Here is a 288,358-nt window from a genome sequence, read left to right on the forward strand (position 1 = left end):
CTCTTGTAGGATCAATGCAGATGCCATCCTTAGAGATGATGTGTCCTAGTAGCTTACCTTCTTCCATGGAAAACAAGCTCTTCTTTGGGTTAAGTGAGACACCAAATTTTTTGCATTTCTGAAAAAAAGCCCTTAAGTGATGCAAGTGATCTTCATCAGATTTTGAAAATACTGTAAGATCATCTAGATAGATAACTAGAAATACATCCTTTTCATTTGCAAATTCTATGTCCATATCCCGTTGAAAAGTACCTCCTGCATTCTTCAACCCAAAAGGCATCTTGGCATACATGAATGTACCCCATGGTGTCATGAAGGTTGTCTTGAGTTAATCGTCCTTGCGCACCAGAATTTGATTGTATCTAGAGTATCCATCTAACAATGACATCCTAGAGGATCCAACCACCCTCTGTAGTATGTGATCCATCCTAGGCAAGGGATAGTTGTCTTTCAAGGACACCTTATTGATATTTTTGAAATCAATACATAGATGAATTTCCCCGGTCTTTTTTCTCACAGGTACTAGATTAGACATCCATTCAGAAAACCAAATGCGAACTATGATTCTAGACTTATAAAGTCTATTTACATCTTTTTCAATTGATGGCAACAACTTGGGATTGATTCTCCTCAATTTCTGGTGAAATGGCTTTTGATCGGGCTTAATAGGAATGGTGTGCTGAATGATACTTTTTTCATAAACTTACAGATCTGAGTAGTCCCAAGAAAATCCATCAGCAAATTCCTTCATTAAATACATATACTTACCCTTTGTTTTAGGAGATAAATACATTGATAACTTGACTATTTTAGGATTTTCAACTGTGCCAATGTTTACATCTTCAACTCCCTTTTCTATAGGAACTATCATGGGCTTCTTCGTGACATCATCTCTGTCAAGTAACTCTTCCAAAGGCACCATGCCTCTTGGAATTTTGTTTTCCTTGAGCTGTAATATTTCAGTGTCAACTGAGTGGATGTTTGGATCATCAAAGTTGTATGCATCATCAATATGAGAATTCTGAAATTCTCCCTCCATTTGAAGAAAACTGTCTATTTGCTTATCATCACCAAACACTTACGAAAACCTCATATTATCTGGGACAACTGGTTGATGTTTGACATGGATGGAGTACTTATGATTAGGATGAATAGGGATCTTCACCATACTTGCTACAGTGGCAAGTGAGTCAGCTATGACATTCTGAGTTCTAGGAGTAAGAGACAAAGTATATTATGAAAAATTCTTTAGAATATCAAGTACAACATTGTGATAAGCTCTCATTATTGGGTGCTTGGCCTAGTATTCCCATTTGACTTGCTTGATCACTAATCCAGAGTCATCATGAATATAAATCTTTTTTGCTCATAACTTTTTTAGAATTTTGAGAACATGAATCAATGCCTCATACTCTGCCTCATTGTTTGAACATTCAAAATTCAACTTGTAAGAGCTCATTCTCACATTTGGAGGGATTTTATTTGACTGACTTAATGGACCATGTATCTAGACACCAATTCCTACTCCTTCTCTTCCCGATGCACCAACTCCGTGGTCCAAAGACCATTTTCTTCATCTGGAAAAAGGATTTCTGAAGACTGAATTTTTTGATTTTAGGATTTTGAATGGCTATCTCAAAACTTTCTATTTTCTACACTATTCTTTGAATTTCCTCAATAGGATTTGCAAGATGCCTATATTCTTCACCAACCTCTTTACCTTCTATTGTAATAGTTTCATGTATGTTGCCCATTACCTTGGGAACTTCTAAAATTTCCACTAGTTGACTTTCATCATCAACAAAATTCATATCACTAAACAGAATGCAAGAGTCAAGATCAATATGAATAGCATGTATAGGATGATTGACTGGCTTTTCCTTACTACTGATCATAAATTTCATCTTATTTTCTCTATAAAGTTTCCGGAGCTATCTAAAAACATGGATAGTGGTGTATGAAAAGTCAAGCTACAAAGTGCCCTTTAATTTTTCTCCCCAAGACCTTGAAAGAAACATGACAAACCTAGGAGGAATATTAGCAACTACAACATCCATGAGTACATTTTTGGCCAGGGTTTGGTCCAAGGAAACTACTAAGTCTTGAATAAGTCCAAGGAATTTCACTCTTCCAGAATCAAAGGAATAAATATCATGGTAAGGTCGGGTGATGCTTAGTCCTAGTTTATCCATGATGGCTTTAGGCATCAAATTATGGGAGGCACCAATCTAGCATAGAATTATGAAGGATAAAATCATGAAGTTTAAGACTTAGATAAAAAGGATGAATTTCACTATCTTCAGGAGCTCCTTCTAAGGCTGGACCAAAAAGGATTGTTGGCTCATTATCAGCCACATTAACTGTATCAGACATCTGATCAACCTTAAGCATCTTTGCAATTTGAAATTTATATTTGTCATCCCTTACCATTTCAGTGAGGGGAATGGTGATTTTCAATTTAGAAATTTCATTCTCCAAACTAAAAAGATTAGATTGTTTTTCTACCTATTTTGAAGCAATGTCCTTCCTTTCTGTTTGTCCTTTAGTTTGAGGTTCCTTCCTTTGACTTTCAGTTTTCAGTTCTTTATCTTTCATCAAATTGCTAGTACATGCTTCATTTGTTATATCTTGATTCAGTATGACAATGTCCTTGTCTTTATTCTGGCCTGCAGGAGTGGTTTCTTTGCTTGGTGCGTCCTTTTATAGATTTTGTCTTTTTTGAGTTAGAGTGACAGGTACATTTTTATTCCTCAAATTGTAATGCTTCTGGAGATGACTTAGGGCATTCTAATATCCTCTTTTGTACTCTTCAGCCTGAACAGCCCACAGATATTTTCTTGCACACACAAATTATTGATCACTTGGTATGAGAGAGAATTCAGAAAATTAATCTTCCTCTGTTAGGAAAGTATGCAGTTCATCTTCTTGAAAGAAGTGATTTGCTTCTACAATTTCTTCTTCATCTTCTTCCTGGCCTTCAGTGTAATTTTTCTAGAATGGAGCTCTTACTTGACCTTGAGGATCTTGTTTTCGTTGCTCTTTCTGTCGATTTCTGAATTGTTGTTGTTGCTATCCGTGAAAGTTAGGATTCCTCACTGAAGGTTCAGCTTGTCGATCAGTTATGGATATTCTATCCATCATCCTCTCCATATTTTTTATTAGATTGTCAAGCTTTGCGTCAGAAGATGATGCAGGATCTTCTTTGAAGACAACTTTCTTCTCCGCCCTCTCTGGCTTTGATTTTGACTTCTTAATGAGAAAATTGGCTTCGACACTGACTACATTCTGCTACATATTTTCAACAGTAGTGGGGTCTCTTTCATTGAGTTGGTAGGCCATGTCCGGATCAAAAGCATGAGGATAATGAGGAAGATCCAAACTAGGAGGAGGCTTCATATCATCAGGTACGGAATTGTACACTGTATTAAATCTTGCTGTGAATTCTTGAACTGTTTCATTTGGGTCCCTTTTCATTGAATTATACTTATCCAATATCTGTAATGGATTTTTCTTCTCTTGCCAACAAGCTAAGAATAATTCAATCAATCTTTGAGAACATTTAATAGAATTAGTATCCATACTTCGAAACCATTTCTAAACATCTCCTGAGAAACTCTGAGCTATAATCCTCATCTTGTCATTCTCCTCATCAATTTCTTCTAAATCAATTAAATCTATTAACTTGTCAACATGCTACTGAGTTGTAATTTATGCACTTCCATCAAACAAAGGGAGTCTTTGACCATAATTCTGAGGTAAAGCATCAAGTTGAGAAGGCATTAAAAGAGGTGAAAATCTCTCCATGACTACTGGAGATAGTGAAGGTGCTACAATGGATTGTGTAAGGGTGGTGATGTTGATGAGGATGATGGAACTACTAAAATTGGTTGTGGAGGCAAGGATGGAGCGAATGGGGGAGGTATGAAAGATGATGACACTGAAACTTTGGGAGATGTAGCAGATGTGCTTGGAGGTGAAAAATAAGATGAAGTTGTGGCTAGGTATTCAAGTTGATATTGAACAAAAGTTTTTTCAGTAGTGATTTGGAGTTGGTCAGCAAGGCTTTGAAGCTTATCAAAATTCAACCATAGTTCATGATCAGTCTTAGTGGACAAAGATTCTCAAGAGATAGAGTGAGTTTCAACCTTTATGGGTTCTAATGTTATCTTAGAGATACAAGAGTCAGACTTGGACCTTGTAAGTGATAATTCTATCTTCTCTTCAAATGAGATTTTCTCAAAAGTGAACATATTTTAGGCAAAGAAGATATTCTTTTAATTTTACGAATTGCACCTTTAATGATGGGTAATCTAAGTTTTCTGAGAAGTCCTTCTGGATCTTCAATAACAAAGGGTGAATTTGGGTCAGGGTTTGACCCTGTATGCCTTTTGGAATCCATAATGTATACACCCTAAACTGATGAGATTTATGAATTCAGCTTATCCTTAAATACTGGAAACTGAGAAGTAAAGAACCCGTTCTTTGAAAGCTCTTAGATATTTCCCAAGAATGATTTAATAGTCGTTCCCCAGCAGCGGTGCCAAAAATGTTAGTCCTTACAATTTCCTAGGTTGAAAAGGAAATTGAGAAGGGTAACCCCAAACCACTTCATCTCAGTAGCTAGCCCTATTGAGCATGAGAGGGATCTCTCTAAGTCTGTTATCAGTGATATGACTTTAAATCAAACGAATTTTAGGCTACATATGTGTATTTGTTTGTTTGTTTTTGAAATTTTGGTTTTTAGGATTTGCTGAACTTAGGGTTTGGAGCAACAAGTAGGTCTAGGCTGTGGGAGTGCAGGAGCAAACATAAGAAGGAGCTAGATATCAAAAGCCATGGTGTAATGTGAGTATTTTTCAGTGTAGTATAGAGGATATAGTGTGGGATAAAATAATGATCATAAATAAACATGATTTCATTAGCTTAGGAAGACAATACACATAACTATGAAAACCAAATAACAAAGCTTGAAAAACAAGAATTCTAAGTATTTTATTACAAGGCATTCATAGAAACAAGAGATATAATGTAGATAAATATGTTTATACCATGATAAAACAAAAATAATGAAGTACAAGAACCATGAACTAACTGGCCTAGAGTTCGTTGAGAATAGCTGCAACTTGTCTCTGTATTAGCTAAAAGGATGATTACATGCAAGCCTCCTTCACACAAAGTTCAGCCTTCTTCTCCTGAAGTGAAATGATACATATAGACTCTCCTAAACCACTTTCCCACCTCCAGGAGTCGAATTCCTTGGTGGAGGAAATGACTCCAAGATTCTCTCAACCAACTAGTCAGAGTGAGAAGGTGAAACTCAAACATTTCATGAAGAGTTTGTTTAGGAGTTTGCTTCTTTTATAAGGCCTAATAAACATAAAAAAAACTACCTATTATGCACATTTATTCATGCCTACATCACGTAGCCTCGTAACTACTGCCATTACATAGAGAATCTTGACTTTGACTAAGTCAAACTAGAAACTGGAAATTTACATAGTGAAATTTACAATTTGAAACACAGAAAAGTGCAGAAGCGCAGTGCCGACTTTGAGCTGATTTTTAAGTGCCTTCCAGTAGTTAAAATGAAAATCAGATAGCATGGTCAACTTTCACTTCAATTCTAGTTTCCAGAACCATTTGAATTTCTGAATTTGGAGCATGGGAAGACCTTCAAAAATCCATTCTCCCAAGGTCGCTCTAGAAGCCCAATGCCTGTAAAAAAATGGTCCAGAATGCTAGTTTTTTGCCACTTTTTTGCCTTTTTCTCCAAACCTAAGCCACCAATATAAAATCTGAGCAAATGGGTTTTTATAGAATGGAAATAGCTTTCGAAAAATGTAGACTTTTTCTCAAATGGAGGCTTGAGGAAAAAGCAGAGCGCCAAGGCGCTGTGCTTCTGGAGCAGCTGAATTTCTGAACATAGACCAAAAATTCTCAAAAAACTCAAAATGCTGAGAATTTGCTCAAAATTGGAGGGAATTTGTAAAAATATGTGTTTTTATAGCTACATGTATGCTTCAGAAAGCATCTCCAGGTTTCCCCCATCCTTTTGGTCTTTTTTGGCCTCCTTGAGCTTAATTTCAAGTTGCTTTACCTTGACATTGGCGATCATGTTTTGAGCTTGGTAGTGGTGTGCCATGTGTTTGAGCAACTGATTGTCTCTGTTTGCCTTCTCAAGGAGCTTCTCCAAGTGTTCATTCACCCTATTGATCTAGTATTCCTTATCTTGATGAACTTCTAGGGACATCCTATCTTCTAGGTCAAGGTCCTCATTTAGCAGAATTTGCTCTTTCTCCTCTTGCAAAGCTTTTTTGAGGCCTCTTGTTCTTGGTATTTTACTTTTTCCTCTCCCCTTTGATGCTTCATGCTCACTTTATTTCATGATCTCCTTACCTTTGCCAAATTTCTTCATTAACTTGGCTTCTTCCTTTTCTAGGATCAACTCCTTTACTTTGAGTTGATTGTTTTCCTATTCAATGAATGATATACCATACTTTGCCCTTTACAAATTGATTGCTAGCTCCTTGATCTGGTATTCCTTATCCCTGATATTCTGTCTCATGTTTGTGGTCTGGTCCTCAGTGTCTATATCAATTAGTTCAAACTCATGCTCAACTGTGTTTTTATCCTTTGTTGTCGATTCATGCTTTGTTGATGAAGAAGGCTTGGCCCCTCTCTCTCTATGAGAAGAAAACACAAGGCTCTACCCCTTCTTATATAGTTTAGTCACCTCGGGTTTGGATAACTGAGTCTTCTCCACTGTTTTTCTAGATGACCCCACCTCTATTTTTTGTTTTAGCGCACTAGGAGACTGAGATGCTGCATTCTTCTCATGCCATTTCAAGGCTGCTTCCAGAAAGGCTTCCCAAGTCGTACCTATCTCTACAAGCTCGTGAAGGACAATGGTTTTGATGAGATTGTGATGGAACAAGATTGGGGAGTGCTCTTTTTCCTTTAATTGTATTTTTTTAGACATTTTGGAAATGCTATTGAATAGATAATTACACATGTTGAATGGCTTTTGAGAGGTGAAATGCATTAGGAGGCGAATATGATAGGCATACGACCTGGAGAATCTACCTTCACAAATGAAGAACCTCATGATATTTTTCATCAAAGGGTCATATTTCTCCAATAAATATCTAAAAGGCATGAGGTGAGTATGTGTATCTCTATATGGCGTCTTCAAGAAAGGTTTGTAGTATTCAAGATCTAGGCTCATTCTTTTGAACCAATATTCGCCATTGTCCAGTAACCCAGTTGCAATTGAGATAGAGGCCACTGAAAAATTGAACTCAACACTATCAATGATAGTAGTTTCTCCTTTCATTTGAGTTGCCACCCAATCTGTTAGTTTCTCATGAAATCCCACCTCGCTCACCCTTTTTCAAAATTCCAAGCAGTGTACATCCTCAAAGCATTGTTTGATGAAAGGATAGGAGTTGATTGTGTTGCATTCTAATGGTTAATATCTAAGGATCTTCCCTCTTTTATGTTGTCTCTTTCTTCCTAGCGAATATTCTGCCTCCATGATGATGCAAAGCCCTAGCAGCAGGGAACGAAAATAAGATGTGAGGTGTGAATGGAAATGAAGTGATATGAAGGTGATTTTTTGATAAAAGGATGGGAGGGTTCTTAGGAAAGGTGAGAGGACTTTGAAAGCTGATGAAAATGAGTGGAGAAATAGTGGAAAGATGGTCCTCTTGCAGATGGAAACAACAGGGTTTATGACGAAACATGCCTAAAAATCTCTAGGAATGAGCTAGGGTTTTGCTTTTTGAGTTTTTAAACTTTGTTTTGAAGTGGGTAAAATGGTTAAAATGGCTCATTAAACATGTATGCAGGTGCAGGATATCATTTTACATGTTTTAGAAATCAAAAATAATGATGGCCATTTTCACCCTAACATTTCCCATGGAAACTTTGCTACAAACCCTAGAAGAATCATTGACATGAGATGGAATTGGAAAATAAAAACATGGAGGATGATGATGTACTTACTTGTTCCTTAGCTTAGAAGTGAGTAAAATCAAGATTGCAAGTGAAAAAATGAAGTTTGGGAGAATTTTGAAGGATTTTGCGGCATTCTATCCTGCGCGCAGTGCAGTGTTCCTAAGCGCAGCGCCAAAGCACAACACAGTTCTTCTAAGCACAACGTCAGTCTCCTAAGCACAACACAGTGCTTCTAAGTGCAACACCTACAATTTTTTGCTAATTTCTCCTACGAAAATGACTTTTTTTCTTTTTTTGGACAAGATAGCTTGATAACAAAGAGTGAATGGGATGTGAATGAAGGAGTTTGGGGGATTTTGAGTTTATATAGGGAAATTTTCTTTACTTTTTCAAAAAGAAATGGGACCCACCCTCCTTTAGAAACTGATTTTCACTTTATGAAAACAGAGCTACCTTTACCATTGAAAACCTGAGATGTGCTTTACTTTCCTGAGTGTTGGAGCTTCTTTTTCTGGAACTTTTGGAACATGAGAGTATGAGGAGTGTGTGAAAAATCAAGATCAACTCCCCAAAAGTTGCTTTGTCATGTTTTACTCATTGTTGGTTTTATTCATGAAAATGATGGACCTTGGAAACCCTAGTGACCTAATGGATGACCTGAGACCAAATGTAATGATGATGATGACTAACCCATTTTTATTATGACACCTTCATAAAGTGTGATAGGCAACCAACATGAGTGAATTTCCAAAGAATGACTTCATCTTTAGACTAACCAAACAATGACCAAATTTTCTATGTAAACCTAGTAGGAGAAAAAAATTATTTTGAATGTCCAGGAAAACATAGTAAAAGCATATTTGATCAAGGTGATAGGCTAACAAGACTGATCCTGACAGGTTTGTTGATTGAAGCATTTATGTGTTTGGTTTGTTTGATTCAGGGAAGAAGTTTCTTTTAGTTTCATTTATCATGCTTTGGATTTGATTGATTCTTCTTTGTTCAGAATTGTGAAAATTTTCATTAAAGTGCTTTATGTGAAAGATTCATTTTTCATTTTTATGAAAAGAAGATAATCATTCTAGTTTACTTCGGCGAAAATATTGCATTAATAGTGTCATTGACAAACTATAATTGCATCATCATAAGAATTGGAAATGCGATGAAACTTCTTTTATTGTTAAGGGAATATTAAGTACATTTAGGATGTGTATTAGTAAAAGATTTCATTCTTTGGTTGTTGTGTTCATTGTGTGTTCTCTAGCCCTCAATCAATGTAAAATTTCATCGAAGACAAAGATTTCTTTTCTCATACAGCTACATATAGGAGTTTTCAGATTACAATGGTAGAGCCTTGGAATTGAAACCTAATTCAAGGTTGACCGTTAAAATTTATTGAATTAACCTAAGGAAGCATTGAATATTAATGCTCACATTTAGTGGTCTAGCCTACAAATGTGTTCCGACGTCTTTAAACCTAGAAGTTGTCATTCGCTTCGGCATTAGACAGTGCTAGTATGGACTTGTACTCCCTATATCGTGGCATATATAAAGGGAGACCCCTATAGGTTTCAATCCTATATCCATAGGAAGTCGAGTCTAACTCCTTGTAAACGTGATACACTAAACACAACATTTGAGGAGATTGCCTGCTTGTACTTCTTGGTTTGCCGAGAGGTATTCTACAGTTCACGGTTACCTGGTAATCCCTTTTTCCTAGATTATCTTGAGTAGTCATTTTGGTATTTTTGACTTTTAAAATTTAAAAGATCATCGAGAACTTGTCCTTTCGAGCTCATTAACTCTGAAAGCAACTAGATTCACCTTTTTCCCTTTTGTCGAATCTTAAAATATGAAAAGGAAAATTTTTGTTTTAGTGTCTTAAAAGTAACTACCCATGAAACATTTTTGGTTAAAGTTATCTTCCTTACCATTTCCTTAAAGGTCAATTCCAATGGCAACATTCCCAGAGTCCACCAGTCAAGGATTCCCCTAAGATGGGAATTATGGTCCTTTACCTTCTTTTAGAAATATTAGTGCTCCTTATATGGCAACATTGTACCTCCCTGGGTTAACCATTGGTTTAACTATCTGGTTATTTTCAACCTCGATGGTCCCGAGTGTCCCAACTCCTATCTAGCCTTTTGAACCAAATCGCGTTGATTCTAAGTTTGACATCTCATCGTCTTCCCTTTTTTCTTCATCTTCCTCTTCTACTTTTCCTAGTGAAAGTTTGAAATCCAGAAACGAGGAGGCTAAGAAAAAGAAGAAGAAGACAAAGAAGAACTCAAATAAGCAAGAGGCCAACTGTGCAGCTGTTACTCCAAATGCACCTCCTATAAACAAACCTTATGATCCTCCACGAAAGGTCAAATTCCCTTGCAGGCTATGCAAGGGTGACCATCTCCTTTGATATTGTTTTGGTATTCCCATAGTCTTAGAGATATGGTCTCAAAATCTAGATCGACCATCCCCATTGAACTCTGGAGATCATGTCGATGTTACACCCTCAGCTAGCGATGGTAAGAAGAAGGGAATGATTAGATTCCCCTGTAGGTTATGTGAAGGAGAGCATCTTCTTCACCTTTATCCTCTTATTGATAAAGCTTCCAAAGTTTTGGAAAAACTTACAGCTCCTCAACCCCAACCCTTTGTTGGTTATCAGAGTATTTCTTCTGACCCTCTCCTAGTTGGTAAAGAGATTGACATGGATTCATCTCTTGCCCACCCCGCTCTTCCTGAGCATGAATCTCTTGTATCAGTTCTCGACCAACCATTGGTTGAAAAGAGTATCGACTTGGATCCCCCTTCAATCGTTCGCTTTGTTCTCGAAGAGAGTAGTGCTCATACTGCTCATGTTCTTCTCATCTCCTTAGATTCTCATGAATCGAAGAGTGGCTCTCCCATCCCAGTTGTTCAGGAGAGTCCTTCTCCTATTCCTGTAGAGCATGGGGAAAATCATATGATACCCCCGCCAGGTAGTTCCATCATTTCATTTGATTCAGGAGTCAATTGACTGCATTCTGTCTCCCATCTTATGTACCTTTCCAAATCATAGTACAAGCCTATAATATGGTTGTACATGGCACTATATATATGAAGGGACGTCTATTAGCATCATGTCTTTTACTATTTTGCAAGCTTTGGGTTCCCCATAGCTTGTGCCTGTCACCCAGAATCTGTTGGCTTTCAACGGAGGAACCAGTCAATCCCTAGGGATCCTTCCAATGTTCCCTATTACTTTGGTAGGAAAGACCGTTTATATAGATGTGATGGTAGTCCAAGGTACCTTAGATTTCAATCTTCTCCATTGATGTGACTATGTTTATGTCATGGGAGCTCTTGTTTCTTTGCTTTTCCATATGGTTTGTTTTCCACACAAAGGGAGAATAGTGACCATTGATCAATTGTCATTCATTGGTCGCTAGGGGCCTCCTATGCAACCATCATCCCCTATTGGTTCTTATTTTCAAGTAGTACGCTCCCCACCACAGCTTAATTATGTGGCTACCCATTTCGTCTCCATAGCTACTGATGATCACGCATATGGTATAGTACATTATGTACTGGGGGCATTGGAAGCTAATCTGTCATTGGTACCAGTTGACATGTATTCCTCCCAGAGCATAGTTCTCCTGTCTAGTGAGGACCTCTTGGGAGCCATGTCCTCTCATGGTACATGAACAAGGGGTGAGCATAGTTCCTTGTCTTGTGTCAATCTCCTTAAAAAATGAAACAAGAGGTCATAGAATGGTTCGCAATCTTGTGTAAAGCTCCATAAAAAATGAAACAAGGAGTCTTGAGGATAGTTCTTTTATCATGTCAACCTCGTTAAAAAAAGAAACAACTCCCTCTTCCAGATCGAGTCTTTGATTAAGACCTCGTAAAATCCTTGTCAAGTCTTTTCGGGATCTCGAACATGAAGCTTCATTCCGTCCACCTAATTGAATGAACTGAATCTTGGGGGGGCTATACGTAGAATTGAGTCATTATGCTGGGGGCATGTAACCTTAACTCAAGAATATTTTTTCATTTCATGCTTGTTTAAACATGGAATCAAATTCAAGCAGAGTTCCCCATGGTTCAATCTTGTGTAAAAATGAAACCATGCCAAATTTACATCTCGTGATTGCCATTTTTATCAACTAATCTTTGCTAGATGAGCCTTGGTTGTTTTATTCCATCGCCACAATCTCTTTGGCTGATCATTCACTTTCACTTGGTTGTTTTATCCTATCCTGAGGAACCGCAGTGATGAATGGTTTTGATAGCTAGCCTCTTGATCTTTCAGTGTCTCAAACAATTCCTCCCTTAACCGAAACAGTTGCTACCCTTTATACCACTCGTTCCTCCAGGACAAGTCACCTTCGAGCTCTTTTATGACTAGTAAAAATGAAAAGATTGCCAAGTATTTTTCTATTTTAGACTCATTAAAGAAAATAAAAGCAGGGAGTCATCTTTGAGCTCTTTTCTGACTCTCAAAATATGAAAATATTGCCAAGCTCTTGTCATTTTGAACTCATTAAAGGTTGTGAAATGTCATTTACCCAATATACATTTACCCCTTTTTCACGCTAGGATAAACTATTTACAAAAAAGGTACTCCTTGGATGACATTGTCAAGCGGTTCTCTCAAGTATTTTTTTCTACCTTTTCAAGCTCGAGAGACACAATTGTATGAAAAGGTACCTTTTGGAGTTTTCTTTTCCGTGTCTTTTTCTAACTCTCTAAACATGAAAAGTATCCCTAGTTACACCTTTGTCGGACTCATTAAAAGATCAAAAGACATTGGATTCGTCACCATGATGGGCATGAGCTTCTCCTTCTTAGGGCTCATTAATCTTATTAGGTTGGATTCATTTGAAGGATGGAATTACAGTGAAAGCACATGCTATCCCCTTCAATCTTACGATAAAAAATAATTGGGGTACCTTCCAGAAATGGTGGGCGAAAATAGGAAATTTTACCAGTTGTGTTGGCAGCTAGTCACTCTTGAACATGAAACTATTTTTCTTCATGTCAGGTTGGGATATCCCCACTTCATCATTTACCTTCCTGGGTTTGGGCCAGCATTTTTTCCTTTCCATTTGATTTATTCCTCGTCATTATGACCTCCGGTCCTATGGATCCAAAAGTTGCCAAACTCTGGAGTCGTGTCACCCATATGTTCAAGAGCTAATCCTTTTGCAGTTTACATTCATTCCTATTTCTCTGTATCATTCATAATAATTTCATCCCTTGTCTCATGTCGATGATGTGGGATACATCATGGCCATCCTTTGACATGGCCACTTCCTGTCGACTTCAGCTCATTATCTGGGAAGTTGGTTGAGAGACTCCCTTTCAGTACCTTAGAGCTTTCATGTGCTAATGGCAAGTTCTTCACACTCGACGATGGGTTCACATCATTGACCTTCGATCGGGTGACCTCACGGGTGTTCTACTTCAATTCCTTATTCAAACTCCATGAATTGTGTTCCTGGTACCTTGAGAGCCATTGTGATTATTGGCAATTTCTCTCGCACTTGTTAACAGATCACAATATTGACTAGTAATCAAGCGATTTTCTAACATGTTTAACGTCAACACATCTATTCACATGCTAAAAATTGTACTTTGATCAAGCCGTGTTGGAGCGCAAGACCCTGGGCTCAGATTACACAAGTCCAGGTTGTAGGGTGATGTGACATGATCATGTTTACATACATGTCTCTTTTAGATGGATGGACCACACCACGAGTCTGTTATGTGTTCTCCTTCTTTTTATTGGATGGTTGTGACCATACCTTGGGTTTGATATGATCCTTCTTATTAGATGGCTTCACCCGTACCTTGGATCCATTTACATGATCGTTTTTGTTATGAAACCAGCTCACAATATAACCCAGCTGACCTAACAATAATAATATAAAGCTACAAAAATAACAATAGAGGGATTCTATGGGGCAAAGTAATAAAAATATGGGAACAATACGGGCTCAACAATATTAATAAGGGATACAACTACAATAGTAATGGGGTAATCCTATTATTATAGGGACCTAACATGCCCCTCTCCTTCAAAAAAGTGTTGTCCTCAACGCTTGAGTAGTTCTGGATGCTTCCATATAAAATTCTCATCCTCCCATGTGGAATCTTCAGCGGATAAGTTCTTACACATGATGAGATACTCCAAAATTGATTGATTTCGTAGCTGTCGAGTTCTTGCTTTTATGACTACTTCCGGTTCCAATATAATTTTTTCTTCCTCGTCAAGTTCTAGAAATATTGTTTGAACTGGGAGCTTGTTGCCTATAACCTTCTTTAAACATGAAACATGGAAAACTAGGTGCACCCAAGACATTACAGGAAGCTCCAATTTGTATGCCATAGTACCAATCTTTTGCAACACCTTGTACGGACGATAATACTTTGGTGATAATTTATTATCCTTCTTAGCTTTCTTGAGGGACATTTGTTTATATGGTTGTAGCCGTAGGAATACCCAATCACCTACATCAAAACTTCTTTCACTGCGATGTTGATCTACTTGTTGTTTCATTCTATTTTGTGCCAACAAGAGGTTATCCTTTAAGAGTTGGAGGAATTGTTGTTGATGTTCGATGTGATGTTCCATTGCTTGAACCTTAGAATTTTCTCTTAAATATGGTGTGATGGATGGTGGATGATCTCCAAAAAGTGCCATAAATGGGGTAATTTTTGTTGTTGTATGGAAGGAAGTGTTATACCACCATTCAGCCAGAGGCAACCATTTGACCCATTGTGTCTATTTATCAAATACAAAGAAACGAAGATATCCTTCCAAACACTTGTTTACTATATCAGTTTCCCCATCAGATTGAGGATGATAAGATGAGCTATGAGCTAACTGAGTACCAAGACAAGAAAATAATTCTGTCCAAAAATTTCCAGTGAAAATGGGATCTCTGTCACTTACAATAATCTTTGGGTTTCCATGTAGTTTTTTAATTGTTTCCATAAATGCAATAGAAACTGTACTGGCTTTAAATGGATCTGATAATGCACAAAAGTGTGCATACTTGGTAAGTCTGTCAACTACCACCATGATGACACTCTTTCCCTCAGACTTGGGTAAACCTGTGATAAAATCCATTGAAACCTCCTCCCAACATTGGCTTGGAATGGATAAAGGTTGTAATAGACCTGGGGTATTAATTTTTTTTCAACTTATTTTGTTGGAAAACCAAACATTCCACCACAAACTTTTGAATATCTGATTTAAGGCCATCCCAAAAAAATTCCTTCTTAACCCTGTGGTAAGTTCTTAAAAATCCCGAGTGCCCTCCTAAGGGAGAAGTGTGCAATTCCATAAGAATTTTTTATTTGAGTTGCGAATTCTTACAGAGGTATAAGCGATCTTTGTACCGTAACGAATAATTTTTCCAGATAAATGTATCAGATGTACTGGAATCTTGTTGTAAATTTCGAATAAGTGCCCATACTTCTTCATCATTCTTCCATTCCTCCCTTTCTTCATTTATCCAATCTGGTTGGATAATAGAAATGGTGCACAACAATGCTTCCACATCCTCATCCTTTCTTGAGAGTGCATCTGCCACCACATTTTACTTCCCTTTTTTGTAGATGATTTCAAAGTCATAACCCAACATCTTTGTGACCCACTTTTGTTTCTCTTCAAAGGATAATCTTTGTTCTAAAAAGTATTTAAGGCTATCATGATCTGTTTTTACCTTGAAGTTTCTTCCCATTAGGTCGGGTCTCCATTTCTTAAGTGCAGGTAGTATTGCCAACATTTCCTTCTCATAAATAGCTTTGTGTAAAAACTTTCCCTTGATTGGATGACTTCCAAAAGCAATGGGTCTTTCATTTTGCATTAAAACAACACCAATTCCATTTCCTAAAGCATCACATTCCACAATAAAGGTTTTTGTGAAGTCTAGTGTAGCTAAGACCGGTTCTTGGCACATTGCCTCTTTAAGATGTTCGAAGGCCTTTGTTGCTTCTGGAGTCCATGAAAATGCATCTTTCTTTAATAATGTTGTTATAGGTACAGCTATTCTGCCATAATTCTTCACAAACTTGGGATAATACCCTGTCAACTCGAGAAATCCTCGCAGATGCTTTACAGATGTGGGGATTTTCCATTCCTTAATAGCTTTAATTTTGCTAGGGTCTACCTTAACTCCTTCATGAGATACAATATGAGCCAGATATTCCACCTCTTGTACTCCAAAGAAACAACTGGACCTTTTTTCATATAATTGTTTCTCCTCCAATAGTTGTAGCACCCTGTCAACATGTTCGACATGATCCTTCCAAGACTTGTTGTAGATTAGTATATCATCAAAAAGACTAACACAAATTTTCTAAGGAAGGGTTTGAAAATGGAATTCATCAAACCTTGAAATGTAGAAGGTGCATTGGTAAGGCCAAAAGGCATGACCAAAAATTCATAATGACCCTCATGAGTTCTAAATGCTGTTTTCGAAATGTCTTCAGTCTTCATTCCGATTTGATGATATCCTGAACGAAGATCCAACTTGGTGAAGTAAATTGATCCATGCAATTCATCTAGTAATTCATCAATGACAGGAATGGGAAACTTATCTTTAATAGTGAGCATGTTGATCTCCCTATAATCCAGACACATGCACCATGATCCATCCTTCTTGTGCACCAATACTACTGGAGCAGAGAAAGAACTTTGAATAGGTTGAATTATACCTGCCTCTAGCATTTCTGCAACCATACCTTCAATTTCACTCTTTTGGGCATAGGGATATCTATACTGCCTGATGTTTGGAGGAACACTTCCTGGAATTAGATGAATAGCATGATCATGATCACGAATAGGTGGGAGACCTTTGGGAGTCTCAAATACCTTGGAATGATTGTCCACGACTTTTTCGAGATCTAGAGAAATAGATGATTCTGATGTGGAAACATCTAGCGAACATAATTGAGAAATTGCACCTCTTTTTTCCTTTTTTAGAAGCTTTGCCATACCATTAGAGCTGATTATCTTTCCCGGTTTCCCTGCAATACCCCTTAATTCAACTTCCTTTCCTTCGGCAGAAAATTTCATGAAAAGTTTTTGAAAATTAAAAGCTATTGTACCCAAGGATTGTAGCCATTGGACTCCTAATACAACATCAGCACCTCCCATTAGAATGGAAAGCATTGGGCTAGTCAATACATATTCTCCCATGGATAGCTTGATATTATGGCACTTTCTAGAGCAATTTATCATTCCTCCATTTGCAATCATCACTTGATACTCTGGGGCTGGATATAGGAAGCAATTCAATTCTTTTGCTACCTTACAATGAATAAAATTGTGGGTACTTCCTGAATCAATTAACACTATTACCTTTTTCTTCTTGATTTTTCCTTCTATATTGATGGTTTGAGGAGTGGTAATTCCAGCCAATGCATGGTCGGATTCATTTCTTCTTTATCTAGGCTTTTTTCCTGGATTATATCCTCCACCTTTGACCTCTCTTGCTCCTTTTCTTCTTCCTCTTCACAATCTATGTAGAATAATTTCTTCTCAGCACACTTATGACCTTTAGTGTATTTGCTATCACAACTGTAACAAAGCCCTTTTGCTCTTTTTTCTTCCAATTGTTGTGGTGTCAACCTTATAGGTTGTGGAAGGCTAGGGGTAACAACACTTCCATATTTATAGTTGTGACCGGTATGCTTCCTGGTTGCCATAATTTTGCTTTCCATTTTTCTTGCTAACTTGAATGCCTTCTCTAATGAATCAGGTTCCCAAAGATGAACATCATGTTGGATATTATCCTTTAAAGTCCCTATGAACACATCAATCCTATGCTCCTCTGGAATATTTTTTACCCTTATGTTCAATTTTTGGAACTCCTCAATATGCTCCATTATTGAACCCTTTTGTTTGAGACTTATCAATTGGCTAAAAAAAGTGTTGCTTTTTGTATCCTCATAATGTGCTGTCAATTCTTCCGTAAAGATTGCCCAAGTGATAATTTGTTTACGAGAAAAGCCATTGATACCATACAAACTGATTTGGTTCCAAATATAAAGTTGCAATACGTACCTTTTGTGTGTTTTGCACATTATTGAGATCAAAAAATTGCTCCATCTATAATATCCATGTTGCAGGATCCTTTCTATCAAACTTCCTCATATCGATTTTTGGAATATGGTGGGTCTTCGATCCAACATTAGAGTCTATGGAATCATGATTAACATTTTTTTTGTTCTCATCATGAGTTTCCTTTACTACCCTTTCACCATTAGTTACCATTTCTTGTAGCAACTTATTCATATTTATCTTCAATTCTTCCATCTTATCATCCATGCCATCCATTTTAGCACCCATGCCATTCATCTTAGCTTCCATGGCATCCATCTTAGCTTCCATGGCATCCATCTTAGCTTTTACACCTTTCTTTAAACAATCCATCTTAGCTTCTACACCTTTCTTTAAACCATCCATCTTAGTTTCTACATCTTTCATCTTAGATTCTGTTACTTTTTGTGCAAGTGACACTTGTTGCACTTGGTCTCGTAATTTTGATATATCATGTTGCATTTCTTCATCTTCTTCATGAGTCATGCTAGAGCTTTCAGGTTGCTTACTAGGTGTTTGCATTTTCTTTCCTCGGGGCATCAATTACCGATAATAATGCTTTACTATGCCCTTTGAATTCCTTCAAACTAATTTTTCAAACCAAGCTTAAACAAAAATTTAAATAATACTACACACCTTTTTTCACTTTGTAGGAGCTTGATATTGAATCTGATGTATCTCTATAATTTCGGATTATCTAGTTTTGAAATTGCGATCTGTAGTAGCCCACTGTGTCCTCTTTCCAATGCCACCAGTCTAATCCAAATTGGATTCTCCATGAAATAGTTATGCACAATCTCCCAAGATGACCTGATTATAGACCTTTCCAGAAGAGTGAACTTGTATGAAGTGCCACGTGTCACTGTTTCAACCTATGGCACTGAAAATATATACAAGAAACTATAGTTTGTCCTCTTTCTGTACCTTCTTAAAAAAATTCAATCCGATGCTCAGAGAGAAATTTATGACGATTTTCCCCAGGTCACCTGTTTGGAATGTAATTCAGGAGTCTACAAAAAGACCAACTTCCTCAAATCATATCTCTGCAAATGTAGTGTGAAAAGATCTGAAATTCGGACCCGAGGTTCAGTACGCTTTCGTCTCAAATGGGTTTTTTTTTCGCGTTTGAAACGCCGCAGAAAAAAATTTATAGCGAAAATTCCATGATGACCTATTTGGAGCAGTGAAACCCTAGAATCCAAAGCTCTGATACCAAATGTTATGAAACCAGCTCACAAAAAGATCGAAAAGAGAGATCAATGCCTTAGAATTCAGCCTCTTCGAGGGGGCAACCTCCTTTACATTACACAAATGAACAATTCTTGAATGATTCAAATGACAAAACCGCCTTTCTATATATAGGAGTCTATGGAGTCACAATATAACCCAGACAACCTAACAATAATAATATAAAGCCACAAAAATAAAAATAGAGGGATTGTATGGGGCGCAGTAATAAAAATATGGGAACAATAGGGGCTCAACAATATTAATAAGGGATACAACTACAATAGTAATGGGGTAATCCTAGTATTATAGGGACCTAACATTTTTCTAGATGGCTATGTCAATACCATGATTGATGTCTCAGAGATTTCATTAATGTATATGTATCTATGCTTTCTTGCAGGTTTTCCAAAGGCAGCCTTCGGTTCCATGCATCTACTCATCAAGCATTTCACCCCACTCTTGTTCGACCTTCATGCTTTAGGAGGGATTTGTTACACAACATTTGTCACTGTCCCTATACTCCCCATTCGTCGATCCTAGAGGACCTCTATGGTGACCCTTGTATCTTTCCCTGCCATGAATAACATGTCCCTACATTACTCTTCATCTGCAGAACATTTCCCTCCTTCATCGTTTCCCAAGAATCTTCCTTCAAGCTCAATTTTCAAGACAACACTAGTGCTCAGTTCTTCCCCTGCGTTGATTTGCAGAGTTTAAAACCAGGACTAGCATCGAACGACACAAGTGAGCCATTCATCATGCGTGTTGACCCTATTTTGGCAAGTTTTTAAAAATAGTGTCGAAGCTTACATCTCTAGAAGCTTCGTGAACAAAAGTATGGTAAATGGTTGAGCAAGATATAGTAGAGAGAATCTGTTGGGGCTCCTTTCCCCTATTATTATGGAACGAAGCATAAGGGATAAGGCCTCTCCAACCATAAGAGGATCCATTTCCCCTCCATCAAAGCTATATAAACACCCCATTTCACATCCTCAACTAGTTCGTGAAAGGGCTGAAATAAGATGCAAATCTTGAGAGCCATATTGATAACCTTAGCCTTCTAGTTTGTGTGTGAAGGGAGAATTAGCTTGTTGTGTTTGGTTTGAAGCATAAGGAAAGAGACCTTGAACTTCCATTGTGTTGAGGGTGAATCATGAGATGCTTCTAGTGGTGTTGGATCTCGGACATGCCAAAGGGAACCTGCAACATCAAGGCTCAGGTTGTATTTCTCTTTGACATTTTATTAATACAACTAATGGTTTATTTCCTACATTGAGTGTCATATTACATTTTATGGCTTAAGATTCCTTGACTTTTTAAGTAGATTGAATGTGACGGAAAGAATGAAAGGGAGCTGGAGAAAACAAGCAAGATCACCATCAAGTGGATTAGCGTTCTAAGAGGTAGGCCCTCTTATTCGATTCTAATCTAAGGAAGTTTACATTAGATTGTTCTTTTTGCAGCTAGACCCACTCTTGGGCTAGAGGGATCACCTTTTTCCGCAGAAGAGATTTACCTACTCCACACATCCCCAACTATTTTCACCTCTTGAGCACTATATATTTGTGGCCTGCCACCCTGGTACAATGGACAATCCTTCTTGCAATGGTATTTTCCATAAATCCAACACTACAACTGTTCTCTTCTACTACCTCTATTTTTCTACTCTCTAGGCTAAGGTCTATGTCCCTTCTCAATTGCATTAAACTTCTTGTAAGGAGCCACATTTTCTTTCTCACCTACATCTTGAGGTCTTCCTTGTTTCTGAGATCATTTTCCTTTAGCCTTCTCATTCCCTTTCCAATCATGCTTAGGCTCAGACTTACTGTTCAAATACTCATAAAAATGTTCATCTTCCTAATGACTTCCTAAAATGATCTAGGCTCATCATACTCAATATGATCATTGAATGCTAATGGAAGTCCACTAATTAACCTTTGGACCTTTGTCTTCTCATCCCTGACATAAGGCACGCACCTCAAAAACTCCTGAAATTTGGTCATATAAACTTCATCTGTCATGGAACCCATCTTCAACTCATATAAATCCTTGGCCTTTGCATCATAACACCTCTCTGACAAGCACTTCTTCCTGAAGGGTCTTTTAAACTCCTTCCAACTCAACTCTTCCTTGATGCCTCTAACATTCTTCACATATTCCCACCATATGTCTTCTTTTTCCTTGAGACTAAAGGTTTCCATATTGGATTTCATATTCTTCGAATAATCATGTAATTTAAAGAACTTCTTCATCCCATGAAACCATGCTTCTACATATTTTTATTTCTTCATTACTCCATCAAATGTAGGAGGCTTGACATTCTTGAGCTCCTCTGGGAAATACTTCTTCTGACTCCTCTTATAAGGATGATGGCAGTGATGGAAATGGTGTCTCTCTAAACTAGAACTAGAATAGAACCCATAAGCATTACCTCTCCTTTCAGGTGTATCTAACCGTATGCCACCTATGAATCTATCATTTGTGTCCAACCTATATCCGGATCAAAACTTGCTACCATATGCCCCATTAGTATTTTCCTCGTTTCCATGACTAGTCCTTAATTTTCCATGTCTTTCAAAATATGATAGGCTCTGAAGCATCACTACATCAAATTTGACTTGATTTTCTTAAGTTCTGGCAAGCCTTTCCTGTGTCTCAATCATCCTGTTGTTATATTCCTTACAACATCTAATTTTGTTAATTTTAGGTATGTTCTATGCTAAAGAAATTTATTTCAATTTTCATAGTTAGCTCAATATATTTTCCAGATTAGCAATCACATCAGCATTAAAGTAAATTGTAGATAGAACATAAATATAAATCATAGAAGACAAGCCAAGACAATAGGACACGAGATGTGGCACTAGCCAGGGAAAAACCCCAATGTGGGGAAACCCTTGATGAATTCTTCTTATATATTCTTCAATAGTTCAGTAGAGAGAGAGAGATAGTACATTTACAATAGAAGTCAACACTTTGACTTATTGAGATAAGAGCATATATCATCTCTAAGAATATGATACATGAGATTGGTTGAAGACATGCTGCTTCCACTAATTCTCCAAGGTGACTCCTTCACCTATCATTGTGCTGCATTTCGTCATCATGTTGCACCTCACTGTGCTACACCATGCTACACCCATCATCACTATGCTACATCTTATCACGCTTCATTAATCGTGACTGTACCCATCATTGTACTGCATTATGTGCCATTGTTGCACCATGTTGCCATCTTGACCAATGTGTTTGCTGCACCTTTCTTACTTTTTGTCCCTTGCTTTCTTGTTGTCCCTAGCATGCTTGTTGTCCTTAACATGCTTGTTGTTGCATGCTAGTTGTCCCTTGCATGCTAGCTGTAACATTGCATGCTTGGTGTGTTTTCTTCTAAGTACCATACAACTGTCCCAATGTTAGTTAGTTGTCGCTTGCATGCTGCCCTCCTTCGGAGACAGATTTTCCGGCTGTTTCGACAATTCCCAGTGGTTTTGGCAGTTCTGGCTATTCCCAACAGTTCTGGCTATTCCTAGTAGTTTCAGTTGTTCTCGGTAGTTTTGAAAGTCTCAACAGTTCCAACTTTTTTGGCAGTTTCAGCTTTTCCGACCTTTCCAACTTTTCTGTCTTTCCTAGCAGTTCTGGATTTTCCAACATTTTCAGCATTTCTGGCTTTTCCGACATTTCCGATAGTTCCAGATTTTTCAACTTTTCTAGCAATTCCATCTTTTCCTGCAGTTCCAGTAGTTCCGGCTTTTCTAGAAGTTCTAGCAGTTAAGGATTTTTCGTCAATTCCGGCTTTTCTGGCATTTCCGACTTTTCCGGCATTTCTGGCTTTTCCAACTTTTCCGGATTTTCCAACTTTTCCTGCTTTTCCAACCTTTTGAGCAACGTAGAGCTTATTCTCCCATGACTGCATTTAGATCTAGGGCATGTTATTTAAGGCAGCGTATACCCTAGGGCACTCCCTCTAGCTCTCATCTTTGTCAAACCCAAAATAGGATGAAGTGAGATCACAAGAGTGAGTGTGTGTGTGACAAATGACTTCAAGTCCTATCCTATTTATAATAAAACGTAGAGGTTGAATAAACACGATTGTTGGGCAGCTGAGCCTACATAAGTTGCTGGCTGACTTGAAAATTTGTCCATAATAAAAATAAATTCATATCTTCATAAATACTTATCGGAATCGGATAATCTTTAGATCAATCCTACACCTTTCAATGAGAGGGATCCAAGAGAAATATCAGCTGCCATAAATAAGATGACCCACATGGAGTTTGGCCCTAGTTGCCAATTTTAACACTCCCTCTAAACTAGGGAGAACTCCATCTGCTGATCCATATGTCTCACTGTACTATTTCTGCCATTAGTGCCCTGCACTGCTCTTCTCTGCTCTGATCTGTTGAGCTCTGCTCTACTCTGCTTTTCTCTGCTCTTCTTTGCTCTCTTGAACCATGAAGAAGAATAATTGATCAAGAATGTCTCATACCATTCTCTACTGACCCGAAGTCATTTTTATTGATCCCAGATCAATATCACAAGAGAGTGTCTCAAACCACTCATATTGATCCCAGATCAGTTTCATTGATCCCGGATCAATGGAGGTAATCTTAGCATAGCGAGTACGGTAGACACAATGATGCATCCATCGATAGAACTACTATGGTCCCTATCCTCATTTCCCTACTCATTGATCAGATGAGAGGTACTTCCCATGCGTCCCAGAATGCATGGGTAGGATTCCTCGACAGGAGAATGAATCATCCTAGCCCACAGGAGAACGAATCATCTTGTTCCACAATCGCCACAGAGAATGAATCATCTTGTTCCACAATCACCATGGAGAACGAATCATCCTGGCCCACAGGAGAATGAATCATCCTGTTCCACAGTCGCCATGAAGAATGAATCATCCGAGTCCATAGGAGAACGAATCATCCTATTCCACAGTTGCCACAGAGAATGAATCATCCTAGCCCACAAGAGAACGAATCATCCCATTCCATAGTTGCCATGGAGAATGAATCATCCTGGCCCACAGGAGAAAGAATCATCCTGTTCCACAGTCGCCACAGGGAATGAATCATACTAGCCCACATGAGAATGAATCATCCTGTTCCATAGTGCACCACTAGGGGAGGGTGAGTTTCCCTGTGGTCATATGTTGCTCCAGTAAGTACCCCAAGCCCCGCAGAGCTCCCAGAGCTCAATGCATGCAACATGCAGGACCCTTATAAGAAGGTCTCTCAACAACTCCAAGTCGTTTGGGAAAGTTACAGATTTGACCTTTCCTCGGGGCTTTGACAACAAATGTTTGCAACCTGTTCATCAGTCTCAATGTGAGGGAGCCCCCTCGCTTATCGACTTACCATATCCTAGATAAGGCAGTATCTAATGTCTATCTGTGGAGTAATCATCGAATACGGGATTCCTCGATAATCGAATCCCACCTCTGGTTGTCACAGAGAATCACAGTCGTATTCATCATGTGTACAAACAGCTCACTTAAGAGCTTCTGCAACCATGCAACTGCACACAAGATCATACTCATCGCTGTGTATTCAGTCTCGGTGGTGCTTATAGCAACTGATTTCTGCTTCCTTCCCATCCATGATATCGAATCAGAATCCAAATATAACTAGCATTGAGAAGTGCTCTAGTGATCCTCCACACTGCCTGCCCACTCAGCATTCGAATAATCATGCAGTTTCATATTTCCAGCAGTGTATCTCAATCCATGAGAGATTGTGCCCCAAAGATATCTCAGAAGATTCTTGGCACCAATCCAATGATTCTCAACCAAATATGAGCTCACCATGCTAACTGCAAAACATATGTCTGGATGGAAGTTTACCAAGAACATAAACGCGAATGAGTTTATGAAACTCAGAGGCATTTTCCAAATCTGGTCCGACATCACTACCATATAACTTCTGAAAGTTAATATCCTCGAGGTAGTCACGGGATTGCAATTTATCATTCCACATTCGGAATCCAACTCCTTCTTACTTCTGTAAATGAGAGGGTCTGCACCTGTTAGAAATAGGTTTTCCTCTTAAGGTGCCGATATTAGAGGTCTATCATCCACAACCTTCGGGTAATGGTTTGGATCGGTTTCACTCCTAGTGAATCTCAACTTCATCTAACAGCTATCAATCCTCTCATACTATGCCCAGGGAGTTTTGCTTCAAGCCATAGAGGGCTTTCTTCCACCTGTATACATGAGATTCCCAATCATGAATCTCAAACTCCTTGGGTTGTTCCAAACCTATGGACATGCTACATGAGGGGAATGGTCCCCTTGTAATATTTTCCTTTGGTACATCTCAGACATGTACTTTCATGCTCTTTTTGAATTCAGGCATCCCTGTCACCATCTGACTCACAGACCTTCGGTGCTATGTGTCAATGGACATGGTCCCCAGTGGACTTCCTGCAACTTGATACAACCCTAAACTCAAAAACATCTTTGAAAATTCTATTTTCAAACATGTACCTTTCCATCGATGAGTGCCACCCTGAAACCTTTGACTTCCATTGCTAAAATGGACACCAAGTTCTTCTTCTGATCAGGTACATAAATGATATTTTGTAAATGAATTGAGTTACCCTCATTCAATTGAGGGATAACATTCCCTACACCCTTTCTGGGATATGTGGCATCGGCTCCAAGTATAATCCCACGATTGTTTCCATATCTACCAAATTAGAGAGTGCACCCATCTATCTGATCAAGTGCCTTAAAGCACTACAATCAATAAGCCAGATTCCCAAATAATCTGAAGGAGAGGGCCAATACAAGATAACTCCTCTTTATCTTATCAGAAACAACATTTGATTCTTCATTCGTGGGGTTCCTTACTTTCTTTAAAGAGTTGACCATTTCCTTGATGACCTGCATTACCTGTCATTCCTTTGATCATTGAAGATGTCCTTGGAATGATTGTTATCTTCATCAAGAGATGTGTCTCTACCATTCAGACACTCCTTCGCATAATGACTGAACTTATTGCAACCAAGGAATTCGCCTTTCCTTCCACCCCTAGATCTGAATGTCCCAATGAAGTGATCTTTAGGTAGGCCATCAGAAACTTCCACTGCACCATTCTGATAATATTCTTTGCTTCGACTTCACCCTCAGTGAATTCTAAGAGGGATGAGGAATCCACTGATCCTTTTTTCCTTTCCCAACTGTCTTCGGTGATTGCTCTTTCACTCTTGCTTGGGCATTGTCTTCACCTTAGCTCTAATACCATGTTAATTTTAGGTATGTTCTATGCTAGAGCAATTTATTTCAATTTTCACAGTTAGCTCAATATATTTTCCAGATTACAAATCACATTAGCATTAAATAAACTGTTGATAGAACATAAATATAAATCGCAGAAAACAAGCCAAGACAAGAGAACACAAGATGTGTTGCTAGCCAGGGAAAAACCCCAATGTGGGGAAACCCTTGATCAATTCTTCTTATATATTCTTCAATAGTTCAGGAGAGAGGGAGAGAGAGAGATAGTAAATTTACAATAGATGTCAACACTTTGATTTATCTAGATAAAAGCATAGATCATCTCTAAGAAGATGATACATGAGATCAGTTGAAGACATGCTGCTTCAACTAATTCTCCAAGGTGACTCCTTCACTATCGTTGTGGTGCATTTCGTCATCATGTTGCACTTCACTGCGCTGTACCATGCTGCACCCATCATCACTATGCTACATCTCATCACGTGATCCGGATTTAAACAGGAACGCAATAGATTACAGAGGTAACCATAAATACATAGATGCGATAACCATAAATACAGAGATGCAACGGAAATAATACTTCATTTCATTAATGGAAAATACTGAAATATGATTACAAACAGAAATGGAAAGAAACCAGCGAGGGCGATGGTAGCTTATCTCTGAGAAGAGATGTGGTGGCCACATGCCTCTGAACTGTTCTGAACTGTGTTACAATGAGGCTCGAAGGCCTATTTATTGTTGAGAAACAATGGAAAACCCTTCACATCCCGAAACCTAACCCTAGAAGATGAAACGCCAAATTGTGGGCCCCGTTTGGGTAAATTGGTACATCAATTTCCTGGGGTCGTAACTTTGGCATACGATCTCCATTTGACACGTACGATAGCTCGTTAGAAAGATCTATCCGAGTACTACCACTTTGGGAGGCAACATGGGTCCATGGACCCGTGTTGCCCCAGATTCCCAAAAAAACGTCGTTTAGGGCCTCAAAACGGCTCTGGAAGTTCAGGACCCAAAAAACTGCTAAAAATAGTAAACTGTGCTACAATTTAGGAAACTGAAAAAGCTGAAAGAGACAGTTGTGGGGGTCGAAATGGGATAGGTGGGTGGCCACCAACATCCACCTGGATCATTCCTCCCCCCTTAGGAAGCAATGGTCCCCATTGCGTTGAGTTCCTCCCTAAGATGAGGATTCTTCTGCTGATCTGGTTCTCTGGTGAGCTGTTCTGCAATCTCTGATATGTCCAGAAATGGTGGGAAGCATGGTCGACAATGGTCCACATTGAACACTCGGTGCAAGCGAAGGAATGGAGGAACGCTGTACTTCAAAGCATTGTTGCCCGTAGCCTTGGTACTGGTGTAAGGACCATGTCGGTGTGGTCTGAGTTTCTGATGGGTTCTGGTAAGGCGTTCTCTCTGCAGATGCAACCAGACTTTGTTGCCCACTTGAAGCTTGTGTGGTCTCCCTGTGGATGAGGAGAAGTTGTTCCCGTGTTCTGTCATGACCGTATTCCTTTGTTGTTGCTACTGCGTAGAGGAAACCTTTGCAGGGGTCATGGATGTAGCAACGATCTTCCCCTTACTTTGGGATGAACCAGACAAATGAATTTCCTAGTCTGAGCTTGCTGCCTTTCTTGGTAGTGATCAAAGATGTGGCAGTAGGTGGGGCTACCTCTGGTATCCTGTACAATGAATTACCCAAAGAAATAATGACAGCGCGAGGTCTTGACTCATACAGAGCATGTCGCCTCCACAAGTATGGCTGGCCTAATAGTACATCACAAACATCCAGAGGTGTAATATCACACAATACCTCGTCTGTGAATGGTTTGATGCTGTAGGGAAGGCGGCACTGCTGGCGAACTTTCAGATCTCGTCCTCCATGAAGCCACCCGATACTGTACGGCTGCGGGTGCTATGTAGTCGGTAGGCCCAATCGCTTCACGACCTCTGCTGAAATGAGGTTCTTTTGGCTGCCACTGTCGACAATGAATTGCAGCGGCGAACCCTTCACCCACATCTGTGAGTGGAAAAGATGCTCCCCCTCTTCTGGATTTTCGGGCTCATCTTTCTGGATCTTGGCGGTGGCAACAGTGGCGCTGGGATCCGCATCAATGATCTGCTTCCCTTTGACATTCCCCTTGTCGGGTTCTGGCTCAGGGTCGGAACATGCATCTGATTCGGAAGCCTTCAACTTGGCCACGAGTGACTGCTTGGTATGACACTCACTTGTGTTATGAGTGGGACTCTTGTGGAACTCACACCACTTTCCTGTGTCCTTCTTCGGCTTCGTGGTGTTGTTCTTTTCTTGCGGCTTCGACGGGTTATCTTGGGTCACTCCGCCTTGGCTTTGTCATTTGGGCTTCGGATTTGCAGATCTAAAGTCTCGCTTCTTCTGTTTGAACTTTTGCTCGATTTTGACAGCGTATCGGTATGCTGTGCCGAGTGAGGAGATGTTCAAGAAAACCATCTCTTCCTGGATGTATCTGTGCAGGCAGCCGCGGTATTTGAGTACCAGATGCAGCTCAGAATCTTTGATACCCAACTGTGTGCGAAGGGTATGAAAAATGTTTGTGAACTCCGGCACATCTTGGTCTCGTCCCTACCATAGTGTGGTCCAATTGATGTATTTGTCCTCATAGCTTCCGACAGGGTAGTACTGCTCCTTGATGGCATCCCGGAAGTCATTCCAAGTGGGTGCGGCTGAAAATAGTGAGCCTGTAATTTCATCCTTCTGCTCGGAGTAGGTTTCCCACCAGTCCTTGACGTGGGGGGCTGCTTTGAGAAGAGCGAAAACAATCTTTTCCCGATTTGAAAATTCATGAACAGAAAAATACCCATCTAGCAGATTTAACCATTTATCTACAGCATATGTGTCTATTTGACCCTCGAAGATGGGGATTTCAAAATTAACTTGTACCTTAAATGGTGTGGTGTTTCCAGAGTCGCTATTGGAAGCCGATGCGTCGCCTCTGGGTAGCCGTTGAAGGATCTGCGCAAAGCTATCCATCATCGCGTTCCTTTGCCACTCGAGTGCTTCTTCGAGCAAGATTTTGATAAGATCTCCTACCCCCTCATCTTTCTTCTCATCCGCCATGGGAGGCCGTCGAGATTTGCGAGGCTGGTCTTGCAAAGGTTCGACCAGTTCAAGCCCTAACTCCTTATATCCCGACCTCGTTGGGGACATGCAAAGAAAAACAGAGAAAAAGCAGACCGCTCTGATACCACTGATTCGGATTTAAACAGGAACACAATAGATTATAGAGATAACCATAAATACAGAGATGAGATAACCATAAATACAGAGATGCAACGGAAATAATACTTCATTTCATTAATGGAAAATATTGAAATATGCTTACAAACAGAAATGGAAAGAAACCAGCTAAGGCGATGGTAGCTTATCTCTGAGAAGAGATGTGGCGGCTACATGCCTCTGAACTGTTCTGAACTGTGTTACAATGAGGCTCGAAGGCCTATTTATTGTTGAGAAACAATGGAAAACCCTTCACATCCTGAAACCTAACCCTAGAAGATGAAACGCCAAATTGTGGGCCCCGTTTGGGTAAATTGGTACATCAATTTCCCGGGGTCGTAACTTTGGCATACGATCTTCGTTTGACGCGTATGATAGCTCGTTAGAAAGATCTATCCGAGTACTACCACTTTGGGAGGCAACATGGGTTCATGGACCCATGTTGCCCCAGATTCCCAAAAAAACGTCGTTTAGGGCCTCAAAACGGCTCTAGAAGTTCAAGACCCGAAAAACTGCTAAAAATAGTAAACTGTGCTATAATTTAGGAAACTGAGAAAGCTGAAAGAGACAGTTGTGGGGGTCCAAATGGGATAGGTAGGTGGCCACCAACATCCACATGGATCATCACGCTTCATTAATCATGACTATACCCATCACTGTACTACATTATGTGCCATTGTTGCACCATGTTGCCATCCTGACCTATGTGTTGGATGAACCTTGCTTACTTGTTGTCCCTTGCTTGCTTGTTGTCCCTAGCATGCTTGTTGTCCTTAGCAGGCTTGTTACTGCATGCTAATTGTCCCTTGAATGCTAGTTGTAAGATTGCATGCTTGGTGTATTTGCTGCTAAGTACCATACAACTGTCCCAATGTTAGTTAGTTGTCCCTTGCATGCTGCTCTCCTTCAGAGACAGATGCTCCGGTTGTTTTGACTGTTCCCAGCAATTCTGATAGTTCCAACTATTCTCGGCAGTTTCGGTTGTTCCTAGCAATTTCGATTATTCCCGACAATTCTGGCAATCCTGGCAGTTCTGGCATTTCCGACAATTCTGACTTTTCCAGCTTTTCTGGCTTTCTTGGCTTTTCTAGCTTTTCTATCTTTTCCCGTAGTTCCGGCTTTTCTGACATTTCTGCCTTCTCCGACATTTCCAGCTTTTCTGACATTTTCGGCATTTCCGACTTTTCTAGCATTTCCGGCAATTCCAGCATTTCCGGCTTTTCCAATTTTTCTGATAGTTCCATCTTTTCCAACAGTTCTGGTAGTTCTGGCTTTTCTGGAAGTTCAAGTATTTTCATCTTTTCCGGCAGTTCCAACTTTTCTGGCAGTTCTGGCTTTTTTGGCATTTTCGGCTTTTCTGACATTTCCAGCTTTTCTAGCAGTTCCAGCTTTTCCAACAATTTCGGATTTTTCGGATTTTCTTTCTTTTCTAGCCTTTTGAGCAATGTAGAGCTTATTCTCCCACGACTGCATTTAGATCAAGTCATGTCATCTAGGGCAGCATATACCCTAGGGCACTCCCTCTAGCTCTCATCTTCATCAAACCCAAAACAGGATGAAGTGAGATCACAAGAGTGAGTGTGTGTGTGACAAATGACTTCAAGTCCTCTTCTATTTATACTAAAACGTAGAGGTTGAATAGACATGATTGTTGGGCTTCTGAGCCTACATAATTTGTTGGCCGACTTGACAATTTGTCCATAATCAAAATAAATTCATATCTTCATAAATACTTATCAGAATCAGATGATCTTTAGATCAATCCTACACTTCTCGATGAGAGGGATCCAAGAAAAATATTAGCTGCCATAAATAAGATGACCCACATGGAGTTTAGCCCTAGTTTCCAATTTTAACACCCCCTTTCAACTAGGGAGAACTCCATCCCTGATACATTAAACTTGAGTTGAGTTTCTTAAGCTCTTGCAAGCCTTTCCTGTGTCTCAATCATCCTGTTGTTATATTCCTTACAACATCTGATTTTTTCCTTCAAACTTCTCAACATTTGTGCTAGATCAAATGAATACTCATCTCCTTGCTACCCAACTTATTTGTAAGGATAGTCACGTGAACTATAATCCACTATTCCACTCATCAACTTTTGCATTCTCTTTATTATATACATGTCATGTTAGATAAACCAAATATAAATCATAATCAAAATCATACCTTAATTAATTTCAGGGGACGTTATCTCATCTGCACAAATTGTTAGAGAATTATATATTATAGAGCAATGGAACACATAAAATATTGCAAAAATATAAACACAGAAAACACATTAAACAAGAGAGACATAGATATACATGGTTCGCCCAATTTGGGCTACGTCCACAGAGAAATAGCGAGTCCTTCCTTTTATATTATCCGACAAAATGAAGAGGTACAACCTACATCAAATCCATTGTAATTCCATCTTCAATCTCACACAATCTCCTCTCTCATTCTCACTCAGAATACAGATCTACATAGCCGCAATACAATTCCCTCATATATAGCAAGGGGTTTCCTTCTAGGGAAAAAACCCCTAAATTAAACATAACTTCTACCGTCAAATTTTCGCTTAATGAATGGCCCATATTGACTAAGAAATTACAACATTTTACAAGTCAATTTTACATCTATTTTTTAGCTTCAGGGGCGTTGCCCCCGATCCCCCACCGGGGGGGGGGGGCTCCAATTAATCGTCGCCTCCCCCGCTGGACCCCACTTGTAGTGCACATAAATAGGTGTCATTGCTGCCACATTACAAAATGGGGTCGAATGTGGCGATACCTCTGAATGAAGAATATAATAAAGCTTCACACCCAACACAAATAAATCGAGATTATCATGATGACATCAACATATCAACATATCAATATCTCAACATCATGCATGATAACACAAACTGTAACATTGACTATATATTTGACAACCATATCCACTGCAATGCGAATAATGGACACACATACGACTAACATGCATGCATAACAATCACATCTAGCCCATTCAATCAAAGTGTTTGAACTTGGAAGCTCTGATACGACCTTATAACATGCCAGACCCTACATTTACCCACTTTGACAAGATTTCTAGGGTAAACATGAGTGAAGTGTTACTATGACATGAACCGACCTCCAAGCTCAAATTATGGAAGTGGGGCTAACTAACCAACAACTTACAACCATACCTCAGTGATTACAGACCACTCAGGAGCTTGTAAACCACTCCATGTGATCAATCCCTGAGCTACTCATAAGTGAAACTCCCCAATGCACCCATGACACTCGATGCATCTAGTTGGAAGGCTATAAATGCACCCATAGACCTGCTTGCATGTAGTTATGATGAAAATTCCTTAGTTTAGAGAATGCGGTCATGAGATCTATGGAACTTTTTCAAACGAACCTCCAGACCACTATCCAAAACTTATTTTAACTTTCCACAATCATAATTAACATGATAACAAGGCTAACCATACAAAAATTGGACAAGATCTTGAGTAGGACATTCCCATTACATGATATACATTTCGTCAACATATGGTAAACATGACAACTATAGGTCATGATTCCATATCTGATCATAAATTTCTGAAACTCATCTAAGAATCACCAAGAAGGATCAATTCCCTCGCAAGCTAGCTGTAACAACACTTGTTAGCCCATGCATTCATCAACCATTCAATAAATTATCAAATCATGAACAATATCCATAACTAGAGCACATCATATAATCAGGTATATAACCAACCTATAACTAGAATATCAACCATAAAATACTCATAATAAAAAAGTATTTATTCTCATGTGTTACATTAGAATAATAGTCCTTATTAAATTATGCAATTTCCAACCATGTCAAGGAATTCCACGTACCACCCGACCATAGAATGGGATGAACCAAATTTGTCTTTCAGCCATTCACCCCCATGCCATATTCCAAGCATGAATGTGGGGTCTCATGGGATAATCTAAGACACAATCAAACATGGAATCCATAATTTAAACCACCTCCACCCTCAAGTTATTTTGATCTCACCTTAATTGGTCCCGAGATCACACAACCAAACCAAGCTTGGATTCCTTAGAATTCGTTCACCATACCTTGAGGATTTTTCTTATCTCTGCCCCCAACCCTTGGGATTTTCCTGATACCACCTCACCCGGTTCTAAAACTTTCCAACAATCCAAACCTCAACCAAGAATGAATCCAATCACACCATGGCTATCAAGGAAATGACAAGGCAAGGTTGAAACCATTGTCAAACTAGGAAAAACCCATACCAATGACAATAAATGCACCTATTAGGGTCCTATAATTGATAGGATCTCAAGGTGATTGAGTATTTCATAGTTTGTAGATTTCAAATTGTTCATAGATTCCAATATTCAATTGATTTCATGAAAGTAAGGACAAAAGAAAAGAAATGAAAAGAGGGTATATATAAAAAATAAGAAAAAGAACAAAAGAGAAAAATAAGAAGAAAAAGAAAACCCCAAATGTTGTTCAAATCATACAGTTTAAGCATGATTGAAAAAATTTCAATTTTTGTTGATAGGGTAGAAAATAAAGATCTGCCAAACAGTTTAATCTTGGAAAATCAGTAGCTAGGTAGAAATAAAATTGGTTCAACTGTTTAATCTGGACCAATGGGAGAAATAAGTGATAGAGTAAGTTAGAAATGAAAGAAAAAGTGAACGGGTCTGCAAGTCCAAATGCACCCTGCAAATAAAAAAAAAAAGAAAAAATGCTAGATTAGAAAATAAGGGTAGGTAGATTGAGAAAAAATTCAAAAGGAAAAAGGACATGATAAGCTCTTTAAGGTTTGATAATATACCTCAATGTCTTTTTCCTAATGTCGGGAAAAGAAATCAAAAAGGGGGAAAGGTCTTATATCATTTTCCCTAACCTTATTCTATACCCTATATCCCTATAGTCCGCCCCCCATTTATTTCCCTACCCCACCACTCACTTACCCGTCACATCCAACCTTACCCGCCCCCATCTCTCACCTAATCTCTGCTCACTCCATACGATCTAATGGTCAATATGCGTTTCCGCCCCGCGCCCCCCCCCCCCCCCTCACCCTTCGAAAGTTAATCCCAAGGGGGGGGCCGAAATCAGTGGTTTTAAACCACTGACATGTCACTCTCTCACAATTTTGCACTCCCAGCTCTCATACCACTTACCACTCTCAAGGCCCCTTGAAAAATGGTTTATGCCTTCAACTAAACCACCTCCCCGTTCTAACCGGTTCTCACTCCCGCCACCTCACGACGCAATCCTGTCCCATTCGCCCTATCTCATCCATTCCCACCTTTGCACATTCAATTGGTTGGATCGTTAGCCAATGGACCTGTGCCAAGTCAAGCCAAGCCAACATCAAACACATCAAAAATATACAAATGCACCATCTCATATTCATTTACAAATTTTTTATGTGATCTCGTTGTTTACAGGTAAAATTCAATTCCACTCATGCATGCATAGAGAACACAGTAAACATACTAAAACAACATTACAGTTGCAGAAAGCTTCATTTTTCTACAATTACAAAGAATTCCCCTTCTTGAATCCCACTTCTAATTCATCCCTTTTCTTTCTCCCTCATTGAATTCCCATTTCTTCTCATCCCTTTCTATTGCAGGTCTACTGCAAAATCAACATAGTTCCATTTTCAAAGGTTTTTACAGAAGACAGCCATGGCACCCAAGAAGAAAGAACAGGAGGTATTTAACCCAATGGTCCATCCACCATTGGATTTGGATCACATACCACTGGTAGACATGGATTTTAAGATACATGAAACACTCTCAGAGTTTGATTTATTTGACATATACAACTGGTGGGAGGATAAATTTGTGGATGAAGTAGATGACATAGGCCTCTGGGACACTAATTTACATTTTTATATCTTCCCTAAAACCCACAGTTGCCCAGAATTGATTAGGAAATGCCATTCATCCTACAATCCATAGAAAAGGGCAGTGATGGCCCCAACAAGACATATATTGTTTACCATTGTTCCCAAGTCTATTATGCAAATGATTTAGGCTCCTGTTATTAAAGGAACTACTCCCTTTTCCCATGAGATTCTCACTGAAATGTATCAGAAAATAGATTTTTCTAAGAGAGCTAAAACCTTAGAACTCTTCATGACTAAGAAAACAGCTCTTCCAAAAAATAATCCTCCTTATTCCTCCTCTGTTTTCCCTGATAGAACTAGACACATTGTCACTATTCTTTCTTACTTACTTGGCTATTATTCAAATCACTGGATTGATGAAGCTATCATATGTTTTCTATCTATTTTATCAACAAAATCAAATCCCTCTATCCTTTTCAATTTGAGTCAATTTACAGCAGATGCCATTCATGAGAATTTTGTCAATTTCTTCACAGAGGAAGTCTTCCAATACTCCTCAATTTTGGTATATATGTTTGTTTATTTTTAGGTAGACAGGTTCCAGTTCTCAATGAGCAAGTTGAATGAGGAAGGTGAACCACAATATTTTATTTTCTAGACAACATTAGTGATGAAAGACCCAAAATACTTCAAATTTTTCTTCACCCAGCAATGGGCCTCCTCAGTGGGACTGCATGACCCAGAATCAGTCAAGAAATTAGAAGGATTATGCAGTATACAGACTAAGAAAGAACAGGTGATTGGTAATTGTACCAAAATTACACTGAATTAAGAGTATATGGCTGTGAGTTGGCTCCTTATAATATGCCAAAGTTCCTCCCCATGAGGATCTTTGCACTTGAATACATCAGACAAATTATCAATGCAGATAAAGTGCATTTTGTAGCAACGAAGAAAAGGTCACAATTTAGGATCAAATCCCAAGTTGGTCCTTTCATTTGTAACAGCAGAGCAGCAGGGGAAGAGGCAGATAAGAGATTGAAGGAAATGAAATTCACCCACAGTTTTACATGGTCCTATGATCCATGGGGCATAATCTCTAAGAAAAGGGTGGATAACAAGTCAACAACCTATATTCACACTCAAAGGCTTGAAATTGAAAAATACATGAACAAAATTGAGTGGCTACCTGACACATTACAAGAGGTTAAGGAACAAATTATTTCTTCTTCCAGTGCATAGACTCCAAGACAATAGGAAAGGAAAACTACTGAACATAGAATAGAAAAGGGAAAATAAAAAGAATAGGGAATAACAAGGAAAATGAATAGAGAAGATCAGTGACCAGGGATTGATACTTCTATTAAGGAATTCAATCTGAAATATAGGAAAAATCCCATAAAGCACATGGACATAGACAAGGAATCGCCACAAGAAATAGTCATCAATCTCATTTATATTCCAAACTCATCCCCAACTTGAAGGAAATCTTTTCCTTCCGCTCCAATTTCAAAAAGGCAACAGTCTCTTCAAGTTTTCTCATCTCCAAATGTAACTGGAGAAATGAAGGAGATAGTCTTTGATACCTTCAGGGAGATTAAAATCAGGAATGAGATATTGAAAAAGAACACTTATGCTCAGTTTTGGAAATAGAGTGCAACTTCTCAAGGCAGACTTCTCTCAGCCTTTGATTCAGAAAAGGGCAAGATGCACATGGCATTTTTGGAAGCACAAACAGCAGAGCCCAAAACTCCAACAGATTACAAGAAAACTTCTTTTGAGTTTGATGCCAGAAGTGTTCATCCAATTGATCAATTGGAAATGCACAAGCAAACAGGTGAAATGATTTCATCTACTCTAACCAGCACTTCTATGAACTTGTTTAAAATGCAGGTAGCTTTTTCAAATGCTCAATCTCAGTTAAAGATGGAAAGGATTTCATCACAATCAAAGGAAAATAGAATTAATTCTTTAGAAGAATTAATAGTGAGGATTGGGTATGATCCTTCAGATGTAAAAGTAGCAGAAGAAGTAATCAAGAAAAAGGAGTTGGATATTGCAGCTTTGAATAAGCAGCTCAAAATGCCTGCAACACATGATCCCTTAACCAAGGAGATAGAGGAAACAAAGAGCCAAAAGGCTGATATGATGAAGTTAATAATAGAACAATCCCTCCAAATTAAACAAATGGAAGCAGAGATGGAGAAAATGATACAAGAAAAATATAAGGCAGCACAGATGGCCAACACTACTATGGAAGCTCTTCCTCTCTCAGCTCTTCCTACAACCACACCAACAACTGCTACTACAGAGACAGGAAGTAGTATAGAACAGCTAGCCAGATCCATGGAAGGCATGAATCTTCAGACTGAGGAGATTAAGAGGCTAGAAACTCAAGTTAATGTGTTGTAGGATCAAATCAAAAGGGTCGAAAGTAATCATTTGGTGGAGATGCAAAGGGAAAAGACCTTGATTGAAAGGCTACAAAAATCAGAGAAAGAATCATCTATTGGGAACACTCTAGGAAGAGTGAAGGAGATTATTTGGAATAATATAATCAATGGTATGAATGAAATTTGGCCTAGCATCCAAATTATCTTCAAACAGAAAGAATTATTTGAGAAAGCTAAAGAATCTATTTCAGCTACAAATGAAGAGCTAGGAGGCATGCCAGCAACAACCAATAGGATAATCAAATTTCTAAATTCAAGAAATATGTATGAGATGGAAAAACTAGGAGTATAAGAAAAGATAGAGACTACACTTCAGGTGGAGAAGGTGTTGACTAAGAAGAGCTTGAATGTACAGCTAGAAGAAAAATGTCAAAATTTAGAGCTAACAGCGAATAGGTTCTTCAACAGAATTCAACCTTTAAATCAGAAAGGTCTCCCCTCTTTGTTTGTCATAAATGACAAACTCATGGCCAGAGAGGAATATGTCAGGAAACTCCAGCGCATAGCCATAGATGCAACAAACCTTTCCAATATCAAAGGTATCATAATAGGAAAGGCATTGTTGGAAGCTATCTGTAATCAAATCTACATTGAGCATGAGCTAAAACATGTTTTTGTGGTTAAACCAAATTTTGCAAAATACACTAAAGCTGATGAAATATACAGGAGATTAATTAAGATCAAGGTTCCATATAAAGAAGCATGGAATGACCTATGTGATTATCAGGAGGAATGAGACAAAGATGATTGAAGTGACAGTGTAAATATTAGTCAGCACTAGCCATGTCAGCAGAGCCACTACAACAAATTAATTTCTCAGCAACAACATCCCTGGAAAAGAGGACCAGGTGTCCCAGTTTTGTCCATGTGGCCACTTCGTGGTTACACTAGTCAATTTTCTTTTGTTGTAATTAATAACAGATTGCCAATTGTATAAGGAAAATCGTTGTAGGTTTTGAGTTAAATACTTCATGCATTGGAAGTATTAGGGGTTGGATCCAAGTCATTTGAACTATCTTTTCTCTTTGAAGCAATATAATTTTGAGCTAGAGAATCAACAAAAAGGACCATTTGCAAGATACTTGATATGTTTTCACCTCGTGGTGTCTTCCTTTTTGTGCTGAATATATCTCTGTTTTATTAATTTATGCATCATTGTCTTATTGTAAAGTAGAAATTCTAGTTTAAGATATGTTGTTGGAGCACCTTATTTCCATATGTGTTTGAAATCTAAACGTTTTCCTCTTATGTATGATTAAAAAATACTTAACTTCTTTTTAATCATTACTAATATCACTTTTCTGTCATCTCTTTTCTCACTCTGCTCTTAGATCCAATAAAGACAGTGATCTTGCCTTGTAAATGCTCTGGAAAATTGATGTTACTAGCCAGCCTTTGACTCCATAGCCCAATGGAGAGGATTCAAATATGATCTAACCCCAACCAAACATACAAACAACCAAGAAATCAAGTGATAAATTTATTTAATTATTTAATCTAGCCTAACACATTAGAACACTGAAAATAAAGTCAAATCCTAAAAATATAGAGAGAGCCATCTCTTAGTCTAGGAGGGTTAGATCCTAGATTCCTAAGTGGTTTGATGTATCTTTTGTGACTTTTGTCATGCCAATATTCAAAATAATAGAATGATAACATAGTGGCGACCATACTGGGGACTATTGAAAATTTATCCTTTCATTTGAATTCAGAGTACCCAGTTAAAAGATTTGTATGAAAAGTTTATTCCTAAGATTGGTTTCTTTTCTATTTTTTATATTCATTTTGTCTGTGTTTTAGATCTGAACACTGGCTCCCAAAATAATCTCTACTAGATCCCATTGAGATCCAAATCCTCCTACCATAGTGGACAATCCTGAAAAGGTCTTAAGGAAAACTCCTTGAACTGAGAGTCAGACAAGAAGTAGATTCCTTCACAAAGCCAACTCACTTCCTGAAAACTTTGTTACCTTTCAAGATATCTAGTTTGATTTACATTTTTAACAATGCTTATTCAGGACTAAATCAGAGAATTGGAAAGATCATATTATCTTTGATCCATCAATCTTACCAAAAATCCAAGTGAGAGAACTTTCTTAACAAACTGAATCAGAGCTTCAACTTTTATAGCATTTTGATACTCTAGAAGATCTAGTGACAGATCTCACCTCAAAAATTGATGATTCTTATCTCCAAAATTCAGTGGAATTTAATGCCTTAAACATATCAGCTTCTTCCTTCACATCTTAACCTGCACGTATTCAGTCACCAAGTCCTACCGCCTCCATAATTCCCACTCCTTCTTTCATCCTTCAACATAAGGTTGCTCAAATTCCCTTACTCTTATTTCCACCTAGTACTAGTCCAAGCACATCTACTTTTCAAATTCCCTCATCCACTATTCAACTTCCCTCATAGACTATTCAACTTCCTTCAAGTGGTCCTCCACCACCACCACCAATCATGGCTGCTAGGTATGCTCTTTTGGTGTTACCAACCCCATTGGATAATATACCACAAGGCTATCAATCCAAGATCGCACTATTTGATGGGACAGGTCCTTTAACAACCCAACAACATGTGGATAAAATGAATGATTTTTTTGACCTGCAAGAGCTGGATGATGAAACTATTAAGCTTAGAATGTTTACTCAAAGTTTAGGAGGAGAAGTCAGAAAATGGTTTAAGTCTTTTCCTACAAATAGTATAAATGATCTCCCTATATTCCACCAAACCTTTCTTAGCATATGGGAATTCAAGAAGAATCCTTACATATTTTATCAAAATATCAAAATATTAAAAGGGAGGTAGGTGAAAGTGTACAGGACTATTGTGATAGATTCAAAAATACCAATAATGCAATACTTGTAAATCTTAAACCACCCCAAGATTTAGCCTTGATAAATTTCCCGGATGGTTTTGATACAAATATGTCTTACCAGCTTAGGGAAAGAAATTCTCCAACACTAGAAGTAATGTAAAGAGATGTTGTGAGTGTAGAGGCCAATTTACAAGCTAAAAGAGTGAGGATGAGAACTCAAAGACAAGTTACTTTTAGAGGAGAAACTTCAACTTCTGCAGCAGATGCCAAAATTGATTCCTTAGTAAGGACTATGGAAATAATGATGGAAAGGATAAGTTTGAATGAAAGAAATGTCCCTAGGGAGAACCCACCTGTCCAATAGAACTAAAATCCAAACCCTAGGAGAAACACTCCACAAATCAGACAAAGAGATCAAAGAGGTCCAGATCAACAAATTAGGCCGCCATTTCAAGAAACTTATGTTGATGAAGATATAAGTGTAGTTGAAGAAGCTGAGGAAAATCAAATTAATTTAATGGGAAAAAATGAATATAGTTATGTTTTTCTTACACAAAAAGAACATGAATTGTTTTTACAAACTCAAACAGAACTGGAATTTGAAGAATCTGATGGCTATAAATATGGATTTGAGAATTCTATCTTAGAAGTCCACAGACAATATAATCTTAGGAGAAAGAAAAACAGTTATAACTCAAATAAAAAGGATTCTAATAACTCTACCAAGAAAACTTTAGAGCATGATCCCAAGAAGACAGTTGAAATCTCTAAGAAAAATGAAAACAATATAGAAAGGAGAAACACAAAAAATGTTGCTAAGAAAACAATTGATGTCTCAACAAAAGTTGTCCAATATGGAATTCCTACTATAAGTAAACAAACAGAACTCATAATAAAAATTGTGACCAAAATGATTGATTTCTCAAATTTGCTTAAAAATCAAGCACCCTTCAGTATTGAGAACGAAATTGCTAAACTCAAGATCTCTATTTCTCTTACTGAATTGGTAAACAAAAATATGTATAGGTCGCAGGTTCTAAAGGTACTCAACATACAATGAACTTGAATGATGACCAACCTGAATTTTTGTTTTGACCAGAAGTTGATGGCAAGCCTCAAAAAGGGAGTGTTCCTCCATTTTATGGTAGCCTTAATATTCATGACAAGATCCTTCATAATGCCATGTTGGATTCAGGTGCATCACATAATCTCATGCCAAATATTGTTATGGAAATACTTGGACTTGAAATCACTAGACCATACAAAGATCTATATTCATTTGATTCCAGCAAGGTTACATGTCTAGGTCTCATTAAAGACCTTTGTGTCATGCTAGCCTAGATACCAGCAAAAAATTTAGTGATGGATATGGTAGTAGCAGATAATTCCTCCTAAGTATGGTATGCTATTATCAAGATATTGGGGAGCTAAGTTACAAGGGACACTTCAAATGGATATGAAATATGCCACAATACCAGTATTTGGCCAACCAAGGAGACTGTATAGAGAAACCTTAATGAAATATATGGTGAGTAGCTAAGAAAGGGTAGACAATTATCCCCTCTATTTTGTGCAGAATAATTATGATTCTTTCATACTGTACAATGATTGAAACATAGATACATAGGTAAATCAAGCAGAAAATGATCTTAGTGAAGGACTTGACACTCAAACACCCATTATCACCCAGGACCCTAAAACAGAACCTCTCTGGAATATGACTTTTAATGGCTCATGTGGTAAAACTAGGGCAGGAGCAGGTGTTTGGTTGTACAATTCAAAAACTAATCAGGCTGAAGGTCATTCTTATAAACTAAATTTTTTGTGCACAAACAACATAGAATAATATGAGGCATTACTATTAGGTTTGAAATAGCTTAAAAAGGTAGGTGCCAAAATAATTTATGTCTAATGAGACTATGAACTCATCTTCAAACAAATTGAAGGACAATACTCTGCAAAACATCCTAGATTGAGAGAATACCAAAATGTTGTGATTGATTTTCTCAAAACCTTTGAAGAGTATGACCTTGCTTTGATCCATAGGCTCCAAAATGCCCTAGCAAATGGATTATCTTTTTCAGCCAGCACTTGAAAATTACCTCATCCAAATAAGCAATACATAGTTGAAGTGAAATGTTGTCCTACAGTGTCTGATAACATCCTACAGTGTCTGATAACATGACATATTGGCAATTTTTTGGAAGTGATAAACATATTGAGAGTTTTCTTCAATCAAAGGATGATTTTGAGGATAGTAGCATAGATCTAGAAGATGAACTAGATAGTCAAACTGATGTACATATTAGTATAAATCAACCTGCTATTTCTGATGAAAAAATTATGTAAATAAGATTGTACATAAAACTGAAATACATAAAGATCCAAAAAAAGGAAGAATTCAAAGTATTACAACTCAAAGATAATGTTTTACCTAGAGGGCTTGCCCCTTTGGAAGAGTTTTTTGACTTTAATGATGTTGCTAGAAAGCAAAAAATGGAACCAACAGGAAAAAATATTAAAGAATGCAACATAGGAAGTGAACTGAACCCGAAAATCATAAAATTTTCAAAATCACTGCCTCTCATGGCTAAACAAAAGTATATAGCTCTACTCAAAGAATTTGTAGATGTGTTTGCCTAGATATATGAGGATTTAAAAGCTTATGATACTAGCATTATACAACATAAAATTCCAATCAGAGAGGACCAAAAACCATTGAAACAAAAATTGTGTAGGATAAACCTTGTCCTAATGCCTTTGGTGGAAAAGGAAATCAATAAAATGTATGAGGCTAAGATCATAGTCCCAATTAGATATTCTAAGTGGGTATCCAATATTGTGCCTACAAGGAAGAAAAATAGTGAAATAATATTGTGCATTGACTTTAGGAATTTGAGCAAGGATTTCCTTAAAGACAACTATCCCTTACCAAAGATGGATCACATACTACAAAGGGTAGTGGGTTCTAGTAGGATTTCCTCGTTAGATGGTTTTTCAGGGTACAATCAAGTTTTGGTACATCTTGATGATCAAGATAACGCTACTTTTACTGCTCTTTGGGGAACTTTCATGTATGTAAAAATGCCTTTTGGATTAATGAATGTAGGTGCTACTTTACATAGAGCAATGGGCATTCCTTTTTCATATGAAATTGGACATTTCATTGTGATTTATCTTGATGACATCACTGTATTTTCAAAGACTGATGAAGAACACCTAGCACATCTAAGAAAAGTATTTGAAAAATGCAGAAAGTTTGGTATCGACCTTAATCCCAAGAAAACGTTGCTTGGCCTTGAAGAAGGGAAACTTTTATGACATATCATTACCAAATATGGAATCATAATTGACCCCAATAGGGTTTAAGGTATCCATAAAATCAGTCATCCAAGAAACATGAAATAACTTCAATCTTTTATTGGAAAAATAATTTTTTTGATAAGATTTATACCAAATCTTGTTGAACTTCTCAAAAATATAACAAAAATGCTCAAGAAAGACACAAAAATTAAATGAAATGTTGAATCCAAACAATCTTTTGATGTAGTCAAGCATCCATTAATAGAAGCTCCAATTTTAATCAGCCCAGATTTCACTAAATATTTTATTATCTTTTCTTTTGCATCTAAGCATACTATTGTTGTTGTGTTATTAAATAAAAATAATGAAGGACATGAACAACCAATAGCATTTTTTAGCAAAACTCTGAGAGATTCTTACTTAAAATACAATATCATGGAAAAACAAGCATTTCTATAGCCAAAGAAATAAAAGATTTCATGGTTTACATTTTACATTCTCATATCATTACTTATGTGCCTAATGTAATTGTCCAAGATATTCTCACACAAAATGGACCTGATGGAAATAGAGGCAAGTGGATAGTTGTGATTCTGGAATATGATATAGAAATTAAGCCCACCAAGTTGATCAAAGGACAGGGATTAACCAAATTGATGGCTGAATCAAATTTCAATGCATTAGATATCAACATGGTATTTTCTTTCGATGATCTTGAGGCACTGGTGAATCCACAAATAGATGAGGCATATCTAAATTCCCCCTGGTATGCAGACCTTTTATATGTTCTGTTCAATTTAAATGCTCCTCCTGGATTATCCAAAACAAAGGCTAGATTTCTTAAATTAAAAGCAGTCAAATTTTTCATTGTTGATAATACATTGTATTGGAAAGATGTTGGAGGTGTCTTACTCAGATGTTTGTTAAAAGCTGATGCTCACAAAGTTATGCAAGAATTTCATGAAAGTGACTATGGAGGCCATCTTTATTGGAAGACAAATGCTAATAAAATCCTTAGAGCATGTTACTATTGGCCTACACTTTTCCCAGACATCCATAAGATGGTGAATACTTGCCATAAATGCCAAATATTTGAAGGCAATAGAAAGTTAATACCTTTGCACCTAAAACCCATCTTTGTTGAAAGCCCTTTCCAACAATGGGGATTGGATTTCATTGGTGAAATTCATCCTCCATCCTCTCCCCAACACAAATGGATCCTAGCAGCGACAAACTACTTCACCAAATAGATAGAATCCATCCCTTCCAGAGCTACTACTGATTCTATTATGATTAAATTCATTGAAATCAATATCCTTTCCAAATTTGGTTGTCCTAGGAAACTGATCACTGATAATGTTGCACCTTTCAAATCAAAAAAGATGGTGGAATTATGTCATAAGTACCATATTTCTTTGGGTCATTCAATAGCTTATTACCCTCAAGGTAATGGGTTGGTTGAATCTTCCAACAAGAGTTTGGTAAACATCATTAAGAAGATTCTGGAGGACAATAAAAAGTCATGGCACAACAAATTGATTTATGCATTATGGGCTGACAGATTGACTACAAAGAAATCCATTGGCATGCCACCATTTCAACTGGTTTATGGAATAGATGAAGCTTTCCGTTCTTCTATAGGAGTACCAGTCATGAAGATCATTCGAGAAGGGGAATGCTCTCTAATTGCATAAAAATGAAGCTTTCTGCGATTGTAATGTTGATTCAGTATGTTTACAACATTCTCTGTGCATGAGTGAATGGAATTGAATTGTGCGTGTAAACATCAAGATCACATAAAAAATTTGTAAATGGATATGAGATGGTGCATTTGTATATTTTTGAGGTGTTTTCCGTTGCCTTGGCTTGACATGGCGCAGGTCCGTTGGCTAACGGTCCAGCCAATTGAATGTGCAACAATGGGAATGAAAGTGATACGATAGATGGGATGTGATAGCGTCGTGAGGTGGTGGGAGTGAGAAATGGTTAGAATGGGGAGGTGGTTTAGTTGAAGGAATAAACCATTTTTCAAGGGGCCCTGAGAGTGGTAAGTGGCACGAGAGGGGGGGGGGGAGTGAAAAATTGTGAGAGCGCAACATGTCAGTGATTTAAAACCACTGATTTCAGACCCCCCCCCGTATTAACTTTCGGAGGGTGAGGGGGGGCCACAAATGAATATTAACCATCGGATCCTATGGAGTGAGTGGAGATTATGTAAGATATGGGGGCGGGTGAGGTTGGATGTGACGAATAAGTGAGTGGTGGGGTAGGGAAATAAATGGGGGACAAACTATAGGAATATAGGGTCTAGAATAAGGTTAGGGAAAATGATATAAGACCTTTCCCCCTTTTTTATTTCTTTTCCCGACATTAGGAAAAATACATTGAGGTATATTATTAAACCTTAAAGAACTTATCATATCCTTTTTCCATTTGAAATTTTTCTCAATCTACCTACCCTTATTTTCTAATCTGGCATTTTTTTGTTTTTTTATAGGGTGCATTTGGACATGCAGACCTGTTCACTTTTTCTTTCATTTCTAACTTACTCTATTACTTATTTTTCCCATCGGTCCAAATTAAACAATTGAACCAATTTTATTTCTACCTAGCTATTGATTTTCCAAGATTAAATTGTTTGGCAGATCTTAATTTTCTACCCTATCAACAAAAATTGAAATTTGTTCAATCATGCTTAAACTGTATGATTTGAACAACATTTGGGGTTTTGATTTTCTTCTTATTTTTCTCTTTTGTTCTTTTTCTTCTTTTTTTTATACCATCTCTTCATTTATTTTCTTTTCTCCCTCACTGAATTCCCATTTCTTCTCATCCCTTTCTATTGAAAAATCAACACAGTTCTGTTTTCAAAGGTTTTACAGAAGACAGCCCTGGCACCCAAGAAGAAAGAACATGAGGTATTTAACCCAATGGTCCATCCACCATTGGATTTGGATCACATACCACTAGCAGACAGGGATTTTAAGATACATGAAACACTCTCAGAGTTTGATTTATTTGACATATACAGCTGGTGGGAGGATAAATTTGTGGATGAAGTAGATGACATAGGCCTCTAGGACACTAATTTACCTTTCTATATCTTCCCTAAAACCCACAGTTTCCCAAAATTGATCAAGAAATGCCACTCATGCTACAATCCACAACAAAGGGTAGTGATGGCCCCAACATGACATATATTGTTTACCATTGATGCCAAGTCTATTATGAAAATGATGCAAGCTCCTGTTATTGAAGGAACTACTCCCTTTTCCCATGAGATTCTCACTAAAATGTATCAGAAACTAGATTTTTCTAAGAGAGCTAAAACCTTAGAACTCTTCATGACTGAGCAAACACCTCTGCCAAACAAGAATCCTCCTTATTCCTCCTCTATTTTCCCTGACAAAACCAGACACATTGTCACTATTCTTTCTTATTTACTTGGCTATTATTCAGATCAGTGGCTTGATGAAGCTATCATAGGTTTTCTATCTATTTTATCAATAGAATCCAAGCCCTCTGTCCTTTTCAATTTCAATCAATTTCTAGCAGATGCCATCCATGAGAATTTTGTCAATTTCTTCACAGAGGAAGTCTTCCAATACTCAGTTTTGGTATATATGTTTGTTTATTTTTAGGCAGATAGGTTCTAGTTTTCAATGAGCAAGTTGAATGACGAAGGTGAACCACAATTTGTTATTTTTTGGACAACATTAGTGATGAAAGACCCAAAATACTTCAGCTAGAAAACATTTGTAGAATTGTTTCTTCACCCAGCAATGAACCTCCTCAGTGAGACTACAAAACCCATAATCAGAGAAGAAATTAGAAGGATTATGTAGTTGACAGACTAAGAATGAACAGGTGATTGTTACTTGTACCAAAATTACACTGAATTAAGAGTATATGGCTATGAGTTGGCTCCTTATAGGATGCCAAAGTTCCTCCCCGTGAGGATCCTTGCACTTAAATACATCAGACAAATGATCAATGTAGATGAAGTGCATTTTGTAGCAGCTAAGAAAAAGACACAATTTAGGATCAAATCCTAGGCTGGTCCTTTCATTTGTAACAGCACAGCAGTAGGGGAAGAGGTAGATAAGAGATTGAAGGAAATGAAATTCACCCATAGTTTTACATGGTCCTATGACCCATGGGGCATCATCCACAAGAAAAGGGTGGAGAACAAGGCAATAGCCTATATTCACACTCAATGTCCTGAAATTGAAAAATACATGAACCAAATTGAGTGGATGCCAGACACATTACAAGAGGTTTAGGAACAAATGATTCTTCTTCAATTGTACAGACTCCAAGACAACATGAAAGGAATAATACTGAAGACAAAACATAAGAGGGAAAAGAACAAGAACAGGGAATAACAGGGAATATACCTAGAGAAGATCAATGACCAGGGATTGATACTTGTATGAAGGAATTCAAGCTGAAATACAGGAAAAATCCTAGAAAACACATGCACATAGACAAGGAATCACCGCAAGAAACAATCACCAATATCATTGATATTCCAAACTCATCCCCGACTGGAGGGCAATATTTTCCTGCCACTCCAATTTCAGAAAGGCAACAATCTCATCAAGTTTCCTCATCTACAACTGTAACTGGAGAAAAGGAGAAGACAACCTTTGATAGCTTAAGGGAGATTAAAATCGGGAATGAGATATTGAAGAAGAACACTTATGCTCAGTTTTGGAAATAGAGTGAAACTTCTCAAGGCAGACTTCTCTCAGCCTTTGATTCAGAAATGGGAAAGATGCACATTACATTTTTTGTTAGGAAACCAGCTCACAAAAAGATAGAAAATATAGATCAACGCCTTAGAATTCAACCTCTTTGAGGGGGCAACCTCCTTTACATTACACAAATGAACAATTCTTTAATGATACAAATGACAAGACCTCCTTTCTATATATAGGAGTCTAAGGGGTCATAATATAATCAGAGCCGACATAACAATAATAATGTAAGGCCACAATAATAACAATAGTGAGCTTCTATGGGGCACAATAATAACAATATGGGGACTACATGGGTACAACAATATAATAAGGGGGTTGTACTAATAACAAGAAGGGGTTACACTAGTAGTATAGGGGACTAACATGCCCCTCTCCTCCAAAAAGTGTTGTCCTCAACGCTTGAGTACTTCTTGATGCTTTTGTATAAAATTTTTGTCCTCCCATGTGGAATATTTAGCGGGTAAGTTCTTCCACTTGATGAGATACTCTAAAATTGATCAATTTCGTAGCTGGTAGGTTCTTGTTTCTGTGATTGCTCGAGGTTCCAATATGATTTTACCTTCCTCTTCAAGTTCTGGAAATATTGTTTGAAGTGGGATATTCTACAACTTTTGAATGAGTGGCCACACTTCTTCGTCCTTATTCCATTCATCCCTTTCTTCGTTTATCCAATCTAGTTGGATAATAGAAATAGCACAAAATAATGCTTCCATATCCTCATACTTTCTTGAGAGTGCATCTGCAAGCAAAAATTTCTTCCCTTTTCTGTAGATGATGTCAAAGTCATAACTCAACATATTTGTGACCCATTTTTTTTGTTCCTCTAAAGATAATATTTGTTCTAAAAGGTATTTAAGACTATCATAATCCATTTTTACCTTGAAGTGTCTTTCCATTGGGTAAGGTCATCGTTTCTTAAGTGCATGTAGTATTGCCAACATTTCCTTATCATAAATAGCTTTATTGAGGTGTAGTCATAAAAATACCCAATCTCCTACATTAAAACATTTTTCACTGTGATGTTGATCTACCTGTTGTTACTAAAAGAGATGGGTCCCTTGGTTTCCAAGTCTATAGAAAGAAAACCCATACAGAACGATATCTTCATGCAAATTCCCATCACCACCCTAAGCAGAAGATTGGCATCATTAGAACCTTAACCACTAGGGCAGCCAGAATATCTGATCCTGACCATTTAAATAATGAGCTCAACCATCTTCACAAAGTGTTTGAACTAAATGGCTATAATAGAAATACCATCAAGAAAGCCATGCACCTATCCCTAAACATGAATAACAAGGATATAAAAGACCAAAATTTATCAACTCCTAAGGTCTCCCTTCCATACATAAAAGGCACCACTGATAAAATTACTAAAATTCTTAATAAACATAACATTAATGTAGCCTTCACCCCTGTTAACACCATTAGAAAATTAGTCAACTCAGTCAAGGATCCCATAAACCCTAACCTTCAAAAAGGTGGTTATGTGATTTCGTGCTCATGTGGTAAAGAATACATAGGTGAAACAGGTAGGTCTCTTAATATTAGAATTAAAGAACACACTGCTGACTTAAGAAGAGAAAGGACCTCAAAATCGGCCTTAGCAGAACATGTTCATTCTTCCTCTCATTACATCTACATGGAAGAAGTCAAGCTGGTTAGAAGAGAAGATCACTATCTTAAAAGGAAAATCAAAGAAGCCATTGAAATAGAAAAAAGGAAGAATAACCTAAACCAGGACGATGGTTTAAAGCTAAGCAACACGTGGAAACCTTTACTTGGAATCATAAAAAATCAATAAATAACTCATTATTAGGTCATCAATTTATTAATTAATTTATTTATTTATCAATTAATTCATGAATTAATCAATTAATTAAGTTATTAATTTATTAATTTATTAAATAACAATTAATTAATTAAATTAATTAATCAAAAAAATAAATACATAAAATTAAATTAATAAACATAGAATAATATAATAAAATTAATTAATTCTTTTAATTAATTAATCAAATAAATTAGCTAATTAATTAATAAAAGAAAGAAAAAAAACAATTAATTAAATCAATAAATAATAAAAAATTTCAATTAATTTATCCATTTACCTCATTAATTAATTAATTAATCAAACTAATAAATTAATAATTAATAAATAGATTAATAAATAATAAATAATAAAATTAATTAATTAATCTATTCTTTTATCTAATTAATCAGATAAATTAATTAATCATCTAAACAAATTAATGAATTAACTAAACAAATTATTTAAATAATTAATTTATATAAAATTAATAAACATAATAATTAATCCAATAGAGAATAAAATTAATTAATTAATTTATCCCCTTAATCTTATTAATTAACTTATTAATTAAACAATTTAATAAATTAATTAAATAATAATAATAATAATAATAAATGAAAAAATTAATAAGATAAAAGCCGACTAAATTTCATATATCTTTCCTTTAAAAAAAAAAAAACCTATATATACCCTAAATTGAGCTCTTGGATAAATCATTAAAATCTAGTGAATATCTATTGACGCATCCCCTGATGATGGACTCACTTGGTAGTCCGAAACGTTGGGTTCACAAAACTCTATAACAGGTCATTCCTCATTCCTCATCTATAAAAGGTAAAATGATTTCATATACTCTAACTAACACTTCTATGAACTTGTTTAAGATGGAAATGATTTGATCACAATCAAAGGACAACAAAATTACGTCTCTAGAAGACTTCGTAGTAAAGATTGGGTATGATCCTTCAAATGTAAAAGTAGCAGAAGAAGTAATCAAGAAAAAGGAGTTGGATATTGCAACTTTGAAGAAGCAGCTCAAAATGTCTGCAACACATGATCCCTTAACCAAGGAGATAGAGGAAACAGAGAGCCAAAACACTGATATGATGAAGTTAATAATAGAAAAATCCCTCCAAATTAAACAAATGTAAGAAGAGATGGAGAAAATGATACAAGAAAAAGATAAGGTAGCACATATGGTCAGCACTACTATGGAAGCTCTTCCTCTCTTAGCTCTTCCTATAGCCACACCAGCAACTTCTGCTACAGAGAGAGGAAGCAGTATAAAACAGCTAGCCAGATCCATGGAAGGCATGAATATTCAGACTGAGGAGATCAAGAGGTTAGAAACTCAAGTTAATGTGTTGCAGGATCAAATCAAAAGGGTCGAATGTAATCATTTGGTGGAGATCAAAAGGGAAAAGACCTTGATTGAAAGGCTACAAAAATCAGAGAAAGAATCATCTACTGGGAATACTCTAGGAAGAGTGAACGAGATTAATTGGACTATTATAATCAATGGTATGAATGAAATTTGGCCGAGCATCCAAATTATCTTTGAACATAAAGAATTACTTGAGAAAGATAAAGAATCTATTTCAGCTACAAATGAAGAGTTGGGAGGCATGCTAGCAACAGCCAATAGGATAATCAAATTTCTAAATTCAAGAAATAGGTATGAGATGGAAGAACTAGGAGTAGTAGAAAGGGCAGAGACTATACTTCAGGTGAAGACGGGGTTGACTAAGAAGAGCTTGAATGTACAGCTAGAAGAAAAATGTCAAAATTTAGAGCTAACAGTGACCAGGTTCTTCAACAGAATACAACCTTTAAATCAGAAAGGTCTCCCCTCTCTGTTTGTCATAAATGAAAAACTCATGGCTAGAGAGGACTATGTCAAGAAACTCAAAGGAAGCATAACAAGAAAGGCATTGTTGGAAGATATTAGCAATCAAATCTACATTGAACATGAGCTGAAACGTGTTTTTGTGGTTAAACCCAATTTCGCAAAATACACTGAAGATGATGAAATATACAGGAGATTAATTAAGATCAAGGTTCCAGATGAAGAAGCATGGAGTGACCTGTGTGATTATCAGGAGGAATGAGACAAAGATGATTGAAGTGATAGCATAAATATGAGTCAGCACTAGCCATGTCAGCAGAGCCACTACAACAAAATTAATTTCTCAACAACAACATCCCTTAAAAACAGGACTAGGTGTCCCAGTTTTCTCAACGTGGCCACTTCATGGTTGCACTAGTAAATCTTCTTTTGTTGTAATTAATAACAAATCACCAAGTGTATAAGGAAAATCGTTGTAGGTTTTGAGTTAAATACTTGATGCATTGGAAGTATTAGGGGTTGGACCCAAGTCATTTGAACTATATTTTCTCTTTGGAGCATTGTAATTTTGAGCTAGAGCATCAATAAAAAGGACCGTTTGCAAGATACTTGATCTGTTTTGACCTGGTGATGTCTTCCATTTTGTGCTGAATGTATCTATGTTTTATTCATTTATGCATAATTATGTCTTATTGTAAAGAAGAAATTCTAGTTTAAGATATGTTGTTGGAGCACCTTATTTATACTAGTGTTTGTAATCTAAATTTTTTCCTGTGATGTATGATTAAAAAATACTTAACTACTTTTTAATCATTGCTGATATAACTTTTTTGTCATCTCTTTTCTCACTCTACTCTTATATCTAGTAAAGATATTTATCTTGCCTTAAAAATGATCTGGAAAAGTCATGTTATTACCCAGCCTTTGACTCCATAGCCCAATGGAAAGGATTCAAATATGATCTACCCCCAACCAAACAAACAAACAACCAAGCAATCAAGTGATAAATTTATTTCATTATTTTATCTAGCCTAACACATTAGAAAACTAAAAATGAATTCAAATCCTAAAAATACAGAGAGAGCCCTCTCTGAGTCTAGGAGTACTAGATCCTATACTCCTAAGCGGTTTGATGTATCTTTTGTGACTTTTGTCTTGCCAATCTTCAAAATCACAGAACGATAACAAAACCAAATAAAACAAATGCATGTACCATGCATTCACATCCCATCAAGGAAATCACACATGAAACATGTTAACCACAAGGTATTCCTGCTGAAGCTGCTGACCCAACTTTATCCTTGCACTCGCATGCTTTCCTTTGCTTTCCCTTTTCTCTCCTTTGCTTGTCCTTTTCTTTATTTCTCTCTCCTCTTGGATCTCTCTCTCTCTTTCTCGAATTGATACGATGAAAATACTAACAAAAAGTTGTGTACTTATTTTATGATGCATTTTTATCATTGATGTCCCCTTTTTCCTTCATTTACTTCATTTTCCTCTAATTTCCCTTGTTTGCAAATTTGTGTCTCTTCCCCTTCCTTTTCTCATTTTTTCCTTTATTTCTCATAATTAAATGCAAATTACTTCCGCTTTTCCTTTGACAATTCCTTTGGAAATTTCAATAGACATTATTAAACCAAAAGTGATTCCCACTACAATGTTTACCCAACATTCAACTTGGAATACATGATCCATGAGCTTGGTATTATTTTTCCTTTATTATGATTTAGTACATGAAACTTTAACCTAGGGATATTACAAACAATTCCTGTAATCATGTGAATAACATGATCGTGATTGTGAATAGGTGGGATACCTTTGGGAGTCTAAAATACCTTGGAATTATTTTCAAGGACTCTTTAGAGATCTCGAGAAATGGATGACTTAGATGTTTGAACATCTAGTGAACATAATTGTTCATTTTCCCCTCATTGTTCCTTCTTGAAAATATTTTTCATTCTATTAGAGTACTTTATTATCTTCCTAGGTTTCCCTACAATAACCATTAATTCAATTTCATTTACTTACAAGAAAAAATTCAAAAAAAGTTCTTGAAAATTAAAATCTATTGTCCCCAAAGATTTTAACTGTTGGATGCCTTATACAACATCTACACCACCCAATGGAATTGAAAGCATTGGAATATTCAATACATATTCCCCTGTGGTTAGATTGATATTATGGCATTTCCCTAAGAACTTTATAGTTCCTCCATTTGCAACCATCACTTGACACTCTAGTGTTGGGTATAGAAAGCAATTGAAATCCTTGGCTATATTACAATGAATAAAATTATGAGTACTACTCGAGTCAATCAACACTATTACCATTTTCTTCTTGATATATCCTTATATTTTGAGAGTTTGAGGAGTGGTAATTCCCACCAATGCATTACAATATATGGTTGGATTCATTTCTTCTTTTTCAACCCTTAGGGTTGGTTCATATTGTATATATTCTTCTTTTGATGTTTATTGTTCCTTTCCTTCCTCCTATTCACAATCTATGTAAAATTATTTCTTCTAGGCACACTTATGACCTTTAGTTTATTTTTTATCACAATTGTATGAAATCCTTTTTGTTTTTCTTTCCTCTAGTTGTTGTGGTGTCAACCTTGTAGATTGTGGGAAGCTAGGAGTGGCAATGTAACAACCCTAGGTTAAAAGTTCATGTAATAAAGTTAGTAAAGGAAAAATAAGACCAAGGTCATGCGACACGTATTCCAAGTTGAATTTTTGGAAAAACATCCTAGTGGGTGTTCATTTTGTTTATTGTGGCTAAGGGAAATTGGCAAAGGAATTGACAAATGCAAAGAGGAATTAACTGACATTTTATTTATGAAAACAAAGGAAAATAGGAGAAAATGGAGATGAAAGGTCATTGGTTTGCATGAGACGAAAATTGGAGGGAAAATAGAGGAAATTGAAGAAGATAGAGGCCTCAATAATAAAAAGGCTTTTGAGGATCAGTTCACAACTTTTGTTGGTTAAGATTTTTTCAGTTGTTCTTTTGCTAGTTTAGCTTTTTTCAGTTCAGCTTTTATTGGTTTAGAATTTGTCAGTTGAGATTTTGTTGGTTTATCTTTTGTCAATTCTTCTTTTTCTAGTTTATATTTTGTTAGTTCAAGTTTGGAGCTCTCTTTCTATTCTAACATACTATTACACATTTAGAGCATTCTTAGTGGATTTTAGCATTGGAGAAAGGAAAGAAGAGGAAGGACAAGAAATGAAAGGAAAGAAAGGGACAAGGAAGGAAAAGTTGGATCAAGCAACTTCAACGGGAATACTTGTAGTTACCAGGTTGCATGTGTGATTGCCTAGTTGGTTGGTGAATGCATGGTACACTCATGTGTGTATTTGTCTCTCTTGTTGTCATTGGCATGAGTTTTGCTAGGTGTGATAGTGATTTCAGCATTGCCTTGCCATTTCTAGGTAGCCACGGTGTGATGGGGTTCTTTTCTTTAGTTCAACTTAGGATTTCTATATGGTTTTGCAAGCAGGTGAGGAGGTATCACGAAACTTTCCATAGGGTCTAGGAATCCCTTAGCTAGTTTTTGCGGGATTGTAGTAAAGCTTGAGGGTGGGGACAAGAAAATTCATAACGATATTGGTTAAGAAATTCTAAGGCATCGAAGCTTGTTTTGGGCCTAGTAATACCTTAACCAATTTTGGTAGGATTGCAGTAGAGCATGAGGGTGGAGGTGTTTTAATCTCCGGTAAGCCCTGCTTATTTATGTATTGGCTTTCTTATGTGATCTCTTGACTGCTTTTGGCAAGATCATGGGAGCATGAGGGTGGAGGTGGTTTAATCTCCGGGAAGCCCTGGTTGTTTTTGTCTTTAGTTCAACATTCATTCTTGGAATATGGAATGGGGGTGATTTCCTGAAAGAAGGATTTGGTTTAGCTCAATCTATGGCAAGGCGGTACATGGAAGTCCCTAACTTGGTTGGCTCTTGCATATGTTAATAAGAGCTCTTTTCCTCTTGTATTTCATAAGTAATTGTACTAGTTATTATGTGGATTTTATGAGTGTTCTATCATGGTTATTATTCTGGTTATATGTTGGTTATAAACATGGTTCCATAACAAGTCCTAGTTGTGGTTCTTGATATGTTTGATTTGTTGATGAATGGTTATTGAATGCATGAGCTAAAGAATGTTATTGCATATATTATGAGATGGAATTGGACCTTATTGATGATTCTTAGATAAGTATCAAACCCCTATGTTTAGATATGCATTCATGACCTGTATATTACATGTTCTCAATATGTTTGACGAAATGAATGTCATGGTTAGTCCTGGTTAGATCAAGTATTTGATCAAGTCTGACATGAATGGTTCTTTCCTAATGGTATTTATCATTCTGGAAACTCTAATTGAGTTCTAGGAAATGGTTTGGAGGTTGACCTCGAATTTAGGCTTGGAATGAATGGCCGCACCATTTGAACTACGGAATTTGGGTCAAACTACACACTGGTATGATTATGCATACGGTTGGAGGCCCTCAACCACATGCATGCCTTTCCATGCATGTGTTTGGGAGCCTAGGTCACTGGAAAATAATTCTAACTCAGGGTTTGGGCACTGGGAGTGGTTGTTTGGCTCCTGGGTGTCCTTTAGTTCCCAAGGAAGGTCAATGAGGTTCCAATTTGTGGATTTTTCTTCCTTAACTATACTTAGGAGGTTGACTCATGTCATAGTAATCCTGAGCTCATGTTTACCCTAGTGGGCCAGTGAAAGTGGGTAAATGTGGGAGGAAGTGGCATTATAGAGTGGTAACAAAGTACGTTTCGTTCTTTTTAGGTGTTATCTAATGCTAGAGTGGTATTAGAGCATGGTTTAAATACTTGGACTGGATGGGTGGAATGTGTGTGTCATGTATGCATGTTAGTTGTCTATATGGTTCTTATGCATGCATTTTCATGGTTATGGTTGTCATAGATGAGGTCATGGTATGTAGTTAATTATCACACATGATGTCGGCATATTGATATGATTATGTATATAAATGTATCACGCTAATTTAGACCGATTTTTAAGACAAGATATCCTCCCCTAAACTTCAATAAGGTATTTTGATTATGTTTATATTTGGTTTATCTGACATGGTATGTTTGCAAGAAGAACAGGACCACAGATGACTAGAAAAATGGTTGCTTTAGAGTTCATGAGACTCTTCTTACAAATCAAATGAGAAGCCAAGAAACAAGTATTATCTTGACATAATAGACACCTTGAGAAGTTTAAAGGTAGAAATCAAAAGTTGCAAGCCAGATAATGATAGGATCATTTAGTCACAACAATGACTTTCCAAGGCATAGGAGAGACAAGGAGAGGTCAATGCACTTTTTCTTAAGCATTTGTTAGACTTACAGAGACAAGGACAACCACAAATCAATTATGGACAAGAGGATAGGACTGATGGGGCATACGGTAGCAAGTATCATGAGGGGAACAGGTCGGATAGGGATGACATAGTTATAGATGGAATATTCTTTGATACACCTGATAGGAGAGGCACTGGACATGGGTTCTACTCTAGTTCCAGTTCAGACATGTATCATGGTCATCATCGCTATCATCCTTATAAGAGGAGTGACAGGGGATGTTTTCTGGATGAGTTCAAGAAATCCGAGCCACTTAAATTCGATGGAGAGTTGAAGAAACCGTAAGATGTAAAGACATGGTTACTTGGGATGAAGAAGTTCTTTGAGATGCATGATTACATAGATAACACGAAGGCCAAGATATTTATCTTTAGTCTCAAAGGGAAAGTAGACATATTGTGGGAAGATGTTAAACATGTCATAGATATCAAGATAGAGGAATTGAGTTGGCATGAATTCAAGAGACTCTTTGGGAAAAATTTCTTGTCGGAGAGGTACTATGAAAGTAAGGCCAATGAGTTTGATGAGATGAAAATGGGATCTATGAAATACGAGGAGTACACAACCAAGTTCATGTAGTTTTTGACGTATGTGTCCTATCTTAAGGATGAGAAAAAAAAAAATCAGAGATTTACCAGTGGATTTCCATTAGAATTTAAGGATCAGATTGAGTATGATGAGCCTTCATCATTGGAATAATTCATTAGAAAGTTGAAGAATTTTTATGAGAAATCGAAGCATAAGATTAAGTATAAGAAAGGTTGGAAAGAGAATGAAAAAAGTAAAGGTAAATGGCCACCAAAGCAAAAAATACCTCAAGATGTAGGTGAGAAAGGGAATGTTACTCCTTACTAGAATTTTAATGCAGTAGAATAGGGACATGGACCTCCACCTAGAGAGTAGTAGAATATAGGTGATGGTAGGAGAAAGTTACAATTTTGCATATGTGTAAAGGATCATCTCAAGAAATATTGTCTATTGTATCAGGGTGGTAGGCCTCATATCTATAGTGCTCAGGAGGCACATATAGTTGGGGATGTTGGACAAAGAATTCCTTGGATCTATGCAAAATTTGATAACAAGAAGGTGGATCACCAAGAATCTATTATTGAGATGGAAGGTAAGATTTGTGATCGAGTTGTTTCTATTCTGATTAACCCTAGATCTAATTATAGTTATGTTAATCCTGACCTGGTGAATATCTGTGCTTTGAGAAAAAAAGTGCATGTAAAGTCTTTGTTGGTGCAGTTGGCTACAGGTATGAAGAAATGACTTCATCATTGGGTTATATTTGTGCATTTGAGCCAAACAATATGTCTACATCAGTGCATATGAATGTGCTTCCATTGGGATCATACAATATGTTTTTGTGTATGAATTGGTGTACCTTCACAATACTAAGGTGGATTGTTATGAGAATGTTATTGACTGCTTGGATGATGATGGAGAAGAAATAATGTTGTAGGGTAAGAACAAGTCTACATCAGTGAGAATGGTTACAACTATGTAGGAAAAGCGCAGTTTTAGGAAATGGTGTATATTGTTCACATTGCATATTTCCAGTGATGAAGGAAAGGATGTTGAAGATACAAAAGTATTCAATAGATACCTAGTTTTACAATAGTTTCAGGATGTATTTCTATCAAAGATTTTAGAGTTTCCACCTTATAGGGAAGTGGAATTTTTTATTGAGTTGGTACCAGGAGAAACACCAACATCAACGACACCTTACATCACTCCATAGTTAGTGGAACTGGTATTGCAGTTGAAGGAAATTCTTGACAAGGGATACATAAGGCCAAGTGTGTCATCTTTGGGTGCACCCATGTTGTTTGTGAAGAAGAAGGATGTTACTCTTAGGTTGTGTATTGATTACAGGCAATTGAACAAGGCAACCATTAAGAACAGGTATTCCTTGCCAAGCATTGATCACTTATTTGGCCAATTGAATGGAGAAGTAGTGTTCTTGAAGATTGATTTGAGATTAGGATATCATCAGGTTTCATCAAGGAAGAGGACATCTACAAGACAAGTTTCCAGACTAGTTATGGGTATTATGATTTTTTTTTTCAGTTCCTTTTGGTCTAACTAATACTCCAACTACTTTCATGTGTTTGATGAATAGTGTGGTTCATCCTTATCTGCGCAAGTTTTTTATTGTATTCATTGATTATATATTAATATATTATAAAAATGAGGAATATAATTTTAAGCATGTAACATTAGTATTGAGATTGCTAGGAGAGCATCAATTGTATGCCAAGCTTAATACATAAGGGCTTGACTCAATGAAACTCTGAAAAATCACGTGTGTTAGTGGCATTCTAAGCAATACCCCTAATTTAACTAAATATTGGAAAATACCTCTAAAAACCACATTATTTAACCCCCTACAAATATGAACCTAATACACCTTCCTAATTAGAAAAACCCATAATTTCATTAGATATTGTAGGTATCAATTTTTTCATTAATATTTTTATACCCCTTTATATTTTTTCATTAACTTTGAGATCCATTTTTTATACCTACCAATACAAAAACCCTTTGCTCCCTAATATATGCTCAATATATTATCTCATTTTTTCCTCAATATATATCCCCCAATATGAATGCACATGGTATGGTATTTATCCCCTACTAAAGCTCCCATGACTTAGTAAATGTATCTTGTTTGAAATAGAGGTACATTACTTGGGACATGTTGTTTCCAAGGAAGGCATAGTAGTGGACCGAGAAAAGGTAAGAGTTATCATCGAATGGGAAACTCCTAGAAATGTGGATGAACTCAAATCATTCATGGGATTAGCAAGTTATTACAAGCGATTTATCAGGAACTTCTCACAGATTGTGTATCCTATTACATCATCGTAATATAAAGGAAATAAATTTGAATGGACAAAGGAATTTGTAATGAGTTTTGAGTAGTTGAAGCAGTTCCTTACAAATGATCCAATTCTAAAGAATGCATATCCAAATAAAGAGTTTGTGGTGTGTACAGATGTTGACAAGAGAGGACGTGGTGGAGTCCTCATGTAGGAGGGAGATGAGGTATATTCTTGGCTAGAGGTTTTTGTTGATGAACGATCACAATGGGCTGAGATACTTGTTTGACCAACCTATTCTAAATGTTATTCAATCTAGATGGTTGGCCACACTCAATGAGTTTGACTTTGAGATGAAGTACATTAATGGAAATGAGAACAAGGTTGCAGATGCTCTTAGCGGAAGAGTACAAGTGAATCACATAACAACTATGAGTTCATATGGGACATATTTATAGGCATGATAGTACCAAGATAGGTACAGGTATCTTAGGCACAAGTTATAGTAACAAGGTACAGGTGATCAACATGTGGATTATCATCTCACGGCTGTTGTGTGTGGAGCATGATTGTTCATAGGTCTTTGTTTCAGCTGGATGTATACCCCAGGAAGTTTATACACCCCTCCACGCGGGGGGGTGCGGGGGGGGGACTTGTCCCCCCCGCAGGGGTCTGGGGGCCAGTGGTCCCCCGACGGGGGCTCGGGGGCAGCGCCCCCAAAGCTAAAAACTAATGTAAAATTGCCTTGTAAAAGTATAGTAATTTCTAGTCAATCTGGGCCTTTCATTAGGCGGATGATCTGACGGTAGAACTTATGTTTAGTTTAGGGTTTTTTTTCCTAGAAGGAAACCCCTCTCTTTTGTATGAGGGTATTGTATTTGAGGCTATGAGACATAGATGTGTATTCTATGAGCGAGAAACAGAGAGGTGAGACTGTGAGAGAAAACAGAGGATATTACAGCGGATTTGCTGTAGGTTGTGTCTCTTCATTTTGCTGGATAATAGAAAGGAAGGACTCGCTGTTCGGGGTGGACGTAGCCAAAACTGGGTGAACCACGTATATCTGTGTCTCTCTTGTTTTGTGTGTTTTCTGTGTTTATATTTCTGCAATATTTTGTGTTCCATTGCTCCGTAATATATAATTTTCTAACAACGGCATATGGTTTGGTGTGATTTAGGGACACGATCTATGTGTTAGACAATAGTGAACTCAAGAAGCTTACCTTGAGGGAATTTCATGCTAAGTCATATTTAGGTCATTCGAGATATCAAAAGAATCTAACAATTGTGAAGAAGTTTTACTATTTTGTCAAATTTGAATAAAGAGGTAGCTGAGTTCATCGTAAGGTGTTTGGATTGTTAATAGGTAAAAGAAGAGTGCAAGAATCCAGGTGATTTATTATAGGCAATTCCGATTCCTGAATGGAAATAGGAATTCATTTCCATGCACTTCATTACAAGTTTACCAAGAACATCTAGACAACATGATTCCATTATGGTTGTGGTTGACAGGTTGACTAAGGTAGCTCGTGTCTTCATTAGGGATATAGTGAAATTTCATGGTATTGCTAAGAATATTGTGTCAGACAAAGATGCCAATTTCACTTCCAAGTTTCGGAAGGAGTTATTTTCACATTTGGTTACAGAGTTGGCCTTCACTACAAATTATCATCCACGGACATATGGATAGACAGAGAGGGTCAAAAGGATTCTGGAGGATATGTTGAGGATGTATGTTATGCACCAATAGATGAAGTGGGATGTGTATCTACCACTGGTTGAGTTTTCTTTACAACAATGGGTACTAGGAGTCACTGAGGATGAGTCAATTTGAGGCACTTTATAGGTGGATTTGTAATAGGATATCATCTAGAGTGATCGAGTGAACAGGGTACACATCTGACTAAAGATGTTGTAATAAATGGAACAAGAAATGTAGGTTATCAAGAAGAATATAAGGAAACACAAGTTAGACAAAAGAGTTATGTAGGTCGACACAGGGAATTTAAGGAGATTCTGGTTGGGGAACATGTGTACTTTCACATCAAGCTAAAGGAGATGACGTAGGAGGTCAATTGAACAGCAACTGAATAGCAATTGAACACAAAAATTGAACAGCAACTGAATAAAAATTGAACAACAACTGAATAGCAATTGAACAACGGTTGGTCCTGGACTGACTTCCTGCGTTGACTTTCCCTTTAGAAGATAGGCACTTCACCTTGTGTCCTTGATCTCCTCTCTCTAGATCTAACGGTCGGTAGTGACATCGCAAATTGTAATTTCTCCTGGAAAAGGTTCATTCACTCCTGAATGATGCGATGTGATATAATCCAATGGTCACAAATCAGTAGTCATCCAACGGTTAACAGTGATATCGTACAAGGAACTTGTGTGATGCTTACTCACCTCACAAAGCCGATATGGTTTATAAACCTTGATCTATAAAAATTCTGGTCCCAGTTTAGAATTAAACTCTAATCACTTTAAACTCTCATATCCATTGGATAACATAATCCATCAAATCCTATAGCTCGTGGGACTTCAACTAACACACAGGTTAAACACAGGCCTAACCCCGCTGTTGACTATGACGTAAGTAGTTGAACTTTAGATCGATGGTTAGGATGGAGTACATGCCTTCAACCACGATCAACCCTTTTTTGCTCTTCTACCCCCGTTATTAATATTAATGAATATGATGAACCCATAAACACTGAGGTTATAATAAAAATACCAAAAACAGATAAAATACCCAAATGCGCTTTAGAACACAGATTCACAAAAGTAAATGAGAGTCTTCACCCTCTCTCTCAATTACAGCAATTTTACAGACCTCTATTCCAACCTCAAAACCTATCTATCACCCAACTCTCACCTCTCACTCAATCCTCAATCATCTCAGAGGATCCTTCTTCATTACAATTTCTTCCTTTAATGAATCAAATGTTATTCTAACTGTACTAACAAATTGATCTCTATTTTAATCATTCTAACAATCAAATCTCTATTTTCAACCTCCATTACACACATATGCTAACAACTTATCCCTTAATCTAAAATAAGACAATTTCCTAACTATTACAATAATGAAGTACAGATCATTTTCGAGAGATCCAACCCTCTCGACTAAAACTGACTTTTGACCACTCAAGTCAGTGAAATTCAACTCATTTAGCCACAACGTGTGAACAAACCTTCACATTGTTGGCTAAGTCCAGATGCTCCTGCATCAGACTCTCAGGGAAGAAAATAATCATCCTTCAGACTTTCAGGGTTTACTCCATACTTCCGAAACTCTGTTGTTGTCAACCAACTAGCATCCTCCACTGACTATTGTGAACTTCATATTCTGTAGTTTCCTCCTGTAGTTCGGTCTCTGTCCCTTGGTATGGATACAAATATGCAACATTGAAGATAGGTAATATTCCAATCTCTTCTGGCAATTCAATTTCATAAGAATTAGTTGAAAACTTTCTGAAAGTTCTACATGGTCCTATTTTTTTTCATTTTTAGTTTATTGTAAGTCTTAGCAGGAAATATTTCTTTCTCAAATACACCATCACTAGGTCTCCCACTTGGAATTCTTTCTCTCTTCTTTTCATATCTACTATCTATTTCTATTTTCCATTTCTTTCTTGCAATCTTCCTTTGACATCTTCTTGTAGTCTCTGCATCTTCTCTGCAAACTCTTCAGCTTTTGCACTTCTTGTCTCCCATTTACCTAAATTTCTAAGCTCATACACACCTCTTGGATCCATCCCAAAAACAATCTGAAATGGACTCATTCCAGTACTTCGGTTTGGAGTGTCATTATAAGAAAACTCAGCCTTAGCTAGTGTTAAATCCCACTGTTTAGGATTTTGATACACTAAACTTCTCAACATGTTTCCCGAGATTTTGTTTACTACTATCCATATGTTAGAGTATGGTATGCTAAACTGAAACTAAGGTTAGTTCCTAGTTTCTTCCAAAGAGTTCTCCAAAAATGTTGTACAAACTTTGTATCTCTATCAGACACAATACTTAGAGGCAATCTATGTAATCTTACAATCCCTGAAAAAAATAGATTAGCAATATGTGTTGCATCACTAGTCTTTTTACATGCAATGAAATGTGCCATCTTGGAAAAATTTTCTACCACAACATAAACAAAATCATTCCCTGGTTTTTTATGTATTGGTTTTCTTATGTGAACTCTTGACTAGTTTTGGTGGGGTCACGAGAGAATGATGGTGGATATGGTTTAATATCTAGGAAGCCCTAGTTTTTTTTTGTGGAGACCCACATTCATGCTTGGAATATGGCACAATGATGATTGGCTGAAAGAAATATTTGGTTCAGCTAAATCTATTGTCGGGTGGTATGTGGAAGTCCCTGACTTGGTTGGCTTTTGTATATTTTAATAAGAGTTATTTTCCTCTTGTATTTCATGATTACTTGCACATTTTATTATGTGGATTTAATGGTTTTTCTATCATGGTTATTATTCTGGATATATGATGGTTATATGCATGGTTCCATAACATGTCCTAACTATGGCTCTTGATATGTTTGAATTATTGATGAATGGTTATTGAATGCATGAGATAAGAAATTTTATTGCAGATATTATGAGATGACATTAGACCTTCTTGATGATTCTCATATAAGTATCAGACCCCTATGTTTAGATATTCATTGATGACCTGTTGATTACATGTTCTTAATACGTTTGACGAAATCACTATCACGGTTAGGCCAAGTTAGGTTAAGTATTTGATCAAGTTTGGCATGAACAATTTTCTATTTATGGTATTTATCATTCTTCAGAGTCTCATTGACTTTCAAGCAGTGGTATGGAGGTTTACTTGGAATTTAAGCTCAAAATCCAGGGCCGCACCATATGAACTGAGGAATTTTGGTCATAACCTCACCCTGGTATGTTTATGCATATAGTTAGAGGGCCTCAACTGCATGGAGGCCTTGTCATACCTGTGGTTGGGAACACAAGTCACTGAAAAAACATTCCATCTCAGGGCTTTGGCACTGGGAGTGGTTGTTTGGCTCCTGGGTGTCCTGTAGTTCATGAGGAAGGTTAGTAAGGTTCCACTTTATCGATTCCACTTCCTTAATTGTACTTAAGAGGTTTATTCATGTTGTAGTAGACCTCACCCCATGTTTACCCCCATAGGCCAATGAAAGTGGGTAAATGTGGGAGGAAGTGGTGTTACATGCAACACTTACATATTTATAATTATGAGTGGTAGACCTCCTCAATGACATAAGTTTGCTTTCAACTTTTCTTTTGACCCTGAATGCATTCTCTAATGACTTAGGTTCCTATAGGGAAACCTCGTGTTGGATATTATCCTTTCAATTCCCTATGAATACATCAATCAGATGCTCCTGTGGAATATCATTCACCTTGATATTCGATCTTTGGAAGTCCACAATGTGCTCCCAAATTGAACCCTTTCATTTCATATTTATCATTCGGCTAAAGAATGTATTGCTCTTTGTATCATCATAATGTGCTATCAATTCCTTTGTAAAAAAATTCCAACTGACAAATGATTTATGATAACAAATCTATCAATACCATACAAATTGATTGGGATCTAAATATAAATATGCAATGCGTACCTTTTGTGTTTTTCACATCGTGTAAATCACAAAAATTCTTCATATGTAGTATCCATGTTACCAGATCCTTGCCATAAAACTTCCTCATATCAATCTTCGGAATATGGTTGGAATTCAACCTAAATTCAGATTCTCTAAAATCATGATTCACATTATTTTTCTTCTCATCATGAGTTTCATGTAATACCTTATCACCATTAAGAAGCAATTCTTGTAGCAACTTTGTCAAACCTTCCTTCAAACCTTCAATTTATAATTTTAAACCATCCTTCATACCTTCCACGTATACCTTTAAATCATCCTTCATACCTTCCATGTATGCTCTTATTTTTTCTTCTAAACCATCCATATTAACATTCATCGCTCCCAATTATTTTTTTGTTTCTCTTTGTGAAAGTAAAAAATGTTGCACTTGATCTCGTAATTTTGATATATCATGTTGCATTTATTCTTCTTCCTGTGTCATAGTAGAACTTTCTAAGCGCTTAGTGGGTGTATATATATTTTTTTCTTGGGAGGAAATTTTGAAATAAATTAATGATATATGTGCTTCATTATTCCCTTTGAATCACTTCAAACTGATTGTTCAAATGAAGTTTATGCAAATTTTAAAATACACACCTTTTAAGAGCTTGATTTTGATCTTGCTGATAAGGTCGACCTTTAAACTATTGTATCTCTGTGATTTTGGCCTCCCAAGGTTTGAAATTTCATCCTATGATAACTCTTTGTGTCTTGTTTCCAACCCCACAAGTTAGAACAATATTAGATTCCTCAAGATAAAGTTATGTCAATTCTCCCAAGATGGCCTAATTATGGACTAGTTCAGTAGATTGCACTTGTACAAGATGCCACATGTCACTGTTTTACCCTTCGGTCCGGAAAATGATACACGATAAAACAAATTTTCCTCAATTTCAACCACCTTTTACTACATTCAAATTTAATGCTCGAAGATAAAATTATCACAATTTTCCCGAGGACACTTATTTGAGATTAAATTCTATAGTAGACAAAAACCCTAAATTCCTTGAATCATATCTCTATGTATATAGCAAACCAAGCTCTGAAATTTCAACATGACGTTTAACAAGATTTATATTCCAAGTGGTTGAAATTTTAGCTTCTTAAGCCTCACATAAAAAAGGGCATAGAAAAAAATCCAAGATGACCTATTTGAAGCACTTAAACCATGATCTAGAGCTTTGATACCAAATGTTATGTAATCAGATCACAAAATAGAAGAAAAGATAAATAAACAACTTGCAAATAAGCATCTTCGAGGGGAAAACCTCATTTTACATCGCAAAAATGAACAAATATTGGATGATTCAAATGAAAGTACCTCCTTGGTATATATAGGAGTCTAAGGGGTCAAAATATAATTAGGGCCTACATACCATAATAATGGAAGGGCACAAAAATAATAATAGTGGGCTTCTATGGGGCACAATAATAACAATATGGGGGCTACACTAGTATTATGAGGCAAAAAAATAATAATATGGGGGCTACACTAGTATTATAGGGACCTAACACTAAAACACATTCTGAGGTAGATTTAAGGTACTACAATTTTTGACATTTTGTACACTTGCAATGATTCTCATCTTTTGGAATTCACTAACTGTAATCAAGTTAGTTGAAATGATGATTGAAAGTGCACATTTGGTTTTCTTTATCACCTTGGCTCTACTCCTATTCCCTAGTCTTGCAAGAAGCAATCTATAATTGGATTACTCTCTCCAAAAATTAAATATCATGTTGCATTTTTAACTAATAAATAAGTTTTTTGGTTTTGTTGTTAGGAAAAGTATCCAATACGGAATGACCCTATCCCACTCTAAGGGTGATAGTACCTCAGCAACAATCGAATGCAAAGCTATTCAAGATTACTTCTTTATGAGATGTAAGAGGGAGGAGAAAGAGATCCACTAACCGTTATCTTCCGCTAATGATTGATCCAATCTTCCCTCTTTGCTGCTTGCTCCCAGCTCCTTGCTCTTTCACTGGCCCAGCTACACAAAGATCCTGAAAAAGCACAAGAAAAGGAAACTACAAGAAGCATACATCCATAATTGATTCAAGGATTAGAATAAATCAAATATACAAGCATCAATACGCCACAGAGACACATGCATATAGAAGAACCTCAAATGCTTTATTAATGGAAGAAGTAAAGTTCTGAGAGTGTTACAACCATAAGAGGCCCAATCCAGCAACACCTCCCAGCAGAAAGAAATCTCCTCTTCACCTCCTTCAAGAAAATCACCCAATAGTTCTATGCACAAACCAACAGCACTTCCTTACATTCACCAGATTCCAGCCTCCATAGACCTCATGAGAGAGCTCTATATATAGGAGTTTTGGAGAAAGGATGAGTCAGCTTGAGCTTGGCATGAAGCTGACTAGTGTCCTCTCCCACTTCAGTTATACTTCAGTTCTTGAGTCCACTTGGAGTTTCTTGCTTCCACTTGGAGATCTAGATCCTCTTACTCATCACAAGGCGAATTCCCTGATCCAAGTGTCATTTTGGAAGCTTCCTGGGCATTTGACACCTTGCAGAATGACTGTGCCACTTGGCCAATCTCGCCCAGCGCAGGTAGCCTTCATTAGATTTGACATTCAGCGCAGGTACAGAGTGGAGCAGTTGACATTCAGCGCAGATGCTCAGTGGAGCAGCTGACATGATCCAGAATTAGCTTGTTTTTTAGTGTTTTCAGGTGGAGAACTGATTTTCAGTGCTGTGGTTTGCTGACCTTGTTCCTCTAGGGGTAGGAACAACATGTTTAGGGACTTTGGATCCCTCAGATTATTGACATTTCATGCTTCATGCTGTAAGGCACAAAAATGTCTATAACAGTTGCCCCCTAAAGTATGAGGTCGTTTATCGGGTGAAATGCTTTATCAGGAGGATCCAAAGTTCATTCAATCGCTGAGAGGTGCCCTGTAATAAAATACAATACAATACGTTATTTTTCATTCTGCTTTCATGATCTAGCTGAGGCGGGCATTCCCATGCTCAGCTTTATAAATTCATTTTGGTACATAGAACAGACGATTGTCTGATGGTAGACTGATAATTCTCTGCTGAAATTATCATCCTTTGAGTAGGATGATCATCTGCTGCAATGATGTACATATCAAATGTCTTTATATTTCCTGAATATATATCGCAGCACGGATGGATGAAACTAGATCCGGGGTCTTCAAACTCGTTCGATCTTCACTCTAAGTACAAGTCGATCCATGCGAGAATTGCGCTGAAGTCGAACATGGAAAGACATCGCTTGATTACCGGTCAATAATGTAAACCGTTAACAAGCGCGAGAGGAATCACCAATAATGACAATGACCCTCAAGGTACTGTAGTACAATTCACGTGGTGTGAATAAAGGACTTGGCGTCGAACACCACGCAAAATCTTCTGGTCGAAGGTCATTGATGTATACCTGTCGCCGGAAGTGAGAAACTTGCCATTGAGGCATGCAAGCTTCAAAGTACTGGGGGGGTTGTTCCTAGATCAACTTCTTGGATAATGAGCTGAAGTCGACAAAAAGCGATCCGTCAGAGGAGGGCCTTAATGAATCCCACATCAATGACACGGAACGGAGCTAATGATTTTAGTGGAGGTGAAAACAATCTGTGAGATATGATTCAGGGTGGCGATCATGGGTGGATGAAGGATAATGTATGGTAGTGGATGGGACACGGTTGACTCTTTCCGAACACATCTCTCGAACATATAACGACACTGATGTGATGGATTGGTAGCATTACCCCAAATGTGGATGGTTTGGCGAGGACCATGGTGATGAGACCGGTGAATGAAACAACCCAACCCGATGTGATACGGAGGACAAAGTGTCATGTTCAAGAGCGACTTGCTACCATTAAAGCTTTGAGGTTCTCCCAATTTTTCCCCAGTCATTTCTGACCAGTACCTCTTTATTTTTGTCAAGCTTGAGGAGGATAACATATGCTTGTTCTATAACCTGCCCTTCGGGCAAGCCCATCGCTATGTTTTAACGAGCTTAGCGATAGGGAAACTCGTTCTCGTCTAAAGACAAGTTTGTCGCTATTTAATCATTTTAACGAGTCTAATGATAAGGAAAACTCGGTCCTTTTCATTTTTAGAGAGTCTGAAAAGGTACAGAAAGTTAACTCCAAAATTCCTTTTTCGTCATCTAATCCCTTAAGTCCGAAAAAGTATAAAACAATACAGAAGGGATGAGTTTTCGATTACTTTAACGAGCCGAATAAAACAAGCGCTCGACCTTTTTGTGTAATAATCCCTCAGGTCCAAAAAGATTAAAATCTAGAGGAGGGATAGCTCTTCCGGTCATTTTAACGAGCTGGAAGGCCAAAACTCGGCAAACTTTTCATATTTTATGAGTCAGGAGAAAAGAGCTCAAAGAAGACTCGTCTTTTGAGGAACGAGTGATAAACAGGGATAGCAGCAGATTCCAGGTACAGGTTGGATTTTTCCAATCACGGCAGTGTCACAAGGATGGCTAGGTGAAATCACTCTTCGCAGCTGTTCCTCAAAATAGGTAAACAATCATATGGAGGTGAACGATTGGCCAAATGGAATGGAGGTGGCAAGTGCAAACACGACCAAGGCTTTTTATGGCTAATTAATTTACGATCACAATGGTTATTTATCGGAATAGGTTCATTTTTTAATGAGCTTAAACTCTGGGGGAAACTCTTGCTCACGCTTTTCTATTTTTTAACGAGCATAAATTCCACGGTAAAACTGCTTGATCTTATGTTTATTTTTTAACGAGCATGAACTATGTGCTAAAACTGCTCGGATCTCGCTTTTATATTTTTTAACGAGCATAGATTCTGTGGTAAAACTGCTCGATATACGAGTCATAAGATAAGAAATGTCTCCTGCAAGATTCCAATTTTTATAGAGCTTGCACCTCACATAAGCTATGCTCCCTCTCATCCTTTCTTTATGCAAGTTCGGAAACGGCTAATCCCAAAAACAGATAAATAACCGCTCCTAGCTTGCACTCCAAAAGGTTTGCATGCCCCCAGGTATAAAGTACAATTTCAAGGCTGCCCCTACTTATCCGATAAAACATTTGTTTTAAAGGGTGAGGCTTGCCTCTTTCTGGTTACCCAAAGATTGTTTTGTTAACACCATCAAACGAAAACATCTCCTCGGCACTGTCTACCGAAGTAGACAATGGTGAATGACCCTGTTCCGTCAAACACATAACCTTGACAAAAGAATCCTGTTCTAGAACAACCCCTCTTCCATCCACGGATGGGGTACGGACTAGTCATATTCTCCCGCGGAAATTCTACCTTATACCTAAGGTTTCCTCTGCCCGAAGTAGACCAGGATGCATGCCCCCTGGGTTCCAGTCCCATCTTTCCGAATCACTCGCACTCATCGGGAAGGAGGACTGGGGGTGGAGACATTTCTTGAGTGAATAAACCATTGAGGGTTGGTATGTGACTATTTGCGATGCGTGATCCTGGAAATGAAAGTTGGTCTACGAGCTTGACCATTCTTTCTTTGTGTGGAAAACACATTACTCTAAAGAGTGAGGAGACTATAGCTCCCATGCAATATATATAGTCTCGTCCAAGGAGTAGGTTATAATCCAAGGGTCCTTGAACGACCATCACATTCATTTGAACGGTCTTCCCTTTCAATGTAACAGGCACATTGGGGAGGATCCCTAATGGTCGACTGGTTCCTTTATCAAAACCCGAGAGATTTCTCATCTCAGGCAAAAGCGCCGGGGAACCCAGTGCTTTCCAAGCAATAGAGGAAAGGATACTCACAGATGCCCCTTCATCAATGATAGTTCCAGCCATTACCATTCTGTAGATTTGGACTATGATTCTGAATGGTATACTGGCTGGTAACCGGGGTCTGCCTAGTTGGTTCCAATCAAAGGACACAACCAGGTTGCTTGGTGGTGGGACCGAATACACGGCTGGATACGATCCTGACGATGTTCCTTCCTGCGATAAAGGAATGGGCGCATTGCCCTGATGCTCATCATAATCTGTGTTGATGAAAAGAATCTGGATGGTGTCATCCTTATTCTCTTCAGTGAGGGTGTCATTTGAAGATGAATCTTCAATGACGGTGTCATTTGAAGATGAAACCTCTGAAGGCGGAACCGGGTCAACTGCCGTATCGACCTTTAGACTTTCGTCTGGTCTGGATTCAATAGGTTCATTTTCAATGACTGGCGCTTCAGCTGACCACTTGAGCGGGCCAGCTGTATTTTCAACCAACGAAGGACTTGGCACGAGTTTTTTGTATCCAGGAGGAAGCATTACCGGTGAAACCGGACGATCTTCCAAAACTCTCTTCGCTTCGTCTAAGAAGGGACAACGGTGGATGGCGTGATCGCCTTTACACAGTTTGCACGGGGATCTTATTCCCCCTCTTTGTCTTGAACCTTCACTTTCGCTGGTTGACGGTAAGCATTCAACATGGCTATCAGAGGTTGATACTCCCGAATTGTGCAACCGAGGGGACCAGTCCCTTAGTATCCGGGGAATACAGGGACAATCTCTATGGAAGTGGTCTCCTCTACATATGACACATGGCGATTTAGGCCCGGTCTGTGCTGTGTGTGGATTTTTTTCAGATGTCTTTTTCTTGCCCCCAGTCGCCTTAGGCTCCTTCTTCTTCTTCTCTCTCTCCTTCTTCTCCTTCTTCTTCATGGGAGCTTGGCTTTTGCCGGCTCTACCTTGCGAAGATGAAGGATTAGAGGAAGAGTTATAGGAAGTTGAAGGCTGGTGGGCAGCTCTAGACTCATCTAACTGTTGACTCGACTGTTCAGGAACCATGGTGGTCTGAACTACATTAGTTGAGAATAGACAAATAGGCAGGCCAATTGTCAGTCCTGGAAGCGACAATGTGGCCATGTGGGGCGCACCAACTTCTCCCCAAGAGGAGAATGGACTAGGATTTCCATCATGTGGAACTCCTTGGTTGGGGCGTTCCATGTTCTCAACCTAAGATCAACGCGGGAATAGGAGGTGATTATGTTCCGTTTAAAATAAATTTTATAACGACGCTTAGACACAACTTGCTTTTTCACTTTTTAAGAGTCGAGAAAAAGCTAAAGATGACTCTAGTCTCCTTCGATGTTTTAACGAGCCCGAAGTGACAAATGCTCGGATGGACTTTTTCAGTTATAGAGTTTGAAAAAGGCCAAAAGAAACTACTCTGGAGTTCTAGGCAGAGGGTGTGCCAAACTTTTCGCAAAACCACAGAATACGTTTTAGGTACGAGTGGTCGATCTTCGTGAATGCTGTGTTCACTGCATTGCGATCAGTAGGGCGGCCGACACGGTTTCCTATTGGATAAAGGCTTTGTTCCTATAGGGGTCTCCCAATATATACGCGACGGTACGTGGGAGCACAAGTCCGTATTGATACTTATCGCTTCACCGTGGAGGAATCACCCAACCACTCAACGATAAGATATCACGTTTAACGACGCCGGAACACGTCTCTAGCTTAGACCTCTACGTGTTTGCGTTATGCTTCAATGCATTGTTATGTAAATTCAATTTATTTTAAGGTTGATCTTGTTTAGCAGTTTGCCTTTATGGATCACCACGAGATGTATAGTAACACTCCTAAATGCAGTCTAAGATGATAAGCAAGCTTTTCAATCTTTCAACTTTGAAAATCTTAACTACTGAGGGAAAAGAAAGACAACATCTTTTCACACAGATCATAGAGCACACACTAATGCATTTTTTCCTAAATCAACATGCAAACTGTCAAAATGTACATGCACAATGCAGGTATTTCTTTTCTCTTTCTTAATGTTTGTGCGATACAAAAAGAAAGCTGTTGTATAACTTTGAATTCAATTTCAAGTGAAAGCAAACAAGCTTGTCCAAAATCAAAAGACACCTTAAGACTCACTTGTTTCGACACTAGAAATACATAAATTCAAACCATATGATGAAAGCAAAAGCTCAATCAGCTATGAACAGCAAATAAACTAACTCTTAAGATCAGAACGACACTTTATTCACAGGTCTAGATCTAAGAGGCCACAGCAAGACTAGTTCACTTTTCGTTATGGGAAACTGTAAATGGTACAAGAAATACACAAAGAACAAACACAGTTTCTTTATACAACCGAGGCAGAATAGTGACAAGGAAAGTTGGTTTCAGATAGGTACATTGACTGGTAACAGGCAACAAAAACAAGAGTGAAAACAGGGCAAGAAACAGCAGGAAACCCCAGTAGCACAAGGCAAGACTGGTCCAGCGCAGGTGGGACACTGTCTGTTTGACCTTCAGCGCAGGTAGCCCCTTTGGGAACTGCGCTAAAATGCAGACAGCCTTCACACAGCCTGCACTGAAGAACGAAACTTTCGTTTCTCTTGGTTTCCGGGTCACAGATTGCTCAAAAATTCACAGTTTTTGGCCAAATCAGAAGCTATCAGTCAAGGACACACTAAGGGATGACAAGGAGGATGAAAAGCTATCACTAAGAGCTTATTAGAGTCCTTGTGGATCAGCTCTTCAAATCATAAACTTGCTCAGAAACTGAGCTAGAGTAGCTGCCCTCTACTTTGCATTTGAAAGATTCAAATACAGTTCGATTCGGTACTCCCTTTGTTTATGAAATGAATAGCAAAAAACACAAACAACCAACAAGATACGATCCCCAGCGGAGTCGCCAATTTGTTGTTGGGAAAAGTATCTAATACGGAATGACCCTATCCCACTCTAAGGGTGATAGTACCTCAGCAACAACCGAATGCAAAGCTATTCAAGATTACTTCTTTATGAGATGTAAGAGGGAGGAGAAAGAGATCCACTAACCGTTATCTTCCGCTAATGATTGATCCAATCTTCCCTCTTTGCTACTTGCTCCCAGCTCCTTGCTCTTTCACTGGCCCAGCTACACAAAGATCCTGCAAAAGCACAAGAAAAGGAAACTACAAGAAGCATACATCCATAATTGATTCAAGGATTAGAATAAATCAAATATACAAGCATCAATACGCCACAGAGACACATGCATATAGAAGAACCTCAAATGCTTTATTAATGGAAGAAGTAAAGTTCTGAGAGTGTTACAACCATAAGAGGCCCAATCCAGCAACACCTCCCAATAGAAAGAAATCTCCTCTTCACCTCCTTCAAGCAAATCACCCAATAGTTCTATGCACAAACCAACAGCACTTCCTTACATTCACCAGATTCCAGCCTCCATAGACCTCATGAGAGAGCTCTATATATAGGAGTTTTGGAGAAAGGATGAGTCAGCTTGAGCTTGGCATGAAGCTGACTAGTGTCCTCTCCCACTTCAGTTATACTTCAGTTCTTGAGTCCACTTGGAGTTTCTTGCTTCCACTTGGAGATCTAGATCCTCTTACTCATCACAAGGCGAATTCCCTGATCCAAGTGTCATTTTGGAAGCTTCCTGGGCATTTGACACCTTGCAGAATGACTGTGCCACTTGGCCAATCTCACCCAGTGCAGGTAGCCTTCATTAGATTTGACATTCAGCGCAGGTACAGAGTGGAGCAGTTGACATTTAGCGCAGATGCTCAGTGGAGCAGCTGACATGATCCAAAATTAGCTTGTTTTTTAGTGTTTTCAGGTGGAGAACTGATTTTCAGTGCTGTGGTTTGCTGACCTTGTTCCTCTAGGGGTAGGAACAACATGTTTAGGGACTTTGGATCCCTCAGATTATTGACATTTCATGCTTCATGCTGTAAGGCACAAAAATGTCTATAACAGGTTTCAATAGCTACTCATAGAACTTGGAATGTAACATGATCATCATACGATTTTTGTGTGTGTGATAATTAGAGTTACATATGCATTTCTTGAAAAATAATAAAAAATAGCTAAAATAAAAAATAAAAGTGATGGATTTTCAGAGGGAAAGAAAGATAATTAATTCTTTAATCATATTTTTTACTCATATCCTTATAATTTTACTCAAATTTCAAGTATATGCACTTATTATATGTTGAATTAAATTCTACATACGATAAATACTCGCTCTACATACATTAAAGTATAGAACCATAGTGAGGTGAACTAGAAATGAATAAACATGTTTTTCCATATATTTTTGCTTTACCTCACTATGTGTCTATCAAGTTATGCAATGTGGGGATTCTTTGCATGTGGAATAGCAGAATATAATTACACATCCAATGAGTACGTACAATTGAAATTCGAGTAAACCTATAAGGATATAAGTTGAAAATATGATTTAAAAATGTAGTTTTCTTCATTTCCCTACAAAAGTATTTCCCCTTATGGTTGAAATCCCCATCTTGAACCTATTGGTTCTTTATAAGTCGACTTTACATTTAAAATTTTGAGGCCGATATTTGACCTTAAAATTCCCCTAATCAAAATCCTCATCTTGGGATGTTCCCAATAAAAAGAAAATTATAGGCGTATTCACTAAAGCTTCATCATCACTTCCTTTCCTTAAGTTATGATCAATGCTTGGGGTGAAGGAATTTGTCCTTATAGGGTCATCGTGAATCCCTCCAACTTTAACTGGCTTATGTTGTTTTCTCTATTTTTGGAAGGACTTCTGTACAATGGTTTTTCTCATTTTCTTCACTTATGAGAGTTTGTACTTGGGTAGCTTAGAATTCCTAGTTTCCATGACCCTTTTTATCTTCTTTTTTTACTACTTACATTTTGTTTAAGCGGGGTGTTAGTGCTTGTTTCCAATACAACCAACTAGTGTTAGTTGTAAGTTGATGGGACATATATCCTTTGATAAATGTCATGCCTCTTCCATTGCTTTATATAGGAGATATTGTATTGTATTTAATTCACATATATATATATATATATATATATATATACATACACACATACAAGACTATTTACATTATCTCTTTTAGATGGTGTTTACTTTATTGCAATTATATTTTGTTCTTAGGATATTGTTTTAAATATTTTCAAAAAATTAACCTTATGTTGTTTGTATTTGATATTCAACTTTTTGGAAGCAATGGATCCAAGACATAGAATATTGAGTTTGTATTTGATATTAGGGTTTTCGGAAGCAATGAATCTCGAACATAAAACATTCAATTTGTTTATTATTTTCAAAAGAACAAATGGAAGTACAAATATATTAATGTATTTTGTGAAAAAGCTTCCTAATTTCTATTAAGTACAAATATTTTAAGTATTAATTGTGCACCTTCTTTGATATTTAAGAGTTTTTACATCATTGATGCACATTAAGGGAATTTTATTGATGTTATTTAAATATTTTCCTCCATAATACTTAGTATATATAGGTTGTGAATGCTATATATTGCTACTATGAATTAGGATAAATAAAGTTTCCAGTGTGTAAATTTCAAACCTATCTATGATAAATATAGAAATGTGAAATTTTTATGTTAATCTTGCATTGACCATTCATATATGCACACTCTAATTCACGATATTTTGTGCTAGCTGTTATAGACATTTTTGTGCCTTACAGCTATAAGCATGAAATGTCCATAATCCAAGGGATCCAAAGTCCCTAAACATGTTGTTCCTACCCCTAGATGAACAAGGCTAACAAACCACAGCAATTCACAGAAGTTCTCCACCAGAAACTGCTCAAAAACAAGTCAATTCATGATCAATTCAGAAGCTCCACTAGCTGCCTGCGTTGAAATGCAGAGGCTACACTGGCTAGTTGCATTGCAACGCAGGTGGAAGCACTACGAGGGTGCGCTGAGCGGGAAATGACAAATGTCAGGGTCTCTTGTGAGAGGTGTCAAGAATGTGGAAGCTTCCAGAATCTTCCTCCATGACACTTGCCTTGCTGAGTTCGACTAAGTGATGAGTAAGAGGCTCTTAGTCTCCAAGTGGAAGTAAGAACTGACAGAGAGAGAGGACACTAGTCAGATCACAAGCTGACTCATCCTCACTCCAAACATCTATATATGGATCTCTTCTCCATGAGATCCAGGAGGCTGGAATTTTGTTATTGTAAAGAATTGCTGTTGGTTTGAGATTGGAATCATTGGGTGCTTAATGCTTTGAAGGGAGGTGAAGATAGGAATTTCATTCGCTGGGAGGTAGATGCTGGATTGGAACTCTCTTGGTTGTATCTCCTCCTGAACCTTGTTATTTCATCAATAAAGCTATCTTGGTTTCTCTTCGGTCCCACCACCAAGAAACCTAGTTGTATCCTTCGATTGGAACCAACTAGGCAGACCCCTTAAATTCCGCCTCCTTTTGTACAAAAATACTGTGAGTGTTTTGATGTGTTTGTGGCATCATTTACAGTTTTCCTTTGCAAGAGTGAAATAGTCATCCTGTAGCGCTTGATTCAGATATGTTGATTTTGATCTTAGGAGAGATTTCATTGGCTGTTGACAGTTGATTATACGTTTACTTTTGCTTTTGGTTTGAGTTTGTCTCTTTTAAGTGTCGAAACAAGTGTTCATTTCGAAAGTCGTAAAGTGTTGTATTCTCTTCTACCCTTTCTGATTTCGAAAAAGTAAACTTGTTTGTATTTGTCATTTAAAAGCAAATTCAAAGTTGTACAAAAAGCTTTCATTTTAGGCATCAATATTAAGAGAGCGGAAAACAAATAGCTCCATTGTGCATTTGCATCTTGATAGTTTGCATGCTTGATTTAGGAAAAGTGCATTTAGAGTGTGCTGATTGCTCTTTGAGAAAAGATGGTGTCTTTATTTTCCCTTTGTAGCTAGGATTTTCATTGTTGAAAAAGAGATAAAATTTGCTTATCATCTTTTAGATTGCATTTAGGAGTTGTATCTACATCTCGTGGTGAACCTCAAAAGGAAAACTTCTAAGAAAGATCAACCTAAAATAAATTGAATGAACTTAACAACGCTTTGTAACTTAATGCACAACATAGAGGTCTAGGCTAGAGACGTGTTCCGGCGTCGTAAAACCTGGTGACTGTCGATCTCGCTGATGGTGGGTGATTCCTCCTAAGAGACGATAGCACCAGTATGGATTGTGCTCCCACGTACCGTCAAGTATATATTGGGAGACCCCTATAGGCATAAAACCTTTATCCTTAGGAAGTCGTGTCAGCCGCCCTACTGATCGCAATGCACTGAACATAGCATTCAAGAAGATTGACAGCCCGTACCTTAAAAAATATTCTGCGGTTTTGCGAGAAGTTTGGCACACCCTCTACCTAGAACTCCAGAGCAGTTCCTTTTCGCCTTTTTTAGACTCTATAACGGAAAAAGTCCATCCGAGCATTTGTCACTTCGGGCTCATTAAAACATCGAAGGAGACTAGAGTCATCTTTTTCTTTTTCTCGACTCTTTAAAATTGAAAAAGCAGGTTGTGTCTAAGCATCGTTAAAATTTATTTTAAATGGAATAATCATCACCATTCCCTCATTGATCTTCGAAGTTAGTCTCTTTTCATCGTAAGTTCTTGTAGCTAGAAAATCTTTTGGATAGACTAGATATGTCTGAACAACCGTCGACATCCAGGACTGTGTCATCCGACACAGCAGCGGCAGAGCCTCCTACTGCTACCCCAACGATGTTCGATGGTATACCATCTGTCCTGGCAAGTTATCAACAACAAGCTGAAGTCCCATCAGGGACTGCTTCGACTACATGGTTAGTTCCTATTTCTTCATCCGGATTATCATCTGGTATTTCTTATGTTGAAACTCAACAAATTGATCCAATGTGTCTTCAAAGTCTAATCTGCCCTTTAAGTACTGGATTGCCACCATATGGAGGGCAGTATGCCTTTTCATTGTTCCCTCCCGGAGAACAACCATATGGGAGTTTACAACAAAGTTCAGGTCAAACTGGAATTACATCTAGCGGTTGGGTACCAATACTGCCTCAGCAACCAAGGGTTGCATATTCAATGCAACCAGTCCACCCTGTGTCGAATATTCCCACTATACCTGGTATGGTGATTGCGTCGCAAGTACAAGCGCTACCTGTTGTATGTCAACCCCAAGTTTCTCAGGTTGCAATACAACAACCTCTTGTCTCGACAACTCAATCACAACCTCAGGTTAGTGCTTCCTTATCTGGAGCGACTCAGGCTCAAACAAGTACTATGACTCCTCATCTTGGTCAATCATCCAGTATTGGACAACAGCAAATGGTCCAATAACCAGGGCGGGTTCAATCTCAACAACCGCAATTCCAGCAATCATATCAAGGACCTGAGCAACAAGTCTTTGTAAGTAATGGGAAACTGCATTTCCAAAGCGGTTATCAACAACCATACTATAATGGTTATGCCCATCAACCTTGTGAAAGTTGCCAGCATCAAATACATTATGCTGGTATGCAAAGACCCACTTCTCAGGCGATTCCATCTTATCCTGGGTATGCTTCGCCTAACCTGAATCAATAGTTGCCCTTTGTAGCAACTCTAGAATTACCAGATCTAAACTGGCTGACGAATGATCCAATTTCTTATGCCCCTTGGTGGCCAGCGATTCCGCATAAACTTCCGTCAGATATTCCTAAATTTAATGGAAATCCGGGTGAAGATCCGTCGAATCATGTGATGACATTTCATCTGTGGTGTTCATCAAACACCCTGAATGATGATTCGATAAGGCTTCACCTTTTTCAGAGGACGTTAACGGGTCCAGCGGCAAAATGGTATATTGAATTGCCTAGAGCTTCGTTCGACAATTTCAGTACCTTAGCCATGACTTTCTTAACCCATTTTCAATTACCGATAAGGTATGAAACGGGAACGGAACTCCTAACCAACTTCAAACAGACAATGGCCACTCACATATCTGATCATATACATAAGTGGCGACGTCGTCGTAGGATGGTAAAAACATACGTTCCCGATCAGCTATTAGCTGAATGGTTTATCAAGTCGTTACTTCCTGCCATAACGGAAGATGTGCCAAAGGGAGGAGTCGTAACGGAAGAGCATGTCATCGCTCGTGCCCAATATCTGGACTTGGTCTATCCTCAGTCTGGCACACTCTACGACAAAATACCTGACACCCCTAGACCGGAATTCTCAATTCCTCCTCCTCCTAAATCAAACAATGACTCTCACGCCAGCGATGGTGTGATTGGCACGACAAACGCGAAATCGACAAAGGCTACGTCCAAGAAAGCCCGTAAGATTTCAGATCAAAATGCAAAAGACGAACTTCTTGCCTCGGAAGTAAATGCCATGTCGACCCACAAGGGAAAAAAACTGAAGCAACCAGGGGGCAAGAAGAAAAAGAAAGGGAGGAAAAAGAAGCAGGATGAGTCATCTCCTGAAAAAGCTTATGCAAACCCTTCTGGGCAAAGGAAACCCCTTTTCGGGTGTCAAATATGCGATGAGGACCATTTGACGAATGAATGTCCATACAAAGCTGAGCTTAAAAGATTCTTTAAGAGTTCAAAAACCTCAGCAGTTTTGACTGATCCGTTTCCAAACCCGGGAGCCAAACTGGTTGCTAATCAAAATACTTCCCGATCCCAAGTGCTTATGTTGTTTGTCTCAAAGCAGCAAAATGATGCTTCGACAAAGAATAAAGATTACGGGAATCCACAACTGTCGAACAACAAGGCTAATGAACAACCTAGTAGTTCGATGACAACTTTGACCGAAGTTGTGCCACCCATCATTCCTGAACAAATGATAAAGTCACCAAAGGGAATAGTACACAAATCGACATTTAATCCTCGTGCAAAAATAGCACAGAATTATAATATAATAGCGGACCTGGCCCAATCGTCGTCTGCTATGTCGACACTTGAGGTATCGCAAAATTGCCCCTCCCAAGAGTAAGCTTTATTATCAGCAATAGGTGGGATTGGCCCAATGGATTCCAATCTTGTGGCCTTTGATCATAAAGGATATGATCCTCAGTTACCGGCTCAACTAGCTTTCCTTATTCAAGTGAAAGCCCTCAAGAAAACTGTTCATCGAACAATTATTGATGAGGGGGCATCTACGTGTATTATGTCGATGAGTTGCTGGAAAAATTTAGGCTCACCACCCTTGTCGAGATCTTCAATGACGTTAAAAGCATTTGATGGACAATCATACACTCCATACGGGATTTTAAGTAACTTGCAAGTTGAACTAGGGGGCAAAACAGTAGGAATTGATGTTGAAGTAATTGATGGAAACCTCGATTACAACATTCTACTAGGAAGGCCCTGGATATATGCCATGGCCGCAGTTGTGTCGACCTACTTCAAGAAGATTTCATTTCCCTTTCAAGGAGGAATTACCGTCGTCAACCAACAAACTTTCCTCCCCGACAATTCACAAGTTACGGGAAGCATTCCAACGATCCATGGAAGCGATCATTCGCTTCAAAATATTGGAGTAGGCCTCCTAAAAGACCCTGCCTTAATGGGTACTTTTGCCCTACCGCCTCCGAGTAATCGGGCGGAAGTGGCCACAGTGGAAACCTACAATATGAAATCTTCTATATCTAATGGATTCGGAAGATTCCTAAACATTTTGTCAGCATGGATCATCGCCCTAATAGAAATATTGTAGCAATCAATTTTCTTGGCCTGGGGGGCAAGCCAAAATCAACACTCATCGAGTGTTTGGATAGATAGGTCTAAGGAATATGGCACCTCTTCAAATCCTTCGTCACTTGTACATTCTACAAACGAAGGAATCATTCAATCAATGGTAATTGACGGGGCACCATGGAATGATTCCCACTATCGTTCCCTTCTCCCGGATTGTGGAGAAGATACTAAAGATGACCTTTATCATCCTTCAGTTTTCGATTTTCTATCAAATACTGTAAATACAGTGGGCTCTGAGGACGGCTCTTATCTCGTGTCAACCTCGTTAAAAAATGAAACAATCCCCTTTCCAAATCTCAAAGGTAAACCTTCATTCCAACCACCGAGTTGAATGCAATGAAGCTTGGGGGGCATGCACCTCGATTTGCGTTGTTATGCTGGGGGCATGCAAACTTATCATGAGCAGTGTTACCACAGGGTTCAAGCTCGTTAAAAAATAAACCTGCATCGAGCAGTTTTAGCATACAGTTCATGCTCGTTAAAAAATAAACGCAAGATCCGAGCAGTTTTAGCGCATAGTTCATGCTCGTTAAAAAATAAACATAAGACCGAGCAAATGTTTCCACCCGCGTTTAAGCTCATTAAAAAATGAACTATTCCGGTAACTAACCACCGTGAATGTAATATCATCAGCCATTTAAAGCCTTGGTCGTGTTTGCCCATCACCTCCACTTTTCCATTGGTCGATCATTCACCTCCATATGATTCTTTACCCATTTTTAGGAACAGCTACGAAGAGTGATTTCATTAGCCATCCTTGTGACACTGCCGTGATTTGGAAATTCCAATCCTTCCCTGGAATCAGCTGCTACCCTTTTTATCACTCGTTCCTCAAAAGATGAGTCTTCTTTAAGCTCTTTTCATCTGACTCGTGAAATATGAAAATATTGCCGAGTTTTGGCCTTCCAGCTCGATAAAGTGACCGGAAGAGCTATCCCTCCTCTAGATTTTAATCTTTTTGGACCTGAGGGATTATTGCACAAAAAGATCGAGCGCTTGTTTTGTTCGGCTCGTTAAAGACATCGAAAATCCATCCCTTCTGTATTGTTTTATACTTTTTCGGACTTAAGGGATTAGATGACGAAAAAGGACTTTTGGAGTTAACTTTATGTACCTTTTCAGACTCTCTAAAAATGAAAAGGACCGAGTTATCCTTGTCGTTAGACTCGTTAAATGCATGAAATAGCGAAAAACTTGTCTTTAGACGAGAACGAGTTTCACTATCGCTAGGCTCGTTAAAACATAGCGATGGGCTTGCCCGAAGGGAAAGTTATAGAACAAGCATATGTTATCCTCCTCAAGCTTGACAAAAATAAAGAGGTACTAGTCAACAATGACTGGGGAAAAATTGGGAGAAACTCAAGAAAACTTTGATGGTAGCAAGTCGCTCTTGAACATGACACTTTTCCTCCGTACCACAATCGGGTTGGGTTGTTTCATTCACTGGTCACATCACCATGGTCTCGCCATACCATCCATATTTGGGGTAATGCTACCGATCCATCGCATAAGTGTCGCCACATGTTCAAGAGAAGTCGTTCAGAGAAGTCACCTGTGTCCCATCCACTACCATACATTATACTCTTTCATGACCGCCACCCTGAATCATATGTCATCAGATCGTTTTCACCTCCATCAAAATCATTAGCTCCGTTCTGTGTCATTGGTGTGGGATTCATTAAGGCCCTCCTTTGACAGATCACTTCTTGTCGACATCAGCTCATTATCCAAGAAGTTGATCTAGGAACACCCCCTTCAGTACTTTGAAGCTTGCATGCCTCAATGGCAAGTTTCTCACTTCCAGCAACAGGTATACATCAATGACCTTCGACCGAAAGATTTTGCGTGGTGTTCGACACCAAGTCCTCTATTCACACCACGTGAATTGTACTGCAGTACCTTGAGGGTCATCTTCATTATCGGTGATTCCTCTCGCGCTTGTTAACAGTTTACACCATTGACTGGTAATCAAGCGATGTCTTTCCATGTTCGACTTCAGAGCAATTCTCACATGGATCGACTTGTACTTAGAGTGAAGATCGGACGAGATTGAAGACCCCGGATCTAGTTTCATCCATCCGGGCTGCGATATATATTCAGAAAATAAAGACATGGAAATGTACAACTTTGCAGCATAGATAATCATCCAACCAAAAGGATGATGGCTCTTTCAGAATCATCAGTCTATCATCAGACGATTGTCTGTTATATGTACATGAAAATGAATTTATAAAGCTGAGCATGGGAATGCCTGCCTCGGCTAGATCATGAAAAAAGTATGAAAATAATGTATTGTATTGTATTGTATTACAGGTCTCCTCCCAGCAATGAAAGAACTTCGGATCCTCCTAATAAAGCATTTCACCGGATAAACGGCCTCATACTTTAGGGGGCAACTGTTATAGACATTTTTGTGCCTTACAGCTATAAGCATGAAATGTCCATAATCCAAGGGATCCAAAGTCCCTAAACATGTTGTTCCTACCCCTAGAGGAACAAGGCTAACAAACCACAGCAATTCACAGAAGTTCTCCACCAGAAACTGCTCAAAAACAAGTCAATTCAGGATCAATTCAGAAGCTCCACTAGCTGCCTGCGTTGAAATGCAGAAGCTACACTGGCTAGTTGCATTGCAACACAGGTGGAAGCACTACCAGGGTGCGCTGAGCGGGAAATGACAAATTTCAGGGTCTCTTGTGAGAGGTGTCAAGACTGTGGAAGCTTCCAGAATCTTCCTACATGGCACTTGCCTTGCTGAGTTCGACTAAGTGATGAGTAAGAGGCTCTTAGTCTCCAAGTGCAAGTACGAACTGACAGAGAGAGAGGACACTAGTCAGATCACAAGCTGACTCATCCTCACTCCAAACATCTATATATGGATCTCTTCTCCATGAGATCTAGAGGCTAGAATTTTGTTATTGCAAAGAATTGCTGTTGGTTTGAGATTGGAATCATTGGGTGCTTAATGCTTTGAAGGGAGGTGAAGATAGGAATTTCATTTGCTGTGAAGGAGATGCTGGATTGGAACTCTCTTGGTTGTATCTCCTCCTGAACCTTGTTATTCATCAATAAAGCTATCTTGGTTTCTCCTATATGCTGATGTGTCTTTGATGTATGATTGCATTAGTGTATTTGGTTTATTTCTAATCCTGAACTAGTTATGAATATGAATCCATGTCTTTGTGTAGTGTTCCCTTCTTGTGATCTTGCAAGAACCTGTTGAAGCTGGGCGAGCAAGAAGGCAAGTGGCTGGGAACTCTCAAAGAGAAGAGAAACCGGATCGAGGGACAAACGGAAGACACCGGTTAGTCCATCCATCTCTCTTCATTCTTAATTCATAAAGGAAGAATACTAGAATAGCTGTTTCTATTTGTTGCTAAGGCACTGTCACACCTTAGGTGGATAGGATCGTGCTGCATAGGAATTTTTCCCCACAACACTAGCCACAAGTAGACTTTGATCTTAAGGCCAACATGAAAATTTGGTGAAGGTTTAGAGAAACGTTTCTGTCATAAGAAAAATGCTTGTATAGACAATTTAGGTATGAAATATATTTTGTTGATTATAACCAAATTTTAATCTCTAATGCCAACACAAAAACTTTGTAATTGTGTTAGTAACAACCACACAATTATCTCTAATGCAAAAACAAAATGTGGTAAAGGTTGAGCGGAAATCTTTCTATCATGAGAAAAAGCTTTCTACCATGAGAAAACAACTTGTATAGTTGTAGAATCAAAACAACTCAACCAAAAGTGAGGAGACCCATCTTTCTTGCTATTATTTATAATCCCATTTCCTTTGCACCCATCTAATTTGATAATAATACACTACTATGTAGACTTATTTCTTTATAATTAGATTTTTAGATTGTAAAGAAAAATGTCTAAAATTGTAATGTCTAACCCGGAATCATGCTTTAACAATATACATATTTTCTATCTTCACACAGTTGCTTTTATATTATATTGTATCTTAAATTGCAAGAATATAAAATATTAAAGTTAACATGTCATTCCCATGTGTCTTCATATGCCCAAATGTTTTTCCCAAATAAGAGCATCTTTGATGTTGTACACTGTGGCTAAATACTTGTACCAAATTGTTTTGAATCTCTCACCAAGGCTTGTATTACCGTTTTTCAGTAGTCAAGATTGTGCATTGCCAATGGCATAAAAAAAAGTTATCATCTTATAGGTTGCAAATATTCCACAAAGAGGATATAATAAGGGTTTCTTATGTCATTTGAAGATTTTGCAAGAAAGATAAAAAATGCTAAAAAATGTCAACTAATCATAGATGATTTGATCCAACCAGACTTTAATCCCTTGCACCAATGCCCCTTTATGGTTGATTTTATTACCACATATATAAGGAGATGAAACTCAAATAAAAGCTAAAGGGCATATTTGAAACATGGAAGAGGACTACACACATAAACAAATTGTGTATTAAAGAAGCAAAAGACATTTAAGGAAAAGTCACACAATCAATAAGTAGAGACAAAGACCAAACAACTTCCATCAAAGAAGGGAAATGAGTAGAGACAAAGGCCAAATAACTTACATCAAAGAAGGGAAAACATAGAAGATGGGCTTTAAGAATATACAAGTCACAAGGTGAAGAGGAGAGAGAGTGTAAAGGGCAAGCCACAAAATGTAATAAATCAAGAAATTAGTTTCCAAAATCATTATTAGGTTTATAACCACAAGAGGAAAAAGTCCACAATTACAGCTTTCGAATATTTTTGTTGAAAATAATCATTGTCCTTCAATTAAGAAGGAAGGAAAATTTATGTAAAATAAGATGACCAAGTAGGATAAGGAGGACCAGAGTCAAATAAAAAGACCGATACTCATTGATAATTATTATGAAATGAACCATTTAAGTTTTGCATTAGTTTCCCTTTTAACATTATAACTTATCTTCACATGTTGAATAAGATGATTGTTAACTTGTAATCTTACACTCTTACATATAATGTTCTTTTCATCTTTTATGTGTAAAACTTTATACTTTCATAATAACTTCACATTTTTTTTACACATTTATCATGTAATTAACCCAAATACCATTAAAACATATGAATAGTTCAATCACACAATTCAACAAAAAGGCCAAACTCCAAGCTAAAAATTAAAATATATACAAACGAAACACATTTATGAAACAACTTTAAAACTAAACTAAATATAAGTTTGTTATTTTAAAACTAAAATAAAATAATTATCAATATTGATGGAATTTTTAAAAATAGTAAAAATAATACTACAATGAGTGATATCATTAAATATTTATATTTGTTAGAGCAATAGGAAAAAACACTTGCAAAACATTTCTCATCGACCACAAACATTCTTCTTGAATATCACCTACAAGCTAAAAGCTATCCACCAATAAAAATACTAATAATTTCACATAAACATTTACATAATTTCTTAAATCTAAAAGCAAAATCTGCAAAATTAAATAAATATAAAATCAGTACAACAATTAAGACCTATGTGAGTGCAATTTATAAATTAAAAAAATAAATTGAGAGATATAAAAATTCAATAAAAATTTTAATAAAAACACTATTATAAATGATGGTGATGGAAAATTTTAAGGGCTAATATTTGCAAGTGGGTTAATTTTTTCATGATTTTTCCAAAAAAGAGATTCGCCAATTTCCATCTTTTATAAAAATGATCGCCTAAATTTCACAACATAAAATTATTTTAAATTAAAAATCACCAACATTATATAAAAAGTATATAAAATCATTATAAGTTTGGAAATTTTTACAAATACATCAATAAAATTTCTATAATTTGCATACTAAAAACTAGTAAAATTAACAAATATTTTTAAACTTCAAAATAATTTTTCATCCTTAAATAATATTTAAAATACCAACTAAAAAATATTTTGTAACGCCACATCGCATAAAGGAAAGGCAATTATTCTTTATTACCACAAAATACATACAAGAATTTTCCTCGGCACGTCTTTAAACTTAGTGCCACACCATCACATATTAAACAAAACTACATTAAATATATCTTCCCTTAGATATTCTCATATGCTACGAACCCCGTTCTAATTCGCCCTCTACGCAACATCCATAGGAGCATATGATCTAAATTATGTTGTAGCATTATAATAATGGTCATTGAATAAAGGTAGTGAAGATTTATAACACAAATATAAGTTGAAAAGTTTATGACATATTAGGTAAAGGTAGGTTTATGGACTTGTATGATCCCTTCTGTATGAAGATAGAATATTTATATGAAGATATAATGATTAGTAATTTTTATAAAATAAAGAGATTAAAATGTTATATCTTGATTTACATTATTGAAAAATAAAATTAAAAAGCTGAGATTTTTAATCTTGTTATTAAATAAAAAGTTTAATGTGTTTTTATTGTCTTTAAATTTAAGCAAAATTATTTAATATATATATATTTTTTAAATGTAATTTAAAACATTAAAAAGTTTAAATATAAATTAAAATATCAAATAATAATAATAATAAAATTTTAAATTTAATAGTAACTAATAAATCAATTAACTCGTGAAAACTCAAGGTTTTATAAACAATTGATTATTTCACTCATCTTGGTTTGAATAATAAGTAATATGGAATAACGTTTTCTCTATTTAGATTTTTAATTCTCTTAGAGAGCTAAAATAAAATATATAAATACAATAATAATCAGATATATTTATTATGCTAAGACAATCATAGTTAATAGGTCTAGTTAAAATAACTATTACAATGAACTAAATTTTTTGTTTTATAATTAAAGAGCACGATAAAGAGCTTACACATACAAATTACCACTAAGACCTACCTAGTTGACAATTCAAAAGTTGGTAGAAGATTAAGACAAGCTCAAAAAATGATATAGAAAGAGAAACCAAGAAAGAAATAATCAATATTATAAGTTGGTAGAAAATTAAGACAAGCTCAAAAAATGATATCAAAAGAGAAACCAAAAAAATAATGAATATTATAAATTAGTAGAAGATTAAGACAAGCTCCAGAAATGATATCGAAAGAACAACCAAAAAGAAAATAATGAATATTATAAGTTGGTAGAAGATCAAGACATGCTCAAAAAATGATATCCAAAAAGCAACCATGAAAGAAACACTGAATATTATAGCTATACATTACTAAGGAAAATTCAAAGAGAAAAACTAGCGAAACTTAAACATGCTAAAAACTATGGCAAGGAGCTTGTGACTAGATGTTGTTGTTACAACATCTTTTGAAGGAGTGGAGCACAATTGGATTGTTCTTAAGTCATGTACCCACTTAACCACATCCACCTCTTCCGTATATGCCCATTCAATTTTGACATGTGATTCTAAATGTGCCAACTTCATTGGATTTCGCTTTGGTACGACCAATGGGAGCCTTACATATGGGTACAGCAAGGATGACCATGTTTGCAAAAGGATTATAAACAAATTGAATGAGAAAAGCTATGAAAACCAAAGTGTTGACCTGCCAATATATAGATGGTAAATAAAAGAGGAAAATTACTTTACATGAAAGGCCATAGGTGAAGACGCCATGCTCAACACACTATCTCCATCATCCCCTTTTCAATCTTTTTGCGTGAGTCCTATTGATTAGTCCCAACTCTTGATTAGTCCCAACTCCCTTTGACCACATTTCCTCATTAAATCTCACATGAATGGGAATGCCTCTTGATACATCACCATGGTTACACACAGTGTTCAACAATGGTGAGATGGTACAAATGCCTAATTCATGGCTACTATTTCCACACAAAGAAGTAATGTGAAATACTTCTAAAACCAATATTAATAACAAAAAATCCTTGAGATGGTTCTTAAAGTAAACCTATATAAAATTATATATTTTATTAAAATATTACACCCATATAAAATTATATATTTTACTATAATTTGTATTATATGTAAGTATTTTTTAATAATATATTGTTATGTTTAAATATGTTTTTATTACTTATAAAAAAAAATTGTAAGTTTGGGAGGATTATATCTTCGGGAAATTGAACACGTGACTTCACATCAAGGAATGCCTTAACACACCATCCCACCACCATCTATCCAAGATCCTATGGGCATTTATAAGTCTTTTTTAATAATATATAATCCTGTTTAAATAAATTTGTATTATCTATAAGTGTTTTTTTAATAATATATAATTTTGTTTTTAATCTAAATAGGAAACATTGCTAAGAGAAATCAAGGAAAATGAGAGTTTAAAAATAAGGTTTCAAAGTCTTGCAAAATCATTTAATATTTTTGAGAACATATATATATATAGTAAATAAAACATCATAATGCATTATGTGAACATAAATTACATAGAGAGCATTAGAAGAAGACCGTGAAAGTTATAAAACATGACTTGCCTACAAGAGGCCATCTACCACACCTCTAAGTACATAGATAACAAGAGCAATAATGAGTACTATAAACACAACAAGAATTAGTACAAACATTGAACACAACAACATTATAACCACCAACATCACCAACCAAGAGCGCCAACACCAAGAGAAATAATTCAGGAACCACATGGTTGACCATGCCAAAACTTCCCAAAAATATTTTTCTTTGTCATTCATCATAATAACCTTTAAATATACTATGATAATGAAGACACCACCTTAACCATAGGCTAGAGAGCTCTAGAGACTCTAATTAAAAACTGTGCAAACTTAACTAGTGTTCTAGATGCGAAAATGTCCAAAAACATACCCAAAGGACCACGACAGAAAATCGAACCAAAATACCAGTGTCATACTCCACACATCTCAAAAAGGTAAGACCAAAATGCCAGATAGTCCTCCAATTAGTCTAACATAGGAATCGAAGGATCTCGAGAGCTATCAAGCATAATTCAAGGAGTTTCCCCTCAAGGGTGATTGATATCCCCAGAATATGAATATGACACCAAATTTTTGTCCACCTCACACAAGCGTGCTTCCATATCATTAACCTTAAATCTCACATTTCTAAGAATTCTCTTAATGTCCTCCAAAACAGAGAACAGGTCGTACTTATGAATCTAGTTGTCTTTAATAACTAAGAGAAATAGAGAGTCCAACTACAGTTTCATAGCTAAGGAATTCAAGAAGAACAACCAATTTTTCCACATTTTCCAGGGTTTGACATACCTAGCGAATTATCTTTGGAAACCTTCATGTTTAAGAAATAGGGGCATTCATCAAATTCCTTGGCTTCGAGAAATAAAATCTCTCTATGCTCCTCCAAGGGTATGGCATTGAATAAAGAAGCAAGTGAGTCACCTACAAAACAAAGACACTATCTGACCCCAACAAGACAAAAACCACCTCAACAACTCAAGAGATGTTATCAAGGAGCCATCACCTCCAACACTAATAAACTATGTAGACAATCAACTAAATAGTCACCCAATATAATACTAACTAAAGGATGAACCACTAACACGTAAAAAACTAAGACAAGAATTTCATCCCCCAAAGACCAGAATATGGCACGCAATGCAGTAGCCAACCACTCATGGACATGCACAAGATGAAAATACCAACCCCAAGGGATAAATTGCAAAGATTGAATTGGAAGTGATACCCAATTTCCCCCAATGTGAGCCCAAGACTCTAGCAATAGTGGCTCACACCATTGAGACAACATAGTAAAGGACGAAGGTTGCAAAAGAAAACCCCCATCCACCATTAGCTAACACCAGGATGGGAAATACCCAATATAATTATTGGGAATCCATATTATGAAATGAAGTTGCAACCATTTAAGTAATAAATACCAAGGCTTATAACCATATTGAAAAATGACTAGAATACCAGTTGTCGTAAACCAACACGTGACAAGGGTAAGTGATAGAAGATAATTATGACTCCACAAGATGAAAATTTGTTATAACTACCACCAATTCAAAAACTAACCCTTGCATTGTAGTTTGCAAGAACATAACAAAATAAATGGGTTCCCTCCTTGAACCACCATGGATAAAACCAACAACAAAAAAGAGACAAAACCTCCTAGAATTACCACCACAAAAAACACCGCATGGGAGGTATAACATACACCATAATATATGCCATTATCACATTGGAAATTACCATAAAACCATAAGCATGGAGGGGGGGGGGGGGGGGGGGGGGGGGGTTGGTGTGTCATACCTCACCTCCATTGTAGCTCATAGATGCGCGTCGCCACCCCACGCACATCTATTTAACATGAGGGGATGTAAAATGTATAAGCCAATCCCACCTCCGTCATTGTGCCACACCATGTTCATTGAATGCCTAATGTCCAACCTCATTCTGCATTTCAATGGTTTAATTAATGACATTTCAGGATTAGGTAAAAACACCACCATCAAGGAGATCTTCATATGAGGTTGCTTTGTCTGCATCCACCCACTGCTGAATAAGGTGTATGTCATTATGCATGGTAGTTAATGACCATGATTCATGCAGGTTGAGGTTCTTATACTTACACCTCAAATTTTCTAATAATTCCACTACTCGATTCCCTCCTCACCAAGTATGATTAACAATAATGTAATAAAACTTCGATAACATATCATTTACACTAGAAACTACATCCTCCAGTCTCCAACTATGCACATTTTTGTTAACTAGTTTCCCATTTAAAAAAAATTAATACATTGAATTACTACCTATGAATCCCCATCCACCTGAATTAATTTAAAACCTTATCGAATAGAAATAACTAAGCTTCATTCCACCGCTAGAAATTTGGTCAAATTGTTGCTAGAAATCCCACAATACACTGAAAAGATTCTCAATGGAAATGGCTTTTCATCCTGAAAAATCACACCGCATCGTGCAGCCCTTGGGTTCCCTTTGGAGGCCCCATCAAATCGCAACTTGATGAAGGAAATTGGGGGTGGAGAATAAGAGTTAGAAATGGAAGGAGGTAATATTGTCACCAAAGAAGGAGAATAAGTAATCATTGAAGGATTGAGATTAAGATTTTTTAGGATAATCACTTCAAAATCCTCCACATGCCAGTTTTTTTAATAGACCAAGGAGATGCAGGAACGTTCTCTCAAATATTCAAGATAATCAAATCTTTGAGCACAAAAATGGATCGACTCGTTGGGCCAAAAATTTGATAATTTCATTCTTTCCATAATCTTCAAAGGATAAAACCTAAAGAAAGCACACAATCACAAGAAATAATGGGATTATTGAATTTTTGGCGATACCATTTATCCAACATAGTATTATTATGCTTTGAGGATAGTTGATAGATGCCAAAAATGTGAGGAATTAGATCCGAAATTTCCACTGAGAAAGAACATGAGAGAAAAAGGTGTTCTCTCATCTCTTTAGCGTGAAAGCATAAAGAACACGAGGAAGACCCCTCATAACCCTTCCTGTGAATGCAATCCCAAGTAAGGAGCCAACCCTAAGCAAGTAACCATAAAAAGAAAGAAATTTTTTACCACCACATTCAAGCCCATATACGAGACCACACGACTTCCTTCTCCATGCTAAAAAATTTTGTAATAAAAGAATAAGCTTATTTCAAAGAAAAGGAGCCTATTGGTTTTTGTCCCCATTGTAAAATCTCACCAATATTAGAACTCCTATGTCTTTTTCCTTCTAGTTCCTTTTGAAGTTCCTCACATGAAATTTCAGTCAAAGTAGGAGGCTAATCATCTTTTTCTTTCCATCATCGCCATAATTGGTTACTCTCCAAAGGTTTCCAATAGTCCAAAACCCTCACTACAACCAAATTTGTGGTAAAAATTTGGATCAGAAAGAAGATTATCATTATCTTCCAAACGGGGTAACTTCTATCAGAAATATTCCCAAAAACATGTGGTCTCCCCTAATTTTATTTCCCAAAAAATTTATTTTCTCACTACATCCTTGGAACCCTACACCCACTTCGAAATACCTGAACCTTGAATCATACTACCCAAGCGCAATCAATCCTCCTATCTAACCAAAGGGATAGATGTGTTTCCATAATTCTTGACCCCCTTTAACCCAGAGCCACCAAAGTTTTGCACCAAAAGATTTACTAACCAATTTGGGGTCATGTAATCCCAATCCACCAGCAGATTTTGGTCTTAACCTCGCCAAAGGAAATCACATGATAAATACCAAAGAATATTACATATCGTTTTCAAAATTGGCATAACAACCATTTGATAATTTTCCAATGCTTGCAAGGATGATTTAGTAATAACCATTCTTCCTGCAAAATTGAGAACACAAGACGTCTAATCTTTAACTTTAGAAGATGTTCTAGATAACATATCTTCCCAACTCGATACCCAATTTTGATATAACATCAGTGAGACTCCAAGGTATTCATAAGGTAACAAAGCCTTAGGAAAACCCAATATTTGAGTTAGGTGGCATTCAATGGATTCTTGATAACTAAAAAAGAAAATGTTGATATTATCATTGTTAACTAGAGTTCATGGCATACTAAAGAATACCCCTAATTTGACTACATATTGGAAAATACTTCCAAAAATCACATTATTTAACCTCCTACCAATATGAACCCAATACACCTTACCAATTTAAAAAACCCCTACTTTCACTATATATTGTAGGTATCCATTTTTTCATTAACATTTTTTATACCCTTTATATTTTTCCCACAAAATGAATGCATGTGGTACAATATTTCTCCCCGAGTGAACCCCTATGGTTAAATATTCATATAGACATATAAGTGAGCATAGGACACATTCTTAACTTGCTTGGTCACCTCCAAAATTTTGAAAAAATGCCCCAAAGCATGCCCAATACCTTCTAGAATTTTAGGAATCTAGAAATCAATAGGAAGAGAATAAAGTCTTACCCATACCGGCGCCGCCAAAAATTCCTCTTTATTTGGATTAAAGCAAGCTTCCTAGTGTTTGATATATAGACCTGCATTATTATAGAAATAAGGCCCTCCCTCAAAAATCCTATCTTCATCCTTCAAATTCGCAAAATGACTATGAAGAAATGCTTTGGTCCCAACCTTAAGTCAACTTCACACTTAGGCTGCCATGTCTATTGAATCCACCTCTCCAAATATTTCCCAGAAGGCCAAGTACCTCTAAATTTACATATAAAAGCATGGTATCACATAAAGTTACGATGATCCTCCAAGCACTTAGAAGGTATTACAAATATAGGGTTTTTATAGGCCTTCATAATACATTGTCGTTGTAGACTCACTTTCCATTTATAGCAAAGAATAGGTGTATTCTGAAACTAAGTACTTCCACTCGAAGGGTCACTTTTGTTACCTATTTAAAAAAACTTTCCTACCGCTATATTTCGAAAGGAGGGGTAGACACCCCTTCCTTAACGCTCATCTCTGACTCCCTCACAACCTATAAAAAGGAAGAAACCTTCAAAGAATGAACATAAAAATGGGAATTAGATCAAACCCTAATAGCCCATGTCGAACTTGGATAATGGATAATTACATTAGTATTGAGAACCAATATTTAGTGCGAGGAAATAAGGCCAAATATTTTGACTTCTTAGTACTGTAATATCTAATTAGACTAGGTAAGGATATGAAACATGTATAAATAAATTTCAATCATAATACCACAAACTTACTCATCCTACTCTTTTATTCCTACATTAAAGTTAAACTTTTGAAAGTTTTCATGTATTCATGATTCATCTAGTTGAAATAGCATATATACATCATATTTTACTTATTTTTGGCATTGCATTGATGCTATAGGTAGGACACCAACAATATTAGTATCATATAGAGTTACTGAAATAAATTTTCAAGAGTTGGTTAAATCAATAAGGTTCTTGTCATGGAAACCAAGTGACAATCTTTGAGAATTACATTGAAGGTGAAAAGTAATAGTATAATAATTGTAAGATGGTTATATGCCATAAAATTCTAGAGGTAAATATTTTATCTCAAATGGGATGATACCCATGGGTCTTCACTCAATGAACCATTGAAATAACATGTGTGGTCTTGGTGTTGATTTGTGTAGCTTGGGAGGTACTCCAAGACCTAGGGTTCAGGGTTTGGAGGGAAAAGCGCCACAAGGGTCACTTGAGGGATTGGAACCCAAGGATGGGGTTTTGCACCCAATAATGTTTAGGGAAATTCCGGAAGAACATTTCTACGTGTGATGGCATGAGATGATAACGGGCATAAATATGAATGTAACTCTTTGAGAACCATTGAATTCTGAGTTGTTGAACTAGAGAAATGAATTTTTGAAGTTGACAAATTAATTATTGGTTTTAAAGTCATGTAGGCTTGATGTAAATTACTCCAATAGATGTGTCTCTTCACTAATCATTGCGCCCTCTTTTCTGTATAAATAAGAGGTGTGTGAGAGTCATTTCTCTCATCTAATGTGAATCCATTCATGAGTAATACACCTTTGAAATAGCTGAGTTTTCTAAGGGAGAAGGAGAAGATTGTAGGGGACAGTTTTTTGGGTCAATTTGTCCCTTAAAAGGCCGCAGATCCCAACATTAGGTGGCCACAACTCGATAGGGTAGTTTTGGGTGGTGGATAAGCCTTCTCCATGTGGTATCTTCCTCCCACAAGTGAGTTGCATCTAGGAGGAGGTGCTACAACTTAGCCACGACCCATGGGCCTAAAAGGAATTATTCAAGAGGTTGAAGTAGAGCAGGGAGATAGAAGAAGGTTGTTGTGTAAAAATGAAGTTGTAGGGCATCATTTGGAGGCCTAGAAAGTGGAATTAACAACAGTGTAGGAGAGGATATATGTTTGGGAGAAGGCCGCACTATTTGGAGGTCTGGAAGTGAGGAATAGTGGGTTGTAGTAGGTAGCAAGGAAGCCATAACTAGTGACCTAAGTGTAGATAATAATCACTAGCCCTTGAAGAAGTAGAGGTATGTATTTATGTTGATTCGGGTGCTATATGATAAGTCCTAGTGTGGATAGAATTATTGCAGCGTATGTGCTCCATGTATTGAGGTTAACGTGGGCAGTTGGAGACCTCAATTAGGAGTAGAAATTATAGTGAAGGATTGGGTACCATTGATCTAATTAGAGGTTAGTGTGTTGGCTACCCAAAGTATCCCTAGAGCAGCAGATAAGAAGGGCGTTGTTGGTGTCTAATTGGGTGAAGTATTGCAGCCTAATGAATAGCTCTTTGATGGAAGAAAGACGCTACTGGAAGGCAGATTGGAGATTGCGAATTAGGCCTGCCTAGAGAGAAGATTTATGAGCCTGTGTACTTGTAGGAGAAGTGACATGCAACATTGTTAGGTGGCAACCCTCCTAGACTCTCGATGTGTAGTGGCCTTGATGGACTAAGGCACTAATAGTGAGGATTACAGAAGCGAAGGACCGACAAGACAAGATACGACATCGAAGCTGCAACAAAGTTTGTCATTGTATCTTATATACCATAGACTGTTGTATTATTCAAATTTGGTTTAATATAACGAATATTGGTGATTTTACAATTTTGTTAAAAACCGTGTATATTTGTGCATATGTGATTTACTTCTTTATATTTTCGCTATGTAAAGTAGTTTATGGTTGAGATTATTGGTTTGGTAGCGTCAATGATTTTCGTACTATAACCTAGACCCAAAGTTGTGGAAATTCAACATGCTATCAGAGCATGTCTGAGCCACTTTGGAAGTAAGTAAATCAGAGTTGTGTGTAGTGAAGTACAATATGAGAGGGAGTTGGTCACATTGTAAGTGAAGAGCGCTACAATGTCGAAGTTGTAGGTAGGTCTCTAGCATGAGGAAAAGTTGGAGAGATTTTCCAACTATAGTTCTTGGAAGGAAAGCATCAAGCTGGTAATACAGGTCAACAGGCTTTGGGAGTTCATCGAGAAAGAGATCAAGAAGCCAACTGATCCTAACGAGATGGAAATATATGAAGATTTGGATGCGAGGATGAGATTGACCATCTTAGATGGTTTGAAGGATGCCCTAATACCTCATTTGTCTCAGAAGAAAAATGCACATGAGATGATGATGGCTCTTCAGAATTTTCTCCAGAATAAGAACAAGAATCGGGTATTGGTATTGGAGGATATGTTGAAGTCCTCCAAGATGATAAAGGGTGAAAGTGTGACATCGTATCTGACGAGACTGTCTCAAGTAAAAGATGAGCATGTTACCATTGGTGTGTCTACCTCATATGGAGATATGCTAAGTATTTCCTTGAAAAGGTTCACCAAGGATTGGAAGCCCTTCATCAAAGGGATCATTGCCTAGGAGAAGCTGCCAGACTCAGGTAGGATGTGCGATGAATTCATTTAGGAAGACATGTGAGATGAGGATCTTCATCCAAAGAAGAAGGCTTTAGATGATCACATGGCACTTGCAGTATGAATGAAGGGTAAGAAAAAGAAGGACTTGAGCAAAGTCAAGTGTTTCAATTGTGGCGAGATGGGTCATTATTTGTCGAGATGTTTGATGAAGAAGAAGGGAGATGTTGAGAAGAGGAAAGGAAAGTAGGCCACTAGTGTTTCCACTTCAGATGAGATAAATGATCTCTTCAGGATATTGGAAGAGGAGGACTTTGCTATGATTTATCATTTCTCGTAGGGTACTGTCAATGAGGATGGATGACACATGGACAATGGTGAAACGAAGAATATGATAGGGTCATAGGAGGTTTTTGAGACTCTAGCTGAATGGGACTCGAAGTTTAACATGATGTCAGGTGATGAGAGTTAGTCGAAGATCCGAGCATCAAGGTTTTTTCCATTCAAGATGGAGATAAGACGTGTGATTCGGGTCCAAGATGTACTGTTTGTACCAAGACTAAGATATAGAGTGATTTCCATCTCGATGATAGAGAGGAAATGGTTTGAGGTCTTGTTCTAGGATTGGAGGGCAAGACCTAGGCCAAGAGGCTCTAGCTCTAATGGGATTGTACTTGGAGTTAGAGAGCATGGTCTCTACATGTTGACAAGAAAGCCTATGGATCATGGAAAGAAGCAGGAGAATGTGTAGGTGCAGGTGTAGGATTCAGAGGAGAAGGTATAGGTTCCCGAAAAGAAGGTACACCTTCTCAAGAAGGTCCAGGTTCTAGAGATTCAAAGGGAGTCTAGTTCGAGGGGGAGCTTGCAGATTTAGAGGGAGACTTTGTTGTCCAAGAAGCATGCATGGTCAGTGGGGAGCAAGGGTGCTCATACAACTCCCAAGAAGTAATAATGGAGAGAGTGGAAGACTTTACAACATAAGAATAAGAAGCAGGTTGCTTCCAACCGTTATAATGAAACTTCTGAGAAGGGCATAGTTCACCGTATAGGGATTTCTTTGATTGTGAGCACCAAGAGTTGGACAAGTGTTGCGAGCAGTGATGACGATGACGAAGTACTTCCTAGTCTTGGAAGTACCTCCCTCGCTAAGAGGGAGTGTTGATTTGTGTAGCTTGGGAGGTGCTCGAAGCCCTAGGGTTAGGGCTTGGAGGGCAAAGCGCCACAAGGGTCACTTGTGGGCTTGGAACCCAAGGATGGGAATTTTCACCCAATCGTGTTTGGGGACATTCCACAAGCACATTTCTACATGTGATGGCATGAGATGATAGAGGGCGGAAATACGAATCTAACGCTTCGAGAATCGTCGAATTCTAAGTTGTAGAAGTGGAGAAATGAATTTTTGAAGTTGACAAATTAATTATTGGTTTTCAAGTCATGTAGGCTTGATGTAAATTACTCCAGTAGATGTGTCTCTTCACGAATCTTAGATCCCTCTTATGTTTATAAATACGAGGTGTGTGAGAGGCATTTCCCTCATCTAATGTGTATCCATTCATGAGTAATCCACCTCTGAAATAGCCGAGTTTGCTAAGGGAGAAGGAGAAGCTTGTAGGGAACTATTTTTTGGGTTAATTTGTCCCTTACAAGGCTGCAAATCCCAACAAAAGGAGGCCGCAGAATTGTAGGGAAGTTCTGGGTGGCAAATAAGCCTTATCCATGTGGTATCTTCCTCCCACAAGTAAGCCGCAGATAGGAGGAGCTACTACAACTCAGCCGCATGCCTAAAAGGCACTATTGAGGAGGCCGAATTATAGCAGAGAGAGATTGCATGTTGTTTTGTGAACACGAGGTTGTCGGGAAACTTTTGGAGACCTAGAAGGTGGACTTAATATAGGCATATGAGAATATATATGTTTGGGATAAGGTCATGCTATTTGGAGGTCTAGAAGTAAATACAAGTGGGTTGTAGTAGGAAAGGAGGAAGTCCTAACCAATGACCTAAGTGCAAAGAATAATCAGAAGCCCTTGAAGAAGCAGAGGTATCCATTTATGTTGATTTGGGTGCTAGAGGGTCAGTCACAGTGTGGGAAGAATTATTGCAGCCTATAAGTGCCATGTATTGAGGTCAATGTGGGTAGTTGGAGACCTCAATTAGGAGCAAAACTTATAGTGAAGGATTGGGTACCATTGATCTGATTGGAGGGTAGTGTGTTGGCTACCCAAAGTAGCCCTAGAGCAGCAGACAAACACTTTGTTGGTGCGTGATTGGGTGAAGCTTTTCAGCCTAATGAGTGGCTGTTTGATGGACGAAAGAGGCTACTAGAAGGTAGATTGGATCTCAGGAATTTGGCCTACCCAGAGAGCACATTTATGAGACTGTCTACTTGTAGCATAAGTGACATACAACATTGTTAGGTGGCAGCCCCCCTGAAGTCTCGATGTGTAGTGGCCTTGATGGACTAAGGCACTACTAGTGAGCAGTACGGAAGCAAAGGACTTGCAAGGCAAGATACAACATCGAAGTGGTAACAAAGTTTTTCAATGTATCTTGTATGCCATATACTATTGTATTATTCATATTTGCTTTAATATAATGAAGATTTCTTGTCAACGTTTCAAATCCCAACAGGGATCCATCATCAAGTCAATTATTGAATGATGATAGAAGAAGAGCTGAGCAAGAGTATAAATAGTATTAAGATATTTTTAAGATCATTTTTGTTTAAGGAGATGAGGTCGGCTTGAAATTTTTATATATATATTTTAATTTTTATAATGTTTTATTATTTAAAATAATTATTAGCCATGTTTTAAAGTTTTATTATAATTTTGTAATAAATTTTATTTTCATATTTATATTTTTATTATTAAAGATATTTTAATAAATAGTTTTTATTAATATTAATGGATTATGTATAATGTTATGTTATTATAATGTGACATTTTGTAATGTTTTATTAGATTAATTAGCTAAATAGATTTTATAATTTTTTATTTACTATTATATTTTACTTCTTAATAAATTAATTAATTAATTCATAATTATTATAGTAATCAAATTTTTATTTAATAATGATTAAATTTATTTTATTTTAATAATATAATTAATTTAATTAATTAATTAATTAGTCACTAAATATTATAATTAGATACTAATTGCTTGTATAGTAAGTTAGATGCTATAAAACTATAGCATCTAATTTACTATACAAGCAATTAATATCTAATTATAATATTCACTCACTAACTAATTAATTAATAAAATTAGTTATATTACTAAAATAAAATAAATTTAATCATTATTAATTAATTTGTTTAAATTAAAAAATTAAAAAATCTATCTAACTAATTAAACTAATAAAACATTACAAAATGTCACATTATAATAACATACCATTATACATAATCCATTAATATTAATAAAAACAATTTATTAAAATATCTTTAATAATAAAAATATAAATATGAAAATACAATTTATTACAAAATTATAATAAAACTTTAAAACATGGCTAATAATTATTTTAAATAATAAAACATTATATATATATATATATATATATATATTTGGAGCCTACCTCATCTCCTTGAAACAAGAATGATCTTAAAAATATCTTAATAATATTTATACTCTCTCTCAACTCTTCTTCTATCATCATTCAGTAATTGTCATGATGATGGATCCCTGTTGGGATTTGAAAGGTTGACAAGCATGATTATTAATGTGGGTATTTCGAGATTCAAATAAAAAAATGAACCACAGATACGGGAAATCCAAAAATAAAGAAGATTGTTGATTATACAATATTGTACATTTTTGTTAAAAACCGTGTATACTTGTGCATATGTGATTTAATACTTTATATTTCTGTTGTGCAAAGTAGTTTATGATTGAGATTCTTGGCTTGGTAGTTTAAGTGATTTTAAGGCTCTAACCTAGACCCAAGAGCATGAAAATTCAACACATGACACAGTAAACAATACCCTTGATTTGACTACATATTAAAAAAACCTTTTTGAAAAATTAAAATATTAAATTTTCAAATAAACAATGATTTCAACATCATTGTTGGTTGCAAATCCAATATTTAGCCAAATATAAAAAGGAGAGTGCATGATAAACACACTCCACCATATTGGCGTGCTTGTAATGCTCCATACAAAAATCAACGGTGCACAACTATGATACCAAATTTCTTGATATTATTGGAATTTGCACGTGTCATGTATACCTTAACAAAGGTAATAATCTGGAATATCTGGAAGAATATGTTCATATTTGTTGGTAAAATATTCAAGCATGTATTTGTTCCTCACCTCCCAAATATCACAGGTAAGAAAGATTGGAAGAGTTCTATATCTAGTCATCTTTGATCCCACCAATAGATAGGGAAGTCGATGTATAGATATGGTTTTCAACATGTGTAGATATATCTTGTAGAATATTACATTGAATTACTTAAAAGTAATAATAAGCTGAGTAAAAAGTGTAACGGGCATATATTTATATTTCAACATTTATTTTCGAGAATATTGTGCTTAATTATTATATAGTTGAGAGTAAATGATGTACGATATTTCTTATTTAATTAATTTAAAGTTATTTTAATTTTGGATTTATCGTATTATAAGAAGCAATTTTTTTTTTTAAGTTTGAAATTTTAAAAAATATTTTGTAATCGGAGGAATTTGATTTTTATTAATATGGATTTGTATTAATTATATATATTTTCACTTTGAGGACTTGATCCCTATTGAATTATGATAGTTTCAGAATTAAGAAGGATCTACACATGCAATCTATGAAGTATAGAATAATTAGTTTGTGTGGGGTTTAGTCCCGATTATATTTTGGGATCAAACATCTTGGGGAGGGATTGAGGATGCAAGAAGCCATCCTTAGGGGAATTAAATTATCTAGAGGGGAAATAGTATCCCAGTAGTGAGAAGATTGTTATTCGATCCGCCAAACCTAATTGTGCTTTTATATATATATATATATATATATATATATATATATATATATATATAAAGAATTAAATATTTGTCTCATATGTCATACGAGCATGTAAAATTACATATAGGTAAACATTTTTTTACTTTCAATTACATTGTATATGTAAAGTTCATATAAAATTCACTTAAGGTATTGAAATAATTTCTTGTTATTAATATATTTTTCAATTGTCACACTTAAACTCCATGTAAGCATGGAGGAATTAAAAATCTATTTTTTTAGGGCATATGAATTGCAATGAATTAATATTTTTTTTAAATGACACATTCACCTATACATCTCTCACATATTGTAAAGTGGTAATCACTTTATCAAAATAATGAGTTTTTTTTAACTTTTAATAGCTCCTTAGATATTATATATAATTTGATATATAACTATTTTATTTTTCTTTTAATTTTCAATTACTTTACGGTTGATATTGAAATATAATTTAATTAAATATTCTATTTAAATTATTAATATAATATTTTTTTTTGTTATTGTGTTTTTGCAATCTAATGTTAGATCAATGAGGAGTTAGATATAAATTATTAAAAAAAAATAGTGGTTGCTCCATTATAGGGGACATGTTGTAGTGAACTTTTAGATTGAAAAATAATAATAATGAATCACATTGACTGAATTAAAAAAAGTAATCTAAAGTAAAATTAAAAATAAAAATAGTAAGAAAACTAAACTCAATTTGTAATGTTGCAAATTTATTTTTATTAATAAAATATAAACAATTTCTTTCCAAAATATTCAAGAGGCCAACCACAAGTTGTTCTTCACCCACCAACTCTTCAAAAGTTTTCTGTGTCAATGGAACTCCTCCCCCAATTTTGAGTAATTTGAAATAATTAGAGTTTTCATCATTAATTACCCCTTCCAACACCTTCTTCTTTTGGGGTTGTTTATCTTGTTAGGATATCGAAGTGTGATCAGACATAGGAGTATCATCCTGGATGTAAGAATATTCCTCCATTCCCTCTAAGGCTGACGATGTATTTTTGTCCTCCAATTGCAATGAGGCCTAAAACTTTCTACCACGTTGGTTACACCGTCTTGCAATAACCATAATAAACCAAACATTTCCTATTGATCGACCTGTAGCCTGATCCTTCCTTCACAAGGGACAATCTCGTAATAAACGTTTGTGCTCATGGCAGTGTCTGCACTGAAAAGGTACATGCTTGTAATCTAGTGTTTGGGTCCAAATCTCACCCTGGTAATCCAACTCTATAGATTCTGACAAAGGTTGTGAAATATTCATATACACACATAAACGAGCATAAGACATGTTCTTACCCTGCTTAGTCACCTTCGAAATTTGGACAAAATTCCCCAAAGAATGTCCAATACCTTCTCGAGTTTTGAGAATCCAAAAATCAATAGGAAGAGAATAAAGTCTTACCCATACCAGCACCACTAAAATTCCTCTTTGTCTCGACAAAATAATGCTTCCTAGTGTCTCATATAGAAACCTGCATTATTATAGAAATAAGGTCCTACCTTTATAATCCAAATTCAAAAAAATGACTATGAAGAAACCGTTTAGTCCCAACGTTAAGTGAACTTCACCCTTAGGATGCCATTTTTGTTGAATCCGCCTCTCCAAACCTTTCTGAGAAGGTCAACCGCCTATAAATTTACATATAAAAGTATGGTATCTCATATGCTTACAATGATCCTCCAAGCACTTAAGAGGTATTACAAATCTAAGGTTTTTAGAGGCCTTTGGAATATACTATCCCGGGAAACTCACTTTCCATTTATGGCAAAGAATAAGTGTATTTTGAAACCCAATACTTCCACTCGGAGGGTCACTTCTATCACCCAGTTGAACATACTTAATTGTCACTACATTTCGCAAGAAAGGGTAGGCTCCCCTGCCTTGATGCCCATCCATGACTCCCCCACAACCCATAAAAAGGGAGAAACTTAAAAAAAAAATGAGAACCAAATAAAACACTAAGACCTCATATTAAAGTTGTGAAACAAATAATTAGATTAGTATTAAAAACCAATATTTAGTGAGAGGAAAGGATGTGAACTATTTTGATTTCTTAATACTCAAATCTCTAATTGGACCAGGTAAGGATATGTATAAATAAATTTCAATCATTATACCACAAACCTGCTCAAATTACTCTTTTATTCCTGCTTTAAAGTTAAACTTTTGAAAGTGTTCATGTCATCATCGACTCAACTAGTTAAACTAGTATATATATCATTTTTTACTTATTTTTAACATGGCATTGATTGCATAGGTAGGACACCAATAATATTAGTATGATATATAGTTATTGAAATCAATTTTCAAGAGCTAGTTAAACTGATAATGTTCTTGTCATGGCAACAAAGTGATGAGCCTTAAGAATTACATTGAAGGTGAAAAGTAATAATATAATAATTGGAAGATGGCTACATGGCATATAATTCAATTCTAGAGATAAATATCTTTATCTCAAATGAGATGATACTCGTGGGGATTTACTCAATAAACTTTTGACATAACATGTTTGTTTGTTGCATACTAAAGAATATCTTTAATTTGACTATATATTAAAAAAAATACTTTCCACACCCCTACCACATTGGCTTGCTTGTAATGCACCATAAAAAAAATCAACAATACAGAACTTTTATACCAAAACATAACAAAATTTGCTAATATTCTTGGAATTTGCAGGTGTCATGTATTCCTTAAAACAACTAAGAGTATGAGGAAGAATATGTTTAGACTTTATGGTAAAATCTTAGAATATGTATTTGCTCATCACCTGTGTCATGTATTCCTTAAAACAACTAAGAGTATGAGGAAGAATATGTTTAGATTTTATGGTAAAATCTTAGAATATGTATTTGCTCATCACCTTCCAGATATCACAAGTAAGAATGATTGGAAATGTTTTATATCTACCCATGTTTTGATCCCACCAAAAGAGAGGGAAGTCGGTGTGTAGGCATGCGTTTAAACATGTGCTTATATATCTGGTAGAGTATTACATTGAATTAATTAAACTTAATAATAAGTTGAGTAAAAAGTGTAATGTGCATATATGTATCTTTTAACATTTATTTTCGAGAATCTTATATAATAATATTATGCTTAATTATTATATAGTTGAGAGTAAAGAATGTACGATATTTGTTATTTAATCAATTTTAATTTCGGATTTAGCATATTATAAGAAGTATTAATTTTTTTTTTAATATTTATATTTTTTTTTTAAATGTATTTTGAGGGATTTGATTTTTATTAAGATGGATTTGCATTGATTATATATATTTACATCTTGAGGATTTGATCTTTATTGAAGCATGATAGTTTCAAAGTTAAGATGGATCTACACACTTGAAATCCATGAGGTATAGAATAGTTGGTTTTTGTGGTGTTTAGTCCCCATTAGGTTCCATGATCAAACATCATGGGGAGCGATTGAGGATGGAAGCCATCTTTGGGGGAATTAAACTATCTCAAGGGGAGATAGTGTCCCACTAGTGAGAAGATTGTTCTTCCATCCAACCTTGGGGTTGGGCCAAGCCTAATTGTAATCTTAAATATTTTATTATCACCCACACACACACACACACATACACATATATATAACACTGAAAGAATTACATATTTGTCTCATATGCCATACCAAAATGTAAAAAGTACATATGGGTAACATTTATTTTACTTTCAATTTCATTGTATATGTAAAATTCATATAAAATTTACTTAAGGTGAATATTAAAATATTTTATTTATGGCATACATTGAAAGAAACTCTTGTTATCAATATATTTTTCAAATTTCACATGTAAACTCCATGTAAGCATGAATGAAATTACAAATCCCACTTATACTAGGCATATGAATTGCAGTGTATTAATATTTTATTAAATACCACACATTCACATATACATCTATAACATATTGTAAAGTGGTAAGCACTCTATCAAAATAATGAGATTTGTTTTACTTTTAATTGCTCCTTCGATATTATATATAACTAATATTGAAATATTTTATTTATGTCTGATATTTAGATATCTGTTTAAAATGTTAGACATCAACTCGATATTAAACACTATGTACATAAAAACATGTATTATGTGATGATATTTTTTTATTTTTATTTTTTATTTTTCAATTACTTTACATATAGTTGATATTGAAATATATATATTTTTAAATATTTTATTTTTTATTAATATAATATATTTTTTATTTTTATATTTTCTTATTATTGTGTTTTTGCAGTGGAACATTAGATCAACGAGTTAGATATAAATTAAATTAAAATGGTATATGCTCCATTATAGGGTCATGTTATAATGAAGTATTAGATTAAAAAATAGAAATAATAAAAAAAGTTGACTCAATAAAAAAAGTAGTATAAAATTCAATATTTTTTATGTTGAAATTTTATTTTTATTTTTATTAATAAAATTATAAACAATTCCTTTCCCAAAAAATTCAAGAGGCCAACCAAACTCGTTATTCACCAGATAGTTCTCCACAAGTTTTCTTTGTCAACTGAGCTGCCTCTATTCCATGTAGCTCAAAATAATCAGTCTTCATCATTAATTACCCCTTCCAAGAGCTTCTTCTTTTGGAGTTGTTTATCTTGTGAGGATGTCAAAGTGTGATTAAGCGTAGGAGTGTCATCCTTGATGTAAGAGTCTTCCTCCATGGCCTTGAAGGTCGATAATGTATTCTTGTCCCCCAATTGCAATGAGGCTTGAAGATTTCTACCACATTGGTTACATTGTCTTACAATAACCCTATTAAACCCATCATTTCCTATTGATCCACCTACAACCTGATCCTTTCTTGGCAAGGGACAATCCCAGAACAAATGTTTGTGCTCATGAAAATGTCTACATGATGAGCGCCAGTATTGCAGCAAGGATGCTGCAACTCCTAGGCTACCATCTTTACTTATCAACTTGGGGTTTGTACAGACTTGGAGGTGACAGTGCCATATGCACAAGTAGAAGCGAAGGTCCTGCCTCTTGTCACTTGTTCATCTAACGAGAGACCTCAAGGGTTTCAAGCCAGACTTCTATAGAGTTATAAGAAACTTGATTCTTTGATGGAAGAAGAGAGAATCTATACTAAGAGAGCTACTCTACTGCAGTAATGAAGAAAACAACATGTAATTCTAGATCACACCATATCCTAATTGACCATTTAAACAGCTATGCTAAGAAAAATTGTTAAATCAACACTAACCTAATGTTGATATCTAAGTTATTGAAGTAAAGAGCATCAAGCCAAACTAATGTGTAAGCAAGGAAACTAGACTAAATTTGTTTTCACTTTTCTGGTTTTTTTTATGATCGGCCAGTGTTAGAGTCCGGTTGAATAACCAAATTGAAACTCAGGAGTGGTAGTGTTTAAATGATATGCAGAACATTGTTCAGGAAGGAATCAAGAAGAAGAAAAAGCGAAGATCAAAATCAGCGAAAGGACGACGTAATGAAGCAGCAGTGCACAAGAAGATGAGCAGCGGAGATCTTATCACAAGATATTATGTGAATAGATGGATGAACACGATTAACAAAAGATGAGCAGCAGAGATCTTATAGAAGAGATTAAGTGAGTAGATGGATGGATCAAATTAAGTCATGTGGTGACAGAAGGAAAAAAAACATGCAGAATGATGGAGCGGTCTTTGTATGTGGTAAGCAGTTTCTCGCGCGCCCTTAAAACTGTAAGTGGAGTTCCTAAATTTTGCGCGATTAGCCTAAATGAGTGACACGTAGCATGAGAAAACCACTTTTCTCGCATACTCTTGATCGGATATCGGCCTTGCAAGAATTCGCGTGAGATTGTGAAATAGTTGTTGGATCGTGCGAGATTGATCAATGGTGGAGATCAACCAAGCTAGTTGGCGATCGAGTGATGCGATAGCCATTGGATCAAGCGAAACAGATCGACGGTGGAGATGTGGAGCGCCTAAATTCAAACGTTGAAATGAATATAGGTGGTAAGCAGTATCTCGCTCACCCTAAGAGCTGTAAGTTGTATTTCTAAATTTCACGTGATTAGCCTAAGTGAGTGACACGCAACATGGGAAAACCACTTTTCTCTCATGCTCTTGGTTGGGTATTGGTCATCCAATAATTCACGTGATATTGTGCGATAACCGTTGGATCATGCAGGATTGATAAACGGTGGAGATCGGCCAAGGTAGTTGGCGAGCAGGTGACACAATAGTCATTGGATCAAGAAAAACAGATCGACGATGGAGATTTGGAGCGCCTAAAGTCAAACGTTGAAATGAATACGCATGTGGTTGATAGTGATTGGCCAGGTTTGTTGTGGATCGGATAATAAGGAGATCTACGAGAATAATCTGATTAAGACATGATTTATTGGCTTTCGAATATATTATTCATGAAGAAAATGCTTAAGGAAATGAGAATACGAGTGAGATCTTATTACAGAAAGAGAGTGATGGAAAAATATAACGATGAAATGAAACAAGTACTGAATCAATACCACAAACTCCAAAGCTTATTCAAGAACTAGAAATCTATGTTTTTGGGGTTTCTGAAGGGTCTCTTCCTCAAGTCATGGTCCTGGATGGAGGAGGTGAGGCCGAGACACCTATTGATAACCTTACGGTGATCTTTTTCTCCTTGCTAACCTGCTAATTGAAAGAAGGCACAAATGGAAGCAAACTAAAACACAACCAATCTACACTACACTGTTGTAATGGAAATGCAGCTATTGTTGTGCTAAACAAGAACCCCCCATTTCTTATAAAATCCTTATATAAAATTTTAAATAAGAAATGGCTCCCTTTAAATCAACATAGGTAAGATTTGTGTGTTAATAAATAAAATTAGTATTAACCCATCATAAGAAAATACCCTTATGAAAAGGCTTAAGGTAAATGGTTATTATAAAATCCTTTTGGATGAAAATAAAGCATGAATTTTAAAAATATTATAAAACTCTTCGTTATTGCGATAAAGCAATCAGAAGATCGCATATCGCAATAACAAAGGAAACATATGCAAAAGCCACAAAGTCCCTTATCCATTCTCTCCGATCCAAAAAGGCAATCGCAATCGGGAATCGGAGAAGCCAAAAGCCAAGCGCAATATAATCAAGCCCCTTAATTCCTCTGATGCGATAAAGCATATCGCAATCGGCAAATCGGCAATGAAAACAACAAGCCAACACATAAACAAAGGAACGCTCAAAACCTCTGATGCGATAAAGCATATCGCAATCGGCAATTGGCGAAATCACAGTGAAAAAACAAGAAAGCCCGAGCCCATTCCCAATTGTGATATATTAATTAGGCGCACATCTCGAAAACGTATTTAAAATGGTTTGCATGCCTTATATCACCTTTCAGCGATCAGAGATATTTAAAGCAAATATTAAAGCCTGCCCCTTGACATTCCCGATCGCCGATTTGCGATTTATCATTGATCATCCATCAAAGAAATCTAAGGCATGCTTGAATTAATCATTCAACATATAAACGACATGATGGGCATTTAAAACAATCTTTACCACGATTGATAGGTTAAACAGCTATTCAACGAAGTAGTTAAGCATAGATCTTTTCTTTAGATTTCATCCGAGGCACACTTTAACTATATTCCATTATCACCTGCCAATCAATGTAGCTCTTTTTCATTATCATATTGGTCTATAGCAGCATTCCTCTGTATCATGACTTTTCAATCACTCATGTAGAATTCCGTTGAAACTAGAAACCTGAAGAAAATGGGAAAGAAATCCAAGAAGTCTGCAACAACAACTCCTCCAGCAAAAGATCTAGGACCGAGTAAAAAAGGATTGATATCAAACACAATGTGTCTCAGACTGGGAAACACAAGCTGGGAGAGTATCTATAATTTGATTGAAGTAGAAGAGCCTGAAGAGTTATCCGAAGAAGCCACGACTGATTCAACTAATAAGTCTGAAGGAACTCTCAAAGAGTTGGAATGCTTCTTTCTTCACAGAATAGCAGCACGAGCTAAATTCCTCCCATATACTGATGTCGTGAGATGGGTGGTGGAAAAAATTCCAGTTACAAATACAACCTTTTGCACAACTGACGGGAGGATATTCGGTTCATTTTAGCCCAATGATCTAAGGAAAATGTATCACTTACCTGAGCCTGAGAAGCGGTACAACAAAGCATTCTTAGAAGCTTTTGTGAAGGAAAACGAATCATAATCAGACCCGATTAAGCAGTGGAGACACTTCCCTGAGAAGCACAAGCATGAATCATCGGGTAAGTACTCCATAGACTCATTGGCTTCTCCTTACTGTTATGCCGGAGCTATGATGTGTAGAATGTGGGGAATACATGACTCCGCTAAGTTTACTATAGAAATGGTCCCTCTAATGGAGGCTGCAATATTTTATCTGATAAGCTAGCCACAACAATTCTAGAGTACAGGGAAAATGTATATCATACTACTAGGACCATTCCCCCATTCTATTATAGTGCATTCATTATGGACACTATTTGTTTTAATTCTGAATTTCCATTGCTTGGGTGGAGATGGACCCCCATAGACCCCAAACTAATACATATCTATCATGAGCAGTTATGGAAGGCCAATTACAAAAATCACCTGTATAAAATCTACAATGGTTTTATTTTACCTATTTATTACTCCATTTTTGATAAGCCTGCACCCTGGATATCTCTAGAAGCAGAAACCGATTTGACAGTAGTGGGCAATTGGTTTGGGGAGGAGAAATTCACTTATATAAGACTTTTTAGTAGCAATACAAAACCCCATGTCCTTCCCCTGTATGCGCCCAATAAAATGTTAGCTCGGGAATTGACTTGTCAGATAACAGTAGATGGAACATCCAAAACCCTTAAAAATTCCAAGAAACAGGTATGACATACATTCCCATTACGGTGTGGCATTTTCACTCTCCATGATTATAAGCACGTAGAGAAGGGGACAGAGAAATTGCAAAAACTAAAGCTTACCACAATTCCAAATAGATAGTATGATCCCAAAAAGGTGGCCTATAATGTTCTTGACCAAGCCAAGGTTGCCAAATTTGATCTTGAAGATGATGTCATCGATGATCTATTTGCCTCATCTGAATCATTATTCCAAGTTAAAGCATTGGATAAAATCAAATATCGAGATGAAAGACTGGAAGTGTTTAATAGGATTAGAGAACAGAGGTTTCAAACTATGCCTTTAGACCTCTTAGTCACAGCTCCTACAGCCCAGTCATCTGCTAAGACTGAACAAATAGTTACTGGTAAGACTTCTGATATCGAAAAAGTCTCTGAAAAGGAAAAGGAACAGGATCAGGAACAGGAACAGGGACAGGGAAAAAACAGTCAATTCACGGATACAAATATTCAGATTGATCCCAAGCTTCTTAAAGAATGGTATTAGTACAATTCCATTATAAGTAATACTAAGAATTTATAGGAGTCTAGTACACCCGAAGTGACAACTGGTCCCAAAACAGTGACTAAAATGGTTCCAACTGAAGGAACCAATGGCCCACCAACCACTTAAAAGGATATGGAGATAATTCCAGAGAATCCATCCAATTAAATCATCCTACATGTAGAAGAAATACTATCTTTAGATGTCTTCTACAGCCCTAAGCACAGGGCTGTAGTAAAAAGACAAAGGAAAAAGAGAAAGCTTGATCAACCTTCTCTTTTACCTGTGCAAATGGAAATGGCTAATGTGGTATGAAGAGAGGAAGTTGACCCTTCTGAATACCTCACAAAACTTTCTCAATATGCCAGCGCATACTCCACAACTACTATGGATAAAGCATCGGAAGTCAGCAATTTACTTAAAGAAAAAGATTTTGTTTCACTTGAGGCACAGGTATCCGACAAACGGAGAAGGATAGAGTAGTTAGAGCAGCAATTAGCAGCGCAACAGCAATTAAATAACCAGTTAAATGAGCAATTTCTCAAGGAGAAGCAGAGGATAGACCAAAGCGTAGTTCATAAACAAAAAGAATTATCCTTAGCATTGGCTAAGCTGAAGTCAATGAATGAACAATTGAGCAAAACAAAAGATGAGAAAATCACTCAACTCTCACAACAAATAGAAAATTTCAAGGGCTTTCCTCAAACAACAGAGTTCAAATCTGAAGCACTCCAGATCAATAAAGCATTCATTAATCAATTAAATTTACCATGTCATAATATTGCTCTTGTTGAGCCCCTCTGTGAGATTTCTTCATCAATGGTTGATAAATTAGTTGAAGCAAGATAGAATTTGGAGCAGGCCAATGAGACATTAACAGAATTTCTTGCTTGGAAAGAAACCAAGGAGGGACAAGCTGCAAATCTGCCTCAAATTATGGAATCACACAAGGAAATTCTTTTCCTAGAATGGCAGTCTCAATTGATGAAACCAGAGTGGGCAACTTCAAGATGTATATCAACAACTGGTAAATTGATTGAATTAATCAATGATACACTTTATCTGTCTAATTTGATTTTAGAATGTACTTCAGGTAAACTACCATTAGCTAAAGCATTGGAACAAAAGTGCAAACAGGAATTAGCAAAAAAGTAGATAATAATCGCAGGCATCCAAAGTTTAACTTGGGACACCTTTTGGTTATTCCTGGTTAAACCCCATAGTCAAAAGGCAGCAATAAAAATTTTAACCGATGCAATCGGTTACATGATTCCTAAAATTAATGATGCTACGTATTCAACCCAACTGCATTTGCGTATGATTCACCCTCCAGAATTGCAACCAATGCTTGCTATATGGCAACTCAAGCAAAAGGATAATCAGCCAAAACAATGAATCGTTCTGCTGACTGCAAGCATGTCTATTTGAAGGATATTTTCATGATTTGGTTATACCACCTCATAGCATTTTTATTTCATAGTTATTTAGTTAGTAAGTATTTATAGACCCTTTCATGTATTTAGAAGGGGTCCTAAATTTTTGTATCAAAACTTGGGTCGGGAGTTCCACTATTGTGCTTCCGATATATATATATATTTTTATGAAGACTGGGCCTATATTCTAAATTTTAATGAAGAATGATTTGATAAGATATGCACTATTGCTTTTTGTGAGAGTATTTCTAAGTTGAAAGACGAGATCTGAATGTGATTGATATCGGAGAGGATTCAAATTACATATGGTACTATTATCTATGTCTTTATTCCATTCCTTTATATGAATCAACGTTTATTCAATTATTGCTATCATTAGATATATGTATGTGTTTTAACAACAGTCCTTTTACTTATCACTATTGAAAGTTTAAGGAATGTTATTCTTTCAATCATATTTATGTCAATGATATATGAGGAAAAGTGTAATAATGTTTTAATTATTACTTTGTTCAACTACTTGAACAAAGTAATTATCATATGAATGAATGTCTTTATTTATAAGTGGAGTCATCTGTATGCCTATTTGTGGATAAAGATTATCAAAAGTTGCACTAAAGTGGAAATTTCCCGGGATAGATTAGTTGCTTATAATTTTGCATTATAGAATAAGTCATCCATCATTATCATTAGATAATAAAAGATCTATCACTTATCCATCCTATTTACAAACCATTTGGAAACTGTTCCCATTATATCCAGTCGGAGCCACCACACCAAATGGAAGAGGAGCTGCCTTTAAGGTCTAGACCGTGTGGTTTTCCCCGATGTTGATGCAAAAATTTTCAAGGCCTCAACATTTTTGGTGCTAGAAGGATGGCATGAGCTATGAATGGCAAGCAAATCCAAATCTACAACCCATTCGGAGAGTAAATATCCCTCCACCTCATCTCCGACTTCTCCTTTGCATGCTAGAACTCCAGTCTTCAAACGAGAAGAAGAAGAAACAACTACCACTGCTCAACCCCAACATATCTCAGACAAATTAAGTACTGAATCTCCTGAAGTATAGTCTCTCATCCATAAACTTCAAGGCCTCTCAATATCACCACAGAATTCTAAGGTATCTCAAGGCAGTGTGACTTCGCAATTCATTCCCTCTCACCCCCTAACCAGACTCCAGAGTGAAAAGCTTGGTATTGAACCCATTGAGTTACCTTTGTCTAAAAGGAAAAGGGCAAGGAAAAAAACTGAAGGATCTGATAGTGAAACAATCTCATCACCATCCTTCATTTCATCTTCTCCATTGCAAAGTGAACCATCCACTCCATTGCAAATTATTGTTCAACAGGGAATAGGAACTTCAACATCAGCTTCACAACTCTCTGGAATCTCAATATCTGCCCTTTCCCAACCATCTGGAAATTCATCGACATTATCATCTACTCTCTTCACAATGGCACAAAATCCATGGAGTAGTCCTGGTGCAGTCACTATGCCTGCACCTTTGCATCTATTGCCAACACACCCTGAAAAATGGTTCCCAAAATTTAATCCAGATACAAGAATACCAGCATATGAACATATTAACAACTTTATGTTATCAGTCAATCTAAAGGGAGTTATAGATGAAGATGTCATCGTTAGGATTTTCCCTTATACCCTGCAAGGATCAGCTCGGTCTTGATACTTTTCTTTACCATCAGGATCCATTACCAGTTGGAATATTTTTCAAGAACAATTATTGACTAAATATGGTGATGGCAGATCTGTAGCAACATTAATCAATGGTCTTTCAAATCTTAAGACAGAGTCCAAAGAACCCATAAAAGAATTCAATTCTAGGTTTAATAAACTCTTGAATAAGATCCCAACTGCCTCCAAACCTAGTGAACAAGTTAGAAGTGAATGGTATATAATAAATTTACCTTTAAACATAGCTATATTTGTAGATAGAGCTGGAAAACCTACTCTAGCAGAAAACATGAAAGAGGCAATAGCTATTGAAATATCACCGCTTTGGAAAAGAAAGTTGCTCTTGAAGACAGAAAATCTAAAAAGGTTTCTTTCAAAGATGATTCAAAGAAGAAAATGGCTAAAGATCCATATGATATGGAGGGTCTTCAAAAAGTTCTCAAAACTATGTCAAATGAAATGGTAGAAATCAAAAAGCAGGTAGCTGAAACTTCAACAAAAAGGCAATTTAGGAACTTTAAAAAACCTGAATCAAAGCCACCAAATGCTATATCCAATGCAGACTAAGATCCAGAAGAATATGAAGAAGAGGAGACTGTCTTATCATTGGAAGAAACTGAAGAAGAAATAACTACTGAATGCCATGGGATGTGGGAATTCATTTTACCTAATTCCGATACAGAAAATGAACAGGAAGCTTTCCCAGTTACTACCAGAAGTAAAAGTACTTCCAAACATGCTCAAATAAATCAAAAGAAAAGAAACACAGGTACTCCTACAAAAGAGAAAACTCACACAAAGAAATCTCCAACCCCACCTTCTCAAAATCAGCCATCAGTTTCAAATCTACCTACAACAGCTAAAACTTTAGTGGTTACAGACTCTATGGACTACAACATTATTGAAGACATGAAGAAAACAAAAGAAAATATTACCATGTTTGAACTCAGTAAACTCAAACACCAACAAAAGTTGTTTCTTAAGGAGTTAGATTCGGTACCATCTTCTCCTCTTCCTAATGCTGTATTGTCCAAAGCTACCAATGAATCAGGTAAACCACCTCCTGATAGAGTAGAAGCTATTGATTTTGTTTTAATTGGAGATAGATCAAATTCCCATACTCCTACTTTTCTCTTAACCTACGAGATCTATAATAGAAATCTACACAACTGTTTGATTGACTCAGGGGCTTCTTTGAACATAATGCCAGCTTTGGTTTGTTCCAAACTGAACATAGAACCCCAAAAGTATGCAATTCATATTGTTCAGTTGGATAGAACTAAGGTCTAGGTTTTAGGAGAAATCAAATTAGTTACTATCAGGTTATCAGTTGATCCAAGAGTGGTTCAGAGAATTGATATTTTAATCATTGATATACCTGAATTCTATGGTTTGATTTTGAGTAGAGACTGGTCTGAGAAACTTCATGGTTATATTTCCACCGATTGGTCTCATATGTGGTTACCTTATAAAAGAAAGCCAAATCAAATAAATATCGATTGAGAGAAACATATGACTCATACTGTTACTGAGTTTGAACAAGAAAATCAACCAATAGCATTCAATAATAACATTTTGAGGAATTACTCATCTGAATCATTCTTTGGCAATTTTACTGCTCAACCATCACCCTTCTCAGTTAATAATTTCACATCTCAAATTGAAAATTTTTCTCAAACAGATACATCAAGGTGTGTTAAAATTGCTGAGGAGACTGTAAATAAAACTGTAGATAAATCTTTGTTTTTGTCATTATATTTTGATGGGTCTAAATCTAGTGAAGGTGTAGGAGCGGGATGTATTTTAGTTAGTTCCAAGGGAGAAAAGGCCATGTTATCATGCAGGCTGGAATTTGAATGCACACACAATACGGATAAATATGAAGCCTTGGTTCAAGTACTTTATAAATCTATTGGTATTAAATTTCAATATTTGAAAGTGTTCGGTGATTCGGAGATTGTTATAAGACAAATCAGAAATACTATTGATTGCCTTTCTAATCACCTTAAACACTATCAATCCTTGGTACAAGACCTAATATCTCAATTTTTGGCATTTAATATTTCTCCCATCCCTAGATCCCAGAATGTAGCAACATATTTGCTAGCTAATGTTCCTTCTAAGCTCCTTCCATCTGAATATTACAGTCCCGATAGATTCTCAATAGAATTAATTTTTAGGCCATCAATTCCTAATAATGTCACTAACTGGCGAGTGTTCAATCATGATAAAGACATTTTAAATTTCTTAACTTTTGACAAGTCCTATGATGATCAAATTATTGATGAAAGTGACCATGATCTTCAAATGAAGGAAAATCTTGAAGAAAACTCAATACCTAGACCAGCGGTCAAGCTTGAAGATCTTTATGACATCAAAGACAAGTTTAAATAGGTTACTAATTCAAAGCTCCAAAGTTCAACTTTGAGATTTGAATTAATAAACCTTGGTACTGAGGACAATCCACAAAACATCAATTTGGGATTAGGACATTATTCAGAAGAAAGAATTGCATTCATTAGATTACTGCATAAATATAAAAATGTCTTCACTTGGAAATATGATGATTTGAAAACATATGGTACATCTATCATACAACATACGATTCCAATGCTTTCTGAACAAAAACCAGTACGACAGAAATTAAGGAAGATTCATCATAACTTAGAAAGTCAAATAAAAACTGAATTAAATAAACTCTTGAAAGCTAAGATAATCTTTCCTGTTAGACATTCAAATTGGGTGTCCAATATGGTGCCAATTAGGAAGAAAAATGGTGACATCAAAATCTGTATTGATTTTAGAAATCTTAACAAAGCAAGTCAAAATGATAACTTCCCTCTACCAACAATGGGGCAAACTCTCCATTCAGTAGCTAGTTCTGAACTGATATCCTTCTTAGATGGTTTTTCACAGTATAACCAAATTTTGGTACATCTTGATGACAAACTTAAGACTACTTTCAGAACTAAGTGGGGAACTTATGCCTACCAAAAAATGCCTTTTGGGTTAATCAATGTTGGAGCCACATTCCAAAGAGCGATAGACATAGCATTTAAAGGAATGATCAATAAATTAGTAGTTGTCTATTTATATGATATTACTATATTCTCTAAGAAAGATCAAGTCATTTGCATGATCTGAAACAACTCTTTGAACGTTGCAAAAAGTATGGTATATCACTCAATCCTAAGAAATCCGTTTTCGCTCTTGACCAAGGTAAACTCTTGGGCTTCATTTTTTCAAAAGATGGAATTTATATTAATGTAGATAGAGTCAAAGGGATTTCTGATATTCCATTTCCTCATAATAAAAAAATATATGCAGTCATTTTTAGGTCAAATCAACTTTGTAAAAAGATTTGTACCAGATTTTTCACAGATTGTTTTACCATTACAAACCATGATTAAGAAAATTCAGTGTTTAAATGGGGGCCTGTAGAAAAAGATGCATTTGATTCTATCAAACAATAAATCATAAATGCCCCTGCCTTAAGCACCCCTAATTTTTCAAATCATTTCATCTTATATACTCTTGCATCTTATTCGTCTTATGCAGCAGTACTCACACAAATTAACGATCAAAACTTAGAAGCACCAATCTCATTTTATAGTTTAAACCTTAAAGGTGTTAAACTTAATTAATCAAAAGTTGAAAAACAAGATTTTGCTGTATATAAAGCCATCAAACACTACAGAACCTTTCTTTTAAAAGCTCACACAAAAGTTATAGTCCCTTTTTCAGCAGTAAGACAGTTACTAGTTCAAAGGGAATTAGGAGAAAATAGAGCAAACTGGGTCACAACCCTACAAGAATATGATTTGGAAATAAAACCAACAAAGTTTGTCAAAGGCCAAGGTTTTTGTAGGTTGTTGGCGGGAGCTTCTAACATTCAGGAACATGAAGGTAAAAAGGATACTGAGGAAATCAATCAGATAAGTACCTCTAATCCTGAATCCCAATATGTAGATCTAATTTTCTATTTGAAAAATGGATATGCTCCTTCTAATCTTTCCTATAAAAACAAACATGCTATAAGACTAAAAGCAAAAAACTTAATAATTGTAGATGATGTATTGTTTAGACTGAATTATAATTCAATTCTATTAAGATGTTTAGAAAAGCATGAAGTGCAAAAGGTCTTGCAAGAGCTACACGATGGACCAGCAGGAGGACATTTTGGAGCTGATACAACAACCCACAGAATCATTCATGTTGGGTATTACTGGCCAACCTTTTTCAGCGATATTCATGAATATGTAAGGAAATTCCAAAGTTGTCAAACTAATAGTGGAAGACAAAGGAAGCTAGCTTTCCCTTTGCAACTAGTCAACATTGAACAGTGTTTTGAACAATGGGGATTGGATATCATTGGAGAAATCATGCCATATTCATCCAAACAACATAGGTATATCCTCACAGCCACTGATTACTTTACCAAGTGGGTTGAAGCAATTCCTTTGAAGACAACAAACTCTGAGGCAATTATTGAATTCATAGATCAGTTCATCATTACCAGGTTTGGTGTCCCAAACTCCTTTATTTTTGATAATGCATCTTACTTTTGGTAATTCTATATTTGACTTTGCAATCAAAATGGGATTTAAGTTGAGATATTATGGAAACTACTACCCTCAAGGTAATGGTTTAGCGAAATCTACCAATAAAATTCTCATCAAAATCATTAAGAGAACTATCGAGCAGAATCATAAAAACTGGCACAAGTCTTTGACATTTGCACTATGGGTTGACCAAATAACACAGAAGGCCTCAATAAGCACTTCTCCATTTAATCCACTGTATGGAAAGGAAGTTGTTATGCCAACAAATTTAGTACTTCCATCACTAGCCTTAGTGCAATTTATTGAAGAAACTCCCCCATCTTCTATCCAAGTGAGACATGATCAGATCCTGAAACTAGAGGAAGAAAGGGAGAAAACCCGAATTATACATGCAAAACATCAGTAGATTATTAAGTCATCTTTTGATGCAACTTCGACTAGTTCAAAACATTTACAAGTTGTTAATCTAGTTTTGAAGTGGGACAAAGCCCATGAAGAAAAAGGAAAACACACTAAGTTTCAGAAAATGTGGCTTGGACCATTCCAAATCAACAAGAAGATAGGCCCTTCTACATTCATATTGCAAGATTTATCAGGAAAGAGAGATTCTCTTCCTGTCAATGGCCTTATTCTGAAAAAATTCTTCAATTGAGGAGGTAACTCCTTCTCCCTTTGTACATATTCAATTTTCAGTAGGATTTGTGTGGATAAATTAGTTTGTTTAAAATCCTAGCAAATAAAGTTGTGAAAAGCCTTCCATTGGTCTTTGCTATATTGAAAAAGTTACTCAAAAGAAAATAGTTTTAATATTTACTTTTAAGAAATGGAAGCCATGAAGGAAAAGGAAGATTCTAGGAAATTAGGTATAATTAGATTCTGAAAACCCCATTTTATTTTTGTGAAATCTTCTCAAAGCTCAGAAATATTGTAAATCATTTTAAAGTTTTAGAGGCCTAAAAATGGTTATCAATACAAAACAGGAATTGATTCAATCTTAGCATATTCAACTCTTACCCTATCATCGATATTCTCGTCAGGAGAAAATTGCTCATCCCATTCATTAAAGTTTATAATTACTCAGAGTGTAATTCTAAAATATATTTGATATAAAAGATAAGGGGTCTTATTACAAGCCTTCTTACCATGATCATGGGGGACTAGTTCAATTGACATTACCAATACTGCATACTAAGACAGGGTAATGGTTTATTATTATAAGACAAGGGGTCTCATCACGAGCCAGCTTGTTCAGTTAAATTACAACCAGTGAATGGCATTGTCAACAGCTGGCCACCAAACCAGGACAATGGCTTTTTATCTTACAAAATAAGGAAAAAAGAAAATGCAATACAAAAAATGTGGAAACATATCTTTTGAATTCATTCTTTTTAATTATACTCTGAAATGGATGGAACAATGAATGATCTAATGGTTAAAAGGTAACCCTACCGAGACTATAGACATTTGCTGGCAGCAGAGGCTCTACCTATGACAAAGGAGTCATTATAAAATTTGAGTTGGAAAAGTCTTTTGTTTTATCATTATCAACCAATAAAGTTAATCTAAAGCTTAGAATGTATTTAGTTTTAAGTAGAGAAAGAAATAGCAAAAATAGTTATCATTATGTTCAGAATTTATGATTATCTAGTTATATTAGATTTTCTCTATCAATTAAGGTTTTCAGATCAAGAAATTTAAAGTCTTATATTACTTTCTCAGAGATAACTGTTTCTCCTAGTAAATTTCCAATTGTTGTGCTAAACAACAACCCACAATTTCTTATAAAATCCTTATATAAAATTTTAAATAAGAAATGGGTCCCTCTAAATCAACTTAGGTAAGATTTGTGTGTTAATAAATAAAATCGGTATCAACCCATCATAAGAAAAGACCCTTATGAAAAGGCTTAAGGTAAATGGTTATTATAAAAGCCTTTAGAATGAAAATAAAGCATGACTTTTAAAAATATTATAAAACTTTTCGTTATTGTGATAAAGCGATCGGAAGATCACATATCGCAATAACAAAGAAAACATATGCAAAAGCCACAAAGTCCCTTATCCATTCTCTCCGATCCGAAAAGGCAATCGCAATAGGGAATCAGAGAAGCTAAAAGCCGGGCACAATATATTCAAGCCCCTTTTCCTCTGATGCGATAAATCATATCGCAATCAGCAAATTGGCAATGATAACAACAAGACAACACATAAACAAAGGAACGTTCAAAACCTCTGATGTGATAAAGCATATCACAATAGGAAATTGGCAAAATCATAGTGACAAAACAAGAAAGCCCGAGCCCATTCCCGTTTGCAATATATTAATTAGGCACACATGTTGAAAACGTATTTAAAATGGTTTGCATGAATCATATCACCTTTTGGTGATTGGAGGTATTTAAAGAAAATATTAAAGCCTGCCCCTTGACATTCCTGATTGCCAATTTGTGATTTATCATTCATCATCTATCAAATAAATCTAAGGCATGCTTGAATTAATCATTCAACATATAAATGACATGATGGGCATTTAAAACAGTGTTTACCATGATTGACAGGTTAAACAACTATTCAATGAAGCATTTAAGGGTAGATCTTTTCTTTAGATTTCATCCGCGAAAAAATTTAACTATATTCCATTATCACCTGCCAATCAACGTAGCTCTTTTTCATTATCATATTGGTCTATAGCAGCATTCCTCTGTATCACGGTTTTTCAATCACTTATGCAGAATTCCGCTGAAACCAGAAACCTGAAGAAAATGGGAAAGAAATCCAAGAAGTCTGCAACAATAGCTCCTCCAGCAAAAGATTTAGGACCGAGTAAAAAAGGATTTATATCAGACACAACGTGTCTCGGACTCGGAAATACAAGTTGGGAGAGTATATATAATTTGATTGAAGTAGAAGAGCTTGAAGAGTTATCCGAAGAAGCCATGACTGATTCAACTAATAAGTCTGAATGAACTCTCAAAGAGTTGGCATGCTCTTTTCTTCACAGAATAGAAGCATGAGCTAAATTCCTCATATATACTGATGTCATGAGATGGGTGGTGGAAAAAATTCCAGTTACAAGTAGAACCTTTTGCACAACTGACGGGAGGATATTCGGCTCGTTTTAGCCCGATGATCTAAGGAAAATGTATCACTTACTTGAGCTTGAGAAGCGGTACAACAAAACATTCTTAGAAACTTTTGCGAAGGAAACCGAGTTAGAATCAACCTCAATTAAGTAGTGGAAACACTTCCCTAAGAAGCACAAGCATGAATCATCGGGTAAGTACTCTGTAGACTCATTGGCTTCTCCTTACTGTTATGCCGGAGCTATGATGTGTAGAATGTGAGGAATACATGACTCCGCTAAGTTTACTATAAAAATGGTCCCTGTAATGGAGGCTGCAATTATGGTTATGTGATGGATTGGGCCAATATTTTATCTGATAAACTAGCCACAACAATTCTAGAGTACAGGGCGAATGTATATCATACTACTAGGACGATTCCCCCATTCTATTATAGTGCATTCATTATGGACACTATTTGTTTTAAATTTGAATTTCCATTTCTCGGGTGGAGATGGACCCCCACATACCCCAAACCAATACATATCTATCATGAGCAGTTATGGAAGGCCAATTCCAAAAATCACCTGTATAAAATCTGCAATGGTTTTATTTTACCTATTTATTACTCCATTTTTGATAAGCTTGCTCCCCGGATATCTCCAGAAGAAGAAATAGATTTGACAGCAATGGGCAGTTGGTTTGGGGAGGAGAAATTCAACTATATAAGGCTTTTTGGTAGCAATACAAAACCCCATGTACTTCCCCTGTATGTGCCCGATAAACTGTTAGCTCGGGAATTGGCTTATCAGATAACAATAGATGGAACATCCAAAACCCTTAAAAATTCCAAGAAACAAGTATGGCCTACATTCCCATTACGGTGCGGCATTTTCACTCTCCATGATTATAAGCACATAGAGAAGGAGACAGAGAAATTGCAAACACTAAAGCTTGCCACAATTCGAAATAGATAGTATGATCCCAGAAAGGTGGCATATAATGTTCTTGACCAAGACAAGCTTGCCAAATTTGATCATGAAGATGATGTCTTCGATGATCTATTTGCCTCACCTGAATCATTATTCCATGTTAAAGCATTGGCTAAAATCAAATATCAAGATGAAAGACTTGAAGTGTTTATTAGGCTTAGAGAACAGAGGTTTCAAACTTTGCCTTTAGACCTCTTAGTCACAGCTCCTATAGTCCAATCATCTGCTCAGACTAAACAAATAGTTACTGGTAAGACTTCTGATATCGAAAAAGTCTCTGAAAAGGAAAAGGAACATGAATAGTAACAGGAACAGGGACAGGGAAAAGACAGTCAATTCATGGATACAGATATTCAGATTGATCCCAAGATTCTTAAAGAATGGCAGTAGTTTGATTCCATTATAAGTAATACTAAGAATTTACAGGAGTTTAGTACACCTGAAGTGACAACTCGTCACAAGACAACAACTAAAACATTTCCAACTGAAGGAACCAGCAACCCACCAATCACTCAAAAGGATATGGAGATAATTCCAGAGAATCCATCCTATGAAATCATCCTACATGTAGAAGAAATACTACCTTTAGATGTCTTCCACAGCCCTAAGCACAGGGTTGTAGTAAAAAGACAAAGGAAAAAGAGAAAGCTTGATCAACCTTCTCATTTACCTGCACAGATGGAAATGTCTAATGTGGTATGGAGAGATAAAGTTAACCCTTCCGAAGACCTCACAAAACTCTCTCAATATATCGAGGCATACTCGGCAGCGACTATGGATAAATCATGGGAAGTCAGTAATTTACTCAAAGAAAAAGATCAAACAATTGTTTCACTTGAGGCATAGGTATCCAACGGGCAGCAAAGGATAGAGCAGTTAGAGCAGCAATTAGCAGTGCAACAACAATTAAATAACCAGTTAAACGAGCAATTTCTCAAGGAGAAGCAAAGGATAGACAAAATGCAATTCATAAACAAAAAGAATTATCCTTGGAATTGGCTAAGCTGAAGTCAATGAATGAACAATTGAGCAAAACGAAAGATGAGAAAATCGCTCGACTCTCAGAACAAATAGAAAAGTTCAAGGGCTTTTCTCAAACAACAGATTTCAATCCAAAGTGCTCCAGAATAATCAAGCATTGATTAATCAATTAAATTTACTATGTCATAATATTTCTCTTGCTGAGCCCCCCTGTGAGATTTCTTCATCAATGGTTAATAAATCAGTTGAAGAAAGACAGAATTTGGAGCAAGCCGATGAGACATTAACAGACTTTCTTGCTTGGCAAGAAATCAAGGAGGGAAAGCTGCAAATATGCCTCAAATTCTGGAATCGAACAAGGAAATTCTTTTCCTAGAATGACAGTCTCAATTGATGAAAGCAACATGAGCAACTTCAAGATGTAGATCAACAACTGGTAATTTGATTGAATTAATCAATGATACACTTTATTTGTCTAATTTGATTTCAGAATGTACTCGAGGTAAACTTCCATCAACTAAAGCATTGGAACAGAAGTGAAAACAAGAATTAGCAAAAAAGGAGAGATTAATCGTAGGCATCCAACGTTTAACTTGGGACACCTTTTGGTTCTTCCTGGTTAAACCCCATAGTCAAAAGGCAACAATAAAATGTTTAATTGATGCAATTGGTTACATGATTCCAAAAATTAATGATGCTACGTATTCAGCCCAACTGCATTCGCGTATGAGTCACCCTCCAGAATTGCAACCAATGCTTGCTATATGCCAACTCAAGCCAAAGGATAATCAGCCGAAACAATGAATCGTTCTGCTGACTGCAAGCATGTCTATTTCAAGGAGATTTTCATGATTTGGTTATACCACCTCATAGCATTTTTATTTCATAGCTAGTTAGTTAGTAAGTATTTATAGACCCTTTCATGTATTCAGAAGGGGTCCTCAATTTTTGTATCAAAACTTAGATCGGGAGTTACACTATTATGCTTTCAATATATATTTTTTTTATGAAGACTAGGCCTATATTCTAAATTTTAATGAAGAATGCTTTCATAAGATATGCACTATTGCTTTTTGTGAGAGTATTTCTAAGTTGAAAGACGGGATCTGAATGCGATTGATATCAGAGGAGATTCAAATTACATAGGGTACTATTATCTATGTCTTTGTTCCATTATTTTATATGAATCAACGTTTATTCAATTATTGCTATCATTAGATATATGTATGTGTTTTAACAGCAATCCTTTTACTTATCACTATTGAATGTTTAAGGAATGTTATTCTTTCAATCATATTTATGTCAATGATATATGAGGAAAAGTGTAGTAATGTTTTAATTATTACTTTATTCAACTACTTGAACAAAGTAATTATCATATGAATGAATGTCTTTATTTATAAGTGGAGTCATCTATATGCCTATTTGTGGATAAAGATTATCAAAAGTTGCACTAAAGTGGAAATTTCCCAGGATAGATTAGTTGATTATAATTTTGCATTATAAAATAAATCATCCATCATTATCATTAGATAATAAAAGATCTATCACTTATCCATCCTATTTACAAAACATTGGGAAACTGGTCCCATTATATCCAATCGGAGCCACCACACCAAACAGAAAAGGAGTTTCCTTTAAGTTCCAGACCAGGTGGTTTTCCCCGATGTTGATGCAATGATTTTCGAGGCCTCAACATGCGGTTGACGGTGATTGGCCAGGTTTTTTGTGCATTGGACAGTAAGGATATCTATGAGTATAATCCAATTAAGACGTGATTTATTGGCTTCTGAATATAATATGCATGATGAAAATGCTTAAGGAAATGAGAATACGAGTGAGATCTTATTACAGAAAGAGAGTGATGGAAAAATATAACGATGAAATGAACCAAGTACTGAATCAATACGACAAACTCCAAAGCTCATTCAAGAACTACAAATTTGTGTTTTTGGGATTGCTGAAGGGTCTCTTCCTCAAGTCATGGTCCTGGAGGGAGGAGGTGATGCCGGGACACCTATTGATAACCTTATGGTGATATTTTTCTCCTTGCTAACCTACTAATTAAAAGAAGGCACAAATGGAAGCAAACTAAAACACAACCAATCTATGCTACACTGTTGTAATGGAAATGCAACTACTTAAGCAAATGAACGATTAAACCATGAATCTATGCGCTACACTACTGTAATGGAAATGCAGCTACTTAAGCAAATGAACGATTAAACCATGAATCTACGTTAGCATACATGTACAATAAAGAGGAGCCTTAGTTGCTAGGGTTGGGCCCTAAGCCAAGAGCTTCAGCCCATTGAGTTAACTCAATGCTAGCTGAAAACAAAACTCATTCTTATTATCAAAATAATGGATTACATAAAAAATTGTCATAAGTCTTGCAACTCGAAAATAAAGTAGAGTTTTACAATCAAAATTCTGAATCCTACTGAGGTCCTAGGCCTGTCTACTTATACGCCTGAAGTCTCCAATGAATTCCTTAAAATTGGGGAGGCTAGGCTCCCAAGCTCGAGATAAATTGGTGCTTTGACTTTCACTTGCTCGATTTCCTTCTAGTCTTCGTGATTTGGTTGTTTACACTCTGAGCTAGTGGAGGAATATTCGAATGGGGGTGTAGTAAATGAGGAGGATTTACCTCCTATAATTCCTCTCCCTTGTCCCTTTCAAGTTTTGACCAAGGTCTTTGCCAAAATTCTTTGCTTTTATCCTTTAATCGTGCATTAAATGCACATTAGACCACACAGCAAAATATCCAACTCTAACTCATCTCATAAATAAAATATAATCAAAAGTATGCAATAAGTTGTGAGAATAGTTGGTTTGACTAAGCTAGGAGGTGAATTAAGGCCCATATACTTACCCAATGATGAGGCTCATCACTACACCAAAAAGGTACATGTTCGTAAGCTAGTGTCTCAGACCAAAATTTTCACTTGTAGTCCAACTCTACGACTTCGGACAAGGGTTGTGAAATATTTATATAGACATATAAGTGATCATAACTTGTTCTTCCCTCAGCTTCTCACATCCGAAATTTTGACAAAATACCCCAAATAATGCTCAATACCTTCTAGAATGTTAGGAATTCATAAGTCAGCATGAAGAGAATAAAGTCTTACCCATATGGACAATGCTAAAAATTCATCTTTGTCTGGATCAAATCATGTTTCCTAGTGTCTGATATAAAGACCTGAATTATTATAGAAATAAGTCTCTCCCTCAAAAATCCTATCTTTATCCTCCAAATTTGCAAAAATGGCTATGAAGAAACCCTTAAGTCCCAACCAATAGTCCACTTCTGATCCAGATCTTGGGGGGAGGACCCCAAGATCTAAAATATTGAAACGGATTTTGGGGGAGAGGCCCTGAAGATCTAAAAAATTGAAATGCTAGAAGAAAAAAGAGGAGAATTCCCAATAAACAAAACCACAAAGATTTTTTTTATTAAAACCAAGAATAACTGTAAAAGTTACATTGTGCCGGACAAACAGTCTTTTTACAAAACGCGACTTGTTACTTATAGTATTTTTCAGTTACAATACCACGAGTCAATTCCATGAGTGAATGAATACCATGGGCGGATGTCACTTACAATACCATGGGTGGATAAATACCATGGGTGGTCACAATACCATGGGTGAATGAATACCATCTGTGGATGTCCCTCACAATACCATGGGTCGATGCCACTTACAATACCATGGGTAAATTCCATGGGTGGATGAATAAGATGGGTGGATGAATACCATGGGTTGATGCCATTTTCCATTCAGATCATTCCTTCCTCCTTAAGAAGCAATGGTCCCCATTGCGTGAAGTTCCCTCCTACGAAGCCTTTTGTTGAATACAAAGAGCCATTGAAGAGAAGGGTTTTATGTCGTTAACCCATAACCATGATGAACGAAGATCCGAGGATAGAGATACCCTATAATGCTTGTGACCAACTGTGATACTGATAGTGTGCGGTCTAGCAAATGGACTTCGATGAAGTGTGAGCTTGTGGATAACCCATAACCATGAAAAATGATTTTTTGAGGATAGAGATACCTTGTAATGCTTGTGACCAACTGTGATACTAATAGTGTGCGGCCTAGCAAATGGACTTCGATGACAAGGATTTTGTGCAATTGACCCATAACTCTGATGTTGGTTGTTGATGAAGTAGTAGGTGCCTACATAGCCTAGGGTGGGAGGGCACATCTCCAAAGAACCCAAGACGAATGCTGCTATGCTGAAACTAATGAATGTGAAGTAGGTACCTACTAAAGCAGGGTGGGAGGGCACGTCCCCAAAGAGAACCCGCTCTAAATGCTGCTCCATAATTAAAATGGACATAACTTGGTCAATATAATTCAAAATATTTATTATAACCTATTTTTGGAAACAGAAGGACCATTTTACATCTTCCCATGTGTTGGAAATCCTTTATCTGGACACTCTAGAATCTCAAATTCACATTGCAACTTTTCCGCCATCACAAAAGTTTTGAAAAAATAGCTGATTTTAAATCGGTGATATCTCCCACATCTGAAATCCAATTCGACCCATGTTTTTTTGAAATTGCGATTTTTCAAAGGGAGCTCATATCTACAATCACTTTTATGAAATTATGCACCAAAATAAAAAAAAAAATAGGAGATCCGCCACCCACGAATTGTCATCAGGAACATTTCTATAACAAAGCTGATTTTAAATCAGCGATATCTCCCTCATCCAAACTCTGATTCGGCCGATTTTTTTTTTGAATGTGGGTATTTTTTTGCAAGGAATCCAGGTCTGTTATTCGTTTTTGTAAATTATTCACCAAAAATTTCATATTTGATCTGCAAACTCACCGCCCAAAAACATTCCTGCAAAAAAATGAAAAAATAAAAATTCTTCCTGCTTGGCCCAACAAAATTCTCTATGGAGGATGTAGCACATGTGGAAGTTTGTTGAATATTGTTGCAAAATTTGAAACTGATATATGCATCAAACCCTCGTTCCCATGGAATCATAACGTGTTCTGATACCACTGATCCAGATCTTTGGAGGGAGGCCCCCAACATCTAAAAGATTGAAATGGATTTTGGGGGAGAGGCCCTAGAGATCTCAAAAATTGTGCTAGAAGAAAAAAGAGGAGAATTCCCAATAAACAAAACCACAAAGAATTTTTTTATTAAAACGGATAATAACTATAAAAGCTACATTGTGGCAGACAAACTATCCGTTTACAGAATGTGACTTGTTACTTATAGTATTTTTCAGTTGCAATACCACGAGTCAATTCCATGAGTGAATAAATACCATGCGTGGATGTCACTTAGAATACCATGGGTGGTCACAATACCATGGGAAAATACCATGGGTGGATGTCCCTTACAATACCACGGGTGGATAAATACCATGGGTGGATGCCACTTACAATACCATGGGTAAATTCCATGCGTGGATGAATAACATGGGTGGATGAATACCATGGGTTGATGCCATTGTCCATTCGGATCAACTTGACCCTCAGGTTTCCATGCTTGTTGAATCCACCTTTCCAAATCTTTCTCAGAACACTAACTACCTTAAAATTTACATAAAAAAACATGGTCTCACATATGCTTACAGTGATCCTCAAGCACTTAGGAGGTATTACAAATCTAAGGTTTTAAGAGGCCTTAGGAATACATTCTCCCCATAAACTGTCTTTCCATTTATAAGCAAGAATAGGTGTCCTCTGAAACCTAGTACTTTCACTCGGAGCTTCACTTTTATCACCCAGTTGACGCTCATTCCTGACTCCCTCACAACCCAAAGAAAGAAAAAACCTTCCAAAAATGAAGAAAAAAATGGCAACAAGATCAAACCCTAAAACCTCAAATCAAAGTTGTGAAACAAACAATTAAATTAGTATCGAGAGACAATATTTAGTGGGAGGAAATAACATCAACTATTTTGAGTTCTTAGTACTCAAATCTCTAATTGGACCAGGTAAGGACATGAGATATGTATAAATACATTTCTATCTTTGTACCCCAAACCTACCCAACCTACTCTTTTATTCATAAATTAAAGTTAAACTTTTGAAAGTGTTCTTGTCATCATCGACTCATCTAGTTGAAATAGCATGTATACATCATTTTTTACTCATTTTTTAACATGGCGTTGATTGTATAGGTTGGACACCAATAATATTAGTATAATATAGAGTTATTGAAATCAATTTTTAAGAGTTGGTTAAACCAATAATGTTTTTGTCATGGCAAAGAAGTGATGAGCTTTAAGAATTACATTGAAGGTGAAAAGTAATAATATAATAATTGAAAGATGGTTGTAGGAACCCATTTTTCAAACAAAATAAGTTAAACAAGCTTTCTGGGAAGTGGTTGCAAAATGAGAATCAAAACATGGCATATAATTCTATAGGTTATTCTTATCTCAAATAGTATGATCCCTCATTCTTTGTCATTATATGAACCATTTCAATTAAAAGATTTTAATTTTAAGATAAAATTTGAAGAAGTCTAAACCATTAGGAAAGATAGTTTTCAAGCTAGCATAATAAGTATGATGTTTTTTGGTTTTTTTCAATCAAAAATATCATATTTTTCTATTCAAATGAAAAAGGTTTACATACAACCAGAGGTTGCACATGGTAGAAAATCAGGTAATTTTCCAAAAGTCAAAAACATGATTTCTTTGCCTATACAAAAGAGATTGTGAAAATAGCAAGATCATTGAATGAAACTTAGTAAGATTAGAACCTGGAGTGTTGAGAAAAGATTAAAAAACTCTCCTTACAATCCCAACAGAAATTAATAGAATGAAAGAAGAAGAAAAAACAACATTATCAATGTATATGTTTAGTTTCCAAGACAATAATACATAATACATGTTGGATAAGAATATTTGCATCTAGAAAGGTAATGTTGTATGCTTGATCCTATTTATGACAAGCTAATATCCCGAGAAAAAAGGAATCCTTCCTCTTTTGGACAAAAAAATATCCTATCATTTCACACTAGTATTTTTCTAAATATATATATCCTTCTTCTGCGGAGAGAGCCCTCTTTAATAAGATGTCTACTTGAGTATTCCATTCCCTATGTATGTGCTAAAAAGAGAGGTATTGAATTTTTTTCTTCATTTTTATTATCTTATCTTAATTAGACAAATTTAATAACGGTAAGTTTTTGGAGTCTCATAACCCATTAATAATGCATTGAGCATTGAGAGTGACCACAAACTTGTAAAATAAAATAAAATAAAAAACTTTTTGAAACGAAGAAAAATATAGGACTACCCAACCAGCAATGATTTCACCCTTGGTGTTTGTTCCAAATCCAATGTTCAGCCAAACGCAAAAAGAGAAAATCCCAAGTAGCATGAAAAATTCACCCCCGCCACATCGACCTGCTTGTGATGTGCTATAAAAAAAACCAGATATGTTGTGATATCAAAGGATAACACAATTTCCTAATATTCATGGGATTTGCACGTGTCATGTATTCTTAAAAAAATTAATAATACGAGGAAGATTATGTTTAGATTTGATAGTCAAATCTTCAAATATGTATTTGTTCCTTACCTTCCAAATATGACAATAAAAAAGGCTAGCACGATTTTATATCTACCCATCTTTTGATCCCACCAATGCATATATTATAGGGATGTCTATGTGTAGGCATGATTTTCAGCACGTGTTTATATACCTTGCACAGTATTACATTGACTTAATTAAAAATAATAAGAAGTTGAGTAAAAAGTGATTGATGCTAAAAAAAAAATTTAGTAAATTTGATATATTATAATGTGCATAAGAGCATATATGTACATTTTAAAATTTATTTTGGACAGTATTGCACATAATTATTATATAGTTGATAGTAAATGATGTATAGTATTTTTTATTTAGTTAATTTAAATTTATTTTGATTTTGGGTTTATAATATTTTAAGTATTTTTTTTTTTTTTTTAATTTTTACATTTCACAAAAAGGTTTGTAGTTTGAGAGATTTGATCTTTATTAAGATGGATTTGTATTGATTATATATATATTTGCAGCTAGAGGATTTGATCCATATTGAAGCATGATAGTTTAAGAGTTAATATGGATCTACACGCACATGCAACCCTTGAAGTATAAAATAGTTGGTTTGTGTAGGGTTAAGTCCCCATTAGGTTTTAGGATCAAACATCATGGGAGGGATTGAGGATGGAAGCCACATTTGGGGGAATTAAACTATCTTAAAGGGAGATAATATCCCACTAGTGAGTCCTTCATCCAACATTGGGACTTGGCCAAGCATAATTGTGATTATATATATTTTTGTGTGTGATTAAAGGTAATACTCCTTACCTTATTCTCTTGATTGAAGCTAGTCTTTCCACATTTGAAAGAATGACAATGATTAGGTATCTAATGTATAAGAATAAGTTGTACAACTTGGAAGCCAAGAGACTCCCAAAAATTGCTTCTAACTCTAGTCAACTCCACCTTCGTCTCAAGTGAGGTTGGAATAAGTATGTCAAGTCTTGGCTTGACCAGTAGGGGATAAAGGAGGAAATCATATTGGTATAATATTAAAAACATTATTACTTCCAAATTTAAGGATAAGTTATGGAGTGATAAGGAGTTAGAGGGGAAAAGGAAGTTAAGGTATTATAAGGAGGTAATCAACCCCACACTTTCTAACCAAAATTACCTTTTTCTCTTAACGAGTGCTAAGAAGAAAATGAGAATTGCAAATATTAGAACTAATTCGCATGAGCTTCAAAGTGAAACCAGACGTTGGTCTATTCCCAAAACACCTTCGTATGGAAGAATATGCCTCCTCTGTGATACTAAGAGAGTCTAAGATGAAAACCACTCTCTCTTAGATTGCCTGGCCCTTACATTCACTCTCTTTTAAAAAAAAAAATCCCCATTTCCAAATTCCTTGACTTGTTAAGTCAACAAAACTATAGTGACCTCGAAATGCTTCTCTCTCTTCCTTTTTATCACGTATATAAGATTTTAAATAATATCATTTAACCGCTTTTTTCTTAAGTTTCGGTAGACCATTCTGGTCTTGATGGAAGTTAATCATCATCATCATCATCATCATCATCACACACACACACACACACACACACACACATATATATAACACTGAAAGAATTACATATTGGTCTCATATGTCGTACCAACATGTAAAGAGTACATATGGTAACAATTTTTCTACTTTCAAATTCATTATATATGTAAAATTCATAAAACTTTACTTAAGGTGTATATTGAAATATTTTATTTAGGGAATACATCCAATGAATTTCTTACTGAAATATTTAAAAAAAAATCACATGTAAACTTCATGTAAGCATGGAGGAAATTACACATGTCACTCGACATATGCATTCGAGTGTATTCATATATTTTTTAAATACCACATATTCATATATACATCTATTTTTAAAGTGGTAAGCACTTTATCAAAATATTTTTTTTTTTTTTAATTACTCCTATATTATATATAATTGATAGAGAAATATTTCATTTGATATTGAAATATTTTATTTATGTCTCACATTTAGAGATTATTTTAAACACTAAGTATATCAAAACACTTATTAATTTTCAATTACTTTACATATAGTTTATACTGAAATACATTTTTTTAAAATATTTTATTTATTGTTAATAAATTTTATTTATTTATTTATTTTTTCTATTATGTTTTTGCACTGGAGAGTTAGATCAATGAGTTAGATATAAATTAAATTAAAAAAGAAGAAAGGTTGTCGTTTTATTATAAGGGAAATGTTGTAGTGAAGCTTTAGATTAAAAATAAAGATAATAAAGCATGTTGACTCAATTAAAAAATTAATATAAGGTAAAAAGTAATAATAAAAATAAAATATTAATATAAGTTAAAAAGTAATAATAAAAATAATAAGACAACTAAATTCAATTTGTTATGTTGCATTTTTTTAAAACAAAAATTATTACTCTTTGTATCAATTGCCGGGTTGTGAAAAAATACACATGAGATTTACCATTCATATACGTCCATGGACTTCATTTTTCACATTTGCAAACAATAAGTCCATGCCCAATTGTCCTTGGTCACTGCAAAATGCGGCAATACTCTATTTATTCTGCAAGTATAGACTTGAAAAAATTGGTACAGAAGGAAAACACAATAAAAATCAGTTGTTACATTTGGATATTAATCATTAAGATCAGTAGGGTGGTTTAGATCAATTCTGAACTTCTGAAGGGGTGCTTTGTTTTTCTAGGAGCATGCTCCTCTATCATATAGCATAGTGCCCCGACCTCGTCCTCAAGCTTGGCAATCTTATTGCATTTGACCTCTATTACTTCCGAGTTTTCATAGGCTACCACATTTATACGGTGTGACAAACCTTGAAGGTCGAAGAGCTCCTCGTTAATATCTGCGAGCTCCTGAGCACAATGAACACATACCACCGGAGTTGAGGGAACTAAGAGAGGTTTCTTTTGACCTAGTGCGAGATTCTTAACATCACTTTTCACCACCTTGTCTGAGCGTGGGCATCGACAAGCCCAGGATCCCATATCCATCCTCTCAGAGAACCATTGCAGTGCAGAGCAAGCATAGAAGGCAGAGAAGAAGAAAATTGACATCTCACGATGGGGCTTATCCTTTATTGAAATCCATAGATCTCATTGGAATGAGGTAGAGCACCCAAGCAGGGAACCATTGTCCAAACTAAAAGCTACAAACTTACACCTCATAATGGGAAATTTCATACATCCCAAATGAAATTTAGAGCAATTTCCATGCAGCTACCTCATGTGGTGGCGTAGAGATGAACTGAAGCCTGCAATACGGCACCATAATTTCCCTAAGAGGAGAGAGAGCCTCATTAGCTTGCATCCAAGAGATCGAGCGGGTGGAATGTGCAGTCTGAGCGGACACAAGTAAGTGAAACACAAAGGATGAGGGCGCTCACATGGTGAACAACTTCAAATTTTTGAGAACAAAGAACTAGAAAAGAATACTTCCACACAAAACTGTGGATCCGGCCGAGGGAGCATCACGTGGAGGAGAGAATGAAGCCTTATTTCAGGTGAGAGAGGTAGTGCTTCACCATGCAGGCGATCAAGAAAGGATGGAGGAGTGACGTCATAATGATACCAGCCAATAAGACAGGTGGGGTAAAATCAGTTACCTTAGGATTAAGGAAAATAAACGATAAAAGCTTTTGTTGGGTGGGGCTAGGGGAGAGATACATAAAGGGGATAATCATGGGGATAATTAGGTAATGGGAATAAAACTAGGGAGCCCATTAATTTTTTATTGTCCTTCACTTAAGCGGAAAGCTATATTTTCCAGTATATTTTCCATTGAGTCAACTTTTGAGTAGAGGTTTCTAAGAATATGCCAGATTTGTGAACTATCAAAGGTGAGGGGAATACCTTGAGCACATTGGAAAGGGTTGGGCCAGGGGAGAGATACATAAATGGGCTAATCATGGGCATAATTAGGTAACAAGAATAAAACCAGGGAGCCCATTAATTTCTTATTGTCCTTCACTTAAGCGGCAAGATATATTTTCCACTATATTTTCCATTGAGTCAACTTTTGAGTAGAGGTTTCTAAGAATATGTCAGATTTGCGAACTATTAAAGGTGAGGGGAATACCTTGAGCACATTGGAAAGTCTGATTTAGATGATTTTCTTGAGCAAGGGAGGTGGTTCTTAAGTTTATTATTACAAGGAAGGAGTCTCCTAGAATTGTGATGTTGTTAACTTTTTTGTCTCCTAGAATTGTGATGTTGTTAACTTTCCTCTTTTTGGATAGGAGGAGCCCAACTTCATTATTGGTCTTTTTACCTAGACCCCAAGCGTACTTATCCACTATTATTCCTTCATGATTATTAGTCCTTTTACCTAGACCCCAAGCGTACTTATCCACTATTATTTCTTCATGATTATTGGTCCTTTTACCTATTCCTTCATGATTATTTGTCCTTTTACCTAGACCCCAAGCGTACTTATCCACTATTATTCCTTCATGATTCTAGAGAATTCCTCCCCATCTTACCACCCCTTATTATTTTTTTTAGTCTCCCTCTTAGCCCTAGGGCTAGAGTGAAATTATTGCTCAACATACCTCTACATGGGGAAAATCAACATGTAAACTTATGAGACTTGAACCTAGGTGGGGAGGACAATATCGTCCCAACCACCTAAGCTAAACTCAATTGAATTTTTGCAATTTTATTTTTATTAATGACATTATAAAAAAATTCTTCCTAAAAATATCATAATATGCTTCTGAAGTTAGAATATAATTAAATAATAATAATTCAAAATTTCATACTTGAATTGATTTTTTTTTGTAAGTGGAATAAGGTGATTGTTGGGCCTCAAAATGGTCCCTATTTTCACTCCATTATTCACCAATATCTTCACAGTTTACCTTCATTCCACCTCCACATCATTCCATTTACTTCATTATTGGGTTATAACTATGCTTTTCCAAAGTTTATTAATTCTTAACATTTTTAAGTGAATTTATGGCTAAACTTTAGAAAATAATATGCTTATACTTATACCTAACAATTAGAATGAGTTTGTTGACATGTGTAGGTACAAAGGAAGCTTCCAGGGCATCTTTATGTGGCCTTGAATGATCAAATTCGAATTTGATAAGATAAGCCTCATGGAAAAGATCATGGAGAAAATCATGGACCTCATGGAGGAGATCATGGAGGATAGGGTTATGTGTCTAGATGGTTGAGAAATGTATGGAACTAAAGAGAGATTAGTGGATCATCATTATGAGTTTTTTATCTCATCTCATTGTATAAATAGGAGTACCTTCTCCATTCCAAGGGGAGGACTCTTAGAGCATGTATCCAACTTATGATGGAATAGAATAAAGCTTCATTTTACATATATTTCCATTATGTAGTTTTAGATTTAATTTTCCTTAATGTAGTATATGGAATAATTTGTCTTGTTCTTAAGAGAATTGAGCTCACTCTAAAAGGATGAGAGAAACATTTTATTTCATCTTGGATCTTATTTCATTTACTTGTTTAGATGTTTGAGGATTTGTTTGTGATTGATGAATGAGTTTTAAATTAGAATCTAATCAGCATATGAGAGGACAACTAAGGGTCTAAGTTAGGCTCTCTCTCTCTATTTGATTTGTATGATAATTGAAATTCATTCTTTTGCTTTTATGTTTCAAGTATCATATGAGGAGATACCAAGAGTCTAAGTTAGGCTCTCTCTCCATTGATTTATATGGTAATTGAAATTCATTCTTTTGTGTTTATGTTTCAAGTTATTTAATTTCTTATGCTTGTGAATGAATCTTAGTTTAGTTTGGATTAGTACATGAGAGGACAATCAAAAGACTAAGTTAGTCTTTCTCTCTCTTTCAATCTGAACAACAATTAAAGTTCATTCTCTTGTCTTCGTTTCAAGTCTGTAGTTTTATGTAATCAATGATTTCTCTATGATACTGTAGGGAAGGACAATCAGGACCTCCTTAGTTAGGAGCCTCTTCCCTCGCATATTATATTGAATCGTAAATCATTTAGTTAGACATAGAGTTAGTTGCCTACTCCTGCATATATTGTGCTGGCATCATCACAAGCTTACGAGTTTCCCTGGTTGATAATTTAATGCAGCAATTTAAGCCCAATAAGTTGCCCAACATTTTGGCGCCGTTGCTGGGGATGGTGCTAAAGGATTAGGCATTAGAATTTAATTCAATATTTATTTTTCTTTAGATAAAATAACTTGTGAGACCTGGTGACAGCAGGATCTTCATAAGGGAATTCATGTTTGAGTTTTCTGATGATTTAGTGTTTAGCTAGTTTTAAATTTTGTCTTTTCAAAAACACCCCCCCTGCATGAATAAAAACAAATCAAGTGATTAGTATGCTCTCTTCCTGTGCTTCGTGCGATCAGGAAGATCAGAAAGTCTATTGATTTTGTTCAAATAAACATACTCTTGTTGGAGAACTAATTTGCAAAAAGACAATAAAGAATTTTGTGAATGAAAAAAAAAAAAACATCTTTAAATTTTTAGATGAAATTTAGTTTTTTTTTTTTTTTAATTTTAGATTTAAAAAATAAAAAATTTAGTTTTTAATTTTAGATTTAAAAATAAAATAAAAAAAGTCCACAAAATAATGATAATATATGTATTATACATACACATATTATTATTAAAAAAAAAAAAAAAAAACTTAACCATTTTCTTTATTTTTTAGATATTTAAAAAAAAAACTAACTATTTTTTGTTTTTGTAGATATTTAAAAAATGCATAACATAAAAATAAAAAATAAAAAAAAAACAAATATCTCACTACTCTAGTCAAAGCATTTGGAGAATGCCGGCCATTAAAAGAGCTTGCAAATAGTCAAAGAATTTGGAGAATGTCGGCCATTAAAAGAGCTGACAAATTTGACACTAATGGGAAATAGAGATGATATAGATGAAATGTCGGGAGGTAATGGGAAATAGAGATGATATAGATGAAATGTCGGGAGGTAATGCAGCTGTTCTAACAACCGTTTTGAAGCTGATAGATAAGTATGACTTGTATGGACAAGTTGCTTATCCAAAGCATCACAAGCAATCAGATGTTTCAGAAATTTACGGTCCTGATGCAGAAACAAAGGGTGTGTTTCAGAAATTTACGGTCCTGCTGCAAAAACAAAGGGTGTGTTCCAGAAATTTACGGTCCTGTTGGTCTCACTCTCATTGAGGCAGTTGCGCATGTTTTACTGATGGTAGCTACAAAGAATGGAGGACCAGCGGACATACACAGTCGATCCCCATGATAAGAAGGCCATAGAAAATGCATTGCAGACAAAAACCATTGGAATGATTATTATTTACATTGCATCATTGCGTTAGCGATTGTGCGCTTTCTTCCCCTTATCATTGCGTCGGTGATTGTGCGTTTTCTTCCCGCAGGATGGACTGCTTTCTTTAAATTGCCGGTACATTGAACCTTTAAATGAAGTGCAGAAAGGTGTTTCCTTTGAAGTCTTCTTTGCTGAATTCTTTCATGGCTAGAAATTTCAGCTTTGCCTGAAAGTATGTGTTTGAAGCGACAGTTGGTCCCGATCTGTTGACGACACTGTAAAGAATATTTGGCACCGCTTTTTACTGTGTTGAAACCAAAGATTCGCTACTGCAGGAGTATTGGTGGTGCACCGAGAAGGCTCTTGACTGGGGCCCTGGTGGCGGCCCTAGTCTAATTGTTGACGATGGCAGTGACACTACACTTCTGATACATGAGAGAGTGAAGGCCGAGGAAGAGTTTTCCAAGACTGGGAAGGTGTCGGATCCGTCTTCTACCACCAATGTGGAGTTTCAGATCGTGTTGGAGTTGATCAAGGAAAGCCTCAAGGTGGATCCATTGAGGTATCACAGAATGAACGATAGAATTGTTGGTATGTCTGAGGAGACTACTACTGGGGTTAAGAGGCTTTATCAGATGCAGAATGCCAGGTCCCTGTTGTTCCCTTCTGTTCCCTACTATCAATGTTAATGACTCTCACACAAGCTGCTTTGCTGATTTCGAAATCGTATTCAGTAGGGCGTAAAATCATTCTACCAGCGTTTTCCCAACTCTCACACAACAAGAACAAGAGGACCTCCTCACAATGGCGAAGAAGAAAAATGGATCGAAGAAGAAGAACTTTCAAACCCTCGCCCGGATGGACCCTCAGACCTGGGGATAGATCTGACTCAACTGATTCCATGATACTCTTGATTTTCTAGATAAACAACCAGATTCTCTGGATTTGACTTATTTTGAGTTAATTTATTTTTAGAAATTTTCTTTATTAGTTTTCAATAGAATTAGTTTTTAATAGAATTTCTTTATGACTAAAACTATATATATATATATATATATATATATATATATATATATATATATATATATATATATATATATATAATAATAATAATGCATATTGTGTGTGGCTTTGTAATTAGTTTTTTTCTTTATAATTTATATAAAAAAAAAAAAAAATTGAAAACAATTGTTTTTAATTTGTTATTTAAATAAAATAAAATAAAAACATTTTGTGTGTGGATTTTTTATTTTATTTAAAAAATAAAAATATTTTGTGTGTTGATTCATTTAATATTTTGGATAATAAAAAAAACAAAACACAAAATAATTTTATTTTTATTTTTAATTAAAAAAAAAAAAAACTAACTTTATTTTAGTGATAGTTTTTTTCATTATTAGGTTTTAACAAATAAAATTTTGTTGATTTTAAAAAAAAAAAATTCAACTTAAATAATAAATAATAAATTTATGTTTTTAATTTATTGTAATAAAATAAAATCAACATATAAAAAAATTATGTTTTCATTAAAAAAAAAAAAAAAAAAAGTTCACGAAATTCACACAGTTTTGCAAATAAAAAATAGGATACTTGGAAACACATTTCGAAAATCAATTGGAGGATTCTCAAGACGATAATTATTTCTGATAGCTTTTAGTTGGCATCACATCTTTCTGTTATATGCTTTATGATGCACTAATATGCAGGACAGAATTGCCAAGCACATGAGTTATCTGACACAAAGAGGGAGTATTATTTCTCATGGTTGTTTTTAAGAATGGATTGAAATTGATATCATGAATTGAGTTACTTTCAACACTTTCATTTTTCCTAAATCTGTTTTATTTGGTACGAAATTTTTGCGTAAGAATCATGAAGGAAATGCGCAATTCTTCTTGAACAAACTTATGTTTTCTTTCTGCCAAGTTTTTTTTACAGGTTACAGGATGATAAAGTGATCATTAAGGAGATTACATTGTGACGACAATTAGTCTTCCAAAGACTACATTCATGCAAATTCTGAAGACAAATCCATATCCATAACCACTACCTTGTACTTCCCTTTTGCAAAAAGATTTTGAATTCCACCAATTGTACATCCATAAAGCATGACATTTCCATATCCATTTTTCACAGCAAGAGTTCTTATTCATCCACCATGCATTTTCCTTACATCCATCCATTTTCTTTGTCATTACCATTCCCCTTCATTTCCGCCAATAAAACCCTGCTTGAGTCAAAGTCCTAGAGTCTAAAGTATCATTGAAACAACACCTAGAGGCTTGCATGCCTTAATGGCAAGTACTCTTGCCAATGAACAATGGGAGTACATTAATATCCCTTGTTCGTTGGATCTTGTAGGTGACTCGACCACGACAAATTTATTCGTACCTACAAAGATGTGTTAGGCATCCTGACTCCCATTGGAATCAATGGTGAGAGTTCTTGTGTTGGCTAGGGGCATTCATTAACGACCACTAAGCCAACAATTTCTTGCTATGTTCGACATCGACACATTTAATCACATAGTAAGATTTGTGCCATCGAGCGTTGAAGACTTGAAGACCCATATTTTGTAGCAGATGAAGCCAATTTCTTTTCATTATTTTTCAGTTTGTCATCACTTGAGGACAAGTCAATCAATAAGGCTGGGAGGGAAATGTAACTTATATATATTTTGTATACCTTCCAAGCCTTATAGATTTTCAGCGATATTTAGCAAACTCATCGGATTCATCATCGAGCAGCAGAGGATCCAGCAACAGATACAACTTTAAGCCATGTTCAGCAAACTCCTCGATTCATCATCTAGTAGCAGAGGATCTAACAACCGATACGATAATACAGATCCATCTTTCATCCACAACTTGAAGAAGCAGCTTCAGAGCAGAATTGTGGCAGCTGAACATGCATGATTCATCCACCACTTTCACAACCAAGTAAGGAGGACTATGAACGACATTTTTGCAGCCACACGTGCACAACTATCATCCATTTTCGGAAGGGTAAGTTAAGGTATGATATTTTCTAACTTTTAACCATTAAATTCCTTGAAAAGTTAGAATAATAATTTTTGGAAAAACTTCACTTCCTTTCCCCTTCTTTTCCCCATTTCACATAACTGCCCAAACCATCCGTTTAAGGGGAAGGATACATTTACATACATGCTTTGTCACATTCATATCCACAGTCATATATCACATTCTAAACCCCACTTACCTTCAAAATATATTCACTATTACATGAGCATACAAATGGCTTTGACAAAAGTATTTAAAAGATAATTGGATGCCAATACAATCATGGTCGTTACACAAGAACCAACCATGATGCATTCCTACAAAAATACTCTGCAACAAAAATCACATTATGAATATGCAAAGATCATACATTGAATGCAACAAACAAAATATGGTTGAAACACAAGAACCAACCAAAGTTGTAATTCATCAAAATAACGCTTTGCAAAAGTTATATAAATGATATCATGCAGAGTTTAAGCCAAAGCTCAAGTACCAAAAAGTAATGTAATAGATTGCATGAGGACATGCAATACCTTCAGTTTGGGGCAGATGTTGGGCCTCAAAATGGTCCCTATTTTCACTCCATTATTCACCAATATCTTCACATTTTACCTTCATTCCACCTCCAAATCATTCCATTTACCTCATTATTGGGTTATAACTATGCTTTTCCAAAGTTTATTAATTCTTAACATTTTTAAGTGAATTTATGGCTAAACTTTAGAAAATAATATGCTTATACTTATACCTAACAATTAGAATGAGTTTTTTGACATGTGTAGGTACAAAGGAAGCTTCCAGGGCATCTTTATGTGGCCTTGAATGATCAAATTCGAATTTGATAAGATAAGCCTCATGGAAAAGATCATGGAGAAAATCATGGACCTCATGGAGGAGATCATGGAGGATGGGGTTATGTGTCTAGATGGTTGAGAAATGTATGGAACTAAAGAGAGATTAGTGGATCATCATTATGAGTTTTTTTATCTCATCTCATTGTATAAATAGGAGTACCTTCTCCATTCCAAGGGGAGGACTCTTAGAGCATGTATCCAACTTATGATGGAGTAGAATAAAGCTTCATTTTACATATATTTCCATTATGTAGTTTTAGATTTAATTTTCCTTAATGTATTATATGGAATAATTTGTCTTGTTCTTAAGAGAATTGAGCTCACTCTAAAAGGATGAGAGAAACATTTTATTTCATCTTAGATCTTATTTCATTTACTTGTTTAGATGTTTGAGGATTTGTTTTTGATTGATGAATGAGTTTTAAATTAGAATCTAATCAGCATATGAGAGGACAACTAAGGGTCTAAGTTAGGCTCTCTCTCTCTATTTGATTTGTATGATAATTGAAATTCATTCTTTTGCTTTTATGTTTCAAGTATCATATGAGGAGATACCAAGAGTCTAAGTTAGGCTCTCTCTCCATTGATTTATATGGTAATTGAAATTCATTCTTTTGTGTTTATGTTTCAAGTTATTTCATTTCTTATGCTTGTGAATGAATCTTAGTTTAGTTTGGATTAGTACATGAGAGGACAATCAAAAGACTAAGTTAGTCTTTCTCTCTCTTTCAATCTGAACAACAATTAAATTTCATTCTCTTGGCTTCATTTCAAGTCTCTAGTTTTATGTAATCAATGATTTCTCTATGATACTGTAGGGAAGGAAAATCAGGACCTCCTTAGTTAGGAGCCTCTTCCCTCGCATATTATATTGAATCGTAAATCATTTAGTTAGACAGAGAGTTAGTTGCCTACTCCTGCATATATTGTGCTGGCATCATCACAAGCTTACGAGTTTCCCTGGTTGATAATTTAATGCAGCAATTTAAGCCCAATAAATTGCCCAACAGTGATGGCAAGGAACTTAGGGTCACAGGTTAGGGTTTGAGGCAGGTTTGTCCTGGCAAGCTTGCTACAACACCAGTGGGCAAGGGAAACAACAAACCTTGACGATAGCGCACTACAACAGATCGTAAAACGAGACAAATGAAGGCAAGCGAGGTTTGACGAAGGCATGATGAGACTGGAAGGGGGGGGAGCGATCCCCTCCTACAAGAATGTGACAGCAGGAGAAGCGAGCAGAAATGGGACTAACGAAAATCAGGGAAAAAGGAGCAAAGACACAACGGTCATGGGAGCATGATGGCAAGCTAGTCTCGGAGGCAAATGCTTGCCCAGAGCAGCAAAAACACCTAGGTTTGTCATCCCCAATAATAAACTGGAAGAATACAGGGGATACATGAAAGATCACGCGTTGATCTGTAAGTTCATAAGGGCCTAGCCTACAGAGAAAGAACTGGTTAAATGGATCTAACAACGTTGGCAACCAAAAGGTCACATAGATTTGAAACTAGGAGCGAAAGGATTCTTTTCAGTAGTATTTTCTAGCCTAGCAGACAAAGAGAAGGTTTTTGAGGAGGGGCCCTACTTTTTCAATAATGTTGGCTTATTCATGCAACAGTGAGAAGAGTGTTATAACCCGAATTAGGAAAAAATGCTGGCGGCACGAATCTGGGTTTGACTGTTTGGCCTCCCAATGGGTTTTTGGCACCTAGAAATCTTGGAAGGAATAGGAAATTCGATTGGAATCTTTATAAAGGTGGAAGACACAGCAAGAAAAGGAAGGTACACTTCTTATGCCCAGATATGTGTTTACATGAACATAACAGAACCTCTCCCTGACTACATAGAAGTAGAATATAATGATGAAATATGGCAACAATCGTTGGATTATGAGCACATACCATTCAGATGTAGGAGATGCCATGAATATGGGCACCTATTCAGATCTTGCCCCTAGAACATCCAAGAGAACACTCAGGGAAACAAGGAGGAAGGATCGAGTAAGGAAATGGAAGGATGCTTTTAGGAGGTCCACAGAAGAAAAAGCAATAAAAAACCAGTGGGTATCCATAAGAGCTCCAAAAAGAGAAGGAGCAGGAAAGCCAAAACAAATTCATTGTGCTACAAGAAAAGGAAATGGAAGAGGTACTTATGGAAAGCAGTGAAGAACCAACTGAGCCAAAATAGAAAGAAAAAGGGAAACAACAGGAACAGATAAAAAAAATGGAAGAAAAAGAAGGGGAAATAACAGAGAGCAAACAGAGCAAAGCCAGATGGAGATAGACCCACAGAAAGAAAATTTTAGTGAAGAGGAACAAGTAATGAAGAGACTACTGTAGGAGTGGAGACACTTGGATGAGAGGTTCATCCCAGAAGACCAAAAACAACTATACAAAGAAATGTTTCAACAATACAAAATAAAACAAGGAACGATAGTGACAAATCAACCAGAGCATCTTGGATCACACGGTGGACAAGGTCCAGAAATGGGAGCATCAGGGAAAGGAGGAAAAAAAAGGGGCAGAAGATGCATGAGTGAATCCATCCAAATGGTGGGAGAAATGCTCGTTAACTCAGGGAGAGTGGTGCCATTATCAGAGGTACTCCACCAACCAACCAAATTATTGAAATGATAATCATGACCTGGAACATAAGAGGTCTGAATAGTAAATGGAAACAAAGATACCTCAAAGAAAGATTGAGGAAATATAAACCCAAGGTTATAGTACTGCAAGAAACCAAGATCAGTGAATTGAAGCTGAAGGAGATCATGGGAAACTTCAGGCCAAGGTTCGAGTTAGTAGGACAAGATGCCATGGGAAGTGCAGGAGGATTGGCCATACTATGGAACCCAGAAGAAGTTTTTTTTGAATATTGGACAACTGTGCTAAGAATACTTTCTGGAAAATTTATAAATATTGGATCCAAAGAATGGATCCTTCTTTCAGGGGTCTATGACCCTCATATCTGAGGAGAAAGGAAAAATTTCATTAGCAACCTAACAAGAGTGAGTGGTCTATACCAAAATATTCCATGGATCATAGGAGGGGACTTCAATATGATTAAGTAGGGGACTTCAATATGATTAAGTCCCTAAATGAGAAAAGAGGAGTACATAGGGTGGATGCAGACATGGAACTGTTTGAGGATACCATAAATGACCAGCGGCTAGTCGATATCACAACTACTAATGGGACTCATACCTGGAATAATAGAAGAGGGGCCAGGCATCAAATTTCCTGAAGATTAGATAGATTCCTAATATCTAAAGAGATAGTACGCCTAGATATTTTTCTGGAAGCGATGATATTACCTAGGATGGGATCAGACCACTGGATGGTGAGATTGGAGATTGAACTCAAATCTAGCCCTAAAAATCAACCATTCTAATTTGAAGCTTTCTGGCTCAGAGATCCTAAGTTTATAAACAAGGTAGAGGAATGGTGGAAACAAAGTGAACAAAGGGGAAGGAATAGAATGCAAATGTTCCAACGCAATTTAAAGGAAATAAAGCAAAAAATAAAGGAATGGAACCAAAAGGAATTTGGGAACATAATAAAGGATGAACATTAGTTAAATCAAAAGATGATGGTAATTCAACAAGAAATTATAAGGGAAGGGAGAAGTGAATACTTAGCAGCAGAAGAGGGTAGATTGGTCAGCCAAATAGAGGAATGTAGGAAGCAAGAAGAAATCTTATGGCGGTAGAAGTGAAGAATGAACTGGTTAAGGGAGGGAGAAAGGAACACTAATTTTTTCCACAAATAAATGATACAGCAGAGGCAGAGAAACAGAATTTTCTCCCTGAAAATGAAGAAGGCATGCGACAAACCCAGCATGAGGAAATGGAGGAGACCCTGGTGAGACATTTCAAAGAACTTTTAACAGAACCTCAGGAGGAAAGACAGGAGGCAGCACGCAGAATATGCAACCAGATCCCCAAGTTAATCACCAAATAAAAAAACCTTGCGTTAATGAGAGCAGTCACAATAGAGGAGGTTGAGGAAGTGGTGCAAGGACTAAAGAGAAATAAGGCCCCAGGACCAAAATGCATTTACGGTGGAATTCTATCAAGCTGCCTCGAAATTCATAGGCAGTGACATCTTAGTGGTGGTGGAAGAACCTAGAAGGAACCAAAAGGTATATCCAAGTCTAAATGATACCCTCCTATCTCTCATACCTAAATCCTCTAAGTCACATGAGCCGCAAGGATTTATACCTATTGTTTGTAATGTTATTTATAAAATTATCTCTACACTGATAGCTAAGAGATTGAAACCGATTCTTCCAAGAATTATATCATCAGAACAAACAGGTTTTGTAGAAGGTAGACAAATTCTAGATGGTCTGATAGTATCCCAAGAAGTGGTGCATTCATTAAAATCTAAGAAGATGGCTAGAGTGATGATTAAATTGGATCTATCCAAAGCCTATGATAGATTAAATTGGATGTACCTAAGGAAAGTTTTGGAAGCCTTTGGGTTCTGCAGTAGATGGATAGAATGGATTCTAGCAATGATATCTACCTCGATATTCTCAATCCTCCTAAATGGAACCCCATCATCCACCTCCAATGCCATCAGAGAGCTCAAACAGGGTGATCCCCTATCACCCTTCCTATTCATTATTGCAGTAGATGGGCTAGGAAGGTATATCAAAAAGGAAGTACAAGAGGATAGAATCAAAGGGATAAGGGTATGGGGGAATGAGCTCCCGATAACCCACTAGCAGTTCATGGATGATATTATGTTATTCTGTAATGTCTCCCTTAGGGAAGTTAAAAGGATGAAAGATATCTTGGATCTCTTCATGGAAGCTTCGGGTACCCAAATTAACAAAGAGAAATCATGTGCTTACTTCTTTAACACAATTGGTAATGTCAAATCTCATCTTTCATGAATGTTGGGATTCAGGGAAGGGGAGATACCAACCAAGTATCTAGGTATACCTCTGGAAATCAACTCTTTAAAAATGGTAAATTGGCAGCAAACTATACAGAAGATCCAAGGAAGGATAGCCAACTAGGCATTCAGATCTCTAAACCTGGAAGGAAGAGTGGTATTGGTAAAAGCAGTCTTGCAATCCATACCAATTTTCCAACTATCAGGGATGGCAGCCCCGAAAGGAGCATGCTCCAAAATGGTGGAAATATTGAAGAAATTCATATGGGGAGGCTCTCAACAACAGAAAAAATGGGCGTTGATGTCATGGCAAGGGATGACTAGAAAAAAGGAGGAAGGGGGCCTAGGGCTGAGGGATCCATACCTCACCAACCAAATTATGGGGGCCAAGCTTTGGTGGAGGTGGATGACTGGAGGAGGGGACCTTTGGAAGTGAATGTTGGACACCTAATCCTCAATGGGTTATTGTGGAAGCCGAATGGACAAAAGGAGTCCAAGATACCTTGGGATGTGAAACCCAACGGTCAAACAATGTACTATAAATGTATATCATTTGTCAATAAAAATTGTACTTGCATGTTTTATCTTTCATATTTTCTGGTTGCCCAGGTGTGTTTAACATGGTATCAAAGCGGGTGAATTCTGGCCCTGCTCATATTTGAGTCATTGTTTACATGTGGCCTTTTGTTGTGCTTCTCTGACCTATGCAGTGACCATTAATGTTATGTGGGCCGTGAAGTCTCTGTGCAGTGATATTGCTAGTTGATTAATCCATGCGCTGGTGTTGAAGGCCGTGCAAAAACGTTGAGAGTTAAGAGTCCTCGCGTGTTGGCTCTGCCATCCTTGAAATTCCTGACCTTTGAATTCTGCAGGTCTCTATTTTTGGTCTCTGGCTTCCCGTCTGTCTATAGAACGTTTACTCTCTGAACATACATTGAATTAGAGCCTGGGCGCCCAAAGCCTGTCAGCGCTACTCATCCTCATCGGATTAAAAGTTGTCAGACCTGTCACTCTATCATTGTTTCAAACTCTAACACTCCACTGCTAGTGACTGAGACCCATTTCGTTGTTATGGACCTGCATTATTATCACAGCCGTCTGCAATAAATAAATGTGTTGAACGCTGCCCAAAATGGTAGCAGAGCCATTTGATGAACGCCATAACGTTTTTTGCCATTACCTATGAACGCTGAACGCCATAACGTTTTCTGCCATTACCTATGAACGCTGAACGCCATAACGTTTTCTGCCATTACCTATGAACGCTGAACGCCATAACGTTTTCTGCCATTACCTATGAACGTTGAACACCATAACGTTTTCTGCCATTACCTACGCTTTTCTCTATACTGGCCTTCCCACTGTTACGCTGCCCATATATGCGTATTACCATTCTGACAAGCCTTGCATACATTGAACAGCTGTAGAGAAGGGTGCGTATTACAGTATGGTGAACCTGACCTAAAGCAAGAAGACTGTCTGTGGCGATTGCTGGAGTATGCATTCAATCCTGTCGGTGATTGCTGGACGCCTGGACATTGTCACATGAATGTTTGTTGGAGCAGAATGTTAGAGATTCTTCGAACAGAGGCCAGATGTATTTGGTGGAACGTTGAGCAGCAACAGGCAGTTTCTTCCATGGGCACGATAAGTTCGTCTCTGTTGTTCTTGACCCTAATTTACTTGTATGTGTGAAATATATAGTGCATCCATAGCTTGATATTTCACGCTTGACGTGAAAGGATTGGGCATCCTATACCACAGATTGATTTGCTTCACATTGTTGATGTAAGATTCGTCATACTGGTATGTTAGCCTCTTTGTACACCTACACAGCTTTGTGGGAAGAGTACTTGAATTTAATTTCTGGTCCAAGCTCACTTAGCATTTCTGCATGCCATTGAAAAGTAAGTGTTGAATCTAATCTCACCACCAATCCACCATATATCACATAAATCCTAGTACTGATTCCAGCCCCATATTTCACGTCCTCTTGGAAAACTCTCAATAATTTCTCATCGGAGGGGAAGCTCACCAACCTCCCATTCCAGCAATGCAAGCATAACATATCCACAGTTGATTGCCAGCCTTCAGGTCTCGCTGGCGGCATGCTTATATTTGTCAGCGGCAGCCTGCAGTTTCCCGGGATTATCGTTCAAGAATTCACTTTTCTGCAATTCAATCGCACTTCTCCTCCGCTGGTCATAACTCCAACACTTGCCAACTTCTGCATTGAGGTTTGAAACGCTTTAAAGAAGGCATTCTCATCCCTTGCGAATCTCTTCACCATCATCTTTGTTGGGTTCTCCAGAAATAGCACCTGGTCGGAGCCAAACACTCCCTTTCCTTCTACCAAATGTTTGAAGTATGCGTTGTCAAACTGGGTGGCTGTGGAATCCAGAAAAGCCCCTGCGCTGCGATTGTTGTTAGGTTGAGGGCACACCGTGCGTAAGCTCTCCGCAAACTGTGGCTCTATGGTTGGATCCACCTTAAATGTAGCGTTGAAGTTATGAATTCTACTCTCAAAGGAAGAGCAGTGAGAGAAGCCCAACGTATGCCCACCTGATTCATAACTCCCCGGGGAACAACATCAGCTGAAGTTCAGTCAGATGTTTCATTTGATGCCTACGCCAGCAGGAAGCTACTATGTTTTTAATGATATATTCCGGCTAAATTATGCATAACTATGTTGATTAGTCTACTTTGGGGAATAAGTTTTTTGGATGGCAGTTTGATAAACAACAGGATTAGGTTTGGAAGAATTTTTGGTTGAAAGTTCTACTAGAATGGATGGATTATGGATTCTTTTTGTCATTGTAATGGGCGAACACGTTTTTCACCAGTCATGATATTGTGAAGGTTGTAAACTGAATGGAACTTGTCTTTAGTTACATTGATTAAATTTACCAGGGGAAGCTATTTATGATTATTCTCAGGTATTACCATTAAAAAAAAAAAGGGGGGAGAAAAGTGATAACGTCCATGGGCTTCTTTATGGCTGATCTTTAAAGACGAAGAACCCTTCAAATTGATCTTATTGCACTAAGCCGAGTATCTGATTGCTGCTCATGATAGCGCTAAGGGCTACTAAACTTTGATTCCTTGAATCCTTGCGGTCTTTATTCCAGACTTTTATACTTGAGAGATGACATTGAGATTAATTTGTATAAGGTATTTTCTGTGGTTGTTTGGGAAAAGTTCCAGTTAAAAGAGGTCGTGTTTCCACCTGTGTAAATTGTTGGTTGAGAATCTTTCTAGTTGAGTCTAATCAATAGTGCAGAAAGGGGCTAATTCCCTTTAGTCTCTTTGTTGTACGAATCACCCTTGTTGTGCGTCGAAGGTTCCAACTGTTGTGTTCACACCAATATTCAATCCAAGTTCCAAGCAAGTTTGCAGTTGCTGTTGCCCCAGTTGTGGTATTAAAACTCATTATAGTGCATTCGACTGCTGCATAAAGAGTTTGGTGGGCTGATTGTAATCTTTTATGTTGCACACTGATCATTTGCTGACATTTATAAAGGATATTGCTGTGTACTGTGAGTAGATATTACTTTTCTGCATTGAGTAGTAGTTGTGATCAGTTTTTAAGGTGTAAATCAGACATTGAAGAAAAAATGGCCAGAACCAGTGAAGTATTACAAGTCCTTAAAACTCTGATATTATCTACTGTTGATGACATATTACAAATCAGCATAGGATCTCTCTTTGAAATTCAGACATGTCTACAATATGCACAAGAGAAAATTGATTTTTTGCAGCTTGAAACACAGCTACAGCAAGAAGAATTAAAACGAAGGAGTCATTCTGAACCTGTTTCTGTTCAGAACAATGAAGTAGACTCCCATAAATAGCAAGTCAATATTGTTCAAGTTCATTCAGATCTAGTACCCAATAAAGCAACAATTTTACATGCAGATGCAGAAACTCAGTCTGCACTTCCCAAGACCATCATCAGACCTTGGGAATAGCTTGTCCACAACAAGCACAAAACTAGTCTTGGATATGACAAGGACTTGTCCTTTCATATTCCAGACTACTCAAAGCCCATTCAGTTTCAGAGTGTTGGATTCATTCATGATAGTTCACCTCCAGCTGTTCCAAACTTTGCCTCTCTTCCACAACAACAACAACAACAACAGATCGTGAAATGCCAACAATGTGACCGAGTTGGCCATCTGAAAGATCATTGTTTTGATCTTCATCCATGTAAGCATTGTCATAAAACCAACCATTCTTCACACAGATGCTTTAGAAACAAACGTCCTGCAAGAACAAAGATTCATCTTGGATGGATTGCTTCTTGGAAATGGGCATCAATAGCCAAGAAGATATTCCAAACACATGTCAGAACTTGTTCCAGAGTATTGAACAGTCTTACAGTTGAGTTTTCTCCATCATCTCACCTTGTATCTGACAGGGGGGGGAAATGATGGTCATCTACAAGCTTCAAAGCCACATCAAGCGAGCCTGAGCCACAACCTGCCACACCAGTTTCAGAGTTGTAGCCAGAGACAAAGATGCCCCTGAGCATGCCTTCAGTTGGCAATCTGGGACACTTCCTCTAGCAGAAGACTTCAGCTTCTTGCCAATTTTGGAAGAATTCCAGGAACAAAATTGAGAACACTTCCTCTAGCAGAAGACTTCAACTTCTTGCCAATTTTGGAAGAGTTCCAGGAATTGCATTAAGCATTCCAGAGTTGTTGGTCATCCTTAAACCATCATAGGTTGAGACTTCCCTTTTGAGGTTGAAGTTCTCCCTTTTATGCGGGGTGAGACCTCCCTTTCATGGATGAATGTTTCCCTCTTCAAAACAATAGGAGCACTTCCTCTAGCAGAAGACTCCAGCTTCTTGCCAGTTTTGGAAGAGTTCTGGGAATTGCACTAAGCATTCTAGTGTTGGTGGTCATCCTTAAACCACCGCCCTTTATACCAACATTTTAGAGAGCACATTCAGCCTAGTGCTGCCATGCATATTTGCACATTTTGTATTACAGCTCTCTTCTTGGTCTCATACATAACCCTTCAGATTAAGGGGGGGAATGTTGGACATCTAATCCTCAATGGGTAAATGTGGAAGCCGAATGGACAAAAGGAGTCCAAGAGACCTTGGGATGTGAAACCCAACGGTCAAACAATGTACTATAAATGTATATCATTTGTCAATAAAAATTGTACTTGCATGTTTTATCTTTCATATTTTCTGGTTCCCTAGGTGTGTTTAACAGTGAAGATGGACAAAGAAGTATAACATGCCATGAAGAGCGGAGGATATATTAAGGCATATAGAAAAACCGAGGGGCTCCACCATTTGGAACTTGGCTAGTGAGAACAGGGATGTAATCAGAAACCATGCCTTCTGGAAAATAAGAAATGGAAAAACAACAAAGTTCTAGGATGAGGCTTGGCAACAAAGAGAAAAATTAAATGGAAAGCAAGAACTTAGAAGTAATCTTTAGTTTCAAAAGGATGTAGGATTGAATAGAGTAGATGATTTCTGGAAGATTGAAAACAATGAGGAGAATTGGAGAGCCTGGAAAAACCCAGAAGAGTGGTGGAAAAATATAAAAGAAGAACAAAGAGAGCTCTATATGAAAGAAATGGGAACAAGAAAAATATCAGCCAGAGCAAGACCTGATATATTGAGACGGGGCCACTCTATGAAAGGAACTTTCTTGGTAAAGGAGGCATACGATCTAAAGACTGAATAAGAACAGAAAGGGAACCATCATTTATGGAAAAAAATCTGGCAGAGCAAATGGTGGCCGAAAGTTGCTCACTTCCTATGGCTAACATGCAAAGGCAGAATTTTGACATGGGACCAACTACAAAGAAGAGGGACGCAGGGACCATCCCTATGTGGCTTTTCCAAGCAGGACAATGAAAATATAGAGCACTTACTAAACTCATGCCAGTTCGCACAACGACAATGGGAAGCTATCTATGAGGTCTTTGGACTGACGGATAGGAATCAACAGAGCATAAAAGAGACTGTTCAACAATGGGGATGCGGCCACTTTGTCAGCCCGGTCCTAAATAGAGCATGGGGGCTAGTCGTAGGTTTTAATCTCTTGATGATATGGAAGGAAAGGAACCGAAGGATCTTTAAAAACAAGAAATCAACATCGGAGAAGGTATGGAGAGGAGTAATTGAACATATCAGAGAAACCATCTTAGAAGATGAATGGCACCAAGAGGACTGGGAGACCTTGCCTCATGAAACAAGAATCCTAAAAAAGCTTAACCTAGCCAAGGAAATGGTGGGCGAAAATACCTAGAAAGCAACACGAATGAGCGGGGTATTGCCCCAGAAGTATAGTAGACCAGCATAGGCTTCATCAAATTGAAATTTTATGGAGCCTCCAAAGGCAAATCGGGTAATGCAGGAATAGGTGGCATCTTTAGAGACAGCCAAGGAAGGGCTGGATTGTTGTATGCGGCATATGGAGGCATGATGAGCAATAATGAAGTAGAACTCATGGCACTAAGACAAGGGATGAGAATAGCTATAAGGCTTGGGTACAAACAACTGGAAGTGGAAGGGGATTCATTAATGGTAATCAAAATGATGAGGAAACTTTATAATGGAAAGGCATGGGATAAGATCAACCACAGCTGGAGAACAACAAGCCTCATCCAAGAGATAGGAGAAATAATGAAATGATTTGATTACATGATAATCAAACATGTTAAACGAGAAGGGAATAAATCATCTAATTTCTTAGCCAATTGGGGATGTAATCCACAAATGGGACACATGCAAAGAGCCTGGTGGTCATCCTTAAACCACCGCCCTTTATACCAACATTTCAGAGAGCACATTGAGCCTAGTGCTGCCATGCATATTTCCACATTTTGTATTACAACTCTCTTCTTGGACTCATACATAACCCTTCGGATTAAGGGGGGGGAATGTTGGACATCTAATCCTCAATGGGTTAGTGTGGAAGCTGAATGGACAAAAGGAGTCCAAGAGACCTTGGGATGTGAAACCCAACGGTCAAACAATGTACTATAAATGTATATCATTTGTCAATAAGAATTGTACTTGCATGTTTTATCTTTCATATTTTCTGGTTGCCCAGGTGTGTTTAACAGTGAATATGGACGAAGAAGTATAACATGCCATGAAGAGCGGAGGATATATTAAGGCATATATAAAAACCGAGGGGCTCCACCATTTGGAACTTGGCTAGTGAGAACAGGGATGTAATCACAAACCATGCCTTCTAGGAAATAAGAAATGGAAAAACAGCAAAGTTCTAGGATGAGGCTTGGCAACAAAGAGAAAAATTAAATGGAAAGCAAGAACTTAGAAGTAATCTTCAGTTTCAAAAGGATGTAGGATTGAATAGAGTAGATGATTTCTGGAAGATTGAAAACAATGAGGAGAATTGGGGAGTCTGGAAAAACCCAGAAGAGTGGGGGAAAAATCTAGAAGAAGAACAAAGAGAGCTCTATATGAAAGAAATGGGAACAAGAAAAATACCAATCAGAGCAAGACCTGATATATTGAGATGGGGCCACTCTATGAAAGGAACTTTCTTGGTAAAGGAGGCATATGATCTAAAGACTGAATAGGAACAGAAAGGGAACCATCATTTATGGAAACAAATCTGGCAGAGCAAATGGTGGCCGAAAGTTGCTCACTGCCTATGGCTAACATGCAAAGGTAGAATTTTGACATGGGACCAACTACAAAGAAGAGGGACGCAGGGACCATCCCTATGTGGATTTTCCAAGCAGGACAATGAAAATATAGAGCACTTACTAAACTCATGCCAGTTCGCACAATGATAATGGGAAGCTATCTATGAGGTCTTTGGACTGACGGACAGGAATCAACAGAGCATAAAAGAGATTGTTCAACAATGGGGATGCGGCCGCTTTGTCAGCCCGGTCCTAAATAGATCATGGGGGCTAGCCGTAAGTTTTAATCTCTTGACGATATGGAAGGAAAGGAACCGAAGGATCTTTAAAAACAAGAAATCAACACCAAAGAAGGTATGGAGAGGAGTAATCGAACATATCAGAGAAACCATCTTAGAAGATGAATGGCACCAAGAGGACTGGGAGGCCTTGCCTCAGGAAACAAGAATCCTAAAAAAGCTTAACCTAGCCAAGGAAATGGTGGGCGCAAATACCTAGAAAGCAACACGAATGAGTAGGGTATTGCCCCAGAAGTATAGTAGACCAACAGAGGCTTCATCAAATTGAAATTTGATGGAGCCTGCAAAGGCAACCCGGGTAATGCAGGAATAGGTGGCATCTTTAGAGACAGTCAGGGAAGGGTTGGATTGTTGTATGCGGCATATGGAGGCATGATGAGCAATAATGAAGTAGAACTCATGGCACTAAGACAAGGGATGATAATAGCTATAAGGCTTGGGCACAAACAACTAGAAGTGGAAGGGGATTCATTAATGGTAATCAACATGATGAGGAAACTTTATAATGGAAAGGCATGGGATAAGATCAGCCACAGCTGGAGAACAACAAGCCTCATCCAAGGGATAGGAGAAATAACGAAATGATTTGATTACATGATAATCAAACATGTTAAACGAGAAGGGAATAAATCGCCCAGTTTCTTAGCCAATTGGGGATGTAATCCACAAATGGGACACATGCAAAGAGCCTGGCCTATTTAGCCAAGGGATACCAGAATGGATCCACTAAGTGAAATATTAGCCCAAGATGAGGAATATGAATAACCGAAATAAAAATGAATACAACAAGCCCCCGATCGGGGTGATGGAATGGGTAAGAAGTTAGAATGGTGATGACAGAATCCATGAGGTGCGAGGACTGCTTACTGTAGCTCGCATGATTGTAAAGCAGAATGTGGAGAGGTACTGTAGAACAAGACGGATGTCAGACGGGAGAAGTGGCATGAGGAATGTTGGGAAGAGGAGAGGTGGTGAGGATGGTGGCGAAGGAAGGATGGGACAACAGGTAGATGTGAGAGAGTATGAAAGAGGGGGTAAGGAAGGAAGTATGGTTAGAGTGAAAGGGAGAAGAAGAAGGAGCACGATGGGAAATCTAGACAAACATCTGGCATATAGGAAGCGTAATATCAGGTATGTCTACTATCTCTGCTCTGTAATTCGAAAAGGAAATTTCATCATGTTGGAAGGGATCAGGAACCTAGGTCAGGGAGGGAAGGAAAGACCTTGTGCAGAGGTTCTGCTGTATAAACAGTGCGGGATCCAGGAGAGAGAGTGGCCCGATAGCTTGGCTCCAAGGCAGGAAAGGAGAGGGGTGTTGTGGGGAAAAATGCTTATGCAGGACGATCCTATCCACCTAAGGTGTGACAGTGCCTTAGCAACAAACAAAGACAACCATTCTAGTATTCTTCCTTTATGAATTAAGAATGAAGAGAGATGGATGGACTAACCGGTGTCTTCCGTTTGTCCCTCGATCCGGTTTCTCTTCTCTTAGGGAGTTCCCAGCTACTTGCCTTCTCGCTCGCCCAGCTTCAAGAGGTTTCGACAAGATCACAAGAAGAGAACACTACACAAGACATGGATTCATATTCATAACTAGTTTAGGATTAGAAATAAACTAAACATACTAATGCAATCATACATCAAAGATACATCAGTATATAGGAGAAACCAAGATAGCTTTATTGATGAATAACAAGGTTCAGGAAGAGATACAACCCAGAGGGCTCCAATCTAGCATCTCCTTCCCAGCAAATGGAATTCTTATCTTCACCCCCTTCAAAGCATTAAGCACCCAATGATTCCAATCTCAAACCAACAACAATTCTTTGCAATAACAAAATTCCAGCCTCTAGATCTCATGGAGGAGAGATCCATATATAGATGTTTGGAGAGAGGATGAGTCAGCTTGAGATCTGACTAGTGTCCTCTCCCTCTGTCAGTTCTTGATTCCACTTGGAGGTTCTTGCTTCCACTTGGAGATTGGGAACCTCTTACTCATCACCAGTCGAATTCACTGAGGCAAGTGTCATTGAGGAAGATTCTGGAAGCTTCCTGGGTCTTGACACCTCTTGGAATGAACTTTCCATTTGGCAATTCTCGCTCAACGCACCCTGGTAGTGCTTCTACCTGCGTTGCAGTGCAGGTAGCCAATGTTGGCTTTGACATTCAGCGCAGACATCTAGTGGAGCCACTGAATTGATCCTGAATTGACTTGTTTTTGAGCAGTTTCTGGTGGAGAACTTCTGTGAATTGCTGTGGTTTGTTAGCCTTGTTCCTCTAGGGGTAGGAACAACATGTTTAGGGACTTTGTATCCCTTAGATTATGGACATTTCATGCTCAATACTGTAAGGCACAAAAATGTCTATAACAAGGGGGTATAGAAAATAATAGGGAGGGGCGTGCTGAGTTTAGAACCAAGGATACAAAGGCTAGAATAGATTGTTTCAGTGAGGCCGGGATGTCTGATAGTCTAGAAAATTTCTCTACACAAGAAGTGTGGGTAGGTGAGGGAAGCCTGAGTAGTAGAGGGGAGCGAACTTGTGAGGGGAAGTCAAGAAGAAATAAAAGAAAGAAGGGGATAAGCTTCCAGGGGGTAACGTTGAAAAGAGAGGGAGTGGTGTTAGCCAACAAGGTAGAAAAGGAGAGGATAATTTTAGCAGGCAGACCCAAGGGCTCACTATCCCGGGGTAGCTTCGAGAGGGGGTCAGTCCTCGGGAAACTAAGGAGGGAGAACGACGAATTGGCAGAGAGACAGTACCTAGAGACCCAAAAGAGAAACAGGAAAGAGGGAGTAGGGAGAAGGGGCAGACCATCCCCAGCTCATTTGGGTACTTGGGAGCAAAGGAGTGCAAGCATAAGAGAGATAACGCAGGAAAAAAAAACCCTCAGAAACAATGGGAATTTGGATGGGTAACGGTGGTTTTATCCTGACTATGCACTGTGTCCATTGTGAATAGGTAGAAGGGAGTGAAGACATGACACAGGAAGACAACGGTCATGGTCGAAGAGGTAGGAGAAATAATGGACCGTGCTCTCAAGACATGGGAACCTCAGGAAAAAGTATGGGAAGATGTCCCATGGATGCCGTGAAGGGAGCAACCAAGGCTTATATGAAAGACATGGATGAAGGGATCAGAAAAATTATTGAGGAGATGGAAGAAAGGATTAAGGAAGAGGACTCGGAGGAAGAGATGGAAGAGTGGAGAGACCTCATTCCTGATCCTGGAAATACTAGAGGAAGAATGTCTCAATATAAATAGACCTTACATTTGTACTGGCTCATGAAGAGGCTGGTTGGAAAAGTGATGGAGCAAGTATCCATGGGGATGGCGTTGATAATCAGAGATATGCCTGATTATAAACGAGACCTACAAACCATATAGTTCCAGCTATGTAAGCAGGATATTAGACTTGACCGAATACAGAGACACATTCCCTGTATCGTGGAAATGACACCAGCGAATGAAGGCTCAGCTGAAGACCCAGTAGTCGTTGAGCCAGATCAGGATGAGCCCAAGGAGTAGACTGAGCTCATGATCTCAGGTTACTTTTTTTTAGCAGCTAGTTTTCTTTCTATATGCATGTTTATGGGACCTATGGTTAAAAATTGGTTTATAAATAGTTCTGTATATATAGCTTGGGTAGAAAGACTGTTAACTTACCAATTTTGGATGGCTTATAATATGCATAGGTGGCCAACAGACTTGGTTTCCCACTGGGAAAGTTGAGGCCACCTATTGACAGTATGTGGATTCAGCTTGTTTTTATATAAATAGAAAAGGAGGACCTACCTAAGCTTACAAAAAAAAAATCCATACTTAAATTTAAATATTAACCATATAGATACTTCATACTTACAATAATCGCTCTATATATATATACATACAATGTATGATATACATATCATATTTAATTATAAAACATCTCCTAGAAAAGCTATGCATATATACATTATGAGGGTTTTAATAGAATTAAAATATTTTTATATATAAAGATGTTAAATTTATATATAATATAAATAATATTATGACGAATCAAGATAGATCATCTTAACTTTGTATCTATCAAGTGTTCAGATGAATCACATTTATCAAGATGTAAACCATTCCCCAAGTTTAGCAATCAAAAGGTGGTTTACATCTTGAGAGATTTGGTCCTTCTGGAATCTTGCTAGATCCATAGTTAAGATGAATCGATGTTGGTTAATATACATATTTTAAATGATACATGTTAGCTTCATATTTAACAATAAAATCATTATACATCTCTGTTATTTAGATGTAAAAAATATAAATTTGTAAGAATTTTTTTAATCACTTTAGTTATATATAAAAATTCATATAAACTTTATTTAATATAAATATCGAAATATTTTATTGATGGTTGATATTGAAATAATATTTTGTGAGTAATTTTTTTTTTCAAATTCTACTAGTCAACTTTATGTTAAGAGAAAGTTAGTTTTCATTGATTGAATTATAAAAATTAACTTCCAATACAATTACTTATGTATTTATCATTAATCACATTGTAAGGTGAAAAGAACATTATCTTTCCAAAATGCATATAACTTTACCACAACATTTTTTTCCTATATAGTTTATAGGTTTATGAATAATAATATTTACACCACTCAAATCCACCCAAAACGATCACTTTTTAAATTGAACTTGTGAATTTTCAATAACAAAAATGCTTTAGCAACATGGACCCCATCAATTAAACTAACTCTCAAATCTAATGCAGTGTAACTTCAATTAATTTTAAAAACATTTAACATATCGATTGTTAAGTTTTAATGGTTTTCATTAATACATATGTAACAAAAACGAAGTATGGATTCCATTTCCATTTTTCTATCGTTTAGGAAATTCACGCAAGGAAGTAAAAGCATTAAAATAATAAAAGAAGAAAATATACCTAATAAGGTAAGTTGAAAGTTAAATATAGCTAATAAGGTAAATTGAAAGTTAAATATACAAACAATAAAACTCACATTGCACCATTAGCAATTTCAAAGAAAAATGACTTTTAAGTAAAAGATTAAAATTGTCAAAAGTAATACTTTGAAAAACAAAGGATTTTATTTTTATTAAATCTTAATGCACTATCACGGTGAATCCCTCACCCAACGTTCATGACAAAATTATCTGCTAATCAACTCAATTTTTTTGAAGAAAGAACCCAGCGCCACTCATCCCAACTTTGGTTTTCCCACCTACACGCATCCATCCAACTAGAAAACGGTAAAAAAAGTGATGAAGTGGACATCAAACACCTCCCATAGGGTTCCACGACATCAAATGTGATTTGAGCCTCGTATTATGCTTTATTTATAATTGATATTGATATCAAACATATTACTGTTTTTTTAAACATTAAATACAATTCAATTTCAGGAATGCTAAATATATAGTCTAGAAGATGCATCTTCTCCAAGAAAGCTCAGTGGATATTTATTGGATACATAAGTTGAAAGATAGGCCTCTAAGTTATTTCAACTCTCTTTGATTCTTTTGACTCCTTAATATCTTTTAGACTTCTAAACAATTTTTGGACTTATTTATGTGACTTTTGGATATATATGATTATGTGGCTTTTCATTTCCACATATGACTCTTAGACTTCCAAGCATTATATTTTTTCATTTTCCTTAAAAATACAACATTACATTCGACATGACGTTGTGGCATGACTCATGGACACATATTGACCATTATGATGACACTTGTACACGTTACAACTTGAAATAATGACAAGGTCTTTATGATGAGGTGGCAATGCCAAGTTGTGTTCCTTGCTGCTTCATATTGCATTCTTGATGGTAGATTTGATCTATGCTTCATCTTCATGAAAGATCCACTTTGTTTCTTATCTTCAACCTCCAAAGGGTCTTGGATTAGCTTTGGAATCCTCTAAGTCATCATGTAATATCATCTTTATGTTTTGATCCATGATTTGCTTCATGTCTCCATGACAGTTGTCTTTTGTTCTTCTTCTCCACATGAATTTATTCATGCTTTCTCCTTTCTGTCTTCTTTGAGCATTACATTGTCATGCTAGGAAGGTACTTCTGCGAATGAAAATCACTCATGATAATGTTAAATGAGTCTTAAAAACATATATTCTATCACTATCTAGCACATGGAATGATCAACTCATGATAGGCCTGTGAGAGGGTTAAAAGGAGGCTTGATTAGGAGGGTGCAATCAAAATCATCAGTGGATTAGGAAGGCTCCTCTATTCATTTTTACTATTGAAGGTAGTGAAATGTCAAGGCTCACAACAAGCCTTCAAGATGCGTTTGTGCGCTCAAGCAAGAGAGAGAGAAAACTCAAGGGCACTAGGTATAGGTCTGAAGCACGAAGGAGAATCATTATTTGGTTTAGTGTAGTGTCCTTTCTTTGTGAGATAGATTTGATGACACTTAGAGAGGGTGATTTTGATATAATGATATAATATTATGCATGACAAACTTATTTACATGCTTATATCATATAGACCTGGTTTGGGTCACCTAGTTGTTGTGCGCTTAGGATAATATTTATGGTTGTGTGCATAAGAATTGATTTTGGTTAAGAGAATATTATCGATGTTTTCTCTTTTGGTATCCTAGTCTGGGCATAGGTGTATGACATGGATGGTGATTCAAGATTGATAAACATAGATCCATGTATGATCATGGTTATGTGGAACATATGGTTAATTATGATTTATGGATGATACATGATTTATATGATTATATATGTTTAATCTTGTAATGAGAAAGATGTGGCAAGGGACATAGTTATTTGCAAACACAGATACTGAAATTATAAATTGCTATGGAAGTCATGATACATGATTTTTATGATTATATATGCTTAATCTTTTATTGAGCGGTATGTGATAGGGGACTGGTTATTTTGAAACAAGGATGCTCAAATTATAAATGACTGTGGAAGTCATGAGACATGATTTTTATTGTTTTATATGTTTAATATTGTATTGAGCAGGATGTTATATGGAACGCGGTTATTTTCAAACAAGGATGTTCAAATTTGAAATGGTTGCAAAAGTCATTTATCTAGAACCAAAATGGTTGTGGAAGTCATGCACAATCTTTAGTAAAATGTGACTAAGTTAATTATGAAATTCATTGATTCCTTTGATCTATGAGATTGTGATGTGTGTAGGTCTTGGAACAAGGCCTTACCAATGAACCATCAGATGGGTATGAGCTCATAATCAATACCTTAAGGTGAAGTGTGGAGTTTCAAAGCAGAGTAGATGAGAAGCCATGGAAATTAGGGTGTGGAGTCCTAAATCAATGAAAGATAATGGCGTAGAGTCTTGTATCTATAATAAAATGTTTAGGGCGTAGAGTCCCAAATATTTAAAAATATCAAGGTGTGGAATATTATATCTTTAGAGTATATCACGACGTGGAGTCCTTAGTCTACTAAGGCACAAATATGCATGCAGTAGGGGTGTGGAATCCCTATTCTATGGAAGAAAAATACCACTCATGGGCAACTCAGGGATGAATTTCCTTAATAAAACCTCTTGTTTAAAAATCCTAGAGTGACCTTCTAAAAATAGAAAGTCATGTCTAGCATCCCAAGCATGACTTTCCAAAAAATAGTAAATCACCTTGTATAAATTGGAAATCACGTATAGTTGAAGGAAAATCATTTAAATTACCATTAATCAATATTAATAGTTCAATCTCGACTTAATCCTCAATATTATTAATATTATTATTATCTTTTATGAGACTATGATATGATTATTAAAAGGGAATTACAGGTCACCTTCATCTTCTCAAACACTTCACACCTCTCTCCTTGATGACTCTTATGGTTCTATCTAAATCTATCTCTTTTAATAGTACATTACATTATATTTTATGCACTCATCAAAGAATCACATATTCTTCTTACACTCATTAAAGACATGTCATAAAATATTTCTCTTACGCTCTTTTTAATGCATAAGTTACACTCTCCTTAACTAAGGAATGCATACCTCTCCTTAAAGGCATGAGTTACAGTCCTCTAAATGGAATACAAGGCATTCATATTACTCCTCCTTTATGACAAGAATTTGTTGCTCCTACTATATATGTGTCTCATGTATTCTCACTTAGGGGGAGAGGGAGGTGCATTGTGATAACAAGAGTTGGAGAGATTTGAAAAATATTATGAGAGTGAGAGACTTGGAGAGTAGCCAATTTATTTTGAAATGATTTTTAAATTCCTAAACTAAATTACTAAGTAGCTATACTTGGTGGAGCTAACCATGAGCAGTGTTGGGAGGAAGTGAAACTTATCTTCTTCAGCTTGCCTTGGATATCTCTCTACTGCTATATTTTGGTGCTATTTGTGAGCTTATATAGCTCGGGGGTTCCAAGGGGAGAATTTCTCACTGGATATGGTTGGGTGGAAACTGGATCGTTCAAATGAGTTGGTTAAGGGATCAAAGACAGATAACATTCTCAGCGATTGGAGTTGAATATATCTTCAAGTATAATTTTTATTGTCCTAAAACTACAGTATAGCTTTAGCATAAAATAAAAAGTAGAAATTTAAATTGTTGTAAGAATCCAATTTTGGTTTAAGCTTATGTTATTTGGAATCTTATTGGATAGTTGAAAATGAAGACTAAGAGTGGTCTATATGAATGGATGTTTAGATCTTAAGATGCTATGCAATTATTATTGGTGTAGTCTATTGTACTAACATTGGTATTGTAGCATTTGAGAAAGGAAAGACAAATATTGTTGAAGGTAATGGAAATAATGAAATTCCAAAGGACTTAGTTAAGAGTTCACGAGTTATGGTTTTGTTTCATGTAATTAGAGACATGTTTTAGAAATGGTTTCAGGATATTTTGCCTAGTGTTTGACAAAATCCATGAATTGGAAATGCTATTATGATTTTTATCATTATACATCAATAAGTTTAACTTGGAGCCTACCGAAGCAGGAAATGGATGCATACCTAAATATAACAGGAGGCTTTACTAGATCAGTCGTTGAAATAAAAATGTTAAAAAACAAATAATGATGGAATACAAGAGTTTTAAAGAGAATAATTGTGGTAATTTTCAATAATTATATATTGCAATAGTTCAAGATGCTTCTCATGGGTTTCTGGGAATGATTGAATGAAAATAATGTTTGATGAATCTCAAAGCCCTTCAATTCGCATACAGTGGATGAAATGATTTTGAAAGGAATTTAGACAATACATAAGTAATTATAATTTAATTATAAGTTGTCATTTGTTTTTCATAGTTGTAGATTCAAGCTTGCATGTCATCTGTTTGACAAAAAATGTAAATGAAATTCTTGGAGTCAACATATTTGCTAGTTTTTAAAAATGCACCTAAGCATGGGTTTGTACTGATTCAGGACAACATCAGGGGGTATTCATGCCATTAGGACCTATAACCCCCTATTTGATTCCAAAACAACTCTTTTAAAAACCCAGATCGTAAATCTGACCGATTTTGCATATTGTTGTCGCCAACTTTGTGCGTTTGTTGTCAAGTTTTGTGTGAAAGAATAAGATGATTTAGTCATTTTTTAATACTTTTTTATTTGAAGAATTAATATATAAATTTTATGAGCTAAATAGGTTGAGGGAGAATCTTATATTCATGTCAAATTTCCTTAAGGGATTGTGGCTTCCAAGTGTTTGAAAAAATGTCTCAATGGCTGTAGATTGCATGTTTGCAAAACGTTTGTTAAAAGGCCTCAATGGTTGTAGATTGCATTCTTGCAAAGTGTTTATCAGAAGGCCTCAATGGCTATAGTTTGTAGATTGCATGCTTGCAAAGTGTTTGTCAAAACTTCAATAGATGTAGTTTTTTCCATACAAATTGTCAGAGTAAATGTCCTACTTACTATACCTTTTATGCACTAGAAAAATTATGAATAGATTATTTAATGGATGTACCTTCCTATGTCTGCAAGTTTCTGCGTTAATGTGAAAATGAATTTAATAAGTTCGTGAAGTGTGAATAGATAATAAGGAAGGTGTTACTTTTATTATCTAAAGCTTTGATTTAAAAAAAATGGTTGTTGTCGGAAACAATTTTGCAGTGACTAATTTTGTAGGAATTTGTGCAAATGAGCCTATTAAGTTTCGTATGAATTGCATGTATTCATGGGTGCATTATCAAGCTTCAATGATCGTAGAAAACAACTACTTGTGCCTAATTTATGCAGGTCCATTTTTTTACTTGACACATTTTGAGGAATAATATTCTTATGAATTGGTAACATTAGTTTCTCTTGTTGCAACATTCATTATACAACTCTCACGTTTGAAGCATTAGATTAATAATTGGGATTGGGAATTTTAATTGATGAATTTTGAAATGTTGTTGGGTCAATATATTTTGTGATATTAAGGGAAATTTATCCCCGACTTCTTATGTTATATTCTTACATTGAAATAGTTGAAGGAACATGATTACATGATAGCTAAGTTAGTCATATTATGAGTAAAACAAAAATAAATAAAAATAAAAATTGAGTAATAGTATTCAATGTGACCTTTACTTATCTATACTATTGATGGTTTGTAAGGTGGGACCTTACATTTAGGATGTGCTTGTGAGCTCAAGGAACAAAGGAGGGTGCATGGGCGCACACTAAAGGAACAAGGGATTAGGCTTCAAGAATTCCTGGTGCACTTGTGCACTCAAGGGGAACAAAGAGGGAAATATGAAGGCTTCGTGCTTCATGACTATGCCATGCACCCTAAGGGAAGAGGGAAGGATGAAGGATTCATGCTTCGGGATCGCACCATGCACTCTAAGGGAAGAGGGAATGATGAAGTCTTCATGTTTCATGACTATGCCATGTGCCCTAAGGGGAGAGAGAAGGATGAAGGCTTCATGCTTCGTGATTGCACCATGTGCCATAAGGGAAGAGGGAAGGATGAAGGCTTTTTTCTTCGTTACTGCACCAGGCTCCCTGTGGGAAGAGGGAAGGATGAGGGCTCTGTGCTTCATGAATGGCACCATGCGCCTAAGGAAAGAGGGAAGGATGAAGGCTTTGTGCTTTGTGACTGTGCCATGTTCTTTTTAAAGAGATAGGGGATCCTCATTGTTCCAAAGTGCACCTTCTTGTTCTGAAGTGCGCTTCATTGTTCTGAAGTGCACTTTTGAAGCGAGATAGGGTCATTGCTCTTCCGAAGTGTGCTCAAATAGTCCTGCTTCTTCTAAAATGCGATTTTTTTAATTTTTCTCAGGTTTGGGAGGGCGCAGTTCTCTCCAAAAATGTTTTATTGTTTATCTCAAATATGCTTTTCACTGAGGGAGGCAACAAAATGTTAGGTCACTTATCCTAGGAAGTAATAATTCACTAAGAGAGGGAGGCGACCTTAGAAAATACTTAGTGCACAAGTGTGGGAGGAAAATATATGTCAATGAGGCTCATGAATAAGTTGTGCTCATTACCTATTAAGAGGGCTAATGCCTTTACAACTTGCACTGAGCAGGAGGAAAACATGACAATGAGACATGAAAAATGTGAATGACCTTGAAAGCGACAAATGCTAGAGAAAAGATAACATGAAAAAGACATGTATTAATGTGAAAGCAAGTTAAAATGAAAGTCGCGAATGTGAAAGTGACACTTCTTGAAGTGAAAGTGTGTATAAGATGACAATTGAGAAAACTCACCAAAATAGAAATACGAATGCATTCAAGGTGAGGGAGATTTTCAACGAAGGTGCACAATGACTGTTGACATGATTTGAACATGACGAAGACACTATCTTGATGGATAGTGTTGTTCCTCTTCAAGCTTGCATACAAGAAGTGTGCTTATGAATTCATTAGGACTGTGCATGTGTGAGAAAATTACTTTGATAAGAAGAACCTAAGAAGAACACTTAAACATAAAAAGAAGGAAGAACTACATTTGTTGATTTAAAAATACATGCTATGGAAAGTTGGAATGCCAAATACAAATATATGAACTCTCAATTTCATTTATCTTCTATTGAATACTAGAAAAGATATACTACAAAAGTTCAAAATAAAACCTCGATACTAACACAATGGAACACCTTTCATCTCACTTATAGAATAGGAAGAGGAGAGAAAGTACAATCAATATGGCCACGTGCATGAGTGTATCTGGTTGGACTTTTTAAAATCATAGCCCTAGCTTGATCACCTAGTGCACCATAGTTGCATGCTAAATGTGTGAAGTAAATGGGTCTCCATTAGAAGATGAATTGGAGCATGCAAGCATGTATCCCTTCCCTGAGATTTATGTCCTCTACCTAAGCTGGGAATTTCTCATGCATAAGTATTCTGATTGACTCGAGATTTGCACCCTTCTGCTAAGAATAGATCATGCATGCTAAAAATAGTAAAAGAAAATCTTTGATAATAGAAAAATCTATCCAAAACTAAAATTGTTGAATTTGAAACAACATCAAAAATATAATTAATTAAAGGTGGCACATGCATTCCCTCAACATTCATGCAACCTCTTCCAAAAAATAGTTTATTTCACTATCTACTATGGCATACACATTCCCTCTACCAAGAAATAGTATGTATCATTGTATCCTACACTTTCATTCAACCTGTTCATCATTGATGTAACGAAAGGGCGAAGGTGCCTTATCCACTATTTTCTTTGCTACCCCATCATTGACAGGATCACTAGTTGAGTAAAATGCAAAAAATATTAACTGATGCATTAGACATGGATCATAGAGGTATTATTAATGTGATGCACGCCTGTTCTAAAACAAGGCCTCTTGGGAGTAGGATAGGAAGCGGGAGTGGGGAGCGACATTTTCAAAAGCTCCCAGGTTGGGAGTACTTTTGGGAGTGAATTTTATATAATATAGGATGATGAATTAGTGATAAAAAATAAAAACATGGATTAAATCATATAAAATCATTCATGTAATACTTATAATCTTCATCAATCACAGGTCCACAAATTACAAGTTCTCATTTATAAGCATGTAAGGGCGCACATGACCAAAATAACATCAAGTGAAATCCATCTTTGAATCGAAAATACATCAAAAAATAGGATTTAGATTCCCTTTAACATCCAAAAAAATAATGCTATAACAAATACCTAGATATCATGAAAATCATTTCCTATCTTGGGATCTTTGTCATTAATATCAGCCTCTAAGCATTAACATTTTGTTTGAGTTATGGGTACACTTTTAGTAGGTTCATGATAGAGGAGTTAAAAAAAAAATGTCACTAACATTAAGGTACATAAAGGGCTTGGTGCCCTTGATTAAATACAATTTCCATATTGTACTACATGACAAAATCCAATGGAAACATTGCAATACCCCCAATCCTAGAATCGTGAAAAAATTGATAAGTTTGCTAGATTTTGAGTGAGATCCAAAATTCTACTTTCTCCATTTGAAATGCAATGAGGCTAGAACCAGTCTCAAACATCTTGAGTCATTTCATGGTAATGTTAAAAATTTAAGTAAAAGGATGAAAATGAAAGATAAAGGAGAATGTCACTCTTACTTTAAGAATTTAACATTACCATTAATTTCATATCAATACTATGGCCATAGGCTTGAATATTAGGATACTATGGACCTAATATTACCATATCATTTTCTTTCTCCCTTTATTTCTCCATCCCTCCTATTTTTGTACTCTATTTGGCCAATGTATTTTATAAACAATACCTTATAATAAACATATTTCTATACAACATATAAAAACCCTTTACCCCCTATTATATGTTTAATATATGTTTTCATTTTTCCTCATTTTTTATGCCCCGATATGAACGCATGTGGTATGGTATTTCTTTGTTAGTGAAGCCCTCGTGATTAGGGATTAAAATTTGACCATTGGATATATTCAAAAAACACCCTGAGAATATGATTTGAGGATGAGGCATTAGCGATAAGAGATTCAAAATAGACTTAATGGGCGACTTGTCATATGGCCCTCATTCAAGTACCGGAATATTGATGGTGTTGGATACCACCAACATACAGGGGGTTTCCCCTATGTGAAGTCCCAATTATACCTCACACTGTTTGGAGTAGGAGACCAATCCAAAGTATCGTCGCATCCACCATAACACAAAGTTTCACCTTGGCTTCAATGGATAACATAAGAGATTATATACATAGAACTTGAACAAGCAAGTAAGTTGACATTGTGAAACAATGATTGTGATGTGTAAAATGAGACCTTCATGAGCAGGAGACGAGAGCTAGTCTCTGGAATGAAGTAGTAGTTCTAACCTAAGAGAGACACATGGGAGCATCAAAAGATTCCTGAGAAAAATAGTTCACATAATTATTATTAAAGTGAATACAAAACAAATTCAACAAGATGAGTAAAAAATCCACTAAAATAGTTCAATTTGTCTAGTACATATGAACACAAGATATATTGTAAACATCCCAAGAATAGTCCTAAAACATTTGCGATACATGCATGAAAATTTGTTGGCTCATTGAATTTTAATTACGTGAAACATCCAAGTACACAATTACAATGATGAGGCACTAGTTCCATTAGTGGAACATTACGTCACCTGTTGATTCTCCAAAGAATAGTTTTCTCTCATATGCCAAGTAGAGAAGTCAAGACTAGCTCTCCAAAGCTTAAGCCTCCAAAACCCCTATTCTTGAGTTATGAGGTTTCTTTTATAAGAAGAGGAATGACCTCTCATCTCCCCTTGACTCTTGGACTCCTTAATATGTCCTTTGTACTTCTAAAAAACTCTTGAACTTCTGAATGGCCTTTGAACTTCTCTATGTGACTTTTGGACATATATGACTATGTGAATCTTCATGTTGCACATATGACTCTTGGAATTCAACACATTAAATTTTGTCCTTTTCCTTAGAAATACATCATTACATTCCACATGATGTTGTGGCATTACTCATGGACACATATTGACCATTATGATGACACTTGTACAAGTTACAACTTGGCAATAATGAGAGGGCCTTCATGATGAGGTGGCAATGCCAAGTTGTCTTCCTTGTTGCTTCATCTTGCATTCTTGATGGTAGATTTTATCTATGCTTCATCTTCATGAAATATCCAATTTTTTTCTTCTCTTCACCCTCCAAAGGGCCTTGGATGAGATTTGGAAACCTCTTATACATAATGAAATGTATTCCTTTTGTTTTGATCCATGATCTGCTTCATGTCTCCATGACAAATCTCTTTTGTTCTTCTTCTCCACGAGCATTTATTATAGAACTCCTTAAGGGTTCCTTTTAGCAAACGTTAAAATTCTAACATATGAGCATCCTTATTGATATCTCTTATGCCTTTGAAGATGAAAACAATTATATTCTAAACAAGGAAAAAGAGGATTAGAATTGGCCTAGGCCTCATGACATGTGTTGGAGAATAATGAGAGACATGTGGACGTGCTTGCGCCGTTATGCATTAGGTACCTTATTTTCAACTAGATTCATTTATGGTAAAACGATTATCCTCCAACACCCCTCAAACATTATTGAAAAATAATTTTACCCATCTATCTTTGGATGGAGCCCATGTAACCTAAAGGTTTCTCTTAGCATTTAATGAATTATTAAGGCACCTATAATCATAAGTAATAAAATGATTCATATTATAGATACTACAAACTTAACATACTAAGTTTTGATTTTCCTCAAATTTGTTTTGTATATTTAGGAGTTTTTGAAGCTATGGTGTTTCTTCCAAGAAATGAAACATTTGAAATGAAAAAATAAAAAGAAAGAGGAGGAATACATGAAATTTGTTGATATATTAAAAGAGAAAGTATGCAAAAAAAAACTTTTACTGAAGACTTATTCACCTCTATATTGTGTTTGTGGTAAGTGCCTAAATTTATAACTACATTTATAGGAACTTAAATTTATGTGTAGAGCCCCGAGAATTATTTTGATAGTCATGGAGAGCATCCTAATTATTGAATTTATCGAAATTAAATATTGGTAAATCTCTATGTTAGAAGTATTTTTATTCCAAGTTATGAACTTATTAGTATTGAATATTATTATGTTTCTTTTTTTTTTATGTTTTATTAGCATTTTTATACATTTATTTGTGAATTTCTTTTATCTGTGCTTTCATTATGACACACTCTTTCTAACTTCCTCTTTCGACTCTCAGGATGTAAATGAATGGATTATATGTAGGGAAAGAACAATTCTAGTTGGGCCACTTGTCTATGTATTGGAGAATTATTATAGATTATAGAATCATAGTTATCTTTGACTTCAGTAATTATCTAACAATTTCTCTTATCCTTTGATGAAGTATTGAGTTATATTTAACAAATCAATAAAGTGTAGATAATTCAGTTGTACATGTAATGAAAACTTAACAAAGTATATTTTGATCCTCCTTAGTTTTATGTTTTGTATATTTATCTTGAGCTTGTAAAGTTGTGGTGATAAGGTTTTGAAAAAAAATCAACAAGAAAAATGCATGCAAGAAGTTTTCTATGGAGTGAAAGAGAAAGTGTGATGCAAAACAGATCGATGTCTTGTCCAACACAAATAAATACATACTACTTGTAGTGAATCATATCATAACATTCATACCATTGAATTCTGTGATGGAAATACTTGCAAGAAAGGTGTTGACGTTGCAATCAACACCCTCCATAATTTTTCCTGCACTTAAATTTTGTAGCCTACTAAGGATAATATAATCAGTCATTCCAAAATCCCTTCATGGTGGATTGATGTTTTGTAATATGTTTAATTATTCTTCTTAGGTTCTACTTGTTAAAATCACTTGCTCACACATGCACAGTCCTGATGAATTCATAAACATGCTTCTTGACATATGCAAGTTTGAACATGGATAACACCATTGATCAAGAAAATAATTGGATGATGTTCAACTCATGTCAATAGTCAGTGCTCGCTTTAGTTGATAGATTTTTACTTCTATTTGGTCAGTTTTCTCAACTATCATCTTTTACACACTTTCACTTCCAGAAGTGTCGCTTTCACATTCGTGGTTATTTTTTTGACTTGATTTCATTTTAATAAGTGTCTTTCTTCATGTTATCTTCACTCGGTCATGTTTCGTTTTCAAGTTTCTTCGCATTTTTCAAGTGTCATCTTCATGTTTTCCTCCTACTTAGTGCAAGTTGTAAAGCCATTTTCCCTCTTCCTAGGCAATGAGTGCAGCTTATTCATGAGCCTCATTGAGATACATTTTCCTCCCATAATTTTTCACTAAGTATTTTCTAAGGTATCCTCCCTCTATAGGTGCATTAGTACTTCCTATGATAAGTGATCTATCCTTTTTCTACCTCCCTCATTGAAAACCAGATTCTAGATGAACAAGCATCTACTATTGGAGAGAACTATGTCCTCCCAAGCCTGAGGGAACTTCAAATACGTAGTGAAAAAGATTACACTTCCAAAGAACAAGGACCATTTTAGCATTCTTCGGAAGAACAAGGACCTTATCTCCCTTCAAAAGCATACTTTGTAACAAAAAGGTGCACTTTAGAATAACAAGGATCCTTTGTCTCTTTGGTTCCTTCCAAGGATATTATGGAACAAATAATATATGAGTTGGATACTTCCTTTATATTATTTGTCTCTTTGGTTTTATGTGTGAGAAACATAAGGAAATTATAAGATATTTTAAAAGATACTTCTCTTGTGGAGGCAAGCTTACTACTAAATAGATTTAAGCATCGAAGCCTTCTTCCATGAATTATTTCTCAAAAACCATAACATTGTAATGAGACTAATTTAATGAATTCAATAAATTTTAATAATCTAGTAAGTTAATTTAAGTCACCTTACACTCATATATTTAACTTTATTTGTTATAAATTAAAACATGACAACAAACTCATAGTCCACTATTATAATTAAAATTAGGCTTGATGTTGAAAGAGGGTCCAAACCTTATATTAGCATAAGTAGCTGGAAATTAAATTGGGGTCATTATCCAAAGAAATTAATTTAGGTCTTTCTTAAACAACTACTCCACATCACTAATTTTTCCTTTTTTCTTGTGGAGTAAAAATTGTTATTTCCTAAAATCAAAGGTTTACATTCAAGCCTTCTGAAGCCTATTTTGGTCTGCCACTAGGGAAACCAGGCCAGATACCAAACTTTAGATGTTTCAAAATTTCAAAAGGTAATATATTGATCATAGTTCTTGACTTCAAAAGACTATGACTAACTATGAGGCCTCTCGGGACAATTTTAAACCAAAAAATATGGTACTAAACCATGAAAGTATTGCAAATAAAGCAATTATAAGGCATTCAAAGAAACTTATCTAAATCGATGGCCTCAAATGGAATGGGCTCCTTGTTGCTTCCTAAAGAGAGATATGAATAAGGAGGAATTTCCATGTGCTTCTCAAGATAACCAAGCCTTTGATCCATTGCTATCATATGCCTCTACATTTGATTTGTAGTCATGAGGATGTCCTCCTTGATTTCATTCTTGTCAACATTTACCTTTCCAGGGAGAAATTATATGTACCAAAAAATATTGGTAGTGTACATATGCCAATTATAATGATCTTGAGTATTTCCAACATATAGGACCTAATTTTCCACCTTCACCAAGACGTATGTATGTGTGAGGGTGCTCCATTCATTTACTAGTTATCTCTCTACCTAGGTGATTTCATCTTAAAGTGACTAGGAAGTGAGCTCCCTATATTTGGAAACTAAGATTTTAACTCTTCCTTGTGCCCTTGAGTGCCCTCACTAATGATATCTTGTTCCACCTCATCACATTGTGGCTTGATGTATAGGCATGGTGGACTGAGAGTGAAGGTTGTAACAATGAACCAGCTGAATACCTCTTAACCTTGTAATTCACTATTAGACGATTATTGGAGTGTTGAGGGAGATATGGGATGTCGAGGCCCTTTTCATAGGAGGATAACTAACTTTCCTATTTGAATTCCTAGCCTCATAGGGATTGTGAGAGAGCCTACTCATTGTGATGAGCCAAAGGATGCCATAATTTCCTGGGCATATAAAAATTATGGGACGAAAAATAATGATATCATTAGGAATGTGCATATAGGAGAGGAAGTTAGAGTTGAACTTGAGCCAAAATGGGTTGAGACCATGTGAATGTGGCTTACATGAGATGGTGAGGATGAACGTCCATTATGGATGCTTTGGTTGAAATAAAAATCCCCCCCTTGAACAATTTTTTTTTTCTCAAAGCTTCAAAACAATCCAAGAGTGAGCTTGAACCATAAGAATGGCTAGGGAAATAGCTTGTCCTTGTCGAATTTTTCTTTCTTTCCTATAGGGAGTGGCTCCAAAGTCAAAAAATTCTTTCCTAAAGAACCAATATGAGTGTCAAAGAGGACTAGTCTTCAACCTTTAAAAGATGATAAGATATACCAAACACTACAAAGCATGAAGAGCCTCATCTTGGTAATAATTCACTAAGACCCTACTTTGTACTAAGAACAATAATGATATTTCTCTCCCAGGAACAAATTCTGACACCGAATGTCTCTTGCTTGGCGCCAATTGAATGTTGAATTTGTGTGAGGACGTAGTTTGGCAGGCCCTCTTGGTGGTCTGGTACTAATGAAATTAACTCAAAAATGATAATTTGTACCTTTTTCGATCCCCCTTACCATATAGATATTGCAAGAGTTATTAGGAAACATTGTTAGGTAGTGACCCAAATCCTTGACTCATGCGCTTTGCATGTCAGGTGAAAAATAATTATCTTGGTGGGTTTCCATGTCTCAATGACAAATGGGTTAGTGGAATGACGACAACACACCTCCTCTCTCCTCATGTATCAAACGCCCCATCCAAATATCCACATCATTAAATGTTATCAATGAATATTTTTCTTAATTTTGATTTCCATATGTACTCTCAATTAATTTATATTTTTATCATAAATGGTTTTTAAATTTTTTATTAAATTTAATAATAATGTAAAATTGTGATGATAAACCTTTTTTTAAATAAATAGATTTCTAAATTTAAATTTATGATTCAAAAATGAAAATAAAAAATAAATTATTATTTTATTTAAATTAAATTTTAAAATTTTCAAAAATATAACAATAAATTATCAAAATAGGGTTTCTAGAATTTTAATTTAATTACCAATAATTATTAGGTGGATGGTAGAGATTTAACCTCCATGGAACATGTGAGGATATTTATCTCCAAGTTAATTATGATCCTTTAAGTAATTTATCTCAAAAAATTAATTAAAAAAGTGTCATATCAATACCTCTCATACTCGGTTTGTGGTATTGATAAGTCATGGTATTTAACAAAAGTTATTTACAAGTTAAGGATTTCTATGGTAAAGTGGGGGTGAATCTCCATGGTTAAGAATATTATTACATGCTTTTCAAAATGTATATATGTCCAACTCATATATTATTTCTTTTCATAATTAATAATAATAATTTAAATAAAATTATAATATAGTTAATTTTAGTTAATTTAAAAATCTTCCACAAAGTTCTCTTCTGAAATATTTTAGCTTCAAGTTATAATTCAGTTAATTTTCCTTATTTTTTAATCTAAATGATGTGAGATGTATTATGGGACAAGCGTTTTAATCTAAATAGCTTATCATGGATTGATGCCTATTGATGTTTACAAAACATTTAATTTATATAGCTCAGCTATTTTATAATAAACTAAAACATGGTAACAAGTTCATGGTCCACAATTCTTAGAGTCAAATTCAAATCAAGAAGTAAGTTGAACGAGGGTTCAAACCTTATATTAGGATAGGGAGTTGGAAATTAAATTGAGATCGTTGATTTAAAGTCAATGATTTTTGAGTTTTGATTAATTAGTCAATTAATGCTTTTTTTTTCTTATATACTTTTAAAAATAAAAGTGTATCTTCCCTGATGGGGGTATTATTTGAGGTTAATGGAGGAGCTAGAGGTTGTCTTCCATCCCATGGAAATATGGAGTATTAATGAATGGGGTGGTGTGGCCACCCCCATGCATGCAAGTTATAATTATTCTACTGCTTATGGCATAGATTGAATGCAGAGGAAGAGGAATGAGTTGAGATTGAGAGAGTTGGGACCATGTGGGGAAATAGCCAGATGTTTTGAGAACTGAGGCCTGGTTGAATACAAAAGATACATTTTTTTTTTTGGGGTGCTGCAATTTTTGGTTTAATCTATATTGGGACTCTAACTGGCAGCTTGGTCATGGTGCACCTAGAGGATATTATACTACCATACTGAAGTATAGTGTAGGATGGGCGAGCAAAATTCAGTTGTGGTCTCAGTGACGTTGGGGAGAAGCAAGTTGACTAGAAAATATAGAAATCAATTGGGTAACACTCGTGTTTTGGATAGAGTCAACATTGCTAGTTCGCAGGTTGTCTCCTCAGAGGATCGCCCCTACTATAGAAAGTCTTTCATTTGTTGGATAATGTTTAGTTCCCTTTATATTATTCATTTTGGTATTAGTATTGTGATTGGTGTTTGGGCTTTGGTTTTGAACTTATATCGAAGTAGTGAATTATGTTGTGGATTTCTTGTGCCAGCTTTGATTTCAAATATCTAAGCATATTTCAATATAGGGGTTCTGTATAGGTCTGGGAGTGGTTTTCTATAGTCAGAGTCTTGTACTTGTAAGTGGTGGCTATATGGTAGTTTTTCACATCGAGATTTGCTATACAAGATTTTGGTCTCACCCCTTATTGGTTTACTCTCCCTAATTCCTCTGAAATTTTTAATTCTATGTCATATGGCCCTCAACTTTTGGTCTCTTATTCTATTAAGTGTTTTAGTTAGGAGTCTCAACCCACCATCTAGTATGCAACATCAAGGTATGAGGATTCGATGTGGAGGGGGCAACCAGGGGCATCAGGGCTATAATAGAGCCCAATGGCAAGCCCAGGAGGATGTTGCTAGTTTTTAGGTTATTGCTCCCCTATGTTTTGTTCTAGTGGCTACAACCACCCTCCAAAATTTTGACTTAGCTTCATTTTGGAGACTCCATACCAACCATCCTAGCAGCATATCCCACACTATCAAGTACATAGGCTTCATTTGTTTTTCAGCAGCTTGCCAACCTGTGCATGTTAGTTTGCTCCTCTCCACTCATAGGCTGCCATTCCAGACATGGGCTAGTTGTTGGCTGACAAGCTCCCTCAGAAATTGTGCAATTATGGAGGGGAACTAGCATTCCCTCCAGAAATTACGAAAATCTATATGCTAGCCTGTTGGGCTCAGAAATTGTGCAATACAGTTAGACAATATTCCTTTTTAAAATTGCGCAATCTGGCCTAGCACTCCAGCTGAGCCCATAAGTTGCGTGATTATGGGAAGTAGTTACCTGTTCCTATTAGAAATTGTGTAATCCCTTTGGGATAGCCAACCCAACTCCTCCCACAAATTGCACACTTTTGGGAAGTAGTCACCACTTCCTCCTAAAAATTGTGAAATCCCTCTCGGATAGCCAACACAGTTCCTCTCAGAAATTTCGCAAATGCCTCTCTCAGTGAAGTAGGCTGTTGTATGTGCCTTTAGGTTGACCAGTTCTCTCCAGGACCAACAAAAACTTATTTGCATACATGGGCTTCTCTTCCTGAAATAGCAAAAGCAGCATGCAAAGGCATCCCTAGATCTAGGGATCTATTTTTAGCAGCTGGAGGTTACATGCAAAGCTAATTTTAGAAACCTCTTACTAAGTGTCATTTTTTCTTAGATTTGTGGCATGCGGATCATAACCTCAATCTTATCAAAACTCATGAACCAAGTATGGCAGAGCTCATTCCTCACATCAACCTTGCAGCTCTGACATCCCACATTGCATTGAGGTGTCTTCGAAACTTTAGCTTAGTTGTTTTAGGGTAAGTTCGCTTTTCTTGTCTTGCATTGCGTTTTTGTCGCTTTTTATGTTTCGCTTTGTGTGAGTGCTATCTACTTGATTTCAATGATTTCTTGTTGTCGTTTTAATGCCTGTTAGCATGTAGAAGCACCATTTCATTTTTTGTTCACATCTCACTACTGTCGCATGCATGACATTGTTTTTGCACCGACGGTCGTCGTTGCGGCAACCCATTTCACACACATGCATGTTTTCCCATTTTCCGAATCTTGCACTTGGTGTTTGCATGTGTGATCATTCACTCTTGTTTATACTGAGTATCGCCATGCATTTAGACTTCTCATGTTTTCAGTTGCTCGTTGGAGAGTCTGGGCTGCCTTAGCTTGGACCTTGCATTTCCCGGAGAGAATTGTGCATTACAAAAGTAAAGGCTCTGCCTTCCCTCTCGAAATTGTGGAAGTTTAGCCCAAAACTGACCACGAGGCTTGCATTGCACAATTATGGGAGGTAGTGCCTTGCTGGCCCTAGAAACTGCGTAATGCAGTTCGCTAGTTTGCATGTCACTACTAACTGAAATTTTGCATTGTGGAGTTTTAGCCCTCAGTAGGCCAGGTTGGATTGTGCATTGTGCAGTTCTAGGAGTTAGTTAGTCTGCCAGCCTCCTGGTGAAAATTGTGCAGTCTTCACAGATAGTCACACATGTATGTTGCATGTGAGTCCTCAAGTTTTTTTTGGTTTTCGACTGACAAATTACTTGTCATGAGTGTTTCTTTGTCTATAGGTATCACAGGTATTCGTCTGCCTCTATGTAGCACAGGTACAATGGCTTCTAGGAGAGTAGATTTGAAGACACCATTTAGAGTGCAACTGGGGATGCAGTCGATCAAGTGTCTATGAACGTTCCTATATGAAAACATCAAGTTGTTCATGGACAAGGATATGAAGATGAAATGGTAGCTGTGTCATAGTGGGAAACACCATCAGCAAGAATAGAAGGTAGAACACCTGCATGCAACAAATGCAAGAGGAAGGTTGTTGACAGTGTAGAGGCGGAACAAAGTTGCAAGATTAAGAAAATCCACTTGTGATGAAAGCAGCTTTGGAGATTGAGGCTATGAAGAAATGACACGACAAGAGGATCACATGAAGACAAAGAAAGAAATAAAGGAGGAGTTATAGGTGCTAAAGTGACAACTCATGGAAGAAAAGGAGTTGCAAGACAACATCAGGAATTGCAACGGGAACATGCACATCATGAGGTGCAATGTGCATAGACTGATGAAACTGCACCCATAAAGATTATGGACCTATCCAATAGCTGGTATGAAGTAGACAAGGTGAGCAGTGTCATGGATCACATGCAAGGGAGTTCAGGAGCATGCATGTCATTGTGCGCATGCATGTGATCCCACCAGTGGCACACTCATCAAGACGAAGACAAGAACCAAGTCCGACTTGGGATGAACATGTAGTTTGACAGCTGATGCACATAGTCACCGGCACACAGTTGGAGATCAACATAGACACTATGCATCAGTGTGTTGATGGTCCAACTGCACTCAAGACAGTAATGTGTATGTTATTAGACAGGTTGGACAGAGGATATGTATCAGTGTACCCAGATGTAACGAAGGCAAGAGTTCTGTTTCAACTGGATGTCACCTTTGAGCACACAGACACCATCAAGGACCACCAAGCTTAACATCAGTCTACCACCTTTGATCATTGTGAGGATGTCGAAGAGTTGGTGATCTCACAGCTGTTCGAGTCTTAGTGATGTCTTGCATGGCTTGCTCAAGCCTATGTTGTCTCACATGGGTACATGTGCAGATTCTATGTAACATGTTGTAAATTGAAAGTCCAAGTGTCGATAGTTGAATGTAACAGTCATATGGTAGGTAAAGAGTCACGAGGGTAGGTGAAGAGTCACAAAGGGGAATATCAAGGGTCACCCCACCCATTGCTATAAATATAACCTCATAAGTCATTGTAGAGGCTTTTGGTCAGCCAAGCTTCCGATAGGAGTATCTTAGAGAAAGCTTGGAGAGTATTGTAATGATTGTTGGCTTCTCCACAATGCAGAGCTAGTACATCTCTTTGGAGGAGTAGGCAGCAGTGACTGTAACGTTTTGCTATCAGGACTAGTGGTTGGTTATGGTTGTATTGTATGATTGGAACTTTCACTTCTCAATATAACAAAGCCATCATGTTTCATGCATATGTTGTTATTTTATTTCAGCTATCTTGTTTACTCTAATGATATATGTATCTGTTTTCTTACGCATGCATGTATGGACTCTTTTTGTATAAGTAAGTATGAATCTTATTGAGATGTGTTGTTGGTTTAACCATCACTTTGAATTTTTAGCTTACTTTCTTTCTAGTTTGTCATGCATCTTCGCATGTGTGTTCCCTTCCAAGCCACATGCTTTCACAGGTTTCCAAGGGGCGCACTCACCCCACTTTTCGTGTGTTAGAACCATTCATACACCTTCCTTGGCTTCCTGCATATGTCACACCCTTGCTACCAAGAAGGACATCTTACTTGCCTCTACGTGCAATCGCAGTCAAGGCGATACCATATGACCCACTGCTGGGACTCCTACACCAAATGGTCTGAGGTCTAGTTTGAACATCTTACCAGGGAGATCCCTTGACATGTTGGTGGGCCTAGCACCGTCAATAGGTTCAATAGGTTCTCATAAAGAAATTCATCAAATGAAGACCTCAACTCCTATATAAAGGCATTCCTTCTCTAATTTTGAACTTCTAGATGCATTTCAACAATGGATCCTTGACATTGGTCATACTAAGGTCAAGAAAAAATAGTAATTCAATGCCCTTTCCTTGCATTGGAAAATGAAAACCTTGTTGGGCAAGGTACTGGCTTAGAAATAAACATAAACGTATAATATCTTTGCCAGCTTGGAAGGTGTTAAAAGGTTGTAGTGAAATTAGTGATTGTGGCTTGAACAAATGGATGCCATACTATACCATATTGAGCACCATATACCATGTATCTATGCTATTCCTAACCCAACAAGTTTGAGCGGCAAGGATTTGGCATAGATGACCTCATGAGACTCTTAATTATGTTTGCTCTCATGATGTTGTTTTGGGACTTGAATGTTCAGCTTTTATTATGCTTAAAATGTTAAAGATATTAGAACTTTGGGTCAACTAATCTGTAAGTGGTAAAAAAATACTTAGTTTGTGTTTGGGCAAGTTGAGACCACCTACCAATAAAATTTGTTTATGATAGTTTCAAAAGTAATGTATCTTTTTAGAAAGCTTTTACAAGGCAATGCACAACAAATATATATATATATATATATATATATATATATATATATATAATTAAAAAAAAATTAAAAATTAGTTAATATTTTTATTTTTTAATAATAATATAACATTGTGATTGTAATTTTTATTAAGTAAATTAAATTAAAACGTTTATACATTAAATTCTAAAATTTTAAAAAATATAGTAATGATAATTTTTTTCCTTCCATATATATTATTATAATATTTATTAAAAAATAATAAAATAATTATATTATTTAAAATGAAAAAAAGATAATTGTATTATTAAACTTTCTTACAATATTAAGTATATATATATATATATATATATATATATATATATATATATATATATATATATATATATATAGTTTAACTAAGAGACAAAATGACTTTTTCATAACTAATATATTAGATAAAGATTGAAAAATCTATTTTGTCTATACATTAGACCATATATAAACGTATATATATGCATTTCATGCATTAGACTATATATCTATATATATATCTAGCTTTCTCATTTCACTTTTTAACTTCATTATTATAACTTCACTTTGAATTATTTTATTTAATACCTATAAATGTAACCAAGTGAATAGAATTAGATTTGAATGCTTAGGGAATTGGACATCTCATTTATGTCACCAAGTTCTTGAAATCCTTGTTCTAGGATATTTAGTTTTAGGAAGTAAAGGAGATTTTTTCCTTGAATGAAGATGTATCTATAATCAAGTGGAATGATCTAATTGATTATGGTAAAAAAAAAAGCTATGTATAAAATTCTTAGTAGAGAACAACTTACTTCAGATTTGTGAAAATGCATATGCTTAGTCATTTTTAGTTTGAGTTATAAATGGAACTTGAAACAAAATTTATTTTACTTTTATGAATAATGGAATTGGCCCATTAAACATAAAAAAATAGAGAATTAGCTTGATAAGACGATGAAGGAAAAATAGAATTAACAAACATCCATTAAAGTTTTTCTCTTATAATATAACTTCGAAAAATTAATAACGTTCAAATATGTTGACTTACAATAGACTTCATCAATAATGTGGTTTAATAATTCAAGTTGAAAGCCTTCGAAATTTATTTATGTTCTTGGGGATTGGTCATTGATCATAATTTTTTATGGTAGGGACTTCAATATCTAGTCTAAAAGGACTTTTGGAGGGTATTCAACTTCCCGACACATCATGTTGGTGTAATCATGATGCAAGGATAGATAGTTATCAACTAGCTATTCATTTTAGCAAAGTAGATAGAGATTTTTGTGAATGTGAGAGATCTGACACCTTTAATTCACCCATAGGATTGATCCATTACACTAGCAATGAGGAATAAGTTGCACAAAGGAAGAAAGTTTCTACAAATCCTATTTGATTTGGTCTAAACAATAACCCAATGATGAAACAACCTAGCTATACAAAAAAAATTGTGATCACTAGCTGTTTTTTTTTCCTGTGTACCTTGTGGTATTGGAATTTTCATCCAAATTCTAGTGTTACCCTTGAGAGCACCTAGGACCCCGAAAAAGAGGAAAGGCTAATATTGGTACCAACAAAAACAAGCTCGTCAAACTATAATTTTTAGAGGATGAAAACAATGGTCCCACATGTTTGAAATTTAAAATTCAATTAGCTAACATCTGTAGAGACCTCTCCCACTACAAATTGGTTACAAATGGAAGCATAATCAAGCGTTGAAATTGTTTGTAAAAGTGTTCCCCCTTAACCTCTTGATAGATAAAATTGTGTCCCACAGGTTTTCCATAAAGTGTTGCCTCATAATCTAACCCATGAGACAATTCATGACTTCCGAGGGGGGTGGGGGGTGTTAAAGGACTACCTCTAAATATATTTTTCATTGCAGTTTTTTAACAACCCCCTCTAAAGGTTATGAGAATTTAACTTTTGGAGGGGATTTTTGAAACCCAACAACCCCTCCCCCCCCCGCAAAAAAAAAAAAAGTGTCATGACAATTGAACATTTGGAGGGGGTCATTTAAAAACCCCTCTAAAAGTTCAATTCTCATGGATTTTGGGAGGGGTTTTCCAAACCACCTCCAAAAGCTAAATTCTCATGACTTTTAGTGGGGGTTGTTTTCTAACCTCCCTTAAGAGTCATGACAATGTAAATTTTGGAGGCAGTCTTTGGCAACCTCTCCCCCCTCCTCAGAGTCATGAGAATTTAACTTTTAGAGGTTGTTGTTAAATTATTTCTTTTGAGTGTTCAATTCTCATGACCTTTTGGGGATGGTGATCTTTTGGTTTATTGAATGGGGCAAGTGGGCATAAGGGTAGAATGGATGTGTAGAAGCGGGAGCTCAAAGAATTATTTAGTGAGATATATATTCCTAAAATTAGAGAATGAGAAGGTGAGTTAGGACCTGCTGGCATAGGTACTCGAGGGCATAGAGGGAAGGCAACGAGAGAAATTAATAGGGGAACCCCCAATAGTTTTGATAAGGGGATTAGGGGCCTCATTATTACAACCCATAAGCCCTTAACCCATAACTACTAAATTCCTTATCCACTTAAACGCCAAGTCATAATCCCTTAACCCCTACACTCATAACTCATAACCCATTAAGCCCTTGTTCCCTTAAAGCATATTCCACTAACCCCTTAACCTGATCCGAATTTAAACAAGAATGTAAAAAATTACAGATATGACCATAAATATAGAGATGCAATGAAAATAATACTTCATTTCATTGATGTAAAATATTGAAATATGCTTACAAACAGAAATGGAAATAAACTAGCTTGGGCGATGGTAGCTTATCTCTGAGAAGAGATGTGGTGGCTACATGCCTCTGAACTATCTTTCAATGAGGCTCAAACTCCTATTTATTGATGAGAAACAATGGAAAACCCTAAACATAAAAAAACCTAACCCTAGGAGATGAAGCACCAAACAATGGGCCTCGTTTTGGGTAAACTGGTACATCAACTTCCTGGGTCATAACTTTGGCATATCATCTCTGTTTGACGTGCATAATACCTTGCTAAAAAGATATACCTGAGGACTAAAAGTTTTGAGTGAGAAACATCATTCCATGGCCCCATTTTGCTCCCAGTTTTCCCAAAAAAAAACGTCGTTTAGGGTCTGACAATGCCTCCAGATGTTGAGGACCCGAAAAACTGCCAAAAATATTAAATTGTGCTACAAATAAGGAAACTAAAAAACTAAAAAAAACAATGGTGGAGGTCCAAGTGGAATAGGCGGGTGGCCACCAATATCCACCTGGATCATTCCTCACCCCTTCGGAAGAAATGGTCCCCATTGTATTGAGTTCCTCCATGAGATGAGGAAACCTCTGTTGAACTTATTCCCTGGTGAGCCACTTGCCTTTGTGAAGGAGTTGGCCTGCTTTAACAACTCGATATAGTTGGATCCTTTGTTGTTGGGTGTTCTTGCTCTGTGTGTCCATGATCAGATCAGTTGTGTCCTGTTCCATGCAATTTGGATTTAACTTTGTAGGTGTGAGTTTTTTTGCAATGTTTGATGTGTCTAGCAATGGTGGGAAGTATCGTCAAAGGCGGTCCACATTGAACACTTGGTGCAGGCCAAGGAATGGGGGAATGTTGAGTTCAAATGAATTATCTCCCACAACCTTGGTAATGGTGTAAGGACCATATCAGAGTGGTCAGAGTTTCCGATAGGCTTTGGTAAGTTGTTCATTTTACAAATGCAACCAGACTTTGTTGCCCACCTAAAACTTGTGTGGGACCCGATGTTGATCATGTCGCTGCTTGTACTTGGCATTTTATTTCTCCAGAATGTCATGTACCTGCTGGTGGATATGTTGGACGTTCTCAATGAAGTTGTTTTCCTTATTTATTTTGGATTGGACATGAGCCGAATCTACCTGAGTAGATGCAAATGGCATGGCCACATCAATGGGACATAGTAGTTGGAATCCCAAGCCCATCTGAAAGGGGCTGTGGCGAGTTGGGTTGTTGAGAGACTAGTTATAGCTGTGCTAGACATAGGGGAGGCTATAATCCCATGTGTGTGGATGCTTTGATTTGTACATGTGCAGAATGTGTACGATCAACCTGTTGACGACCTCTGTCTGTCCATCAGTTTGGGGATGCAAAGCTGTGGACTTAGTGAGCTTGGTGTCCAGCATTGACTAGAGACTAGACAAAAATGCACTGAGGAACCTACTATCTCGATTTGATATGATAGATTGTGGGATCCCAAAGTGTACCCACACTCATTCAAAGAAAATTTTAGTAGTGGCCTCTGTTGTGATATTCTTCTTGCAGGCTACCATAATGGCCATCTTCAAGAATATGTCGACGACCACAAAAACACAGTCGTTGCCATGCTTAGTAGAAGGAAGGCTGGGACATGTAATCCATGGAGATGGATTCCCAAGGTCAACTAGGGGTAGGCAACAGAGTATAGTGGTCTTTCTTACTGATGGTTGGTTTGGAAATGGCACAGGCAGTGCAGGATCTGATATACTTCCCGACATCTTGTCGAAGATTTGGCCAATAGAAATACTTCTGCAGTACTGCCACCATTTTAACTGACCTTGTTCTTTTAGGGTATGGAACAACACTTTTAGGGACTTAGGAGCCCTTGGTTTATGGACATGTTTGATTGGGGTTGCAGTGGACAAAACTGTCTATATCAGTTGCCCCCTAAAGCATGAGGTCATTAATCTTTTGATGTCGGGTGAAATGCTTTATCATGAGGATCTGAAGTTTTTCGAGCTGGAAGGCAACCTGTAATAAGATACAATACAATACATTATCTTCATAATATTTTTCATGATCTAGCTGAGGCGGGCAGTCCCACGCTCAACTTTATAAATTCATTTTCATATACATAAGAGAGATAACCGTCTATGTGGGAGACTGATGATTCTAATAGAGTCATCATCCTTTGATTCGGATGATCATCTGTGCAGCAACAATGTACATTTGATGTCTTTATTTTCCTGAATATATCACAGCCCGGATGGATGAAACTAGATCCGGGGTCTTCAAACTCGTTCAATCTTCACTCGGAGTACAAGTCGATCCATGTGAAAGATGTTCTGGAGTCGAACATGGAAATACATCGCTTGATTACCAGCCAATGATGTAAGCTGTTAACAGGCATGAGAGGAATCACTGATAATGATGATGACCCTCAAGGTACTACAGTACAATTCGCGTGGTGTGAATAAGGGACTTGGCATCGAACACCGCGTAAAATCTTTTGGTCGAAGGCCATTGATGTAAACCTATCGCCGGAAGTGAGAAACTTGCCATTGAGGAATGCAAGATTCAAAGTACTAAAAGGGTTGTTCCTAGGTCGACTTCTTGGATAATGAGCTGATGTCGACAAGAAGTGACCCACCGTAGTAGGGCCTTAATGAATCCCACATCTATGAAACGGAATGGAGTAAATGATTTTGGAGGTGAAAACGATTTGATGATACAGGGTTCAGGGTGGCGATCATGAAAGAATGGAGTGTGAATGTATTGTAGCGGATGAGACACAGGTGAATTCTCTGAGCGACTTTTCTTGAACATATCGGCAACACTGACATGGATTGGCAGCGTTAACCCCAAATATGGATGGTGCGGTGGACCAATGGTAATACGACCGCTGAACAGAACAACCCAACCCGACTCGGAGTGAAAGTATCATGTCCGAGAGCGACTTGCTACCAATAAAGTTTCTTCAAGTTTTCTTCCCAATTTTTCCCCAGTCATTGCTGACCATTACCTATTTATTTTTGTCAAGCTTGAGGAGGATAACATATGCTTGTTCTATAATTTTCCCTTCCGGCAAACTCGTCGCTATATTTTAACGAGCCTAGCGACAGTGAAACTCGTTCTTGTCTGTATGGACAAGTTTGTCACTATTCGATTTTAACGAGTTTAATGACAAAGATAACTCGGTCCTTTTAAATTTTAGAGAGTCTGAAAAGGGATGTAAAGGAAACTCCAATAGTCATTTTTTGTCATGTAATCCCTTAAGTCTAAAAAAGTATAAAATAATACGAAAGGGATGAATTTTCGGTAATTTTAATGAGCTGAACAAGACAAGCGCTCGATCTTTTTGTGTAATAATCCCTCAGGTCCAAAAAGATTAAAATCTAGAGGAGGGATAACACTTCCAGTTGCTTTAACGAGTTGGAGAGGCCAATCGCTCAGCAATATTTTCATATTTTATGAGTTAGGTGAAAAGATCTTAAAGGAGACTCGTTTTTGAGGAACGAGTGATAATTTCAGGTAGTAGCTGGTTCCAGGTAAGGTTTGGAATTTTCCAATCACGGTAGTGTCACAAGGATGGCTAACAGGATCAATCTTTGCAGTTGTTCGTCAAAAAGGGGCAAACAATCAAATGGAGGTGAATGATCGGCTAAAACTGAGTGGAGGTGATGGTAAGAACACGACCAGGGCTCAAAAGATGATGATAATGCATTCACAATGGTTATTTATCGGAAATCGGTTCATTTTTTAATGAGCTTAAACTCTGGAGGAAACATTTGCTCATTTCTAAGGTTTAATTTTTAACGAGCTTGAACCTTGCGGTAACACTGATTGTGATAAGTTTGCATGCCCCCAGCATAATAACGCAAATGGAGGTGCATGCCCCACAAGCTTCATTGCATTCAATAAGGTGGTTGGAATGAAGGTTTACCTTCAAGATCTTTGAAAGACTTGACTTGGATTTTGTGAGATCATAATCAAAGACTCGATTTGGAAAGGGATTTGTTTCATTTTTTAATGAGGTTGACACAGGAAAAGAACTATCCTCAGAATTCACCATATTTACAGTATTTGATAGAAATCAAAAACTGAAGGATGATTAAGGTTGTTGGAATAATCTTCGTGGTAATCCAGAAGATGGGAACAATGGTGGTAATCTTCCCATGGTGCCTCTCCTATCATCTTTGACTAAATGATTCCTTCGTCTGTAGAATGTACATGCGACCAAGGATCTGAAGAGGTGCCATATTCCTAAGACCTATCTATCCAAACACTTGGTGAGCATTGATTTGGGATTTCCCCCCAGACCAAGAAAATTGATTGCTACAATATTTCTAAAATGGCGATGATCCATGCTGTCAAAATGTTCAGGAATCCTCTGAATCTGGAAGATACCATATTGCAGGTCCCCACCGTGGCCACTTCCGCCAGATTGTTTGGAGGCGGTAGGGCAAACGTCCCCATCAATGTGGGGTATTTTAGTAGACCTACTCCGATATTTTGAAGCGAATGAGGGCTTTTGTGGATCATCGGAATGCTTCTCGTAACTTGTGAACCGTTGGGGAGAAATGTTTGTTGGTCGATGATTGTAATTCCTCCATGGAAGGGAAATGCAATCTTCCTGAAGTAGGTCAACACAATGATAGCCATAGCATATATCCAGGGCCTTCCTAGTAGGATGTTGTAATCGAGGTTTCCGTCGATAACTTCAACATCAATTTCTATTGTTTTTCCCACCAGTCTGATTTCTAAGTTACTTAAAATCCTATATGGGGTGTATGTTCATCCATAAAATCCTTTTAATTGCATCAAAGATCGCGACAAGGGTGGAGATCCTAAAGTGTTCCAGCAACTCATCGACATAATACATGTAGATGCCCTCTCATCAATAACTGTTGGATGAACAGTTTTGTTGAGGGCTTTCACTTGAATCGGGAAAGCTAGTTGAGCTGGTAACTGAGGGAAATATCCTTTGTGATTAAAGGACACAAGATTGAAATCCATTGGGTCAATCCCACCTATCGCCGATAATAAAGCCTACTTTTGGGAGGGGCAATTTTGCAGTACCTCAAGTGTCGACATAGCGGACGGTGATTGGGCCAGGTCCTCTACTATATTATAATTTTGTGCTGCTTTGGAACGAGGATTAAATGTCGATTTGTGTACTACTCCCTTTAGTGGCTTTGTCATTAGCTCAGGAATGATGGGTGGCACAACCTCGATTGAAGTTGTTGTCGAACTACTCGGTTGATCAGTAGTCTTGTTTTTTGACAGTTGTGGATTCCCATAATCTTTATTCCTTGTCGATATCAAAGCATCATTTTGCTATTTTGAAATGGACAACATAAGCACCTGGGATTAGGAAGCATTTTGATTAGCAGCCAGTTTGGTTCCTGGGCTTGGAAACGGATCATCCAATACCGCTGAGGTTTTTGAACTCTTAAAGAGTTTCTTAACTTCAGCTTTATGTGGACAATCTCTCATCCGATGATCCTCATTGCATATCTGACACCCCGCAGGGGGTTTCCTTTGCCCAGAAGAGTTTGCAGAAGGTTTTTCAGGAGATGAATCATCTTGCTTCTTTTTTCTCCCTTTATTTTTCTTCTTGCCCCCTGGTTGCTTCAGTTGTTTGCCTTTGTCAGTCGACATGGCATTTACCTACGAGGAGAGAAGTTCTTCATTTTCATTTTGACCTAAAACCGTACGGGCCTTCTTCGACTTAGCCTTTACGATTTTCGTGCTAGTCGTTCCTATCACACCATCCTTGGCATGAGAGTCTTTGTTTGGTTTAGGAGATGGAGGAACGGAAAATTCTGGTCTAGGCGCATCAAGGATTTTATCGTAGAGCGTGACAGACTTAGTATAGATCAAGTTTAGATATTGCACACGAGCAATTACTTGCTCTTCAGTGATGACTCCTCCTTTTGCCACATCTTCCGTGATAGAAGGTAAAAATGACTTAATAAACCATTCAGCCAATAGCTAATCAGGAACATATGTTTTTACCATTCTACGACGACGTCGCCACTCATGAATATGATCGGATATGTGAGTGGCCACCGTTTGCTTGAAATTGGTAAGAAGCTCTGTTCCCATTTCGTACCCTATAGGTAACTGAAAATGGGTTAAAAAGGTTGTGGCTAGGGCGCTGAAGTTATCAAACGAAGCTCTAGGCAATTCGATATACCATTTTGTTGCTGGACCAGTCAACATTCGCTGAAAAAGGCGAAGCCTGATCGAATCATCATTTAGAGTGTTAGATGAACACCACGGGTGAAAGGTCATCACATGATTCGAGGGTTCTTCACCCGGATTTCCATTGAATTTAGGAATATCTGATGGAAGTTTATGAGGAATCGCTAGCCACCAAGGGGCGTAACCGATTGGATCATTTGTTAGCCGGTTTAGATCTGGTAACACTAAAGTTGCCACAAAGGGCAACTGTTGATTCAGGTTTGGCGAAGCGTACCCAGGAAAAGATGGGATCGCCTAAGAAGTGGGTATTTGCATACCCGCATAGTGCATTTGATGCTAATAACTTTGATAAGGTTGATGGGAATAACCATTATGAAATGGTTGATGTTGTCCGTTCTGAATATACAGCTGCCCATTACTTGCAAATACTTGGTGCTCAGATCCTTGGTAAACTTGTTGGAATTGTGGTTGTTGATATTGCACCAGCCATGGTTGTGAGACCATGTGTTGTTGCCCAATACTAGCTATTTGACTGAGATGAGGGGTGATGGTACTTGTTTAAGCCTGGGTCACTCCAGTTAAGGAGCCACTAACCGATGATTGTGGTGGTGCCACAGGGACAAGGGGCTGTTGGATTGCGACTTGAGAGACCTGAGGTTGGCATACAATAGGTAACGCTTGTACTTGCAACATCGTCACAATAGCCAGTGTAATGGGGATATTTGACATATGCAAGCTCTGTTGCATTGAGTATACAACTCTTGGTTGTTGAGGCAGTATTGGCATCCAACCACTGGATGTAATTCCAGCATAGCCTGAATTCTGTTGGGAACTCTCGTATGTTTGACCTCCTGGAGGAGACAATGAAAGGGCATATTGCCCCCCATACGGCGATAATCTGGTGCTTAAGGGAATTATTTTCCTTTGAGGACCGGACTGCCCAAATTCACATTGCGAAGGGTCAATTTGCTGAGACTCAACATAAGAGATTCTAGATATTATTCCGGACGAACAAACGGGAACGGACCATACCGTCGAAACAACCCTTGGATGGATCCCATCCAGTTATTGTGAGCTAGTTGCGATAGATGGTACGTCAGCGTACATTGTCGAAGTAGCAGTAGGAAGTTCTGCCACTGCTGTGTCAGATGACACAGTCCTAGATGTCGACAGTTGTTCAGACATATCTAGTCTATCCAAAAGGTTTTTTAGCGATTATACAGGAACTTCTGATAACAGTAGACTAATTTCTTATGAAGAAGGATATAGAGTGACCCCTACTCCAAATTGCGATGCAGTACTAGATGGTGGATCCTCTACAATCTCTTCTATAGCAATCAAACCAGGTGGAAGAGGTAGACGACCAGGTCCATAAAATATTTCTGGTGCCAAAGAAGGTATAGATTCTGTAGTGATTGATGTTTGGGGAACAACACCTTTTTAATTAGCTATGGATGGAGTTGTTTCAGGTATAGAAGTGTTTACCTTCACACTAGGATTAGTTCTACTGTCCTCTTGTGGCTACGAAACTTCTTCTATAAAGGCAGGGGTACCAGAAATGTTTGGAGTAACCTGAGTCTCCCAGGGTGTCGGAACACTTGTTCCAACTTGACCAGGGGACTTTGAGCCGGTTAAATGAGTTCGCTTCATCTGGAATAGTTTTGATTTCGGGGACAAAGATGGTTGACTCGTAAGTCTCCACGAACGACGGTGTTTCAATCGACTTTCTTCCACGATTTCAGATTACTCGATCAACTAAAAATAAAGGGGAAGATGTTTTCGAATTAAATGAATTTTAGACGCTTTGACACAACTTGTTTTTTCAATTTTTAAGAGTCGATAAAAAACAAAAGATGACTCTAATCGCCTTCGATTTTTAATGAGCCTGAAGTGACAAGTGCTCAGGTGGACCTTTTCCTTTAAGGAGTCTGAAAAGGAATGAAAGAGACTACTCTGGAAATCTAGACAGAGGGATTACCAAACCAATCACAAAACTGCAGAATACTTTTTACGGTACGGTAGTCAATCTTCCTGAACGTTGTGTTCAGTGCATTGCGATTGATAGGGTGGCAGAGACGGCTTCCTATGGATAAAGGATATAGCCTATTGTTCTCTCCCAATATATACTCGACGGTACGTCGGAGCACAAGTCCGTACTGGCACTTGTCATCTCAAACAGGAGGACCAACAGCGAAAGCGACAGTTACCAGGCGTTACGACGCCGGAATACGTCTCTAGCCTAGACTTCTAGATGTTGTGCGTTAGGTTCCAAAGCGTTTTTAGGTTCATTAAATTTATTTTACAGTTGATCTTTCTTAAGAAATTTTCCTTTCAAGTTCACCGCATGATGTAGATGTACAATTCCTAAAATGCAATCTAAGATGATAAACAATCGTTTAATCTTCTTTTTGCAATGAAAATCCTAGCTACTGAAGAAAGAGAGATGATATTCTTTCAACATAGAGCAGAGAGCACACACTAGATTCATTGTCCTAAATCAAACCAACAAGTAGTCTAAATGCAAATGCACATGCATGTATTTGTTTTCAACTTTCTTAATGTGTGAATGACAAGAAGAATGCTAAGTACAAATCTGAATTATCTTTTCAAAGCGATAGTACTAACAAATTTCTCTTCAAAAACGAAAGGAAGATAATGACGACACTTTACTATTTTGAATTGAAAACTGCTTTCGACACTTGAAAAACTACTAATTCAGATCAAATACAAGAGTAACTGTATAATCGACCATCAAGAACAATAGAATTCTTTTCTTTGACTAAAAATGACACTTGCGACACTTTCAAATCAAAAGACGACAGTTCGACTATGCTACTACTTTGTAAAAGAGAACTGAAAATGGTGGAAAATATATAAAAACATTCACAGTTCTTTGCACAATGGAGACAAAATGATGGAAAGGAAGGGGGTTTCCATAGTGGTATACTGATCACAGACAGCAAAAATCTAGAATAGAGCTGAAAAGTGTGAAGAAAAACCAAGACCTGGAGGCAAAATTACCCTTTTCTGATCATCGCACCTGTAACACAGGGAAACAAGGATGCATCCCACCTACTGCACATGGGAGGTGCGATGCATACTGGTTTCCTTGAAGAGAGGGTGAGATGGTACCAGGACGAGACTTTACTTGGCTCTTGGTCACAGTTTTTAGCTCAGTTCAAGGATTTAGGCCGAGGAAATGATGTATAGCAAATAGAAATTACAGGGGCTAATCTACTGAGGTTACTAGAGCCACCACTAGGGCAATTATAAAGTTTGCAAATCAATTGTTTAGTTTATAAGCAAAACCCGGAGATAGACTGAAGCAACATTGATCTACTTTGCACTTGCATAGCAAATGCAATTCGAAAGCTAGCTGGCTTGACTTCAGGCTCCATCAGTAAGTTTATAAAACAAAAAAATATAGACAAACAAACAATCTATTCGCTCCCCATTGGAGTCGCCATTTTTTTATCGGGAAATCTAGTGTCCACTCAGAGCTGCTAGTTCCACTAAAACTAGTAGCTATCATAGAAACAAACAAACTAAAACCATTTTCGTTTTCCTTTATGAGAAGTAGATAAGAGGGGAATGAAGGACACCAACCTTAGTCTTGCACTTGGTTCCTTTCTCGGTTCCTCTCCGTTTTGATAGATCCTTGCCGCTTCTCCTTCGTCTACCTAGCTTCAAAGAGCACCTGTGGAATCAAAGCAACATAATACTATCAAAGAACAGAGATCTACAATCATAAACAATGTAGGACCAGATATATATTGACCACACAAATGCATATATCATCAAACATACAAGAATGTGGAGGAAAACTTGAATAGCTTTATTAATAATAAATAATAGCAAAGAGGATTACAACCAATTGTTCTGACCCAACATCATCCTCCAGCATGAAAGCCCTTCTTTCACCTCATGAAAAGCTTAGATCACCCAACACTATGATAAACAAGAAACCAACAACATTTCCTTACAAGATATAAAATTCCAGCCTCTGGATCTCTGGGATGAGGGATCCATATATAGATGATTACAGGGGGGTGAGTCAGCTTCTGGGATTTTGATTAGTGTCCTCTCTCTGATAGTTCTTGATTCCACTTGGAGATTGATGATCTCTTACTCATCCCTGGGTGAATTCAGAGAGGCAAGCGTCATAGTAGAAGTTTCTGGAAGATTCCATGATCATCCACCTTGCAAACTATCTCTGCCATTTGTCCACTCTCGCCCATCGCACCCCATAGAAGGGCCTTTCAGTATGCTCGCACCTCCCATGTGCATTAGGTGGGATGCATCGCACTTTGACCATGGAGCAGGTGAGATGGTCTAGTTTTGACCAGTTCTAAGCAGGTTTTCATGGATAACTTCTGGGAGATGATGTTATTAGCTGACCTTGTTCTTTTAGGGTATGGAACAACACTTTTAGGGACTTAGGATCCCTTGGTTTATGGACATGTTTGATTGGGGTTGCAGTGCCCAAAAATGTCTATAACAGATGGGCGTTTCCGTCCCCAAAATGTAATGCTTCCATTGTCACCAGGCCTGCACAATGGAATACATCTCTTTGTCATAAGTGGGATACTGGACTATGTCTAAAAGTGTCTCACTATGATATGCCACTAGATGCTTGTGTTGAGTAAGGACTTCCCCAATAGCATAGTCAGAGGCATCTATCTCGACCTCAAATGGTTGTTGCAAGTCTAGTAATGTGAGCAATAGTGCTGAGAAGAGATGATGTTTCAACTCTTTGAATTCCTTCTATTGAGATTTATACCAAAAGAATTTTTCTTTCGTTCCTCCCTTGGTGACTTGACTCAAGTGCCAAGTGATATGAGAGAATCCCAACACGAACCTATGGTAGAAATTGGCAAGGCCCAGAAAGCTGTGGAGCTCTGTCAGAGTGGTTGGAGATGGCCAATCCCGAATGACTTGATCTTGGCTGGATCCACATGCACCCCCCATTCATCAATAATGTATCCCAGATACTGAACTTGGTTCATGCCAAAAGTACATTTCTTTAAATTAGCACATAGGTTGTGTTGCCTCAGTGTTTGGAGAACCTGATGAATGTGATGGAGGTGCTCTTCTCAACTCTGGTTGAAGATCAGGATGTCATCCAAGTATACCACTACAAATGAGTTGGTGAATGGCCGCAAGATGTCATCCATCAACCTCATGAAGGTTGCGGGAGCATTCGTCAACCCGAAAGGCATAACCAACCATTTGAAAAGGCCCTCATTGGATTTGAAGGTAGTCTTCCACAAATCAAAGGGTTCGATTGGTACCTGGTGATATCCTGACTTCAATTCGATCTTGTTGAAATATTTCCCCCATTCAGTTGGTCCAAAAGGTCATCAATTCATGGGATCAGGTACCTATTCTAGACAGTGATCTTGTTCAGCGCCTACTAGTTAATACAAAGTCTCCAAGTCCCATCCTTCTTCTGTACCAACATGATCGGGCTCCCAAAGGGCGATGAAATCGGTCGGATGTGACCTTCCTGTAGCAGTTCCTGAATCTAGCTCTTGATTTCATCATTCTCTAGAATGGAGCACTAATATATTGGTCCATTAGGAAGTGGTGCACCTGGGGTCAGATTAATGGAGTGCTTGACCTGGCAGTGCAGAGGCACCCATATGGGGGAGGTGAAGATGTCCTCGTATTCCTCCACAACCTTGTTCATCTGTTGTTGTTGTGCAGAGGGACCCTATCTAGAGGTCGTGGCCACTGTCTTCTTCTCCTTGACAGCGTATCATCAGGAAAACAAATTTCCTGGTTTTGGAAATGAGTGTACTGCATTATTTTCCAGTAACCAAAGAGATGGTGGTAGGCGGTGCTACCTCCGATATCCTGTACAAATTATTTCCCAAAGTAACAATAATAGCATGAGGCCTTGACTCATACATAGCATGTCACTTACACAATTATGGTTGGTCTAATAATACATCACCAACATTAAGGGGAGCAATTCCACACAATACGTCATCTGTGATGGGCTTGATGTTGTATGGAAGGCGACACTATTGGCTCACAGGGATATCACATCCTTGGTGAAGCTACCCAATGGTGAACGGTTGTGGATGTGTTGTGGTTGGTAAGCCCAGCCGCTTCATGACCTCTATTGAAATGAGGTTCTTTTGACTCTCGCTTTCGATAATGAACTATAGTGGGGAATCCTTTACCCACATTTGGGAGTGGAAGTGGCACTCCTCCTCCTCTGGATCTTCGGGTTCCTCCTTTTGGATCTTCATGGTGGCAATGGTAGCGTTGGGTTCTGCATTGATAATATGCTTCCCCTTATAATCCCCCTTATCGGGTTCTGGCTCAGAGTCATAACATGCATCTGATTCCAAAGACTTTAGCTCGGCGACCAGTGACTGCCTGGCTCGACACTCACTTGTCTTGTTAGTGGAGCTCTTATGGAACTCACACCACTTTCTCGTGTTCTTCTTCATTCGCGATGTTGTTATTTGCTTGCGGCTTTGGCAGGTTGTCCTGGGCCACCCCGCCTTGGCTTTATCCTATGTTCAGTGGTTTGGGGGCACCTTTCCCTTGGTTCAAATTTACAGATCCAAAGTCTTGCTTCTTTTGTTTGAACTTTTTCTCGATCTTGACAACATATCTGTATGTCGTGCTGAGCGAGGAGATCTCCAGGAACTCCATATCATCCTGGATGTACCTGTGTGGGTAGCCTTGGTATTTCACTACCAAATGCAGCTCAAAATCCTTGATACCCAACTTTGTGTGAAGGGTATGAAAAATATTGGTAAACTCTGGCATGTCTTGGTCCCTTCCCTGTTGCAGCATGGTCCACTTTATGTATTTATCCTCATAGCTTCTGACAGGGTAGTCCTACTCCTTGATGTAATTCTAGAATGAATTCCAAGTGGGTGTGGCTGAAAACAGTGAGGCCATACTCTCATCCTTTTTCTCGCAGTAGGTTTCCCACCAGTCCTTGATCTGAGGGGCAGATTTGAGATGAGTGAAAGTAATATTTTCCCAGCCAGAAAATCATGAATAGAAAAATACCCTTCTAGTAGATTTAACCATTTATCTATAACATCTTCATCTATCTAACCCTCAAATATGGGAATGTCAAAGTTAACTTGTACCCTAAAGGGTGTGGCACTTCCAGAGTAGCTATTGGAAGTAGATGTGTTGCCCCTGGGTAGCTGTTGAAGGATCTGGGAAAAGTTGTCCATCATCATGCTCCTTTGTCGCTCAAGGGCCTCTTCGAGCAAGATTTTGATAGGATCTCCTGCCCCCTCATCATTCTTTCATCCTCCATGGGAGGCTATCAGGATTTGCGAGGTTGGTCTTGCAAAGGTTCGACCAATTCAAGTCCTAACTCCTTATATCCTGACCTCATTGGGGACATGTAAGGAAAAATAGAGAAAGAGCAGACCACTCTAATACCACTGATCCAGATTTAAACAGGAACACAAAAAATTACAGATATCACCATAAATATAGAGATGCAACAAAAATAATACTTCATTTAATTGATGTAAAATACTGAAATATGCTTACAAATAGAAATGGAAATAAACTAGCTCGAGCAATGGTAGCTTATCTCTTAGAAGAGATGTGGTAGCTACATGCCTCTGAACTATCTTAAAATGAGGCTCGAAGGCCTATTTATTGTTGAGAAACAATGGAAAACCCTAAACATCCAAAAGCCTAACCCTAGGAGATGAAACGCCGAACAATGGGCCTCGTTTTGGGTAAATTGGTACATCAACTTCTCGAGGTCGTAACTTTGGCATACGATCTCCGTTTGACGCGCACAATACCTTCTTAGAAATATATGTCTGAGGACTAAAAATTTGGACGAAGCAACATCAGTCCATTCACCCATGTTTCTCCTAGTTTTCCCAAGAAAATGTCATTTAGGGCTTCAAAACAGCTCCGGAAGTTCAAGACCCGAAAAATTGGCAAAAATAGTAAATTGTGCTACAAATAAGGAAATTGGAAAATTGAAAGAACAATGGTGGAGGTCCAAGTGGAATAGTCAGGTGGCCACCAATATCCACCTGGATCATAACTCTAATCCATAACCTAGAATCCTTAAACCCCCTCTGCCCTAGCCTCTTATCCTCTTAAACCCTAACCCTTAACCCTCAATCTCTAACCCTTTAATATGCTAACACCTAAATCCCATAACCCGTAAATCCCTTGAGTCAGAAGCCCTTGGTTCTTAACTCTTAACCCCCTAAAGCCCTCAACCACTAAGTCATCCACTAACCCATAAACACCCTAGAAATCAACCCCTTCACTCTCAACCCCCTAAGATATAACTCTTTCCCATTTACCATTAACCTTGACTCCTAAACCCTAAAACCCTTAACTCCTAGAACTCCTAAGACTTTCTCCCAAAGCATAAGTTCTCTAACATTAATCCTCTTGGTCATATTAATTTTTGGTTTGCCAACCTGTCCAAGTACAACCTCTAAGCACTACTAGGGTATGGCAAGGGAAAGAGTGACAAGGTCCCAAAATCTAATCTATGTTTTTTGGATGGTCACATTTCCCCCAAATTTCCTCCACATATTTTCTTTCAAAGGGTAGAAATATGGTCTTCTAATCTCCACAAATCATTTAAGTTCATAGGAATCAAGTAATGGTCATTTATATGCATGGCCTAAATGCAATTCATGTCCACTCAAAAGCAACATGAGGATATAAGATTGTCCCTTCAACTATCATCATCATTTAACACTAGACCCTTCAATTCTACAATATCTCTCAATGGTTATGCCCACAACTTGCTCAAAACAACATTCATATTCCCTTAGTATTCTCCAATTCTATTCAAAACAGGCATAAGAAATCCTCAACTACATGAATGGTGAAATCTTTAGGCTATCCATATTCATGCTCATCCCGTTTTAACCATGGAAAATTTTAATGATGAAATTTTATATTCAAGTTTAGAAAACTTGGTGAATATTCCTAGTCCATAATATGAAAATTATAAAATGTTTGGTAATATTTTTGTAAAAGTATTTAGATCTCTAATGATTTTATATTACTCTATATAAAATTTTGGCGACTTTTGAGGTAAGAAAATAAATTACTATAAAATTTGGGTGATCATTTTTAGAAAAAAAATGGAAAATTGAAGAATATTTTTTTTGGGAAAAAACATGCAAAATTAGCCCACTTGTGAATATTAGCCCCTAAATTTTCACCCCCTTTTTGGTGACCTCAATACAAATATCAACAAGTTTATTTTACAATTGAGTCTCCCTTTTTCATCTAGTGAGAATACCACCCTATTCTTTAGGAAATACTTGCTTCTAAACATAATTTTTGTAATTCTCGCAACATATGTGGGGCATGGGGCTTCACTCGAGGAGAAATACCACACCACATGCATTCATATTGGGGGATATATATTGAGGAAAAAATGATATAATATATACAACATATAATAGGGATAAAGAGATTTTATATGTTGTGTATAGAAAATGGAGCTCAAAGTTAATGAAAAAATATAAAGAGGTATAAAATTTGTTAATGAAAAAATGGATGCCTACAATATCTAGTGAAAGTAGGGTTTTTTTAAATTGGGAAGGTGTATTGGGAATGTATTGGTAGGGATTAAATAAAGTGATTTTTAGAGTTATTTTCCAATATGTAGTGAAATTAAGGGTATTGTTTACTATGCCATGAATGCATGTGCTATGTCAAAGGTTCATTGAGTAAAGCCCCTGTGATGTGGGGCTATAAGTATTGGGCATCGAATCCCCCCAAGGCATGTTTTGTGGCTCAAAGCCCGAGTTTTGACACAATATTGTTGTAAAGTCTCCGTGAATTGCGGGCAAGGAGCGCGAAATGTATGATAGAGTCACAGGGTTGTCTGCCCTAGTCTTGTAATGTAATGTCGACCTACGCATGTTCCATGGACCATGGGATTGTATAAATAAGAGCAAGGCTCTAAGTGTATAAGAGAGGTAACGAATGAAGTAGAAGCGAAGAGCAAGATTCTAAGTGTATAAGTGTGTCTTGGGTCGTAGAGTAGGAGAAGGCTATGCAATTGAGTGCATAGAGGCCTAGTTGTCTGCAGCTGAGTGCGTAGGCCCCTCCAGCTGAGTGTGTAGGGTGAAGTTGAGTTTGTAACCGAGGAAGGAAATAATAAAGAGAAGTTTCATCTTAATTTTGTGTCTCTGTTCTTGGGTTATTACATGTTCGATATAAATTTCAAATATATTGTTTATTTACTCCGCGCACCTATATGAATGATTTATATTGCCAAGTATAACTTAACGCATACAAGTAGGCTAAGTTATTCAACTAACAGTGGAATACTAGTAAGGACTTGGGTAATAACAATGTTCGGCCCCCGAGTAAGGTTGCGTGAAGGCAACATCCCAGGTTGTGAGGTACGGGTAAGTGCGCGTAGCGACGTGTGCGTAGGGTCGAACCGCGGACCACTTGAACTCATCAGACATCTCTAGTGTGCAGAAACCTAGTTCTAGCACCCTCCCATACTACTTTGGGTGAGACCTCAGTTCACACTCTGCGGACTGTTGTTGAAAGGGCCAGTAGTACCGGGATTTGCTTGGCTAAATCACCTCTAAACCTGGGTCAGGCCCCAACAAGCCAAGAAATGGTTCTTTTGCCGAGGCCAGGATCTGCATAAGAGATGGCTGATGTCGTGTCACTAGAATCTGACAAAGAAATAAATTGAAGAGTGGCTGGATAGAAAGATTCATGAGTTCACAGTGCAGTAAAATAGGAATCCGTGAGTATCGAAGGAACAGTGGTTAGAGCGCTACTTATATACAAAAATCCATGAAATTTTCTTTGCATCCTTCCCCTCTAAGTTGTATGAGTGGATCATGAAGCTAGCAGATAGTCAAGGAAGGTGTAGGCTCGACAAACCTATTATGTGGACTCCAAAGTTGGTATGCAGACTAGAAGCATTAGAAGATAAGATCACGTGTGCTATGGACCATTGGCTTGATTGAATTATAGGAGTGTTTGTCACCGAGTTCGCGGTAGATACTTCAGTCAGCTACAGCGAGGCAAAACAATGCTTTGTCAAAGGATCGCGAGGTAAGTAAGTTAAATCTTTGAACACTTGGATTAAAATGATACTGTGTGAAAAGCGGGTTATGCGAATAAATTGATGTTTGGGGCTATGCAAAGTGGTAGGATCTATAGAAACGAAGGTAGCACAGAGATATAAACTAGCCCCTTGATTTCACCTCGGCGAGAAAGTGAGGAAGAGCTCGCAAAAGTTTCACTAAGAAGTGCCATCAGTTTGATAGGGCTATGAATTCCACGCATACCACCTTGACCTACACCACCACTAGTTTCACAATCTTCACCCCCATATTTGCCCACACAACCTCCGCCACCACCACATTTAAATATGGCGAGCGCAATAAAGTTGCCGGTGTTCAAAGGAGTAGGGAACGAAGACCCGGACCAATTTTGGTTCATGGTAAAGGCTATATGGGAAGCGCAAGGAGTCATGGATGGCAACATAAAGAAGGCAACACTGGTAAGCACGTTACAGGATCACACACCTATGTGGTACATTAAGCATTCTAATGACAATCCAAACGCGAGGATCGCGGATATTCAAGCTACGCTAAACAAGGAATTTAGTAGGCCAAAATCAGATACATAGTCGATTATCGGGTTTAAGGAAATTGTGATGCTTCCAAGTGAGAACCCCTGGGAGCTGGATTAGAGACGGAAGGGTATGATTCACGAAGCCAACATGACCTCGACAGATGGGCAACACCACACATGGTTTGTAGTGTCACTAACGCCGCATCTAAGGATGGCACTGTCACAATAGAAGCTATCCACTCAGGCCGAAGCTTTGGAGATTTTAATGAGATAGCACAAGACCCCAATACAAGATCCTAGTATGGGAGTCCAACAGATCCACGCGCAGTTGAAAAACTTGTGTTTGAAGATGCAAAGTTTGAAACAGGACAAGACAACTCACCCAAAGGCACGTGAGGAGGTATGGTGCATAAAGTTCAAAGGCCAGGGACATGACCAGGACCATTGTCTAGTCTTTGCGAATTACTTGGTGGGAGGAGGAAAAATTCAATTGAGACCAGAGGCACAAGTAGGACCGAGTGCGGTGCCTGCACTATGGTGCGCGATTTGTCATATAGGAGGGAAGAATGCTACAAATAACTACCATCTATTACAGAAGCATACACAGACGTCCCAATAGTTGTTCTGTAATTTCTGTATATCGGTAGGCCATGATGAGCGCACTTGTAGAAGTTATGAACTAATGATGGATCGAATCCCTACCTATAGAGTTCAGGCTGAAATGCGAGCCCTTGATAAAAATGTGGAGATGGTATGCACTGGATTTCAGGGGTGCAGACGAGGTCAAGGTGGAATGGGACTAAGAAGGGGACATGGACAACTGATTTGTTACAATTGCAGAGGGCCAGGGCATTATGCCTGCGATTATACGAATATGATGAGAGCATCATTTTTATATTATACCCAGTTTGATCATGAGACAGAGGACTGCCCCATGCTAATAGCAAGGTTGCGCAATAAAGGAACACTCCAACCTTCGCCAACTCAGAACCTGCAAATGATGAGGTTTGAGCCACGCGAAGAGGACTTGAATGTAAACATTGTGCTTTGAAGTGGTATCACGATAGAAGATGACAAGGGCAAGCAGCCCGAAGATAGTGCCTGGGTTCACAAGGCTCCAACAAAGAAATCAGAGTTCAATTTGGAGCACGTGAAGGAGACATTCATGGAAGCTAAGAAGAGCTTCATGGAGGCCTCCACTTTAGGTAGTAAATACAAACTAGAACCAGAGATGGACCCATCAATATAGACTACCTTTCTGGAGACATGCATGAAGTTGTTGCATGACAGTAAGGCTGTGAAGGCACTGCAAGAATCATCACTAGGTGCACTGGGTCAAGAGAACCGTGTGTAGTCTGGAAGCTTGGGAAGCACACAATGCGAACAGGAAGGGAGATGAGATTGACTATGGAAATCGGGGAATATGAAATGGATCAAGTGATTCTGGATCTAGGATCATACATGAACGTCCTGCCAAAGGAGACATGGGAGTGCATGGGTAGGCCCACATTGCAATGGTCTCTTATTCAGTTGTGAATGGAAAATTAGCAAAAGATCCTACCGATGGGAAGATTACAGGGAATAATGGTAGATATTGAAGGTGCGAGCACACTTGCAGATTTTGAAGTGATAGAGATTATCGATGACAACAATCCCTATCCCGCACTTCTAGGAATAGATTGGGCCAATGATATGAATGGAGTAATAAATCTAAAGAAGCGGAAGTTAATTTTTGAGAAAAAGTCACTACGCGTAGTGGTACCTTTATACCTTGCGAAAGGATCACACTACATAGTGCGCGATGAGGAGAGCGACATCGATCTAGACTATATCTACTAGATAACCGTGTGGGAGTAGGACTCGGTGAATACAATAGCAGAAGGCGATTCTGTGGGAGCGCGAAAGCTCCTGCACCTCAAATTCGGATGAGGAAATAGAATGATGGCAGAACCAGTTACATGAGGTAACCGTGCTCAATTGCAACATGATCGTAATATCACTACGCTACGTGACAACAGAGGTAAGGTATCTTCCTATGTATGATAGGTTGAGTAAGGTGGATGATTTCCTGAACAAATTTGGAAGAGAGGTGCCAGAATAGCAGCGGTTTGATGCTCTGAAATGGGCACTGTGCATTACACCCGCAAGATGGTGGGGTATGCATCAAAGAAGTTTTGAGGACTGGCACGAATGCAGAAGGGTGATGCTTATACAGTTTGGAAAGCCTTAGATGCAGATGGAAGTCACGTATGATGGATGGAACAGCCTGCACACTCACCTCTCTCGATGCGTACAAACGTATGGTATGCAACCTGCACAAACGCACAATGTTCTCATGATAGGAAACGGGACCAACAAGCAGGAGAGGGCAAGAAGATGGTGTGAACAACGAAGTAGGATAAGACCAAGCGCGCTGCAAATTATCCGCGTGGAAGATTTTGACAAAGTATGCGAAGTACTGACCATGGTCCACCATGTGAGTTGCACTGACTGGGATCTGCGCGTACCAACGATTTTATGGGCTTATAGTACCATGTGCAAAACCCTAGCTACGCAGACACTTCCGATGTTGGAGTATGAAGCAGATGCTGTAATCCCTATGGAACATGCAAAGCCTAGTCCGCACATGACAACACCGGTAGATACGACGGTTTGAGAAGCCCAAAAAGAAGGTGTCACACGGAATGAGTCGATCTTGCGGACAAGATAGACCTTCCTAGAATCTAAAGAGACCTAGTGACAAGCAAGCCAATCAGAAACTATCTTTCTCTAAATATGCATTTACAAACAAAGGCAAACAAGTGTTTTAGGCCTACCTTGGGTCCAATGCAAGTTTGTGGAATCCTCGCTTCTTTGATCCAAATGAGCTCCCTCGTTGCGAGTCTGAAAACACAAACAAGAAAAAAAATTAAATAACACCTGAAAAGCCAATATTATAAAACATATTTAACATGAAGATCAAGGAATTCATGAAACAAATGACATAAGACAATTTGTTGAGAAAAATGAATCTGATTGTATTAATTCAAATCAAAGAAGAACTTTAAAACCTGTGCCTTCACGCTGTACAAGCTCCTTCCAGGGTCCAACAAGAAGTCTCCTCTACTTTGACAAGTTTCACTCTCTTCCCAATGAAGCCAAAAAAGGTATGTGATCTCTCCTCTCAAGCTTAACTAGGAAGTCTTAATTCCACCAGCTTATACCCTAAAAAATGTTCAGCTTCTAACCTCTCTAGCAACCAGCCCAATGCCTTAATTTATAGTGCAATGGAGGGAAGTTACTAGGTCCTCCTTCAAAGGGATAAAGGCCTACTTCAAAGGGATAGCTCCTCTCATCAAGGGATTAGCTCCTTCTCTTTTGGGATGCATAAACTACCTAAGAGCGACCAATCCACGTCAAAATTCCTTCTAGAATCATCTAGAATTAACCCAAAGTGAGTTTTTTAGAATAAACGTGCGCCTTTTTAACTTTCACAGGGGTCCACACCCACTCCTTTAGGGACAGAGCGGGCAGGTCCGCAGGTTTTGTAAACAGGGGGTGCGGGACCGCGGGCAACAGTGAGAGAAAGTGCGGAACCAGAGCTTTGTTGATTTTCAATGTCTTTCTCTCATTTTCAAAGCTTGACTTGAAGAGCTGAGGTTTGAGACTTGCTTAGGAGGATAGTACAAGTGATGATAGACCCATCCTGACTGCAAATAATCATGGTGACGATATGTTTGTGTAACAGATTGCCCCCTAAAGTGAAAAGTCTGTAGTAGATGAGGATTTCATTTATCATTTAGGAAGAGTGAAGTACTTTATCATTTCGAGGATCATCTTGTGGAGAGCTCGGTTGGAACCTGTAAAAACATTCAATGCAAGATATATATATGAGATCATATCATCGCTGAGGTAGGCATTCCCATACTCAGATCAAAACTGCCTTAGAAAACTAACTACTGCTCTGATACACGAATGATCTTGTAATACATCACAAGTATAGACTCATGTGGACACAGTATGGACGCAGCCATCTGTTTATGAATAGTCCATCATATAATGAATACAAAATTCCTCGGAGCCTGGATTGCAGAAACTAGATCCAGGGTCTTCATTTCCACTTCCCGAAACAGTACGATTCTATCCATGTGAATGAATGTGTTGATGTCGAACATGGTAGAAACCACTTGATTACCAATCAATGATGTAAACTGTTAACAAGTGTGAGAGAAACCACCAGTGATGTCAATGGCTCTCAAGGTACCCAGTACAATCCATGAGATGTGAATAGATGTGTTGATGTCGAACATGTCACGGAATCCTTTGATTGAAGGTCAATGATGCAACCTATCGTTAAAGGAGAGAAACCTGCCATTGAGGCATGTAGATCCCAAGGTACTGACGATTTCTAGATCAACTTTCTAGATAATGAGCTGAAGTCGATAGAAAGCGATCCGTCGCAGGCAAGCCCAGAACACGAAAGCATAGATCAAGTTGAAGAAATTTAGTTGCAAGGACTGACTCAGGGATGGTCAAGATGGATGACAGATATTTTGCAGATGAATGGCTTATTAGCAGTGACCTCTTGAACGCATAATGACATAACAGATGGTTTGGTTACAATTGACCCAAAGTTAATACCCAAAAACCAGCTGAAGACTTTCAATGTGGTTTGATCAACTGTTAGGCAAAGGATATCCCAACCCGGGTGAATAAAAGTGTCGTGTTCAAGAGTGGTTACAAAGTATGACAAACAGGCTCATTTTTCTCTCTTTTCCCCCACCATTTCTGGCAAGTACCTCTTTATTTTTGACAAGCTTGAGGAGGATAACATTTTCTTGGTTATAAGCTCATCCTTCGGATGACTCCAACTTAGTTTAAATTTGAACCCTAAGAAGGATTGGTTCGTTCCTGTTTGTAATTGAACAGGTCCTTTACTGTGAAATTTTAACGAGTCCAGTATAGGAGAAACTCAGCGTTTTTCAATTTTAGAGAGCCTGAAAAACTTAAGAAGACTCCAGGGTTGACCTTTTTCGTAAATTTGTGTCTCCCAAGCCCGAAAAAGTATAAAATAATACTTGAGAGAACCACTTGATCTTTACGACCAAGGAGTACTTTTTGTAATTAGTGCCCCTGATCCGAAAAAGTAAAAAAACGATCAATGACACGTCGTTTTATAACCAATATCGAATTTGAAACAACAAAAATCCAGCAATCTTTTCATGTTTTTACGATCATAAAAGAGCTGTAAGTGGATCGTCTTTTTAATTCTGTTTTAACGAGTTTAAAAAGAAAAACTCGACGATCTTTTCATGTTTTAGGATTCAGAAAAGAGCTTAAAGGTGACTCTAAATGTTTTTTCGTCGAAAATGATAGATTTCGCCTGAATAATCCGTTATCCTAAACCAAAATGAAAACATTACTCATACCTGTTCGAAATGGATAAAAATGCTGCAAAAATTACCTTTTTAAAGTGAAACATAAACAAATTTGCAATTTATTTACTCAAAAAACTTATAAAAAGGGTTTTCGTCAATTCATTTTTACCGCTTGAGATTTGGGTGAGAAAATAGTGCTTTTTGCTCAGAAACTTCCCATGAAGATTGCGGAAAATCCAACTGTCACAATTGAACGCTGTCTTCTCCAGGTAATCTACATCATCCTACTCTTCATTTTTAACCGTTTCATTTTTTGTTTTAGGTTTTTATTTCATTTTTTGGAGGGTTTTTAGGCTAAAAACCCGCGTGCGGGGGCCCGCAGGCGTAACACTGGCAGCCCGTGGACCTCGACTTTTTCGTAATGGGGAAAATGTCAGGGGTCCACACCTTCCATGTAGGCAATGTGCGGACCCACGCACTGTCTCTAACACAGAGGGTGCGGTCCCCGCAGCAAGGGTTTTTAACCCAAAAATTCTCAAATTTGACCCAAACAATTTAATTTCTAGCATTCTAATTTCTCTTTTTATTGGATGTAGAGTGTACATCATGCTAGATTGGTGTGAACGAGAGCATGAGGATGTGGATCTTGGCACTTTGAATCACCAACCTTCGATCGATGCATTGAAGGCATGCGACTTGTACAAATTCTGGGCCATACCTGGCATGAGGGCCCAGGTGGATTTCTTATAGTGGCTGGTTGATAGATGGAGCATATAGGACCAGTGCTTCTTCATTGGTGGCCACCAGCTTGAAATCAAGCTGACAAACATATACTTCTTGACCGGTTTGCCTAAGAGAGGCGAAGACTTGACTCTATTCGGGACTAGGCCAGGTGGCCAGTCTGTTGATAGCCTCCAACTAGAGTTCTGCAACAGCCAGGCTAGAGACAAAGGGATAGACATTAAAACCATATCTCGTCCTGAACTCATGGTGATCACGTTTACTGTCACCAGACTTTGCGGGAGTGCCGCATTACATATTGCCACCGGATACCAGATGCGGATGGCAGTTGACTGCTTTCGAGGCACCATCTTCAACTGGTGCGATGCTGTGTTGGCCAATGTAAAAGGCCAACTGACCAAAGCCAAGAACGGACAACTGAAGACCTTTGGTTATGGGGCTTTAGTTGTAAGCTTTGGTCTGGAGAGGGTTCCAATGTTGATCCTGCAACACCTTACTGTTGGAGCTGGGCTTCCTCGAGAGCCCAAACTGATGCGATGGGTTGCAGTTATGGCCCGTCATTCGGACGAGGGGACAGAGGTTGTTCGATTCAAACCTCAGTATTTCCAATGGTTGGAAAACCAGGTTTTTTCTATTCAAGACTTCCCTTACGCTGGGGTAGATTTTCGTGGTGACCCAGACATGGCTCTTCCACCAGGAGAGCAATGGGATGACTCAGGTAAAATTATTTTCAACATTTTCCTATTTTACGTTTTTATTTTATTTTTATATTGTCCCAAAACTGATAGTAGAAATTTCAAATGCAGATGTGGGTCCACAACGACCAGCTGCTCTCCGGCCTTACGAGAGGAAACAACCAGCTGCAGCTGCACCAGCCCCACAGGATGAATCAGCAGAGACCTTGGCCGAGTTGGAGAGTCACCTAGAGCGCTTGACAGGAGATATTCCGAGACTAGCATAGATGACATTCCTCGTCGACTTCAACGCTATGTGATTGGGGTCCCAGGACCTTTTAGGAGGTTCCTTTGTAAAGTGGCCCGTGCAGTGGTTTCTTATCGAGATCATCACCAGTGATAGGATGATCGCCTATTGTGGGCACATATGACATTTTTGCTTTTTGTACTTATCATTTTTGCCGATCATAAGGTGTTTTTCAACTTATGATCGAGGACGATGTATTTTTTGACACACTCCTATATATATATCACTATTACCAGCTTATCTTGCAAATCATGTTATGGAATGGTTTTAAATTTACATGTATGATTTTTGCAAATGTCTACTTAACATTCGAGAAGCAATTGCATCTGCTAATGTATTTAAAGATCTTGGAATATGCTGATATTCAATATAATCAAATTCACATTCCAAGAGACGCACTCTCAAAAATAATCTCAATAACACTGGATTTCTAAAGGCATACACTCTATTAAGCTGTAATACAACGAGTTCAGAATCTAACCTCACTATCAAACTCCGAATCCCAAATGAAATAGATTCAGATAATAACTCAATCACTGCACTATACTCGACAATGTTGTTCGTTGTTTGACCGAGGCTTACCCCATGCATAGATACCAACTTGTCAGAGGGCGAATAGATAACCCAAGCTGCGGAAGAAATTTTTCGTGTATTACGACAAGCACCATCAGCGAAACCAATGTATGTTTGGAGAGGCATCGACATCTGCAATATCAAGAGTAAAACCAAGATAAGCAGGAATAATGACGAAAAACACTCTCTAAGCTAAGCACACTTTTTTAACTAAAACACACTAGCTAGAAAGAAAACCTAACCTAACTAAAAATCTCCATACCCATTCTTTAAGCATAATATCTCTTTAGGTAAAGACCATTTCTGGGTTTACCTAAAGAGTCCCCGTCAAAGTATACCAATTCATAGGCCCCTTTTGCTAGCTTTCACTTGACAACATAGGGACCATGCCACATAGGAACGAATTTTACAGTGCCTAATTTATCATTAGCTTGATCATACACTAAGACTAGATTTCCTTCTGAAAAAATTTGAGGGGTCACATTTCGATCATACTGAGCTTTCATACGTTTTGCGTGAGTTTCGATCGCCAATGCAGCATCACGTCGATTCTCATCTAATTGAGCCAAGTATAACAAACGTTTTTCCTCTTCGGAAGTGGCTGGAAGTAACTCGATGACCATTTGCAATGAAGGGATTTCGCATTCAATGGGTAACACAGCTTCCAGACCATAAACTAGTTGGAAACGAGTGAACCCTGTTGATGTTTTAACTGAGGTTCGATATACCCAAAGCACTGAAAATAGCATGTTATGCCAATTCGACGGATGAATCCCAATGATTCATTGGATCATGATGACTAAAACTTTGTTGATGGATTCAACCAGACCATTAACTTGTGGATAATAAGGAGTTGAACTATCGTGATGCAAACCAAGCTGGCCTGTAAGTTCGGTCATCATAACGTTTCGAAAATGATGCCCATGATCAGTGACAATCACTTGTGGGACACCAAACCTAACAATTATGTGATTGAACATGAAAATTGTAGTTGTTTTGCCATCTACTTCAAATGTAGGCATCGCCTCAGCCCACTTGCTAAAATAATCTACCGCAAGGATGATATACGCATGCCCCCCGGCCGAGTGAGGGTTACATGTAATAAAATCGATATCCCATTTGGCAAAAGGACCAACAGCAATTATAGGGTGGAGAGGATCAGGTGGAGCGTGCATCTTTCGATAAAAAATTTGGCAGTTGTGGCATTTCGAACCGCGTTAATACAATATTTAAACAAAGACGACCAGAAGTAGCCAGCGCGCAATATCTTTTGGGCTGTGGCATACCCAGACATATGAACGCCACACGCTCCAGAGTGACAATCATTTAGAACCCTTTCAGCTTCCTTGTGTGTTAAACAACGTCGAAAAACAGAGTCCGCCCCACGGCGATAAAGAGTATCTCCAATAATTTTGAATTGTTGGGACTGGAATCGTATTTTCCGACGCTCTGACTTTGAAATTTCTGGCTGAAAGGATTGGGTATGGAGATAAACGATGATATCTCCATACCATGGATCTAAAGCTCTGATGAGAAACAAGGATTCGTCCGCAATGGGCTCCTCGGCCACAGTTTCAGTGTCAGGACACGGGAAGTCACACATTAACTCCGAAAAAACTAAAGATTTCTTAGACTTGGATTTTTCAAATTCCAAGTCGAACTCCTGCAAGATGAAAATCCATTTAGATTACTTGCCCCCTCGCAATTGCTTGGTCAAAATTTAGATCATAGGGTTGCAATCAGAAATTACTGTAGTTTTACGTAGTAAAATGTAGTGACGAAAACGTTGGACAACTTGAACTGCCAATGCCAATTTCTCCACATGTGAGTATTTTAGCTCAGTTGGATTTAAAGTTCGACTAAGGTAATATATCACATGTTCAGTACCGAATTCATCTTCCTGAACTAAGACCATTCCAATGGTGGAATGAGAGGCGACGAGATACAAGAAGTAGTCCTAGTTGTAGTTGGGAGGATGCAATAACGGTGCATGGGTCAACGCGTGTTTTAGTGCATCAAAAGATTTCTGAGCTATCTCATCCCAATAGAATGGAGTATTCTGTTTCAACAACCGGGTAAAGCCCTTTGTAACCTCGGCGTAGTTAGGAATGAATCGTCGTAAAATGTTTGCTTTCCATTGCAAACTTTGGAGTTGGCGAAGACTCGAAGGAGGAGGCAATTTGACAATAGCTTTGACCTTCGAGGGATCGACATGAATGTCGGCTTTCGAAACAACAAACCCCAACAATCGACTCGTTTCTATACAGAAAACACACTTGTGTGGATTCAACCTAATCCGATAATGCCTACATCTCATAAAGGTTGCTCGTAAATGGATGAGATGATCAGCTCGATGTAATGAATGAGCAGGAAAATCATCGAGATAGGGTTGCACAATGTGCTTGATGTCATGAAATGCATAAGACATGGCCCTTTGAAAAGTTGCTTCGGCATTCTTGAGCCCAAAAGGTAATTTGAAATAAGCAAATGTCCCCCATGGACAAATGAAAGTCGTTTTTGGTTGATCGACAGGTAGAATATTGATTTGATTATATCCGGGAAAACCATCCATGAAGGAGAATATTTCGCTGCCAGCACAATCATCAATGATTTGATCGATATAGGGGGTTGGGTAATTGTCCTTTGGATAGGCTTGATTAATGTCCCTATAATCAATACATATTCTTATTTTCCCTTGCTTTTTGTTAACCGGAACAATATTCGATACCCAATCTGTTAACGGGATCGGATAAATGAAACCTGCTTTGAGTAATTTTTCAACTTCTGCTTTAATAGCAACAACTTTTCTCGGGTGAATCTGACGCAAACGTTGCCGGACGGGTTTAGCGTCAGGGTAAGTCTTGATTTCATGAACAACAATCGCGGGATCAATTCCTGGCATTTCCTCATAGGACCAGGCAAACACGTCGCGGAATTCTTGAAATAGGGCCTTATATTTTTGAATTTCATCTTCTGTACACGAGGCACCTATATGAATGTTCTCAACAATTCCATGCTTAACCGAAATGTCAATAGGAATAGTTCGAGAGATGTTTCCCAAATTTAACTCTGAATCAGGATTTTTCATTGGATTCTGAGGTTCCTTGACATATTCAGTCATAAAAATTGATGAAAAATCATTTTCAAAATGATCATTCTCGGGTAAGAACAAAGATCTATGATGGAGATCTTCCCATGGTAAATCATCTACACATAGGATTTCGCTAATTTGCTCATCAGAGTGAGCAAGTTCGGAAAACGTTGTTGAATCTAAGCTTGATGTGAAAAATGATTCCTCACGGACCACGTTCATTAAGTCAATTTTGGTTGAAGATGGGTCGGTAAACGATTACACGGTCTCATATGCAATTTCATATGGACTCAAAGGCATAACATCACCAAATGAGTCTATCTCAAATTTAGAAGGAACGATCCAAGGATCATCATAAACAATGGTGTCTGATGAAATCATATGAATGGTTGCAAATGAAGACGATGAGTTGATCAGAGGAAAATGAAAAGTTCCCAGTAAACCGGCATCTTTAACTAGTCCTACTCCAACATCCTTATACGGGATAGTCGTTTTACCGACATGCTGAATGCTTTCAGAAGAGGCTGGGTCGGATGAAAAGTAAGCCAGTTGGTCTATTGTTACCATCTTTCCATTATGAGGAAACTTTATAACTCGAAAGACCGATGAAACGACAACTGTCATAACGTAAGACCAACTACGACCCAAGAGAAGGTTGTAATCTAGAGGGGCATCAACCACCTCCACATCTAGATTAACGGTTTTTCGTTCAACCGCTATAGGCAAATCCTGTAGAATGCCAAAAGGATGAAACCCACGGCCATCAAAGGCCTTAAGAATCGGCGGGGATTGATTTAGTGAAGGAGAACCAAGCGATCTCCAACACTGTATCGACATAATACACATTGAGGCTCCCTCATCAACGACAGTCCTATGAATAGGCCTGTTTTTTACTATCACTGGAATCTGGAAAGCCATTTGATGAGGTAAGCACGGTGTACTATTTTCTAGATCAAAAATTATTAGGTTCGAGTCTTGAACGTCAACAGCTCCTATAGCTGACAAAAGTAATTTACGCTGTGCTGGACATGATTGCAGCACTTCCAAAGCCGACATTGTTGAGGGTGAAACAGCTAAATCCTCAACAATGTTATAGTTCTGAGCCACTCTCGCATGTGGATTGAAAGCTGACTTTCGAAGTATACCCTTGGCAGGAAGTTTGATTACCAAGTCTGGATTAGGTTTCTCGATCTGTAGTGGATCGGAACCGGGAGCTGAGGTTGATGGGTTAGAATGAAAAGATTCTGCTTCTTTACCATCAATAGGACTTTTACTACCATAATCATGCGATCGAGTCGCAATCCTAACATGGGACATCATCAATATGGGTTCTTCATTGGCACTCGAGGAAGAACCTATCATCTTACTGTCTTGACTTGAAAAAGGATCCTTCAAAACAGCAGGCGTTTGGGAACATTTGACAATCTTCACAACCTCTGCATGATGAGGGCAGTCTCTTGTAAAATGTTCTTCATCACAAATGAGACTAGGATAGTGAGGTTTGCGTTTTTCATCATTGGATTCTGATTTTTCAGGTTTCTCTTTTGAATTCTTTTCCGTTTTATTTTTCTTCTTCCCTTTCTTCTTACCACCAGATTTTGATTTGGCTGTAGATGACACTACAACGTGAATATCGGAGGAAATCTCCGCGGAAGAATCTCCTATCGGGGAATCTGGCAAGGTTATGATAGGAGAAGAATTCTTGGAAGACTTCTTCTTACTTTAGTGTTAATCGTACCAATCATACCATCAGCGGCATGAGACCCTGAAGGAGCTGCAGCGATTTGATTTTACTTGGGAAGATCGGGGATTTTCTCGTGTAATGTACCTGACTGAGTATAAACCAAGTCAAGGTACTGTGCTTGAGAAATAACTTGATCCTCAGTAACGACTCCAGCCTTAGCCACATCCTCAGTGATCTTTGGCAACAAAGATTTTACAAACCATTCAGCCAAAATATGATCCGGAATAAAAACCTTCACTAAACGCCATCGACATCTCCATTCATGAATGTGATCTGAAATGTAAGTGGACATCGATTGTTTTAATGAAGTTAGTAGTTTCGTTCCATTGTCATATCTGACTAGCAACTGAAAATAAGTTAAAAACGAGGTAGCCAACTGACTAAAATTATAAAAAGTGCCTCGCGGTAACTCAATGTACCACTTGGCCGCGAGACCAATTAGAGTGAGCTGGAAAAGCCTTAGACAGATTGAATCATCTAAAATGGAGTTAGACGCACACCAGAGGTGATAAGTCATCACATGGTTCGACGGGTCCTCTCCTGATTTGCCTTCAAACTTAGGAATATCACTAGGCAACTTATTTGGCATTGGAGGCCAAAATGGAAGATAATTAATGGGATCGTTCGTTAGGCGCGACAAGTTAGGCAAGTCCGAAGTTGCGATAAATGGTAACTAAAAATTAGGGTCCCTAAAACTCTGGGTCATGAGACCAGCCCCAGGAGGAGGATATCCAGGATAACTAGGAATAGGGATTGCATCTGGGGTTGTTGAGGTTGTTGATATGTATACCTAGGATACGGTTGATACTGATAGATTGGCTGCTGCACAGCAGGACCGAATTGGTACTGTCCTTGGTACGGTTGATAAGTAAATTGTGGTTGACTTGTGACAACCGTACTTGAACCAAGTTTTCCTACAGGCATCCGAACTGAAGTTTGAATTGTAGATCCAGACGGAGGTAAAGATGTCTGAGGAGTAGATACAGGAACACTAGAAACTGGAGCTGTCGATACTCCAGAAGTAGGTGGGGTAGATTGAACAGATGTTGCGGCAGTTGTAGCAGTCGTTTGAGGTGGACTACGAGGCGTACTAGGCCCAGGCTGAGAAACTACCGAAGGTACAGAAGTTTGAATGGTAGACTGGACAGGTTGCTGGGGTGTACCAGAAACTAAGGGTTGTCTAGTTTGAGATGACAACTGTACATTCGGTTGCAAAACCTATTGAGTTTGCGATGGATCCCACACTAAATTCATTTCGGGGTACGGACCCATAACAGGTTGAGAATATTGAGGACCATAACCGGGTTGAGGGTAGGGTTGATAATTCAAAGGTACATTTCCCGTTCCTTGAACATATGATTGACCGGAGGGTGGTTGGAAACCTTGGTTCGAGTACTGACCTTGGGGTTGATACCCTTGGGGCACGTACTGATATTGGGGTTGACCTTGAGGTATATATTGATACTGGGGTTGACCTTGGGGTACATACTGAGTCTGGGGTTGACCTTGAGGAACGTGCTATCCCGTAGGTATGCACTGTCCTTGAGGTTGCCCCCCAGGCAATAATTGAGGATTTTGAGGCTTCCCCCCAGGCGGTAACTGGCCACCTTGAGGTTTAGGATTAGGAATAGTACCTAACATCATGAGAATATATTCTACGCTCAACGGCTTAGTACTATTGCTTCCCATTAATAACCCTTGTTCAATGGGTTGAGGAGATGCTCCCGAAAAAGTACCAGAAAGTGACTGATACCCAGAGGGAACAGAAGGACCACTGTACAAGAAGGATTCTGGCGATTGAGTAAACATGGACGACTGTCTTGACATTTTTAACGGAGGATAATAACCTCTAGGTGTTGGGTGATAAGGAACACGAGGTGGTGAAAAACTTAACCTTAGGTTTTCTAAGAAATTAGTCAAAGAAAGATACCAAGCACTGCTCCTAGGTGGACTGTAAAAAATTGATTCACGCTCCCTTAGTTCAATAGCAGGTTGATTTTCAGGGATAGGGATGCCTACTTCTTCTTCCGGAGTAGCAAGTTCTTTGATAGCTATAAGTCTAGAAGGAAGATATTGGGTGATTATTCTTTCTACCCTAGGTGAACCAGGACCACTAGAAGCTGGAGAAGCAAACCCCGATGTTGGAGTGGCAGCAAATTCACTTTCAGGTTCGTATATTTCAGGTTCCTCACCTATATCACTAGTAGATGAAAAGCTACTAGTAACTTCGGAAACAGACACTGATTTTGGATTATAATCTGCTACTAAAGCTTGAAAATCAGTATTTACCACCAAAGAAGACTCTCCTTCTTCAGGTGACCCAACTCTACTATCTCTAGGAGTTACGAGGGCTCTTAACCCTTCAGGCTGGCTCGGTGAAAACTCAGGAGGTTGGTCACGAAGTCTACGGGACTTCCTCGGTAATTCAGCCACGATTAAAAAAATTTAACTACTTCACACACAAACAATGTAAAATCTCAATGAAAACCACCTAAAGCCTCTAAAGAACCAAACAAATTTGAATCACAAGCCTAAATAATCTAGGAGATCAAACACACAAAAACAGTAACTTTCCGTACTGAAAGCACTAGTTGGTGATGAAATCCAACGTCGCAGAGTTCGATAAAGAAATGGCGGTTGGAATAGTTACCCCGACAAACTGCTTAATGAATAGACTGGCACAAGTTCCTCCACTTAACCGTCTCGAGTGAAGAGAACCCCCTAGAAAATCCAAGTGAGTCTAGTCGATGTCTGCTCCAGGTACAGTGGGATCTTCCCACCAGTGTCACCTTAGGAAGAATCCTAAAGAATATGGTCACTAAGGTTACCAACTGAAACAAATATACCTGGGGGAACAGTCTACGATCCGATACGCACGCAAGGGCAGAGTAACAATCTCAATCCCCTTGAAGGCTCCTTGACATAATCCAAGGTTTACCAACAAGTGACCCCAGGCTCCTCGACAATGGTTAATCCGAGGTTTACCATTTTTAATATGTGAATATCTGGCGTCGTTCCTAATGAGGAAGGATTGATTCCCACAATGGTTCGGACACGATCTCGTGCTTCTCCTTTAAGAGGAGCTTTCCTAGAGAATAAATGCAACAATTGGATTTCTCTCCTACCACAAGATACAGCTACTTGTTTGTTTTACTGTCTTGGAGAGTTAATTACTCTCCTACTCCAAGACACTAGCCTAAGCTCTGTTGGTGTATCAGAGCCCTAGAAATAAAAATATTACTAGATGAATTTTAATTTAAGCGTTATTTTTATTGGTTTTTGTTTAAGTCAAGAGGTGCGGAGATGAAACTCGTGGTATGAAGACTCGACTCAAAATCACTAAAAAATGCACTTAAGATGATTAAACAATCTTTTGCCTTCAATGAACTTCTAGCTAGGAAAGAGTTTGAGAATGCAAATACTTGTAAACACAAATCTTTCTTAACAAACAAATTAAAAGAAGAGCTTTTGTCCTTTCCAATGCACTCAAAATGAGACAACTAGTTATTTTCACAAGAATTTCCCTTTTCTTTCAAAACACTCAACCACTACAAAAACAAACTTTTTCCAAAAGAGATTTTTTTTATTTTTATAAAACACTCAAAACTATGGAAATGACTAACTTTGAGATCTATAAACTATAAAAACCTATTTGAAGTCGAAGCTTACAAGATGTCTTTTTTTTAAGGATGTTTTACTTAGCTAGATGTAAACTAAGGACCAATTTATGCAGAATCACAAATCAGTCAAAAAACAGCCAATCTTTGTTTTCTTTTTAAAAATGAAATCCAAACTTTTAAACACAAGCTTTTCAAAGTTTTGTAAAGAGAAAACACAAGGTAGATTCCTCAACAAAGGTAGATTTCGCAAATAGTCAGACTCATAAGAAGGTTGGTAAAAACCAAGGTGATCTGAGGTTCCTACAGCTTCTAAGCTAGGAGTTACTACAAGACCAAAATGAAAACCAAGCCTAACAAGCAAAACTTCTAGGAATTTCACCTAAAACCCTAACGCCAATGAAATCAACCTAAGGAAAGTTTCTGACAGGTTATATGTAGGTCTGGGCAGGGGATAATAACATCTAAACAAAAACTAAGCTGACTAACAGAGAAAATCTTAGATTTTCCAAAATTTTGGTAGGGTCCGCAAACCTGGAGTTAACATAGGTGCGGTACCGCTCTGTGCTAAAAGCAAAAGTGCGGATAGGTCCGCACTGTGTCAAAAGCCTAGGGTGCGGTCCTCTCCCAAAGTTATGAAAAATAAAAAATAACACTAGATCTACTAAATCTACCCAATTCCACACACAACAAGCCAAAAACAGAAACAAAAACATAGTTTTTCAGGTCAAAGTAAAAACGGGGAAAAAATCAAGTCCCCAGCAGAGTCGCCATTTTGTCACACGGAATGAGTCGATCTTGCAGACAAGATAGACCTTCCTAGAATCTAAAGAGACCTAGTGACAAGCAAGCCAATCAGAAATTATCTTTCTCTAAATATGCATTTACAAACAAAGGCAAACAAGTGTTTTAGACCTACCTTGGGTCCAATGCAAGTTTGTGGAAGCCTCGCTTCTTTGATCCTAATGAGCTCCCTCGTTGCGAGTTTGCAAACACAAACAAGCAAACAAATTAAATATCACCTGAAAAGCCAATATTATAAAACATATTTAACATGAAGATCAAGGAATTCATGAAACAAATGACATAAGACAATTTGTTGAGAAAAATGAATCTGATTGTATTAATTCAAATCAAAGAAGAACTTTACAACCTGTGCCTTGACACTGTACAAGCTCCTCCCAGGGTCCAACAAGAAGTCTCCTCTACTTTGACAAGTTTCAATCTCTTCCTAATGAAGCCAAAAAAGGTATGTGATCTCTCCTCTCAAGCTTAACTAGGAATTCTTAATTCCACCAGCATTTACCCTAAAAAATGTTCAGCTTCTAACCTCTCTAGCAACCAGCCCAATGCCTTAACTTATAGTGCAATGGAGGGAAGTCACTAGGTCCTCCTTCAAAGGGATAAAGGCCTCCTTCAAAGGGATAGCTCCTCTCATCAAGGGATTAGCTCCTTCTCTTTTGGGATGCATAAACCACCTAAGAGCGACCAATCCACATCAAAATTCCTTCTAGAATCATCTAGAATTAACCCAAAGTGAGTTTTTTAGAATAAACTTGTGCCTTTTTAACTTTCACAGGGGTCCACACCCACTCCTTTAGGGACAGAGCGGGCAGGTCCGCAGTTTTTGTAAACAGGGGGTGTGGGACCGCAGGCAACAGTGAGAGAAAGTGTGGAACCAGAGCTTTGTTGATTTTCAATGTCTTTCTCTCATTTTCAAAGCTTGACTTGAAGAGCTGAGGTCTGAGACTTGCTTAGGAGGATAGTACAAGTGATGATAGACCCATACTGACTGCAAATAATCATGGTGACGATATTTTTGTGTAACATAAGGAATCACATAGATGCAAGAGACATAACACATGAGAATTGAGGAAGAAATCCAAGAGGGAAATCTTAGACTTCGCGAACTTGAGAAAAAGGGTATGGTTAAGAGAGAAAATCTCTTTGATGGATGTAGAGGTCAAGAAGCTGGAAGACAAGATAAAGGAAGAGCTTCTTGCCGAGAAAACTAGGATGATAAGACAAGGTGCAAATGATCACACTGATAGGTCTGAGAACTATCGCCATGAATTGCTTAGGCCGATGCCTTGGCTTGGACCACATATCGTCAAGCGTAGTGACTAGGGTAGCCCATTGCAAGTGAGGACGTACGCAACCATAGAAGGTGGGGATTCTCCAAGAACCATGATAGAGGATAGGGTGGCACTCCACATGGGTGGTGCAACCACCTGACTATCCAAGGGAAGGACAGTGTTAGTGCTCCAGGCAATTGGAAGGGAGAGCGGGACTATAAACTATCCTGCTCGGGAGCTGCTCGATGCTTGAGTTGCACACAGAAGCAGAGAGTCACAAGGTCTGTGACTACGCACTGAGGACTGCGCTGCCATGTGCATTGGCTAGAAAGTAATAGTTGAAGTCATTGTTCATGATGGGATGATCGACTTGAGGCCAAATGGAGCGGGCGACAGAAATTTAAGATGTGATTTATGGGCAAGATTTGGGAAAGTCTGCTGCAAATAAATCATTAATGACCCAGAATTAGGGGGAACGGTCGAATTAGAATTCAAAAGGTATTATAAAATGCAAATGGATGCATGGAAAACAACACTTGGTCATTTGAGAATCGAGCGTTTAAGAAGAGCCCTCAGCATTATGAGCTAAGCATTGATTGAGCCCCTGAATTCACAAGTAACATGTTACAACCTAGATACGATGACAACAACTAAGGATGGTCTAGGAATAGAAGAGGTAACCGCCGAAGAGGCTGCGCAGACCCCAATTGTGGAGGATATTCCAAAAGGTGTTGGGTTGTGGCAGAAATCCCCAAATCACGTGTACGCAAAGACCCAAGAAGGATAAATAGGTAATGGATCCAGCACGCATGTCCCCAAGGAACCCGCTGCGCAACAAACTATCAATGGAAGAGAAGGGGAAAGTTGTCACGATAGAAGCATATGAGGAGGAAGAATATTTGTAGGCCCTTATCATTGTAGAGGAAGAAAATGAGGACATGGAGGAAGATATTCAACCTACATGCTTTGCGACAAAACTACCCGCATACATCCCCCCACGAAAGGAGAAGGCCAAAGTACCCAAGGACCTGGATGAAACCAAGAGTCCACTCCAGATCCTGCTCCTCCCAGATGGCATTGTGTTTGAACCATGCACCTGGGCCACGTGCTAACCATGAAGTTTGAAGACTGGGACTTCACTAATTACGAGAATTTCCCTCACCTGGAGACTGGGAATCTCATGAAGAAGAACAGTGCAGGGGTGGTGACAACATTAGAGTTTCGGAAGTGGTTGCACAGAGTCGAAAAGGCTGGGCTACTGAACTTGCTATGGGTGCTGCATTTCCACCATGCCCGAATAGCCATTTTTGTCATCACGCAGCTGCTCTTCCTGGTGCATGATGGGTATATATGGCTGGAGGAGCCTATCCCCATCATGATAGATCTAATCCATCACATTTCTCGACTACCATACAAAGGGAAGGATATCGCGACCATATCGGAAGGGAAGGGTAGTGATTTGGCCATCGTGGAGGACATGAAGACAAAGTAAAATTTGGATAAGAAGAAGAGGGGCTATGCTATCTCTAGCATCAAGGACAAAGTGGTACGCATAGCAACCCAAATCCTAGCCGACAAAGTTATGAGAAAGTGTCGCGCTGACGAGGTAACTGCATGGTGATTGTACTAGCCGAACAGTGCATGGAGGGGGTCCAGTTTAACTGTGCTGAATTCCTTTGCACATAATTTTTGAAGAACTATCACTAAGCCTAGGAGTAGGGTAGAACCTTCCGCTATGCATGGATGTTGCTATCCATAGTGCTTGTAGCGGGGGAATTGCTGGAGGATAGTCAATTCCTTCCAATTGATAGAGATTTACCAGAGGCCGCGAAGTAAACTTCGCTCTGGGCCATAAAAGATGTGAAAAGGATATGAAATAACAAGATCTTCTGGGTGCTCATGGAGATGAACATTCAGATGTGGATCAATCGTAAACCATGCTTTTCGCCCACGGTGTATAACAGTCTACATAGTTTTGTAGAATTTAAAGTCGACATGCATAATATATAAATTAGGGCACGTAAGGACAAAACGAAGCAGTGGATGAAGCTACCTTTTATAGCCAATGACGATGCCATTTTCACTGTCTTGGAGGCATGACCTCTGGAATGGCGTGCCCCAGATCTTGGAGAACTCAAGAGGGTGGCAACACAGTAGAAGAAGGATGATGCCAAGCTACGCGCCACACATTTGGCCAAGAAAAGGAGAAAGTAAACAATAGAAGCTGAGGTAAGGACAGCACGGGAAGCGACACAGAAAGCTGCCGAGCAAAAGAGGGCCGCAGAAGCAGTAGCAGTAGCATAGGCGGTAGAGGCAGCAATCGTGAAGGCAGATGAGGGCCAAGCAACCTCCTCGCCAGGGCAGGAGGTAGAGGAAGCATAAACAATAGAAGGGAGCATAGACCTAAGGACCGCATCCACACAGTTGAGGCGCCCACACACAGCAGAAAGAGCAGGACCGAGGAAGAAGATCAAGGCCTAGAAGTTGGCCATTGACCCGATCACCCTAACAGAGGGTGATCTCCATGACATCGGTGATACAGTGCATGATGTCACCAATGAGGCCCTTCAAGATTTTATGCAGGAGCACTAGACTGTCTTGGGGGCTCTCAGGGCACAGTTGCAGGAGTTAGAGGTACGTTCCCCTCAATCGGGTACCCTTTCAACTGACCTCACAGCAGGATACTCGATAGCAGAGCAGATGCTGCATGCACGGATGGCAAACACAATAGTTTTGCCAGAAAGGGCCCTAGTAGCAGCGAATGAGACTGATAGATACTCGGTGAGCATGATGAAAGGCCTTGGCCTTAATATGGCTGCCCTTCCATGTGAGACACTGTATCTACTATAAGATGGGATAACGGTAGAGATGCGCATTAGGGAGAGCCATGTGATCCAAGTTCTCAGCCAGCAAAAGATAAACATGGAACAGCTCAGTTTGTAGCGTAACAAATTAGTGTCGCAAAATCAACAGTTGGTGTGGGTGGTAGACGACTCTTTCCGACGCATCCCGGAGTTGGCCATCCCAACAGATCTACTAGTAGAGGTGCGAATCCATAGGTTAGCAACCAGAGTCTGCAAGGCTAGGGAAGAAATGACCAAGGTTCAGCTAGATCTAAATCTTCAAATTGTCAAGCTACAGTTAAAGGCACAACCCTCCACTCGCCCGGAAGTTAGAGAACAACGTGCTAGCACTATCACAACAGGATTGGAGGAAATGGGAAGTGAAGTGTGAGACTACACCAGCATGCTGGAAGATGTTCTTGAGGTTATCACAACTCTATAGGAGGACCCCAACATCGAGCACTTGGAAACAGAAGCACGAGAACTCCAGTGGCAATATGACAGTGTCTGAGGAACTACGCAGACAGTGGTCCTCACCCAGTGGCTTGCCAGGATGTAGTAGGCTAAGGCACTCAAGGAGCAGGTAGATGTGGCATGACACAAGGAGGAAATTCTCAAAGTGCACGTCCAGCCTTGGATTGATGAGGCCTTCACTATCACAGCAAATATCGAGGGGAAGCTCGTGCACATACACAGGATGCACGCATAGATTCAGAGAATCACGCTAAACACAGAGGTCTTAGAACAACGAATGCAACAGATTTAACAAGTAGTAGCTCAGTGCGTTGCGGATCTCAGTACAGTTCGAGAACAGTTGGAGGGACTCCACGCCAAGATCACTATGCTGATAGAGTGACTCGTGGGTGAATCACGATGTTTGTGTTGGGGGCCTGTTGGGCATGAAATCCCCCCAAGGCATGTTTTGGGGCTCAAAGCCCGAGTTTTGACACAATATTGTTGTAAATTCTTCATGAATTGTGGGAGCAGAGTGCGAAATGTATGATAGAGTCACAGGGTTGTCCACCCTAGTCTTGTAATGTAATGTCAGCCTACCCATGGTCGGTGGACCATGGGATTGTATATATTAGAGAGAGGCTCTAACTGTAAAAGAGGGGTAATGAAGGAAGTAGAAGCGAAGAGAAAGATTCTAAATGTATAAGTGTGTCTTGGGTCATAGAGTAGGAGAAGGCTCTGCAGCTGAGTGCACAAAGGCCTAGTTTCTACAACTGAGTGCACGGACCCCTGCAACTTAGTGTGCAGGGTGGAGTCGAGTCTGTAACCGAGGAAGGAAATAATAAAGAGAAGTTTTATCTTAATTATGTGTCTCTTTTCTTGGGTTATTACATGTTTGATATAAATTACAAATATATTGTTTATTTACTCCGCGCACCTGTATGAACGATTTATATTGCCAAGTATAACTTAATGCATACTAGTATGCTAAGTTAATAAACTAACAGTAGAATAGTAGTAAGGACTTGGGTAATAACAACATTCGACCCCCGAGTAGGGTTGCACTAAGGCAACATCTCAGGCTGTGAGGTACGGGTAAGTGCATGTAGCGACGTGTGCGCAAGGTCAAACCACAGACCACTTGAACTCATCGGACATCTCTAGGGTGTGGAAACCTGGTTCTAGCACCCTCCATTACTACTTCAGGTGAGACCACATTACGCGCTCTGCGGACTTGTTATAGACATTTTTGTGCCTTACAGCATGAAGCATGAAATGTCGATAATCTGAGGGATCCAAAGTCCCTAAACATGTTGTTCCTACCCCTAGAGGAACAAGGTCAGCAAACCACAGCACTGAAAATCAGTTCTCCACCTGAAAACACTCAAAAACAAGCTATTTCTGGATCATGTCAGCTGCTCCACTGAGCATCTGCACTGAATGTCAACTGCTCCACTCTGTACCTGCACTGAATGTCAAAAGCAATGAAGGCTACCTGCGCTGGGCGAGATTGGCCAAGTGGCACTGTCATTCTGCAAGGTGTCAAATGCCCAGGAAGCTTCCAAAATGACACTTGGATCAGGGAATTCGCCTTGTGATGAGTAAGAGGATCTAGATCTCCAAGTGGAAGCAAGAAACTCCAAGTGGACTCAAGAACTGAAGTGGGAGAGGACACTAGTCAGCTTCATGCCAGCCTCAAGCTGACTCATCCTTTCTCCAAATCTCCTATATATAGAGCTCTCTCATGAGGTCTATGGAGGCTGGAATCTTGTGAATGTAAGGAAGTGCTATTCGTTTGTGCATAGAACTATTGGGTGATTGCTTTGAAGGAGGTGAAGAGGAGATTTCTTTCTGCTGGGAGGTGTTGCTGGATTGGGCCTATTATGGTTGTAACACTCTCAGAACTTTACTTCTTCTATTAATAAAGTATTTGAGGTTCTTCTATATGCATGTATCTCTATGGTGAATTGATGCTTGTATATTTGATTTATTCTAATCCTTGAATCAGTTATGGATGTATGCTTCTTGTAGTTTCCTCTCTTTGTGCTTTTACAGGATCTTTGTGTAGCTGGGCCGGTGAAAGAGCAAGGAGCTAGGAGCAAGCAGCAAAGAGGGAAGATTGGATCAACCATTAGCGGAAGATAACGGTTAGTGGATCCCTTTTCTCTTCTCTCTCTCATCTCATAAAGAAGTAATCTTGAATAGCTTTGCTTTGATTGTTGCTGAGGTACTATCACCCTTAGAGTGGGATAGGGTCATTCCGTATTGGATACTTTTCCCAACAACAGGACTATTTCCGAAAGGGCCAGTAGTACCAGGATTTGTTTGGCTAAATCACCTTTGAACTTGGGTCAGGCCCCAACAAGCCAACAAGAAGATACATCAAGAGCAGAAAACATAGGTCAAACTCAACCTTATTGTCAAACATAGGTCAAACATACATAAAAAATTAAATAGTCTACACATGTAATCTTTAAATTATTGGTCATTTTTGGATCAAATCCACCATTTTATTTCCCGCCTCGATGGTAACTTTCCATTCCATTAATTCTTCAACATCTACTTTAAATTTTCTAAGTTCCTTGTCTTCTTGAATCAATTACTCTTATGTATCATGCAATTTCAGTTGATAGGGGAACCCCCAATAGCTGTGATAATGGGACCAAGGGCTCCCTTATCAGAACCCATAACCCATAATGAATTTAAGACCATAGCCAACGGATCCAATGGTGTAGTTGTAGGGTCATTAGGAACAAATTTTGGGGTTCATAACATTAGGATAAGTGGAATGGCCCGAAAAAAATATAGGAGGGGTATCTTGTGGTGTATTGAACAAGGAAAGGGGACACAAGCATATCATGGATGGGTAGAAGTGGGAGGTCCAAGAGTGTTTTATAAGATCTATAATCCTATAATTAGAGAATGAGAATGGGGCTTAGGACCTAGTGTCATAGGGGCTAAGGGGCCTAGAGGGAAGGATGTGAGAGAAATTCATAGGGAAACCCACAATAGTGGTGATAAGGGCATTAGGGACACCATTATTACAACCCGTAGGACCTTGACCCATAACCACTAAATTCCCTATTCCCTTAATCCCCAAGCCATAATCCCTTAACCCCTACACTCATAACTGATAATACATCAACCCCTTGACCCATTAAACCTTAAGTCACTAACTCCTAACTTAGAATCCATGAACCCCTTAAGCCCTAACCACTTACACTCTTACCCCTTGACCCTTAAACCATAACCCCTAAACACCTTAACCCTTAAACTCTTAACCCTAACACCTAAGTCACTTAACTCTTAATCCCATAACCCCTAAATCCCTTAACCACTAAGAAACCAAGGCCGAAAAAAACACCTAAAACCAATACACTAACCTCCTAGGAGATTCATTCATATATAATTCAGCATATTGACACCATTTTATTTTTAGAGAACTTGGTTTTGATCTTGAGGGTATGTGTTTGTGGGTAATGCCCTTATTACCATGTATACTAAATTTATAAAAAATGGATAATTTGCAAAGATTTGATCTGAATTGCTCACAATATCTACACTTCATGTTGAGATGGATCTTGTAATGCTATCCCACATAAGGAGTTGGAAATGAATAGATCACTCATAAATAAAAGGCCTCTTTAGCCCTAATGCACAAGGCGTGAACCCTTGATACAAACTTTTTTTTTTCTAAAAAACCTCAATTGTGTTTGTTGTATTTATTTCTCAAAGGAAATTCTTAGTTGTGAAACTACACTGAGAAACCAACTCGACCAATATTTAGATTCAAGCTAGCCCTTAAACGAGAGGGGAATTCATCAAGTGTTACGAGGGTTCTTAATGTTGTTCACTATCACTCGACAATAACCTATGAAGCAAGACGACCAGATCTAGGATTTGTGTAGTTGGTTGTTGATGAGTCACAAATCCATGGTTAACAAATAAAGCCCTCTCTTGGAGACGCCTTATCAAAGTGCCAACATTCATCTATGGAAGAAAAACATAACTAGAAAGAGTTTGATAGAATAATAAAGTATAAATTAGATGAATAAGTATCCTTCTTGAATACCTAATAATCTAATATAGTAGAGGCATACATAATAATCCTACATAAATAAATTTAAGAGATGATAGAAGGCAACAATTTAATGATGTAAAGGTATTAATTTAAAAAATTTGTTCAATTAACTATTCTCAGTAATGATTATAACTTTGCAGTGGCTTTTCCGGGAAGTCAATCCTAAAATTAGCCTTACCTTGTACTGTTGTATTAGCTCAAACATATGAAGAAACAAATTATGAAATCACTAGGAAAAACATACATCAAAAATATATTTTTTCATAAAACTAAATCCATAAGCCTTTGATTAAAAATTCTGCAAGAGGAGGTTTTACAAAAAATTTCAAGGTTTTGGCATCAAAAGCCAACCCTTTTACATTTGAAATGATACAATATGTAGAAAAAACCAATCATGAAAATGTTACTAGTCTACATGAAACAAATTCTAATAATAAACCTAGAAACAAATACAATATTTAATTTATTACAGGAAATTTGAAGCTGATTGAAAGTCTTGTCCCTCCAAATATGTGAATTGGCTCGCTGTTTGTTGAATGATTTCCTTTATTCTTGAAACTGGTTGCTCACTTTTTGTCACAAATCAACCTTAATATTCTGTCCGTTGATCTTTTTCCTTAGAATTTGGAGGTTTTTGAGGTTACTCCCTAAAACCCAGTTAATCTACCCATAATCTGGTTGACTGTTCGTTTTTATAGAATAGATTAATCCCACATCCTTTGATAAAATCCTTTGACAATTCAATTAATTATCTTTCAGTTGCTTAATCATTGTTGTGAAATTTGAAAATGATTTGGAAATCAATTATTTTATCACTCTTTAGTTTTCAAAAATATTAATTTTAAGTTTTTTGAAATTAGATATTTTGATCAAAACATTTATCAAAAATCCATAAAATAATATTTCCATATTTCCATAAAAAACAAAAAACATGCCTGTGGCTTTGAAAAACCATGTCTTCAATAGAAAACCATGTCTTGTTTTGACCTGTAAAACTGTTCTTTTCTTCATGAATTTCATAAATCAAATCCTAAAATATTTCCTTAAATAATCTTTGCTTTGTAAAACCATCCATGGTTTTGAGAACCATGTCTTATAATACTTCTTCATTGTTGTATTTAATTTCTTTGTTTATGAATTTCATAAATGAAATTTAAAACAATTTATCCAAATCATCCACTGTTTTCATATTTGGTTTTTCTCGCTTTTGGTATACTTATGAATAAATGAGACTTCATAAATCATTTTCGTTTTTATGTGAAAACCATTTACTTGTTTGATTCAAATGATTTTGAAAACCGTGTCTCTAACCATGTTTGGTAAACTATGAAAATATGTTTTCATCTCCCCCTTTTACTTGTATAAAAGCTTTGGATAAGAGATTATCCAAATTTTCACTTCACATGCATTTTCCTCTTTATAATTCCTTTCCTCCTCATACCTATAGTAAAAAAAAATTATGTCTTCTCTGTAATTTTTTTTTCACCTCTGTAAAATTATTCTACATGGATAAAGCATTTCTTTATAGCAGTAGAAACTCCATGGTTTGTATTTACATGTACCTCTCGAACACGTATCCTCATTTTACCTCAATCTTTCACCTATAAGCTCATTCCAGAAAATAGGACTATAAAATTATTCCCTCCATTATCTCCTTCGACGCAGACTATACTTTTTTAAATTTCCCACCTCACATTTAGATGCATGTAAAAGGTGGTAAATTTAAAACAAATCTATGGAGAGGGCAGAGTAGGTTAAAGGTTGCATAGGCATGGGCCCCCGAAAACCATTGATTTCTTACTTCACACATCTCGAGGTATTTATATTATGGTGTTTTAATGTGTGAAATGAGGGTGATGATATAGTTTGGATGGACAAATAATATTTTTATAATACGTGAAGTATAAAATAATGGGATAAATAAATAAAATAAAGAGTAAAGTAAAATATAATAATTTTAACGTGGCATTATGGTAAAAATGGAAAATGGATGCATAATAAAAATAATGGCAGCGTATTATAAAATATATTAAAAAATTATGGGGATATGATAATAATATTTGGAAAAATACTCAGAGGGGGAGTGAATCAATATTTTTAAACTACTTAACCTTTTATTTTCACATTCATATTTATGTATGCTATTGTTATGAAGTAAAAATGCATATGCGCATGACACTAATGAATACAGGTAGCATATATCTAATTTAACTAACTTTTTAGTTAATTCATTAACTATTTAACTTGAACTAGTGTATTAGTACTTCATTAGACATTAATTAAACAGTAACCATGTGTAGTAAGAACATAATAAACCATCATAGATAAGTAACATATCAACACTCGTGAACACCAAGATTTTTAGGTGGGAACCCAATGTGTGAAAAAAGCCATTGTTGATGTCGTCCTTGTCTTCTTCTTTTATTTAAAAGGCAAATTTCTTACAATCATGTACTGGCGTAGACTCATACTAGTACGCAAGCACCCACCTACAAAAGGATACAATGTTCTCTCATTCTCCATCTTCTATTGTAAGGGAGGTACCACACCCTTATCCTCAATTATTTGTGGATCACTTTTCAGAATATTTCAAACTGGATCCATTCCGAATATCATATAGAAATACTAAAATCAACACTGGATCAAGTCATTGAACCAACTGGATCACTAAGTCAAATATTGAAATAAATTATTCAAACAACTAGACTAACTAATAGCATTATATACCCATTCATCAGAATACCATACTACATATTATTCATCATAGAAGCTAGATCTTGTCACTACAAACCTTGATTAAGCATGTGTTAGAATATATATGCTCCTATTCAGAGGCATACCTACATATATACACCCTTTCCCTTAGGATGAGTTGCGCATAGATCTCAAAACACATTTATCGCAATCACTGCATTATTGAAACAATCATTGAAACACACACTAACCCCATCACAGATATCAAAACCACATACAGATCATCACATAGCAGAATCATTACTATTCATTAATTCAACCCAACCAACACTGTTAAAAACAGATGAAAGACTTCATCAACAGACAACAACAAACATAATAAAATAAATCAAGCATTATCATCAACTCATATTGTGAAACCCTAGCAGATGTATGTGACCCTCAGAAATGATTTTTGCATATGTACATGCCTTTCATACTTGACACCTATGTACATATATATCCATATTACAAAATATATAAGCGATTTTCGAGAAGAAAATTCGTGTATGTACACGATGTTTGAGAAGAAAACCTGAATACATATATGTAATTACTGAGTCAAACCTTCATTGCACACTAGAACACTTGTCAAAAAAAATACCAACATTCACCATAATAGATATACATCTTAAATCATCATCATAGATCTATCAAACCATAAGAATATTATTCAATATATAGCCATTTTAGATCTAATAGATCTGATCCATTATCATACTCCTTGGTGCACACCTATTTCAGATCAAACCAATCATCAATAACCCAATACATTCACACTTAACACTTTGATCTCCATCTTCTTATATAGTTTAGGCCTTATTCAATACCTTAGGCCAATTTCGTAGTTATGGCAATGGTATTCTTTTGTATTATCAAATATCCATTGTCGTGCTCATTACTATGGGCCAATACCATGGTAAAGATCCCTAGTATTGAGAATACTATGGTGCAGAAATTGTACACGACTTTGCTTCACCATACCCACGTATGTATGCAAACTTTGTTCACAGGACCTGTGTACACTTCTTAAAACATCACATTTGTCCTTCCTCTATCTCTGAATTTATATTCCTTTGTCCAATATCTTTGTCACATCAGGATTGGCTTGTATACTCATTCTTCTACCATCATGTTGACATATTTATCAAGTAGGTTTCCATCAAGGACAACACAGCAGTCATAATGCCAACAATACCCCCCTTTGGACTTGATGGAAACCTCTTTGGTGTTTGGTCACCACCACCTATGGATACTTGTAACCACATCTGTTGATATACCAAGCTTCTCTCCCAAGTCATCAAACTTCCAAACACCGAGCTTCTCTCCCCATTTGACATTAAGGGAAAAGGGACGACTAATGTTGAATGAAGATTTCATGTGTAGAGATGAGAATCATATATCTAATGCTACTGAGTATGAGCACTAACCATGCTCCCCCTAAGTATATCTTGAAAATTCTAAAAGATATGCAAATAAGTACATGATTGTATGACTCAACCAAATATGACCTTTGTTATCACCAGGGACTCGTGCTTACATGAATTACCCAACATAGTGGGGTTACATATTGACTCGACATTACATCAAATGCCAAAAATAATGGGATTACATACATAATGGGATTCACTCCAATAGTCTAATTATGACTGAATATAACAATTTTATATCATGGGTCTTTATATGACCTTTACATCAAGAGACAAATATGACATTTATAACCAAAACCACATACCTCAATAGTGAGGTAGCAAGACCATGGTAGTCTACAATAAATTTCATTCACCATATAAGGATGATCATCAATCAGTGGCAATATGAACATCATTACACAATAAGGAATGATCAAGAAAAAAATGCCAACAATGTGCACTATTAAAAATATGGCAAATGCTCCCCCTAAATCTGTGTCATTTGTTCAATGTGAGGGCTGATCATATTCATCAGTAAAGTGTTGGAAATACTGGGGGGGGTGAATCAGTATTTGCTTTTCAACTATTATTTTACCTGTTAAAAACTTTTATATTTAGGACACAAGATGAACAACAAGTATTGGTGGGCTCCAGTATTGCAGCAATGATGCTGCAACTCCTGGAACTCCCTTCTTTACTTTTATCAACCTGGTTGTTCGTAACAAACTTGGAAGTGACGGTGCTATATGCACAAGTACTATCTCTTACTGTAGGTTGTCACTTAATCAGCCGGCACAAGTTCACTAGGAACTTAAGCCAAATTCTATGAGTTCTTAGAAGAAGCTTTTAACTGTGATGGATGAAATCTAACTCAATAGAGGCTAGTCTACTTGCAGAAAGAAGATGAACGCTAAAAGGAAATGCAAACCCTAGCAAACCCTAGTTTTATTGACTAGCCATATTGGTGCAAGAAAAGAGATGAAAGCTGTAGAAATGGATGCCATTGACTCTTGGAAAGGTAAAATGCATGTTACTAAGCTACTTTTGAAGTAAAATATGGAAAAACATCTTTTTGTATTTTTGAGTAATCTCGCAGAATTATTATGCATGTGCTTTAACTGTTTTTTACTATGCAGAGGTTAACTGGCGAAAGGAAATGGAGTGGGCACTTGCAGGAGGTTGGGAAGGTGAGAAGAGGGTCTAAGGGGTCCCTATCACCCTTCCAGAGAGTTTCACAGTGATCAGATCTCGAAAGACTGCTCACCTGAACTTCTATAGGAAGTCTACAGGGGTTCTACAGGATGTCCTACAGGAAGTTCTACAAGAACAACCGAAAGAGGATTCTAGAGGGTTTATGGTGGAAAAATGGTGGGAAAGTGGAAATGAAGGATGGATAGCGATGTTAAGGGGTCTAGGACCTAGTAAATGAAGCTAAGAAGTGATGAAGGTGGTTGGATTTGTTCAATGATGGAGGGAGCAATGTTGCACAAAAATGTAGAAATTAGGGAAAATTGGGAAAAGTGTGGCAAATGACGGGAAGGAATCTTGGATTAGGGGTTGGAGTAGGTTTTATGATGGAGGAAGGATAGGAATGGATGTATTGCAAGTGCTCTATACACTATTTTCCAAAACTAATCGAAGAAAGACTAAAAAAACCAGAGATCTATCTATTTTGGCCTAATCTGACCTGAAAACCAAAAACATGATGAACAGAAGTTTATAGATAGGAAATCATACAAGATAACTAGGGAAACTAAGCAAAAACAGATCTAAACATGCAAGTACAAGTGGTATCAACTTTTCCAACTCAAAATATAATGTTAGCCATTGCATTGAAAGGCAAAAGTAGTATTTTTGTGGCAGCAAGTATGTGTTGGTCTCAGCTCATGGTCCCAAGGAGGGAGAGATGAGATCAAGGATTGCTTGATGGAATTTTTGTAGATCCTTTTTGTTACCAAACTGTCAAATCAACCTGAAGCATGGAAATCTATTTTAATCATCAAAAGAAACCTAAGTAACAAAGCAAGATCTTAACCTAAATAACAGAAATTATTCTATGAATGCAGCGAAGACACATAAAAGTACAAAAAGGAGGTACTGGGACTTGGGTTGGGCCCAAACCCAAGAGCTACAGCCTCCTAAGAAAGATCAAAGTTGGTGCAAATCTGGATTCATTTTTATTGATAAAAAAATAATAGTTACATCCTAAAAACTGTCTACAAGAAAAAACTTAAAAATGTGCTGATACAGAGCTGCACTAACGTGCGAAAATAGACTAACAAAATGACTAACCTATTGAATAAAATATAAATAAAAAAACTGAGGCCCTAAGCCTTCTTATTTATACAAATGGGGACCTCCAATAGTCCTCCTAAAATCAAGGAACTCGGCTTCCTGGAACTGAAGATAACAGTGGTCCTACTTGACTTGCTTGGCTGCCCTTTGGCTTTGTGCTCCGAGTTTTTGATGGAGAATTCGAGGTAAGGGCTCATAAATTAAGGGCACACCTTCCTACAAATCCTCACCCTTGTTCTTCCACGAATTTGGCTGCCAAGTGCTCATTAAACCTTTGATTTTGTCTCAAAATTGACCAAAAATTTGCATAAAGCACACATTAGACTTTTTGGCATAATGACTAACCCAATTCACTCTGTTAGCATAAATATAATAAAAAACATGCAATAAAATAATGAGAATGGTGCATTGAGTTGAATTAATAGGTTGAATGAGCCCATATAATTACCCATTTCTAGGGCTCATCATCACCCCCCTACTGAAGGTGTTGCTCATCCTCTAAGCAACTAATCTATCTCTTCATTCTTGATGGCTCTGGTGGCCTCCTTACCATCCCAAGCTTATGACATGGTCTACTTATGTGTGCCATGAAATTCTACCTTCTTGTCCATGTCCTTCCACTGCTCCTCCTATTTTGCTTGATGGGCTAATATTCTCAGCCAGAGTTCTGATGTTATCATCCCTGGACGTATTTCTAAAGATTTCCCAAGCTATAGGGACAGTATAGGTGTGTAAAGCATTTTCCACCAACAGTTTGATGAGTCCACGGTGGGCTAACTGATCTGGTACTCCTGCATTTAGCTTTGTACCACATTCAATTAAAGACTGAAGGAGGAAATATGGGATGCTCAGTTTTTTTAGCTGGAGGCAAGTCCATCCCATACCTCAATTCACGTAGCAACCTGAAATGATAACCATAGATGATGCTAAACCTCCCTTCACATGTGATATATTTCATTATTTGATAATTGACTTCACTCCAAAAAGGAGACAAGCTTGTCCTTCTGACCCCGTTTTTGTCTTCTACAGGATGCTCCTCAGGCAGAAAAAATGTTTTCATAGCCACCTGTCTCAATGACTTCTTCTCTTTGCTCCAAGGGAGCCCCATTGGTAAACAGGTAATTCTACTGATGAAATCGGGGGTAAGTTCTAGGGTAAAACCCCTAAAACTAACTGTGGCATGTGTCCTCGAATGTGGTCTTAGGGACATCAAAAACTCTTCAGTCACCTCCTCATCATAACCCTGATTTTGTCAAAGAAGGATATCCAATTTGCCCTGGTGAAAAGGTCCACCACCTTAGGGTGCTCATACAATTTGCTAGAGTTTAAGGGTTCTTTCCTCATGAATCCTCCTAGCATGGTGTTGAGTTTATGTTTTAACTAGAAAAGAAAATGCTTAGGTGGGATAAAACACAGTCAATCACTGAAACAAAGGATAGCTAAATTTGGTCTTTTCTGAGATCAAAGGAGGAATTTGTCATGTGCTCCTTACAATATCAAATGGCAATAATTACCCTGTTTTAAAACTACTTTCACCTAGAATTTGACTGTCTGTTTATGAAAAGATTTTTTTTTTTATAGAATAGAGCATAAGGACACAGGTTCTTTTCTCATCTCATAGAGAGATATGTAAATTCGAGTTATTTTTCACGCACACAGGTTGGCCTCTACTGCTGCGTATATCTTCCTTATAGGAGAATAAAAATATGATGAGGAGATTTCAGATGCAGAGAAAAAAACTGGGTAAACTCAATGAAATATGCAGGTAGACTTTCACTTTTTTCTTAATGCATAGGCAGACTTTTACTCTCATTTTTCAATCTAATGCCGTGTTCAATTCACCACCTTACATAAACAAATCATGCACAGAGAAGTTTTCCTAAGCCTACCTCATTTTGAGCTTGAATTTCAACGAAAATCTGGGGTTTTCTTTCTACAGAGCTATTCTTTGCCTTTCCTGTAGAAACCTTCTTGTAGATGCTGTTCCTGCTCCCGTAGAATTGTTACAGCTTCCTGTAGAATGCCGATAAGCAGGAGGGTTTTGAAAAATGGAAGAGAACGACTAGTTTGCTGCTATGGAGGTGGTATAGAGCTTGTTGCAGCTGTGGGGACGATGATAAAATGGAAACAACGGTGGTGAGAGTATTTCAAAGATGAGTTCGATTGGTTGTTTATGGAGACTTCCATTGATGGAGGGTGAGCTGGCCAAGTGCACGTTGGCCCCATGCAGGCCATTGGTCCACACTGCAATGTTATTATGAACCTGTATGTCCTCTACTAGTTAATCACTTGACATTAGTTGCTTTGGAGTTCAAACATTTGCCACTACCTGTTTTTTAAATTTCCCGTGAGTTGACTAGACACGTGTGCTGCATGATTTCAATCTAAGTGCTGTAGAACTGGACAAGGTGCTATCTGACTGGATGAGGGCAGCCAGTTACCTGGCCATCGATATTGTTTAATCATAACCATCTCATTTTCCATTCAGTTCTTAAATCACATTCATGCAATAGAGGAATGGGTTTAGTCACTTATCTGGAAGTCGAATGCGTTTGCTGTGAGGTTCTTTGGCCTTTCCTTCTACTGCATGCCTTTGTTTCTGTGTATGCATGCTTGTTTAGTTGCTGATATGTGGCTATTTTTCTTGTGCATGTATCCTCTGGCTGGATCTGAGCTGCAGGAGTCTATTCCAACCTTCAGATTTGCACCCTCATGCTGCTGATGCTGGATTTTTGCAGGACAACAACTTGTTTTGTCCATAGCTCCCAAAAGATAGACTAGATTGACCTGAAACTTTTTGAGCATGTTTCTATCATCATTATGCACCTCCCATAGTAAAATGGTATTCAATGGATGCACAGATTTCGAGATAAACTGAAAATGGTTGAAGGTGACCGAGGTCAATTTCTCGAAAACTATGAACTGGAATTGGTTGAAATTGCTTGGGTATGTTGCCATCATCCTTATACATCTCCCTGTAAAATATTTTTTTAAATGGATGAACGGTTTTCAAGTTAGGGAAAAAAAAAAATTTTGCTCTATGTAGTTTTGTATCAGAGCATTCGGCAGTTTTTGAAAAAATGATCTTGGGCTGTAATGCAGACTTGGAATTGATGGAGGAGGGGTTTGAAGACTGTAGGAGGATTTATAAACCCTTTATGAAGCTTCCCTGTTCCTAAAAATGATTTTGAAGTCCATTTCTAGCTCCCTGTAATTTCTACAGGATCCTCCTCTAGAAAACACAGTTTTGAGAAAAGAAGCACAGTGAGGTGGAAAGGATGTGAAGAATGATGGAGAAGGGTGAGGGAAGGTAGGATAGGTGTTTTTTCTGGTTCAGACCTTTCTTGGCACATTTTTCTGCTTCCTGAAGTTCTCTTGCAGACCTACAATACAATTGGAAATTCTTTTTTCTTTTTTCTTTTTTCTCTTTTTTTTGAAGACAACTAGAGTGCCTCAAGGAGGTTTTCACCCTAATTGCCTGCCCTAGGCACCTCCAAGGGAGGTTTTCACCTAGGGATATTATTCCTTTTTTCTTTTCTCTTCTTTCCAACCCATTGACCACCTCATGGAGGTTTTCAATCAATGAGCCAATCTGAGGCGCCTCCGAGGAGGTTTTCACCTTAGATTTTTATTTTTTCCTCTTATTTTTCATTTTTTTCTTTTTATTTTTTTCTTTTTATTTTTCTACCCTACCCTAATTTGAAAAACAAAATCATTTTCAAGTATAAGAATACTTCCAATGGAACCATGTGCACATCGAGATGATAAACAAAATGATGTGGAGGCTTGAAATGCATGCTTTGACAGGTATCCGGATTTCAGAGACCAAATGATTTGACTTTGAAGGGATCAAGCATAGCTGAGGAAGAGAGTACTACTGCAACTTAGTGAATGTCTGGAACCATATCTCAATATAGGTCTAATATCCTTGGTCCTTCTACTGATCTGGATCATTCTTCATGTCACCTTCTACCACGACCTTCTCATCTTCCTCTTTTTGCTGATTTTTCTCTTGAATACATGGAGGATTTGATGGTAACCATGACGGAGCTCTCTTGATCTCTGATTTTGTTGTCTCCTCTTCATCAAGTGTAGCCCATGGTACTTTGATCTCCTCTTTTGAATCTTCTTTTGCTAGATGTGGTCCTTCAATGCTTTCAATATAATTTCTTTTTTGCAATACTCTTCCTGAGCTATGGCGAATATCATTGAGCTCAAGAGGAGTTGCTTGGAAATGTTGTGCCTCAGCATTGTAGTTGGGTTGAGCTACTCCAATGTATGGGTTTTGTAATGGTGGTACGGGTACTTGAGCGAGGGTGTATATTTGAGACGGATGTGGATGGGGTTGTGGGTGGGCAGGTGTTTCCCCACTATATACTTGTCGAGCCTACCTGTTATTTGGGTTCGGGTTCGTTTGAGTAGGCATTTGGAGTTGCCTTGGTGGAGCAGGATGAAATGGTTGCGGTTGAGCAGGTGGTGGAGGTAAAGGAGCGGGAGGAGAGTTGTATTGGGGCCTCCACCCCTAATGAGGTGCATTCCGCTGAGGCTGTGGCTGAGCATAGGGGTGAAATGGATGAGTAGTTGGTTGAGCATGATATTGAGATGGATACGACCAAGGAGGGGGTGTGGACCAAGAAGGATGAGCAGGGGGACCCCAAGAAGGCATGGAAGTGGCTTGATAGGGGTTGTAATAAGTCAGGGATGTCCCTTGCATTCCCTGTTGGTAAGGTCTGGGTCCATGTGGCCTCCTTTGGTTCATGAAATAGAGTGGTTCAGTGGTGCCTTTGGCCCTCTGATATGCAGCTTTAATTCCGAGCAAGGAAGGGCAGTGATTCATAGGATGGTCTTATTCATAGACAAAACACACTTCTATGGAGTGCAATGGACATTCGTTCCTAGGATGCTTTCTAGTGCACCTGGGACAAAAGATGGCCAAAGCCTTCTCGGCTTCCTCTTGCTTCCTTTGGATCTGCAAGGTATCCATTTGCATGGTAATAGTCTGTCTCATCTCCCTCTTGCAATCTTCCCACATGTTTCCAATTTCACCTTCAATGGATGAGTTGGAAGAAAAGGTACTGCTCCCAGAATTTTTGTTTTCAGCCATTTGCTCCAGAGGAATGTTTTCTTCTTCTTCTCCCCTATAGGTTCTTCAAATATGTCTTGTTGTCCACCGAAGGGTTCTTCTTAATCACAACCATCGAAGAAGAGAGAAGGTTGTGTGAAGTAGTGTGGGGCTGTTGTGCAAACATTTTTCTGAATTATCTCTACTCCTACAAGGCATGAAAGGAAATCATTTTGGTTGATTTTTGATTTTTTTTTCTTGTACCTGCAAAACTGAAATTGATTGAACAGAAAATTGCAAATAACTAAAATCTATCTTGCTGAAATGAAAGTGCAAAATTGAAATGAAAGAAGGAAAGGACTAATCTATTTTGCTAAAATGAAATTGCGGAATTGAAATGAAAGTAGGAAAGGACTAATCTATTTTGCTGAAATGAAATTGCAGAATTGAAATGAAAGCATGAAATAGCTAATCTACGCTTGCTGAAATGAAATTGCGGAATTGAAAGGAAAGCAGGAAATAGCTAATCTATGTTTTCCAAAATGAAATTGGAGAATGGAAATGAAAGCAGGAAATATCTAATCTACGCTTGCTAAAATGAAAATTGCAGAATTTGAAATGAAATAAATTACTTAGCAGAATGTTGCAGAAAAAAATAGAAGAAAGCAGTAATCACAAAGTACTATGACGCTTCCCCGACAATGATGCCAAAAAGACGGTGGGCTCCAGTATTACAGCAATGATGCTACAACTCCTGGGACTCCCTTCTTTATGATTATCAACTGGGTTGTTTGTAACAAACTTGGAAGTGACAGTGCTATATTCACAAGTACTAGCTCTTATTGTAGGCTGTCACTTGATCAGCTGACACAAGTTCGCTAGGAGCTTAAGTCAACTTCTATGAGTTCTTAAAAGAATATTTTAACTGTGATGGATGAAAGCTAACTCAAAAGAGGCTAGTCTACTTGCAGAAAGAAGATGAAAGTTGAAAGGAAATGCAAACCCTAGCAAACCCTAGTTTTACCGAGTAACCCTACTGGTGCAAGAAAAGAGATTAAAGTTGTCAAAATGGATGCCATTGACTCTTGGAAAGGTAAAATTCATGTGAAGAAGCTACTTCTAAAGTAAAATCTTGAAAAGCATCTGTTTTTATTTTTGAGTAATCTTGCAAAATTATTATGCATGTGCTTTAACTGTTTTTGACTGTGCAGAGGTTGATTGGCAAAAGGAAATAGAGTAGGTGCATGCAGGAGGTTGGGAAGGTGAGAAGAGGGCCTAAGGGGTCCCTAGCACCCTTCCAGAGAGTTTCATAGTGATCAGATCTCGAAAAAAATCTCACATGAACTTCTACAGGAAGTCTGTAGGGGTTCTACAGGATGTTCTACAGGAAGTTCTAGAAGAACAACTGAAAGAGGATTCTAGAGGCTTGATGGTGGAAAAAGGTGGGAAAGTGGAAATGAAGGATGGATGAGGATGTTAAGGGGTCTAGGACCTGGTAAATGAAGCTAAGGAATGATGAAGGTGGTTTGATTTGTTCAAGGATGGAGGGAGCAATGTTGCACAAAAATGTAGAAATTAGGGCAAATTGGGAAAAGTGTGGCAAATGAAGGGAAGGAATCTTGGATTAGGGGTTGGCGAAGGTTGTATGATAGAGGAACGATAGGCAGGGATATATTACAGGTGCTTTGTACACTATTTTCCAAAACTGATCGAACAAAGACTAGAAAAACCAGAGATCTATCTATTTTGACCTAATCTGACCTAAAAGCCATAAACATGATGAACAAAAGTTTATAGACAGAAAATCATGCAAGATAGCTAGGGAATCTAAGAAAGAATAGATATAAACATGCAAGTACAACTTGTATCAACTTTTTGAACTAAAAATATAATGATAGCAATTGCATTGAAAGGCAAAAACAATGTTTTTGTGGCAACAAGTATGCCTTTGTCTCAGCTCATGGTCCCAAGGAGGGAGAGATGAGATAAAGGATTTCTTGATGGCCTTTTTGTAGATCTTTTCTATTACCAAGCTGTCAAATCAACCTGAAGCATGAAAAGCTATTTTAATCATCAAAAGCAACCTAAGTAACAAAGCAAGATCTTAACCTAAATAACAGAAATTATTCTATGAATGCAGCAAAGACACATAAAAGTACACAAAGGAGGTACTGGCACTTAGGTTGGGCCCAACCCCAAGAGCTACAGCATCCTAAGAAAGATCAGAGTTGGTGCAAAGCTGGATTCATCTTTATTGATCAAAAAATAATAGTCACATCCCAAAAACTGTCTACAAGAAAAAGCTTGAAAATGTGCTGATACAGAGCTGCACTAAAGTGCGAAAATAGAATAAAAAAATGACTAACCTACTGAATAAAATATAACTAACAAAACTGAGGCCGTAAGACTACTTATTTATACAAATGGGGACCTCCAGAAGTCCTCCTAAAATCAAGGAACTCTGCTTCTTGGAACTGAAGATAACAACATTCCTACTTGACTTGCTTGGCTGCCCTTTGGCTTTGTGCTCCGAGTTTTTATGGAGAATTTGAGGTAAGGGCTCATAAATGAAGGGGACACCTTCCTAAAAATCCTCTCTCTTGTATACCATGAATTTGGCTGCCAAGTGCTCATTAAACCTTTGATTTTGTCTCAAAAGTGACCAAAAATCTGCATAAAGCACACATTAGACTTTTTGGCATAATGACTAACCCAATTCACTCTATTAGCATAAATATAATAAAAAACATGCAATAAACTAATGAGAATGGTGGATTAAGTTGAATTAGGAGGCTGAATGAGCCCATATAATTACCCATTTCTAGGGCTCATCAAGTATCAATGCTTTTATTAATATAATCTTTGCAATAAAATAGATATAATATATAAATGGTTGCAATTAGTTGCCAAGCACCAACTTGGACTTTTGTGAGGCTCCAACCTCTAGAGATCCAACTCTGTTTCACTAAGGAAACAATCTTAGACTTAGGATCACCAACTCTCAAGGACTTCAATCCTTCCAGTTCTTCAGACACCAGTCCCAAGGGCACCAATCCTTTTTACTTCTGAGGCATCAACCCCAAGGACTCCAATCCTTTTTACTTCTGAGGCATCAGCCCCAAGAACTCCAATCGTTCTTACTTCTTAGGCACCAACCCCAAGGGTTCTGATCTAATCTTGTCAAATCATGTTTTATAGTAATGTTTTGCTCTTAGAACTCTTCTTTATTGAGTTATGTCTATTTATAGCTTCACTGTAGTCTTCATGCTACAACATCAATGACAACCAGTCTTTTTATGAAGGAGTCTTTACAACTCTTCGTACTGTCCACACAGAGTCTCCAATAGCCTTCATGACCTCTGATAATGTCTCCACACAGCTTTAGTGAGTCCACTATTAGCTGCACTAAGCTCTGCATAAGAACCAACTTTTTGTTCAAGCATCTGTTCTCACTGTCACAGTAAATGCTTCAACATGACTGCTTCTCTGCTGTCTACTTCTCCCTTCAAAGAATGTCAGATAAAACTTTATTTATTACATCCCAAAATTGTTCTACATACTACATTGTTTACCTGATTAATTCTTTCACAGGGTAACACGATTAGCTGAGAAGCTCACCCTTCGAATGCCTCCTGTCCTGTTGGTCCTTTGGCCCTTTTCTGTTCTACTGGACTCTACAGCTGCCTCTGTTTCCTCTAGCTTTTTCAACAAAAATACACTATCCTTGTTCTCCGTTTTTGTATCTTCCTGATGCCTCTGACCGTTGGTTTCCTCTTTCCACTGGCTCTTTGGCTTCCTCCTCGGTCGCTGTAGTTTCCTCTACCTCGCTTGATCCTTCGGCTTCCCTCATCAGTCCCTATGGCTTCCTTTGCACTGGCTTTTCCTTCGGCTTCCCAGCTTTCGACTTCCTCTGTCTCTTCAAGTTCACCAACACTCCAGGGACACGTAAATTCATAAGAGAGGACCGAAATACAAAGAGAAAACATGTTGCATATTAAAATGGTAATAGAGCCCCTTTTCCAATAATAATAGGCATACACAGGACTTTACTGTTTTATGGAGAGACTGTACCAATCAGGAGGCCCCACCTGCCACATCACCATTGCAATCGCAATCGGCATTGTTCAAGCATCCTGAACTATCGGGAGCATTTCTTATGAATTTTCGCCTTCAAACCCTGTGCAATACAAATATTCAAATACACAGGAATATATGAAAAACAACCCGACAAAATGCTAAAGTTGGACTTCAAAAACATTACATCCACATCTATACTGCATCAGGTCCACTGTGTAATCACAATCGACAGTTGCAGCTACCCGATGGCCGATGGCCGATTCACTTGTTGATGCGATATGATATTAAATCAAACTGCAATGTTGCATTGGGTCTGCAACATACATTGCAATCGATGCTTGCAGGAGTGACAACCCTTTGTGTATTGCGATATGTGAGTAGCAATAGGGTGGATGCAATATAACAATAAAACCTTCCATAATGTTGCAGCTGGTCCACAACATATTGCAATTATATATCTATATATATATATATATATATATATATATATATATATATATATATATATATATATATATATATATATATATATATATATATATATATATATATATATATATATATATATATATATATATATATATATATATCATTTCGCATGTTTTACCATGGCAAGGCTTAAAGCCCGAATATATGAAATACACTAGAAAGCCATGCTAATACACTTAGAAGACATCACCTGTTTATACACTCAAACATATATGTCGTCGTGTCTGCACATATATATCGCTGTAGGGGGTTTTGGGTAGTGGTTCATTGTAGAACCCATCGATTACAATATCACCGATATATACATATTCCGCCTCTATACTCCGATATATATATTTCTCCACTCCGACAGTGTATTTCGATATAACTATGTTTTCCACCTTCGATAGTGTAAATTGTATATATATGTTATATGTTGCTCTGCCTCTATCTTTAACTCTTCCACACACACATATATATATATATATATATATATATATATATATATATATATATATATATATATATATTTCGCTCTTTGGCATCAATGGCATATATTACTTCCGATATGGCCCCTTAGCATGCCGCACATATATATATATATATATATATTCTACTCTTTGGCATCAATTTCATATATTACTCCCGATATGGCCCCTTGGCATGTATTACTCCCGATATGGCTCTGGTAGCTCTGATAGCTCCGATAGCTCTGTTTTTCTCCTCTGATATGCTCACGGATAGCTCTGTTTTGCTCTTTGCTCCTCCGATATGCTCTCCGATAGCTCCGTTTTGATGAATTTTTCCTCTTGGTTCTTCTTGGGCATGTATTACATGTGATGCTCCTCTAATGTGGCTCCTCTTGCTCCAATATCTTCCTTTTACTTTGCAATGTCTTTCAATGACCTTCTCTGATAGCAGACTCTTACTCATGGCTTGGCTTTCCTAATGGCCTTGCTCCTATTTCTTCATGGATCTCCTCCGCTTCCCATTGGCTTCATATCATCATCTAGTATCCAGAATATTGCCATATTGACATCAATGACAACCTAGGTCAACAATCTCCCCCTTTGTTATTGATGGCAATATTCTTCTTCTCTCCCCCTTTGACATTAATGGAAAAGGAGTGCTCTGGGACTATCCCTATCAAACTACTGCTGTTCTTCATGAATGGTAGATCTTCATGGGTTTGTGACTCCCCCTGTCATAGTGCTCTTATTTTTACTCAAGATAGAAGGATTGATGATTTATCATCAATTAGCACATTATTCCCTCTTCATGTCTCAGAACTACTTTATCATGGCTTCAACAATGCTTAAAGATGCTCTACTTCAATACTTTCAATCAGATTGAAAATAGCCATACACCAAGTGTCCAAGTCTAGGTTTTTATGCTTCAATCCATATTGTTGTCTCCATAGTAAGAATTGAGAAGCCTTCATAGTCTGAACCAAGAGAGAATGCCACTAAAATTTTATTTCTTGTTATATTTCTTCATATCCGAGTTCCTTTGTGTTTTTGTGCTTCTCCTTAAGCCACTGCCATCTAGTGCTCAACATCATTTCATTTGGATGAAATGGTGAGAGGTTGTGCCTCATTGTTTCTATATAGCTTAATATTATATCGCATGCAGCAGCTTTCCCTTTAATTCTATTATAACCCTCGTATAATGGAAATATACCCAAACACACTGGAACTTGCATTTTTCACTTTTCCATAGCCTTGGCACATTTATTGATGCTTACCTTTTTCCGTATCTATCCTCCACCATAGATCCTACCATCCCATTTGACGGTTGATATTAGACCTGACCAACAAAGTTACTCGGTGATCCTGCACCATAGATAAAAACCATATTTGATCCAACACTTGACAATGATATTGGGTGAGATATATGCACGAGGATTACCCGCCCGATAAGGTGGTTTCCTCTCTCCTTCTCTTGCCGTGTGTCTGTTGATGAATGGTACCAGGTGATCAGCCCTAGATACCACTTACAGCCTTGAGTCCACCCGAAAACCGTTTCCACTGTTACAAACCCACCAATTAGCTGTTGAACGCAGATACAATGTCATATTAAGGATTGTTGCTATATTTTCTAAGTGACTAGTATTAGCATAAGTTATATTTGACTGCACAACATTCTCCTTTCTATGAGCCATCTTTTCCTTGTGTTCTTATACATATCTCTACAAGTTATTTCCGCTAGCAGATTTAGATATACAGTCTGTGACTATCTTTTAAATAAATTTTCTGATTTGCATCTTCATGTAATGATTCAGTTTTGTAATATATTGCCAGCTGCTCTTACTTCAAACTCCATTCCAGATGTATTTGTCTGTTTGAAGGTTGCCTCTATTTGTGTCCATAATTTACCTGTTCTCACATTAAATCCCTGAGTCAAGACATTTAACATTTGTAATATCTATACCATAGTTATTTGCCCTATTTCTCTAGTAATAGATGACCTTCTCTATTGCTCCAGATACTAAGTGATTAAGTGGGAATCATCTTCAACAACAGTCCAAAGAATGGTTACAAGATCATGTTCTTCCATGGAGTATTCCTAAGAAATGATTTTTATCAAAGAATGATTGTTAATATAGCTCAGCAAGGATTTTATAAGGACCCTTTCACTAATAGCTTTTGCAATAATGATCAAGAATCACAAGCTCCCCCTAACTGTATGCATCATCTCTTTTGGGAGAGTCTTCCCATCAAATGCATAGATTGTCAAAATTCAGGCCAATGACATGTGTTGTTGGTTGGAGAGTTCAAGGGACTTTCGGATTGTATTTGTTTCCTTCTCCATACTTGTGCAACTTTCTTCTTTTGCATGGTTCTAGTTTGTGTAAGAGCCCAAGGTAAGTTACAATCACGTTCCATATGACCAATGTTATGACACTTGAAGCATTCTACATTGTTCATGAAATAAGAATTCATGATTTCTTCCTGTAAAATTGTTTCTTAGAGATTGTTGGGGACTATAATATCTATCTTTATGAGATGGCTAAGGACCATAACATCTATCTTTGTGATATGCTTTACAATCATTTTCCATGTGACCAAAGTTTGTCCAAGAATAACAATAACCAAAAAATGAACTTTGGTACTTGCGAGATGGAGATTTCTTTGATGTACTTCTAAAGCCTTTGTGCCTTGAGATCCTTTGATGATAACCATTGCCTCTCGCATCTTTGACATCATCTCATTTTCTTCTTGGAGCAGGATTTCTTCCATTGTAGCCTTGATGTTTCTCCTTTCCTTTGCTGGAACTGGGAGCATCACCATTTCTTTCTGGCTTCTTCACATCCCTTTTGTTTAAAGCATTATCATTCTTGTTTGAGGATTCACCAGCATACCCAAGACCTGATTTATCAAATGGACATCTATGATAGATGAGAATGTCATCCAAGGCCTGAGAGCTCTTCAAGATTTTGTTCATCCCTTCAACATTTTTTCTAAGGAAGACAACCTCTTCTTGCAATCTTTCGCACTCATTATTCTTCTTAGCAAGTTGTTTCTCAGTTTCTTCCTTGGTATGAGTAGCTTCATCTCCTTCTATTTTAAGGGAGATGATATCTGACTTCATTTTGAAGATTTCTTCATCCTTTTCTTTTAGTTGACGAATCATGGTGTTTCTTTCCTTTCCTGCTTCGTCAACCTGTCCTTCTATGACTTCAAATTCTTCCATTGTCTTCTCAACTCCTTGTGCTTGTTTCCTTGCATCTTGTAGTTGATATTTGAGAGAGGAGACCTCTACCTTGTACCAACTAATCTCTTCTTCAAGTTTGTTCAAGCTCTTTTGCCTTTGTTCAAGTTGACTTGACAAGGTATCTTCCTGCTTCTTTACTTTATCCAATTTATTTGTTATGGATATGAATTCTTCATGATGCTTTCTTTTGCTTTGATGAAATTCCTTCTTAAGCATCGCAAGCTCTTCATCCCTTTCTTGTACTTGAAGCTTGACAAGGTCAACTTTCTCGCTTGTTTGATCTTGGTCACCAGCTAGTGCTATCTTCCTAAATTCCTCATTTTCCTTTTTCAAATTGTTAATCTCTTCCATGGCAGCCATAAGTGGAGCGAGGAGATCTTCTACAAAATCTTTTTCATTCTCTTCATCTTCTAGGTCTGCTTTAGCCTTGATGTCATCATTCTCATTTTCAGCTTCTATGATGGGTTTTGGATTTCCCTATTGATTTCCATGATCTTCTTGACTTATGGTCATGGGAAATGCTCATTTTGAGTGAAGGTCATGAAGTTTTTCCCATATACCCTTTGCTGATGAATATTTTCCTAGATTGTTCTTTATAGAATTAGGTAGTCCATTCAAGATTGCCTTCATTTCTTTTGCATTGTACTCCTTGGATTCTCCATCCATCCTGCTATCATCAATCACTGATTTCCAGAGTTCAGTGCCTTCAGTCTGTAAGAAATTCCTCATTCTTTCTTCTCATATAGTAAAGTTCTCATTGAACCATGGAGCCTCCTCAAATTGATTGTCTTCTATTTTAGTGGTAGAGGGAGACACATCCTTAGGAGGATTGGAGACTTTCTTCCTTTACTTTGCCATTTGTGTTCTAAAGATAAACCTTCAATCTATTAGGCTTTGAATGAAGGTACTGGATTTGATACCAATTATTGGAAATACTAGGGAGCGGGGGGGGTGAATCAGTATTTGTTTTTCAACTATTATTTACGAGTTAAAAACTTTTATATTCAGAACACAAGATGAAAAACAAGTATCAATTCTTTTATTAATATAATCTTTTCAATAAAATAGATACAATATATAAATGGTTGCAATCAATTGCCAAGCACCAACTTGGACTTTTTTGAGGCTCCAACCTCCAGAGCTCCAACTCCCAAGGACTTCAATCCTTCTAGTTCCTGAGACACCAGTCCCAAGGACACCAATTATTCCTACTTCTAAGGCATCAACCCCAAGGACTCCAATCGTTCTTACTTCTGAGGCATCAACCCCAAGGACTCCAATCCTTCTTACTTTTGAGGCACCAACCCCAAGCGTTCCGACCCAATCTTTTCAAAGCATGTTTGATAGTAATGTTCTGCTCTCACAACTCTTGTTTACTGAGTTCTATCTATTTACAGCTTCACTGTAGTCTTCATGCTACAACATCAATGACAACTAGTCTTCTTATGAAGGAGTATTTACTACTCTTCATACTGTCCACACAGAGTCTCCAATAGCCTTCATGACCTCTGATAATGTCTCCACATAGTTTTAGTGAGTCCACTATTGGCTGCACTAAGCTTTGCATAAGAACCAACTTTCTGTTCAAGCATATGTTCTCACTGTCAGAGTAAATGCTTCAGCATGACTACTTCTCTTCTTGCTACTTCTCCCTTCAAACAATTTCAGATAAAACTTTATTTATTACATCCTAGAATTGTTCTAAAGACTACATTGTGTACCTGATTAATTCTTTCACAGGGTTACACGATTAGCTGAGAAGCTCACCCTTTTAATGCCTCCTATCCTATTGGTCCTTTGGCCCTTTTCTGTTTTGCTGGACCCTGCAGCTGCCTCTGTTTCCTCCAACTTTTTCAAAAAAAATACACTATCCTTGTTCTCTGTTTTTGTATCTTCCTGATGCCTCTTCGTCTGTCTCTTCGAGTTCACCAACACTCTAGGGACACGTAAATTCATAAGAGAGGACCAAAATACACAAAGAAAACATGTTTCATATTAAAATGGTAATAGAGCCACTTTTTCAATAATAATAAGCATATATAGGACTTTATTTTTTTACGGAGAGACTGTACCAATCAGGAGGCCCCACCTGCCACGTCACCATTGCAATCTCAATCGGCATCGTTCAGGCCTCCTCAACTATCGGGACCATTTCTTATGCATTTTGTCCTTCAAAGCCCATGCAATACAAATATTCAAATACATAGGAATGTATGAAAATCAACTGGCCGAAATGCTAAAGGCGAACTTCAAAAACATTACACCCACATCTATACTGCATCAGGTCCACTGTGTAATCACAATCAGCAGTCGTAGCTACCCAATGGCTGATGGCCGATTCAATTGCGGATTTGATATGATATTAAATCAAACTGCAATGTTGCATCAGGTTTGCAACATACATCGCAATCAGCTTTTGCAGGAGTGACAACCCTTTGTGTATTGCGATATGCGAGTATCGATAGGGCAAATGCGATATAACAATAAAGCCTTCCATAATGTTGCAGCGGGTCCACAACATATCACAGTTATAGATATCTATATATATATATCACATTTCGCATGTTTTAACATGGCAAGGCTTAAACCTCGAATATATGAAATACACTAAAAAGCCATGCTTCGATACACTTAGCAAACTTCACATATTTATACACTCGGACATGTATGTCGTCGGGTCTGAACATATATATCGCTGTCGGGGGTTTTGGGTAGTGGCTCATTGTAGAACCTGCCGATTACAATATCGCCGATATATACATATTCCGCCTCTATACTCAGATATATATATATATTTCTCCGTTCCGATAGTGTACATTGTATATATATGTTATATGTTTCTCCACCTATGCCTTTAACTCTTTCGCATATATATATATATATATATATATATATATATATATATATATATATATATATATATATATATATATATATATATATATATTGTTATGAAACCAACTCACAAAAAGATAAAAAAGATAGATCAACGCCTTAGAATTCAGCCTCTTCGAGGGGCAACCACCTTTACATTACATAAATGAACATTTATTGGACGATTCAAATGACAAAACCTCCTTTCTATATATAGGAGTCTAAGGAGTCACAATATAACCCAGCCAACCTAACAATAATAATATAAAGCCACAAAAATAAAAATAGAGGGATTCTATGGGGCACAGTAATAACAATATGGGGACAATAGGGGCACAACAATATTAATAAGAGATACAACTACAATAGTAATGGGGTAATCACTAGTATTATAGGGACCTAACATGCCCCTCTCCTTCAAAAAAGTGTTGTCCTCAATGCTTGAGTAGTTCTGGATGCTTCTGTATAAAATTCTCATCCTCCCATGTGGAATCTTCAACGGATAAATTCTTCCACTTGATGAGATACTCCGAAATTGATCGATTTCATAGCTATCAAGTTCTTGTTTCTGTGACTGCTTCTGACTCCAATATAATTTTTCCTTCCTCATCAAGTTCTAGCAATATTGTTTGAACTAGGAGCTTGTCACCTATAACCTTCTTTAAACGTGAAACATGGAAAAATGGGTGCACTTGAGAAGCCGCAGGAAGCTCCAATTTGTATGCCATAGTACCAATCTTTTGGAACACTTTGTACGGACCATAATACTTTGTTCATAATTTATTATCCTTCTTAGCTTGCTTGAGGGACATTTGTTTATATGGTTGCAGTGGTAGGAATACCCAATCACCTACATCAAAACTTCTTTCGTTGTGATGTTGATCTGCCTGTTGTTTAATTCTATTATGTGCCAACACGAGGTTATCCTTTAAGAGTTGGAGGACTTGTTGTTGATGTTTGATGTGATGTTCCACTGCTTGAAACTTAGAATTTTCTCTTAAATATGATGTGATGGATGGTGGCTGATATCCATAAGTGCCATAAATGGGGTCATTTTTGTTGTTGTATGGAAGGAAGTGTTATACCACCATTCAGCCAGAGGCAACCATTTGACCCATTGTGTCTGTTTATCAGATACAAATCAACAAAGATATCTTTCCAAACATTTGTTTACTATGTTAGTTTTCCCATCAGATTGAGGATGATAAGATGAGCTATGAGCTAACTGAGTACCAAGACGAGAAAATAATTCTGTCCAAAAATTTTGAGTGAAAATGGGATCTCAGTCACTTACAATAATCTTTGGGTTTCCGTGTAGCTTTTGAATTGTTTCCATAAATGCAGTAGAGATTGTACTGGCTTTAAATGGATGTGATAATGCACAAAAGTGTGCATAGTTGGTAAGTCTGTCAACTACCACCATGATGACACTCTTTCCCTCAGAATTGGGTAAACCCATGATAAAATCCATTGAAACCTCCTCCCAACATTGGCTTGGAATGGATAAAGGTTGTAATAGACTTGGGGTCTTAATTGTTTCAACTTTATTTTGTTGGCAAACCAAACATTCTGCTACAAACTTTTGAATATCCAATTTAAGGCCTTCCCAAAAAAATTCCTTCTTAACCCTGTTGTAAGTTTTTAAAAATCCTGAGTGCCCTCCTAAGGGAGAAGTGTGGAATTCCATAAGAATCTTTTGTTTGATTTGGGAATTATTACAGAGGTATAAGCGATCTTTGTACCATAACGAATCACTTTTCCAGCTAAATGTATCAGATGTACTTGAATCTTGTTGTAACTTTTGAATAAGTGCCCACACTTATTCATCATTCTTCCATTCCTCCCTTGCTTCATTTATCCATTCTGGTTGGATAATAGAAATAGCGCATGACAATGCTTCCACATCCTCATCCTTTCTTGAGAGTGCATCTACCACCACATTTTGCTTCCCTTTTTTGTAGATGATTTCAAAGTCATAACCCAACATCTTTGTGACCCACTTTTGTTGCTCTTCAGAGGATAATCTTTTTTCTAAAAAGTATTTAAGGCTATCATGATATGTTTTTACCTTGAAGTGTCTTCCCATTAGGCAGGGTCGCCATTTCTTAAGTGCATGTAGTATTGCAAAAATTTCCTTCTCATAAATAGCTTTGTGTAAAAACTTTCCCTTGATTGGATGACTTTCAAAAGCAATGGGTCTTTCATCTTGCATTAAAACAGAACCAATTCCATTTCCTGAAGCATCACATACCATAATAAAGGTTTTTGTGAAGTCTGGTGTAGCTAAGACCAGTGATTGGCACATTGCCTCTTTAAGATGTTCGAAGGCCTTTGTTGCTTTTGGAGTCCATGAAAATGCATATTTCTTCAATAATGTTGTTAGAGGTGCTGCTATTCTCCCATAATTCTTAACAAACTTGCAATAATACCCTATCAACCTGAGAAATCCTCACAGATGCTTTATGGATGTGGGGATTTTCCATTCCTTAATGGATTTAATTTTGTTAGGGTCTACCTTAACTCCTTCATGAGATACAATATGACCCAGATATTCCACCTCTTGTACTCCAAAGAAACATTTGGATCTTTTTACATATAATTGTTTCTCCTCCAATAGTTGTAGCACCCTGTCAACATGTTCAACATGATCCTTCCAAGACTTGTTGTAGATTAGTATATCATAAAAAAATAATACCACAAATTTTCTAAGGGAGGGTTTGAAAATGGAATTCATCAAACCTTTAAATGTAGAAGGTGCATTGGTAAGGCCAAAAGGCATGACCAAAAATTCATAATGACCCTCATGAGTCATAAATGTTGTTTTCAGAATTCCTTTAGCCTTCATTCTGATTTGATGATATCCTGAACAAAGATTCAACTTGGTGAAGTAAAATGATCCATGCAATTCATCCAGTAATTCATCAATGACTGGAATGGGAAACTTATCTTTAATAGTGAGCTTTTTGAGCTCCCTATAATCCAGACACATGCGCCATGATTCATCCTTCTTGTGCACCAATACTACTGGAGCAGAGTGTTGGCTACCTATACCAATAGGTTTCATATTTCATGATTGGCAAGGAAAGGTCCAAATATGCTCTGCTTTGATGATGCAAAGATCACATATTTCCAAGAGAATACAATCTGTGCTTATAGCTTGATGTGGACTCAATTTTGATGGATGGTCCAACAGCCTAATCTGGATCATGCCATGTTTTAAATTTTCAGTTGTAGAATAGAGAAAGAAGTCTGTCCAAACTGTTTAATCTTGGCAGACAAGTAGTTTAGGTAGAGAAGAAAGGCTCCCAACTGCTTAATCTGGGACCTTGGAAGAAATAAGGGTAGAAGTAGATAGAAAAACAAAAGAAAAAAGCCAAAGAAAAGAAAAGGCAAATAAGGGTCTGCAAGCCTAAGTGCACCCTCCAAGAAGAAACAAAAAATGCTAGGCAAGTAGATGGGTAGGCAGATGGGGTTGCAGAAGTGTCATTCCTTACAGTTGAAGGTGTGCTAACCTATTTCACAAAGCAAAATCAATGGATTGAGAAGTCCTTCTTCTCCATCAGGTTGCAGCAAGCAAAGAAGCATGTCTAACTTCCCAAATTTTCCCCTTTTTCATTCATAACTAACATCCCCTCATCAATTGAGATTCATGGAAGAATTGGTGGTTCTTAGTCCTTTAAAAGACACATTTCTTGTCTAAAACTCTTTTCATTTTGATCTACTCCCTAAGCTAAGTTATTTTCAAATAAACTTAGTATTATCTCCCCTCATCCACTCCTTTCATCCATATTAATTTCTAACTTTATTATATAAACCCCCTATGTTACCCTTTCCCTAGTACTATAACACCATGGTGTATAAACCCCAAACATTGTATAAATATCCATCCCCTTGGCATTATAGCCATATTTTCTCTGTCAGGGATCAAAATGACATCTGGTCACTTTGATAAACCTAAGTCTTACCCCCCTCCTCTCTTCTGAATCCATTTGGCCCATTAAAACCTCCGTTTGCTAAGAAAACCTTGAAAAAAACCCGTTTTACCTATAACCCGCTTCATTTGCAAATAACACACCAAAAACCCACTTTTTTGCACTTATCCAAAGTATCGGCGCATATTATTTTATTTTCAAAATACATTGAAAAACATTACAAACCACCGCGTCCCAGAGGTGCCCGCCGAGCACAAATCCCGAAAGAAGTATTATTTTAATCCCACCCCCCTTCCGTATTGACCGATCACTTCACTGACCCGTCAACCGTCCGATCGAGCGCTTTAGATCGGACGGCCATTATACATATCGGGTTGGGCCCGACGTCCGACATTTAGTACCCGAGAAACTGTCAGAGGGTGACGTCAGGCCCCTGCCACGCGTCGCCCTCACAATTTCTCGGGTTTCCCTCTGACAAAACCATCGCCGTATGGTAGGCGGTCCGAGAAAACCATTACCGCTTTTTCATTTACCACCAGTTTTGCCATGCCCTCGTCATCACTGCATCATCACCACGTCACTGCCACCTCGCCGCCGCATCAGCTCCTTCGTCCGCCCCCGCGCTGATATGTCCGCCACCTCACTATCCCCGTGGACCAATCATAGCTTGCCACATCACCCGATGACGTCATGCTGACGTCATCCGACCTTGACCCCACCTGATGACATCATGCTGACGTCATCCAAAAAACACGCCAATATGCCAAAAATCCATATTTAGGCCAATTTTCGCGTTTTTTCATACTTTTTGCCAATTCGCTGTTGCTTTCTCTGCATGGTCTTTTCACGTCCAAACTTGCACCACCTTGCTGAAATCGATTTGGAGACCTCCGGCGCGCCATTTCTACATAGATTCGTGACCGTTGCTCGCTGTTTACCAGGTATTTACCCTTGTAAATCCTTCATACGCCTAATTTGTCTGTGAATTCCCTCAAAAAGCTTAAAAGACACCGAAACTTATAAATTGCCGGTAAAATTCCTGTGTCTAGCCCCCATTCGCAACTGTGAGGTCGAAAAGCACCAGCTGAGCCTTGTTTGCCCACATTTTCATAAGAAACTGTACTCTGTTCGCGCAATCGCGAACCAGTCACTCAAACTGTACATACCTGCTAAAAGAGACAGATTGATACCAGACATTGGTCTTATTTACACTTCAAAGCAATATTTCAATTGCTGCAGCTGTTCATTTGCCCTCTATTCCTTGAAATTCACACTTCCATTGTAAAGAAACTCCTCCGGGTTGCTCTGATCATTCAGAACCAGTTTACATACAAATCTGAAGCCTTATTAGCTATGGAGACACCAATAGCCCTGAATATCCAGCCTCTGAATGCCCCTCAAAGGGAGATAGCATGGAAAGCCCTGGGAGATGTAGATTATCAGATGTTAGATTGGTTTCCAATGGGTTCCAAGTTCAATATTCACATGCTAAATGAATTGAAAGCCCAACACCTTGGTGGAGCTGATATTTTAGGGATTTGGGACTCAAATTTGCCCATTTACAACCTCCCTCAAGTCAATGCCCTCCCAGACTTGATCCACAAGTGCCAGGAATGCTATGATCCTTGCCAGAGAGCTGTTCTCAGTCCTACAGGCTCAGTTTTGTTCTTTATCACCCCAGAAACCATAAATGAGATGCTGCATTTCCATACTGCAAGGCCATTGACCCCTCTTTCCATGTTGGATTTAATAAAGAAGGGGAGTAACTTGTCAAGTGCCCAGATTCTCAAAATTAACCAGCTATTTGTACAGCCAAGCTCTGAAACTATAAGGACTCCTCCTATTAGATATCACTACCTGAATGACCTGGGCAGAATGCCAGTGGATTTGATCAGCTATGTCCTGGGATACAAGGGAATTGAGGATGTTGATGACACTATAATGGCAATGCTGTCCATGTTTTCTCCTGGAAAGTCTCCAGCTGTACACTATGACTATGCCACCTATATTGCAGAAACGATCCATGAACAGCTAATGAATCTACCAAGAGAAAGGGTGTTCAGATACACCTCATACATCTACCACCTGTTCTTGTTTTATCAGCCAGACAGTTTCTCCATTCCCCTCAAGAAACTTGATGCCCAGGGAAATCCAAGGTCAGTTGTGTTTTGGACTTCAGTTTTCCATAATGTTTCTCAATCACCATACACATACTGTGAATTTATAGACCTGTTCATTCACCCAGCTATGACATTGCTGTATGGTGTCCCTCCTCCAAGGTTAACCGATGACATGCAGAGAATTCTCCATCTCTCCAAATCCTACAGCATTGGTGATTGGTATTTTTACCAACACCACACCGTGATCAGAGTATATGGCTATGAATTGGACCCTTACAGGCTACCAAGATATGTCCCTATGAGACTGTTTGCCCTAGAATACTTCAGGCAGTTTGGAAATGCTGACTACATCCATTCCCAAAGCAAAAACAAGAAGGTACAACTAAAGGTAAGGAGCCAGCTAGGCCCTTTTTTGTACAACAAAAGAGAGGAGGGATGGAAGGAGGCAGATATGATCCTAGCAGGCCTCAAATTGTAAACCAGTTTCAAATGGTCACCTTATGACCGTAATCATTTTATTTCCCTCAGGAGGATAAAACACAAATTGGGTAACTATTCACATGTTAGGCTGCCTCATATTGAAAAATATGCAAATTCTTTAAGCTAGAAAGAGGGAACTCTAGAAGAGCCAATCTCTAGAGAGCAGATACTAGAGAGAGAGGCTAGGAATATTCAAAAAGAGGTTGACTTGTAAACTTGTGGACAGGTTTCCTTATCATATCAAAGGCAACTTGGAGCAGCTGCCTCTTCTTCAAAAACACATCAGCAAGCTGCCATGGAAACTCAACAGACAGGCAGCAAAGGCAAAGGAAAGCAGGTGGAACAAGAGCAACCACCTCCCATGACTGAAGACCAAACAGATAAAGAGATGGAACAGCAAGAAGAAGTGCAGCAGTAGGTAGAGCAACAGCAACAATAGGAATCACAGCAAAGAGTAGGGCAGCATGACAAAGAGCAGCCCACACAGCAAGAAGGGGCAGTTGAGGCCCCAATTCTCATTGAGCAGCAGGCTCAAAACATAGTACCTCCTAGGCAAGAAGCAGTTAATGAAACCTCAGTCCTCCAAACTCGACAGAAGGAGGATGTAAGCAGGAAAAGGGATAGAGAGACTCCCTTGACTACATCAATAAGTCATGGTGAGAAGAGGCACAGGATGAATCCCCTTTCACAGGAAGAGATGCCTATAGGGCAATCTTTGGGTATGGGCCCGCCCAGTTTGGAGGCATCTGCAAGTTCCTTCCAACAGGAACAAGAGAGGACAGTGGGAGGAGAAGTCAGCTCCTCTAGCCAGCAGAGAGAGGGTGAACTGAGCATTAAACAACAGTTCATTGAAATAAAGAAAAGGAATGAGCCCATAAAAATACAGTTGTATAACCATTTGTTGAAAATGGCTCCCACCAACCAACAGCGACTAATGTCTGCATATGATGTCCAGGAGGGCAAGATGATCATGAGTCACCTCATACCAACTACATTGCAGCCACAACCCCCTTCAGATTACTTGAGGACCAATCTTGAGGTCCTGGCCAAGGACATCCACCCAATGGATAAAATTGAATTGCACAAACAAACAGGTGACATGGTCTATGCTTCCTTGGCAGACAAGACATTGGATAACTACAGGCTAGAAAATAGCCTTAATAATACAGCTGCCCAACTTGAGTTGGAAAGGGCATCCTCTCAAGCAAAGGACAATAGAATAAGGTCCTTAGAAGATATAATTATTAAGATTGGGCATGATCCCAAAGATATCAAAGGGCATACAAGAAATATTAAAATTGAGGGATGCAGATATGGCAGCTTTAAGGAGAAAGATCAAACTCCCAGCCACAATTCACCCTCAAACAGATGAAGTAGCTCAACAAAGGCATGATCAAGATGCCACAACTTTGCTGGTGTCTCTCTATAAGAAGCTTATCCAGACACAAGAAAAGCTGGGAGAATCAGAGGCTGCATAGGCAGCATTACAAGCAACCCTGAAACAGAGAGAAGAGGGTCGGACCTCCCAGCCTCCTCCTCAAATCATTAACCTTGAGGAATCTGCTCCAACTACTATTCCTCCTCCTCAACAGACTGAAAAAGCAGCACCTTCTACTTCAGCACCACCCACAACAGAGCAGGCCCCTAGCTTGGATATGCAAAAGCTAAGAAATGAGATTCAGGCCCTGGAAGCTCAAATGACAGAACTGAATGAGACCAGGGAGAAATTGGCCAAAGTAAATGATTGATATGACAAATCCAAGCAGTCTGTGGCAGAAAAGGGCAGGGAGATAAAAGCCCTCAAAGACAGGATCAAAGAGCTAGAGAATGAGCTCAAATTAGATAAGGTTGTGGCTGAGCTTAAAATAGTGCTGTGGGCTAATATTGGCCAATCTATTAATGACCAATGGCAGTATATTAAAACAATCCATGAGCAGTTAGAGCTCATTCCAAAAGCACAGACTGAAGTTCAGAGATCAAGGGCTGCTCTAAGCAACATGCCTAAAGTGGCCACCAGGATGATTAATGTGCTTAACAATAGAACAAGTACTCAGTTGGCTACCATGGGAATTTCAAACAGAACTGAGACCATTCAGTTAATCAAGAGGGTTCTTACACTGAGAAACTTGGTGCAAACATTAGAGAGAAGAACTCAGGACATGCAGACTGAGGTAAACAGGTTTATGGAGAAATTTTAGGTATTAGAAAACAGAGGGCTCCCTAGCTTACTGAACAGCGCAGGGAGACTGTTCACACATGAGCAGTATGCCAAAAGGGTTAACGCATTTGCCACAAGTCAGATAAATGAGAAGCCCAGCACCTCAGAGGAAACAGGGCCAGCCACAGGACAAACTCTCTACAACAGAGTAGAAAGTTTATTTTTTATAATGAATGAAATTAAACACCTGTTTGAGGTGCCTCCCAATTTTTATAAATATACAGAGGCAGAGGAGACTATGGATGCAATTCTTAGGCATCAACTACCTACACAAGAATGGTGGACTAAGGAAATACAGATGATTTTATAAACAGGAAGCCATTCAATAAATTTTGTTCATGGAAAATGCAAATTGTCATACACAGGACAGTTTAAAAGAATCAGCATGCGTTAAAGATGAAAGCTGAGCCAACTCAGCAGAACTTACGGCCAACAAAGCAAGGTGAGAAGCTACAGGTGTCCAGGCCGAGAAGCTACAGCAGAGCAGCTCCAAAAGCGCATTTCTCAGCATTAATGCAGATCACTTCAACCGACTCAGTGGCCTCCAAAGGCCAAAATATCTTCTGACAGGTATAAAGATGCATTTACTTTGTATTCAATGATGTAATAACTTTCTTACCTAAATATCTTGAAAAGTTGGTGAACATATTCATTTCTGAGATAACTTAGCACTCAGATATTTTGTATAACCAATTGTATATATTTGCCCCTCGCACAAGCTTGCAGGGTTGTTGTTGATTTCTCTTGAAGAAGTTCTTATGCTGTAATCTTTTCAGAGTTTAATAAACAAAGTGATGGAATTTCTCAAAGTTTTGAAGTGTTGAATGCGTTCTGGTGTCTGTTGAAAACTGCAGGATTCATGTGTACTTCACAATACAATAAGTTATCTGTAACTCTCTTTGTTATGTGTTTCAATCTTTTACAATCCATATATGTTTCTAATTTCTAAGTATTTAGCAACAAAGAAAAAGAATAGCCTTCAGGATTCATTCATGCAATACCCTGAGCTCAATCTATGTTGTTAATGAATGTTTTCTTCAGCTATAATCTTGATAAGTGTAATTCTTAATTGTTGCACTTTCAGAATATATCTTTCACAGTGACCTTTGTTTCAAGAATTCAAGTTTGCTCCTGAGCAACATGTTTCACTTTCACATCACCAGCTTAATGGAGAATTCTTAATTGCTTTCTGTTGGCTGACCATACATTACCACTTAAGTTTAAATTTTGTTTGTTTGAGATACCCAATAGGCCCTGCAGTCTGAACATCATCACTCCAGCATTTCAAAACATTTCGCAGCTCTAGACTCCATTGCCCAATGATATACTACTGTTTGAACACTACATCTTAAGCACTGAAAGAAGTCCTTCAACCAAAACATAAACCAAAAAACCTGAGCATAATAGCTAGCCTAAAACACTATCAAAACAGAGACACATCATAAAGAGAGAGCCCTCTCTGATTTCAGTTTGGCTAGAAACTGTAATCCAAAGATTGGTTAGTGGTTACCCCGGCCGTATTCCCTTGGGAGTCATAGGGAACAACCTGGGTGATAACATAATTGGTGACTCCACTGGGGAGCTGAGCATATTGTTTTTCAAACTGTTGTCTACCAAGACAGTGGTTTTAAAAGCTTGAGCAGTCCCTTAAACAGATCCTAAAATATCTTAGAAAAATACTCAAAAAGAGGTTCAGAAGCTGGCTCCTAAAAGGGAAACCAGACACACTAGGTCAAACCCTGACCCAAATCCACCAGCAGTTTTTGAAAATCCAAATACAATTCCCAAAATAATCAGGAAACAACAAAGGCAGGAAAATCCTAGTGATTTAAGTCCTGAGACAGCTCACCCTGAACCAGTTCCAACTCCCATTAAGGTTCTATTTCGCTCTACCCCTGTCTCCCCCAGTTCACTATCTAGATCTCAAAGCCCTCCTTGCACATCTTCACCCACTGCACATATCCCCTTGAACAATACCCTAGGTGCTGCTACACCTGTTACCCCTGTAGTACACACCGTTCCTTTTATCCCAGTTGCCCCTGTAAATCCCCCAAACCTTGTGAATATGGCTAACAGATATGCACCCTTGCAAATACCAGCTAATGCTGCAGCTCTACCCCAAAACTACCAAATCAAAATCTCATATTTTGACTCCACTGGCCCGTTGACAGCTGTTTAGCATGCCAAAAGGATGCAAGACCATTTTGAGACCTATGAAATAGATGATGACAGTGTGAGAATGAGGATGTTTGTTCAAAGCCTAACTGGGGATGTAAGAACTTGGTTTAGATCCTTGAATGAAAATTCCATCACAACTCCTGATGAGATTTATCAAGCCTTTACTAGCAGATGGGAGAAGAAGAAGGATCCTCTGCACATACTTGGTGAATATGACACTATCAAAAGAGGTCCCCAAGAGACTGTTCTGGAGTATTGTGCAAGATTCAACAATGTATATAACGCAATCCCACAAAATTTAAGACCCCCTCCTGATTTAGCTTTGTACAAATTCCCTGATGGTTTCGACCCTGACATGGCCTATTAGTTGAAGGAGAGAGACCCTCAAACCCTTGCAGAGGCCCAAAAGGTTGCTGTCACAGTGGAAGCTAACCTGATTGCCAAAAGAAACAGAGCAAGGTTGGAAAAGAGAACCGCTTTCAAAGAGGAACCCTCTGCTTTTGATCAAAAGCTGGATGCAATACTCAATGGAATGAAAAGATTGGGTGATAGAATGGAATCGGTTGAGAGAAAATCATCATGGGAAGCACCACAAAACAACCCTCCTAGGAATCCAAATTTTAGGAGAACTCAAAACCCAGGCATTGGCAAGCCCAGTGCTGACCAAGACATAAGACCCCCTTTCCAAGAAAATTATGCAGAGACTTCCACATCAACTGAACCCAATGAAGATCCTCAGATTAATTTAATGGGTCTAGATGGTGAAAGTCAAGTTTTCTTAACACAAGAAGATCATGAGGATGATGAAATCAAACTGTTCCAAACTAAATCAGGTGAATCCTTTGACTTTAAACAAGGCTATGACACTGCTGTTTATGAAGTCCATAAACAATACAAGTTAAGGAGCAGAACTGTGAATGTAAATCAGCCTGAAAAGATAAAGGATAATCAGCAGCCTAAAAGAGCCATAGTCACAGAGCCTAATGACAAAACAAATTCACCTACAGAAGAAGTAATTATTAAAGAGATCACTGAACCATTGTCCTTAAAACAGCAGCCTCTGGCTACTTCATCCTCTCACCCTAATTTAAATGTTACTCCTCAAGAGATGAGTAAAAAAGACAAGTCCCAAAATCAAGATAAAAATCAAGAAGAAGATCTAGTGAACAAGGAAAGGACTGTTATCCATAACCCCAAGACCCAATCCGAGAAACCCTTTGACCTAGAAACTGAAATTGGCAAACTAAAGATAGCAATTCCTCTCTCAGAACTAGCCAAGCATGACATTTATAAAGAACAGATCAAGAAATCCCTTCAACTCACCAGCAATAAAGATGATGTCAATGTGTTGGATGACACACCAGAATTACTGTTTGGCCCAGAAGTGGATGGAAAAGCAGTAGTCACAGGGATATTACCTTTTTATGTCAGCTTACATATTCATGATAAAATATTACATAATGCAATGTTTGACTCAGGTGCCTCTCACAATCTCATGCCAAAAGTAGTCATGGAGAGATTGAATCTAGATATAACAAGACCATACAAGGACCTGTTCTCCTTTGACTCCAGCCAAGTCAAGTGTTTAGGTCTCATAAAAGATTTATGTGTGTCTCTAGTTCAATACCCAAACAAAACAATTCTAATGGATGTTGTAGTTGCTGATATCCCACCGAAGTATGGGATGCTGTTATCAAGATCATGGGGAGCTAAACTCCAAGGTTCCCTACAATTAGACATGTCATATGCCACCATCTCTGTTTTTGGGCAACCAAAAAGACTATACAGAGAAACACTCATGAAATACATGGTCAGTAGTGAAGAAAAGCCTCAAAACATTCCCATATATGCTGTCCATTCAGACATAGACTCATACATTCTCTTCAATGGCAACACAACTCTCTCAAAAAATGATGGTGAAACCAAGATACTCATACAAGAGGAAGACACTAATGAAGGAATTACCACCCATGAAACAACAGTCGATCAATTACTAGACACTGCTGCTGCTCTAGTTGTCAAGCATATTCAATCAAATGATGAGACTGTCCTAGAAGACAAGCCAGATGAAAAACCAGAACTTCAACTTGCATTGCCAGCCCATGAACAGATCATTAAATCTCCTTCACAACAAGATATTCTATGGTTCCTTGAATTTGATGGCTCAGTCAACAAATTAGGGGCAGGAGCTGGAGTTTGGGTACACAATAAAGAAAACAGTCATGCAGAAGGCAGAGCCTATAGATTAAACTTCAGATGTACTAATAACATGGCAGAATATGAAGCTCTTTTGCTAGGCCTCAAGTTAGTAAAATTCTTGCAAGCTGCCAGGGTTTCAATCATGGGTGATTCAGATTTAGTTATCCAACAAGTGAAAGGAAATTTTGTCACAAATGACAAAAGACTAAGGTCTTATAGGTTTGCTATTGCTGAAGTACTAAACTTTTTCTCTGAATTCCAAATCACTAAAATTCCTAGAACCCACAATCTGCATGCTCATAGTTTGGCAACATTTGCTAGTACTTGCAAATTACCATTGGAACCTAACAATTGTTTCACAGCTGAGATTAAACACAGACCCTCCATTCCAAACAATGTTAAAGATTGGCAAGTATTTGAGGATGATATGCAAATAAACAATTTCTTAACGCTGCAACAAGAATTTGCAGGATTAAATATTGACACTGACAGAGCAAGTCAGTCACAAATACTTGACAGAGCAAGTCAATCACAAATACTTGACAGAGCAAGTCAATCACAAATACAGTTTGAACAGACTGACCACACAATATCACCTAGAACAGCAAAACAAGTGCTGAATCCAACTATCTTCAACAAGGAAAACATTCAGCAAATTCACCAAATCAGTTGTGAAGAAGTGGCCAATGCTGAAACTGAAATCATAGAGCTGAAAGACAATTTTCTGCCAACAGGCCTAACTCCACTAGAGGACATCTTTGATTCAAATGATATTCCCAGAAAACCAAAAATGGAGCCCTTAAATGCAGCCATTGAAGAATGCAACATTGGTACCATTGACAAACCCAAAATAATAAAATTGTCTGCATCTCTACCTCCTGATCAAAAGCCTAAATACATTGACCTCTTTAAAGAGTTCCAGGATGTTTTTGCATGGAGTTATGAGGATCTAAAATCCTATGATACCTCTGTTATCCAGCATACTATCCCTCTCAAGCCTGATCAAAAACCCTTTAAGCAAAAATTGAGGAGAATCAATCCTATGCTTCTCCCAGAAATGGAACAAGAGGTACAAAAAATGTTCAAGGTAGGCATCATAGCACCTATCAGATTCTCTGAGTGGATTTCAAACTTAGTCCCTACAAGAAAAAAAACTGGTGAAATAAGGTTGTGTGTGGATCTAAGAAATCTGAACCAAGTATCCCTCAAAGACAACTATCCCTTACCCAAGATGGATCACATTCTCCAAAGAGTGGTAGGGGCCTCAAGGATCTCATTACTTGATGGATTCTTAGGGTTCAATCAAATCCTGGTGCACCCTGATGATCAAGACAAAACAGCATTTACAACCCCATGGGGAACTTTCAAATATGTAAAAATGCCTTTTGGATTGAAAAATGCAGGGGCAACTTTTCAAAGAGCAATGGATATTGCTTTTGCAAAGGAGATTCATGACTTTTTAGTCATTTACTTAGATGACCTCACACCTTTTTCAAAATCTGACCAAGAACATTTAAAACACTTGAGGCAGATTTTAGTAACATGTAGGAAATATGGAATTTCCTTGAATCCCAAGAAGTCTCTATTTGGTTTGGAAGAAGGTAAGCTGTTAGTACATATCATTTCAAAGGATGGCATAAGAATTGATCCAGATAGGATACAAGCTATCCTACAAATGCCCCACCCAAGAAATATCAAAGAATTGCAGGGATTTTTGGGAAAAATCAATTTCTTAAGAAGGTTTATCCCAAACTTAGCAGAACTAATCAGATTACTAAATAACATGCTAAAGAAAGATTCAAAAGTGAAATGGACAGTTGAAGCAAAACAAGCCTTTGAAGGTATAAAGCTGGCCCTTACCCAAACCCCGGTCTTGACCAATCCTCAATTTGACAGAGAATTTATCATTTTCTCTTTTGCCTCGCAGCATACTATTGCTGCTGTTTTGTTACAGAAAGATGACCAAGGAAATGAAAAACCCATTGCTTTCTTTAGTAGAGCTCTTAGAGATGCTCCCCTAAAATATCAAATCATGGAAAAGAAAGCTTATGCTTTGGTCAAATCCATTAAAGACTTTAGGATTTACATCCTTTATTCCCATGTTGTAGCATATGTGCCAAGTCCTATTGTAAAAGACATACTCACTCAAGAAAACCTAGAGGGCAGAAGAGGAAAATGGATAGCCAACATCTTGGAATTTGATATTGAGATAAAACCTACAAAACTAATAAAAGGGCAAGGTTTGGAAAAACTAATGACAGAAGCAAACTTCCAAGCCTTAGACATCAACCAGCTGGACAGTGAACCGGAGCTGGCGACTCCAAAGATCAATGTAGCCTTTGAACAATCCCTTTGGTACTCTGATATATGTTATGTATTGCAAAACCTGTGTGCTCCCCAGGATTGTCCAGAACTAAATGTAGGTTCTTAAAAATGAAAGCTTCTAAATTCTGTGTTATGGATGGAAATTTATTTTGGAAAAACCATGAAGGGATATTGCTAAACTGCCTAATTGGGAATGAAACTGACAATATCATAAAAGAATTTCATGCAGGTGACTATGGTGGACACTTGTACTGGAAGTCCACTGTGGATAAAATACTAAGGGCTGGTTACTACTGGCCCACCATGTTCTCTGATGTCAAGAAATTCACCATCTCATGTCATAAATGTCAAGTGTTGGAGGGAAAGAGACAGTTACTGCCACTTCCCTTAAAGCCTATTGCAACAGAGAGACCTTTTCAACAATGGGGCTTGGATTTCATTGGGGAAATTCATCCCTCATCTTCAGGCCAACATAGATGGATCTTAACAGCCAGAGACTACTTCACTAAGTGGATTGAAGCTGTTCCATGCAGACAAGCAAATGATTCAACAATCATTCAGTTTTTGGAGAATAACATATTGGCTAGATTTGGTTGTCCTGACAAAATAATAACAGACAATGTTGCTGCTTTCAGATCCAAGAAAATGGTGAATTTCTGCCACAAATTTCACATTACCTTAGGCCATTCTACTGCATACTATCCCCAAGGAAATGGCCTTGCTGAGTCATCAAATAAAAGCCTGGTAAACATTATAAAGAAAGTGCTAGAAGAGAACAAAAAGAATTGGCATAAGAAGCTTGTGAATGCACTATGGGCAGACAGACTAACGACCAAGAGATCAATTGGGACCAGCCCATATGAGTTGGTGTATGGATTGGAAGCCAAGTTTCCTTCATCACTAGGGGTACCTGTTATGAAACTTCTTCAAGAAAGCCAAGCTGAACCAAAAGATATGCAAAGAAGGATAAATCAAATAATATGTTTACAGCAAACTAGAGACCACGTTTTCAGCAGAGTTCAAGTTCTACAAGAAAAATTAAAGAAGGCCTTTGATAGGAGAACTAAGGCAGAAGATTTCAACATTGGTGACAAAGTCCTCAAGTGGGATTCAAGAAGAGAGGATAAGGGAAAACATGGAAAATTTGATTCCCTTTGGAGAGGACCATTTGCTGTCCAAGCAGTACAAGGAAACAACACTTATTTCCTTAAAAGTCTTAATGAAACTGATTTGGATGAAGGTCCTGTGAATGGCAGGATGCTCAAGCACTATTTTGACTACCACCCATAAGTGCAGCCTGAGTTTTCCCTTGTACATATCCAGATGTATATATTATTTTCTGTTAAGATGTAAAAATGCAGTTTCTCAAAGTTTTCTTAACTACCAGCAAGAGACAAATAGGTTCAGATATCTACCAAGAAAGGGAAGATCACAATTTTGGCATCTCAGAGCAGCATACTTCAAGTTTTGATAAAAGCAGTCAAGGGCCAAGGCAATCTGACCTGCTGTTCTTGGTCTTTCAAATGAAAAACCATCCCCATGTGGAGCCACTGTTAGCTACCTATACCAATAGGTTTCATATTTCATGATTGGCAAGGAAAGGTCCAAATATGCTCTGCTTTGATGATGCAAAGATCACATATTTCCAAGAGAATACAATCTGTGCTTATAGCTTGATGTGGACTCAATTTTGATGGATGGTCCAACAGCCTAATCTGGATCATGCCATGTTTTAAATTTTCAGTTGTAGAATAGAGAAAGAAGTCTGTCCAAAATGTTTAATCTTGGCAGACAAGTAGTTTAGGTAGAGAAGAAAGGCTCCCAACTGCTTAATCTGGGACCTTGGAAGAAATAAGGGTAGAAGTAGATAGAAAAAACAAAAGAAAAAAGCCAAAGAAAAGGAAAGGAAAATAAGGGTCTGCAAGCCTAAGTGCACCCTCCAAGAAGAAACAAAAAATGCTAGGCAAGTAGATGGGTAGGCAGATGGGGTTGCAGAAGTGTCATTCCTTACAGTTGAAGGTGTGCTAACCTATTTCACAAAGCAAAATCAATGGATTGAGAAGTCCTTCTTCTCCATCAGGTTGCAGCAAGCAAAGAAGCATGTCTAACTTCCCAAATTTTCCCCTTTTTCATTCATAACTAACATCCCCTCATCAGTTGAGATTCATGGAAGAATTGGTGGTTTTATGGTGGTTCTTAGTCCTTTAAAAGCCACATTTCTTGTCTAAAACTCTTTTCATTTTGATCTACTCCCTAAGCTAAGTTATTTTCAAATAAACTTAGTATTATCTCCCCTCATCCACTCCTTTCATCCATATTAATTTCTAACTTTATTATATAAACCCCCTATGTTACCCTTTCCCTAGTACTATAACACCATGGTGTATAAATCCCAAACATTGTATAAATATCCCTCCCCTTGGAATTATAGCCATATATTCTCTGTCAGGGATCAAAATGACATCTGGTCACTTTGATAAACCTAAGTCTTACCCCCCTCCTCTCTTCTGAATCCATTTGGCCCATTAAAACCTCCATTTGCTAAGAAAACCTTGAAAAAAACCCGTTTTACCTATAACCCGCTTCATTTGCAAATAACACACCAAAAACCCACTTTTTGCACTTATCCAAAGTATCGGCGCATATTATTTTATTTTCAAAATACATTGAAAAACATTACAAACCACCGCATCCCAGAGGTGTCCGCCGAGCACAAATCCCGAAAGAAGTATTATTTTAATCCCGCCCCCCTTCCGTATTGACCGATCACTTCACTGACCCGTCAACCGTCCGATCGAGCGCTTTAGATCGGACGGCCATTATACATATCGGGTTGGGCCCGACGTCCGACATTTAGTACCCGAGAAACTGTCAGAGGGTGACGTCAGGCCCTTGCCACGCGTCGCCCTCACAATTTCTCGGGTTTCCCTCTGACAAAACCATCACCGTATGGTAGGCGGTCCGAGAAAACCATTACCGCTTTTTCATTTACCACCAGTTTTGCCATGCCCTCGTCATCACCGCGTCATCACCACGTCACTGCCACCCCGCCGCCGCATCAGCTCCTTCGTCCGCCCCCGCGCTGATATGTCCGCCACCTCACTATCCCCGTGGACCAATCATAGCTCGCCACATCACCCGATGACGTCATGCTGACGTCATCCGACCTTGACCCCACCTGATGACGTCATGCTGACGTCATCCAAAAAATGTGCCAATATGCCAAAAATCCATATTTAGGCCAATTTTCGTGTTTTTTCATACTTTTTGCCAATTCGCTGTTGCTTTCTCTGCATGGTCTTTTCACGTCCAAACTTGCACCACCTTGCTGAAATCGATTTGGAGACCTCCGGCGCGCCATTTCTACATAGATTCGTGACCGTTGCTCGTTGTTTACCAGGTATTTACCCTTGTAAATCCTTCATACGCCTAATTTGTCTGTGAATTCCCTCAAAAAGCTTAAAAGACACCGAAACTTATAAATTGCCGGTAAAATTCCTGTGTCTAGCCCCCATTCGCAACTGTGAGGTCGAAAAGCACCAGCTGAGCCTTGTTTGCCCACATTTTCATAAGAAACTGTACTCTATTCGCGCAATCGCGAACCAGTCACTCAAACTGTACATACCTGCTAAAAGTGACAGATTGATACCATACATTGGTCTTATTTACACTTCAAAGCAATATTTCAATTGCTGCAGCTGTTCATTTGCCCTCTATTCCTTGAAATTCACACTTCCATTGTAAAGAAACTCCTCCGGGTTGCTCTGATCATTCAGAACCAGTTTACATACAAATCTGAAGCCTTATTAGCTATGGAGACACCAATAGCCCTGAATATCCAGCCTCTGAATGCCCTTCAAAGGGAGATAGCATGGAAAGCCCTGGGAGATGTAGATTATCAGATGTTAGATTGGTTTCCAATGGGTTCCAAGTTCAATATTCACATGATAAATGAATTGAAAGCCCAACACCTTGGTGGAGCTGATATTTTAGGGATTTGGGACTCAAATTTGCCCATTTACAACCTCCCTCAAGTCAATTCCCTCCCAGACTTGATCCACAAGTTCCAAGAATGCTATGATCCTTGCCAGAGAGCTGTTCTCAGTCCTACAGGCTCAGTTTTGTTCTTTATCACCCCAGAAACCATAAATGAGATGCTGCATTTCCATACTACAAGGCCGTTGACCCCTCTTTCCATTTTGGATTTAATAAAGAAGGGGAGTAACTTGTCAAGTGCCCAGATTATCAAAATTAACCAGCTATTTGTACAGCCAAGCTCTGAAACTATAAGGACTCCTCCTATTGGATATCACTACCTGAATGACCTGGGCAGAATGCTAGTGGATTTGATCAGCTATGTCCTGGGATACAACGGAATTGAGGATGTTGATGACACTATAATGGCAATGCTGTCCATGTTTTCTCCTGGAAAGTCTCCAGCTGTACACTATGACTATGCCACCTATATTGCAGAAAAGATCCATGAACAGCTAATGAATCTACCAAGAGAAAGGGTGTTCAGATACACCTCATACATCTACCACCTGTTCTTGTTTTATCAGCCAGACAGTTTCTCCATTCCCCTCAAGAAACTTGATGCCCAGGGAAATCCAAGGTCAGTTGTGTTTTGGACTTCAGTTTTCCATAATGTTTCTCAATCACCATACACATACTGTGAATTTATAGACCTGTTCATTCACCCAGCTATGACATTGCTGTATGGTGTCCCTCCTCCAAGGTTAACCGATGACATGCAGAGAATTCTCCATCTCTCCAAATCCTACAGCATTGGTGATTGGTATTTTTACCAACACCACACAGTGATTAGAGTATATGGCTGTGAATTGGACCCTTACAGGCTGCCAAGATATGTCCCTATGAGACTGTTTGCCCTAGAATACTTCAGGCAGTTTGGAAATGCTGACTACATCCATTTCCAAAGCAAAAACAAGAAGGTATAACTGAAGGTAAGGAGCCATCTAGGCCCTTTTTTGTACAACAAAAGAGAGGAGGGATAGAAGGAGGCAGATATGATCCTAGCAGGCTTGAAATTGCAAACCCGTTTCAAATGGTCACCTTATGACCGTAATCATTTTATTTCCCTCAGGAGGATAAAACACAAATTGGGTAACTATTCACATGTTAGGCTGCCTCATATTGAAAAATATGCAAATTCTTTAAGCTGGAAAGAGGGCACTCTAGAAGAGCCAATCTCTAGAGAGCAGATACTAGAGAGAGAGGCTAGGAATATGCAAAAAGAGGCTGATTTGGAAACTTGTGGACAAGTTTCCTTATCATATCAAAGGCAACTTGGAGCAGCTGCCTCTTCTTCAACAACACATCAGCAAGCTGCCATGGAAACTCAAAAGACAGGCAACAAAGGCAAAGGAAAGCAGGTGGAACAAGAGCAACCACCTCCCATGACTGAAGACCAAACAGATAAAGAGATGGAACAACAAGAAGAAGTGCAGCAGCAGGTAGAGCAACAGCAACAACAGGAATCACAGCAAAGAGTAGGGCAGCATGACAGAGAGCAGCCCACACAGCAAGAAGGGGCAGTTGAGGCCCCAATTCTCACTGAGCAGCAGGCTCAAAACATAGTACCTCCTAGGCAAGAAGCAATTAATGAAACCTCAGTCCTCCAAACTCCACAGAAGGAGGATGTAAGTAGGAAAAGGGATAGAGAGACTCCCTTGACTACATCAATAAGTCATGGTGAGAAGAGGCACAGGATGAATCCCCTTTCAGAGGAAGAGATGCCTATAGGGCAATCTTTGGGTATGGGCCCGCCCAGTTTGGAGGCATCTGCAAGTTCCTTCCAACAGGAACAAGAGAGAACAGTGGGAGGAGAAGTCAGCTCCTCTAGCCAGCAGAGAGAGGGTGAACTGAGCATTAAACAGCAGTTCATTGAAATAAAGAAAAGGAATGAGCCCATAAAAATACAGTTGTATAACCATTTGTTGAAAATGGCTCCCACCAACCAACAACGACTAATGTCTGCATATGATGTCCAGGAGGGCAAGATGATCATGAGTCACCTCATACCAACTACATTGCAGCCACAGTCCCCTTCAGATTACTTGAGGACCAATCTTGAGGTCCTGGCCAAGGACATCCACCCAATGGATAAAATTGAATTGCACAAACAAACAGGTGAGATGGTCTATGCTTCCTTGGCAGACAAGACATTGGATAACTACAGGCTAGAAAATAGCCTTAATAATACAGCTGCCCAACTTGAGTTGGAAAGGGCATCCTCTCAAGCAAAGGATATCAGAATAAGGTCCTTAGAAGATATAATTATTGAGATTGGGCATGATCCCAAAGATATCAAGGGCATACAAGAAATATTAAAATTGAGGGATGCAGATATGGCAGCTTTAAGGAGAAAGATCAAACTCCCAGCCACAATTCACCCTCAAACAGATGAAGTAGCTCAACAAAGGCATGATCAAGATGCCACAGCTTTGCTGGTGTCTCTCTATAAGTAGCTTATCCAGACACAAGAAAAGCCGGGAGAATCAGAGGTTGCACAGGCAGCATTACAAGCAACCCTGAAACAGAGAGAAGAGGGTCGGACCTCCCAGCCTCCTCCTCAAATCATTAACCTTGAGGAATCTGCTCCAACTACTATTCCTCCTCCTCAACAGACTGAAAAGGCAGCACCTTCTACTTCAGAACCACCTGCAACAGAGCAGGCCCCTAGCTTGGATATGCAAAAGCTAAGAAATGAGATTCAGGCCCTGGAAGCTCAAATGACAAAACTGAATGAGACCAGGGAGAAATTGGCCAAAGTAAATGATAGATATGACAAATCCAAGCAGTCTGTGGAAGAAAAGGGCATGGAGATAAAAGCCCTCAAAGACAGGATCAAAGAGCTAGAGAATGAGCTCAAATTAGATAAGGTTGTGGCTGAGCTTAAAATAGTGCTGTGGGCTAATATTGGCCAATCTATTAATGACCAATGGCAGTATATTGAAACAATCCATGAGCAGTTAGAGCTCATTCCAAAAGCACAGACTGAAGTTCAGAGATCAAGGGCTACTCTAAGCAACATGCCTGAAGTGGCCACCAGGATGATTAATGTGCTTAACAATAGAACAAGCACTCAGTTGGCTACCATGGGAATTTCAAACAGAACTGAGACCATTCAGTTAATCAAGAGGGTTCTTACACTGAGAAACTTGGTGCAGACATTAGAGAGAAGAACCCAGGACATGCAGACTGAGGTAAACATGTTTATGGAGAAATTTCAGGTATTAGAAAACAAAGGGCTCCCTAGCTTACTGAACAGCGCAGGGAGACTATTCACACATGAGCAGTATGCCAAAAGGGTTAATGCATTTGCCACAAGTAAGATAAATGAGAAGCTCAGCACCTCAGAGGAAACAGGGCCAGCCACAGGACAGACTCTCTACAACAGAGTAGAAAGTTTATTTTTTATAATGAATGAAATTAAACACCTGTTTGAGGTGCCTCCCAATTTTTATAAATATACAGAGGCATAGGAGACTATGGATGCAATTCTCAGGCATCAACTACCTACACAAGAATGGTGGACTAAGGCAATACAGATGATTTTATAAACAGGAAGCCATTCAATAAATTTTGTTCATGGAAAATGCAAATTGTCATACACAGGACAGTTTAAAAGAATCAACATGCGTTAAATATGAAAGTTGAGCCAACTCAGCAGAACTTACGGCCAACAAAGCAAGGTGAGAAGCTACAGGTGTCCAGGCCGAGAAGCTACAGCAGAGCAGCTCCAAAAGCGCATTTCTCAGCATTAATGCAGATCACTTCAACCGACTCAGTGGCCTCCAAAGGCCAAAATATCTTCTGACAGGCATAAAGATGCATTTACTTTGTATTGAATGATGTAATAACTTTCTTACCTAAATATATTGAAAAGTTGGTGAACATATTCATTTCTGAGATAACTTAGCACTCAGATATTTTGTATAACCAACTGTATATATTTGCCCCTCGCACAAGCTTGCAGGGTTGTTGTTGATTTCTCTTGAAGAAGTTCTTATGTTGTAATCTTTTCAGAGTTTAATAAACAAAGTGATGGAATTTCTCAAAGTTCTGAAGTGTTGAATGCGTTCTGGTGTCCATTGAAAACTGCAGGATTCCTGTCTACTTCACAATACAATAAGTTATCTGTAACTCTCTTTGTTATGTGTTTCAATCTTTTACAATCCATATATTTTTCTAATTTCTAAGTATTTAGCAACAAAGAAAAAGAATAGCCTTCAGGATTTATTCATGCAATACCCTGAGCTCAATCTATGTTGTTAATGAATGTTTTCTTCAGCTATAATCTTGATGAGTGTAATTCTTAATTGCTGCACTTTCAGAATATATCTTTCACAGTGACCTTTGTTTCAGGAATTCAAGTTTGCTCCTGAGCAACATGTTTCACTTTCACATCACCAGCTTAATGGAGAATTCTTAATTGCTTTCTGTTGGCTGACCATACATTACCACTTAAGTTTAAATTTTGTTTGTTTGAGATACCCAATAGGCCCTGCAGTCTGAACATCATCACTCCAGCATTTCAAAACATTTCGCAGCTCTAGACTCCATTGCCCAATGATATACTATTGTTTGAACACTACATCTTAAGCACTGAAAGAAGTCCTTCAACCAAAACATAAACCAAAAAACCTGAGCATAATAGCTAGCCTAAAACACTATCAAAACAGAGACACATCATAAAGAGAGAGCCCTCTCTGATTTCAGTTTGGCTAGAAATTGTAATCCAAAGATTGGTTAGTGGTTACCCCGGCCGTATTCCCTTGGGAGTCATAGGGAACAACCTGGGTGATAACACAGAGAAAGAACTTTGACTAGGTTGAATTATACCATCCTCTAGCATTTTTGCAACCATACGTTCAATTTCACTCTTCTGGGCATAGGGATATCTATACGGCCTGATGTTTGGAGGAACACTTCCTGGAATCAGATGAATAGCATGATCATGATTACGAATAGGTGGGAGACCTTTGGAAGTCTCAAATACCTTGGAATGATTGTCCAAGAATTTTTGGAGATCTGAAGAAATAGATGATTCTGATTTGGAAACATCTAGCGAACATAATTGTGCAATTACACCTCTTTGTTCCTTTTTTAGAAGCTTTGTCATACCATTAGAGCTGATTATCTTTCCCAGTTTCCCTGCAATACCCCTTAATTCAACATTCTTTCCTTCCATAGAAAATTTGATGAAAATTTCTTGAAAAATAAAAGCTATTGTACCTAAGGATTGTAGCCATTGGACTCCTAGTACAACATTAGCACCTCCCATTAGAATGGAAAGCATTGGGCTAGTAAATACATATTCTCCCATGGATAGCTTGATATTATGGCACTTTCCAGAGCAATTTATCATTCCTCCATTTACAACCATCACTTGACACTCTGGTGCTGGATATAGGAAGAAATTCAATTCTTTTGCTATCTTACAATGAAAAAAATTGTGGGTGCTTCTTGAATCAATCAACACTATTACCTTTTTCTTCTTGATTTGTCCTTCTATCTTGATGGTTTGAGGAGTGGTAATTCTAGCCAATGCATTACAAGATATGGTCGGATTAATTTCTTCTTCATCTATACTTTGTTCCTGGAGTATATCCTCTTCTTTTGACCTTTCTTGCTCCTTTTCTTCTTCCTTTTCACAATCTATGTAGAGTAATTTCTTCTCAGCACACTTATGACCTTTAGTGTATTTGCTATCACAACTGTAATAAAGCCATTTTTCTCTTTTCTCTTCCAATTTTTGTGGTGTCAACCTTATAGGTTGTGGAAGACTAGGGGAAACAACACTTCCATATTTATAGTTATGAGTGGTATGCTTCTTGGTTGCCATAATTTTTCTTTCAATTTTTCTTGCTAACTTGAATGCCTTCTCTAATGAAACAGGTTCCCAAAGTCAAACATCATATTGGATATTATCCTTTAAAGTCCCCATGAACACATCAATCCTATGCTCCTCTCGAATATTTTTTTACCCTTATGTTCAATTTTTGGAACTCCTCAATGTGCTCCATTATTGAACCCTTTTGTTTGAGACTTATCAATTGGCTAAAAAATGTGTTTTTTTTATATCCTCATAATGTGCTGTCAATTCTTCTGTAAAAATTGCCTAAGTGATAATTTGCTTATGAGAGAAAAGCCATTGATACCATACAAACTAATTTGGTTCCAAATATAAAGTTGCAATACGTACCTTTTGTGTGTTTTGCACATTATTGAGATTGAAAAATTGCTCCATCTGTAATATCCATGTTGCGGGATCCTTGCCATCAAACTTCCTCATATCGATTTTTGGAATATGATGGGTCTTTGGTCCAACATTAGTCTCTTTGAAATCATGATTAAAATTTATTTTGTTCTCATCATGAGTTTCCTTTACTACCCTTTCACCATTAGTAAACATTTCTTGTAGAAGCTTTGTCAAATATGTCTTTAAATCTGTCTTCAAATCTTCCATCCCTGTCTTCAAATTTGTCTTCAAATATATCTTAAAATCTTCCATCTTAGCTTCCACGTCATCATCTTAGCTTCTAAGCCTTTCTTTAAACAATCCATCTTAGCTTCTACACCTTTCTTTAAACCATCCATCTTAGCTTCTACATCTTTCTTTAAACCATCCATCTTAAATTCTGTTACTTTTTGTGCAAGTGACAATTGTTGCACTTGGTCTCGTAATTTTGATATATCATGTTGCATTTCTTCCTCTTCTTCATAAGTCATGCTAGATATTTCAAGTTGTTTGATAGGTGTTTTCATTTTATTTCCTCGAGGCATCAATTACCAATAATAATTCTTTATTATGCCCTTTGAATTCCTTCAAAGTAATTTTTCAAACCAAGTTATGCAAAAATTAAAAAAAACCTACACACATTTTTTTCACTTTAAAGGAGCTTGATATTGAATCTGATGTAACTCTGTAATTTCAGATAATCCAGTTCTAAAATTGCGACCTGCAGTAGCCCTCTGCGTCCTCTTTCCAATGCCACCAGTCTAATTCAAATTGAATTCTCCAAGAAAGATTTATGCCAAATCTCCCACAGTGACCTGATTATAGACTAGTTCAGTAGAGAGAACTTGTATGACGTGCCACGAGTCACTGTTTTAACCTTTGGCTCTAAGAAATATATACAAGAAACTCTAGTATTTCCTCTTATTGTACCTTCTTATGAAATTTCAATCTGATGCTTAGAGAGAAAGTTATGACGATTTTCCCCAGGTCACTTGTTTGGAATGTAATTCAGGAGTCAACAAAAATACCAAATTCCTCAGATCATATCTCCACAAATATAGTGCAAAAAGCTCTGAAGTTCTGATCTGTGGTTCAGTGTGATTTCCTCTCAAATGGGTTTTGTTTTCATCTTCTGAAACGTCACAGAACACAAGTTATAGTGAAAATCCCACAATGACCTATTTGGAGCAGCGAAACCCTAGAATCCAAAGCTCTGATACCAAATGTTATGAAACTAGCTCACAAAAAGATAGAAAAGATAGATCAACGCCTTAGAATTCAGCCTCTTCGAGGGGGAAACCTCCTTTACATTACATAAATGAACAATTCTTGGATGATTCAAATGAAAAAACCTCCTTTCTATATATAGGAGTCTCAGGAGTCACAATATAACCCAGCCGACCTAACAATGATAATATAAAGCCACAAAAATAACAATAGAGGAATTCTATGGGGCACAATAATAACAATATTGTTGTGGGGAAAAATGCCTATGCAGGACGATCCTATCCACCTAAGGTGTGACAGTGCCTTAGCAACAAACAGAGACAGCTATTCTAGTATTCTTCCTTTATGAATTAAGAATGAAGAGAGATGGATGGACTAACCGGTGTCTTCCGTTTGTCCCTCGATCCGGTTTCTCTTCTCTTTGAGAGTTCCCAGCTACTTGCCTTCTCGCTCGCCCAGCTTCAAGAGGTTTCTGCAAGATCACAAGAAGAGAACACTACACAAAGACATAGATTCATATTCATAACTAGTTCAGGATTAGAAATAAACTAAACATACTAATGCAATCATACATCAAAGATACATCAGTATATAGGAGAAACCAAGATAGCTTTATTGATGAATAACAAGGTTCAGGAAGAGATACAACCCAGAGGGCTCCAATCCAGCATCTCCTTCCCAGCAAATGAATTTCCTATCTTCACCTTCCTTCAAAGCATTAAGCACCCAATGGTTCCAACCTCAAACCAACAGCAATTCTTTGCAATAACAAAATTCCAGCCTCTAGATCTCATGGAGGAGAGATCCATATATAGATGTTTGGAGAGAGGATGAGTCAGCTTGAGATCTGATTAGTGTCCTCTCCCTCTGTCAGTTCTTGCTTCCACTTGGAGGTCCTTGCTTCCACTTGGGGATTGAGAACCTCTTACTCATCACTAGTCGAATTCCTTGAGGCAAGTGTCATTGGAGAAGATTCTGGAAGCTTCCAGGGTCTTTCCACCTCTTTGAATGAACTTGCCATTTGTCACTTCCCACTCAGCACACCTTGGTAGTGCTTCTACCTGCGTTGCAGTGCAGGTAGCCAGTGCAGACAACTAGTGGAGCCTCTGAATTGATCCTGAATTGACTTGTTTTTGAGCAGTTTCTGGTGGAGAACTTCTGTGAATTGCTGTGGTTTGTTAGCCTTGTTCCTCTAGGGGTAGGAACAACATGTTTAGGGACTTTGGATCCCTTAGATTATGGACATTTCATGCTTATAGCTGTAAGGCACAAAAATGTCTATAACAGTTGCCCCCTAAAGTATGAGTCTGTTTATCGGGTGAAATGCTTTATCAGGAGGATCTGAAGTTCATCCAATGCTGGGAGGAGACCTGTAATAAGATACAATACAATACATTATTTTTCATACTGCTTTCATGATCTAGCTGAGGCGGGCATTCCCATGCTCAGCTTTATAAATTCATTTTTATGTACATAGAACAGACAATCGTCTGATGGTAGACTGATAATTTTGATGAAATTATCATCCTTTGCGGTAGGATGATTATCTGCTGCAATGATGTACATGTCAATGTCTTTATCTTTCCTGAATATATATCGCAGCCCGGATGGATGAAACTAGATCCGGGGTCTTCAAACTCGTTCGATCTTCACTCTAAGTACAAGTCGATCCATGTGAGAAATGTTCTGAAGTCGAACATGGAAAGACATCGCTTGATTACCGGTCAATGAGGTAAACCGTTAACAAGCGTGAGAGGAATCACGGATAATGATAATGACCCTCAAGGTACTGCAGTACAATTCACGTGGTGTGAATAAAGGACTTAGCGTCGAACACCACACAAAATCTTTCGGTCGAAGGTCATTGATGTATACCTGTCGCCGGAAGTGAGAAACTTGCCATTGAGGCATGCAAGCTTCAAAGTACTGAAGGGGTTGTTCCTAGATCAACTTCTTGGATAATGAGCTGATGTCGACAAGAAGTGATCCGTCAAAGGAGGGCCTTAATGAATCCCACATCAGTGACACGGAACGGAGCAAATGATTTTGATGGAGGTGAAAATGATCTAATGACATATGATTCAGGGTGGTGGTCATGAAAGGATGAAGGATAATGTATGGCAGTGGATGGGACACGGTTGCCTTCTCTGAACGACTTCTCTTGAACATATGGCGACACTTATGCGATGGATCGGTAGCATTACCCCAAATATGGATGGTATGGCGAGACCATGGTGATGTGACCGGTGAATGAAACAACCCAACCCGACTGTGGTACGGAGGAAAAGTGTCACGTTAAAGAGCGAATTGCTACCATCAAAGTTTTCTTGAGTTTCTCCCAATTTTTCCCCAGTCATTGCTGACCAGTACCTCTTTATTTTTGTCAAGCTTGAGGAGGATAACATATGCTTGTTCTATAACTTTCCCTTCGGGCAAGCCCACCGCTATGTTTTAACGAGCCTGGCGATAGTGAAACTCGTTCTCGTCTAAAGACAAGTTTGTCGCTATTTAATGATTTTAACGAGTCTAGCGACAAAGATAACTCGGTCCTTTTCATTTTTAGAGAGTCTAAAAAGGTACGTAAAGTCAACTTCGAAAGTCCTTTTTCGTCATCTAATCCCTTAAGTCCGAAAAAGTATAAAACAATACAGAAGGGATGAGCTTTCGATAGTTTTAACGAGCCGAACAAAACAAGCGCTCGATCTTTTTGTGCAATAATCCCTCAGGTCCAAAAAGATTAAAATCTAGAGGAGGGATAGCTCTTCCGGTCGCTTTAACGAGCTGGAAGGCCAAAACTCGGCAATCTTTTCATATTTTACGAGTCAGATGAAAAGAGCTTAGAGAAGACTCGTCTTTTGAGGAACGAGTGATAAAACTGGTTAGCAGCTGATTCCAGGTACGGGTTGGAATTTTCCAATCACGGTAGTGTCACAAGGATGGCTAGTGAAATCACTCTTCGCAGCTGTTCCTCAAAATGGGTAAACAATCATATGGAGGTGAATGATTGGCCAATGGAAAAGTGGAGGTGACGGTGCAAACATGACCAAGGCTTTAATGGCTGATGATATTACATTCACTGTGGTTATTTACCGGGATAGTTCATTTTTTAATGAGCTTAAACGCGGGTGGAAACATTTGCTCGATCTTATGTTTATTTTTTAACGAGCATGAACTATGCGCTAAAACTGCTCGGATCTTGTGTTTATTTTTTAACGAGCATGAACTGTGTGCTAAAACTGCTCGATTCTTGCATTTATTTTTTAACGAGCATGAACTGTGTGCTAAAATTGCTCGATTCTTGCATTTATTTTTTAACGAGCATGAACTGTGTGCTAAAACTACTCGATGCGGGTTTATTTTTTAACGAGCTTGAACCCTGCAGTAACACTGCTCATGATAAGCTTGCATGCCCCCAGCATAATAACGCAAAACGAGGTGCATGCCCCCCAAGCTTCATTGCATTCAACTTGGTGGTTGGAATGAAGGTTTACCTTTGAGATTTGGAAAGGGGATTGTTTCATTTTTTAATGAGGTTGACACAGTAAATGAACTATCCTCATGACTCCTTGTTTCATTTTTTAACGAGGTTGACACGAGATAAGAACTGTCCTCGGAATCCACTGTATTTACAGTATTCAATAGAAAATCGAAAACTGAAGGATGATAAAGGTCATCTTGAGTATCTTCTCCACAATCTGGGAGAAGGGAACGATGGTGGGAATCATTCCATGGTGCCCCTTCAGTTACCATTGACTGGAGAATTCCTTCGTCGGTTCCATGCACTTGCGACCAAGGGCCTGAAGGGGTACCATATTCTCTAGACCTATCTATCCAAACGCTTGATGAGCGTTGATTTGGGGTTGCCCCCCAAGCCAAGAAAATTGATTGCTACAATATTTCTAAAATGGCGATGATCCATGTTGACAAAATGTTCAGGAATCTTTGGAATCCATTGGATATAGAAGATTTCATATTGTAGGTTTCCACTGTGGCCACTTCCGCCGGATTACTCGGAGGCGGTAGGGAAAAAGTACCCATTAAGGCAGGGTCTTTCAGGAGACCTACTCCAATATTTTGAAGCGAATGATTGCTTCCATGGATCATTGGAATGCTTCCCGTAACTTGTGAACTGTCAGGGAGGAAAGTTTGTTGGTCGATGACTGTAATTCCTCCTTGAAAGGGGAATGCAATCTTCCTGAAGTAGGTCGACACAACTGTGGCCATGGCATATATCCAGGGCCTTCCCAGTAGGATGTTGTAATCGAGGTTTCCATCAATTACTTCAACATCAATTCCTACTGTTTTGCCCCCTAGTTCAACTTCCAAGTTACTTAAAATCCCGTATGGAGTGTATGATCGTCCATCAAATGCTTTTATCATTGTTGAGGATCGCGACAAGGGTGGTGAGCCTAAATTTTTCCAGCAACTCATCGACATAATACATGTGGATGCCCCCTCATCAATAATTGTTCGATGAACAGTTTTGTTGAGGGCTTTCACTTGAACAAGGAAAGCTAGTTGAGCTGGTAATTGAGGGTCATATCCTTTATGATCAAAGGCCACAAGATTGGAATCCATTGGGCCAATCCCACCTATTGCTGATAATAAAGCTTGCTTTTGAGAGGGGCAATTTTGCGGTACCTCAAGTGTCGACATAGCGGGTGGAGTTTGGGCCAAGTCCTCTACTATATTATAATTCTGTGCTACTTTTTCACTAGGATTAAATGTCGATTTGTGTACTACTCCCTTTGGTGACTTTATCATTGGTTCAGGAATGATGGGTGGCACAACTTCAGTCAACGTTGTTGTCGAACTACCAGGTTGTTCATTAGCCTTGTTATTCGATAGCTGTGGATTCCCGTAATCTTTATTCCTTGTCAAAGCATCATTTTGCTGCTCTGAGATAGACAACATAAGAACTTGGGATCGAGAAGCATTTTGATTAGCAACCAGTTTGGTTCCCGGGTTTAGAAATGGATCAGTTAATACTACTGAGGTTTTTGAACTCTTAAAGAATCTTTTAAGCTCAGCTTTGTATGGACATTCGTTCGTCCAATGATCCTCATCACATATTTGACACCCGAAAGGGGGTTTCCTTTGCCCAGAAGGGTTTGCAGAAGCTTTTTCAGGAGATGACTCATCCTGCTTCTTTTTCCTCCCTTTCTTTCTCTTCTTGCCCCCTGGTTGCTTCAGTTTTTTTCCCTTGTCGGTCGACATGGCATTTACTTCTGAGGCAAGAAGTTCGTCTTTTGCATTTTGATCTAAAATCTTACGGGCTTTCTTGGATGTAGCCTTTGTCGATTTTGCATTTGTCGTGCCAGTCACGCCATCGCCGGCGTGAGAGTCATTGTTTGATTTAGGAGGAGGAGGAATTGAGAATTCCGGTCTAGGGGCGTCAGGTATTTCGTCGTAGAGTGTGCCAGACTGAGTATAGACCAAGTCTAGATATTGCGCACGAGCGATAACTTGCTCTTCCATTACGACTCCCCTTTTGCCACATCTTCCGTTATGGCAGGAAGTAACGACTTGATAAACCATTCAGCTAATAGTTGATTGGGAACGTATGTTTTTACCATCCTACGATGACGTCGCCACTCATGTATATGATCAGATATGTGAGTGACCGTTGTCTGTTTGAAGTTGGTTAGGAGTTCCGTTCCCGTTTCATACCTTATCGGTAATTGAAAATGGGTTAAGAAAGTCGTGGCTAAGGTACTGAAATTGTCGAACGAAGCTCTAGGCAATTCAATATACCATTTTACCGCTGGACCCGTTAACATCCTCTGAAAAAGGCGAAGTCTTATCGAATAATCATTCAGGGTGTTTGATGAACAACACAGATGAAATGTCATCACATGATTCGATGGATCTTCACCCCGATTTCCATTAAATTTAGGAATATCTGACAGAAGTTTATGCAGAATCGCTGGCCACCAAGGGGCATAAGCAATTGGATCATTCATCAGCCGGTTTAGATCTGGTAATTCCACAGTTGCTACAAAGGGAAACTGTTGATTCAGGTTAGGCGAAGCATACCCAGGATAAGATGGAATCGCCTGAGCAGTGGGTCTTTGCATACCAACATAATGTATTTGATGCTGGAAACTTTGACAAGGTTGATGGGCATAACCATTATAGTATGGTTGTTGATAACCACTTTGGAAATGCAGTTGCCCATTACTTACAAAGACTTGTTGCTCAGGTCCTTGATATGATTGCTAGAATTGCGGTTGTTGAGATTGAACCAGCCCTGGTTGTTGGACCATTTTCTGTTGTCCAATACTGGATGATTGACCAAGATGAGGAGTCATAGTACTTGTTTGAGCCTGAGTCGCTCCAGATAAGGAGGCGCTAACCTGAGGTTGTGATTGAGTTGTCGAGACAAGAGGTTGTTGCATTGCAACATGAGAAACTTGGGGTTGACATACAACAGGTAGCGTTTGTACTTGCGACGCAATCACCATACCAGGTATAGTGGGAATATTCGACACAGGGTGGACTGGTTGCATTGAATATGCAACCCTTGGTTGCTGAGGCAGTATTGGTACCCAACCGCTGGATGTAATTCCAGTTTGACCTGAACTTTGTTGTAAACTCCCATATGGTTGTTCTCCGGGAGGGAACAATGAAAAGGCATACAACCCTCCATATGGTGGCAATCCAGTACTTAAAGGGAAGATTGGCCTTTGAAGACACATTGGATCAATTTGTTGAGTTTCAACATAAGAAATACCAGATGATAATCCGGATGAAGAAATAGGAACTAACCATGTCGTCGAAGCAGTCCCTGATAGGACTCCGGCTTGTTGTTGATAACTTGCGGGGACAGATGATATACCATCGAACATCGTTGGGGTAGCAGCAGGAGGCTATGCCTCTGTTGTGTCGGATGACACAGTCCTTGATGTCGACGGTTGTTCAGACATATCTAGTCTATCCAAAATATTTTCTAGCGATTCTACAAGAACTTACGATGAAAAGAGACTAACTTCGAAGATCAACGAGGGAATGGTGATGATTATTCCGTTTAAAATAAATTTTAACGACGCTTAGACACAACCTGCTTTTTCAATTTTAAAGAGTCGAGAAAAAGCAAAAGATGACTCTAGTCTCCTTTGATGTTTTAACGAGCCCGAAGTGACAAATGCTCGGATGGACTTTTTCCGTTATAGAGTCTGAAAAAGGCCAAAAGGAACTGCTCTGGAGTTCTAGGTAGAGGGTGTGCCAAACTTTTCGCAAAACCGCAGAATACGTTTTAAGGTACGGGCAGTCAATCTTCCTGAATGCTGTGTTCAGTGCATTGCGATCAGTAGGGCGGCCGACACGGCTTCCTAAGGATAAAGGTTTTATGCCTATAGGGGTCTCCCAATATATACTCGACGGTACGTGGGAGCACAATCCGTACTGGCGCTATCGTCCCTCAGGAGGAATCACCCACCATCAGTGAGATCGACAGTCACCAGGCTTTACGACGCCGGAACACGTCTCTAGCCTAGACCTCTGTGTTGTGCGTTAAGTTACAAAGCGTTGTTAAGTTCATTCAATTTATTTTAGGTTGATATTTTTAGAATTTGCCTTTTGAGGTTCACCACGAGATGTATGATACAATTCCTAAATGCAGTCTAAAGATGATAAGCAAGTTTTATCTCTTTTTTCAACAATGAAAATCCTAGCTACAAAGGGAAAAGAAAGACACCATCTTTTCTCAAAGAGAAATCAGCACACTCTAATGCACTTTTCCTAAATCAAGCATGCAAACTATCAAGATGCAAATGCACAATGCAGGTGTTTGTTTTCCGCTTTCTTAATATTGATGCCTAAAAAGAAAGCTTTTTGTGCAACTTTGAATTTGCTTTTAAATGACAAATACAAACAAGTTTACTTTTTTCGAAATTAGAAAGGGTAGAAGAGAATACAACACTTTACGAATTTTGAAATGAACACTTGTTTCGACACTTAAAAGAGAAAAACTCAAACCAAAAGCAAAATTAAATGTATAATCAACTGTAAACAGCCAATGAACTCTCTCCTAAGATCACAATCAACAGATCTGAATCAAGGGCTACAGGATGACTATTTCTCTCTTGCAAAGGAAAACTGTAAATGACGCCACAAACACATAAAAACACTCACAGTCTTTTTGTACAAAAGGAGGAAGAATTTAAGCAGAGAAAAGGAGTTATCAGACATGTACCTATGCTGGTTACAGGCTGCAAAAATCAGAGATCAAAACAAGGCAAAACAGAGCAGAGAACCCCAGCTGCACAAGGCCCAACTGGATCAACGCACCCTCAACACAGAGGTTTTGACATTCAGCGCAGGTAGCCTTCACGGGACCTGCCTTGAAATGCAGAACCTCTTCACAGGGTCCGTGCTGAAGGAGAAACGAGAGTTTCTCACTGGGTTCTGGGTCACAGTTTGCTGATTAATCTACAGTTTCAGGCCAAATCAAAGCAACAAGCAAGGTACAATCAAAGGGATGCTTTGAGGGAGGACTAAGATCTATCACAAAGGATCATCAAATCATTTGCGAGCCCATTTTTCAGATCATAGACAAGTCCAGTGATTGGATCAAAGCAGCAGCCGTCTACTTTGCATCTGAGAATAGCAGATGCAGTTCGATTGTTGTTGTTGAGTCTATGAAACAAACAATGATAGAGA

This window comes from Pinus tabuliformis, chromosome 6, assembly GCF_031772625.1.
Source record: "Pinus tabuliformis cultivar Carrire ecotype Pingquan chromosome 6, CPIR1, whole genome shotgun sequence".
Classification (NCBI taxonomy): Eukaryota; Viridiplantae; Streptophyta; class Pinopsida; order Pinales; family Pinaceae; genus Pinus; species Pinus tabuliformis.